Raw genomic sequence first — 288,358 nt, 5'->3', positions numbered from 1 at the left:
CAGTAGTTGTGGCGTGCGGGCTTAGTTGCTCTGCGGCATGTGGGATCTTCCCTGTCCAGGCATCGAACCCGTGTCCCCTGCATTGGCAGACAGACTCTTAACCACTGTGCCACCAGGGAAGCCCAGAAACCTCAGACTTTTGAAGTGAATTTCCCCTCCTTGGAAATTTCAGAATCTGGACTTTCTAAAAATCTTGATCTGGTTGTAATTAGTGCTTCTCCAACTAACTGGTGAAGGAGCAGTTCTATATGCAATCTGCCACAGACCAACACTTTCAAAAAATACAATAAAATGAATTACTGGAAAAATGAAATAGAACATACAGATATAGAAAACACAAGGCCGTATTTTTTATTATTGGCTTCAATGAACATAAAATCAGTTGTTCAGGTTGGCATAAAAGTTTCTCAGTGCTTCCTCTCAATTTCTATGCTTATAACAGATACATAGAGAAAAATATATACATATACACATATAGAGTAAACACCAACATAAGATATACACACCCATACACATATACAGACACAGGGGCACATACTCACATACAGGCACGTTTGTACACAACACAAACACACATACACATGTAGATGCACTCGATAGTAAGGCAACCGCTCTCCTTCCCTCTTCCGACTCTGCCTCCCCCATATACTTCCCTTTTCACACTTAGAAAGAGATTTTCCCACACAGACTAGGGCTCAGAATAAGGAAGGATGATTGGTTAAATGTAAGTGGCAGGAAAAGCAAAGAATCCAAAAATTCTGACTCCCAGCCCCCTTTCCTGCTTTCTGGAAAGAGATCTAAGACAGAGCTCCTTGCTACCTACCTACCACACCCACACCATCATCCTCCCCCAAATATAGCTTCCCCCACAGCATCTAGGCGGCCCTCTGCCCATCACGGCCACTATCGTGCCCACCCTGTGCTTCTGACCAAACAAGACATACTGGAAATGAGAGGAAAACAACATTCTTCTACTCCTCTGGCTTCGCCCCAGTGTCGTGGGCAGTCTCCACTTCCTCTGTCTGCACCTTAAATGATGGTGTTTCTCAGGGTCCTATTCTTAGCTCTCTTTTCTTCTCACACTGTACTCTCTTGAGTGACTTGATACAGTTCCATGGCTTCAACTGCCACTTACCTGCTCCCAAAAGTACCTCTCCAGCCCTGGTCTCCCAAGTACCAGGCACATAATTCATCTCCCTCCAGTGAGGAGTTTGTTCTCTGTTAAATGTTAATATTCCTGATACACGTCTCTGCCATAACATTAGGTCTGTAACCAGAGTCAGGCAATACCAGGAGAAATTAAACTACTCAATATCTGTAAGAGTTGTGGCTCCAGAAGCTGGCAAGAGTATGGAAAGAATCCAGAATAGAATGGATCCTTAAATAGATTAATTATATCCAAGCAAGTGGTGTAGCCGCCTGGGTAGGAGTTTCTGACTTCCGTGTGTAGGTTGAGGAATTAGATGGAGTGTAACTTGAATCTAGGGGCCATGGACCGTGAATCTGGCCCATTCAGAGACAAATGACGCAGCATCCATAAAACAGGGCCCAGTGGGGCATTTGAGGGCCTGAGAAGAGTCACCCAAAAGCCTTGGGACCAAATCTCTGCTGATTATACTCTGAGCCACTGGGAATGTGCCTCTAAAAAGTCACTTGGGAAGGGACTCCCCAGATATTTAAGATGACATAATTATTTCCTAGTGGGTAAGTTTGTTTTAATATCCGGTAATTTTAAAATTAAGGATAGAAATATTTATGTTAATCAAATACATGGCATGAGTGTGTTTGTATTAAGGACTTTGTGCATACTTGATATTTTAGGTATTTGCAGTGTTTAAGAGAATTTAGCCTATTACAGTAACAAATTGGTCTTACAATTCTAATTTTAAATGTATAATTAGTTTAGATGTGTGGTTTGAAATAGAATTTTCCTTTAAAATTAGTTTTGGAACATTTAAGAATACTTAGGAATTTAATCACCATATTCATAAATTATCAGATTTCTAAGAATTTTTTTAGGTATTCAGGAATGTGTGGTTGGTTAGCTCAGATAACAGAATTACTTTGTAAGGACATGTTAAACTTATAAAGTACGTTTTTAAAATGTTTAAAGGAGTCTTATTAACTACATTTATAAAGGTACCAAATAGCCATCAAATACAACCATCTAAAGTGATTATTAAAATATGCTTGTTTGTAAGTTACACATAAAAGCTTAAGGAAGAACTGAGCTCCGGATTTGCATCTTTAACATAGGGAACATAAATTTGAAAAAGCCGAAGTAGCCCTCTAAATGTTCTTTTCTGGGCACAAAAAGGACATTTCAAAAGTTCACATTGACACTGCAAGACCAGTCCATTTTCTGAACTGTTTTCATCTACACAGTACGGAGCAGTTTCGGTGATTGTATTTCCTGGTGTTTCCATGTTTGCGGGTTTTACTGAGCCTTCAGAAGACAGGGTGGCATCTGATGATGCAATCACCGAGGCCAGGCTCAAGGCACAGAGCTGAGAGTGGTGGCACCGGAACTCAACCCGGAACTGTCTCTCCTCAGCGCCCTCCTTTCTCTGCGTTGTGCCACCTCTAGGTGGATGACCTGAAGAGGGTCTCCCACTGCATTCTGGAGGAACTGAGAAAGGGGAGCAGAGCTTCCCTGAGGCCAGTGTGGTGGTGGCAGAGGAATTCAGCTAAATATATTCTAAGAAAAAGTCAGACTCAGAGACCATATAGTTGAGTCTCCATCCTCAATAAGGACTTTTCCTCCCTGGCCAAAATTGGAGTTTTAAGAGTACATATTTCCAAGTAAGGTGGCTTTAAAAAAACAAAAACAAAAATACAACAGACTGTTAAGCAACTGGTTTGTGCAATAAATCAGGCTGCTTGCCTGGAAGTGTGTGTGTGTGTGTGTGTGTGTGTGTGTGTGTGTGTTTGTAAACACACGTGTTCATGGTGGGGAGAAGTTGTGTTAGTGGAATTAGGAGTGCTATATTTCACCAATTACAGATTCTTTGGGGACCAAAACTCCTCATTTAAAATACAGATATCTTTTGGCAGAGACAAAAAACAAGATAATGTAACAATTACTTGCAATCAGTCACTTGGGTACTGGGTGCATTTGGCTTGGGAGCATTTGGATGCATGGCATAGTGTATTGAAAGTTCTGTAACAAAGGTCTCAAGAATAGGTGGAATATGCGCAGAGTCGTGGAAGTAGAAAATGAGCACAGAAAACGACATGTCAATGAACTGGAGACAAATTTGTACCCAGCTGCTTAGCAGTTCTGAAGACTGGGGTGTTGGCAGTGGGGATGGAGGTATGACTTCATGCTGTTGTAATTCCTGGGTTGCCTGCCCCCGGAGGCTCTGCTGGGAGTCTGCCAATGAGAGCTGCAACTGCCACTGGATATACCTGGCACATTTAGGTCTTAATAAATGTTCGTTGAACAAAATTTGTTCTCAGAGCAAAGGAACGCGTCTAGGAAAATATACAAATCACAACTCTGGAAAGCTTACAAAACAATTTATTTTAAAACTCTCTCATTATGGTTTAAAATTTCCAGAGAGGGGGAATTTACTACCTCTGGAGACAGCCTGTGCCTTTTTCTGGCAGCTCTAAATATTAAAGATTCTCCTATATAGAACCTGATCTATATCTCTGTCACTGCAGCAATTCACTGATGCCCTATCACTTTGAGCCATTCAGAATAAATCTAATTCCTCATCACACTCAACTTTTTTTAATATTTTCAGAGTGTTTCAGGCCCCTTGTCCTCCAAAATTGCCACATCAGACAATAAGATGAGCTATACAATGGCTTCTAATGTTTGATCCAATAATTCTACTTGGTACAATATGCTAAATGGAAATAATTCAAAGTGAGGAGGAGTAAATTTGTGTAACCTGTTTATGTTTCATGTAACCAAAAAAAAAAAGCTTAGAAAAAATACAAATTCCCCAAAATTGAGAGTGACTAAACAAGTGATGGGTCAACGACTTACAATGCTTTAACTGAAGCATCAAGTCATCACTTTAACCGAAGACAAATACACAAAATTTACATTGATGCATGGAAATGTGTGTGGGTAATGCTACATGAAGAAAAGAGAACATAAAACCGTATTTTCAGGGGACTTCTCTGGCAATCCAGTGGTTAAGACTCTGCTTCCACTGCAGGAGGCATGGGTTTGATCCCTGGTTGGGGAACTAAGATCCTGCATGCCATGTGGCCAAAACAAACAAACATACAAGCAAACTGTATTTTCAAATGGATTACAACTATGTAAAAGAGTCCCTGGTTTTGTACATGAATGAAGTCCATAAGTGAATTTGGAAACTTTCCAGAATTCCGTCTCCAAAACCAATGCTTCCTCCAGATTCATTTAGCCCAGTAAACCTGCACCTGACGCAGAAGACATTCCACTTGTGCTTTTTTTTCTTTTAATTAAAGTATAATTGACCTATAACGCTATACCAGTTTCCAGTACACAACATAATGATTCAATACTTGTATATACTGCAAAACAAGCACCACAATAAGTTTACTTAACATCCGTCACCATACATAGTTACAAAAACTTTTTTTCTTGTGATAAGAACTTTTAAGATCTAATCTCTTGGCAACTTGCAAATATAGTATTATTAATTATTGTCACCATGCTGTACATTGCATCCTCATGACTTATTTTATACCAGAAAATTTGTATCTTTTGATCCCTTTCACCCATTTCACCCACCACCTCCCACCCCTGCCTCTGGCAAGGCAATCAGTAATCTGTTCTCTGTATCTATGGCTTTTTTTTTTTTTAATTTCACATGTAAGCGAGATCACATGGTATTTGTCTTTCTCTGACTTATTTTACTTAGCATAATGCCCTCAAGGTCCATCCAAACTGCTGCAAGATTTCATTCTTTATTTTACAGTTGAATAATATTCCGTTGTATATACATATCATATTTTCTTTGTCCATTCATCTATCAATGGACATGAGCTGTTTCCATATCTTGGCTATTGTAAATAATGCTGCAATGAATATGGAGGTGCATATATCTTTTCAAGTTAGTGTTTTCTCTTGTCTCTCTCTTTTTTCTTTTTTCTTTTTTTTTTTTGGCAGCACTGAACAGCTTGTGGGATCCTAGTTCCCCAACCAGGAATCAAACCTGTGCCCTTGGCAATGAAAGCGAGGCGTCCCAGCCATTGGACTGCCAGTGAATTCCTCAAGTTAATGTTTTCACTTTCTTTGGACAAATACCCAGAAGTGGAATTGCTGGGCTCACATTTGCTTTTAATTCTGTCCTGTGTATTTTCTACTTGCAAATATCAACCAACAAAGAACTTGTGAGGGCTAAGTCCAGAAAGAAAGGAAAGCTAAGCAGCGGACTCCATGCCTTGGCCTCTCCACTTGCCCCTGGTTTCTCTCTCTCACCTGTTCCCACAACCATCCTATTATATGGGGATTTCTGCTCCCCTTACAGTCTTCACCCAGATTGGTGACATCTTTTGGAAACTGGTCAGACACTAACTAGGATACAACAGTGACAAAACAGACAAGGTCCTTGACTTCATGAAGCTTGTTTTCAAATGATATGTGGTGGCAGAGGTGGGCCTATTATAAGAGACAAGAAATAACCAAAGAAATGAATACATAATCAAATAGAGATAAATGCTGTGAGGAAAACAAAACAAAAAACATATATCATTGGGAGGGACAACAGGTGAGAGACCAGTTTAGCCCACTTTAGGTCAGGGAAGACATTTGAGAATGCAACAGTTTAGTTAGGACCTGAAGGATGAGAGCCATCCCCTAGAATTGTGAAAAGAAGCCTCCAGACAGAAGGAAAAGAAAGTAAGAAGGCCCCAAATTAGGAATAAGCAAGGCCTGTGTGAAGAACTGAAAGGCCACATGGCTGGAGATTCACTAGTGGCTTCCCACATCAGGGGAGTGGTAAGAGATGAGGCTGGAGAGATAGGAGAAAAGGAGTCATGATGCAAATGGGAGGCCATAAGAATGGGTTGATGTGATCTGATTGGAGTTTTTAGAAGATCACTCTGATGAGGGTTCAGAAAACACCTTCTCAGGTGGCGAAAGTGGGGCATGTAGACTAGTATGGAAACTAATGCATTAGTGCAGGCAAGATGTCTGATGGTGTGGACTTTGGCGACACCTAGTTCAGAGCAGACAAGTTAAATATAAATGTTTAAAGGAATATTACTAAGAAAATAAAACCAAAACTAAGGGGAAATTAAAAAATAGAATGAACATATATATGCTACACAGATTTCCTATCCTGCAATAGCTAAGGTTTGGTCCCTAGTTTCCTTGGAAGGCATGAGTAACAAGAACGTGTTCTCTCACGTCTGTCCCTTCCTGTCCCCCAAATTCCCCTTTGTGGTCCTTCACTAATTCCCTCTTAACTTGAGGCATGCAGCTCAAGCAGAGCCCTAGCCACTGCTACTTTCCAAGTGGACAAATAGTGAGCAGCCTAAAGTCCCAACCCTATGTAGAGTGGCCATTACATCTCTTGGTGCACATAAGCCAGGTAATAAACATTACAGACACAAACGTTTCTTTTACCATCTTTCATGTTTGCATAACACTACTTCCCCATAAGAATCATATTGGAAATTTCTTGGGGATTATTTTAACTATTACTCCGAAACAAGACTAGGCGGGAAACGGTTTCAATTCCTGATCCATGGTGACATATTTATCACTTTTAGAAACTCTTTCAGCACTGGCTACTACAAAAATAAAGTTAACACTTTTTAACATGATGGTTAGGTAGCGGAAAAGGTGATGTAGTGTTCAAAGTGCTTCTTTTATGGACTCTTGACAGCTTAGATGAAACCCTATAACTTAGTGGTTGAGAATGAAGACTCTGAGGTCAGGGTTCAAATCCTGGCTTCTCCACTTACTGCATAGCTCACAGCTAGTTTTTTAAATTTCAATAAGCCAGAATTTCATCTGTAAAATAGGAGTTTGATAAGCTCCAAAGAATCTGAAATTGGGGAAATATAGTGAGAACTACTTGTGAATGCTGGAGAGAGCTTCTAAGTCTGGTCTATTCCCAGCCTCTATTTCCTCCATTTTAATCTTTCCACTTCACATCTCTCGAAAACATACACATCAACACACTCTATTGCACAGACACACAGGTATCATACATATATACCCACTATTAGGTAAGAGCCTGAATTCTTGGAGACAGTGGCATTTAACCACTATAAGCATATGTGTCACTTTAAGAAGATAAAGCTTTCTAATTTAGCACAGATTAAAACTCCTGGAAAGGAATAACTGGATCCCAGACCCTGCATCCCAAATCCCTCACCCCATAGGCTCAGAAAGTTTCAATAATTCATTTTTTTCCATGGGGAAAAAAATGATCCACTCATCCCCCCCCCCGCCCCCCCCAGGAGTTCACGGGCTCCAAGAGCCAGCTTAATTTATGTGCCACTTCCTAATCCTGGGAATCCTGGATTCTACCAACCATTCCCCAAGCAATTTGCTTGAGGATAAATAATGTAAGACCTGGTAAGGGAAGTTTCAGACTTTGTCAACACTGGGAATGTGTGAGCTGGGTTTGAAACAAGTGAATAAGGTTTATAATATACCCCCCTAAGAAAGTTTCCTAAATTCTGGCCTCTGCAATCAGCCACTGGACAGCATTTACAGAGTGGACACCAGGGGGTAGCAAAATCTCACTCTCCCAGTTATAAGGAAGCTGGAGAGTGTGGATGACTAGAGGGCCCATAACCCATTGATGGAAAAGAGCTCCAGCTCCCCGCCTCTAACTCTGCTGGGAAGATGGTCACTGAGGTTCGCTGCCCTCGATTTTTGTTGTTGTTGTTGTTTGTGTTTTCTTTCTTTTTTTTTTTTTTACGCTATGGAGCAGAGGGTATGTTTTTGCCTCTAAGAAGGATGAACATTTTCTCTCTCCTTTTTTCCAGACCCTGCGGAGCGTGGAAAGGGCGGAGATTAGAGTTCTGAGGAGGTGAGAGAAGGGCCCATCACCTAGGCGACGCCCCGCCCCCCCTTCCCCTCCTCCCTCCCGCCTCTGTTCCAAAGACTGCCCTGAGGCTCCGGCCTCCTGGCTTCCTAGGAGCTGCATCCACGGTCAGGACGTTTTCCAACCAACCTCCCAGTCGCAGTGGGACTTGCCTTCACGTCCGTCTCTGGAGTCTATTTGGCTTTCCTATCTTCTCAAATGCCCACCCTTTAGAAGCGCCCCTCCCCACGACGCCCACCCCTGCAGGGCTTCCCGGTGCCTGCTCAGAGGAGGGGCCGGGCATCTCCCTGCTATGCCTGCGCCTCCCCCAGCCCTCCTGGGGGACTCTCGCCAAGGCTTCATTTCCCATCCTGATGCGGTGGAGGATGGGTGAGGCTAGAACTTTCTTAACTAGCCTACCCCCTTTGTCTACTGCGTCGGATAGCCATCCCCGCCGCCAAGAGCCCTGGCGGCCCTGGGAGACTCTCTTTCGCCACCCCATAAGAAGGAAGGGTCTGGTATCCAGTACCGGATCGTGGGGCTGAATGGGGGTCTGGTGCCTTCCCTCCACCAAGGGAGAGATAGGGGATGCGGAGGGGAAGGGGCAGCGAGGAAAGAACTCAGAAAACGTCCGCCGAAGTGCACGCGCCTGCAGGAGGATTCTGATCCCAGGACCCTGCGCGCATTCAGCCTCGACATGCACCCCCCTCCCCAAGCTTTCACCGCTCCCTAATTCCCCCACGCCCCCGCCCTCCCCAGACCACACAGAGGACCCATTGTCGGAACCCGAAGGCTCGAGGCCCGAGGAGATTGGAGGGGAAGGAGGAGGGCGGGCAAGCCCCTGGAGAGTGGGAGGAATCCCCCGATTTTCCTCCACTCCACGGGAAATGGTCAGGGGCTTTGGGGGTGTCTCTTCTGAGCCCCAGGTGCTGCCGAAGTCTGGCAACGGAGGGGAGAAGAGGTTCCAAGGCGAGTTAGAGTCAGGAGGCTTCCGGCCATCAAACGACTCCAGTCCTGGGCTGGGGACCCCAGGGAATTCACGCACGCCCCAGCCTCTAGACTGTCCCTTGCGTACGGAGCGAGGCAGTGGCGGGAAAAGAGGGGCATCCTCGGCGGGACGGGCCTCCGAGGGTCAGGGTTGGGGCTACCGGCTGGAGGGCGGGGCGGAGGAAGAAGAGGGGTTGCGGGAGAGCTGGGCAGATCGGCTGGGGGCGTCGGGGGAGCGGCCAGAGGCAAGGCGCGGGAGAGGGAGTCCTGGCGGGGGGTCGGACGCGGAGGTGGAGGCGGGCACTGAAGGGCGGGGCGGGGAGGGGCGGCCGTCTCGACCCTCCCTGGTGGGGCCCCGCGGCCTGGGAGCCCGAGCGGGCCGAGCCGCCACCGCGGCCGGAGCTGTCCCCTAGCCAGACCCGGCGAGACGCGAGCGGCGGGAGGGAGGCGGCGGCGCGCCCGGCCCCGCCCGCCCGCCCGAGCGTCGGACACGGCCCCGAGCCTAGCCATGGTGAGTCCCGCGTCGCAACCCGTTGTCCCCTCCGCCTTCGCGCAGCCCTCTGGGGATCGCCAGCCCCCAGCTGGGTGCCTCTTGCTCCCGCTTGGAACTCTTGAGCGCTCCTGGGACTCCCCTCCCTCCCATCCCCCCTTCTTTTCTTTGAGCTGCCTGTCTGTCCCCCTGTCTGGCTCTGTCCCCACTGGGTATTGCCCTCACTCCTTTCTTCCTCTTCTCCGCCCCCTCCCCCAACCTCCCTTAGGTCTCTCCCCCTAATCCACACACCCCCCTCGCCCTCCTCTGTCCTGACCTGTGCCTTGCTTTGCAGGATCTTCCCTCCCCCTCCCGGTCCCAGCTCCTTACCCGCGGGAGAGCCCTGCGGGTTCGTGCTACAGCGGCCCTGGAAGGGGTCCGGCCTCGGGTCATGAGAACTGACCTGCCTGGAACCACCATTTTCCATCCCAGTCCCCAGCCCGGTGAGCCGGGCCCACCCATCCGGCCCTGGGGGACCGGCCACAGCTGTGGCTGGGCTGGGGCCAGGGACCTGGCCAAAAAGGGAAATTCCCGCGGAGAAAGAGCGGCCGTCTCAGCGTAGTGGACAGAGTGGGAAGGGGGGGGGGGCTCGCAGTGCCGGGGGCGTGACGCTGCCAGAGGCGACATGAGATGCTTTGGGGGGAGAGGAGTGCCCCCGAGCTCACGCTGCAGGGAACAGAAGCACTGTCTCAGAGCATTCCCGCTGCAGAGGGGAGGAGACACTGGCAGGCGCTCCCTGCGGCGGGTTGGGGACCCTGGCAGCTGCAACTCAGGGCGCAGGAAGCAGGAGGGCGCTGTTAGGGGACGTCCATGCCAACAGGAGTCGACACTATCCTGTGAACGTTCACTCTCCAAGTGTTCTCTGAAGAGTCACTGCAGGTGTGGGCCCTGCCAGGGAGAGCGCCCACTGCGGGGAGGGGGTGGGGGGCGGGCACGGCCAAGGGGGCGCTCACAGCCCGGAGTGGAGGAGGGGGAGAGGCCCTGCCAGGGGGCGCTCACCACAGGGAGTGGAGGAGGGGGAGGAGCACCACGGGGCTGCTCCGCTACAGAAGGAAGGGCACCCCCTGGCAGGGAGGCTGGAACAAGAAGAAAGAGGAACTGGGCCAAGGAGAGCTGACTCAGTCGCTCTGGGCTCCTCTCTGGTCCTGGCCGGCAGGAGGCCGGGGCTCTGAGCTCCTGCCCGCCTCCTCCCACCCCAGACCCCTCCTCCCTGCCGCTGCCGTTTCCTGTGGCTGAGTCTCTCACTCGGCCATGAGCTCACCGCCCCTAATGGGTTGCAGCTGCCTCGCGGCTCCAACTCCAGCTCCCCCTTCCAGGCCTCCAAGAGGACGGCCCGCTCTGCCTCCCCCCGCCCATCTCCACCCTCCCTCCACCCACGCTCCCAGCGCTGGCCGGGTCCCCGGAACAGTGGGGGGTCTGTCTGCTCGCCCACACACCTTGGGGCCGGGTCTCTGTGCTGACGCACTGACTGTCGAGTCTCTGGAGTGGCTTGTCTCGCTTCTCAGACGGTCGGGACCGGCAGGCAACACTCAGGCTGAGAGGACTCAAAGTAATATAGGCAGTATTGTCCTCTGGGCAAAGGCTGGGGGAGGGGGTGGGTGGTAATGGGGAGCAGAAAACTAGATAAACACTTCAAGGAGCATCTCCCTTGCCCAGTTACAGCAAAGAAATCAGATAAAAGGAATTTCAAAGCCACCTTGAAAGAGAAATTGGTTTGCAAAGGAATAGCCTGAGGGGTGGCTGTTTAGGGTATGAGATGGAGATAGATATCAAATTGATTCACTTAGGGACACGAGTCTGGAGGAAGCAGGGCTGAGACTTTGGAGATAGTGGCTCCCAGTGGAGGTTGATGCAGAGGCCCTACAGGAATCAAAATATTTCAGCTCAAGTACAAGCAGCAAGACCTCCTCCTCCCTCCCCTACAAGTTCCTTTTGTGACTTTTTCCTCTTTCAACTGTCCCCACCCAAGTCTTTGTAACCCAATCCCACATACTCCGGGAATGGGTGACTGCCTTAGAGCCACTCTGGGAGAGGATGAGGGGTGCTCGAAAAACTCAAAGACAGCCCTTTAGCCCTCCTTCTTCCTGCCCAGTGACCATCTCTGGCATATGGTTGTTCATGGGTTGGTGGCACCTCTACTTAAGATGGAGGGTCTTTGTGGTAAGCCCTGTGAAAAGGGACTTGCAGGATGGCTGTGTAAAAGGGCTCCACCCTCCAGAGCTCTCAGCCGTCAGTGACTTCCCTGATGGCTCAGGGGCCTGTTTCTTCCTGTGGAGGGCCTATGCAATCGTCCCAATTTACAAGAACCAGGTTCAGCCCTGATCAAAGACATTCACAAAAAAGTCTCCCCAGATCTCCAAAGCCAGGGCCTCGGAGTACACGGCCAGGGCTGTGCACCTTGACGGGCCCAGCCTCACACCCCACTCCCATCTCATTCAGCCAGCATTTCCTGACTGCTGTCTCTCTGCACACACTTTGTACACGATGGGGCCTCTGGGGGACACAGCCAGCCTCCAAAGAACCATGTTTGGGTGATCTCTAGGGATCTGCATCCTGGTCTTTTCTCTCCCAGGAGCCTGAGCCAGTAGAGGACTGTGTGCAGAGTACTCTGGCCGCCCTGTACCCACCTTTCGAGGCAACAGCCCCCACACTGTTGGGCCAAGTGTTCCAGGTGGTGGAGAGGACTTATCGGGAGGATGCACTGAGGTACACACTGGACTTCCTGGTGCCCGCCAAGCACCTGCTTGCCAAGGTCCAGCAGGAAGCCTGTGTGAGTGAATGCATCCCTGTTCTATCTATCTCCCCTAAGATCCACTGTCTCACCCCAGACACCAGTCAGACTAATTTCCCCCCACCCAGAGACACCGCCCCCCCGACACTGATCCCCCCAGAGGCACTTCCCACTCACGTGCTAACACATAGACAATCATCTTCCCCCAATATTCACCGCTAAGAGACATCAACTCCCAAAGACCCTGACCCTCCAGACCCAATTCTAGACATTTCCTTCCTCATATCAATTTTTCAAGATACTAACTCCTCCAGCAATGACTCAACAGAATCACTTCTACAGATATAAAGACCCAAGAGCCTCCGACTCCTCCAAGACAATGGCATCTGCTGACCATGTCTTTATAATGACTCAGTTCTTACCCTCCCACTCGTGGAACTAGCTTCCTAAAGAAGCTTCCTACCACCAGAAAACCGATCAGTCCCAATCCTTTCCTCTGTCACATGCACACCCCAAGATATCTCCTCCTGCTCCCCTGGGGTTATAACCCACCAGGCATAAGGCCACTCCTGCCTAGAGTAGCCCCATTCTAATTGCCCCCTCCTGCTGGTTTCACCAGCAGAGGCCTGAGCACAGCCTGCCACCTCTCTCTCCAGGCCCAGTACAGCGGGTTCCTCTTCTTCCATGAGGGCTGGCCCCTCTGCCTGCATGAGCAGGTAGTGGTGCAGCTAGCCGCACTACCCTGGCAGCTGCTGCGCCCGGGAGACTTCTACCTGCAAGTGGTGCCCTCAGCAGCCCAAGCACCCCGCCTGGCACTGAAGTGCCTGGCCCCAGGGGGTGGGCGAGTGCAGGAACTGCCTGTGCCCAATGAGGCTTGTGCTTACCTGTTCACACCTGAGTGGCTACAAGGCATCAATAAGGACAGGCCAACAGGTCGCCTCAGCACCTGCCTTCTGTCTGCACCCTCTGGGATTCAGCGACTGCCCTGGGCCGAGCTCATCTGCCCTCGATTTGTACACAAAGGAGGCCTCATGGTTGGACATCGGCCAAGCACACTACCCCCAGAACTGCCCTCAGGACCCCCAGGGCTCCCCAGCCCTCCGCTCCCTGAGGAGGCCCTGGGCACTCGGAGTCCCGGGGATGGGCACAATGCCCCTGCTGAAGGACCTGAGGGCGAGTACGTGGAGCTGCTGGAGGTGACGCTGCCTGTGAGGGGGAGCCCCGTGGATGCTGAAGGCTCCTTGGGCCTCTCCAGGACCCGGACGGTACCTACACGCAAGGGTGCTGGAGGGAAGGGCCGGCATCGGAGACACCGGGCGTGGATGCACCAGAAGGGCCTGGGGCCCCGGGACCAGGATGGAGCCCGCCCACCGGGTGAGGGGAGCAGCACTGGAGCCTCCCCTGGGTCTCCCCCAGGCGCTGAGGCTGAGGCTCTCCCAGAGGCAGCAGCCCTGGAGGTACTTGAGCCCCCAGCAGAGGTGCGGGGGGAAGCCTCTGAGTCTTGCCCGCTGAGGCCAGGGGAGGTCGGAGGAGGAGCAGGCCAGGGGGCTGAAGGGCTGCCCGGTACCCCTCGGAGAACAGGCAAAGGAAACAGGAGAAAGAAACGAGCTGCAGGCAGAGGGGCTCTTAACCGAGGAGGGGACAGTGCCCCACTGAGCCCTGGGGACAAGGAAGAGACGAGCCACCAGGAAACCCTTGTCAGTCTGCCCCCACCAAATGAACACGAGCTTCCAGGATGCAGCCCAGTTAAGGAGGAGCATGAAGGCGCGGGGAAGCCAGATCCTGAGCCGAAAGAGGAGGTCAAACCAGCAGAGGAAAAAGAGCCTCGGCCCCTAGAAGACTGTGGGCCTGAAGAAGAGAGGGCCAGACAGAGAGAGCAGGAGGGACCAAGCCTGGTGTGCGTGGCAGGTGAGATGACATCGAGGCCAGTAGGGCAAGGGCCAGGATAGGTAGGGCCTAGGGAAGGGGGCTGGAGGAAGAGTAGAGGTGAGGGTGGGAGTGGAATAGCCAGACCTGTCCTTACTTCAGGCCCATAGCTCTGCCTGTGTCTGCAGGGCCCAGCGATCCAGAAGGGCTCCTGTCTGACCCCCTAGCAACATCCCCAGAGACTGTGCAGGAAGTGAAAGGGGACAGCATCCTGGAAGAGGTCACTCCAGTCTCCATCTCTGATGACCCTGGTGTTGCTTGGGACTTAATGGCTTCTGGATTCCTCGTCCTGACTGGTCAGTGGGCAGCAGCGGCTGAAGGGAAAGGGATCGAGGAAGGAGAAGCCTCCGGGGTGGGCTGTGGAGGGGGGCAGGGTGGATGGGAGGTAGCCAAGGCCTGCCCCCAGCCAGGACAGCCTGGCCATTTTGTGTCCTCAGGAGGGGTGGACCAGAGTGGGCGAGCTCTGCTGACCATTACCCCACCGTGCCCTCCTGAGGAGCCCCCACCCTCCCAAGATGTGCTGAGCACTGCTCTTCATTACCTGCACTCACTGCTCAGGTAACTGAGGCCCAGGCTGGCACCCTGCACACGAACCTCCTGGGTCATGAGGACCCTGCCCTCCTCTCTCCTCAGGACAGTGACCTCTGGGACACCTACTTCTTCAACCCTCAGATTTTCAAGCCATTGATATCTGACCTTACTTACCCCCAACTTGCAGAATATCTTCATCAATCCTCAAAATCAACACTGCTGACTTTCAGTATCCTAAGATACAACCTAGATTATCAGAACATTGGTTTCCTCATTCAACAGCTATTTCCTGAGCACCAGAAACTATTAGGCAGTATGCTAGGTACTGGCATTGAATTCACACCCTTCCAGAGCACAGAATTCCTAATTTTTTAAACCCTGATCCCGTGACCCAGTAGCCATGTGAATATAGGCTCCTAATTGCTAGGTCGCTACCTCTTGGACACACATCCCAGACTTTGACCCTTTGCCCATTGCCAGGAACTAACTAATCCTGAGGATGAGTAGCATTAGCACACATGTGTGCACACGTGCGCGCACACACACACACACACACACACCCCTCCTTGGCTCTTCTGCCCTCACAGGCCTGATCTACAGATGTTGGGGCTGTCAATCCTGCTGGACCTTCGCAAGGCAACCCCACTGCCTCCAGCACTCATTCCTGTCCTGAGTCAACTTCAGGTAACCAGCCCCTTGAGACAGTTAGTGGTCATTCCAGGCCACCCAGTTGCCCATAGTTTAGGGTTATTCTTCTCTGCCTTCAGGACTCAGTAGACCCTCCCCTTATTCAGCGGCTGCTGCTTCTCACTCATGATGACCCTCCAGCTGAACTCCATGGATTTCAGGTTTGAGGTCCTTATTCCCACCTAGTCCCCATCAGAAGTGGAGAGGGAAGAGACTGGCTGGAGCCCTAGGCCAGTTCCTGAATCCCTAGGTGCCCAGGCCAGAAACCCCCTGCCTTCACATGTCTACAGGGTGCTGAGTTGCTGTCAGAGAGTGATCTGAAAAGAGTGGCCAAGCCAGAGGAGTTGCAGTGGGACTTAGGAGGTCACAGGGACCCCTCTCCCAGCCACTGGGTAGAGACACACAAGGTAAGCTTCACCTCCCCCACCCAGAACACTGGGAGCCAGGAGTGACCCAGCAGAGGATATTCTAGGAGAGAGAGGGCAGATCTGAGACATGACCAAGGGGTTGGGAAAAAGCGATTTCCCTTCCATTTAGTTCATAAGTATTTGTGGTTCACAATTCAACAAGTGTTTATGAGCAAAAGATTGTGCATGTACACTGGGCTACTGGAGAGATGGGAGGAGTATATTAAATAATTTTTTTTCTTCTAGTTTTGAGAGATAATTGACATACAGCACTGAACAAATTTGAAGTGTACAACATAGTGATTTGACTTACATACAATCATGAAGTGGTTACCATGACTAGTTTAGTGAACATCCATCATCTCCTATAGATACAAAATTGAAGAAATAGGAAAAAAAATTTTTCCTTGTAATGAGAACTCTTAGGCTTTACTCTTAACAACTTTCATATATGTAACATACAATGGTGTTAATTGTATTAATATTTATCATGTTGTACATCACATCCCTAGTGCTTACTTGTCTTATAATTGGAAATTTCACTATCTTCATCCAATTCCCCCTCCCTCTTATCTCCTGCCTCTGGTAACCACAAATCTGGCCTCGTTTTCTATGAGTTTGTTTTGTTTGCTTGTTTTTGAAGTATAATTGACCTACAACACCATGTTAGTTCTTGGTACACAACATAGTGATTCACTATTTCTGTGCATTTCACCATGATGTCTAGTTGTCATCTGTCACCTTATAGAGATATCACATAATTATTGACTGTGTTCCCCATGCTGTACTTTTTATAACCATGGCTCATTTATTTTGCAACTGGAAGTTTGTACCTCTTAATCTCCCTTACCTGTTTCTCTCCTCTCCCCACCCACCTCCCCTCTGGCAACCACCCATTTGTTCTCTGTATCTATAACACTGCTTCTGTTTTGTTATGTTTGTTCATTTGTTTTTAAGGTTCCACATATAAATGAAATCATACAGTATTTGTCTTTCTTTGTCTGACTTATTTCATTTAGCATAATACACCCTAGGTCCATCCACGTTGTCACAAATGACAAGATTCATTCTTTTTTACAGCTGAGTAATATTCCACTGTATATATGTATATCACAAATTCTTTAGCCATTCATCTATTGATGGGAACTTAAGTTGCTTCCATATCTTGGCTATTGTAGATAATGCTTCAATTAACATAGAGATGCATATATCTTTTATAATTAGTGGGATAAATACCCAGGAGTGGAATTTCTGGATTGTATGGTAGTTCTGTTTTTAATTTTTTGAGGAATATCCATCCTTCCATAGTGGCTGCACCAGTTTACATTCCCACCAACAGTACCTGAGGGTTCCCTTTTCTGCACATCCTCACCTACACTTGTTATTCTGACAGGTGTGATGTGATACCTCATTGCTGTTTTGATTTGCATTTTCCTAATGATTAGTAATGTTGAGCATCTTTTCATGTGCCTATTGGCCATCTGTATGTCTTCTTTGGAAAAAATGTTTATTCAGATCCTTGGCCCATTTTTTAATTGGGTTGTTGCTTTTTTTGATGTTGAGTTTTCTGAGTTCTTTGTACCTTTTGAATATTAACCCCTTCTAGGATATATCATTTGCAAATATCTTCTCCTATTCAGTAGGCAGTCTTATCATTTTGTCGATGGTTTCCTTCACTGTGCAAAAGTATTTTAGTTTGATGTAGTCCCATTTGCTTATCTTTGCTTTTGTTTCCCTTGCCTAAGGAGAAGTATGCAAAAAAAATTACTAAGACAGATGTCGAAGAGTGTGTTGCCTATGTTTTCTTCTAGAAGTTTTATGGTTTTAGGTCTTACATTCAAGTCTTTAATCCATTTAGAGTTTAACTTTGTGCTTGGTGTGAAAGAGTGGTCCAGTTTGATTCTTTTGCCTGGAGCTGTCCAGTATTCCCAACACCACTTATTGCAGAAGTGGTCTTTTCCCATTGCATATTCTTGCCTCCTTTGTCATAGATTAATTGACCATATGCGTGTGGATTCATTTCTGGGTTCCCTATTCTGTTCCATTGATCTATGTGTCTGTTTTTATGCCAGTATCATACTGTTTTGATTACTGTAGCTTTGTAGTATAGTTTGAAATCAGGAAGCATGATACCTCCAACTTTGTTCTTCTTTCCCAAGATTATTTTGGCTCTTCAGGGTCTTTTGTATTTCCATACAAATTTTAGAATTATTTGTTCTAGTTCTGTGAAAAATGCCATTGATATTTTGATAGGGATTGCCTTGAATCTGTAGATTGTCTTGAATAGTATGGACATTTTAATAATAATAACTTTTCCAGTCCATGAGCATGGTATATCTTTCCATCTGTTTGTATCGTCTTCAATTTCTTTCATCAGTGTGTTATAGTTTTCCAAGTAGAGGCCTTTTACCTCCTAGGTTAGGTTTATTCCTAGATATTTTATTCTTTTTGATGTGATTATAAATGGAATTGTTTTCTTAATTTCTCTTTCTGATAGTCCATTGTTAGTGTATAAAAGTGCAACAGATTTCTATATATTAACTTTGTCTCCTGCAACTTTACTGAATTCATTGGTGAGAGCTAGTAATTTCTTGGTGATCTCTCTAGGATTTTTTACGTATAGTGTCATATCATCTGAAAGCAGTAACCATTTTACTCCTTCCTTTTCAATTTGGATGCCTTTTATTTCTTTTTCTTCTCTGATTGCCATGGCTAGGACTTCCAAAACTATGTTGAATAAAAGTGGCAAGAGTGGGTATCCTTGTCTTATTCTTGATCTTAGTGGAAATGCTTTCAGCTTTTCATCATTGAGTATGATGTTAGCTGTGGATTTGTCATAAGTGGCATTTATTGTGTTGAGGTATGTTCCCTCTTTACTGACCTTGTTGAGAGTTTTTATCATAAGTGGATGCTGAATTTTGTGAAAAGTTTTCTCCACATCTATCAAGATGATCATGTTAATTTTATCCTTCATTTTGTTAATGTGGTGTATCACACTGATCGATTTGCAGATGTTGAATCATCTTGCTTATCTGGACTAAATCCCACTTGATCATGGTGTGTGATTCTTTTAATGTATTGTTGGATTTGGTTTGCTAGTATTTTGTTGAGTGTTTTTGCATCTATGTTCATCAGTGATGTTGGTGTGTAATTTTCTCTTTTTGTGATAATATGACATTAAACAGCATATTGTTTTCAGGGGATGATAAGTCAGAAACAACTGGAGAAGAGTGCAAAATCGTATCACTGGGGTTCTAGAAAGAGCTGAGACTCAGAGTGGCTGGTTCTGGTTCCATGTGACCTTGCACAAGTTACTGTACCTTACTTCTGGAGATGGTGCCTTTCTGTACCTGCTCCCCACACCAGCATTGCAACCACAAGATCCTTGCCCTCAAAGTACAGCAATTGTGATATAATCTCTGATTCTATGAACCTAAATGCTATGACTATTCAAGAAAAGAGGTATGAGCATGATCTGAGCCAAGTATTAAAGGGAGTCTTTAACATGGTCTCTAAGCTGTGGATCAAAGGGGAAATGCATCTGAAGAGGCAGAGAGGAGGGTTTTACAAGGTGAAGAGCCAGTGCAGATGAGGGAAAGGAGATTCATGTTTACTAAGCTGTAAAATGTGCCAGGCCCATGCTAGCTGCTTATCTAGCATCATCTCTTTAAATCTTTAAATCCAGTATGTCCTATCATGACTTTACAGTTGAGGAAACTGAGGTTAAGGAAGGTTTCTGGACCTGCCTAAGGTCCTACAGTTAGTAAGCAACAAAGTCAGTAACTGAACCGAGCATTGCCCCCATAGAAGTCTCTGGAGTTGCCCCACTTCCACCCTAGGGCTCAGGCCTCTTATCTTAAACTCTGTCCCTGAACTCCATCCCTGTGTGTTTGTTTCAGGAAGTGGCAAGACTGTGCTGCCTGTGCCAAGGTGTGCTGGGCTCTATACGGCAAGCCATTGAGGAGCTAGAGAGAGCAGAAGAGCCAGAGGGAGAGGTATGAAATGAGATAGGACAAAAGAGAATGAAGTGGGGATGGGGCTGGGCTGAGCTGAGGACCTTCTGGTGGAACCCCAACTGTGAACTTCTCCCTGCCCCTCAGGAGGCAGCAGGAATGCCTGTGCCCATACAGAAGGTACTGGCAGATCCCCGGCTGACGGAGCTGCAGAGGGACGGGGGAGCCATCCTGATGAGGCTGCGCTCCACCCACAGCAGCAAGTACGAGGGATGTGTGGGGGCAGGTGAACATGGAGGATGGAGACACAGCAGAGGGCTGCCAATTCACCTTAGCTGTCGGATCATTCTTACTAAGCATGTATCTGGACAAGTTATCATGCTTCTCCGCTTATAACTCTCACAATATCCCTAGGTGCTAGTTATGAATATCAGTGGGGATTTGGAGGATCAGAAATGTTTAATGCAAGACATTAAACCAAGGTTAGTCAGTAAATGGAAGAGTAAGGATTCGGATTCAGATCCAGGCCCATACTCTGACCCAGGATGCTGTGCTACCCCTCATGTTGGGATGCTAGGATGGGATGGGGTTGAGGGGGAGGCTTGACAAGGGCAGTGGTTCATTCTGCCCCCCTCCCTCCCCAGGCTGGAGGGCCCAGGCCCAGCTACACTGTACCAGGAAGTGGATGAAGCCATTCACCAGCTCGTGCGCCTTTCCAACCTACACGTACAACAGCAGGAGCATCGCCAACGCTTGCAGAGACTCCAGCAGGTGAGCCAGGACCCCTCCCCCATGCTTCTTACACCACCTGGGGGCCTGGCCTCCAGCACCCCCTTTCCCACTGATACTTAGAGTTGATGTGTTCTCCTAATCTGGCTTGGCTGAATGGTCCTCCCTCTCTCCTCATCTCCCCTGGAAGTTGATCATGGTCAGTGTGAGACTCAGCAAGAGGGAGACAGCATCTCAGCACCAGCAAAGAAGAGAAGCCAGGTCTCCCCCTCCCACTGTTGATGTGTGATCAAGGATCCTTAAAGATTGTGAGAGATGCTTGGGTGCCCTAGGGGATTCTGGGAAGAGCCAATTGATTCTGAGTGCCTACCTCCTTAGCTTAAAAATAACAGATGTCTATTGATACCAGCTCCCTCTACCCCTTATGCAATGTCATCGCCAAACCTGAGGCTGGAAAGGTCCTACCTCCCTCCACCTTGGAAGGAGAGGACAGTGGAAACTGCTAAATACCTTGGAAACCAAGGGCTCTTTGTGGGAAGGATTCAGGGATGAAGCTGGCTTCTCTGAACCTTGATTCTTTTCCTGGGGTTAAGAGCTCCATAGGGATTTGCTTTCCACCCTACCTTGTGGTGTAGCAGGGGCACTGAAATCTGATTGCTCCTCCATAGCACCGGTGTGTGGTGAGCAAACATACCTCATGGACCTGCACATGGCCTCAGGGAAAGGGTCATCTCAGGGTCAGTGTCAAAGGACGATGGGGCTAGGGCTCTCTGTTCCTGAGATTTCTGCATATTTAGCTTCCTCTATCCCAGCATCCAAAGATTTGTATCTCCTACTGTTTATTTGTTTGCTAGCTTATTAGCTATTTTCCTCCTGTTTAAAAACTGTTAGCACACAGGATTTAGAGTCTAAAGTGCTCAGCTTGAGTTCTTCTCTGCTAGGAGTGAGATGTTGGACAAGTCTGGAAGCATCCCTGAGTTCTCAAGTCCTCATCTGCAGAATGGGGGTGATAGTAAGGCTTACCTCACAAGGGTGTTAGGATGATCAAATGACTTCAGCAAAGGACTATAGAAGTGTTTATTGTTGGCACGGGTTATTGGAAACATTCTCAAACTTCTCATCCTCAAGCTGCCTCACTCCGGATTCCAGCCTTTCTTCAGAGGGAAGAATTACCATCCCTTTTTGGTCAGATATCCCAGAACCAACATGAGAGTTCCTAGAGCCCCATAATAGGCAACTGGAGCTACACACACACACACACACACACACACACACACACACGCCTGTGTTGTCTCTCCAAGCCTGCTCCCTGGGACCCCCTGCCCACCTGTCACTAGGCTCTATGAATGTGAAATTTCTCCTGGCCCTCATGCCTCCAGCTCACACCAGTTTTATCTATTTTACCTCGAGGCATAGCCCTAGAACCCTAGCAGGCATCTCTCAGTGCTTCCTGCCAGCCCAGCCTCCCCTTCTACTGGTGCTTTACAAAGATTGCTTACTCACTTGACCCTTGTGGAAATTACCACCATTCACTGTTATCATTTCTACTTTACAGCTGAGATGAAATGGTTCCCCAAGGTTCTACAGGTTGGGGTGGTGGGGTCGGAGCCAGATCTCAGCTGTCCTTTCCACTACACAGCCCCCTTCTCCCTCATGACCCTGCTCTCCCACCCTGTCTGTCCCAGGTGCGGCAGTGGCTCTCGGGCCCAGGGGAGGAGCAGCTGGCGAGCTTCGCTCTGCCCGGGGACTCCCTGTCTGCCCTGCAGGAGACAGAGCTACGATTCCGGGCTTTCAGCGCTGAGGTTCAGGTGAGAAGGGGGAGGGGGTCAGGTGAGAGGAGACGTGTGGGGAGGGAAGGGGTGACTAACTGGACTGAAGGCCAGGTCTGAGAGCAGCCGCCCTTCTCCAGGAGCGCCTGGCTCAAGCAAGGGAGGCCTTGGCCCTGGAGGAGGACCCTGCCTCCCAGAAGGTTCTGGATATCTTTGAACAGCGCCTGGAGCAAGTTGAGAGTGGCCTCCATCGGGCTCTGCGGCTACAGCGCTTCTTCCAGCAGGTATGTGCTGAGCCTTTTCCTTCTATGCCCACTACTGCCTTTCTTCTGCCTGGAGAAGCTGATCAGGTGGTTGTTAGAAGCAGGGACCATCTCCTGGGCTTTGACTCTTGGCTCTGCCACCTACTTGATGAATGGCCTGGGACAGGATACTAAACCTGAGTGTGCCTCGCGGCACCTAAGGGCTGAGTGAGGATTGTATAAGCAGTATGTAACAAGTACTTAGTACAGAGCCTGCCACTTGTAAATTCTGTGTAAGTATTACCCATCCTTTCACCTAAGCCCCTCTGTCTCCATACCAGCTCAGAGTGACACGGTAGGCAGTGATGCTGGGACAGTGAGCGGAGGTGTTCTAAGAGGACTGGGGGTGATGGGCCTTGGGAAGCCATTGACAAAGGTGGACAGGAGCTGTCATCAAGCAGCATGTGGGAGTGGCACAGGACCTCACTCTTTCCTCTCCCCACTCCCCACCCCTTTGGCCTTGTAGGCACATGAATGGGTGGACGAAGGTTCCGCAAGGCTAGCAGGAGCCGGGCCGGGGCGGGAGGCGGTGCTGGCAGCCCTGGCCCTGCGGCGTGCCCCAGAGCCCAGCGCTGGCACCTTCCAGGAGATGCGGGCCCTGGCCCTGGACCTGGGCAGCCCAGCGGCCCTGCGAGAATGGGGCCGCTGCCGGGCCCGCTGCCAAGAGCTGGAGAGGAGGATTCAGCAACAGCTGGGAGAGGAAGCGAGTCCACGGGGCCACCGGCGACGACGGGCAGACAGTGCCAGCAGCGGAGGGGCCCAGAGGGGCCCCCATAGCCCCTCACCCAGCCTCAGTTCCCTGCTGCTCCCCAGCAGTCCTGGGCCACGGGCAGCCCCATCCCACAGCTCCCTGGCCCCCTGTGGGGAGGACTATGAGGAGGAGGGCCCCGAGCTGGCTGCAGAAGCAGAAGGCAGACCGCCGAGGACCGTGCTAATCCGAGGCCTGGAGGTCACCAGTACCGAGGTGGTAGACAGGACGTGCTCACCCCGGGAACACGTGCTGCTGGGCCGGGCCGGGGGGCCAGAAGGGCCCTGGGGGGTAGGCACCCCCCGGATGGAGCGCAAGCGAAGCATCAGGTGAGAGCCCAGTCCAGCTGGTGCCCAAGAGGCAGGCCCAGCTGGCCCGTGGGAGAAGAGTATGACATTGTTGGAGTGGTGACTTCCTCCCGTGCCACAACCTCCTCTCTCACTCCTTGTTGCACCTGCAGCACCCAGCAGCGTCTGGTGTCTGAGCTGATTGCCTGTGAGCAGGAGTACGTGGCCACCTTGAGTGAGCCAGTGCCACCCCCTGGGCCTGAGCTGACCCCTGAACTGCGGGGCACCTGGGCCGCTGCCCTGAGTACCCGGGAGAGGCTCCGTAGTTTCCACCGGACACACTTTCTGCGGGAGCTTCAGGGCTGTGCCACCCACCCTCTTCGCATTGGGGCCTGCTTCCTCCGCCACGTGAGTCAGCCTCTAAAACTTCTTCCAGGGCTTCTCCCTTCACATGTCTCAGCCCCATCTGCTTGGGCCTCCTTCTCAGTATCCGTTCCCCTGCCCCACCCCCAACCAGAATGTGTGGTCCCAGACGCTGGGGCCTAGTGCTGTTTGCTGGGCTCCTGGGTCTACTCAGCTTCTGTGTCCCTGACGTCCAGTGCTGCCTGGCCTTCACTCTCTCCATGGGAGCCTGTCATTCCCCGGCAGACTGAGTGTTCCCTGGTGGCCTGTCCCTCCTTCGGGCTACCCAGGATGCAGAGGAGGAAAGGGAGAGGCTTGTCTGCAGGGCCTCACTGGAGATGACTTACCACTTCCCTACTGGCACAGGGGGACCAGTTCAGCCTTTATGCCCAGTACGTGAAGCACCGGCACAAACTGGAGAATGGTCTGGCTGCCCTCAGCCCCCCAACTAAGGTAAGTTTTTCTCCAACCCTCATGAGAAGGGAAGGGGCCAGGAACACCTAAAATCCACCCAACCTCAAAATCTCTCAGGGAAACAAAGCTTTCCTGGATGTGCCCGGGAACATCACCTACCAATAATCTCCCAGAATTGCTGAGGGTAGGAGAAGCACTGGACTGGGAGCCAGGTGAGCCCAGGTTCTCATCCAGTCCACCTGAGGACTCTGGGCAAGAGTCTTGATTCCTCTGGGCCGCTGTTTCTATATCTAGTAAATGGTGGCAGTATTCACTATATCTGAGTGCTCTGAGGGTCAAAAGACCTCACATCAAAAGATGTGCAACTGATTTCGAAAGTTAAAAGCCAGAGAATATAAGGGATTGTTTGTATTCCTCTTCCATTCTTCTTCAAGATATGGAGGGTGGCTGAATCTCCTGTAGGTCTGCTACCTCCTTTCTTTCTGGGGCAAGGTTTTTTGCCTTGCCTTTGGGTGTGTCTGGGCTTGATCTACCCCTAAAAATCCAGAGTACCACCGAGCTTCCCTGAAGGGCTCAGCCCCGACCAGTTCCAGCCCCTCCCCTCATTCCTATCTGTTTCCTCCCCAAACTAGGGCACCACGGAGGGAGGCCCTCACCTGCCCCGGGCCCTGCAGCAGCCCCTGGAGCAGCTGGCCAGGTATGGGCGGCTCCTGGAGGAGCTCCTCAGGGAAGCTGGGCCTGAACTGAGCTCTGAGCGCCAGGCCCTTGGGGCTGCTGTGCAGCTGCTCCAGGAACAAGAGACCCGTGGCAAAGACCTGCTGGCTGTGGAGGCGGTGCGTGGCTGTGAGGTGAGGCCTTGGCGTCAGACACTCCAGCTCAAGCTACCTAGCCTTGTAGCCTCAGAAGCAGTGTGGGCTGGTGACCAGAGAACTAGACTCAAGGTCAGAGGGTCCCAGGCTGCAATTACTAGCCAGCTGGATAGCTTTGGTCAAGTCCCTGAACTTCACTGGGCCTCAATTTCCTCATCTATAAATAAAGAATCTATGTCCTGCCTGACATCCTGTGACCCTGTATCTGCCTGTGCTTTCCTATTCCTTTCCTATTCCTTTCCTAATTCTTATCTCTATCTACCCTGCACTTCATCCTGTATCTCAACACTCAACACATACCTTATTCTCCTCTCCTTAGTCTCTTTCCAGTCCTGAGGTTCCAGAACAGGTTGGAAACCTATCTGCTGTAGGATAGACCTCTTTTCCCTTCAGTTTTTTGCTGATTTGATTCTCTTTCTGGGGCAAAATGGTGCTTTTTTTTTGTCCCCAACATGCAAAGGCTTTCCCATTGGAGGCTATGAACCCTACTGTGTGGTGTATCTTCTGTCTTCAAAGGCAGGGCTGTGCTGCTGGACTGGGTGTGCTGTGCATGGTGACCAGTGGATGGATTCTAGGCCAAGGGCTTCCCTGATTTCCTGACTCTGCTTGCGAACCACTGCATTAGGCCCCTTACCCTATAAATCCCATTTTTACTCCCCATAAAATATATACAAAGGGCTTCAGGGCCAATGACCTTTCCTTTTGCTTTCCCCAGATAGATCTGAAGGAGCAGGGACAACTCCTGCACCGGGACCCTTTCACAGTCATCTGTGGCCGGAAAAAGTGCCTTCGCCACGTCTTTCTCTTTGAGCATCTCCTCCTGTTCAGCAAGCTCAAGGGCCCTGAGGGGGGGTCAGAGACCTTTGTTTACAAGCAGGCCTTTAAGGTACAATGCCTGGGGGTGGGGTTGGGGGGTGGGAAACCATGGGGATGGGACAGGAAGTTCCCACCAAGATGGGAACTCGGGATGTTCTGGAAATTCAATCCCAACCCAGGTTCAGAATCTGTATCATCTAGAACAGGCTTTGGCCTATAATCAAACATCAGGTTAGGGTGTTGAGGTGACAGAAGTCCCTGTCATTGGTCTACTCCATGGAGTTCTCCTTATTCATGCAGGAGATTCATGAGGCATTCCAAACCAGAAGGGAGGAGGGCCTTTCCCATTAAGAACACACATGCTTTCTGAGTTAGGGATGGACCCTGGGGGATAAAAAGAAAGGACACTAAAAAAAAAAGAAAAAAAAGAAAAAAGAAAGGACACTGTAAATATAGCTTAACTTCATGGAACTGAAGAACCCAAGGGGAGGGAGGCCTCGCTTTAGGGAAACAGCCTTGACATCCAGATAAGCATCAATAGCGGCCTAGTCCCAGATCAGGCGGTGTGGCATGATACAAGAGTTTCTGACTTTGTCCCCCTATACTAGTGCCAGCAGAGTCCAGTATAGAGAAAAAAAGCCTAGGTTTGGGATAACATAGCCATGGGTTTGAACTCTCTCTAATAAGCTATGATAAGCCCTTGGACAAGTTGCTTTGTGTGTCTGAGCACCCCTCTTCTGTAAATCATGGTTGTTATGAAGACTAAATGTAGAGCACTTGGCACATGGTAGGTGTTGAGCAAACATTTACTGAGAATCTACCAGATGCCAGACTAAGTGTAGTGCTTTTCCATGTGGTACCATCTAGCCAGGACACACTCCATCTTCATCCACTCTCCTCCGCTTTTTCTCAGACTGCCGACATGGGGCTAACAGAAAACATCGGGGACAGCGGGCTCTGCTTTGAGTTGTGGTTTCGGCGGCGGCGTGCACGAGAGGCATACACTCTGCAAGCAGCCTCACCAGAGATCAAACTCAAGTGGACAAGTTCTATTGCCCAGCTGCTGTGGAGACAGGCAGCCCACAACAAGGGTACCAGGCAGAGCCAGGAGAGGGTGTGCTTGGGATCAAAGTTATGGCAGGAGGTTAGCTGGAGAGTGTGGAGAGGGCCCAGGAAAAAGAAGATGTAGGATGGAGAATGCCATATGAGAAGACTGAAGATCTGACACGAGAAAGATTGCTGAGATAGAAATTAATCGCAGATGTACCAAAAAGAAAGAGGAAGCTAGCACATTTCAGGGAGGCAAGAGCAGATGGCTGGGCAAAAGAGAGAGAGTGCTCACTGGACCTGCCTTCCAAAACGTAACTGCTGTGTTACCAGGACTAGCTTGTTTTGTTTTGGGGGGGTCTTTTGCTAGTTTTTGTTTTTTGTTTTTAATTCTCTGAACCTCATTCCACTCATCTGAAAAATGGAAAGTAATATCTACATCTTGGTATGATAGGAAGGATTAAATAAGGTGATATATGTGGAAGCACTTGATAAACTGTAAAGATATGTAAAAAATGAGTTTTGCTCTTAATGCCAAAGATAAAGGGAGGAAGGTATTACAAGAGAAGTTGGGCAGCCGGAATGCCAAATGGGCAGGATGCAACACATAGGAGAGAGGAGACAGATGTCTGGGGGGGAAGCTGAGGACCACCATCACCATCATGTCGCAACAGTCACCAGGAAGAGTAACAGGAGATACCAGAGGAATGAGAGGGAGGAGTGAGAGTTGGGAAGGAGCAAAGAGGTTGGTAACAGGGTCTCTGTTCCCTAGAGCTCCGAGTGCAGCAGATGGTCTCCATGGGTATTGGGAATAAACCCTTCCTGGACATCAAAGCCCTTGGGGAGCGGACGCTGAGTGCCCTGCTCACTGGAAGAGGTGAGGGCCAGAGTGCTGGGGGGTGGCCTCCAGAAGTCAAGACCTTGAGAGTCAGAGCACAGTGAGGAGGTGTGGTGGAAAGTGAGGAAGGGTCATGAGTGGATATGTCATCCCAGAAACTGTGGGAGTGACTGGGAGGTCCTCTGTGAGATGAGGGTCATTTGAGGGAGCCAGGAGGGCTTTCCCACACCAGCACCCCACCCCTCCACCCCCCACTCTCTGCAGCCGCCCGCACCCGGGCCTCGGTGGCCGTGTCATCCTTTGAGCATGCCGGCCCCTCCCTTCCCGGTCTCTCCCCGGGAGCCTGTTCCCTGCCTGCCCGCGTCGAGGAGGAGGCCTGGGATCTGGACGTCAAGCAAATTTCCCTGGGTGAGGCACCTCTCAAGGGGTGGCTCCCAACAGCTGGGTTATCATGGTGATGTTCAGGCTGCTTGCTGCTGAGCAATTCCTTTCTCTAGCCAAGTGGCCCAGTTGCCATGACAACCATGTACAGCTTCCCCATTGCTAAAAGAGCCTTCCATCTGGTTGCTAGGGTAATGCTTACAGCAGCCTGTTGCTAAGAAGCACTTCCTCTGTACCTCTCTCTCTCTAGCTCTCCTTGGGTTTCTATGGAAACTGCTTCAGCTTCCTGTTGTACCCTCCTGGTTCACCACAGCAATCCTTATAGTTTCCTGTCGCTTCTTCCCTGGTTGCTCTAATGATGCCGCTGACAATTTCCTGCCTCTTGGTAGGGGGGTTCTCTTGCAACTGGATTGCTATGGTGACTTACAGCTTCCTGTTGCTATGGAGCTTTTTCTTCCCTGATGGAGCAGCTTGGTTGCTTAAGGTAATCTAGAGGAGTTCTATACCCTGCTCTCACCCTAGCTTCCCCTCCAGCCCCAGAAACACTTGACTCTTCTGGAGATGTGTCCCCAGGACCAAGAAACAGCCCCAGTCTGCAACCCCCACACCCTGGGAGCAGCACTCCCATTCTGGCCAGTGGAGGGATCTTAGGGCTATCCCGGCAGGTAAGTCCTTGACAGAGGGCTGAGAATGGGATAGTTTCTTGGGCCCCTTTCTGGGTGGGTTCTTCTGATCATTCAACCCATGAGGGGCAGGGGGACCAGTGAGCCTGTGCTCCCAGCAAGGCTACAGGTTGGATGATGTATTTGTCCAGTCTGCCTTTCTCCTCTCCCCCAGGCCTGGCTGTGAGGGATCAAGGTCAGAAGTGAAAAGGAATCTTTAATAAGGAGTGTAGTGCAGGAGTGGTAGAAAGGGGAGAATTCCAACAGCCTGGACTTGGATTAAATCAGCAAAATTCAGGAACGTTGGGGAGGGAAGAGTCGTGAACTAACTGAAAGGCTTGGAAGAGAGCTTTTATAACCTCTCTATATAAGAGGTCATTTCTTATCCTTTAAATTCACTGCAGTTTCTCTTCCCTCAGGGTCATGCCCGAGCCCTGAGTGACCCCACCACACCTCTGTGACTGGGTGAGTTGGTACCCCCTTTCTACCACATCCTACATCCTTCCCTCTTCCCTTCCCCAGCTGCTTGGGAGTCAGCGTCTTCCCTCTCCCAATCCATCTTCCCTCTTATTTCCTGGCTTCTAGAGAAGATCCGGAACTTGGCCACAGTCCCTCCTCTCAGCACACTTTGGGCCGGGATGCTGGGGGGACATAGTGGAGGACTGGAAGAGCATTGAATTCCTTCCCTATGCTTCCTGGACAAGAGGAGGTTAAAGGACCAGTGTGTTTCCCTGCTACTGCTGTCTCTAGCTTTCCCCAGCCAGGTGCCTTCCTGTAGGAACCAGAGTGTCCACACTTGCTTGCCTTCATACCCTGGAGGTGGGGGAATTATCCCTCGTCCAGTTCTTCCGCATTTGAGGCCACTGCATGCTCCCAAGACACCGTCCTGTGTCAGCCCTTCCCCAACAGCCTGTGTTCTCCCCTTCGTCCAGCCCCCTGACTCTCCTTAAGAACACTCACCTCTGCCAGTTCCTGGTGACTCCATTCTGGGGTGTCTTAGGAAACGGAGCTATGCAAACCATTATAGAAGGGTGGGGTAGGGAACTGCAAACTTTATATATGTAATTACTGTTATTATAATACTATTGTTATATTAAATATATTTACTCACACTTTGTCTCTGAAGAGCTAGAGCAGACCTCAGGGTTGAGGTGACACCACTAACTTGAGCATTTCTGCTCACCCAACCATCAACTACAACACAGAAAATAAAACCAAGGCTGCAAGGTACTCTGTACCCCTTACTGGCCCAAAGCTGGGCCTGGGCCTGGGCTAATGTGTGCTCTCCCAGAGGAGTGACCCCCAGAGGAAGTTCCTGCTTTCATGCTGCACCCACTTCTTGAGGCTGAGTGGGTCACAGTAAGGCTGGGGTCCAGCACCATTCAGCAGTTCTCAAAATGAGGTCTTCAGATGACAATGCATGAGAATCCCCTAGGCTACTTGTTAAATGCTAATTCCTAGGCCCCACCCCAGAGCTACTGAAGCCAAAGCCTGAGGGTAAAGCTCAAGTTTCTTACCAAGCTCTTTGGGTGATAAAAAGTGCCTGATGATATGACTATTTTCTGGACACAATGGCCCAAGGAGGACAGGACATAGGCAGGCAGACACAGTGCCCTGTGCCTCAAGACACCTGTTTATTGGGGACACAACTCTGCGACAGGGATGACAGGAAATGTACCAAAAATAGCAACGTCTACAGGGCCCCTAAAGGGGCTAGAAGGGTACAGTGCCCCCCACCCCCACCCATTGTACAAAAATAAACTCTCACGCCTATGGACCAGCAAAGACTGGCAGAGCCACCCATCAACAGGAACACCTCTCTGCCAGCCCTGGGACCCCGTTCTTTGATCCTCACGCCTGCCACTTCTAAGGCACTGTGACTCTCCCTTGGGCTGGGTTGGTATCACCCACCCAGCCTCCTAACGCCTCTGCCCCCTCCACCTCTGGTCCGCCGGGGGCTGGGATATGGGTCCCACGCTGCCCCCTGCTGGCTGCTCTACCCAACTACCTCTAGCGCTGCCCCGCTCCTGCGGGGTAAACTCACTAAGCTAACAGCCCCTAAGAGGGCTCCCTACCTTTCTTGCCCCCCTAGCCCAGGCTCTCCTGATCGCAGCAGCCCGGGGCCCTCCTCCCCTTCCTGCGGAGGACTGGGAGGGGTCTCTCCTGACGGTGCTCGGGCGTAGGGCGGGGATGCATCCGCCTGAGGCGGCCTGCGGCCCCGGGCCCTGCGGCTGTGGTGCACTTGCAGGTGCAAGGCCATGAGCTCGGGGGCTCCAGTGGCGAAGGGACAGAAGAGGCATCGGTGGAGGGCACCCCCCGGCCCAGCCTCGCCTCCTGGCCCTGCCCGCAGGGACAGGTCCAGGGGTTCGGCCTCACCGCCTCGCCCGTTGCGCAGGGTCCTCCCGGGGCTGGCGGGCTTCCGACGGGACCCCGGTGCGGCGCCGCTAGAGGGAGGCCGGGGGCTCGCCGTGCCCTCCACCCACGTCGCAGGCTGCGGAGCCGGCTTGGCTCCCGACGACTGGGCTGAGCCCCGCTGGGAAGGGGGTGGTGGCTCTGGGGGAGGCCCGGGGCCGGCCCCGCTCTTCTGCTCCCGGTGGTGGCGCTGCAGGTGATACTTGAGTGAGCCGGACTGGGTGCCCGCGTAGTCGCAGTGCGGACACTTGTAGGGGCGCTCGCCTGGAGAGAGGGGAGTGCGATAGGGCCAGTCACGAACACTGCTCGCCCCAACCCTCAATTCGCTCCACGTAGAGACCTCTGGACCAGCCAAAAAGAAAAAACCAAACACTGCCTCTCCCAGCCCTCTGACTTAAAAATTAAGAGGCGTTTCCTAACGATCTCATCTGGACAATCTGAACGCTGCCGAATGTCATCTCCTGGCGTTTCCCGTAGCCCGCTCATCCCCTTTCCTGCCCTCCAGTCCCCTCCCCACCCCGGTGGCTGCCCCCCTCACCTGTGTGCACTCGAAGGTGCACTTTGAGGTGATGCGCTGAGCGGAAGGATTTTCCGCAAAAGGGGCAATCCTTGCCGGTGGCCCCGCGGCCCCCTTCAGACCGGGTCCCTCCAACTAAAAGCCCATTCTCTTCTGCAATACACACATTAAAAGAAGTCAGAGGCACCCTCTGCGCTAACCCTATCAGGGCCCTGTGTCCCTATATCCACCCACAGGATTGCTCCCCCTCCCAGCTCAGGAGGAAACAGCACGTTTGAGGGAACCTCAGGAGTTCGATTTACTGTGACTTGCAATGTGCCCCCCAAAGGTGGTAAAGCCTCCGGGGAAGGAAAATTGAGAAATAAGAGAGAAGTCCTTTTTAAAAAGGAGGGAAGAGGAGGGCAGGGGTGGCGTCAGAGTGGGCCCAGAATGCGGAAAACCTCAGAGAGAGGAGACGCGTACGTACCCTGCGTGGCGGTGGACCTGGCCTGGGCCCCCGCAGCAGGCGCAGAGTGCCCTGGGCCCTCGCCTGGACGCGGGGGCAGTGAAGCCAGAGGGCCCACCGCCCTGCTCCGGGCCCAGGTCTCTTCCTCTGCCTCCACCACCTCCTCTTCCTCGTCTGGCTCCTCCGCGCGATGCCGGCGAGCCCGGGCCGGGAGAGCAGAGGGCAGTGGGCGGAAGCCCCCAAAGCTGCGGCCAGCCCCAGGCTCAGCACCCTCACCGTTGGGCCGGGCCTCGCCGGCTCGCAGGCTCAGGTAGCCCAGAAGGCTTGGAGGCTCGCGGCGCTCAGCCGGGGTGGGCGCCGGGGCCAAGAGGAGTGCGGGGCCCAGAGGCTCATAGGCCAGCAGGCCCAGGTCAGGAGGCTGGGGGGCCCGGGCAGGCCCAGAACCAGGCCCCGGGGCACGCAGTGGGCCGAGCTTGCTGGCGTGCACCTTCATGTGGTTCTTAAGGAACCAGGGCTCCTTGAAGCAGCGGCCACAAACAGGACATGCATGATCGAAGGAGGCCTTGTGCTTGCGCATGTGGCCCTTGAGAAACCAGGACTGGGTAAAGCTCTGGCCACACACTTGACAGCGGAACTCCGGAGGCGCGGGGGGCTCCTCGGGAGCAGCAGGAGCGGAGACGGGGGTTGCCTCACGTTCAGGCTCTGGCTCGGGCTCAGGGACGGATCTGGGTTCAGGCTGCGGTGGAGGCTGAGGCTGGGGCGCAGCCGAGGTGGCCGCCAGGGGGCACTCAGGAGCTCCGTGGGCCGTCAGGCTGTGGTGCAGCAGCTCCTCCTCCTGGCTGGAGCCGAAACTGCACTGGCCGCACTTCCAGGGCCTGTGCAGAATGTGCAGGTGGCGTTCGCGCTCTGCCGCGGTGCGAAACTTGCCTTTGCAGAAGGGGCAACGGAAGGCGGACGACGAAGGAGCCTGGGGCCGCGCCAGGCCCTCAGCGGCAGGGGTCGCCTGCAGGCCCCCTGAGCTTCGGGGTCTCCCAAGCCGGGCCTCCCGCAGCAGCGCGCGCTCCTCCAGCTCCAGCAGTAGGCGCGCGGCGGGGCTTCGCGGGCGCTCAGGTTGGTGCGTGCGCAGGTGCGAGCGCAGCAGGGCCCGCTGCGCAGCACGGTGGCCGCAGTGCGGGCACTGGAAGGCCTGGGCGCCTGGGTGCGCCCGCAGGTGCAAAGCCAGGATAGAGTTGAAGCGGAAGCGCTTCCCGCATACAGGGCAGGGGAAGCGCCGTTCGCCTGCGCGACTCTCAGACCAGCCCACTGCTCCCATCCCCGGAGACCCGGCGCTCACGCCTGGCCCGTTGGAGTAGCGCTGCAGATCCAGTTCGCCGTCGAAGGCCGGTGGCGACGGCGCTAGGTGGCCGCCCGGGGCGCGGGGACGTGAGCCCTGTGAAGAAAGATGTGAGTAGAGCAAAAGGTGGAGAAGGGAGAGCTGTGGGGGATGCAAGGGCATGGAGAACCAGAGGAAGCCGAGGATGGGTAGGGGCCTGAACCAGGGACACCGGGTGCCCCTCCCACTCACCTCGGGGAGGTTCAGGGATGAATGGGAATTGAGCCGTTAGGACCAAGGAAATAACGTCTAATAATGGTTGGACAGAGAGAGAGAAAGAGAGAGAGGTGGGGAGGGGAGGAAGTATAGTTGCAGGTACTTGTAGGTTCAGGCCAGAACTTCACTCACCTCCATGGACCCCCTTCACATTCTTTGGTTCTGAGGAGTGCAGGGAAGAGGAGGAGGAAAAGCTGCTAGTGAAGGCAACAGGTGCTGAAGAGCTAAAGCAAGAGAGACAGATTCGGAGGAAAAGATGAGCCCCGATTTTCAGCAGTGGGAAGAGTCACCCCCAACCCCAGACTCCTAGCACCCTGAAACTTATCCCTTCTCCTTCCTTACATCCTGAGACACGAAGGGGCTGCTGTCTTCAAAACTTGTTTTCCTTTATTTGCCCACAAGGCTCCCAGATTTCTTCCCCCAAATTATTCATTTTAAATGTCTCATCCGGAATCACCACCGCCACTACACCCCCCCCCACCCCCACTTCCTCTCCACCTTTGTGGTGGAGGAGACCATCACAGTATACCCTTCTCTCATTGAGGTTGAGCTGTGCAGCTTGAAGAGCAAATGGGGTGGGCTTGCCATGCTCCCCAGTTATCCAAGTGGGACCAGTTGCTCTCAGACCCCTAACTGACCAGCCAGCCAAACATTCTTCCAGGCTCCATAGTTCTTCCTTCTGCCTTTCCCCTGTCTTTCTGTCTTTCCCCCTCATTCTTCCTCCCTCCGCCTGGATTCCTGATCCATTCATTTTCATTCATTACAGAGACTCATTCATGCATGGGAGAGAAACACTTCCCATCAGCAGAGAGTCTGGAGACAGACAGAGGGGGAGGGGCATGAAGGGGGAGAGAGCCAGAGAGAGAGGGAATGAAGAGAGAGTTGGGGGAGGAGTGGAAGTTAAGGAGCGCTGCTGGCCTTGGGAAGGGGTTAAAAACTGCAAAATACCAGATAGGATTCATCCCCTTGTTTCAAACCTTCGAGCCTGCAGTTTGATGGGGCATCTCAGCCCCTTTGTCCAGGGCTGTTCCGAAGCAGGCTTTCCTCCTCTCTGCAGGGGAGAGGCTCCCTCACACAAGAGGAGGATTACACTGGCTCTGAGCTCAAGAGGCTGGAGTGAGGGCCGGGGGGCGGGGCTGGGCCATCTGCACAGATAGGGGCTCAGCACATGCTCTGAGCTGGAAAGGGTTAAAATTCTCCAGGCTAAAATTCCCTGGGCCTGGGATGTGCAGAGCTCCAGTTCTGAGGAAGGCGTAGAGCACTGAGAGGAAGAGGACTTGGGGGGGCAGGGGATCTCCTGATTCTAAGCTGCAGAGGTTAGCATTAGGACTTAGAAGCAACCCCAGAATTAAGATTCATGGAAATAGGCCTGGAAGAATGACCAGAAGTCATCCAGTCTTTCTTGCTTACATTTAGAATTGTATCTGGTTAAGGCCAGACAAATGTGGGCCTAACCTATTTTTTTTTTCTTTTTGCCTGAGACAGAGAGAATATTTGAGATATAAAGAACTTCCTTGCAATAGGCATTGTGAAACTGAAATAGGTTACTGAGAAAGAAAAGGACTCAGCATTACTTTGCTTAAGGATCTTTAATAGAAGAGAACTGAGCCAGGAGTCAGCCCTGCAAAGAGAAAAGGCTGTGGAGATCCAAGGCTTCTTTAATTTTTGACAGTTAGTAGATGGGATAAGACTCTATGAAAGGGTAGGTACCTGTTACATGTGGAATCTAGGTTATGGGAATTTTATTAACAGGAGATTAATTAACAAAATGTCTTTGTCCAAAGGTCACTAAACAACCTCCACCACCACTTTTAATATCTGTATTTCTGTAGCGCCAAAAGAAGGCATCCACCCTCATATTCTGGATCCTCCAAATAAGCCCCTTTCCTGAGACCAAAAGGCTAGCAAAGTTCACTGAGTAGTATAATGAAAGGTGAATTAGAGTAGAACTGAGGGGTACAAGACTATCGTAGGCCCAGTCAGACTATTAATAGCCCTGTAACCTTCAGTAAATCACTTAACCTCCTAGTTTACTCATCTGTAAAATAAGGGGGGTGGACTAATTTATACTGATGGTCCCTTACAGTTTGAAAGGTTTGTGGGTCTGAGTCATGGGACTCTTCTGGACCCCAGAGAGATGTTGAAACAAACGGTCATTCCTTCAGTACCATGGAGAGTGCAGTGGGCTACCAGAGGAGCCACTTTGGCCACCTCCACACCATAGATAGAGCAATGAAGTACTAGAGGGGCCACATGTGCCATTTTAGCACCACAGATAAGGCACTGAGAAAAGCCAGAGGATTTGTAAAAATTCCTATCTGAAAATCATAGAGGGGGAAAAAAAATAGTGGTACCAGAGGGATTATTTTGGCCTTTTGGATGTCACTGAAAATAGACAGATGTAATAGAAAATAGATGTAACTAGAAGAATTTTAATTAGCTATAAGGAGTGTTCTGACAGTTACAGTTTGTACATCCTGGAATGAGTTACTGAGGCATCGTATTTGGGTCCATCACATTCTGTTGCTCTCCTGGGGATTCCCGGAACATCCTGGTGTACAGCCAATCTGGTATATTCAGAGGAAGCAGATGGTGGGGGGGGGGGAGGCTGGGAATACTGCATGGTCATAGCTGACTAACCTATGGGCACATCCTCTGATTCTAAGAAGATTCTAGGGCTCCTAAAACTGCCTATAGGATAGTAAACAAAATACCTCATGGGAGGCTGACCTCATATCCAAGGCAAGTAGAGTAGGAATTGGGCAAAACTTCTTTCCCTCAAAACAAAACAAAAACAAAAAACCTGCTTTGCATATAGCCGTTTCCAGAATGGAAATGCAGTGATATACATGAAGGCCCCAAACTGAAGCTGAATTCCCAAGCAGGGAAAGTTTCCCTGGAGGGTAGCCTCAAACCAACAAAACCCACTGAGAGACCCTCCTAGGCCCAGTCAAGATCTCCTGAATCCTCTCCTCACCAAATGGGGTCCCAAGAACCTGATCCCATGAGTTTTTCTCAATAGGAGAAAGCACTGACAGAGCCCTAGATTTTATGAACTGACCTGGGACCCAGATCATGCATGTATTGCCTGTGGGCAATAATCAGAGTTTTCTATAGTCAGGCCGTAAACACCATCCATAAGACTTAGCCAGACAGTAGCACTGACCTACTTTCTACCCCCACTGGGAATCAAGGGTTATCTTGCCCTTATTTGGATTCTATAGGGATGCAGGGCCAGGGATAGGGATCCAAAATCTTTCCAAAGCAACAGGCCAATTCCTTTTACGTGCTAGGAGAGCTAGTGGGGAAGGGGGTGTGGACCATCAAACCTTACTGAGTAGGGAAGGATGGAAAGGTTGGTGAGAAGACTTAGAAACAACAGGGACAAGTACACAGAAGCATCCACTGACTGGAGGACCATGAAGATTGTCCCTCAAGCTTTGTGGTTCAAAAGTTTTTAGGGTCAAATTGTAAGAGGCAAGGGTTCAGAACTTGTAGTTGTGACTAGGTCTCTGTCTCTGGTCATCTCTCATATTGTACTTGATGTTTTTCCCTCTGAGAATCCTTATACCTTCCAAGTCCCCTAACAATTATGACTAATACTGCACTAGATGGAGTTAAAAGGAAAGGGAACTCAGGTGGTCTAGTGTCAACACCACATTTATCACACAGACTTGCCAGTAGTTCACTTTTATGGTCTCCTCTACATGGCCTTCTGAACCTCACTGCTCAGGTGGCTCCCTCAAACTGACCCCACAGCACAGCTTGCCCACCTTTTAGACTGAGTTCCTGGGAAAGCCTCCTTCCCTCCGTCCTCACTGCCCTGGGCTGGAGTTACAGACCTCAGTCATGGGTTTCAAATACACAGCATGAGGTGAGAGGAAGGTACACCTGCTCACCTACTGCCACCCCACCTCTTATCCCAGAGGCATGTCCCAACTTGACCCCTCTTCTGAAAGTTCTAGAACACCTGGATTTGGGGGAGGGGGCATGTAGCCAGCCCTAAGCCCCCTTAGCTGGAGCTGACCCTAGGAAGGTCAGAGTCTTAGCACCCACATGAACCTCGGTGCTCAGATTAGGAGGTGGAGAGTGGTGAGGAGAGCCTCTGGGAAAATCTCCCTCCCAGAAGTAGGTTGGCAAGTAGGGCAAGACCTTTCCTCCTGCACAAAGAGGTTCTTCCAGCAGACCCCTCCCGGGGAAGATAAACCAGAAGGATGATGGGGGACAGGGTTGGGAGATTGGAAGGCCAGGGCTCAGCTACCCGGGCCGGGAGAACAAAAGCTGAGTTGCAGCCGCCTCCGCTGCTGCTGCCGCCGGCCGAGCTCTTTGTGACACTTTGTTTGGGACGCAGAGAGGGAAGCACCCCCCCCATCCTCTCCCCTCCCCCACCCCCCACCCCCGCTCCCGGAGAGTTTGGGTCCCTTCCCCCTCCTCCATCAGCCCTACCTGGGCCGGGGGGCACTCATCCACTCTGGCTCCCAGCTCGGCCGCCCCGCACCCCCAGGCCCCTCGCGCTCTGCCTTCGGGCCCCTACAAAGACGCCCGCCCCCCCACCCCCGCTGGCCTTTCCCCTTTGGTGTCCGCTTTCCCGGCTCCCCCACCTGCCCCCGCTCCCTCGAGGCCCCCCTAGCTCTCCAGGCTTCGGTGGCCGCCGCCCCCACCCCGCCCCCCCAGGAGCTCTGGGCGAAGTTTGCTTGGGGCCGAGCCGGCGCCCCTCCCCCGCCCCCGCCCCCTGCACCTGCTCCGAGCCGGGCGCGCGTAGCGGGCCCCCCCTCCCGGAGGGGGGGCGGGGGCCGGGGGCGGGGGCCGGGTGGCGGAGGGGGGGGCCGGGAGTGGGGGGGAGCGGCTACTCACGAGCCCCGGGCGGGCGGCGGCGGAGCGGGCGGCGGCGGCGGCGGCGGCGGCGGCGGGCGGCGGGCCGGCGGCGCGGGCGTCAGCGTTACGTGGGGCCGGGGGAGATGCGCCGGGCCCCGGCCCCCCCGCCCCCGGCCCGGCCCCCGCCCCCTCCCCGGTCCCCCGCCCCCGGCCCCGGCCCGCATTGTGTGCGGCGGGAGGCGGCCCGGCCATTAGCATGCGGGGGGCGGCGCGGCGGGGCTGGGAGCCGCGCGGGAGCGGGAGCGGGAGCGGGGCTCTGGCTCCGGGGACAGGGAGCTGGGGACCCCGGGAGCCGCGAGAGGCGGCCGCCAGGGGCGGGGTGCAGGCCGTTTGGAGACGGGGGGCGCTGTCGGAGGGAAGGAGGGAGGGAGCGGGGGTGGGGCGCACGGATGATTCCAACTGGAGACTGGAAGAGATTTTGAAAGGTCATCTCGTCCTTCCCCCAGCCTCCAAGCGGACTGCCCCTCCCACCCTAAACCCGGACATACCAGGGAAGGAGCTGGCTCTGCCGCTCTTTCTGCCCCAACATGCACAGACTCGGGAAGTTCTTCCTGGGGTTTTATCTCAAAGCCTCTCCCTTACAATTTCTGTCTCTCTTTTGGGGGAGGAGGAGGGGCGATTATAGAGATAGTTAATGTCTGCCGTATAAGAAACATTATTAAAGTTACTCTTCGGTCCTTTCTGTTCTTGAAAAACAGTTCCTGCTCCTTCCTCTCGAATTCTATTTTTCCATTCCTTAAGTCACTTTAATGGCTCTTCAATACAACAAATATGTACTGAGTGCTTACTAAGTACCAGGGACCATGCTCAGCGCCGTGGGGGATGAATACAGGAGGGGAATGTAGTACCCTCCCTCGAGGAGCTTGTAATCTAGACAGGGACTACAAATTTGTAAGTAGGATACTTATAATTAATCAATATTTGCCGAATGCCTACTCATATACTTAACAGTATATAATTCTTCCAATAACACTGTGAAATACAGTTGGTCTGCACTTACAGGTAAGGAAAATGAGGCTAAAGACTCACCACTGGCCTACCAACTCAGGGATATTCAGTGCAAGCCCATCATCTCACATTCTATCAGGCCATCGCCACAAAATAAAATTAATGTACATAAAGATCGAGGAGGGAGTAGAAACACAACAGTTCTCAGCATCCCTTTAAATGTGATTCCCACTGCCCAGGAAAGAAAAGTGGGCACAATGTTCCAATCAGTGTTAGCCCAGCACTGAGCAGAGCAGAAGTGGCTTACAAAGTCCACTTGCCTTCCAGGACCCTGCCTCCTAGTACTAATTCCTGGGGGTCTTCTGGCTCAGTCTTCTTCCGTGATCAATAATAATAATAGCCACTGACATTTATTGAGCATGTATGTGCCAGGTGCTGGACTGAATTGGTTCAAATGCATTTTCTCTTCTAATACTTACGGGGCAACCCCTTGAGATTGGTATTAACTTCCCTTTATTGATAACAAAACAGAGAGATTAAGTAACTTGCCCAAGGTCACCCAGGTAGATCTGGGATTTGAACATAGGTCTGGTTGCCTCCGGACTTCAGGCTCTGCACCAAAATGGACTTTTCCTATTTTTGATGTACAGAACAGATATTTGGGCCCATATGGTTCTGCTTCTTATTGCAGCAATAAATGAGCCCAGCTTAGCTTCTGAATAAGCCCTGCAGTATATAAGATACATCAGTATGACCTCATCAGCACCATTAATGGTTATTATGCATCTACCCTGAGTCAACAACCCTTCACAGTCATATTATTATCCCCCTTTTAATCATTCAGTTTCAACAAACCGGGAGGTTCAAACTGGCAGAATAATGTATCCAAGGCCACACAGCCGGGAAAGTGGCAGAGCTTGCCTGGCTCAAAAATATTAACTGTTGCAATAGTGTCCTTCCCAAGACTGACCATTTAAGGACCATCTTCTATACATGTCTAGCTGCAGGTTATCACTGAGTCAAAAACAATCCCTACTATAAATAGAGCTCTCTATCCACTTAGTCAGTGTCTCACCAAGAGTAAATCCTTCAAGAAAGGAATGAGAGAGGAGAAACTGTCCAGAAAGTGAGAGACAGGAAGCTAGGTCTTGGCTGGTCTTGGGACAAAGCTTCAAGTGGTAATGACTAGACTAATCCAGAGAGTAATGTGGGATTTCCCTAGGGAACAGCATCTAATTTGAGGAGGAAGCTCCCTAAAAAGGGAGAAAGATTAGATGGAAATGGGGAGGAAACTGGGGCCTAGGGTAGTAGTGTCCATGTGGATAAGGTGAGTGATCAGAAGAGGAACCCAGGATGGGCAGAGATGGGGTCAACAGGAAACGGGAACAGAATGAGATAGGGCTGTCTTGTGGAGTGAACTGAGGCTGCTGTCTACCCACCGCCACTCCCTGGATCCTTAGGCCCTCATAGGGACCTTTGCCCTACCACACCCCAGGCCTGATAGCCTGTCTCTGCCAGGACAAGTTTGTCACTTGCTCTGAGCTACCAGTCCCCTCCAGAAGCTCCAGGGCCGCCAGGACCCGTCCCTTTGGAGCAGCTGCTTCAGACTAGGTAGGTGTGAGGCCCTGAGCCTCAACTCCCTGGATACTGGAAGCGGTCACAGGACCAGCTGAAAGAGATGCTGCTGTATGTCCTGTCTCCTGATAGGTGCCATAATGATTTTTTGCCAGGCTAGGAAGCTCCAAGCTCTAATGGTCAAGGGAGCCATGGAGGAGAGAGCTGGTCAGAGAGAGCAAGAGAGACCCAGCCTTCGTCTGGAAAAGCTACACCACTGGGCCAGGCACAAGCAGAGTGGGCACCTCTTGGTGCTGGCGGTGAGGCCAGGCTGCCCCACCCCAACCTTTAGCATGTCATTTGTACCCCAATTCAATTCCACCCATGTTTAGTGAGCAGCTATCATGTGCCCGAAACTGTGCTAGGCTCTGAGTGGGAGGAGGGTGGAGGAAACAGAATAAATAAGGCAAGATCCTTAATCTCCAAGTAGTTCCATCATGCAGGGAAAACACATAGGTAAGTAACTGAACTATGACATGAGGCAGAAAAAAATTAAATGATATCCTCTTCTTTTACGGCTCTTGGTTGACTACACTCCACCATTACGTGTTCCTCCCAATTGCTGATCTCTGGAAGAGTCAGGGGTTGGGAGGAAGGGAGTCCCTGACAGTTCCCCTTCAGCTACTCTGCATCCGGCCTCCAGGTGAGCCAGCTATGGCTGGCAGTGGCTGTGGTGCCCTTTGCTATCTCAGTTGCCTGCCTGAATTCTGCTTGTCACATGGCCACAGCACTGCCACTTGGGCCTGGCGTATTGGTAAGAACTACCATATGGGAGGGTGGAAGGAAGGTTCTGGGGACCCCTCCGTAATGGGCCAGAGTTCACCACTTGCCTTTCTCATCCTTCAGGGTCTCCTCACTGGGATTGTTACCCTTGAGCTCCGCAGAGCACCTCGTCTCTGGAAGGTGAGAGGGGAAGAGAAAGTAGTACTATTCTCCCACCCCCTAAAACACACCTCAGCCCAGGAAGTGGATTTCTAACTGTTGACTAATTGTGTCAGCTCTCTGCCCATGACTGGTCTAAAAGACTGAGAAGGGAAAACAAGAAAGTTAGAGGGCTGATGGTCCTGCTTGGAGGTGGAAGAATAGGAGCTGAGTTTTGTTTTCAGTTAGGCTACAGATGGGGCCTGGGGTTGCAACGAGTGCCCTAGGCTGGGCAGGGCTGAACTGGCTCATTGGCAGGTGCGTGCCATGATGATATTCAATACCTTCAATCTCATCTTGGGCTTCATTGCATTGGTGGTTGAAGTGGTGAAGACAGCTTTGATGTCTGCCCCAACTCTCCCCTCTCAGGTACAAGTGAATAAAGGAGAATGTGGGAGGATGAGGAGGCAAGAGGAGGGGAAAGGGCAGGGGCAAATAAGTGCAGGGTCCCCTGCAGCACACCCTCAGCCTTGTCTACCTACAGCTAGCTGGCTTGCTGGTGCTGGAGCTCAGCGCTGAGGCCTTCACCCTAGGGGGAGTACTGGTCTCAGCATACTCCTTGTTCCTGCTGAGCCAGAGGAAGCCAGGATGCTGCAGAAGCCAGAGTGTGCACTACCAGGAGCTGCAGGAGGTATTGAGGGCAGGGAGGAAGCAGCTAGCTAGCAGTTCATTTCTTCAGTGGTTATCCCGGAGGATGGTACTTAAGAGAAAACAATGGGGCAGTGCGGAAAGGAAGGGGTCCTAAACTGAAACTGATTGGTTTTCTGGCTTTGTACATTTCTCCCCTAGTGGTGGGTAAGGGGGAACTGGGTATCTAAATGGGGCTAGAAATGTGGGAGAGCATTAGGAATCTGCCTAAATATTGGAAGGGCTATGGGAACGCGAGAAAAAAAAAATGGAAAGGAGGAAGCTGCATCTGTCTGGGATTCCTCCTTTCTCGTCCTTACAGTTTGCTTTGCCTCACACCTGTCTGGTTTTCAGGGTCTCCCAGAATTGGAGGAAGTTCCTGATTTGGAGACTGGTCCCACGGTGGCTAGCACAGCAAACAGAACAAATGAGTGAGCTGGCAAGAGGAAGCACACAGGTGCTGCTCTCCTACCCGGCGGGAGGGAGCGTTCTCCATACCCTCCTGCACCCCTCCCACTGAACTCAAAATAGATGAAGACTCCTAAGACCTACATGAAGCCTGGTGGAGTGCCTTCAATTTTCACTCAGACTAGGCCCATTTCTTTTCCCTTCTCTGCTGCGGAAAGCAATACCTAGACCGAGTCTTAAATCACCTCACCGTCCTGAAAATCTGCCTGCCTGCATAATATCCTTAAACCAACTTTCAGGTAGATTTATTTCCTCCCTTCCGTTCTTACCCTCCTTCCCCACTGCCTCCCCATACTCCTTCACGTTTGCCTCATCCCATTATTTCCAAGATTTCCACCTTTCACAATCCCATCCACTCCAAACCCTTACACGCCCACTCTCTGAAATCAATTCACGACGGGTACTTTCGTTCTCTCGCTTCCATCCGGTTCCTTTCTACTCTAGCGGAGACTACAAATCCCAGGGTGCCCCGCTGCCCCGTGGCCTGCTGGGAAATAAAGAGCCTTCCCTCCGCGGTGGGGGCGCTGTGCATCTGCCGAGTGACGCGAAGCCCTGGAAGTCGGGGCCTAGCCGAGAGTTTCCTCGGACGCGACCACTGGCCCCGCGTGCAGGGAGGAGCCGGGCGGGCTATTCAGCGCGGGGGCGCCACCACCCCAACCTCGGTAACTGAGAGCCGACTGTGGGTCTTCATTCCTCCATCCGGCAGCTTCAGAGACGGGCAGGGGCTGAGGGCCGGCCCTCGGCAGAGCTGGGGTTTCCCAGATGCTGTTGCTGTGCCCCCTCTTACAGTGCCCAGGTCCGAAGTCCTGAGACTTGGAGTGCGCGCGAGAAAGGGGTTGGCGATGATGAGTCAGAAGCCAAGGGCCCTTCTCATCCCCCTCCCCCGGGGCCTACGCGCGTGAGGAGGACGGACTGGCTTGGGCAGACGGGGCAGGAAGAGGGAGGGACACGGCGACCCGACCTAAGGCTTTCCCGCCTCTTGTTAGCACGCCGGTGTAACAAGCCCGCGTTGCCGCCACCCTTTCTTTCCAAGGCGGGAGCGGGACTGCGCAGGCTCAGCCTCTCCGACAGCCCCGCCGACCTTTGATCCTGGCTGCGGCGCGGTTGCTGAAGCTCTGGTTTCGCTCAAGCCCCACCGTTTATGACCTTTGCGAGTGTGCAAAGATGGCAAGCTCAGGTGGGCTTGAGAAAAGCCCAGGAAAACGAGGGCACCCAGTAGCACCAGCCCGACAGCTCACTAGCCGCTAGAGAAACTAGAAGTTGACCAGAGCTGCAGTACTAGGAGAACTCACCCCAAATTCACATAGTGCCCAGGATGGGTGTGCGTCTCACACTCATTTTTGTTCCCACTTGAGAAGGCTTCTTTCCCTAGAGAATGCTGCTTCTCCGGGCTCAGCCAAGCCCAGGCACCAGTGAGAAAAGAGCGCAGCCTGGCTGCACTGCCCTGACATTGCAGTGGCTCCAGCGGCAGCGCCTTTCAGTTTATGACACCTTGGGAGTGGTGATAGTCGCCCTATGACAAGGTTGTGTGAGTATTAGTGGGTGGGGACAGTTCTGGGATTAGGCTCTGGAATGGTGAAAACAAGATCTGGGCCTCCCCCTTCTCCTTCTCCCAATCTAAATGCCAGAATAATGGAGAGCTCATCTGTGAAGGACTCAAAATAATTTTCAAAATCAGAAGGTGGTGGTAAGCTGAGGAAGCTGGGGGTAAAAATCAATTCATTCTCACTGTTTTCCATACAGGAGCAACAGCTTTTAGTGATGTGATCAGATGTCTAGGAGTTGCATTTTAGTTCTTGAGGAAGTTCAGTCACCATGCAAATGAACCTTGTACCAGGCTGGGCTAGGTTATGCTGCGGTAACAATGCCTAAAACTGCAAAGGTTTATCTCACGCTACATGTCTAAGGTAGTCTGGCAGCATGGAGCCCCACCATTTTGAGACCCTACCATGTCATCATGAGACTAATCCCCCTCATCCCTATGACCTTCCCCAGTTGTGAAGTAAGCATGAAAAATTGTTCATGGGCTCTTAAATGCTTCTGCCTCAAAGGGATACATATCACTTCCACACACACTTCATTGGCCAAAGCAAGTCATATAGCCACACCCAATTTCAGGATGGTTGGAAGGGCAATCTTTTCATATGTCTGGAAGGGGATTAGAAATACTTCATTAAAAGAAGAGGAGGTAATCATTTGCAATGATTCTTGAACAGCTTAGCAGTTGGAATTCATCCATTCTAGCAGTTATGCCCACATCTACCTCTTTGGTTTTGTTCCATGAACTACTAAAATGAAGTTCTTAATAGAAACTTTCCTCCCCAGAATAATAAGACTGGATGTCAGGAAATCTAGACTGTGGTTTCAATGTGTAAGTTTGGGCAAGTCAGACCTCTCTAAACTACATTTTGCTTAAATGGAGATTATAATTATAATATTTACCCTCTCTACCTTACTGGAGTACCAAGGCTCAAATAAAATACATGAAAAAATATTTTAAAACCATAAAGTGCTTCAGAGGTTGAAAATAAATTGCCTATAGAGATGAGGAGTGGTGTTAAATGAGTGAAGCAGATTAGGTATGAGTTAATAGGGAGTGGTGGGCACTGCGGCAAACTAGAGAGCCCACGTTCTATTTAAAGACTAACTCCTCAACTCTACCCAATTATTGCCATGTGGAACTGTGGGCTTGGTATTTCCATTGTTCCAATTTTCCTATAAAAGTCAGAAATTCTGACTTTTAAAATGTGAAACCTTCTGATTTTAAAATGTTGATAACTGATTCTTTAAAACTTAAGGACCAGATTTGGCCTATAGTCCTTCAATTACTGTCTCTCCATTATACAAACATATGGTAGAAATTAAGGTTTTAGATGTGCAATATGGTTCTTATAGGCCCTTGAGGCCTCTTCTAAAATTCAAGAGTCTTGGAGAAATTTAGCATTAGGTTCTTAAAACCTTTTTTATCGTATCCCTCTCATATTGGTTCTCTGGGAGGGGGCATTTTGCCCCACAGGAGTTATTTGGCAATTTTTGGAAGTGACAGCTGTGGGAATAGGAGGATATAACCAAAGGAGCATTAGATGATAAGTTGGCAGATAAGAGATTTAGTCCCAATGCTACTGATGCCCCTTTCCTGTGCATTATCCTCTGCCAACTGCAAGTGAAGACTGTGTGAGACTTGTCCTGTGGTCATCATTATCCCCACTCCCCACCTGGCCCAACACTGCCTATTTGTTGCCAGAGTCCCTAGCTGCTCCACGAAAGCATTCTGCTTTGCTGCAGTGCTTCCCAGCAACCATTGTATCTGCCCCTTCATCAGTTTGGCAGCTTCTGTGGAAGTCATGCATATTTTACTTGAATTGCTGCCCATTGGAACTTCACAGAAAGAAGTGACTGTGATGAGGTTCCTGGTGACGTCAGTTTTTAACGGCCTTGACCCCATCCCTTGATTTTAGTGTTGGAGAAATATGTGGCTTCATGTGCAGCTGAATTCTGTGGTGGTTGGGAAATTCTCCGTGTTGATGAGTTGTACCCTCATTTCTTTGAAATTCAGTAATTTATTCTGGCCTCGAATACATGATTATAGACAACTGACGACATTTCCCAAATGAAATATCTGCTTTTGCAGATGGTTCAGGTTTTGTGTCCTGGGCTGTGTCCTCTGCTGCCATCTCGTGGCATCTTTGCTGCCCGGGTCGAGGTCTCACAAAGGGCCTTCCTGCAGGGTAATGGCGTGGGTCAGTGGCTTAGTTGGAGAAGGAGTTGTGTGGTGCGACCCAAATCCCTCCCCTGCTGTGAGTCCACCTGGGCAGCAAACCTGCCGCTTGGCATGTTGTGAGTAGGCTGGAGGCGCAGGGCCCTTCCGGGTCATTCTCTCTCAGCCCCTTGGGCCTCTGTGTGTTATGCAATCCTGGACTTGAGCCACGAAATCAGTAAACTCAACTACCCAGGGGTAATTGGAGCTGACCTCCCCTGCTTGGCCTAATGAATGCCCTGCAGCCTCACCACTCGCCATCCAGGCTGGAATGTTCTTTATCTTAGTGAGGAGAGATGATTACCCTGTCAGGTTTCTGGATTTCATTTTCTTGTCTAGGCCCATTTTGGGTGCTCTGTGTACACGCCCTTCATTCTTGGCTTGCCCAGTCAGTGCTGCCTCAAATTCGATGTTTGATTGCTGGATTGAGCAGGACAGTGGCAGTATGTCACTGTTAGGCAGTGTTTCCTATAAATATGACAGGATCTGAACACTGTAGTGATCAGAGGTCCATCTCCAGGGCACAGGGAATCTAGGAGACTGCCCTAGTAGCTGGACTACTGGTGACTGAACAGGGAGTGACTCGTGCAGGAAGAAAGGGAAGAAAACTTTCAGTTGGTGCTAATTTTTTTCATTATAATAATGTATTTAAAACCCTCCAATTGTTAATTTAAATGTGTAGAACTGCCCTTCAGTTGTTAGCCCCACCTGTATGCTTTACATGTTTGGCTTTTTATGGAGAGCCCGACTCTGCCAGGCCCACGTGATCCCTAACCCCAGAATTGGAGGAAGAAGAGTAACAGGAAGAGTGAGGAAGGGAGGAGGAGGAGAAAAAAGGAGGGGGGGGAGGAGAAACTGCTGCCTTTAGTGTTTGTTTTAATCTGCTTTCCCCTGTATAAAAATTTAGGGGGCAGGGCCTCCTTGTGTAATTTCCTAGGCTACTAAAACTGGTGTGTATTGCTTCTCTTTTAAAATTCAGATGCCACTTAATAAGAGTTGTCTTCTGTTTCTCTTGTTTTTCCTTCTTTGCCTACATTTTTTTCAGCTTTTATTATATTTTGTGTTGCATGTTATTCTTGCTTCTGCTTATCATCTGAATCTTTGGTTTATTTTTCTTATCAGAAATTTTTCCTGTGTTCTGTCCAGAGTGAATGAGTTGTCTTTGTTGATACTTGTCTGTTTTTCCATGCCTTTGTAAAGTTTTCTTGTTTATAATATTTTTCCACAAGTCCAAGTTCCCCAGATATGACTTAATTTGTTTTGCTTCTTTGTAATTATGTGCTCACTTTGTGTGTAAAAAAAATGCTCTGCACCCACTCTTATGCTTTAGGTAAAGTAAGATGACTCAAAGTCATGGATGGCATAAGAGAAACAGGATTGATGTCTTTGTAAATCTCAAAGATAATTATAAGGAAGAGAAACAGTTCTTTGTGAACCTAAGAAGTGAAGCTGGGTCCAGTGGTTACATATTATAGAGGCCAGTTTTAGACCAAAAAAGAGAAACCAAAAACCTTTCTAAAGATGAGCTGCTTTGAAGTTAGGCTCTCAACCTCTGGGTATGTTTGAGGTGTTTTGTGCAATGCACTTCTGCACAGATAGGTTGTTGAAGCAAGTTTCCAAATATCAATTGAGTGGTTGAAATAGATGACCTTTAATTTCTTCTCCAGCACTCAGATTTGGTTTCTCAGCAGTGATGATGTGTTTTTTTGTGGGCTTTTTTTTTTTTAATAAATTAATTTGTTTATTAGCTGGGTTGGGTCTTCGTTGCTGCATACCGGCTTTGTCTAGTTGTGGCGATTGGGGGGCTGCTCTTCACTGTGATTCGCGGGCTTCTCATTGCCGTGGCTTCTCTTGCTATGGAGCACAGGCTCTAGGCACGTGGGCTTCAGTAGTTGCATGCAGCACACGGGCTTAATAGTTATGGCAGACAGGCTTAGTTGCTCCACAGCACTTCTGTGGGATCTTCCCAGACCAGGGATCGAACCCATGTCCCCTGCATTGGCAGGCAGATTCTTAACCACTGCATCACTTAGGAAGTCCCCAAGCTTTTTTAAGTGGTGCAATGACCGCTGTGATCTGGCCCCTGCTTTGCAGTGTCATCTCTCACATCCTCTCCCTCGTACTACACTCTTCAGTGGCAGCAATCTGAGGAAGGTGGCATTGGCGTGCAGCCTTAAAATTTTGTTTTAATTATTAATATGTGTGAGAAACACTTCCACCCCCATCGTTGAGCTTTACCCTCTCTGTCTTTCTCTTTTTTTTCTTTTTGATTAGCCCAAGGATGATGATGATGACAGCAATGACTCAGTGATGGGCGGGGTGGGGGTCAGGGCTGTTTGTTGCGCACATTAATGAGAAGTCGAAACAATTAAAACACCAGTGAGAAGTCAAAGTCTTGTCATGTCAAGATAGCTAAGTCACAACATCTCACTTTGGCACATATGTTTCTTACTTCCATGCCTTATTACAGCTGTTGTAACTAGTCCTAACCCCATATTGCTAACTGGTACTGATTCTTAAAGTCTCAGCTTAGTCTTCACCTACTTTGGGAAGAGTTCCTGACCTCTCCCATCATACCAAGGCTGTACTCTTACAGTGCTGTACTCATAGTTCTGTACTTTTTGTGAAGAGGATCAGAATGCACCACCCCAAAATGTGCCACATTGGCATGGAGATTGTTTTGATTGGAAGACAAATAAGAAGCAGCAAACTCAGAAAGAGCTCTCTGCCCTCCCTCATCTGAATAAAAATGGGATGTAAATTTCCCTTTGTGAGGGTCTTTCTCCTCCCCTCTCTCATAACAGGGGGAAGGAAAACAACCATTACAGTGCAGACAGAGAGTCAGCACCATGAATGGGTGCACACAAACAAAGCTTACTAAAGTCACCCTTATCTGCCATCAGTTTCCCCTATATATTTACTCTCCTGCAATCTACCACCCCTAGAAGCCCAAAATGCTTTTCCTTCCTCTTGTCACTTCTCCACAATTTCTCACCCTTTGTTAAATCGGTATATAATCACCTGTGTCTAATCACCTCTTTGAGCCTTCATTTCTTTTCAATGAAGATCCTCTGTGCACATAAAAATTGAAATATTAACATCAAGTGAAATGTGTATGTGTTTTCTCCTGTTAATCTGCCTTTTGTCAATTTAATTTGCAAGCTCCAGCTACTAAACCAAAGAGGGCAGAGAAAAGTGTTTTCTTCCCCTACAACTGAAATTATCATTTATGTGCCCAACTTTGAAGTGAGAACTGTGTTTATTCATCTTTATAACCCCAGAACGTAGCTAAGTGAATGGCATATAGGAGACATTCAATACGTGTTTACTGAATGAATGAATAAATAGACTAAGTCAGAAGGAGACTAAGAAGGCATTCTACTCAACACGGAAATTCCTACGCATCATTCTGACAGTCATTCAGTCCCTACTCAAACATTAACAGTAATGGTGCCACTGGAGAAAATCACTCAGACATGGCAGCTGGTGCCCCCAAAATTTCATGATCTCAAACTGCGACTACGAGGGTGAGTCAAAAATTATCCACACTCCGGTTATATTAAAATTTCTGTTGGCTACACTGTCTTATCAGTGCTTTCCGTTCAAGGCTACTGTCTCCCCAGCCACTGCTGTGCAGGTATGAATGTGTTACATCAGTTCATCTGTAACTGCGGTGTGAGCAAAAATGGATGCCCCCACTTGTGATTTGCACGAAAGAAGAGCAGTGTGCAGTGATTCGTTTTTTGTGGTCTGAGGGAGCACCTTGTACCGTTATTTATCAAAGACTTTGTGCACAGAATGGAGAAAGTGTTTTGTCACAAAGAAGTGTGTATTAATAGATAGAGATGTTCAAGGAAGTTCGCACAAGTGTTAGCCATCAGGAAGGAGCCGGAAGCCGTCCACGTCCACGGCTGATGACAACATTGAGAATACATGTGAAATGATTCTGTCGAATAGACGAGTGACAGTGGATTATGTGGCAAATCATTCGCAAATCAGCCATGGCTCCACCTATGAAATAATCTATGACAGACTTAGGTTTCAAAAAGTTTGTGCTGAAGGCTAAACTTCGGATTAAATGCAGAGGACTGCTATCCAAGGGCATTGTGATCTTGCATGACAATGAACATCTGCACACTTCTGCCCACACTGTCGACACTCTGCAAAACTTCATTTTGAGGTGTTAAAGCATCCTCCTTATGGTCCTGATCCTGCTCCATTGGACTTTCACCTGTTTGGTCCCCTGAAAGTAGCCCTGCGAGGATGAAGATTCACTTCTGATGCAGAAGTGAAGACAGTGGTGCATTTGTGGCTCACATCTCAGCCTAAAACATTTTTTATTGAGGGAATACAAAAGCTTGTCAACAAGTGAACAAAGTGTATTGAAAAGCAAGGAGATTATTTCAAAAATGCTGTTTGTTTTTTCTAAAAGTTAATTAAATTCTACAGCCAGAGTGTGGATAATTTTTTGATTTACCCTAGTAGATCCTAAAGGCAACTCCATAATACTACTATTGGCAGTTCGCAATTTTCACAGCTTCTACTTCAAGTTTTTTATTTTGTTTTGTTTTCAATAGTTAACTCTAAAGTGCACCTGGAAGAATAAACAAGTAATAATGAAAGAGAAGGAAGGAAGGAAGAACGAAAGGAGGAAAGAAAGAAAAAGAAGGAAGAAAGGGCTTCTAACAAGAAGAGTAATAAGGTGAGACTTGGTCTATCAGCTATTAACGTATATTATAAGGATGAAAAATTAAAACAGTATGATATTGACATCAGAATAGACAGATAGATGAATGGAATAGAATAGAGTCAAAAGGAGAGCTCAAGTATATACAAAGATTTAATATATTTTAATAGCACTATTTCTTATTAGTCAGTTAATCATAAACTGATTTTTTTCAATAAATGATGTTGGAATAACTGCATAACTATTTGCACTGTTACACTTCTGTCATATACCATACACCCAAATAAATTCAGACTTAAATGGAAAAAATCAAAACCATAAAAATGTGAGAAGAAATATAGATAATTATATAACCTGGGGCAGATGAAAACTTTTAGATACAACACTAATAGCAGAAACTAAAAGAATAAGATTGATTGTACATTAAAAATTTTAAGATTTCTATCAAAAAAATCGCAATAAAGGTAAAGTTCAAATGTAACATTAAGAAAGGATGAAAAAAAAGAAAGAAAGAAAGAAAGGATGACAGGGGCTTCCCTGGTGGTGCAGTAGTTAAGAATCCACCTGCCAATGCAGGGGACACTGATTCGATTCCTGGGCTGAGAAGATCCCACATGCCGTTGAATAACTAAGCCTGTGCACTACCACTACTGAGTCTGCAGACCCCAGGCACCTAGACCCCAGGCACCTAGAGCCTGTGCTCTGCAACAGAAGAAGCCACCACAATAAGAAGCCCAAGAACTGCAATGAAGAGTAGCCCCTACTCGCCACAACTAGACAAAGCTTTCCAGCAGCAACGAAGACCCAATGCAGCCAATAAATTTTAAAAAAAAGGATGACAGAGTGTAACATATAGCTAAAAGATTGTTAATATTAATATTGAATCTTTTCTTATAGAAAAATTGATAAAGACAAAACAGCCAATTTACCAAATAAAGAAATAAAGAAATTTAAATGGCCAGTAAATCTATGAAAGATGATTTATATTCATAGTAGTTAAATAAATACAATTTATTTTTTTGGCCACACCTCATGGCATATGGGATCTTAGTTCCCCAACATGTGATCTTAGTTCCCCACCCAGAGATTGAACCCGTGCCCCCTGCAGTGGAAGCTTGGAATCCTAACCACTGGGCAACCAGGGAAGTCCCTAAATAAATGCAGTTTAAAACAATAAGGCTATTTTGTGCCAATTATGTTATTATTTTTAAATGCATAAAACCCATCATTGATGAGTGTGCAAAGAAATAAGCACTTTCTTATGTCTCTGATAGGGTGGTAAATTGGTACAGCAGTAATGGAAAGCAATGTAACATCTTGTAACTACAGGTTAAAACTTGCCTACCTTGGCCCAGCAATTATGCATCTAGGAATTTTTTGCAGGAATACTTTTGGACATGTGTAAGGAGTTACCTATTGAAATGTTCAGTACAGCATTAATTTTACAAGTGCAAGCAGTTCTAAATGTCTAACAATAAGGTAGTTGATTTTTAAAGTATAATAAACCTAGAGATTGAAATATTATACTATATTATACTGGCATAAAAAAAGAGTTAAAGATGTCCATGGTATATTCCTAAATAGGGAAAAAAAAACCAAACCAAAACACACTGTATCATTGCATCCAATTAAAAAATGACAGAAGACTTGGATAGACATTTCTCAAAAAAAATTACAAATGTCCAATAAACCATTACATGAAACAAAACATGAAAATGATGTTGAACATCGTTAGTCATTAGGGAAATACAATTCAAAATCACAATGAGATACTATTTAACCATTTCACACCTACAAAGAGAGCTATAAAAACAACAGCAACAAATGGAAAATAACAAGTGTTGGTGGGACTTCCCTGGTGGCACAGTGGTTAGGAATCCACCTGCCAATGCAGGGGACACAGGTTCAATCCCTGGTCCAGGAGGATCCCACATGCCGAGGAGCAACTAAGCCCATGAGTCACAACTACCAAGCCTGTGCTCTAGAGCCCACAAGCCACAAGTACTGAGCCCAAGTGCCACAACTACTGAAGGCCACACGCCTAGAGCCCATGCGCGGCAACAAGAGAAGCCACCACAACGAGAAGCTCTCACACCACAACAAAGAGTAGCTCCCTGGCCACAGCTAGAGAAAGCCTGCATGCAGCAACAAAGACCCAATGCAGCCAATATAAATAAATAAGTAAATTTTTAAAAAAGAAAAGAAAAAAATTAAAAAAATAAGTGTTGGCTAGGATGTGGAGAAATTGGAACTCTCATGTAGGAGAGAGTTGCTGGTAGGAGCATAAATACTGCTGTGGAAAATAGCTTGGTGATTCCTCAATAGGTGAAACAGAGAATTACCATATGAGCCAGGAATTCTGCTCCTAGGTATATACTAAATAGGTGTTCAAACAAAAAACTACACGTAAATAAATGTTCATAGTGAAAAGATGTAAACAACTCAAATGTCCACCCACTGATAAATGAATAAACAAAATGTGGTATATATCCATATAGTGGAACACTTCTTATTCTGCTGTGCTACAACATAGATGAACCCAGCAAATATTATGCTAAGTGAAAGAAGCCAGACACAAAAGGCCACATATTGTGTGATTCCGTTTATATGAAATATCCAGAATAGGCAAATCTGTAGAAACAAAAAGCCTATTAGTGGTTGCCAGGGGCTGGGAGAAGGAGAGAATGGGTCTTGACTGCTTAAATGGCTGTGCAGTTTCCTTTTGTGATGCTGAAAGTGTTCTGGAACTAGATAGTGGTAATGATTGCACAACACTGAATATACTAAATGCCACCGAACTGTATACTTTAAAATAGTTAATATGGTGAAATTTATATTATGTGAATTTTACCACAATAAAAAACTGTGTTATAAAACATTAGGTATAGTTGGTTTTGTTTTTCTACAAGTATATGCTTAGGAAAAAAAGTGTAGAAGGATACATATCAAACTACTCTGGTCATCCATGGTGGTCATTTAGGACTAATGTTCTAACTTTTCTACAATAATCCTGGATTACTTGACTCCTTTTTAAGACATGCTTTAGAATAATATTTAATGAAATAGGAGTGTTCATCATGTGATGCCCTCCAAGTCCAGTCATGTCGCTGCAAATGGCAAAATTTCATTCTTTTTTAAGGCTGAGTGGTATTCCACTGAATATTTATACCATTTCTTCTTATTCATGCATCTATTGATGGACACAGATTGCTTCCACATCTTGGCAATTGTAAATAATGCTGCACTGGGGTACGTCCAAACCAGTAAATTTGAATAAAACTAATTTTATTGTAAAAACACACATATTGCATAGGACAAAAACCTACTGGAAGTATATATCTCAACATATTAATGGTTATATTTCAGCAGGTGATTATAAGTGAATTTTATTTACTTTTAAAAAATACAATTTCAGAATTCCTCCAGTGAATGTGTATATATATTACCTCCACAATCTGGGTTTTAAATATTAAAGTTTTCCTGGAGGATACATGAGCATTGTGGTACTGTAAGAAGCTTCCTTTGTCTCGCCCCTTCAATTTACAACTAGTAAAATATCCCTAACTCAAGAAAAGTTTCCTACCCAACACACCAGGATGCTAGAGAGAGCCACACGTCTGTACATGTGAAGGTGGGTGCATTGGAACACATGGAGGAGGAAGAGGGGGAAGCAGCAGAGGCAGTGCCCATGATTCCAGCACCTTGGCCACAGCAGCTGAGCCCAGAGCCCCAGAGAACCTGGTAGCAAGAGGAGGGGCAGCAGACACAACGTCAGCCTCCTGGCTGCACCAGTGCCTATGGGCACAGGAAACTGGGAGGCAGCACTGGTGAGGCCAAGACTGAGTCCCTCCAATTGCGGTGACGCTCACAACTCTCTCCCACTCCCCTGCCCTCCCTCACTGCAGCGGTGCCTGCAAACCAAACAACCCCAGACATTGCGGAGGTGCCCATGACCCTGGATCCCCCACCACACCCCCTCCCCTCCTGTGGTGGCAAAGTCTGCAATCCAGGCAACCCTGGACAAGGCGAGGGTACCCGCCATCCCGGTGCCCCTGGTGGCGACGCCAGCAACAGCAGCTGCACCAGCAACCCCAGAGCTATGACATGAGTACCAGTGACACCTCTGGCAGAGGCAGTGGAAGATGGAAAGTGCTGATTCTCAAATATTAACAGAGAAGCTCAGGTAAGAGAAACCAAAAACTTGTGCTATAGCGCCACCTACTGAAAAACGAAAGGCCTTCTAGTGACCAATCTATTAAATCGTTAAAATCAAAGTAAGCAAAACTTTCTAAATAAGAAAGGTGTTCACTACTTCAGATGCACTGGCAGAGGACCAATTCATCAAGCACCATTAAAAAAAAATCTGGTAAGTATCAAAAACAGAAAATGACAAGTCTACAGAAAACAAATTTAAAGTCACAGATGTTAATTTAGCTTAGAGAATTCAAAAATAGCTGTCATGAAGAAATTCAACTAAGCTATAAGAAAACATAGAAGGGCAGCTCAGTGAGCTCAGGAAGAAAATCAATGAACAGGGGCTTCCCTGGTGGTCCAGTGGTTAAGACTCCAATGCAGGGTGTGTGGGTTTGATCCCTGGTCGCAGAACTAAGATCCCACATGCCAGGTGGTATGGCCAAAAAAATTAATTAATTAAAATCAGTGAACAGAAGGAATATTTTACCAAAGAAATTGAAACTCTAAAAAAGAACCAAGTAAGGAATCTGGAGCTGAAGAACTCAATAAATGAGATGAAAAATGCATCAGAAAGCATTGGAAATAAAGAAAACCATATGGAAGAGAAAATTCATAAGCTCAAGGACAGAAATCTAGAAATGATTCATGTAGAAGAGGAAATGGATCTAAGTTTTGTGTTTTGTTTTGTTTTTTAATGAAGAAACTATGAGAACTATCTAACTACATTAGGAAAAGCAATAAAAAGATAATGGGTACCCAGAAGGAGAAGGGAGAAAGAAGGGAGCAGAGAACTTATTTAAAGGAATAATAGCTGAGAATTTTCCAAACCTGGGGAAGAAACTGAATATATATATTCATGAAGCTAATACAACACCTAATTACATCAGTGAAAAAAGACCTTTTCCAAGACACATATTAAAACTGTCAAAAGTCAATGACAAAGAAAGAACTTTAAAGGCATTGAGGGACTTCCTAGGTGGCCCAACTCTTGAGCCTGTGCTTTACAGCCCATGAGCCACAACTATTAAGCCCATGTGCTGCAACTACTGAAGCCCACATGCCTAGAGCCCATGCTCCACAAGAGAAGCCATGGCAATGAGGAGCCTGCATACCACAACGAAGAGTAGTCCCTGCTCGCTGCAACTAGACAAAGCCCATGTGCAGCAATGAAGACCCAACACAGCCAATAAATAAGTAAATAAATAAGTAAATAAATAAGTAAATAAGTAAGTAAATAAATAAATAAATTTAAAGGCATTGAGGGGGGAAAAAGACAGTAGCTACAAATGTACCCCAATAGGCTACCAGAATATTTCTCAGGAAAAACTCTATAGGCCAGGGAAGAGCAACGTTACATGCTCAAAATGACATACTCAAAATACTGAAAGATAAAAACTGTCAGCCAAGAATACTCTATCTGGGAAAGTTAACATTTGGTTATGAAGGAGAAATGAAGGCTTTCCCAGACAAACAAAAGCTGAGGGATTTCATCACCACTAGACCTATTTACAAGGAATGTTAAAAGGAGCTCTTATACCTGAAACAAAAAGGCAAAAGTATACAAAACTTTGATTAAGGTGACAAATAGAGTCAGAAAATTAGAACTCTATATCAGAATATGTTGTTAAACAATATAAAGTTTAAAGGGGAAAAAGTATTAAAAATAACTATAGCTACTTCAATTTGGTAATGAACTCACAACATGTAAAAGGACAATTTGTGACAATAAAAACATGAAAGGGAGGAGGAAAAGGACAAAACCTATATAAGCAAATGAAGACAAGATGCTATCAGCAGAAAAAGAAACCATAGTTCTAAAAAGGACTATTATATCTCTGAGATATTTTATACAAATCTCATGGTAACCACAAAAAAAATTTGGAGCAGAGACATGAAACATGAAAAAGAGAAAACAGAAAAAACATCATAGAAAACCACCAAACTAAAATGACAGACATAAACACAAGGAAAAATAAACAATGGAGATAAAGAGGAACCAGAAAACAAAAGATAAAGTGGCAGGACTAAGTCCTCATCTATCAATACTCACCTTAAATGCAAATGGATTGAATTCAGTAATTAAAGGACACAGAGTGGCTGGATGGATTGAAATACAAGACCCAACTATATGCTGCCTCCAGGAGATTCATCTTAGTTCTAAAGACAAACAGGCTCAAAGTGAAGGAATGGAAGATGGATACGCCAATTAAATGGCAGCCAAAAGAAAGTGAATGTAACCAATACTCATATCAGACAAAATAGACTTTAAGGAAAAAATGTAACGAGAGACAAAGATGGATGTTATATAATGACAAAGGGGACAATCCATCAAGAATTATAACATTTATTAATATAGATGCACCTAATATAGAAGCAGCAAAATATATGAAGCAATTATTAATAAACCTGTAAGGAGAAATTGATAGCAGCACAATAATAGTTGGGGACTTTAACATCTCACTACATCAATGGATAGATTATCCAGATGGAAATTCAACAAGAAAATATCAATCTGAAATCAGATGGACTTAACAGATTTATATAGAAGACCCCATTCAAAAGCAGTAGAATATACATTCTTCTCAAGTGCACATAGAACATTCTCAAGGATAGACTAGATGTTGGGACACAAAACAACTGTCAATAAATTTAAGAAGACTGAAATCACATCAAACGTCTTTTCCACACACAACAGTATGAAACTAGAAGTCAGTTACAAGAAGAAAGCTGGAAAAATCACAAATATGTGGAGACTGAACAGCATGCTACTGAAAAACTATTGGGTCAATGAGGAAATCAAAGGAGAAATTAAAAAATACTTGAAGACAAGTGAAAATATGGCATACCAAAATCTATGGGATGCAGCAAAAGCAGTACTAAAAGAAAAGTTTGTGGCAATACAAGCCTACCTCAAGAAACATGAATAATCTCAAATAAACAATCTAATCTTACACCTAAAGGAACTTGAAAAGAACAAATGAAGCCCAAAGAAGGAAATAATAAAAATCAGAGCAGAATTAGACGAAATAGAGGCTAAAAAGATATCAGAAAAGATCAATGAAACTAAGAGCTGGTTCTTTGAAAAGATAAAAAATAAAGAGAGACGTCTCAGACAAAACGAGAAATGAAAGAAGAGAAATTACAATAGAAACCACAGAAATACAAAGAATTATAAGAGAATACTATGAACAGCTCTACAGCAGCAAATTGGACAACCTAAAAATAGATAAATTTTTTGACTCTTACAATCATACAACCAAGACTGAATCATGAAGAAATAGAAAATCTGAATAGACTGACATCTAGTAAGGAGATTGAAACAGTAATTAAAAGAAACCTCCTAAGAAACAAAAGTCCAGGACAAGATGGCTTCTCTGGTGAATTCTACCAGACATTCAAAGGAGATGTAATACCAATCCTCAAACTATTCCAAAAAATTGAAGGGGAGGCAGTGCTTCCTAACTCATTTTACAAGGCCATTATGCTGATACGAAAACCAGACAAGGGCAACACAAAAAAGAAAATTACAGGCCAATATCACTGATGAATATAGATGTAAAAATTCCCAACAAAATGTTAGCAAGCCAGATACAATAATACATTTAAATGACCATACACCATGATCAAGTGAGATATATTCCAGGTATGCAAGGATGGTTCAACATCTGCAAGTCAATCCACGTGATATACCACATCAATAAAATGAAGGATAAAAATCTTATGACCACCTCAATAGATGTAGGAAAATCATTTGACAAGATTCAATATCCATTTACAATAAGAAGTCTCAATAAATTGGGTACAGAGGAAACATACCTCAACATACTAAAGGCCATTTATGACAAGCCCACAGCTAATAACATGCTCAATGGTGAAAAACTGAAAGCTATCTCTCTAAGATCAGGAACAAGACAATGATGCCCACTCTCATCATTTTTATTCAATATAGCATTGGAAGTCCTAGCCAGAGCAGTTATACAAGAAAGAGATATAAAAATCATCCAAATTGGAAAGAAAGAAATAAAATTGTCACTATTTGCAAATGACATGATTTTATATATAGAAAACCCTAAAGATTCCACTAAAAAACTATTAGAAATAATAAATGAATGCAGTAAAGTTGCAGGGTACAAAATCAATATACAAAAATCAGTTCCATTTCTATATACTAACAATGCACTATCAGAAAGAGAAATTCAGAAAAGAATCACATTTACAATTGCAACAAAAAGAACTATATACATAGGTATAATGTTTTAATTTTTTATCTTATTTTATTTTACTATACAGTAGGTCCTTGTTGGTTATCCATATTCATAGGAATAAATTTAACCAAGGAGGTGAAAACCCTGTACACTGAAAACTATAAGACATTGTTGAAAGAAATTGAAAAAGACACAAAGAAGTGGAACAATATTTTGTGCTTATGAAGAACTAATATTGTTTAAATGTTCATATCACCTAACACAATCTACAGATTCAAAGCAATCCCTTTCAAAATCCCAATGACAGGGAATTCCCTGGTGGTGCAGTGGTTAAGACTGCCTGCCAATGCAGGGGACATGGGTTTGAGCCCTGGTCAGGGACGATCCCACATGCCACAGAGCAGCTAAGCCCATGTGCCACAAAAAATGAGCCTGCACTCTAGAGCCTATGAGCCACAACTACTGAGCCCATGTGCCACAACTACTGAAGCCCACGCACCTGGAGCCCATTCTCTGCAACAAGAGAAGCTACTGCAATAAGAAGCCCACGCACTGCAGTAAAGAGTAGCCCCCACTCTCTGCAACTAGAGAAGGCTCATGCAGCAACAAAGATCGAATGCAGCCAATAATAAATAAATAAACAAATAAATTTATTTAAAAAAATCCCAATGACATTTTTCACAGAAATAGAAAAAAAACTCTAAAATTTATATGGAACCACACACACACACAAAAAAAAACACCTCAGATAGCCAAGGTAATCCTAAGAAAAAAAGAACAAAGCTGGAGGTATCAATTCCCTGATTTCAAATCATACTACAAAGTTAGAGTAATCAAAATAGCATGGTATTGGCAGAAAACCAGACATACATATCAGTGAAACAGAACTGAGAGCCCAGAAATAAACCCACATATATATGGAAAACCAATTTATGCCAAAGGAGTCAAGAACATACAATGGAGAACAGAAATTCTCTTCAATAAATGGTGTTGGGAAAACTGCACAGTCACATGAGAAAGAATGAAACTAGACCACCATCTTACACCATATGCAAAAGTTAACTCAAAATGGATTAAAAAGATGAAGTCTTGCCATTTGTGACAACATGGGTGGACTTTGAGGGTATTATGCTAAGTGAAGTAAGTCAGATGGAGAAAGGAAAATATTGTATGATTTCACTCATGTGGAATATAAAAAATATATAAATGAACAAACAAAACAAAACAAGGGGACTTCCATAGTGGTCCAGTAGTTAAGACTCCACCCTTCCACTGCAAGTGGTGCGGTTTCGATCCCTGGTCAGGGAACTAAGATCCCATATGCCACGTGGCATGGCCCAAAACAACAACAGCAAGAAAACACACACACACACACACAAACACATAGACACAGAGAACAGATTGGTGGTTACTGGACAGGAAGGGGGTTGAGTAGGAGGGTGAAATAAGTAAAGGGGGTCAACTGTATAGTGATGGATAGAAACTAGACTTTTGGTGGAAAGCACACTGTTGTGTATTCAGAAGTCAAATTATAATGTACACATGAAACAAATGTTACAAATCAATGTTACCTCAATTAAACAATAAAATTAAAAAAAAAATGCCATTCCCAATCAGACTGAAAAGTGAAAGTTAAATCAACTTGAAGTGGAAAAAAAGTTTTCCTTATATTAAGCCAAAAACTCGTTTTACTTGTTAAATGAAACCTTTAGTTGGGGGAAAACTGATAGAGTTTTAAAGGTAAATAACCCCAAAGAATCTGGAAACTACTAAAATGATGGTAGAAGAGAACATTCACAGAGACAAGTACGCATGTGCTTAGAAAGAAAAAAAATCTCTTATAGCTGAGTCAAAGATGTTGTTATTGTAGGGAGAAGTACCTTTCAAAAAGGGAAAGGCAAGCAAAGAAAAGAGAATAAGGATGCAACAGAGTCATATTAAGAGGTACAGACTAGAAGTTCCTTTTGCAATAGATTGTAACAAGCAATCTATTGTGCCAGGGAATTAAAAAAGAATCCAGGGAAGAAATAAGAAAACTATTGTCCAAATCTGTGACCTCTGACTACAGCTGCCAACTGGGCTGCAAGACATATGGGTTGCAAATGTAGTTTGTATTTATGAAAAAGCCTTCAGAAGGGGCCTGAGAAAATAGCAGTTATGAGCAGTCATGTAGCATTTATAATAATAATAATAATATTTACAGGTACGTTTGTCATGTTTACTCTGTACTTGACCCTGTCTTAAGCACTTCTAGTGTTTTAACTCACTTATTCCTCACAGCATCCCTAAAAAGCAGGCATTATTATCCCTGTTTCACAGTTAAGGAAAATAAAGTACAGGAAAGTTAACGTCACACAGTTAGTCAATAAAGAGACAATTCATATCCAGGAGACCTTATAGTTCATGCACTTAACCACTGTTACACTGCCTCTATGGCCAAAACATCTCCCCCTGCTGTGGTTCACAAAGGGTGGTCCTTTCAGAAAGTCCAGGAGGTCAAAACTGTTTTCAAAATAAGATTTTTTTTTCCTTTTTCATTCTCATGCTTTTATGAGTACACAGAGGAAATTTCCAGAGGCTACAGAAAGTGTGATGACATCATCACTTTAGCTAATAGAAAATATGTTTGTATAGTCTTGTGTTTTCTGGAGTTTTCTAAGGCACGCTGTGTGGGATCCTGAAACTAAAAAGTTTGAGAACCATTGCCCTAAGGTAAAGTGTTCTCTGGTTTCTGAAGGAATAATCAAGACTGATTGCCATAACTTATTGATGTGTTCATTCATTCAATAATTATTGAGTACTACATTCCAGGTATTGTGACAGGTGTGGGGATTACAGTGGTGGACAAGAGTGGCATAGTCCCTTGACTCATGGAGTTTGGTGAGATGGTCCTAAAACAGTAGGGTGCATGGGAATTACTTGGTAAATTAATTAAAAGTACAAATTAAAATGCAGGTTCATTTTTTAGGGGATGGGACTCAGGAATTTTTATTTAAAAAAAAAATAGCTGTTAAGTCAATTCTGAAGCAAAATATCCACTAACCACACACTGGAAAACACAGGTCTAGTGGGTATTTAGCTTGAAGAGAAAATTTGGGGAAATGAAAGCAATCACCATATATAAAGACCTGTGTGACTCCATAGAGCAGACTAGATACCAGTAGGGCAAAGCTAATCTGGAGTCAGATTTCCATCTAATAGTAGGTAGGAATGGCCATCCACGTGAGGCAGAGAATTCCCAATTAACTGAAAGTTTTGAGTCTGCTAGAGAGCCATACCGTAGACATTGCCATGAAAATTCTTACATTGAGTGTGACTTTTTCTATATGATCTCTAAGCATGAGAGAATTTTATAAGAACCAAAAGGAAGGGCTGATAAAAGTCACAACTAATTTAATGCACTATTTTAACCACAAATTTTCTCCAACAAACTATGTCAACTCAGATGATAATACAAATTCCAAAGTGATCACTTAAGGTTGGACAGACTACAAGGGCTGGCTAAAGCTCAGGAACTTTGAGAATGAGAGGATGAGGATTTTGAGAATGAGGAAAAGGTGGAAGGAGCTTTCCAGACCTCCCCTTCTTCCTTAAGGGGCTGCACTCAAAGTTCAGCATAGCAGTAAGGGCCTTACCTCCACAGTAAGAGCCAAGAACAGCAGACCTTTCTTCCATTTTGGGAGAGGAAGTTTGTCAGGCCTCATTATCCCAGCTAACACCTGAGTTCCAGGTTTATAAATTCTTTCTGCGTTATAGAAATATAACCTAACTAAGAAACCCATATGAAGCATTTTATGTAAATCAGCTACTTGCAAATTTCATTTCTTGCTGTGCAATTAGGCCTACTAGAGATTTCAGTAGAGCAAACTTAGCCATGGCCTGTATACTCTACGTGGCCTACTTGCATGTGCATTAACCCTTGGAAGCAAACACTATTATCCCCATTTTAGAGATGAACTAGAATTAATTTTATGACTCACTTCATCTTTCACTGAGAAAATAGAAAAATCCAACTGAAAACTAATTCATTCTTCTTCACCAAGCTACCAAACTACCTGGGCCTATACCAGTCTGCCTTCTCTCCTGTTACAATGGATGAACTATTCTCACTACCATCTAAAGAAAATCCCCTTGTTTGTGTACTGGACTCCAATCCCTTTTCCTTACTCACAGGTTCTGCTCCTGTAGTTATACCCTCTCTGTTCTACACCATCGATTTCTTCTTCTATAGCCTACCAATATGTTATAGTATCTCCCATCTTTGGAGAAAAACAAAACGAAACACTTGTTTCTATCATGACACTGCCTATTTTCTCTGCTCTCCTATGTCACTGTCAGTATGAATTACAGTTAGTCACATATAATGCAAAATCCAAAATAGAGTGGTATATATAAGGCAGGGTTTGTTTTCCTTTATATAAAGGAAGTGCAGAAGTAGATATTATGGGTTCATATTGTCCCTAGGGATCCAAGCTCCTCTGTCTTCCTACTCTGCCATCCTTAGCATAAAAATTCCAGCCTCAAGGTCACCTCGTGACCCAATATGGCTACTGTACTCCAGATATTTACGTTCCAGGCAAATATAAGTAGAATGTTGTAGGAGGGGAAAAGGAAGTAAATCCTAGGCTTTTCTCTGCACCACACTACTGAAAACACTTTTGTCAAGTTCACCAATTCCGTATTTTCAAATTTCATATTAAATTTTCTGTTCTCATCTTACTGAGCTCTCAGCAACATGGGACATACTGACCCCTCCTTACTTTTGAAACAGTGCTTTCATCTGACATCAGAAACTCCACATTCTCCTGGTTTCTTTGTACTTCATTGGCTGCTGCTTCTTAATTGCCTTTGCTGGATCCTCCTCTTTCCAATCTCTAAAGATCAGTTGCCTCAAGCTTCATTTCTTGGTCCTCTTCTTTGTATACACTATTTCCCTAATGATCTCATTCAGTCCCATGACTTTTAATATTATACTCTCTATATGCTGCTGATCGCATCAGTTTATATCTCCAGACATGACTCTGTCCTGAACCCTAGACTCGTATATCATCCCCACTTGGATGCCTAATAGAGATTTCAAGTATAACATGACCAAAACTGGACTTTCTAATTCCCACCTTTAAAAAAACTTCTCTTCTCTCTCAGTCTTTCCCATTTCCAATTAATGGCACTAGCATTCACACAGTTCTCCTGGACAAAAACCTCAGAGTCATCCTTGATTACTTATTTTCCTCCCCTTCCTCATCCAATCCTTTAGAAAGTTTGGTCTACTTAATGTCCAAAATCTATCCCCAATCCAATAACCTCTTCCAACATTCTTGCCCACACCTTCATTGCCTCTTTTTTTTTTATAAATTTATTTATTTATTTATTTTATTGGCTGTGTTGGGTCTTTTTTCCTGTGCGCAGGCTTTCCTTTTTTTTTTTTTTTTAAAGTTAGGGTGAGTGGGGGCTACTCTTCGTTATGGTGCGCAGGCTCCTCATTGCCATGGCTTCTCTTGTTGTGGAGCACGGGCTCTAGGCGCGTGGGCTTCAGTAGTTGCAGCACATGGGCTCAATAGTTGTGGCTCACGGGCTCTAAAGCACAGGCTCAATAGTTGTGGCGCTCGGGCTTAGTTGCTCCGACGCATGTGGGATTTTCCTGGAGCAGGGATCGAACCCATGTCCCTGCATTGGCAGGCGGATTCTCAACCACTGCGCCACCTAGGAAGCCTGTCCTTCATTGCCTCTTATCTGGTTTATTATAATAACCTCTAACCCTTTCCTTTCTTCCAGGCCTGTTTCCATCGATGGTCAGGGTTAACGGTTACAAAAAAACCAGAAACTAACCACTGATTTAAGCAGAAAAAAGAAACAATTTGAAGGAATATGGTCAGGGAATTTGGAGGGAAACTGGTATGCAGCATTGGTAGGGTGGATAACAGAACACAGCAGATAAAATCATGACGTGTCATACATGGATACACCCTGCATGGATACCATCCCCAATGGTGTAGGATGCTGCCACTAGTTTTACCATGAAGGGGCAGGCAGTGACTCTCTCACAGCAACTCTGCAGAAGGAAAGAGCAGAACTTTAAGAAGTTTTTCTTCACCTACCTTCTCATTGCTACCCTCCACCCATAGTGTAGCGCCCATCCCCCCATGCTCTCTTTCTCTCCTCAATACGCATCTTCTCCTACCCCTTCCCACACACTCTAATTCAAGACAGACTTTAGTTTCCCTAAGTGTTTCTCACAGACATAGTGATCATGGTGGTTCATTTCTGGACGATTCTAAGCTTCCCTCTTACTTTACATTTTCTCCACGGTTGATTTAGAGGAAAAAGCCAGTGACCTGAGCTAATTTGCCAGTTGCTGGTATTTTCTGGTTCTTTACAAGTTCCTGCCGTTATTGGAGGAGGTTATTGCATTGTTATTGAAAGGAGGTATTGGCTCTGAGATATTTTTAACCCCCAAATTTCACAACTTATAAAAGGCTGATTTACTCTCATTGATGCAATAATTACAACCCTGGGAAAGGATCTGGAATGCTTTGTGGATTAAGATTCATCTTAATTAACTCAGTGAATTTTTGAGTGGTTATTGTAAGTAAGGTGTGGTGTTATGTACTATGAAAAAAAAAAAAAAAAAGGAAGAAATTGTCCCTGCCTTCTAGTGGAGGAGGAGAGGAATTATCTCATTATATCAGTAATATTGTAAATAAAGATAATTGCATACCTTAATAGAGGCATGCACAAAGTTATTAAGTGTATAGGATCCTTGGCAAAAGGGTGTTTCACAGAAAGGTAACATCTGAGCAGAGAACTTGAAGAATGTGTAGGAGTTTTCAAAGAAAGCAAACAGAAGGAAAATATTACAAGCAAAGAAAAAGTACAGTATGAGGCAAAGAAAAAAAGGCTTGAGAAAACATGGTGTAATCTGGGAAATACTACTAGATCAGTATTTCTAGAACATAAACCATGAATGAAAATAGGTGATAGGTATGTAAGTTGGTTTAACTTTTTAGGAAGGCCATTTAGCAATAACTCAAAATACTTTTGCAGATACTTTTTGGTCAGGAATATGTATCCTCTAGCATTGTTTGTAACAGCAAAAGATTTGAGATAACCTAAATATCAGTGAAAGAAGGAATTGGTTAAATAAATGATGGGATATCCAAACAATGGAAGAGTATGCCGTTATAAAAAAGAACAAGGCAGATCTATACGTACTAATATGAACTAGTTTTCAAGACTTATACATTGTTAAATGAAAAAATCTGGGTGCTGAGCACTGTGAATACAACATTATAAATTTTGAGTGTGTGTTGGTGGCAGGGGCAGGAGGGTGATTTCCCATTGATGCACAGAATATCTGGATGAGTTCACAAGGAATAGGGAACAGGAGCTGCCCCCTGAAGATAGGAACTGGGGATCTGGAGTGTGAGGCAGTGACTGACAGATTCTAAAACGGTCCCAAATCATCTCTGCCTTCTAATATTCATGCCCATGTGTAATCCATTCTCCTTTGAGTGTAGACAGGATCTGCAGTTTGTTTCTAGACAATATAATACAACAAAAGTGATGGATGTAATTTCTGTGATTATGTTAAATAGGACTGTAGTGTCCATCTTGCCAGCAGACTCTACTGAACCTCACCTTTACTGGATTTTAGGAAGTAAACTACCATTCAGAGAGGTCCATATGCCAAGGAACCGAGGATGCCTCTGGCTGGTAGCCCACAAGCACAAGGAACAAACCCAGCAACAATGACATTAGCTTAGAAGTGTATCCTTTCCCAGTTGAGCCTTAGATGAGACTCCAGTCCTGGCCGATAACTTGATTGCAGCCTTGTGAGACCCTGAAGCAGAGGACCAAGATGAGCCAAGCCCAGGACTCAGGTGAGCCATGCTTATATTCCTGACACATAGAAAGTGATATAATAAACGTGTGTCGTTTTAAGCTTCTAAGTTCATGGTAATTCATTAACATAGCGATAGACAACTAACACAGAACCTGACTTATTTTTCTTATATTTTTAATGCTTTTAACCATATGCCTGTAAAACCTACTTAAACATGACAAATGCTTCATTCATTGATAAACAATAAATAGATTAATAAACCAACCAACAAAATAATCTTTAATATCTTAATGATTTATTTATTAATAGCTAGTTATATCAGATGACTTCTGGGATGATGGCAGGAGAAGCTCTGCAGGTCTGTTCTGCAGTGAAATATCCATAACTGGCAAAAATTATAAACAAACATTTACAGTTTCTGGAAATTGTCACAAGGACATACAGCAAATGAAGAAACATTTATTCAAGAAAATGTACTTAAATCACAGTAAGAAGAATAAGAGTCCATGGCAACTGAGCCATGACCTGCTTTTTGCCTAAACTCCCCAGCTGAGTGTGATGGAAAGTCCATTCCAAGCAAGTTTGGCCAGTAAGACAAGGCACCGTCTACCCCCAGATCCCAGTCAAGGGCTATAATATCTCGCTGGGAGGAGCATGCCACCAACATTTCTCATCTCTCCAAATTCCATGTTGCAGAGGCTAAATGTGAGGCAAGTGTGCCAAGATATCAAAGTCTCCTTTCTTCCACCTGGTTCCCACTCATTGAACAGAGGTTCTACCTGAGGAATGGCAGGCTGAGAATACTGGGGCCCCAGTTACCCTCACCCAGTATGTTCATAGGGTGGCATTAGTGTGGAGTTCCACAGCAAGAGAGGCAAGCCAAGAAGACCAGAGATTGCTTCCCTACCCAGTGCCCTGCTCATACAGCAGGGGAATGATTCCAAGAGAAGCAGGCTACTCTTTCCACCTGAGTCCTGAGTCCTGAGTCCCGAGTCCCGCGTCCCGAAGCAGTTGCTGAGAGTTTTCTCAGTGGCAGAGGCGGGTCTTAAGAAGAGAGCTCCACAGCTCTCCCCAAGTGAACTGACTTTAACTGAAAAAAGAGTGTGGTGGCCATATATGGCAGGTCCACAGCTAATATACTCATTGGTGAAATTTTGAAAAGATTTCCTCTAAGGTCAGGAACAAGACAAAGGTGCCCACTCGAACCATGTAACAGGGAAGAGCTAAATTGGATTCCATGTTCAATCTGTTTCTTTGACTTTAACCTTTGCTTTTCATTGCTTTTGTTATTTTACAATCATACCTAATGGCCTGCCTCAGGGAACCCTGCCCTTCTGCCTGAATGTTAATGTGCCTCTCTTCAGCTCACAGACACTTTACCGTGTCCACCTGTGAGTCGCTGCAAGAAAGAAGAAATTAACACATACCCTCACCAAGGCTGGTCATTCCCGGAGATGTTTTGCAAGATGAATGGCCGTTTTACTTTTTTCCCCCACTGCCTCTCCTTCTCTATTCTACTTTTTTACTTTACTTTCTCACAGCCTCTCTCTCTCTCTGATTCTATAAAAGAAACTGGCATCCAGACCCTGATAAGATGGATTTTCAGACACTAGTCTTCCATCTTCTTGGCCTGCCAGCTTTCCAAATAAAGTTGTATTCTTTGCCTCAACACCTCGTCTCTGATTCATTGGCCTGTCATGTGTGGAGCAGAGTGAGCTTGGACTCAGTAACAACCACTCCTATTCAACATAGTACTGGAAGTCCTAGCCAGAGCAATCAAGCAAGAGAAAGAAATAAAAAGTGACAGAACTGGAAAGCAAGAAGCAGAATTGTCCCTGCAGATGACATGATTTTATATATAGAAAATCCTAAGGATTCCACACACACAAAACAAACAAACAAACCAAACCAACAGCAACAACAAAAAACCTGTTAGATCTATAAACAAATTCAGTAAAGGTGCAGGATGCAAAATTAACTTATTAAAAAGAAGTAGCATTTCTATACACTAACAATGAACTATCTGAAAAAGAAATAAAGAAAGTGATCCCACTCACAATAGCATCAAAAATAATGTGAGGAATTTCAAGGCTGAGGGTCAAAAACAATGAAGATTTAAATTGTAAGCCATTAAGAAGCAGCTGGAACCTCCATGAAAGGAACAAAGTAAACTGTGGGCCAGCTAGTTTACCAGAATCAAGGAAAGAAACAGCTATGAAGAGTCCTCAGAATAAACCCAAAGACAGGCCTCAAAACCACCTGTAGGAAGAGGCCTGAGTTTAATTGACTGGAAGAATTTATGCCTTAGGGCATTGTCAAAAACAATAAAGGAATCAGCCACCAATTAATGAAGCTTAAGAGCTGGGTGTGATACAGAGGCAGATATCTGAATAGAGAGATCAGGGAAACAGTCAAAAAGAGCCCTGCTAAAAACACCCAGGGTGATTATAAACATTCCTAAGCCTGTACTCTTCAAGATATGACAGCAGAGGCTGTATGCCGTGGAGGAAATAGGCATCCTTAAAGTAATCCAGCCAAGTCACCAAATAAAACAACAACAACAACAACAACAACAACAAAACAACAAGCCTTGGATGGGGAAGGTGAAATTAGTACCCAGAATTGCTTTATCATCTCAAACGTCCAGTTTTCAACAAGAACAAAAAAATTATGAGAAATGTAAAGAAAAGGAAATTGTGACTCATAATTGGGGGGCTGAGGGCAGGGGTGGGAGGAGGCAACAGAAACTGCCTATGAGCGGGCCCACATAATGGGCATAGCAACCAAAGACTTAGTAGCACCTATTATAAGTATATTCAAAGAACCAAAGAAAATCATGATTAAAGAAGTGAAGGGTTATATGATGATAATTTCTCATCAAGTAGAGGGTATAAATAGAGACAGAAATAACAAAAAAGAACCAAATGGAAATTCTGAAGTTGAAAAGTAAAATAACTGAAATGAAAAACTTACTAGAGAAGCCCAATGGTGTCTTTAAATTAGCAGAAGAATCAGTCATTCAAAGATGGATTGATAGAGATTTTGTAATCCAAAGAACAGGCTGAAAAAAAAAAATGAAGAAAAATGAACAGAGACTCAGAAACTGTGAGGTATACTTAAGGGCACCAGTATATGCGTAATTGGAATACAAACAGAAGAGGAGTAAGAGAAGGGAGAAGAAAAAATATACAAAGAAATAATGGATTAAAAATTCTCAAATTTGATGAAAATACTAATCTACACACCCAAGAAACTTAATGAATTCCAACTAGGATAAATGCAAAGAGATTCAAAAACTGACACATCATTATAAACCTGTTGAAAGATAAAGACAAAAAGAAAATATAGAAAATGAGGGGAGAGGGAATATGTGCTCACAAGATACAGATTTATTGTAAAGACAATGTTATTAAGACAGTGTGGTATCAGTGCAGAGAAACACAAATGGATTGATAAAACGGAATAGAGAACCAAGAAAAGGACTCGTGTGTGTGGAATTTGATTTATGACAGAACTTGCATTGCAGATTCATGAGGTATTGAGTGTAAGCAATGGTCTGGGACAGTTGAATATCCATTTTGAAAAAAAAAGAAATTTAATCCCAACCTAACAACAAAACAAATGCGAAGGCAAAACTTTTAAAAACATTTAGAAGAAAACATAAGAGAATATATTTATGTTACATCTGAGAAAGATTCTTAAGATACACATTAAAAAATTCAGATTAGAAAAAAAAAGGATTGCTAAATCTGCTCATATTAAAATTAAGACCTGTTAATCAACACATTATAAAGAAAGTAAAAATAAATAACATTTTAAAAATGTATTTATTTATTTTTGGCTGCGTTGTGTCTTTGCTGCTGCTGGCGGGCTTTCTCTAGTTGTGGAGAGCAGGGGCTACTCTTTGTTATGGTGCATGGGCTTCTCATTGCAGTGGCTTCTCTTGTTGTGGAGCATGGGCTCTTAGGCATGCGGGCTCAACAGCTGTGGCTCACGGGCTCTAGAGCACAGGCTCAGTAGTTGTGGCGCATGGGTTTACTTGCTCTGCAGCATGTGTGATCTTTCCCAACCAGGGCTCTAACTCGTGTCCCCTGTATAGGCAGGTGAATTCTTAACCACTGCCCCACTGGGGAAGCCCATAAATAACATTTTTAAAAGACATAACTAGGTGAAGATACTTGCCACACATTTAAGCAACAAAAGATTAGTTTTCAGCATACAAAAAAAATCAAAAAACTTAAAAAAAAAATAAGATGTGGACTTATGAGTAAGCACCCCCAGTAATAGGAACTGAGTAAAGGGACAAATAGGTATTTAAATAGTTAATCCCACTACGGAATTGTAAGTAAAGAAGAAGTCTGGGAGACTCCTGTAAGTTAATGATTACTCAAGAAAGCAGGTTTGTTTAACCACAAAATTAAGCAGGCTTGCTTAGCAACAAAACCATGCAACAGAAGCATGAGACATGCCCCCAAATAATAAAACAATGGTGTCATGAGACATACATCCTGCCCAATGAGTTCAGTAAGTTAATGACCCCTAGGGGATGCTCTCTGTACACAAAAAATCCTACTAATTTATGGAAAGGTGACATTGCAAAGTGAAAGATCCTCATTGTACTGGGACCTGAAATAATTTTTCCATAGTGCCATGACAGTCCTGGCTTGACAAGGTAGAGACAAGAAAACTCCCCTGCCCACCAACCTGGAGGAGCTGATGATGGAAGTGTGATGTTCTATTCAAGAATGAGGAAGAAAGTGGTCTTTTCACCCTCCCGACTTTTCCTCTGATTATAAAAATGTAACCCACTAAGTACTCGGGGCAGTGCAATGCTCACCTGCCTGCTTGTAAGCCTTGCAAACGTCCTATTCTAATAAATCACTTCTCATCTATCACTTTGCCTCTCACTGAATTCTTTCTGTGCTGAGACATAAAGAACCAGAGTTCCCCCTGAAATGCCACCTAGCAGTTTCACTAGAAGACAAAACAAGAACATTTCTTAGTGAACCAGTAATATTGTGTCTTTAGTTGGATCATGAGTGATTGCATTTTATTTTTAATCACTATATGGTAGACAGACATGAATACATTTAAAATATTCTTTTGTGGATTTTCAGTATTTAATAACAATAACTTGAAAAAACAAATGAAAAGAAAGCAGAAAGAAGGAATTAATAAAGAAAAACCTGACATTAATAAAATGGGAAGCTGATACACTGTAGAAATAAGAAGAAAACCCACAAAACAAAATGTTTTAAAAGGTTGATAAAATCCTCTGTTAAGCATTATTAAGGAAAATAAAACAAATATATGAAAAATGTATAAGGCATATAACCACAGAAACACATAAAAGAAATAAAAGTAACTAATACAGACTTAGCAAAGGCTTATTATGTGTCAGACACTGTTTTAGATACTATGTTATTTAAATTCCACAAGTATAAGTATTATGTCATTTAATTTTCACAACAGTTTTATAAGTGAGATAGATTTTATTGTTATCCCTATTTCCCCAATGAGAAAAACTTAGCAGAGAGAGGTTAAAGAACTTCCTCAAGTTTACATTGCTAGTGAGTGACAAAGCTGGGATTGGAATCTAGGCAGTATATGTGTTTAATCCTTCCTCAGCACTGTCTTTCTTCAAATGTTTATCTCATAGAATGTTAGAGTCCAGAAGATCCTTACAGACCACTTAGTCCATTTCTCTCATTTTATGGTAGAGGATCTTTTTTTGGATTGCCCTAAAAAATGGAACAAACTCTCTGGAGAGACTTAAAGGAGTAAGTGTAGATGTTTTTGACCTAAAGAACAAATACGAAAATTATAAGACGATATTATGTGCAACTCATGGCAATAAATTTGAAAATACAGAAAAAGGAAGTAATTTTTTAGCAAAATATAAGGGATGAAATTGACTTAATAAGCCAGGAAAAAACCTAAAATGAAACAAATAATCATATAAGAAATTGGAAGAGTAGTTAAAGATCTACCTTTTAAAAATGCACCAGTCTCAGATGGTTTTATAGCAGAGCATATATCATTTTTAAAGAACAGATATTCCTATCTTATTTAAATTATTCTACACTATCGGAAAAGAACTTAAAATACATTTTATAAGACTAGTTTACCTTTAATATTAAAACATAATAAAGATAACATGGGGACTTTCCTGGTGGTCCTGTGGGTAAGACTCTGCACTCCTGATGCAGGGGGTCCAGGTTCCATCCCTGGTTGGGGAACTAGATCCCGCATGCATGTCGCAACTAAGAGTTCACGTGCCACAACTAAGAAGTCCAAGCCCTCATGCCGCAACTAAGAAGTCTGCATGCCACAACTAAAGATCCTGCATGATGCAGCGAAGATCCCGCATGCTACAATTAAGACCCAGCACAGCCAAAATAAATAAATTAATTAATTTAAAAAAGATAATATGAAAAGACAATAGATCTACTTTATCTTTGAATACAGATTCAGAGTCTAAATTAATCTTTGCAAATCAAATCCAACAGTCTATTAAGAGAAAATCATTTCATGACCAAGTAGAATTCCAGGAAACAATAATAGATTAACATTAGAAGACAGATGCATTGGGAATGCACGGAAGGACACAGTCATTCCCACAGAGAACCAGCTGAACACCAGCAGACGGCCTCGGACACCGGAAAGGGCTGCGGAGAACCTGACATAGCCGGTAGGGAGGCATCTACGAGGGCTCAAAGAGGGTGAAGCGGTAGAGCTGTGGCAGACGGGAGGGAGTGAGAAACATACGGAGGGTCCGCAGCGCAGCTCAGCGTTCCCGGACCGAGACATCGATCCGCGGCTGAACGGAGGGTCCAGGAGCGGGAGCGTGGGAACCGGAGAGCTGGTTCAGGGGAGAAACATTGTTGCCGGTAGGGTGACGGACCGAGAGGACAGGAGGGAGGAGGTCCATGGAGAGGAGTGCCGATCCCTGAGAGCTGCCCGGCCATGATGGCGGCTGGAGGCTGCAGGCTCCCGGGCGGGGAGGAGGAGCCGCGCGCATAGCCTCTCTCTCTCTTTCTGCGCCTCTGCAACAGGCAGCGGAGAGACGCCCTGCGGGGCCACATAAGGCGCTCAGGGATAACAAGCACCCTCAGGCGCTCGGGCGGGGCTAGATTAAAACTCCTTGCAAGCCAGCAGCAGGGAGGCTGCCGAGAGAAAAAAAAAAAAAAAAAACAGCATCAAAAAGAAAAAACCCCGAGAGAGGCCCAACTCTAAGACTTTCTGTGTACGCCTGAGCCACCAGCGCCCTCTGCAACAGGCACCTCCAAGCCTGACTGAAGCAACAGTGCGCCACTGCTCACTCCCTCCCAGGAGAAGGAGCCACTATTGCACCCTCTCCCTCCCCACACACCGAGGCTTACAGACGAACAATAAAGGAACCTCTGCTGGTCACAGAATAACGCAAAAAAAAAAAAAACCCAAGGCAAGGAAAAGGACACTTACAGCTGAGACGCTAAGGAAACAGAAATAGTAGTATCAATACCTATTGAACTGGTCCATTCGGGGATCAGTTCTGGATTTTTTTTTTTTTTTTTTTTTTCCATTCTCTTTTTTTTTTTTTTTTTTGATTTATTAAATACGATCTTAGCCCTAAGGGATCTACAAGTTTTACAACATAATTTTATAAGGATATTTTTTACTCTTTTTTTTTTTTTTTTTTTTTTTTGCCTTTTAAAATACTTCTATATCTAGCTAAGTTTTTGGTAGTACGGACAAAATATCTTTCATACTTTCCTTTCATCCCTTTCTTTTATACACTTCTATTCCTTTCTTTTTCTTTGCATATTTCCAACCACATTACGCTCTTCTGTTCCCCTTTCTTCCAGCCATTTTAAGTGTATTTTATCTTAACATACTTATAAGCAACACTATCGGTCTGCTCAGACTCCTTGCTCTATTCTCCAGATGATGCACTGCCTTGGTATTAATATTAGGCTTTTGTCTTTATCTTAGTTCTTAGTACAGTTGTCTAATTACATTCTGAGAATCTCCATTCTCTCTGGTGGTACTCCAGCTCATTTCTATATTTGATCCTAGCTTACAAAATCTCCCTGGATTGATGTTTGTATGTGTAGGGTGTTATTTGTTGTTTGTTTGCTTTTGCTTTTGTCTCTGATTTGTTCTGTTTCAGTTGTCAATTTCTGCTGGGTTTCTCTCTGAATATCTGATAGCACACTGGGGTTCTGTCAGGTCTTTCTAGAGCCTTATGTCCTAACGGATTCAATAATTGTGTGTCTTATACATGTATGTGTTTCCTAGACTGAATATTCGTCTAATCCAATACTTGGACATTAGTCTGAGGCTTGGACAGTCTTCTATAAACACCTCTATCACCAGGACAAGCAACCCCAAAAGCTTGGACAACCATGAGGAAACAAAGAAACACCATGCAGGCAAAGGAGCAGGAAAAAAACCCACAAGACCAAATAAATGAGGAGGAAATAGGAAAAATGCCTGAAAAAGAATTTAGAGTAATGATAGTAAAAATGATACAAAATCTCGATAACAAATTAGAGAAAGTACAAGAAACAGTTCATAAGAACTCAGAAAAACAAACAGCAATGGATAACAAAATAACTGAAATTAAAAATACTCTAGATGCTCTAACCAGCAGAATGACTGAGGCAGAAGAACGAATAAGTGAGTTGGAAGATAGAATGGAAGAAATAAACGCCACAGAGCAGGAAAAAGATAAAAAAATAAAAAGACTAGAAGACAGCCTCAGAGACCTCAGTGATAACCTTAAACGTACCAACATTCGAATTATAGGCATCCCAGAAGAAGAAGAAAACAAGAAAGGGTCTGAGAAAATATTTGAAGAGGTTCTAGTGGAAAACTTCCCCAACATGGGAAAGGAAATAATGAACCAAGTCCAAGAAGCACAGAGAGTCCCATACAGAATAAACCCAAGGAGAAATACACCAAGACACATATTAATCAAACTAACAACAATTCAACACAAAGAAAAAATATTAAAAGCAGCAAGAGAAAAGCAACAAACAACATATAAGGGAAAACCCATCAGGATAACAGCTGACCTTTCTACAGAAACTCTGCAGGCCAGAAGGGAATGGCAGGATATACTGAAAGTCCTGAAAGAGAGAAACCTACAGCCAAGAATACTTTACCCCGCAAGAATCTCATTCAGATTTGAGGGAGAAATCAAAAGCTTTCCAGACAAGCAAAAGTTAAGAGAATTCACCACCACCAAACCAGCCTGACAACAACTGCTAAAGGAACTTCTCTAAGTAGGAAACACAAGAAAAGGAAAACACCTACAAATACAAACCCAAAACAATTCAGAAAATGGTAATTGGAACACACATGTCAATAATCACTTTAAATGTCAATGGATTAAATGCTCCAACCAAAAGACACAGACTGGCTGAATGGATACAAAAACAAGACCCTTCTATATGCTGCCTACAAGAAACCCACTTCAGACCAAGGGATACATATAGACTGAAAGTGAAGGGATGGAAAAAGATATTCCATGCAAATGGAAGTCAAAAGAAAGCTGGAGTAGCAATACTCATATCAGACAAAGTAGACTTGAAAGTAAAGACTATTAAAAGAGACAAGGAAGGGCACTACATAATGATCAAGGGATCCATCCAAGAAGAACATATCACAATGGTAAATATCTATGCCCCCAATATAGGAGCACCTCAATACATAAGGCAAATGCTAACAGCTATAAAAGGGGACATCGACAGTAACACAATTATAGTGGGAGACTTGAACACCCCACTTACATCAATGGACAGATCATCCAAACAGAAAATAAATAAAGACACACAAGCTTTAAATGACACATTAGACCATCTCGACTTAATTGATATTTATAGGACATTCCATCCAAAAACGACAGACTACACTTTCTTCTCAAGTGCACACGGAACATTTTCCAGGATAGATCACATCTTGGGTCACAAATCAAACCTCAGCAAATTCAAGAAAATTGAAATCATATCAAGCATCTTCTCAGACCACAATGCCATGAGACTAGATATCAATTACAGGAAAAAAACTGCAAAAAATACAAACACATGGAGGCTAAACAATTCACTATTAAACAACCAAGGAATCACTACAGAAATCAAAGAGGAAATCAAAAAGTATCTAGAAACAAATGACAACGAAAACACAACAACCCAAAACCTATGGGACGCAGCAAAAGCAGTTCTAAGAGGGAAGTTTATAGCAATACAGTCCTACCTTAAGAAACAAGAAAATGATCGAATAAACAACCTAACCTTACAGCTCAAACAACTAGAGAAAGAAGAACAAAGAAACCCCAAAGTGAGCAGAAGGAAAGAAATCGTAAAGATCAGAGCAGAAATAAATGAAAAAGAAAGGAAAGAAACCATAAGAAAAATAAATAAAACTAAAAGCTGGTTCTTTGAGAAGATTAACAAAATTGATAAACCATTAGCCAGACTCATCAAGAAAAAAAGGGAGAAGATGCAAATCAACAGAATTAGAAATGAAAAAGGAGAAGTCACAACGGACACCTCAGAAATACAAAACATCATGAGAGACTACTACAAGCAACTCTATGCCAATCAATTGGATAACCTGGAAGAAATGGATACATTCTTAGAAAAATACAATCTTCCAAGACTGAACCAGGAAGAAATAGAAACCATGAACAGACCAATCACAAGTACAGAAATTGAGGCAGTGATTAAAAATCTCCCAACACACAAAAGCCCAGGACCAGATGGATTCACAGGCGAATTCTATCAAACATTTCGAGAAGAGTTAACACCTATCCTTCTCAAACTCTTCCAAAATATTGCAGAAGGCGGAGCACTCCCAAACTCATTCTATGAGGCTACCATCACCCTGATACCAAAACCAGGCAAAGATGTCACAAAAAAAGAAAACTACAGACCAATATCACTGATGAATATAGATGCAAAAATCCTCAACAAAATACTAGCTAACAGACTGCAACAGCACATTAAAAAAATCATACACCACGATCAAGTGGGGTTTATCCCTGGGATGCAAGGATTCTTCAATATACGCAAATCAATCAACGTGATACATCATATCAACAAATTGAAGGATAAAAACCATATGATCATTTCAATAGATGCAGAAAAAGCTTTTGACAAAGTTCAACATCCATTTATGATCAAAGCTCTCCAGAAAATGGGCATAGAAGGAAATTACCTCCACATCATAAAAGCCATATATGACAAACCAAAAGCCAACATTGTTCTCAATGGAGAAAAACTGGAAGAACTCCCTCTAAGAACAGGAACAAGACAAGGGTGTCCACTCTCACCACTGTTATTCAACATAGTTTTGGAAGTGTTAGCCACAGCAATCAGAGAAGAAAAAGAAATTAAAGGAATCCAAATTGGAAAAGAAGAAGTAAAATTATCACTCTTTGCAGATGACATGATACTATATATAGAAAACCCTAAAGACTCTACCAGAAAACTGCTAGCACTCATTGATGAGTTTAGTAAAGTAGCAGGATACAAAATTAATGCACAGAAATCTCTTGCATTCCTATACACTAACAACGGAAGAGCAGAAAGAGAAATTAAGGAAACTCTCCCATTCACCATTGCAACCAAAAGAATAAAATACCTAGGAATAAACCTGCCTAAGGAGGCAAAAGATCTGTATGCAGAAAACTTTAAGACATTGATGAAAGAAATCAAAGATGACATAAACAGATGGAGGGATATACCATGTTCCTGGATTGGAAGAATCAACATCGTGAAAATGACTGTACTACCCAAAGCAATTTACAGATTCAATGCAATCCCGATCAGATTGCCAATGGCATTTTTCACAGAACTAGAGCAAGAAATCTTACGATTTGTATGGAAACGCAAAAGACCCCGAATAGCCAAAGCAATCTTGAGAAGGAAAAATGGAGTTGGTGGAATCAGGCTTCCTGACTTCAAACTGTACTACAAGGCCATAGTGATCAAGACAGTATGGTACTGGCACAAAAATAGAAAGGAAGATCAATGGAACAGAATAGAGAACTCAGAAGTAAGCCCAAACACATATGGGCACCTTATCTTTGACAAAGGAGGCACGAGTATACAATGGAAAAAAGACAGCCTCTTCAATAAGTGGTGCTGGGAAAATTGGACAGCAACATGTAAAAGAATGAAATTAGAACACTTCCTAACACCATACACAAAAATAAACTCCAAATGGATTAAAGACCTACATATAAGGCCAGACACTATCAAACTCCTAGAGGAAAACATAGGCAGAACACTCTTTGACATACATCAAAGCAACATCCTTTTTGACCCACCTCCTAGAATCATGGAAATAAAATCAAGAATAAACGAATGGGACCTCATGAAACTTAAAAGCTTTTGCACAGCAAAGGAAACCATAAACAAGACTAAAAGGCAACCTTCAGAATGGGAAAAAATAATTGCCTATGAAACAACGGACAAAGGATTAACCTCCAAAATATGCAAGCAGCTCATGCAGCTTCATACCAAAAAAGCAAATAACCCAATCCACAAATGGGCAGAAGACCTAAATAGACATTTCTCCAAAGAAGACATACAGATGGCCAACAAACACATGAAAAGATGCTCAACATCACTCATCATCAGAGAAATGCAAGTCAAAGCCACAATGAGGTATCACCTCACACCAATCAGAATGGCCATCATCACAAAGTCTGGAAACAACAAATGTTGGAGAAGGTGTGGAGAAAAGGGAACTCTCCTGCACTGTTGGTGGGACTGTAAGTTGGTACAGCCACTATGGAAAACAATTTGGAGGTTCCTTAAAAAACTACAAATAGAACTACCATATGATCCAGTAATCCCACTCCTGGGCATATACCCAAAGAAAACCATAATCCCAAAAGAAACTTGTACCATAATGTTTATTGCAGCACTCTTTACAATAGCCAGGACATGGAAGCAACCTAAATGCCCATCAACAAATGAATGGATACAGAAGATGTGGCATATATATACAATGGAATATTACTCAGCTCTAAAAAGGGATGAGATGGAGCTATATGTAATGAGGTGGATAGAACTACAATCTGTCATACAGAGTGAAGTAAGTCAGAAAGAGAAAGACAAATATTGCATGCTAACTCACATATACGGAATCTAAAAATGGTACTGATGAACTCAGTGACAAGAACAGGGAGGCAGATACAGGGAATGGACTGGAGAACTCGAGGTATGGGAGGGGGCGGGGGGTGAAGGGGAAACTGAGAAGAAGCGGGAGAGTAGTACAGACATATATATACTACCAACTGTAAAATAGTCAGTGGGAAGTTGTTGTATAACAAAGGGAGTCCACCTCGAGGATGGAAGATGCCTTAGAGGACCGGGGCAGGGAGGGTGGGGGGGAATCGAGGTGGGGGCGTCAAGGAAGGGAGGGAATATGGGGATATGTGTATAAAAACAGATGATTGAACCTGGTGTACCCCCCAAAAAAAAAAAATAAAATAAAATAACATTAGAAAACCTATGTCTTCAGTTCACCACAGGAACAAAGTAAAGGAGGAAGATCACATGATTATATTGAGTGATATAAGGCATTTGATAAAAGTCAGCAGCCATTTCTAATAATAACAGCTAATGTTTAAGTGCTTGCTATGAGCCAGGCATTGGTTCTAAGTGCTTTGCTTGCATTAATGTACTTAATTTTCCTAATAACTGTATTGCTACAGTCATTATTATTGCTATTTTACAAAAGAGAAAACTTGAACTCAGAGAGGTTAAAAAATGTCGCACATGTAGGAAATGATGGAGCCATGGTTTGAACAAAGGTTATGTTGCTCTAGAGCCCACATCCTTATCAGCTAGACTACACTGCCTCTAAGAAAATCTCTAATTAACATTTTAAAAAGTCACTAGACTTAAATATTATCAACATTCATTATTAAAGTCTACAGTAAACTCTACAATAAAAGGTGAAATTTCTGTTAAAATTCAGGAACAAGTTCAGTGTCAGGATCTTTGTGTGGGTGTGTCAATACAGCACCATTCTTTCCCTCATGATTCTGAAAAATGTAGGAAAAGCATAAGGTGTAATCAGGGAGCAAAATATCAATTGTATTACTATTAGAGTTCATGGATTGCATCTGTGGGAAATGGAGTTTGGAAACTAAACTCCAGAGTTAGGCAGACCTTGCTGACCCGGTGATGGATGCACCAGACCAAGGCAGGTCTCCCCTTGTGAGGGGACTAGCCAAGCCTGCCTGGTTTATTTTCCTCAAATGTGTCAATGAGCACAGAGAGCCTGGGAATATCATGCTTGATTGAGCTCTCTCTATGTGATTCTTATTTTAAAAGATTTAATTTGATTGAATTGCAACTTATAAACTACCAAGAACTGAACATTAACAGGGACAACAAACCTTTGTGAAAGGCAGAACATGTCCTCCTCTCTCTCACTTTGTGAGAACTTCGAGGCTGATAGAAAGGAAAAGGTGGGGTGTGCCCATGCGGCACGCAGGATCTTAGTTCTCTGACCAGGGGCCAAACCCGTGCCCCCTGCAGTGGAAGCACAAAGTCTTAACCATTGGACCACCAGGGAAGTCCACAAATGTCTATCATGTGCTGAACAATTTACCTGCAATATCTAATTGAATACTTAATTTAAAATTTACACCAATTAAAAGATGAGATATCTGTGGCTCAGAAAAGCTAAGTAACTTGCCCCAGTTTATCCAGTTTGGAAGCTACTAAGTAGCTAATTGACCAGGGAAAAAGTCAGTAAAGACAATAGAACATCATGTGAGCTTTTGAAGGTGTTGTTATAGTATCATTCAAATAATTAGACAATCAAAAAAATTTGGGGGGACTTCCTAGATGGCACAGTGGTTAAGAATCTGACTGCCAATGCAAGGACATGAGTTTAAACCCTGATCCAGGAGGATCCCACATGCCTCAGATCAGCTAGGCCCGTGTGCCACAACTATTGAGCCTGGTCTAGAGCGCATGAGCCACAACTATTGAGCCCATGTGCTGCAACTACTGAAGTCCACATGCCTAGAGCCCATGCTCTGCAACAAGAGAAGCCACCGCAATGAGGAGCCTGCACACCACAATGAAGAGTAGCGCCCACTCACCACAACTAGAGAAAGCCCATGTGCAGCAATGAAGACTCAACACAGCCAATAAACTAAATAAATAAATAAATTTATAAAAAAAATTTTTAAGTCAAGGAGTCAGCTTTTACAAAGAAGAGATTATAAAGAATGGGGAAGATTTCCCCAAGCAGTGAAGGTCTTCAAGTTAGTTAAGGGGAGAACTTCATTACAAAGAATATAAATGTCAGTTTTTAATAATAAAATAAAATATTCACAAATATGGAAATATGAATGAAGCATCTGAACAAAGGCATGACTAAATATTGCCAGTGGGTCCAATTATGCAAATAAGCAGACACTCCTAGCTTCTTTTTGGTCTCTATGACACCATCAAATTCTTTCTGTGGCAGGTAGATGCAGAAGCACCTGCAGACCAGAGAGTGCCCCCTATAAATAGGGGTGAGCATTGGACTGTTCCCTCAGCTTTCTAAAGATACGTGGTGATGAACTGAGAAGATCATTCCATTAGTTCCTTCCCAAAACCTTTCTTAAAGCTTCTTTCACATCCTTGTTTCTCAAAGAGTAGATAAGGGGATTCAGCATTGGGATCACCACTGTGTAGATCATAGCAACCGTGCGGTCTTGAGTCAGGGAGTAGCTGGACCTGGGGCGCAGGTACATGAAAAGTGTTGTGCCATAGAAGAGGCACACAGCAGTGAAGTGGGAAGCACAGGTGGAAAAGGCCTTGAGCCTGCCCTGGGCTGAGTTCATTCTCAGGATGGTGACAAGAATTAAGATGTAGGAGACCAAGATGGTGAAGGTACAGCTCAAAAGATTGAAACCAGCAAAAATAAACAGCAGGATCTCACACAGCGATGTGTCCACACATGACAGAGATAGGATGGGCGGTCCATCACAAAAGAAGTGAGTGACCACGTGACCGCCACAGACTTTCAGACTAAAGATACAGCTTGTGTGGGTTAGAGAACTGAGAAATCCTGCACTGTAGGAGCCCACAATCAGAGAGGCACAGACCTCAGGAGACATGGTGATTGGGTAGAGCAGGGGGTTACAAATAGCCGCATAGCGGTCATAGGCCATGGCGGCAGTGAGATAGCACTCACTGGTGGCAAAACCCGCATAGAAAAACATCTGAGCCATGCAGCCGAGATAAGAGATCACCTTCCTCTTGGCTAAGAAGTTCACCAGGGTCTGGGGGACAACTGCGGAGGAGTAGCAGAGATCCAAGAAGGAGAGGCTCTTCAGGAGGGAGTACATGGGTGTGTGCAGGGTGACACTCACGTGGAGCAGAAAGAACGTGATGAGATTCCCCAGCGGTGTGATGGTGTACACGCCCAGGAAGACCACGAAGAGCAGCTTCTGGAGCCGGGGGTCACTGGTGAGGCCCAAGAGCTCAAACTCAGTTCCTCGGCTCAGGTTTGCTACTTCCATGTTTCTCCAGGGCTCTGTGATGTGGAGAGGACCACCGGAAATGAGGTGAAACCCCAGGGCTCTCACTGGTTTAGTTCTGCCCTAAGGACAGCCTTCCGAAGATTGTGGATGGAACCTCGTCATAGAGAAGGTCTCCTCTACTTGGCAGGTTGGTTACTTAGGAAGCATGACTTGAGCAGCAACAATTTGGTCTCTTAGGGATCTTAAAAAATTCTAAATAATGAAACAGTTACTTATGAAGTATTTATTGACTGTCTTCCATATGCTTAGCTCCTGTTCTTCCTGTCTGGAATTCAAGAGTGTCTGACCTCAGGAAGTATATATTCTAGAGATAGTATATTTTGTGTTTAAGCACACAGGCCCTGGCGTCAGTCACACTGCCAGGGTTCCAAGCCGGAACCTCACCACTAACTAGCTGTGTAACCTTGGAAATGTTACTTAACCTCTCCGATTTTCAGTTTTCCGTAAAATAGGGATAAAAATCTCAAAAGCTTGTTGTAAAAATTCAATGACTTAATTCACATAAAGCACTTGAACAAAGCCTGGCACATTGAGAAAGAATGTTAGCTTTGATTATTCTTGTTGGAGAGATAGATCTAACACAAAACTAAACAATAAAATAAATAAATGAAACAACAACAAGATTTGGCAGCAAACTACCACTAAACGAAATAAACAGAGACATGTGTACTAAGCAAGAGTGACTAAACAGGCCGTCAGAGGATCTTGAGTGTTCTAGAGATGTTGAATGTGATTCACTGGCTCTACTATAAAATTGCCTCTCAGAACTTGGCACAAACCAGGCACTACTATGGGGTCTAAATGTGATGAGGGTTGGTATGTGGAGAGATGGGAATGGTGTAGGGCTGTAGAGGACAGACTGAGACCTTGCCCTCAAACATCAGCCAAGGGGAAAATGCCACCCATTATTTACAAAGTCACCATCATTTCCAGTGAATAGAATCACCTTGTTCTCAAGGACTGTTGGGGCCAGCAGGGAAGGAACAACCCCTCCCCAGGACTAGGGCTTTGTAAAAATGCCTTTTCTATTCAGAGAATGAACAAAGCCACAGGTGCATCACCTACACACCACACTCTCTTCTGCTCCATTGGCTGCTGTGTTCCTGAATTACCTCTGCGCTCTGGAGTCAGTTAAGTACCCTGTGCTCTTTGGTAAGGATCCTCAGTTGTGTGAAGATTTTGAAACCAGCAGCTGTGAATGGGGTAGGATAGAAAGGGACAAAATTGAGCCTGCTCCTTCTGCCTTGAGGAGAGTAAATGAATAATACAGCTGTGAAAGATGTTGGGAGGATTCCAGAAAGGAAAGAGCTGTAATGAACAGGCAAAAGATTCTAGTTTATGCCACTGGCAGACTTTCCAGAATCAGCAAACTGCCAGGGCAGGAGAAGACTCTGGACATATGGATAACTTAATTTAGCTGTCAAGTAGGTAATGTAGGCACTATGGCTCTTGATAGGAAATTGTGAGTGGTGACAAGAAGAAAGTATTGTAATGCACAAAGAGGTAACATGCCCTAATGAAGTTGAGACACAAAACCATCAGGGCAAATTTGAACACAGAGCATTGGTAACTTCTTTTAGAGCACGTGGAGCATTAACTGACTTATTTGGTTTCGCTGAGATGTAACATTCAGCCATTCTTAACCCAACGGTTTCTAGTTTGTAATAAATCTCATTACTGCAGGAATGTGGACAGCCCTAGATTTGGGTTGCAAATGTCATTGACCCTATTGAAGTCAAAACCCAACTCAGCTTCAAGGCAAATTACAAGGACGTCAAAGAATTGACTGTAAACATCCCAGGATGGAATAATTTACAGGAACTTCAAGGAAGTTGAGGAATGGTTAAGAGTGAAGTAGAACTTCTTAAGACCCAGCTTCACATCTTCTTCCTCCGTTGACTATTTCAGTTTGGGCAATAGTCTGCAAATACCTCTCTGATTTAAAGAATGGACAAAAGCAGAGAAGAATAGGAATGTGGCCAACACTCAGGCGGGGAGGTGGGATGGAATGGGGTAGGGTGGTGGGTAATACAATGGGTAGTTGTTCAGACCCTCTGATTTATCACTTGCTTTAAATCTACTCTCTTTCTCTTCTCGCCTTTCCTCTCTCGTCTCCCTTCTCCAGCCTGCGCTCAATGCAGAACTATTCAGAATAGAGAGAGTTAGTCAAGCAAGGGATGGTGGAGAAATTGACATCTCTGACAGTCTTTCAAAGGATGCTGGAATAACCGCTATTTCTGTTGGCTGCAGTTTGTACCTGTGAATGAAAACGAAGAAGAAAACTTGAGTGGCCTTATCATACGGAAACGGATTGTGGAGTGGAGTGTTTAGGAATGAGAACAGGAGCCTGGGGCCCGTAGATGAGGGAGAAGTAAGCAAGGGGCTTTATTTCTACCTGATTCTTTGCCCTCCTCCTTGGGCTAGCAGAGGGGGAGTACAACGGAGAGCCGGCAGCCAGAGGGAGCAGACAGTATCTCTGAGCAACAATATGATCCCAAACAATAGTTCTTAAACACTAAGGTGCCCTGCCCACGGTTCAGTGGAGAAGCGTGTTGCTGTGCAGATTCCAGGTCCCGACCTCAGAAAACATGAGCAAGTAAATCTATAGCCCGACCCCCAAACCTGGTGAATCTGAAGCAGGTGTTTGCTGAACCATACTTTGAGAAACACTAAACCATGGGGTACCTTCCCCTGAGCCACGTATACATATCCTTCTCTAAGTTGCTAGAATTCTCTATGTCCTGGAAAATCAGATCAGCCTGTGGGGTAGGATGGTTGTCCTGGACATTCTCTTCCTTCCAGAATACGTGTCAGTAGTTAATTTCCAGAAATCTGAGTATTACCTGGTGATAATCAAACACCAGCGAATTTCCTCCTTCCCAGTTGCTTGAGATGTTCTTAAGCAAACCATTTAATTCCAATAAAGCATGTGACTGTTGCTCTGGGGGTCAGAACACAAGCCTTCACTAGAAAAACAGTAAAGACAAAGCCAGACTCACTGGGTCCACAGATTGCGTCTGAGGCTCAAAGCCTGCTACGGACTTTAACCTCCCACGTGGTGAGGGGAGGGAGGCAGGCCCCTCCCTGAGAGACACTCACAGCTGATCCTGTACTGGAAAGAGACACCCCAGAGCCATCTTTTCCCCTGGGCAGCCCATCAACTCACAGCTGGGGAGGACAGTGTGCTTATTGATGAGGGTTTAGCAGGCAGGTGAGGAAGTGAGAATAATTGGCCCCATGTAGATCCATTAAGTTGTTTGCAAATTACTAGATTCTCTACCCTTGAGGAATCTGGCGACTGGGAAACAGGGAATGAAGGTAATGGATCCACACCAGATCTACCTCAACCCCAAACTGAACTCTTGTGTAATTATTATCTGTATTTCTTCTACACTAGAAAACCAAGTTTTTACAGTTTTTCTTTCTTTTATTCCAGTTACCCAATGTAGACTGTGACCAAGATTACAGCTGAGGACCTTTCTGTCCATCAAGATCATAATGAAATTAGAGGTAGGTGATTTATTTAACAAATACTTGGGGATTTTCTAGGGATCTTTCCGTTATTGATTTCTAATTCAATAGCATGTGGTCAGAGAACATACCTTGTGTGACTTGAATGCTTTTGAATTTATTGAGATTTGTTTATGGTCCAGAATACGGTGTATTTTGGTGAATGTTCCATGACCACTTGAAAAGAATTATATTCTGCTGTTGTTAGGTCAAGTGGTCTATCATTATCAGTTAGGTCATGTTGCTTGATAGTGTTGTTCAAGTCTCCTGTATCCTTTCTAATTTTCTGCCTACTTGTTCTATCAAGAATTGAAAGGGGAGTATATTGAAATCTCTAACTGTAATTGTGAATTTGTTTATTTCTCCTTGCAGTTTTTTGGTTTTGCTTCATGTATTTTGAAGTTTTGTTATGAGGTGCATAAACATTTAAGATTGTTATACCCTCTTTTTTCTATATTTTTTAAAACTTTTTTTTAATTTTTTGGTTGCGTTGGGTCTTCATTGCTGAGCGCGGGCTTTCTCTAGTTGTGGTGAGTGGGGGCTACGCTTTGTCGTGGTGCACGGGCTTCTCATTGCAGTGGCTTCTCATTGCGGTGGCTTCTCCTCTAGAGCACAGGCTCGAGGCACGCAGACTTCAGTAGTTGTGGCACACGGGCTTAGTTGCTCCGAGACATGTGGGATCTTCCCAGCCCAGGGCTCAAACCCCTGTGCCCTGCATTGGCAGGTGGATTCTTAACCCTTGTGCCACCAGGGAAGCCCTAGATCATTATGTCCTCTTAATAAATTTCCATACTTACATTATAAAATCACCTTCTTTATGCCTGCAAATAATTTGGCTCTGAAACATCCTTTTCTGAAATGAATACTGTCACTACAGTTTTTTAAAATAACATTATTTTTATTTATTGGCTGCATTGGGTCTTCGTAGCTGCGCGTGGGCTTTCTCTAGTTGTGGCGAGCAGGCATTACTCTTCATTGCTGCGGGTGGGCTTCTTACTGCAGTGGCTTGTCTTGTTGCGGAGCACTGGCTCTAGGTGCACAAGCTTCAGTAGTTGTGGTGCATGGGCTCAGTAGTTGTAGATTGTGGGCTCTAGATCGCAGGCTCAGTAGTTGTGGCACATGGGGTTAGTTGCTCGGAGGCATGTGGGATCTTCCCCGACCAGGGATCGAACCCATGTCCTCTGCATTGGCAGGCGGATTCTTAACCACTGTGCCACCAGGGAAGCCCCCCAATACTGTCACTACAGTTTTATTTTGATTCCTCTTAGCACGGTATATCTTTTTTCATGTCCTTACTGCTAACACTTTATTCCCAACTTTTCTGCAACATCATATTTGCAGAATTTCCCCAAGCAGACCTGAAATCTTGGTCTTCTAGAATGATGATATGCCTGGAAAATTGATTTTAGATGTATCTTGACACACGATAAGCACTTAGGAACATTTGGTGGCTTTATCAGAAGAGCTGGTATGGGCTAGGCAGAAGTCAAACAAACCCCGTGAAAGGCAACTTTGCGAAGGATGGGAGCCTCACGCCAATCAGATGGTATCTTTGTGGAGCCCTGAAAGCCAGAGATAATTGTCACTTTGATAGAGTGCTGCTGTATCTTCTTCTCCATGCAGGTATCTTTATTCAGTTAATTTTTCACATCCTTTACTTACAGTAAAGGAATTTTGTGCTCTTTATTTGTATCTGTTAGCTTGTTTCACATTAAAATCACTTTGGGGAACCAACACTCAAAGTTTCAGGTGTGTGTGGCTTTTGCAAACAACATATATCTAGAATATTCTCTTTTAACCAATCAGAGTATCTGTTTTTATATAGGTGAGATCTTGGGACATTGGTTTTTTGCTTGTCAACTTTTGGGGCTTTCTGTATATTGAATTTATTTTATTTCTCACCTTGATTTTCCCATTTATCATACTTTTTCCAATTTGCTTTCCTCCCGTACCCTCTGACCCTATTCCTGTTTCCTTTTGGATTAAGTTTTCTTTGTTTTTTAATGTACATTTTTCCCCTTCTAATGATTGCTCTATGTCTTTCTTTTTCTTTTTTTTTAATTAATTAATTTATTTGACTGTGCCGAGTCTTAGTTGCCTGTGTGGGATCTTCGTTTCAGCATGTGGGAACCTTCACTGCCGCATGCAAACTCTTAGTTATGTCATGTGGGACCTAGTTCCCTGACCAGGGATCAAACCTGGGCCCCCTGCATTGGGAGCTCAGAGCCATAGCCACTGGACCACCAGGGAAGTCCCTGATTCCTCTATTTCTATTAGTAACTATCCTTAAATATTTAACAATAATATTTAATTTAATGAAGTCTATCAAATACACTTAAGTCCATGAATTCATGATGATATTTAAATTAATTGGTCACTGGATTAGTTATCTATTGTCACACAACAAATCATCTCAAAATTTAGTAGTTTAAATCAATAAGCATTCATTATCTTATACTCTTGGAAGTGACACAGTACCGTAATTTTTGCAGTATCCTGTTGGTTACACAGGTTAGCCCCATTCACTGTGGGAGTAGACTACACAAGGGCATCCATATCAGGAGTTGAGAATCACTTGGGCCATCTTGAAGACTGGCTATCATAGTCCTCCCTCTGGCCCTCACTGATTCATGTCCAATTTACACATGAATATATGCTCAAAATATACTCACCCCTCCCAAGAACCCCAAAAGTCATGTTCCATTACAGTATCAGCTCAAGGTCCACGGTCACATCATCTAAGTCAGGTACAGGTATGGATGAAGTACATCATGTGTGGTTCCTTACATAGAGTTTCTTGAGTACGATTCCTCTCAATCATAAGATTGGTGAGCCAAACACAGAAGTTACATCTGGCTTCTACACACACAAAACATAATGGCAGGACAGGTATGGGATAGCCACTATAGAAAAAATGGGGAGTGGGGGAAGGTGGGCACACAAGAGTCACTGAGTCACAAAAATTCTAAAATCCAGTAAGACACTTGCTGGCAAGTCCTTGATTAGGACTCAAATCTTAGGAATAATTCTCTGTGGCTCCTGGCTTCACTCTGAGATTATAGTTCTGCCCACTAAATTATCCTTCATTTTATATGAAAGTTAGCCTGTCTTTGTAGCTGAGTAGTCTTCTTAGCTTGCTTCCTGTCTGAAGGAGTTTGGGGACTGAAAGTCGTCTCTTCATTTTCTACTGCCTTACAGTTTAAGCTGGTGGTGGTTCTGCCACCATGACATTCTTAAAAACTTTGAGGGTCTTCTATGTTTCTTATTAGGATTTATTTGGCTAGACAAAAATCACATTAACAAATCTCTCTGAGATAACGCTCTACCTTGAACCTCTGCTGAGACTGCAGATGGCCTACATTCTGAAGCTTCCTGGAAGTCCTATCATTTGACCAAACCATTCTCTGAGGCACCACCTTGGATCTTGCTAAGGTCTTAACAACAAAAAAAAATTTTTAATAAATTTATTTATTTATTTATTTATTTAATTTGTTTATTGGCTGCGTTGGGTCTTCGTTGCTGTGCATGGGCTTTCTCTAGTTGCGGTGAGTGGGGGCTACTCTTCATTGTGGTGCACAGGCTTCACATTGCAGTGGCATCTCTTGTTGTGGAGCAGGGCTCTAGGCACATGGGCTTCAGTAGTTGTGGTACACAGGCTCAACAGTTGTGGCGCCTGAGCTTAGTTGCTCTGCAGCATGTGGGATCTTCCCAGAGCAAGGCTCAAACCCCTGTCCCCTGCATTGGCAGGCAGATTCTTAACTACTGCACCACCAGGGAAGTCCCAGTAAAATCTTTTGTTAAGAGACTTGCTAGGTGGCGCAGTGGTTAAGAATCTGCCTGCCAGTGCAGAGGACACAGATTCAAGCCCTGGTCTGGGAGATACCATGTGTGCAGAGCAACTAAGCCCATGTGCCACAACTACTGAGCCTGTGCTCTAGAGCCCACAAGCCACAACTACTGAGCCCGAGTGCCACAACTACTGAAGCCCACGCACCTAGAGCCCGTGCTCCACAACAAGAGAAGCCACGGCAATAAGAAGCCTGCAACGAAGAGTAGCACCCACTCACCACAACTAGAGAAAGCCTGTGTGCAGCAACGAAGACCCAACACAGCCAATAAATAAATAAATAAATAAATTTATTAAACAAATAAAATATTTTACTGTCACCCTTAGCTTCATCTATATTATTTATTTATTTTTTTGGCCGTGCACAGCTTGGGGGATCTTAGTTCCCTGACCAGGACTGAACTTGGGCCCCCCACCTCAGTGAGAGGATGCAGTCCTAACCACTGGACCATCAGGGAATTCCCAGATCACCCATTTCATTAGGTACATTTTCTACTACCTATATTACCGCAGGCAACAATGTTACTAAACTCTCCAGCACTGCATAACAGATTTTTTTTTCTGCAGTTTCCAATAACACTATTCTCATGTTTATTTAAGTCCCATTGGCAGCCTTCCCAAAGGCTATCAGATTTTTGCTAGCAGTCTCTTGGAGGTCTTTTAGACTTTCACTGATCCTCTCCTCAATATTCTTTCAGCTTCCTCCCACTGTACTGTCAAAGACACTATAACTTTTTAGGGTTTTGCTAGGTTGTCTCTCTTCCATGTACCTATTTACCTATTACTATGTAACAAATTGCCCTAAAATTTAGCAGCTTAAAAGAACAATAAACACTTAGTATTTCACATGATTTCTGTGGGTCAGAAATTTGAGACACCTTGGCTTTCTCACGGAGTTGCAGTTAAGATGTCAACTAGAGCTGTTGTCAGTTGAAGCACTGGAGGATCTGCTTACAAGATAATTCACTCACCTGACTTGTGTTGATGCTGTTAGCAGGAGGCCTCAGTTCTTCTACACATGAATGTCTCCACAAGACTGTTCAAGTGTCCTCTGACACGATGACTGCCTCCCTGTGGAGGAAGTGAACAAAGAGAATGCAAGGAGAAAACCACAATGTATTTTAAGACCTTGGAATCCTCAGAAAGCACACACAATTATTTTTACAATATCCTGTTGGTTACCCAGGTTATCCTGTTGGTCAACCCTACTAAGGGTGAGTGTCAAGAGGGCTGGCTATCATAGTTGGACGTTAAAGGGGAACTGATTCAATACCTTGAAAACTAGGATATAAAGGGAAAGACTCAAACATTTATTCTGCATTTCCTATGTGAAGTACTGCATCTAAAATATAAAGACAAAGTTGAAAGTAAAAGAATGAAAAATATATACACCATGCATATTTTTTTTTTTTTTTTTTTTTTGGCACACGGGCTTAGTTGCTCCGCAGCATGTGGGATCTTCCTGGAGCTGGGATCGAACCCGTGACCTCTGCATTGTCAGGCGGATTCTTAACCACTGTGCCACCTAGGAAGCCCCGCCATGCATATTTTAACTAAAAGAAAGCTGGTTTAGCTATGCTAACATCAGTTAAAGTAGACATTAAGGGCAAGAGCATTATGAGAGACTAAGGACATTTCATAATGACAAAAAGGCCAATCCAACAGGAAGATATAATAATCCTAAAATCATATGCATTTAATAACACAACTTCAAATATATATAAAGCAAATCATGACAGAACATATGGTGAAACAGATTAAATTACAATCATAGCTAGAGATTTTAACACATCTATGTCAGTAAATGATGGAACAACCTGACAGCAAATCACAAAAGATATAAAGGATATGAATAAACAACTAATAAAATTGACATACATAAAACACTGCATCCAAAACCACAGAATGCACATTCTTTTAAAGCATATATGGATATTTACGAAAATGGAACATATACCCACCCGGCAATGCATTGTCTTAACACATTTCAAAGGAATGAAATTATATAGAGTATGTTCTTTGAATGAGGTGAAATTGAGCTATAAATAAAAAAAGATAACTATAAAATCTAGTTTTAAAAACTAGAAATGAAACAAGAGATTTAAGAAATTAAGCAATAGACTGACTTCTAAATAACCTGAGTCAAAACAAATCACATTGTTGGGACTTCCTAGGTGACACAGTGGTTAAGAATCTGCCTGCCAATGCAGGAGACACGGGTTCAATCTCTGCCCCAGGAAGATCCCACATGCCTCAGAGCAACTAAGCCCGTGTGCCACAACTATCTTGCCTGTGCTCTAGAGCCCGTGAGCCACAACTATTGAGCCCATGTGCCGCAACTACTGAAGCCCATGTGCCTAGAGCCCGTGCTCCACAACAAGAGAGGCCACCGCAATGAGGAGCCTGCACACCACAATGAGGAGTAGCCCCTGCTCGCTGCAACTAGGGAAAGCCCGTGTGCAGCAACGAAGACTCAACACAGCCAATAAAATAAATAAGTAAATAAATAAATAAATAAATTTATTTAAAAAAAGAGAGAAAAATCACAATGTTAATGAGATACAACAAAGATTTAAAAAATAAGAGAATATTATGACCAATATTAGGCCAATAAATTTGAAATTTAAAAAAAATAGAAAAAGATTGTTAAAGAATATAACTTACCAAAACAAAGAGGAAATAGACAATCAGAATAGTCCTAAAGCTAATAAAAAATTTTATCCATTATTAAAAATTCCCTGCAAAGAAAAGTCTAGGCCCAGATGGCTTATCAGTAAAATTTCCCAAATATTTAAAGAATAAATAACATCTGTATTACACAAAAAATTCCAGGAGATAGAAAAAGAGGAAATTCTGTTCAGTTCATTTGAAGAAGCCAGCATAACCTTGACAACCAAAACCAGGAAACAACACTGTAACAAAGGAACCTACAGGTCAATTTCTCTCATGAACATAGATAAAAAATCCTAAATAAAATATACCAAAGCAAATATAGCAATATATAAAAAGGGTAACTCTTACATCAAGTTGATTTTATTCTTGGAATGCAAAGTTGATTTAACATTCAAAATGGGATCTTAAAAAAGGGTACAAATGAACTTATTTACAAAACAGAAGTAGAGTCACAGATGTAGAAAACAAACATATGGTTAGCGGGGGTTGGGGGGGATAAACTGAGAGATTGGGATTGACATATACACACTACTATGTATAAAATAAATGACTAATAAGGACCTACTCTATAGCACAGGGAACTCTACTCAATACTATGTAAGGGCCTATGTGGGAAAAGAATCTTAAAAAAAGAGTGGATAGCCTTTGGGGATGACGTACGAGGTTGAGGAGGTTGTTCTTTGTGGTCCTTTGCGCCATGGTCGAGGGAGGAACCAGCCCTGGAAGGGGCTGGGAAGGTGGCCCAAACTCGCCGGCTGACCTAGCCCCAGGGTCCAGCCTTCGCCTGAGCCCCACCTTAGTCCTCAGAGTTCCACACGTTTCTGCCTGAACCTCCAGATCTGCTTCTCCCAATAGGACCGTCGGTGACCAGGCTGGAGACCTTGAGGTAAATCAGCATCAGTCTAGGGGCCCTGGTGCCCTCACTCAGATCCCTGGGTTCAAGGTTGCTCAACATGGCAAGATCCCCTTCTAAGCCAGAAGAAACACCTCTGAAATGTATCCTTAAGAACTGAAACCTTTTAAAATTACAAGAGTGAGTCAAAAATTATTCGCACTCTGGTTATATTAAAACTTCTGTTGGCCGCACTGTCTTAACAGTGCTTTCTGTTCAAAGCTATTATCTCCCTAGTCACTGCTGTGCAGGTGTGAACGTGTTACATCAGTTCATTTGTAACTGCTGGTGTGAGCAAAAATGGATGCCCCACTTGTGATTTGCAAGAAAGAAGATTAGCGTGCAGTGATTTGTTTTTTGTGGTCTGAGGGTGTACCTGGTGCCGTTATTTATCGAAGACTTTGTGTGCGGTATGGAAAAAGTGTTTTGTCGCGAAGAAGTGTGTATGAATGGATAGAGAAGTTCAAGGAAGGTCGCACAAGTGTTAGCCATCAAGAAGGAGCTGGACGCCCATCCACATCCACAGCTGACGACAACACTGAATGTACACATGAAATGATTCTGTCGAATAGACAAGTGACAGTGGATTACGTGGCAAATCATTTGCAAATTAGCCATGGTCCTGCCTATGAAATAATCCACGACAGACTTAGGTTTCGAAAAGTTTGTACAAAATGGGTACCGAAACAACTCACAGAAGAGCATAAATAGAAGCGTTTGGATATCTACAAACCAAATTTGGACCAATAATCTAAGGAAGGTAAAAGTTTCTTAAAGAGAATCATTACTGCTGACAAGACATGGATTCATCACCATGAGCCTGAGAGTAAATGGCAGAGTGTGGAATGGAAACATTCTTAATCACTGACCAAGAAAAAGTTCAAAAGTCAACCATCAGCTGGAAGATTGATGCTTACTGTTTTCTGGGGTTCTCAAGGGCCAGTATTGGAACATTATCAGGAAAAAGGTTCAGCAGTCAACTGTTTTGTTACAGTGAGATGCTTATTAAAGAGCTGAAGCCTAAACTCGGATTAAATGCAGGGGACTGCTATCCAAGGGCAATATGATCTTGCATGACAATACATGTCTCCACACTTCTGCCCACACTGTCCACACTCTGCAACAACGTCTGTTTTTAGGTGTTAAAGCGTCCTCCCTACAGTCCTGATCTTGCTCCATCAGACTTTCACCTGTTTGGTCTTCTGAAAGCAGCCCTACGAGGACAAAGATTCACTTCTTCATCAGAAGTGAATCCAGTGCATTCATGGCTCACAGCTCAGCCTAAAATATTTTTTAATGAGGGAATATGAAAGCTTGTTGACAGATGGACAAAGTATATGGAAAAGTGAGGAGATTATGTCAAAATGACGTATTCACCTTTTCTAAAAGTTAAATTCTACAGGGACTTCCCTGGTGGTGCAGTCGTTAAGAACCTGCCTGCCAGTGCAGGAGACATGGGTTCAATCTCTGGTCGGGGATGATATCGCATGTGGTGGAGCAGCTAAGCCTGTCTGCCACAGCTACTGAGCCCTCGTGCTGCAGCTACTGAAGTCTGTGCCCTACAGCTTGTGCTCCCCAACAAGAGAAGCCACTGCACTGAGTAGCCCCCAAACCTGAATGAAGAGTAGCCTCTGCTCACCACAACTAGACAAAAAAATTGGTGTGCAGTAACAAAGACCCAACACAACCAAAAATAATTTTCAGTGAAGAAAATAATTCTGAGCAAATTCCATGAAGTTAAAAAACAATAAAATAAAATAAATTCTACAGCCAAAAAAAAAAAAGAGTGGATATATGTATAACTGATTCACTTTGCTGTTCACCTGAAACTGACACAACACTGTAAATCAAATATAATCCAATAAAAATTTAAAAAAACATTCAAAATAAAGGATAACATATACAATTGTCACAATTGATGGAGAGTAAGCATTTGATAAAATTCCATATCCGCTCACGATTTCTAAAAATCTTTGCAAACTAGTGATAAAAAAGAATATCCTTAATCTAGCAAAAGATAAATACAAAAACTTTACAGCAAACATCACATTTATTGACTTTATTAAAATCAAATAAATAGAAAAAGTTCTATCACTGTGAGAAATGAGGAATGAGGCAGGGTTGTCCTCTATCACAATTTTGATTCGACATTGAACTGAACAATTTCTATTCAATAGTGGGTAACAGGCAAGAAGAAGAAATAAGAAGAAAAAGAAGAAACAAAACTTTTATTATTCACAGACAACATAATTGAATACATAGAAAGTCCAAAATTAATCTACAGAATTAATTAGTTAATTTAGAAAGGACCTGAATACAAAGTTAATGCATAAAAAATAAATTATTGGAAAAGAGCATTAGAAAACAAAGCATCTTAAATGATAGCATTTCTATTGGTATCCAAAATTAATGAATTCTAATGAAAGGTGTTTATGAAAGCTACTAAATTATACTAAAACAACTAAAGAAGACTAAATAAATAGTTCTATTATTTTTATAGATTGTAAGACTCACAACTTTAAAAATTCATTCCATTTTGATCTATTGATTACATTCAGTCCCACCCAAAATCCCAGCAGTTTGTCTTTGGAAATTGCAAGCTGATTTTAAAATTATTACAGATTTTTTAAAAAGTTCCTCCCCAAATCCTCTCTTTAGCCAAAGGACTGGCAAAGGAGTGGCCTAGCAGAATAGAAAATCTTTGACTACTACTACTCCAAACCACCACACTACTCCAAACCACCACAGCAAAAACTGTAGGCAGCAGTCTTGAATGAGGAACCTAGAGTTCCACCCCATCCAGCAGTAATGAGGCAATATTCTTCCTCCCTGCAGAAGCTGAATGGAGGGTCTAGACTTCTATTTCTGCCTGACAGTAACAAAGTGCCCCTCTGGATACCCATGATGTCAGTAGAGGCTGAATCAAAAGTCTGAATTTCTATCCCTACCCAGCAGTAATGAAGTATTTCTCCTCATGTAGGCAGGGGCTGAGTGGAGAGCATGAACTTCCACCCCCACTCAGTGGAAAGAAGAGGTGTCCTTTCTTACCCCAAGTGGCAGCAAGGTGTCATTGGAAGCCTGCTAAAATACAAGATTTAAATAAGATCCAGAAAAATCATAATAGTACCCAGTATGTCCAGGATACAATAAAAAAAAAACCACTTGTTGTACCAAGAACCAAGGAAAGCCTCAACTTCAGTGAGGCAACACCAAATGGACACAAAAATGACACCAATGTTGGAATTATCTGAGAAAGACTTTAAAGCAACCATCATAAAAATGCTTCAATGAGAAATTATAAACATGCTTAAAAGAAGTGAAAGAATAGAAAACCTCAGCAAAGAAATAGAAGATGATACAAATAAAAATCAAATTCCATTTCCATTGGAAATCTAAATTTCCAATTTAGAACTTAAAAATAATTGAAATTTAAAACTAGCTAGAGGGGCTAAAATAGTACAAATGGAGATGACAGAGGAAAGAATATGTGCATGTGAAAACAGAACAATAGAAGCTACCCTATCTAAACAGTAAACAGGGAGACAATGGACAAAAAAAAAAAAAAAAAAGAAAAGAAAACTAAAGAAAAACACCCACTACCACAACCAACATCAACAAAACAAAACAAACAAGCAAACAAACAAAACAAAACAAAAACCCAAACCTCAGGTACTTGTGGGACAATAACAAAAGATCTAACATTTATGTGATCAGAGTCCCAGAATGACAGAAAGAGAATGAGAATTTTTTAATTAAAAGAAAGTAATAGTGGCTAAATCTCCCCCAAATTAGGTGACAGGCATAAACCTACAGATTCAAGAAGCTTAGCAAATAATTCCTAACATGGTGAACCCAAAGAAATCCACACAGAGAACATCATAATCAAACCTCTGCAAACTAAGAATGAAGAAAACATCTTGAAAACACCTAGAGAGAAAAGATGCATTACCTATAGGGGAATAAGAATTCAAATATTAAACTTCTCATGAGAAATCATCAAGACCAGAAAGAAGTAGCACACTTCAAGTGCTAGAAGAATGATCAACCTTGAATCTTTATCCAGGGAAAATATCCTTCAGGAAGGAAAGTTAAATAAAGACATTTTCAAATGACAGAAAATTAAGAATTTTTGTCAACCAACCTATTCTAAAGAAAAAAGCAAGCTCTTAAAAAAGAAAGGATCTTGAAAAAGAAATCTTGGAACATTAGTAATAAAAAGAAGGACAACGAAAAGGGTAAAATATGACTAAACACGATACACTATCCTCCTCTTGAAGCTAAAAAAACTGATGGTTGAAGCAAAAATAAAATTGTCTAATATGGTTCTCTATGTAAATAAAGGAAACATCTAAGACAATTTTATGATGAAGGATCAGGGTAAAGGGATTTAAATAAGGTAGCTTTTAAAATGGTAAAATAAAAGCAGTAGACTGTGATCAGTTTTCTATGTATAATGTAATATCTAAGTAGTCACTAAAAATCACTATAGAAAACTATCAACAGAATGAAAACACAATCCACAAAATGAAAGAAAATATTTGAATATCATATAGCTCATAAAGAATTGATATCCAGAATTCATGAAAGACTTCTACAACCCAACAAAAATGAAATAAACAACTCAATTAAAAAATGGGCAAAAGACTTGAATAGACACTACTCCAAAGAACATATAAAAATGGCCAATAAGCACAGCAAAGATGCTCAACACCATTAATCATTAGGGAAATGCAAATTAAAATCATATTGAGGGGAATTCCCTGGTGGTCCAGTGGTAAGGACTCCGTGCTTCCACTGCAGGGGGCACAGGTTCCATCCCTTGTTAGGGAATAGGATCCCATGTGCTGCAGCATGGCCAACAAATAGATAAAAATAAAAAACATTTTTTTAAAAAGAGACTTTATTAAATAAATAAATAAATAAACCACCTACCACTTCACATCTATTAGGATGGCTATCATCAAAAAAAGAAAGGAAGAAAAAAAATAGCAAGTGTTAGTGAGGATGTGGAGAAATTTGAACCTTTGTGTATTGCTGGTGGGAATTTAAAGTGGTGCAGCCAATGGAATTCCCTGGTGGTCTAGTGGTTAGGACTTGGTGCTTTCACTTCCAGGGGCCTGGGTTCAATCCCTGGTAGGGAACTAAGATCCCACAAGTCCCATGGTGTGGCCAAAAAATGGTGCAGCCACTGTAGAAAATGGTGTGACAGCACCTCAAAAAATTAAACAGAATTCCCATGTGATCCAGCAATTCTACTTCAAAGTATATAGCCCAAAAAAATGAAAGCAGAAACCTGAATAGATATTTGTACAGCCATGTTCATAGCAGCATTATTCTCAACAGTCAATAGGTAGAAGCAAACCAGTGTCCATTAAGCAGATGGATAAACAAGAGTGGTATATGTACCTAGGAATAAACCTACCTAAGGAGGCAAAAGACCTGTACTCTGAAAACTATAAGATGCTGATGAAAGAAATTAAAGATGACACAAACAGATGGAAAGATATATTGTGTTCTTGGATTGGAAGAATGAGTATTGTTAAAATGACCATACTACCAGGAATTCCCTGGCGGTCCAGTGGTTAGGACTCCATGCTTCCACTGCAAAGGGGACATGGATTCAGTCCCTGGTCAGGGAACTAAGATCCCACAAGCCACATGGCAAAACAAACAAACAAGCAAACAAAATTACCCAAGGCAATCTACAGATCCAATGAAATCCCTATCAAATTACCAATGGCATTTTTCATAGAACTAGAACAAAAAATTTAAATTTGTATGGAAACACAAAAGACCCCCCAGTAACCAAAACAATCTTGAGAAAGAAGACCTGAGCTGGAGGAATCATCCTCCCTGACTTCAGAGTATACTACAAAGCTACAGTAATCAAAACAGTATGGTACTGATACAAAAATAGACACATAGCACAGTGGAACAGGATAGAAAGCCCAGAAATAAACCCATGCACTTATGGTCAATTAATCTATGACAAAGGAGGCAAAATATAAAGCAGAGAAAAGACAGTGTCTTCAATAAGTGGTAATGGGAAAACTGGACAGCTACATGTGAAAGAATGAAATTAGAACATTCTCTAACACCATATACAAAAATAAACAAAATGGATTAAAGACCAAAATGTAAGACTGGATACTATAAAACTCCTAGAGGAAAATCTAAGCAGATCACTCTTTGACATAAATTGCAGCGATATTTTTTTGGATCCATCTCCTACAGTAATGAAAATAAAAACAAAAATAAACAAATGGGACCTAATTAAATTTAAGAGCTTTTACATAGCAAAGGAAACCATAAACAAAATGAAAAGACAACCTATAGATTGGGAGAAAGTATTTGCACACGATGTTAACAACAATGGATTAATTTCCAAAATATACAAACAGGTCATATAAATAGCTCAATATAAAAAAAAACCAAACAACCCAATCAATAAATGGGCAGAAGACACAGATAGACATTTCTCCAAAGAAGACATATAGATGACCAATAGGCACATGAAAAGATGCTCAACATTGCTATTTATTAGAGAAATGTAAATCAAAACTACAATGAGGTACCACCTCACACCAGTCAGAATGGCCATCATTAAAAAGTCTACAAATAATAAATGCTGGAGAGGGTGTGGAGAAAAGGGAACCTTCCTACACTGTTGGTGGGGATGTAACTTGGTGCAGCCACAATGGAAAACAGTGTGGAGGTTCCTTGAAAAAACTAAAAGTGGAGTTGTCATATGATCCAGCAATCCCACTCATGGGCACATATCTGGAGAAAACTCTAATTCAAAAAGATACATGCACCCCAATATTCATAGCAGCAGTATTTACAATAGTTAAGACATGAAGTAACCTAAATGTCCATTAACAGATAAATGGATAAAGAAGATGGGCTGTGTGTATGTGTGTGTGTGTGTGTGTGTGTGTGTGTGTGTGATGGAATATTACTCAACCATAAAAAATGAAATAATGCCATTTGCAGCAACATGGATGGACCTAGAGATTATCATATTAAGTGACATAAGACAGACAAAGACAAATATGTGATATCACTTTTATGTGGAATGTCAAAAAATAACACAAAGGAACTTATTTACAAAACAGAAATAGACTCACAGTCATAGAAAACAAACAAACTTATGGTTACCAAAGGGGATGGGGGGGTGGGGTGGGGTGGGAGATAAATTAGGAGTTTGGGATTAACATGCACAAACTACCATATATAAAATAGGTAAACAACAAGGACCTACTGTATAGCACAGGGAACTATAGTCAATATCCTGTAATAACCTATAATGGAAAAGAGTCTGAAAAAGAATATATATGAATAACTGAATCACTTTGCTGTACACCTGAAACTAACACAACACTGTAAATTAATTATATATACTTCAGTACAGTTTTTTAAAGTGGTATATGTATAGATATATACATGATATAAGAGAAAATATTTGGACTTTGTTCCAAGTTCCTGGCACAGAGTTCCTAAAACCCTTGAAATCTCCTAAGTGAAAAGACTGTCTCTTGTATGAAAGTGAGATTTCTCAAGGTAGGGGGGATCACACATAGATATCTTCAGGATGGAGGCTGGTCACCAGGAAAGCTAACAATTGATTAGAAGGCAAGAATTTTCAGCCTCATTCCCAACCCTTGAGGAGTGGGAAGCGGCTGGAGATTAAATTCAGTCATCAGTGGCCAACGGTTTAATCAATCACACCTATGTAATGAAACCTTCATAAATATCTCTAAACAACAGAGTTCAGTGAGCTTCCAGATCAGTGAACACATTAGTGCACTGGGAGGGTAACATACCTGGTAAGGGCATGGAAGCTCTGCATCAGCCCACCCCCTCATCTTTCCAATGCATCTCTTCCATTTGGCTATGCCTGAGTTGTATCCTCTGTAACAGGGTCCCCAACCCCCGGGCTCATGGTAGGTGAGTGAGCAAAACTTCATCTGCCACTCCTCATCGCTCACATTACCACCTGAACCCCGCCCCCCAAACCTCCTGTCTATGGAAAAATTTTCTTCCACGAAACCAGTCCCTGGTGCCAAAAATGTTGGGGACTGCTGCCCTATTATAAATCTGTTAAAAAGTAAGCATAGCACGTTCCTGAATTCTGTGAGTTGTACTAGTGAATTATTGAACCTGAGGCAGGATGTGAGGGTTGTTGGAACCCCCAAATTTGCAGTGGGCCAGGCAGAGAGTGGCTGATTTGGACACTGCATTTGTGTGTGGGGTCTGAAATTGGGGCAGTCTTGTGGAATTAAGTCTTTAACCTGTAGGGTCTGCACTAACTCCAGGAGTTACTGTCAGAATTGAATTTTTGGACATCCAGTCACTGTTGAAGAACCAGAATGAGTTGGTTGGTGCTAGGAAAAAACCACATATATTTAGTGTCAGAAAACACCTTGCAACATAAAATGGAATATTATACAGCCTTAAAAAGAAAGAAAATTCTGACACATACTACAACATAGATGAGCCTTGAAGACATTATGCTAAGAAGCCAGTCATGAAAGAACAAATACAATATGATTCTACTTATATGAGGTACCTAAAGTAGTCAAATTCATAGAGACAGAAAGAGGTTCGGAGGAGGAAGAAAAGGGGAGTTAGTACTTAATGAGTTTTGGTTGGGGAAGATGAAAAAGATCTGGAGATGGATGATGGTGATGGTTGCACAACAATGTGAATGTATGTACTTAATGCCACAGAACTATATGCTTTAAAATGATTAAAATGGTAAATTTTATCTTATGTACGTTTTGCCACAATTTTTTAAAAAGACTATTTCTAAAAACATTTTATGAAGTTAACCAAATTACCTACAAAAACTACTACTACAGCTAGATCAAGATGGAATTCTAAAAAGTGTTCAAGTAATCCATAAGACACCAGGAAAATGGGAAGGTGGGGAGAACAAAATATAGAGGAAACAAACAGGAAAAAAAAAAAAAGCAGACTAAAGGCCTAGCATACCAATAATAACATTAAGTGTAAGTGGTCTAATTGATTAAGAAAACATAGCAATCCTAAACATACATGGTCCAAACTGACGAGGAAAACCTGCTTGCTGCACTAGAGTGAGGACAAAATACTTTAACAATCAACTGGAACCTAAAAGATGATCAGATAAGTATGGAATGTTCTGTTCCTGCCCCTGCTCGCCATTGTTTGAAAACCCTTTGCATGTAACCCCTACCAACGCCTGTGCTCTGTAATCACCTGTAACCTATGGAAACTGAGTAGCCAATCAGTTAATGCCAACTGTAGCCAATCAATTAATGCCAACTGTAACCCATCAATTAATGCCAACTGTAGCCCATCAATTAATGCCAACTGTAGCTATGTGTCTTAACCTAATAAGGAGAGAATTCACCTGGAATGGGGCCCAGAATTTTGAAGCGTTAGCTCATCTGGGTCCACCAGCTCAATAAACCTGAGTTCTCCACCCCTGAGTGTGGTGCTTGGTTTCTCATGAGATCAATTTCTGCAACAAAACAATAGAGGTTCAAATGTATGAGGGAAAAACTGAAGGGCCAAAATAAGAAATAGATATTTTCATAATTATAGAAACTTCAATATCCCTCTAAACAATGCACATAGCTGTTAGAATAAAAACAAAGATATGGAATATCTGGATAACACCATTAACTGACAGGATTTAACTGAAATTTATACAGTACTTCACCAAACAACAGAGTAGAATACACATTCTTTTAAACATCCATGGAACATTCACCAAGATAGACCACATCCTGGGTCATAAAACAAACCTCAGCAATTCTAAAAGAATTAAAATAATACAGAATATGTCCCCTGATCATGATGGCAACAAACTGGAAATCAATAGCAGAATGATAATAGGAAGACATACAAACACTTGGACATTAAGCAACACAAATCTAAATAATCCATGGATGAAAAAAGAAGTCTCAAGGGGAATTAAAATTACACTGAACTGAATAAAAATAAAAATACAACATATCAAAATTCATGGGACATAGCAAAAGCAGAGCAGAAAGGGAAATTTTACAGCCATAAATGCTTATATGTCAAGAAACTAGAAAAAGAGAAAAACAAAACCAAAGCAAGCAGAAGGGGAATAATAAAGATAAGAGCAGAAATCAATGAAATTGAAAATAGAATAAGAGAGAAAACTGAACAAAAAAGTGGCTCTTTGAATAGATCCACAATCTTTTTAAAAATATTTATTTATTTTTTTATTGGCTGCATTGGGTCTTCGTTGCTGCACGCAGGCTTTCTGTAGTTGCGGTGAGCAGGGGCTACTCTTGGTTGCAGTGCATGGGCTTCTCATTGTGGCAGCTTCTCTTGTTGTGGAGCATGGGCTCTAGGCACTTGGGCTTCAGTAGTTGTGGCATGTGGGCTCAATAGTTGTGGCATGTGGGCTCTAGAGTGCAGGCCCAGTAGTTGTCCCTAGATCAACAATCTTGATAAACCTCTAGCAAGGGACTTCCCTGGTAACACAGTGGTTAAGAATCTGCCTGCCAATGCAGGGGACACGAGTTCGATCCCTGGTCTGGATCTGCCACAACTACTGAAGCCCACATGCCTAAAGCCTGTACTCTACAAGAGAAGCCACTGCACTGAGAAGCCCAAGCACCGCAACAAAGAGTAGCCTCTGCATGCTGCAACTAGAGAAAGTCTGTGTGCAGCAACAAAGACCCAATGCAGCAAAAAACAAACAAAAAAACCCCAAAAAAACCTCCAGCAAGACTGACAAAGGGAAAAAAAAAGAGAGAAGACACAAATTATCAACATCAAGCATGAAACAGTGGCCTCTACAGAGCCCACAGACCTTAAAAGGATGGTAAGAGAATAGGTCAAGCAACTCTACACACGTAAATTCAACAACTTAAATAAAATGGACCAATACCTAAAAAAAAAAAAAAAACTACTAAAATCACCCAGTAAAAAATAGATAACTGAGTTCCTAGTGTAAAAAATCCTTAAATAAATCTCTAGGTCTAGATGGCTTCAGTGGGCAATTCTACCAAACATTTAAATAAGATTTCATGTCAATTCTACATAAGCTTTTCAAACAAATACAAGAAAGCCTTTCCAACTCATTTTATGAGGCCAGTATTACTATAATACCAAAAACAAAACAAAACAAAAAAAGGAAAGGAAAAGAAAAAAAGACCATACTTTAAAAAAATCCATCATGAATATAGACACAAAACTCTTGAACAAAATATTAGCAAACAGAATCTAACTATATATAAAGAGAATTATGCACTATGACTAAGTGGTGTTCATTCTGGAAATGCAAGATTGGTTCACTATTTGGAACACAATTGATGGAATCTACCATATTAATAGGCTAACTAAGGAAAAAAGTCACGTGATAATATCAATTGATGCCCAAAAAGCACTTGACAAAATTCAACACTCATACAACACTCTCAGCAAGTTAGGAACAGAAGGAAATTATCTCAACCTGATGAGCATCTGTGAAAAACCTACAGCTAACATTATACTTATGGTAAAAGACTATTTTCCCCTCTAAAATTGGGAACAAAGCAAGGATGTCTGTTCTTACCACCCTTATGCATCATAGTACTAGAAATCATAGCCAGTACACAAATGCAAGAAAAGGAAACAAAAGGCATACATATTGAAAAGGAAGAAAATCCCTATTTGCAGATGACATGACTGTCCAGGCAGATAAATCTACAAAATTCTCAACGCATTGAGAAAATTCATCTCTCTCAATGAAGCTACAAAACCCCACACAACTTCTAGAATAAGACAGTTCAGTAAGGTTGCAAGATGCAAGATCAAGATATAAAAATGAACTATATTTCTATATACTAGCAATGAATATGCAGAAATAGAAATTAAAATACATTACCATTTGCAATTGCTCCAAAATACTTAGATATAAATTTAGCAAAACGTGTACAGAATCTGCTTTCCTATGTGCTTAAAACTACAAAACAGGGCTTCCCTGGTGGCGCAGTGGTTAAGAATCCACCTGCCAATGCAGGGGACATGGATTCCAGCCCTGATCCAGGAAGATCTCACATGACGAGGAGCAACTAAGCCTGGGCGCCACAACTACTGAGCCTGTGCTCTAGAGCCTGCGAGCCATAACTGTTGAGCCCATGTGCCACAACTATTGAAGCCTGCATGCCTAGAACCTGCACTCCACAAGAGAAGCCACTGCACTGAGAAGCCTGTGCACCGCAGTGAAGAGTAGCCCCCGGTCTCAGCAACTAGAGAAAGCCCATGCGTACCAACAAAGACCCAACACAGCCAATAAACAAATAAATAAATAAATTTATATTAAAAAAAGATATAAGAAATCCTAACCATAAAGGAAAAAATAACAGAATTGGCTACATTAAAATTAAAAAAAAAAACAAACTACAAAACGATGAAAGATGTAAAAGATCTAAACAAATGGAAAGTCATACCATGTTCATGGATTGGAGGACTCTACATGGTAAAGATATCAATTTTCCTAAATTGATCTATAGATTTAACACATTTCCTATCATAGTCCAGGTAAGATTTTTAACATACAGACAAATGCATTCTAAAATGTATATGGAAATGCAAAGGAAGTAACTAAAACAAGTTTTTTTAAAAAAAGAATAAAGTGGAAGGAAACACTCTACCCCATTTTAAGACTTTTTATATAGCTACAGATAACAAAAGTATGATAGGGACAAATGGATAAATACATTGAACAATGGAAGAAAAGAGAGAATCTAGAAATAGACCCACACAAGTATGCTCAAATGATTTCTGACAAAGGTGCAGAAGCATTTCAGTGGAGGAAGGATAGTTTTCAACAAATGGTGCTGGAATTAGTGAATAGCCATAAGTTAAAAAAAAAAAAATCCTTCAATCTAAACCTCACATCTTATATCAATACAAAAAACTTTAAATGGATCATAGATTTAAACCAAAAAGGTAAAACTGTAAAACTTTTAAGAGAAAAACATAGGAGAAAACCAAAGACCTAGGTCTTGGTGAAGAATTCTTAGAAATGACACTAAGGGACTTCCCTGGTGGTCCAATGGCTAAGATTCCAAGCTCCCAATGCAGGAGGCCCTGGTCAGGGAACTAGATCCCACATGCCACAACTAAAGATCCCGTGTGCCACAAGTCAGACCTGGTGCAGCCAAATAAATAAATATTAAAAAGAAATGACACTAAAAGCATGATCATAAAAGAAAAAAAAAAGATTACCGGACTTCACCAAAATTTAAAATTTTTGTCCTACAAAAGTCTCTCTTAAAGAAGATGAAACAACAAGCTACAGACTGGAGGAAAATATTTACAAGCTGTTCTAAACAAAGGACCTGTATCTAGAATATATAAAGAACTCTCAAAACTCAGCAATTTAAAAATAATCCAATTATAAAATGGGTAAAAACATGAACAGATATTTTGGCAAAGAGGGATGCATGGACAGCAGATAAGCACATGAAAAGATGGTCAACATCATTAGCCATTTGGGAAATATGAAACAAAACCTGCAAACAAAAACTGCAAAACAAAAACAGAAAATGCTACATACCTATTAGAAAAGTGAAAATAAAATCTAGTGACAATCCCAAATCCTGGCAAAAATGTGGAGAAATTGGGTGTCTTATATACGTTGTCGGTGAAAATGTAAAATAATACAGCACTTCTGGGAAATAGTTTGGCAGTTTTTTATAAAAATAAACATATACATACTTACCATACTACTCACCAATCACCACCAAGTGTCCACAGAAACTGATACACAAATATTCATAGCAACTTTGTTTGTAGTAGCTCCAAACTGGAAACATCCCGAATGTCCTTGTTAAACAAACTGGTACATCCACAGCAATAAAAAGGAACAAACTATTGATACATGTAACAACTTGGATGGAATTCAAGGGCATTATGCTGTGGGGGTAGGGAGGAGTCATTCTCAAAAAGTTACATACTGTACAATGCCATTTATTTAACTTCTTGAGATGGCAAAATTATAGTGACAAAGAACAGATTAGTGGACTTCCTAGGTGGCGCAGTGGTAAAGAATCCACCTGCCAATGCAGGGGACACGGGTTCGAGCCCTGCTCTGGGAAGATTCCACATGCCACGGAGCAGCTAAGCCCGTGTGCCACAACTATTGAGCCTGTGCTCTAGAGCCTGTGAGCCACAACTACTAAGCCCATGTGCCGCAACTACTGAAGCCCACGTGCCTAGGGCCCGTGCTCCACAACAAGAGAAGCCACTACAATGAGTACCACAGTGAAGAGTAGCCCCCGCTCTCAGCAACTAGAGAAAGCCGGTGTGCAGCAACAAAGACCCAATGCAGCCAATAAATAAATTTAAAAAAAAAAAAAAAAAAAAAGAACAGATTAGTGGTTTCCAGCCGTTAGGGATGGTAGTGGGAGGATGAGGGGGAGGGGGTGCAGTGCGTGATGAGACAGTAAATAGTACAAGTGTTCCTTTGTGGTGATGCGACACTTCTTCATATTGATCATGGTGGTGGTTACATGAATTTATACGTGACAAAACTGCACGCGCACAACACACACACATGTAAAAACTGGTGAAATCTGAATAAGGTCTGGAGTTTAATGGTAATGTACCAGTGTTGGTTTCTTAGTTTTGACAAATGTGCGATGGTAGTGTTAAGATGTTAACATTCAGGGAAACTGGATGAGGGGGTATACAAGTTTTCTGTACTGTCTTTGCACCTTTTCTGTAAATCTAACATTCCAACATTAAAAGGTTATTTTTTAAAAAAAGGAAAAAAAATTTAATGTGATTCCACTAAGCACCTTTAAAATTAGAAAATAGCTGGTAGGCAAGAGTGTGGGGAATACTCTTTATCACAGTAATTTCATTCTTAGTTTCATAACCAGAAGAAATAGATACTTATGTTCAAAAAGACATGCTCAAGAATGTTCATAGCAGCTTTATTCATAACAGCCAAAATTGAAAACAGTCCAAATATCTATTCACAGAATGAATAAATTGCAGTATACTTTTACAGCGTAATACTATACAACAGTATGAGCTACAACGTGCAACAATATAGATGAATTGCACAAACATAATGTTGAATCAAAAAGTTAGACATAAAAAACTACACATTATATATTACACCATTTATTTGCAGTTCAGAATCAGGCAGAAAGAATCTATGATGTCAGGATAATATGTTCCTGGGATGGTGGTATAGAGATGGGAAGAGGGCAGGCATGCATGAGGCTGTAGTGCTGGTGATTTTCCACTTCTTGATCTCTAGCTTTTGTGTGTGTGTGATCAGTGTGTGAAAAGTAACAGCTATACACATGATTTGTGCCCTTTTCTCTATGTCAATTATACTTCAATAAAAAGTTTACCAAAAAGCAAACACAAAGTGAGATACCACTACATACTCATTAAACAACCTAGAGTTAAAAGGACTAACAATATCAAGGGCTGGCAAGGATGTGGAGCAACTGAAAATTTCTTTTACAGCTAGTAAGAATATATATTAGCACAATCACTCTGGAAAAGTGTTTTGCAATATCTGTTAAAGCTAAATATATACACAGCACATGACCCAACAATTCCACCCAATTACCTACCCAACAGAAATGTGTACAAATGTGTACATATGTATTCTCCAAAGACAGGTACTAGAATGTTCATAACAGTGTTATCACAAAATGAAAATAATCCAAATGTCCTTCATTGCAGCTGGAGCCTAAGATCACTTACAGCTCAGAACTGTATAGACATTAACTTTCTTGTGGCATCCCTCAGTGAATGGGGAACAGGAGCCAGTGGATAAGTATTCCAGCCTCCTGTTCTCCCATCCTTCAGACAATTCTGGGAAGCATTATGTGTCCAATCTCAATAACATCTCAATCTCTCTAATATTGGCTTTTCCTTCTTAACTGTCTCTCTTCCCACTTCATCACTCCTGTCTCCTGGGATCATCCCCCCAGTAAACTACTGCATCCAAGTGTTTTTCCAGGGGAGCCCAAACTTCCACAATACAATACTATTTCATCTACACATAGTTCAAAAACAGACAGAACCTATCTATGGTGACAGAAGTCAGAAGAGCAGTTACCTAGTTGTGTAATGATTGGAGGGGGCATGAAGGTTTCTGGGGTACTGGTTCCGTATCCTGATCAGGGTGGTGCTTAAACAGGCATGTTCACTTTGCAAATCTTCACCAAACTGTATGCTTAAAATGTATGCATTTTATAGTATGTATGTATACTTTAATTCTAAAAATTAAAGAATGCAGGTGTTGAGGAGTAGGAGAGCTGCTTACTAAGTGGAGAGTGGGCTATGTAAGGGAAATTAGACTTAAAGGTATTGAAAGACAGGCTAATTGCAATGGGTACAGCCATCTTTTTGGGTACTGCTCTTTCTCTTTCATCCTTGGCATCAGACACAGGCAAATTATTGAGGGATTTGTAGGAGGCTGACATTGGGAGAGGACTGTGAAACATTACAGTGGAAGTAAAGGCATGGAAATTCATGTCAGGAAAGCACCTCCTTGAGACAGGCACAGGCATTACAACATTCCTCTAGGTGTGTTAAGTCACTTCTCCAGCCTTGCTTGGCATTCCTGCTGCCCTTTTCCAACACTGCCTCACTCGGGGCTAACCCTGCCCCACATCTTCCTTTCCCTTCTTCATTCATTCATTCATCCAACATAAATTTGTGTTTCAGATACTGTGTTAAGCACTTGGGATATATTAGTGAACAGTAATAGATGCGGTTCCTGCTCTCATTGAGTTCCACTCTAAAAGAAAAAATTATTAATCAAATAATCATACAAATTGATGAGTGTGACTGTAATCAGTGCTACAAAGAAGAGATTCCTGGTTCTATGAGAGCCTATAGGTCTACTCAGGAAAGGTAGGGAGGATCCCTGGAGTGACACTTGAGCTAAACTCTAAGGATGAATAGAAGTTAACTAGGGACAAATGGGCAAAGGTGGAAGAGGAGAGCACGGGGATTAAGAGGTCCAAAGAAAAGTCTGATATGGTTGGAAAAGGCAAAGTGTGGGAGCATATGGTAGAGAGGCTGGACAGATGGGCAAGGGAAGACCATCTTTGCCCATGTACACTGTGTTAAGAAATCCTGTCATTATTCTAAGGGCAAGTAAAGCCAGGGGGGTTTAAGCTGAGAAGTGCAATCATTATATGTGTGTTTTGAAAAGACTACCATGGTTGGTGTGCAGAGTGACTGGAAAAGGATCACAGTCGATGTGGGTATACAGGAGGGTACTGACTAAGCCAGGAGAAAGGTGATGGTAGCTTGGAATGGGATGGTGGCAATCAAGATGGAGAGAAAACAATTGAACAGATATTTAGGAGGCACATGAGCTTTAACGGTAGCTATTAAAATATGGTGTGTCATCTTTATTTCTGAAGAGAGCAAATATAATTATGTTTACATAAGCTAAATGCAAAAGCATACATAGTTAACCTTTGTTTCACTAGCACATTTCTTAGGCAAAAAGGGTGTATGGCCATGTTGCAAATGAATTATGCTTGGAATGTTCTAAGGAAAGAAAGATTGCCATAAAGTTGCCAAAAAAGGGAGCAGGTGGAGAACATGGCTAGGGAACCACCAACGAAGAAACACCCAAACAGCAGTGCAAGGGAGGCAAAATGAAAAACAAGTGTACAGAGGAAAGGCAGGAGGCTGCCATCTTGGTAGAGAAAGTTGAAAGAGGACTCCAGATACACCAAAGCTAAGACGAAGCTTCCCAAGGTCTGTAGAGATTTAGGGAAAATGAACCTTCAAGTCATTTGCATGAAGACTGCAGAATCCTTGAGAAAGTGAGGGACTCTGCTGGGAGTGTTAGTATTTTGAAGGAAAGATGTATATACTTACACTCAGATGGATGCTTAGGAGGACAAGACAGCACAGCTTCAGAGGAGTGCTGCCATGTGCCTGATCCCCAGCTGAGAGGGAGACAGTAGAGCCCTGAGTATGTACCCAGGTAGTTGCAGGGTCCCACCTGAAGGGATCAGGACTGTATGCCCAGTTATGAGGGAATGCAAACACTAAGGCTGTCCAAAAGTGTCATGAGAAAACAAAGGATGCTGCTAGACTTCCCCTGGGGGAGTAGATGCTGCCAAGGGCTGTTCCTCTGCCCAAGGCAGAGAGTTGGAACACCTCTAGCTGGAAAAAACAGTGAGGGTCAGTCCAAGATGGGGGACCTGGAAAGGGCAGTGCAGACCAACCACAGCATTTCCAGCAGTTATGCAATTTCCTGGCAACTAAACTGCAGTGACTTCCGCGACCTTGGGAATGACCTAGCTGCTGCTACCCAACAGCTTTTGTGAAGAGTGCATATAAAATTCTAGGGAAAGGACAGGTTTGGCTGGATGAGGAGACCAACAAAAATAACACACAGGTTCCAAGCAGGGACAGGAATTTTGTGGGTGAGGTTGGGCTTGCAGCTGGCTCTAACCAGCTATTTAGCAGACCACCTGGTCCACTACAAGCTCTCTGGTTAGGGTAATGTCTCCCAGCAAGACCAAGAGGGTATTTGAAGTATTACATTCCTATCTCTCTGGAGCAAGTATCCTTCAAGGCAGAGAAAAAACAGGCAAAAACAAACAAAAAACATCAGACATCAAGGGGTCCACTCCTAAGTCTGGATGGGAACTAGTAAAGCTGTTAACTAAGGACCAAGCTGGAAATCAGCAGGGTCACATTTCTCCCACCCCAAACATGGTCTCATAGCCACACCAGCAGTTCATTATTGTGGCTTGTGTGGGTGGGTCTGCAAAGCTGAGTCAATCTGTGTCATCAAACCCTTTCCTGATTAAGTCCTTTCGGGAGATACTCATTTTTCTTTAGGACATTTTTGTAATGGCACTGCCAGGTGCTTCTAATGAGTCACGCAGTCTCAAGGGTTGTGTAGTCGTACTATCCTGACAAAGAATAATTTTTACAAGATATTTGGAAAGTTTATGTTGTTTGAAGTGAAAGAAATGATTTAAAATAGGGGTTCTGAGTGCCTCAGGAGGAAAACAGGTGGAAGAGAATTTTTCTGTATTTTTCTTACATTTCTAAAGCCCAACCATTTAGCATGAAACAGCAGCATTTCAGCTCTTAGCCAGGCATTTTTCAACAATGTGCTTTTCCAATGATTATGTCTATGAACCACTCTAGTACTCAGTGGAGAGAATGGAAAGGAAAATGGTGAGGATATTTTCCCTCCTTTGTTGAAGTTTAAGAGAGTAGGTGCTGAGTACAAGGTTACTCTAGTTTAGAAATAGTTCTGTCATTTTCTGGGATTCAGGATGTGGGTTCAAATACACCATTCTCTCCCCTAAGGTCCGAAATCCATAGATGTTAACCAGATCACAGGTTGAAATACTGGCAAAATCATTAAGTAACCATGGGACTTTAAGCAAGATATTTAATCTCTCTGAAACCCTCTGAAACATAGCCAATTACCACTTTCACACACGTGTAACAGAATTGTGTGAAAATGAAGATTCTATATGTTAAAAGCTTGCCCAGCATCATGCTGGATGCATATAAAACTCTTTGTAAATGGTAATATCTGCCCTGAGCCTTGGGCCACCCAGCTGACAAGACAGGTTACCACTTACCTATCTTATTCTGCAAGAGGCATCACTAAATTAAGGTGTGAGCAATATGGACTAGGCCTGCAGGTGTAGATGTTCTCATGCTAGGAAAATCTTCAGTTTCGGGTCTAGGGATGTTCTAGGTAAAGTTCAATGTTCTAGGGAAGTCTTCAATGCTAGTACCTAGGGCCTGGAAGTATTTTCAATGAACTCAAGATATGAAACATCTGGGAAACAGTCACATTTGTTCACATAAGTTTGAATTAATAATCAGTATTTGTACTTGTTTAGAAACTACTCAGTATTCTCTAATACTATACTATCGAAGAAGACAGTCACATATTACGTGACTCTTTAAAAATAAAATTAAAATCCAATTCCTCTTTTTTTTTTTGGCTGTAAGGCTTGCAGGATCTTAGTTCCCCGACCAGGGGTTAAACCCAGGCCCCCAGCAGTAAAAGCCCAGAACCCTAACCACCGGACTGCCAGGGAATTCCCCACACTAAGCCACAGGGCTACCATCAATGCATGATGAAACATTTCCATCATCACATCAAGTTCCAGTGGACTGTGCAGCAGTTTTTTTATTCCCCACACACCTTGGGCTACAACTCCTTCCCAGTAACTGCTTCGTCATTTTTGGCACATTCCACATGACATGATCCCTTCTCTCTTCCTACTGTGTTTTGTAGTTCTAATTGAAGTGGTGGGGGAGGAGTCCCACTCTAGCTCACAACAGGGCTTTTAATTCTTCAACACTCTCTAAACAGGTCCTGCTTTTCTTAACTGGGGCTCTAAAATTTTTTTGATAAACTTGAAAGTTACTAATGCAACCACCTACTGTTTTGAGACTTTCTCCTTGATTTACTTTAATTCATTAGCATTAACTTGATTAATAAAAATTATTAGAATAACTTGGAACTTTCAAAACCCCTAATTTAGTCTCTTCTCTAAGCATTTGGAATTCTGTCATCCCAGTCAGGTAGACATCTATACCCAATCTTTTCTCTACACAATTTAACTGGCCAAAATTTTTATTTTATCCCTAAGGTCTTTCGAAATACTAAAAATTCTCCAAGTGTCCCTTATTAGCCAAATAAACACCATAGTATAAATACCTGTTCTCTGTGAGGTACAGCATTGATAAAGCAAGTGGGGTTCTTTAAAGTTACTTCCTATCCCCACTCTGCATATTATATACAACACTTACTCATCACTCTCATTTCTACGTGACATCTGTTTATTATTGTTAAAACTGGTTTCTGCAAGTAATCAGAGTATTACTTTTTCTCTGGTTCCTCTAAACTCAACCAAAATGTATTTCCTTGGTCAAGGTGATCTGAACTGGGATCCCAAAATTCAAACCCCACTTGACATTGGTGCAGTTGAATTTTCCTCATGTTAAATAAAAAGGTCAACTGTCAGTAGCTTTATGTAACTTTATGTGGCTAAGTCCTTCATTCTCCCAGACCACCAGTCAAAAAATTAGCCCATCAGTGGTCAGTCAGTACAGTCACAGGCCAGCCATGTGTTCTCAGAACAAAGCACATTTTTAAACTGATCTCTTTAAATATACAGCTATTTCCTATTCCCCAATTATTTTCCCAATACATCCCATCATTTCATCTGGGTTAACTTAAAAAGACTAGCACATAGCTTGTCACCTGCTTCTTTACTTTCTATATCATACCCCTGGGGCTTTGCATTCCCTGGCTACTTACTCTTTTGAAAATACTGCTAAATAAGGTGTCCAGTATATTCCCTTATGGACATTTTATGTCTACTGTATAGCTCCAACGATGGTTTTGTTCTATACATTTGTCTATCACATTTTCCATCCTCATCTGACTTCAGTTTATTCCCTTCCAATTTACCATAATCTTGTTCCTGTTTGCATTATTTCCCTTTTCTTTAACATCCAATTCCCTCTATAAAACAAGCGCTTTAAAACATGCATTGACTGGTACTAGTCTATTTATATTCCTTACAGGTTTCAGATGTTGGAATAACATCTGAACTGAAATCTAATGGGAACCCCCCTCAAGCATTCCCAATTTGTCATCCACTCCAGCTTGACATCATTAAGCTTGTTCCTTTCACTGGTGAGATAAAGGCAAATCAGAAAGTACCCTAAGGCAGTGAGATCTAAAGAACAGTTTACCAATTAAAAATTATGTACCATTAGAAATGTTTCAAAGAGATTTCTTTTCAATCATCCAACCTTCTTCTCTTGCTTTCCAACCTTTGTTGGAAACTGTGTTCTTAAAAGCTTCCAGGCTATTTTCTTAGATTCCATGGCACACTGAGAAACCCATTATTCTAAATTTTATATCCAAACAAATGCATCACTGTATTTTACTTTATTTTGAGCTTTCCACAGTTTCTTTAATACTTGGTTTCCTATGGAATTAAAAATAGACACTTTTATGCCTGGGCTAAGTTGGTCCAGTATTTTTAAATACTGATGGCTAACATAACCTTAAACAGATTTCATTAGCATTTAGTTTTAGAAAAGCATGTAGTTTATTTTCTTGTCATCAGTTATGTGCTAAAAGTGAGTTTGTGTAACATATGAGAACATATAAGATCAGAAAACAAGGCTGTTAAAAGTATTTTTGACCAAATTATCACACAAAAGCTACTTATATACTGTGGATCTGAAATCCAAGGGCAGTCATAGATCAGCTTTTCCCTTCTATTCTACTTCGTTATCTGTTACATAAAATGACTTATGAAATCTTTATAAATAGGACATGACTTCTGCCCATACCAGGTTTTATATAAATGCCTTTGAAACAGCAGCAACTTTCTGGGGAATCCAAGATTTGTGTGAGTGATAATAGCCCAAATTAACCATGTTTTTGTCCTGCTCTGCAGGAAAAACTGAAGTATAAAACATAAAAAAACTGGACCTTTCAGGACAAGGCAAGCATCACAAACCTGAAAGCTATTTAATAAGTCCATCCTTAGAAGTTTGGGTGCTAACTAGTACCGTGCCTAAAATCAGTTCATATGGATTGAATCAATTGAAAGTAAAATAAATGTGTAAAGTCTGTGTCCTCAGTTACCTAGGAAGGCACAGACTACAGAAGACCAGGAAATAAAGTCTCAGTAACACCGAGACATAGACTCAGAATCCATTTGATAACTGGGGTTATAAATAGCAATTAAAAGAACAAAAAGGAAGAAAAAACAGGTTTCATTTTCCAGTTTCACTTCTCCTTAAATCCTGACATGTTTGAGCCTCTTCTATTTAAGGATGAAACAAATCAGCACACGACAATAATAATAATAAATCTAAAAAAAGGTGCCAACTGGACCACAACGCATTGACAAAAAGGCTTAATGCAGTTCTCAAATTTTTTAAAACTTAGAATCTAAAAGCCATTTTCACAAAAGAATCTCTACTTCACACTAAAGTTTCTTGTCTCCTTAATTCAACATCCACCCCAATGAAACATAATTTGAGTAGTGTATGTTGGTATGCATAATAATTATGACTCAAAGGAAAATATATCTAGTACATTCTAGAGGTTTTTGTGGAGGCCGCTGTGAAACAAAGAATTTGAAGTAAACAATTATAAAATACAAAAATAAAAAACCAGGGTGTTTATTTTTTCTCCAAATTCCTGGTTTAATAAGGACTTGTTTATTTTGAGAAAAAAAGGTCCCAAACATCAAGCTGTTCACAAAAATAACCGACAGTTTCAACTTTAGAAAACAAATCTTAAGACTATTACACTAATTATTTTTCTAGAGGATGCATCTGACATGCCAACTCTCATTCACAAAAATACATTGTTACATTTGTGTTGAACAGCCCCACATAGCACTCATATGTGGGGTATAACACACATACCTCTAACTCAAAGCTGCTCTCAGGTGCTACTCAACTAATGAGATTGCCTTTGTAGTTAGGGAAGCAACTACTGAACTCATGTATGAATGGAAAGAACTGTACTCCCTGCATAACAAGAGATTATTTTGGAGACAGTTGATAAAAACCATACATCCTTTTTATTGTTAAGTCATAAAGAGGTATCAAAATTAAAAGCAAAAATTACAGGGTAAGACTTAACATAACTACTAGGAGCATCAAAGGAAGTGAAAATGGGACTAGGCGCAGGGCAATATGAATTAATGAACATGGGAAGGACAAGGATGGGAAGAACAGTGAGCATGTGCTGAAGATACTAGGGGAGAGGATCTGGTGAAAATTTTGATCTTAGACAAGCGCCTAGGTAAAGAAATAATGGGACAAGATTTCTAAACCCCACTATGTGCTTAAGAGTCATCCTCGCCATTGGCGCTGTCTCTGTCATCCTCTCCTTCCTCAGCCTCTTTTTCATCATCCTTGATCAACTCCAGCTGTGAGAAACAGACACAAATAGGATGGAGTTAGAGGCACTCCATGTGTCCCTGACCCCCCCTCCACCACCTCTTTCTTTCCTTTCCCGTGGTTTTCACCTGGTCATCCCCCCGGTCTTCATTATCATCATCATCCAGTAGGTCCCCCTCCTCAGCAGAGTCATCTGCACCCCCCTCAGACTCCATCTTCACATTAGTCTCATCCTTCTTCAGGGAGCTGCTGCTCTGCTCCTCTTCTGACTTATCATTCTTCATCTCTACTGGGGATGAGAAGGACAAGTCTGTCTAGGGGCAAGTAATGTCCACAGGATGTAGACCATCCCCACTAATGATCACAGAACTGCAGCACAAGGCTAACTCCTCCCGCACAAATGCCCTTCCCAATTCAAATTTCACAAGTATCACATTCAACTGCTTTATATCCCACTACTGCAACATATACTCTCAACTATCTTAGATAACTAACTCTACTTTATAACCCAACAAGCAATAGGACCATTTACCTCCTTGTTTGCTCTGTTCCTTTTCAATTTTTTCCAGGCTTTCCAGTAGAGAATCCACTTTTTGTTTTATCTGGGTCAACTCCTTCTTAATGGTTTGAAGGTCATCTCCTTTCACTTTAATACAAACAAAACCCTAGATTAGAATCAAATGTACCAGAAGCTACCAGTTAACCACACACACATTCCCCCACTAGACTATACGACGGTAATCAACATGAGGTCCTTAGAAAGAAATGGAGCCTGTACCAGACTATCCTAGCAATGAGGGCCACCGATCTTTTAGCTGGTAGCTGAAAACTGAATCTAATGTGCCTATTCCCTTAGCAACAGCATTCTTACTTTTTGTAGGTCTGCTGAAGACCTCAATTCTATTTTAAAAGCACTTTCTATACTGTTTTACCTGAACTCCCTAAAATCTAATGACTTTTTTCAAATTACCAAGGTTTTAAGGATAGAAGGCTGCCTAGAGTTTGGCCCCTTAATCACTATTTTCTCATCTTCCATTATTTTGATTATGCAAAGTTATTTTTATAAAACCTGAACATTAATTGCATTAATTTCCATATTTCAACATATAAGAAATATCAGAACCAAAAAACTGCAATAATACATACACTTTCCAGACTTAGAAGATGATCCTCGCTGTCCACTCTTTGAATTGAAGCCACTTTTGCCCCTTCGTGAAGTGTTTCCTGATACACGCTGGCGTTTCGAGGGCACTACAGCCCGAGCAATAGGAGGAGGAGGAGGAACACGTGCTGGGTAACTGTACATCCTATTGGATAAAAGGGAAACAGAACTGCTTCACAACTAAAATTAAAGTCAGGAAGATTTCAACAATGGTGTCCTTATAAAATGATAAATGATTGTCCATTGTCTTGCAATCATTTCTTTTTGCTAATAAGTTAATTTCATTCAAAAGGCCAGTTTATTCTTTGATATTTTTAATACTGCAGCTACTTTTCTTCCAGAAAATACTACACACACACACACCCAACGATATGGCTGGCTGCCTTAAACACTGGACATAAAAGGTTCCTGTGTACAATGCAAGTACTAATAGAACAGTACTTTTTTACAATGAGTGGTCTTTACCTTGATCTTATTCTTTTCACATTTACACTCAACAATCCATACAAGCCAAATAAAGTACTTACAAAAAGACTGCAATTAACCAGGTCTGCAAGCAGAGCTATTGTTAGCTAAATCCCTGATCTTTTCACCCACAGCATACAAGTCATTATCACTAGCTTGTAATATTAGGTTGAACCATATAAAATTACCAATATTAATCATTTTTGGTCTGCAGAAACAGGCATTTCATATGTGTAACCTGGATGTACATAACACTATCAATTCTAATAACATGTGGCATAAGCTCCACTCAAAGCTCCAACAGGACAGAGAATACTGTCTATCTTGTTCACTATTCACTAGTGCCTAAATCCACTGCCTAGCACACATTCAGCTTTCAAAAATCACTGACTGCTCAACCGCTGCTTCCACTGGATAAATATCCCAGTGATTGCTAAAGATATACCAAAGTGATGGCTTGGTACTGTTGCTTACATTTGTAAAGAAAAAAAATCAAAATACAACAAAAAGTTTCTTCCCACATGGACCTCAGTTCTAAAAAGTCTTTTTATTCCATGTTGTTATTTTTACAAAAGCCTATGGCAGCATAAGAAGCTAAGACATACCAGTAGGAAAAAAACTTATAACTCTAGTTCTGAACCTTTTTAGCTATTAACAACCCGCCAACTGTTGCTCTAACGTCAAAGCTTTGAAATTTTATAATTCAAAAAGATATCCAGTAACAGTAACTTTTTTTTAAGCTTTTTTTTTTGGTGTGGGGGGGTGGGGGTTGGGTGTGGACCATTTTTAAAGTCTTTAATGAATTTGTTACAATATCGCTTCTGTTTTATGTTTTGGATTTTTGGCGCAAGGCATGTGGAATCTTAGCTCCCCAACCAGGGATCAAACCCGCACCCCCTGCATTAGAAAGCAAAGCCTTACCACTGGACCGTCAGGGACATCCCCAACAGTAACTTTATTATCACTATTTCCTTCCATTTTTTTACGTAAAATTTTTCATTTCCTGGCCCCAAATTTCCCAAAGTATAATGACCCAAAAACTATAAAATTACTTTGTACAATTTCTGGGGGTAAAAAAGTGAGTTACTCACATCTTTAGGCATGAAAACAGCTGATGCCTCAGCCCTGTTGGATTCAGAGATCTAACCTCCCCCCTCCCCCTCCAACCCACTCTCTCACTGGCATCTCCAAACCAGTGAGCCAGCCATTCCAGATTCCCTACACTCCAGGGTACTGGAATTTCTTTTTGAACCACACCAGTTCATCTGACCAGGGTAAATCGCCATAGGAAAAATGAAGAAATACAGTGTATTTTCAATCCATGTAATGGCCTCAGGAACACAAATGGCAAACGCTCTAGTTCTCTGAAGAAAAATGTATTTTAAAAGATCAACTGATAATGCTTTTTAGTGCCACAGAACTTAACTGCTGCTTTAAAAAAAATGGGCTCTCAAAAAACTCACAGAGATTCCTCTATGGAAGTTTAAGTAGACTTTGTCTTATAAAATGCCAAAGTGCATCAAGTGGTTGAGAATCCACCTGCCAATGCAGGGGATATGGGCTCGATCCCTGGTCTGGGAAGATCCCACATGCTGAAGAGCAACTAAACCTGTGCGCTACAACTACTGAGCCTGCACTCTAGAGCTCATGAGCCACAACTACTGAGCCCACATGCCACAACTACTGAAGCCTGCATGCCTAGAGCCTGTGCTCCACAAGAGAAGCCACAGCAATAAGAAGCCCGTGTACCACAACAAAGAGTAGCCCCGCTCCCCTCGATTAGAGAAAGCCCATGCACAGCAACGAAGACCCAAAGCAGCCAATAAATAAACTGAAACAGCTGCTGATCTTCTAATGATAAAGCCCAAGTCATTAAAAACTCTTCATGAAAGTTTCATTATTACCAGAGGAACAAGCACTAAACACGAAGAGAATTAAGACTGCACCTGAATCACAAATCTGGACACTAAGTGTTGGTATAAAATATAGTCAGAATAAAAGGCAATTAAAATGCCATTTTAAAGAAATTAAAACATATCTGGAGACACATCAGCTAGCCAATAACATAAACAGATAAGACAAAAAAACCCTCTATCTTAATCTCCAAGCCAAAACATAAACATTACAAGGCATTTATTAAATGTCCAGGTTTTCAAAGGCAAGCTTCTCACTAGATGTGTTACTAGATGTAACACATAATGATCTTCAGCCTCAAAAACCCTGATTAATAATAATACATTTCAACCACTACTAAAGTATTGATACAAACAACTAGAATAAAGTATTAGTAAAAACCTATATTCTTCTGAATATGTTTATTTAATGTACCGTAACGGTTTCCAGTCTTAAAAACTGGATAGACAAAAAATAATTTTAGGCATATTAATTACCAAATTCTAGAAGCAAACTAATTTTCAGATATTGTTACCCACAAAAAATGTGAATAAAAAAGAAATGTCACAATATGAAATAATTCACAGGTGAGAGCAATCTAGTAAGATGACTCCCCACCAATAATACTGATTTATCAAAATCAGTTTAAACATGCATTCTTATTATGATTTCATTAAAGGGTTAGGAGATATTTCTTCTTCCACTTCATTATTTTTCATCTACAACAGAAAAATTTCAAGATGAAGTTTCTTCCTGATTATCTTTGATTTTCCTAGAAAAGGGGCCGATTTTATAGGGTACTATGTTTGGGGGTTTTAGAATGTCTGAGACTCTTTGAAATTGTCTGCTAAAATTCTGTGACTGCTCTAACTTAAAACAATCTACAACCTCTACAATTTCTATTGTAAGTTTCCCAATATATCATCCAGAGTAAACCTTCAGAACACAACCCTTATATAACATTAAAAGGACTTTACAAAATTTATTTATCTTTGGTCTTGTGTGGACCGAAGCATTATACTGCATGAGCAGAATATCAACTACTGATACTCAGGAATACCAGAATTTAAAAACCTGTTCAAGAATCAAGGCCTTTGGGACTTCCCTGGTGGTGCAGTGATTAAGACTCTGCGCTCCCAATGCAGGGGGCGGGGAGGGGGGAGCCTGAGTTCAATCCCTGGTCAGGGAACTAGATCCCACATGCATGCCACAACTAAGAGTTCGAACGCCGATGAGCCACAACTAAGACCCGCTGCAACCAAATTAAAAAACAACAAAAACAACTATATGTATATATATACACACACACACACACACATAAATCAAGGCCTTCAATAATTTGCATCTTTGAACATTATAAATGTTATTTCTGAATATTTCTTTCTCCCTTTTTATAAAACCGTCTGAGAAACCATATTTGAATGATTTAGGTAACTATTTTCCAATCTTCTTTTTAACACCACCAAAACTTTCACTGGACTGCATTGATGGTACAACCCCGAGTAGGCTTTATATCTCATCATTCTTTTTTAGTAATGAACACAATGAAATTATCTTAAATTTATTATCAAAGACTATGGTATACAATTCTTTTTAACATATAATACTTATTAAAAACAAAAAATGTTAAAAGTTCACCCTAATAATTTTGATAGTATATATTTCTTTAAATCTCAAAGCTTTATTTTACGAATGAGTAGACTACGGACTTTAATTTACGTAAGGGAAAAGTGGTGCTAAAAATGACTATGTGACATGTTTAATTCAAGTTTACATTAAAATGAAAATATGCAACTATGTTATGTCAAATACTGAACCTCAAAACCTGTTTTCATGGTGTAGTTGGAATTCATCCTGTTGAGCTTTAAAATAAACTAGTGAGATTCTTGTAATTTGTGTTTTATTTCTAAATTAAGAGACAATTTCTAATTGTTATTTGTAGGCACCCCTTCACAAACCTCGCCTTGAGGAGTCTGGGAGAAGCTAAACTGGATACAACTGTTAACATTTGTTTTGCTAATACAATTTACGGATGGAGTGCCAATTACCAAGGTAAATTTGCATAGCTGCACTTTATGGTTCTTAACTTTCTTCAAATTGCCCTTTATGGTACATTTAAGGATACAGATAATCTATACGACAGTTAAAATTAATAACAGCAAGTACTGCTCAACTAAATGACAAAAGGACTAAATGATAAACCAGTCTGCTATACAGGATTTATTCAATATATAGGGGCACCCTATCAAATTTTAACTAAATAATAATTTTTTTAACTAAAGAAAAAACAAAAACAAAAAAACCCCAGAAAACAGAGGTTATTAGTACCTCTGTAATGTTTAAGAACCTTGCCCAAAGAACAGTGATCAAGGTTGGGGAACCACCACATGCACTGCTACTTATAAAGAGCAGGAATCAGTAGTCTCTATATATGCAGAACCAATGGTAGCAATCAATAATTGATTCTGCAATCTTCTTTTGAAAAGAACTGTTGATATTAGTATTTAGAAACTTTTTGCAAATTCAAAGATACATTTGATTAAAAATTGTCCCACTGATTTGTTTACAAACAGCTTTGCAAGCGAGGGAAAAAATATTGAATGTATATACTCATTTTAAGATGCATCCAATCTCACAACTTAAAATATGAAAAGCTGCTTCTTAAAATTAAGCAACTGTATTTAGTTTTCTTGATGGATTCATTAGGAAGCTATGTTAACATAAAACTATATGTTTTATGGGAAGGCAATTTGAAAATTTACCTGAAAAAAAATAACCTGGGTGATAAGATGCAGATTGCTTTGAGTTCTAAATCAATCTTTTTAGAAACAGGACTGAAGCCAAGACAATATTAAGAAAAAACCTTTTTAATCCCTGGCTTTACTTCTGTTTATAAAACTTTCCATCCAGGCGGTAATCTTTTCAAGACTCCTCTAGTTCCAAAGAATTATACTATTACTCATTTGTCATGATGTCCTCCAAAACATCCCCAAATGTCACTTTGGATATTTCCAAAAGATAATGTCTTAAACTGTCAGTGTGGTCTAATTTTTATTTTTTAAAAAGCAGAAATTAAAAAGCAGTATTTATGAAAAATACTGTTTATAAACAGTAAGTTAAGAATATACAAGCCCATTCATTCCTACATTCTCATGTTATCAAGCCAGGTAAGAGTACACTCTTTTTTCACTTCACCTGCTACTGCCTACTTAACATCTCTCAAAGTGGATGCCTAATAAGGAGCTTAAATTAACATGTCCACAACTCATCTGTGATATTCACCCCTCACCCTGGTTCCTTCTGTGTTCTTTCCCCATCACTGTTTCTATAAATTCAAAGCCAAAACTTTTGGTGACAGCTTTGATTCCTCTCTCAGCCCTCACAAAGATCTGGAAGCAAATCTGTCTGCATTAACTTCAAAATTCAACTACTTCTCACCACTCCCACCCCCACCTCCTTGGTCATTCTCCAAATGATTGTTTGTTTAGATAATTCCATCAGCCACTTACCTATTTTCAGAATAATCTTGCTAATCATTCACAGCATAAACTAAAGATACACAACATGTTAACATGCTCTATATGATGTGTTCAACCCATCCATCTTCTCTGAGACCATCTATTTTCCACTAGTAACCCTGGTGCACAAAACAATGCCTCATAATAAGATCTTAACAAATATTTGTTCAGAAAATAAGTGACTTTCCTTAAACTGGCCTCTAGGAAAGAATTTATCACAAGTCACATTATCAACAACAGATAATAAACCAATCCTACTCATTAAACTGAAAGCCAGTAGGATTAGTCTGCCTTTTTTCTAGCTTTATAAAGACTATTGGGAAAGTTTTTCCCTAAGAAAATCAGACAAAAGTTGAATAATAAACTACCACAAAACAGAATCCTTTTTCAAGCTATTCATTACAAAATAAAAGTCAGATCTTTTGCCTATAATGTATGTAATTTGAGACTATTATGCCATGCTTGCTGCAAGGAATTCACAAGGACAATTTTCCATAGATGAGTTTCTCCTGCTATTTTACTTTTTTGTACCCTATTAATCTCTTCCCCTTGCTGAACTCCAGTAATCTCACAGTAATAACACATTTATCACTGTAAAGTAATAAAGGTCTTGGGAAAAAAAGTTTATCCACCTAAACAAGTCAAATTCTTTACCAAAGTATAGTCTTATCCTATTTATCAAAAGGATATCTCCTCTTTCTTTAAAAAATAACAGCTTCCTGGATATTCTTTCAACATTCCCATCAGCTTTGTTCCAAAACTACAGCCTGGGTTCTCTAACTTCCTGGAGAGCAGTCTTTAGTCATTATATTTCTCATACTAAACACTACTCAAAATTTGTTCAACCCAGGTAGGACTAATTTTGTAGCACTCTAGACCTGCACTGTCCAAGTAAGTAGTGACTAGCCACATTTGGCTATTTAAAACAAATTTAAAATTCAGTTCTGCAGTCACGTTAGCCACATTTTCCATATGTGGAAGTCCACCACACCAACAGTGCACATAAAGAATACTGACATCATCACACAAAGTTCTACTGGACAGTGCTGTTCTAATTTGTTCCTTCCAGACATCTACCTACGCCTACATGTAATTTCCAAAGAGAGCCTATAATTCTATAATTTTTAAAGTCTATAACAGAAACATAATAAACTTAGCTAAATGTTCTCAGTATAAATTGATAGCTACACATCTCCTATAATCACAAAGCAAAATGGTGAAACTATAAAAAGAAAAACCTAAAAAGAGTAATAAACTCTGAAAATGTAATATCAGATACTGTATCCAGAGACTTATATCTAGAATGTATGACAAAGCTTTACCCAACATAAAACTGGGCAAAGGATCTGAACACATTTCTCCAGAGATAAACAGCCAATTAACACATGAAAACTCAACATCAGCTTCTAAGAAACTACAAATCAAAATCACAATGGGATAATCCTCACACTAGAACACTAGAATAGTTTAAATAACAAAGATGCATAATAAAACAACTGTTGGCAAGGATGTGGAGAAATTAAAACCCTCATAACATGGCCAATGGGAAGGTAAAATGGTACAGCTGCTTCGGAAGACAGTATGGCAGTTCTCCCCAAAGTTAAACACTGAATTGTAGTAAGACTCAGCAATTCTACTCCTAGGTCATACCCAAGAGAAATGAAAACATGTCCACACAAAAATGGGTATACCTATGTTCAGAGCAGCATTATTCAAAATGTGGAAACATCTCAAATGTCTACCAACTGAAGAAGGGAAAAACAATGTGGTATTATCCATACAATGGAATATATATAATTCAACAATAAAAAGGAATGAAGTACTAATATAGAGTGTAACATGGATGAACTGCAAAAGAGTCATGGAAGAAACTAGTTACAAAAGACACATCTCACATGATTCCACTGACATGAAATGTCCACAATAGGCAAATCTAGATAGAGAAAGTGGTTGCTAGGTCTGGGGACAGAGAAAGAATACGGAATGACTGCTAGCAAGTTGTGTATTTTTGGAGTGATAAAATGTTCTAAAATTAGATCATGGTCATGACTGCACAACTCTGAGTATATAAACTTAACTGTATACTTTAAAAAATGAATTACATCTCAACAAAGCTAGGTTTTAAAAAAACAAAAAATTAACATCAAGGAACTTGACAAAGTATACCCAGATGGAGAATGTCCTGAGGTAGATTCCTAAAACAGCAGAGGTTACCTCTGGATTAGGTAATAATATACCGAGAACACAACTTAATTCAGAGCCACAAAGCAAACTCTCTGATCTAGACTCAAATACTTCCCCTTCAAATAAATATCTCCCACTTACTCAACCAAGAGTCCAGGACACAAATTTAAGTCCAATAATATCACGTTTATGTTCAAAGTATAATCATACTAATCTACGCACCCATCTAAACTCTTTCTGCCAACTACAACATGATCAGAAGGGCTCTAAGCAAATGAAAAATTTTACACAAAGCCTAAAATGCCATCTAAACTGTCACCTAACGAGGCATCTCTTACAGCATTTCCAAGTAGCCAAGAACCCTCTTGCTCTCTGAATCACGTGCCTTTCCAAGCAGATGGTCTCAATTCTCCAAAACCTAAATACTTCATGTATTCTTCCTTCATACACACAAAGCCCATCTCTAAGGTCCAGTGTTGCTCAGGAATATCAGAAAATTGGAAGAAAAAGAGGGAGCCAAGAAGACAGCTCCTCTAACACCAATAAGATGGGTGGTGGTGCCTCCAATCCATATACAGTACTATATTTTGACTTATTAATTCAAAACCTAAAATGCTGTATGCCTAGAACAAAATAAGGGGTCAAATATTAGTTTAAGGAATATGATAGTTAGCCTCTTTCACCTGTCTTGCATTTCAATGGCGATTCCCCCACCTCAACTTCTTTTCACCACTCTCTACCAGCATACCTTAGTGGAAAAGATCTGTACAGTAAGTATCAACAAAGCTGCTTACTTCCCAAAATTCTAAGAACTCAAACCTTCCTAAGACTTGTCACTTAGCAAAATAGGTTATGCCTTTAATGGTATAATTCTAGTCATAAAAGAAAAACTCAGCTATATTTGACCATTTTCTTCCTACAAAGCACCTGCTCTCATAACTTTGACCCAATAAATCATGCCTCAGAAATCCCGCCCCCCCCCCCCCCATTCCAACATTTACAATGGTAACTACACATCTTTTCCCCCTCCAGTTTCTCTTTTCTAGTCATGGGGTTGTTTATAAGACATCACTGCTAATAGGATACAACTACTTAATAGGCCACACAACAGCCCTTGATGACCAACATTCTTTCCAATCACAGCTGGCTGCTTCCCCAAATATGCTAGGGATATTCACAATTCGGCATCTTTGAGATGTACCCTCACCCTATCTGCCTAAAAACCTCCTGCTTAGTATCAAAGGCAGGTTCAAATACTGCCCTTTATGAAAACACCTGGAGCTCTAAGTTTTAACAGGGGAGCTGATGGCTCCCCAAAGGGCAACACAATTCATCTTTCCACGAGACAATCCTGTACAAACACATTGCAGCCACTATTAATTTCACAGCACCTTCTTCACTGTATAACTGTGCGTTATCATTCTTGTGCCACATTTGATCTGCTTGTAGATTTACTTCATTCCTCTATTCATGGTGTACTAGCAATAGTTACTTAAAACCAGGGTCCTTTTGAACCAGATCTTTTGCTTACCAGGTGTTTACCATGTCTCAGCTCTCATACTCTAGCCTGTTATCAATTCTGATTAAGTAAGCATATGATTTTTCCTGTGCTCCCACGTTCTTTACAGAATGATTGAGAAAGAATTACTCCACTGTCCATAACTGTGACATTTCTTTTATTCAAACTGAGACATAATTCACATAGCAAACCACAAAATAAACCCTCTGAATATGCCCAATTCAGTGATTTTTAGTATTCTCACAAACTTCTGAAATCATCACCACCCCGTAATTCCAAAACACTTTTTCTGGGTGATCTTATAAGAAAAGTGGGACTACAACTGATTACAGAAAGTACATGTGAAAGCTTTTCCTAGAAATGGGTGTGTTTTTATACTTAGGAAAACACTGTAAGTATTTGTGGCAGAAATCAGAAAACATTTATAGATCAAGCTTGATTATAAGAATACTGCCAAGTTAGCTGCGAGAAACATCAAATTCATATATGTGTTAGCCTAAGAACTTTCAGATCTACTTTTAGTATATTCCAATCTTCTTGCCTGAAAGATAAAATTTCTCAAAAAGTTTAGCTTTTTAAAAAAAATTTTTATTGGAGTATAGCTGACTTACAATGTTGTTAGTTTCTGCTGTACAGCACAGTGAATCAGTTATACATATACATAGGCTTACTTCCAACTCTTTTTTTAGACTCTTTTCCCATATAGGTCATTACAGAGTATTGAGAAGAGTTCCCTGTGCTATACCAAAAACTATAGCTTTAATGCCTGTTTATCTCCAACAATGTGCCAATTATTTTTATTACAACACTTTCGGCACAACAGCACAATCTGCCTTCTAATGATCAATAATTTCAAAAGTGAATGACTAAATATCAATGTGGAAAGAGAATTTAAATAAATTAAGAGAAATTAAGCTTTTGAAAGAAAAATCACTCAAAGGAACTGCTTCACACAAGAAGTCCTCTATCAGCAACTACTCTAGCAACAATTTCCCTAGAAGCAACAAGATTCAACAGGACATAACTGGAATTGGATCTCTGTCAGCTTATAGGACTTATCAGAATTTCAACATCAATGAACAATGTTTTGTACTCAAGAGTAACTGATGCAACTCTCCTAGTTTTATACATAGACCTCCATGAATATTCATTCAACTTTGGGGCTTGTTAAATTTTTGAGTAATTACAAGCTACGAATGAAAGTTTATAGCATATTTGAAAGAGTTGACAGTGTATCTGAGTGACATTAACAAATCTATCTAAAATGGTAGTTTCACATATGTTGGCAATTTATGTTAAATTCATCTAAGAACATCCAACACCTATTACGTCAGGAATGGCCTTAGTAACAAATAAAAGGCAGGCCTACTTTACATGATTTATGAAAAAGGTAATTTGCATTAAGACTACAGAATCCAATCCGCTGTTGTCTCCTCAGAAGACAAGCATATTAAAATATAAGTGATTCAGTTGAGTTTTAATGTTTGATTATCCCCCAGTTTTAAAGGTAGAGTATTTACAATCTTTGGAACTTTATCACCCATACACAAGAATACCCAAGCAAAAAAAACAAATCACTAATTCTCCTGACAGAACATCATTAAGCACCTACTCTCTGGTATCTAAAATATATGCATCTCCTTAAGAAACACCCAATACCTGCATTCTTAAAGTTTCTGACAAGTCAGACAAATGATGATCAAACTGCATAATATCTTTATAAAACATTCTGGTCTCCTCTCCCACCTTCCCCACATCAAAAAAAGAAAAGAAAGAGAAACAGAACCCAAATCTGAACCAGCCTCCAAATCTACCCCACTAGTTCACAGGAAATACAGGTGGCAGAGGAACATGCTAAACAACACAAAATACAACCTGCAAAATCAAGTCTGTGGAAAACTGATGAGATTAAGGAATCTCAACTATTCTAAGTATAAATGGTATTGCTGTTATGTTTATAAAAGCAATCTCTTTTACTGACATACTACTTTCTTATATGTATTTGAATTGAAATGTTCCATAGTACAGAGTAAACAAAAATGTTGAAATAACTACTATAAAGCATGTCTAAAAAACAAACATCGGTCTTCACTTCACATGCATTAGTTTAGAAGACTTCTGTCAAATAAACGCCTCTACGCTAGAGGTACCAGTTTTTGTGGCAAGGAATGGTGGGGTGTCTATGATTCCCTTCATTTTGATATTTAGTAAGTGTCAACAATATACACTAGTAATAATGTGTGTCAGTGTTAATTCTTGATTGACTGAAAGCATAATAATATTTGAGGGTTATTTACAATGCAACCTACCTCCCACGTTTCCTTTAGTCTTGATGATAACTCTCTTAGGAGGCATTATTATCTCCATTTTAGGGATAAGAAAACTGAGATGACATATATGACTCTGGTCATAACCTTTTCCACTGAGTGATTAAGTCTTTGGATTCCTCAATTATTCTTTTCTCTGCTCTGTATCAATTGCCTCCCTAACATAACAATAGGTAGCAGAAATCCCAAATTTATGTCTTGAAATATTCATGTGAATTTCATATTCTTAAGAGTATGGCTAAGGACTAAACAGACTGATTTAACCTCCATTTACGTAACAGGCAGCAGAGCTTTCAGCAGAGCCAACTGGGAAACGAAATTCTTAACAATCTAACAGTTGATTTAGGATGTTACTAACTAGGATAATAAAATCTTAGCCTTGTGAATAAAGTATCTTTAGCATGACTTCTGAAAGAAAACTATACCATTTTCCTGAGAAGTTTTTCCATTCTTAACTAAGCATGTTCATTTCCCTATCAGATCTCAGTATATATCTGAATGACCCTTACCAGCTACTATCTGGTTACTTCATCAGTCATCAGAATTCTTTTTCTACTGGCTGAGATCAGAATGCAAGGTCAAAGACATTACTTTTCACTGATACTCTATAATATCAAGCAATACAGAGAATAAGTAAAGGTATTATCTTGCCTCTTGAAAAACTAAAGAGCGAGGCCAACACAATAGTGGTGTTGTCACCAATTTTTAAGACCAAATAGCAGTAGTAGAAATTTGAAGATATTTCTGCAAACATCTGAATGTTTTCACTAATCCCTGATGTCTCTATCTCGTCTACTCAATTTTGAAATTCCTCACTTAACACAACTTTTCCCAGACTTATTTAGAGTGGGATGATAAAGGAATGGTCAAAGTTTCACTGCCTAACCAAGACAACTAAAAGTAAAACTTTAGAGGACAATTCTCATGAAGGTAGAACTGTACACTGTTAAAATTTTCTATATACTCAAAGCCATCCATAACTTATCCCTATCCACACATCTACCAACTTTCTCATGACTTTTCCAAATATGAATGCTATTCTGAAGGCACAAGAAATCATAATAATTATTCCAAACTCCCTGCCTTTTAAAAGAACTGAACCATCACCCCCAATCTACAATACAAATCTTAACACTTCAACATTAATTCCTAAAGCAATTTGTAGTGTTAATTTATGCTTATTGCATCCTATTTTGTATTGGTTGGTTTGCTCAAAGGAGATTGTTAGGTTTTTAAGGTTAGTAATCATTTTTTATAGTTTTGCTGTAATCCCCTACAATGCAAAGCCAAGTGGTCACTATGCAACAGGGAAATAATGAAGAAAACATAATACTGCTAATTAAGTCCCATTTCATCACTAGGCAAACCAGTCCTTACTTTGATGTGGCAAACAAATTAAAACAAAAACTGACTTGTCAAGAAAAAGTATTTGTCCAGAAAATACTGGACACGTCTCCATACGCCCTGACAATATACATAAACTGATTCTTTGAAATCAACAGAAACGCCACCCTTATCTAGTCTACCTCTGATGGTTTTGGAAGTTATTTTTCCACTATGTTCTGGCAGAAAGAGGGGACTTTGAAAACATATTTGCTACTCATTACTACAAAATGGAACATTTACTACTACGAAATAGAAAAATAAAATGGTTCTCACTAGACAGCTTCTTACTGGAACAGACAAAACATTTCCAACATACCTGTCATAATAATCCCGTTGAAAGTCATAGTCCAAGTCAAAAGAGGAGCTGAAAAATAAATACCAAAGAGGATTAATTTGGAGCTGTTGATGTAAATTCACAACAGCAGATGGGAAAAAAAAAACCCCACGCTAAACCAACCCAACAAATAGATCAATAGATTAGCATGGACTTACACCCAATCATTAAATAACAGATCACTAAATTCTAATCACCTTAGGTCACTGGACATGCAGTGGCCAAAGTGCAAATTTAGGTGTAAGATTGCTAAAATGTCAACACAGAACATAATAGCTAAAATAAGAACATAGAAAAATACAATAGTAAATTAAACATTCTTATGTCATCCTCCTTCCCTTTCTTACTCCCTTCCCAGCTTCTTAGAAGCTAAGTAACTCCTCTTGAAAGACTTTAATTTATGCTTTAAATACCAAACTAATCTTTAATAGTAAAAACCTCAGGGAATTCTAATAATTCTCTGGGAAATGGGGTAGAAGAAGGTATATCAACACAAAATTAATATTGCATTACTTTCACACATAAAACATACTACAGTTAACCCTCCCCACATCCAGAAAACAGATAGAGAAGATGCCCACTGATGGACACAATGCAGTTATAAATAATAAAGTTCCGGACCTGAGTAGAGGGGACGGAGAAGGGTGTTCTGGTACTGACCCGTACATCTCCGCTGCAGATCGTTTCACACCTGCTTTTCCTCGGTTCACTTTTGGCTCTGCGGCCAGATTAATATCTGAAAAAACAAAAACAAAAACTTTAATGACAACTCCGTTGTCCTCAAACTGCAGCTTTTTAAAGTGTACATGGCCACACAAATCAACAAAGGTCAAACAATGTATCTCATCTTTCAAATAGTCATTTGATGAACTGAGTTCATATAAAAAAGGCTCAAGAATTTTTACAAGGTTAGGACAATCTTCCATTTCTTTGTCCTCTGTTCTGTACTAACAAAGCATTCATTATGCAAAACACATTAAGTTTATCTTTGGTATCTTTTACACTAGCTCGCACACTTCAATAAGAAACTCTCACCATTCAGAGTGCTCACTCAGTTGTTATCAAAGGAGAAAAGTATTAACGACCAACAGTTGCCTTTCCAGAAATGATTCCATGCATTTAAAATAAGCACACAATTATATTCCAATAAAGTGCTTTAAAAATAAAATAAAATAAGCACAATTATTAGGAATGAATAAACAGAGATATAAATATACAGCAATTTATGAATGAATATGGTTGAAGTATGGTACCCTCAAATTATCTTCAAAGGGGAGTTTTTATTCTCCTTACAAATAGGATAAGCGGAAAAGTTGCATAAAAAATACTTAAGAAATACTATGCAAACACTGAGATGCTTAAGTAAACAACTTTTACATGCATGCACACATACACTCCAAATCCTAGTTTCCATAAATAACATAATTTTTAAAATACCTATGCTAGAGTGCCCAGCTGCTTCCCATGCCACCTGACCTACCAAAGAGTTCATGTACTCCCTCATATGCTAACAGAAGAGACCAACTGTTTTTGTCAAAAAACAGCCAAAAGCTAGCTAGCTCTCCAAAACTCAGTTCATCAAATGACTATTTGAAAAACAGACTTTTAAGTACACTATTTGCTAAACACCATTTTATTTATGAATAATCTTAAGGAGTTCTTGGTTCACTAAACTCATTTCTGATTTTTAATATTTAATGTTGATAACAACCTTGTTTTTAGTTTTGACTTTGGAATCATAAGATTTTTTTTATAAAACAAAAACTAGAATTAATTTTAAAGCAATTAAAAAATGTAATAAAGTGAAATAGAACTAAACTATGTATCAAGTTGATTATACAATCTCACAGAAGAATTTTTTCATGTGATTCTACAGCTGACTGTTGAACAACATGGGGTTTGAGGCCCTGACCCTCTGCAGAGTTGAAAATCTGCATACAACAACAGTTGGCCCTCCCCATCTGTGGTTCCGCATTGGGGGATTCAACCAACACTCTTGCACTACTGTAATAAATATTATTGGGAAAAAGAAAAAAAAAATCCACGCTTAAGTGGATCCGCACAGTTCAAACACGTTTTTCAATCAAGGGAAAACTGTACTAAAACAGTTTATATATTAAAAAATATATATTCTGTACCAAAACAGAATATATATTAATAAAATGAACCTCAAATCTAAAATAACACTTAGTAATTTTAATTTTGGTAAAAATACAGATATGATTGTTTTGAAACCATGGCACAAAGCACACATAAAAGGATATGTTTTGTTGTCTTAAAAAAATAAGTGTCCCTTATTCTACCCAAAATTCAATAATCATAAACATCCCTGGGTATACAGGGAGCGGGTTTCTAAATAACTCCCATTAAAAGGAGCCAACATTCCTATGAAAGGGACAAACTCCAGGACAGATCAAGAAATACACAGATGACCTGGAACATCTTATGGTGCCAGAAAGCAAGGAGGCAACGCAATACTAGAAGAGTAAGGTCTCAAGGACCACAGGAACAGACTTGAAGGTGATCAATCCACTGGCCAAAGATGAACTATCCTGAGCTCTAAAGAATGATTTGCAATGGACTGAGACATATGTGATGAGATCTAAAGTTTAGAGCTTCTCATGAATTATCTCAATCACTCCTCTCATCTTTCTCTTGACAACCACAAAGTACTATTACCTCAGGTAAGAAAAGATAATAAACGGAGGTACTATTATCTTCATTTTAACAAATGAGAAAAATTAAGGCTCAGCCAAGCTATGTAGACTGCCCAACACATAGCTGTGAGGCCCCAACATACAGCCAAGCAATCTGACTCTAGAGCACACGACTAAGCTACATTGTCTTCACCCAGTTGACTGTGTGCATTAAGACAGACATTTTAGGCAGCAATAGTACCTTATGAAATTTCATTCCTATCTCCCCTACCTTACTCAAGACTGCCAACTAAGGGCTATCCCATCTCTATTAACACAAAACAGCCAAATAAGTAAAATCCTCTTTTGTCTATGACACTTATAAACCTGACATTTTTATTAGGCTGATGTCAGTCATAATATCCAGAACACTTCAGACTGTTAGCTTTATGAAGAAGAAGAGAAAGAGGACACGAACAGGAAAACTCTCAGATCTGAATTACATAATTAATGAAAAATTAATTTAACCCAGACCTTACCTAAAACCTGGCCAGCAATCATTCTGCCATCCTCTCCTGCCACAGCAGCCCGGGCATTTCTCTCATTAACATACTGAACGAAGGCAAAGCCCTTATGAACAGAGCAACCCACGATTTTGCCATATTTTGAGAAGATTGCCTCCACATCAGATTTCTTGACCACAAGAGTATTGAGGTTCCCAATGAATACACGAGAGTTCATGGAGCGAGGATCCGTCTTGTTGGTAACATTGCTGGCCATTGTCTTGGATGATAAGGTGCCTCACAAAGCTGAAAAACTGAGAGGAAAAAAAATGCATTCAGGTGCACAGATGCTAAGAACAATATAATCCTTGATAAAAATTTGTTCTACTCTTATTTTTGAACCACTGTGACTACTGACAGTATGAGTCAACTGAAAGGGATCTCACAGGAGCAAGTATATTACTATTCAGAGACTCAAGCCCCTGAATGTACCCTTACAGAAATTCAACCTCCTCTTCTGTAGTACATTCCTGCTAGACTATCACTTCAAGGGGGGAGAAAACCCTCTTCACAGATTGGCAACCTAATCCTCCTGGGCATTATTAATTTCAGGTGACCTCCCTGTTCTAAAGTCCTCAAGCAAATTAGAACCCCCTAAGCTCTTTTCCACCGGTCTCGTTTTTTCACCTTCCCAGTCATGCTAACCTAACCATTCCTTCCCATCTATCAATAACTCCACCTTTTTGCACATTGCTTTCACTAAAATGAATCTCACTCATTCCCCCAAAGATATACAGAACTCCAAATTCTGCCCACAAACTTCTTCAGCTAGATGAATGTGGACAACTGACACCCTACCCTTCAAGTATAATTAGCTATTATACAAAGGCAATAAGTAGAACCAATTCGTTCACTCTGGAATCATCTATTTCCAGGTATTTCAATTGATTTATAGTATGCTATAGATACCTTAAGTATCAATACCACCTTTTTTACAGAATGTAATGATTCTTTACTTTTTATGTGAAAATATAATACTAAATATAGCTGGGACTTTTAATAATGCTGGATGGTGATGATGATAAAACTAGAAGGTAGAACACTGCATGAATCAAAAAGGACTAGGAAAACTATGTAAGAGGATTACAACTTTCCTCAGACAATTTCAAAACAAAAATGATCTTCATGCATGGTACCGAGGCACAATCTTGTAATTACATGGAGACTCATAATACCTTTTTAGGTCTTCTATTAGAGCGCAAATGTTTTGACATTCTTCAGCTTATGTATTAGTCAACTGCTCCTTCCCACTCCAACCACCAAAGTTCAACAGCGTTTAAGATACACCCACGTTAGATTCAGAGTAACATTCTTAAGAGTATTTCCCATTCATCCTTTTGAAAGGTACTGAAGAACATCAAATTAGAAGATACCAGTGTCTAGTATCTCTTAACTTTCCAATCCTCAAGATAATCATAACAAACTATTCATGTCGATTATATAAAAATGTCTTATATATAATACATGCTTAAAAAAAGATGGTATAACATTTATACATGACCACTACCTTTCTGATCCTTAAAACACCTTGTCATTTCATAAGTATACTGATTTTAAAGCTGTAAAGCGCCTATCCTTTCTGAAATTCAAGAAAAGTCTCTATTTTGGTTTTTAAATTATATCTTTATAAAGTTAATTTTTTGACTAAGCAGTAAAAATTTACATTAACAGTGGCTACCAATAATCACCAACAGCCTTTCAACTTAACTGGGAGCACCAGAAAAGTCTTAGAACACTGAAAGAAATCAAAACAGAAACCTAACTGGTTTCAAATACAAGGGTGAGTCAAAAATGATCCACACTCCGGTTATATTAAAACTTCTGTTGGCCGCACTGTCTCATCAGTGCTTTCTGTTCAAGGCTACTGTCTCCCCAGTCACTGCTGGACAGGTGTGAACGTGTTCCATCACTTCATTTGTAACTGTGATATGAGCAAAAATGGATGCCCCACTTGTGATTTGCACAGAAGAACAGCATGCAGTGATTCGTTTCTTGTGGTCTGAGGGTGTATCTGGTGCCGTAATTTATTGAAGACTTTTTGCACAGTGTGTTTTGTTGCCAAGAAGTGTGTATGAGTGGATAGAGAAGTCAAGGAAGGTCGCACAAGCATTAGCCATCAAGAAGGAGCCAGAGGCCCGTCCACGTGAAAACGTGAAGACAGCAGTGCATTCGTGGCTCGCAGCTCAGCCTAAAATATTTTTTAATGAGGGAATACAAAAGCTTGTTGACAGATGGACAAAGTCTACTGAAAAGCAAGGAGATTATGTCGAAAAATGATGTAATTTGTCTTCTCTAAAAGTTGAATCGACTCACCCTTGTACTTCTGCTTGGCTTTTAAGGTTTGCTATTACAATTGGAGACTTAAGCCAATTTTCAGCAAATGTTTTTTTCACAAATAAATATTATCAACAGCAATTACAGGTAAAATCTCCCCGAGTTTTAATTAGAAGAAATTAACTGTGGATAAAGCAAAAAACCCATGGAGTGCATTTACAACAGAATTCGGTGTCAAGGCACCCCAATCAAAACTTCAAAAGGCACGCTGGTAAGGGCAAGCCAACAGCTAACACGCATGGTTATCTATTGCTGCGGGAGAAGCAAAAAGAAGCATTTGGGAGCCTGAAAGACCCAGAAATTGAACAATACCAAAACATTCAAGTAGTATTTACTGGGGAAAAAAAGGGAGCCAATGTTAGGAAAAGCAGTTCCAACAGGGAGAATTCCCTGCTCCAATAGTGGGTGAACACAAGGTCCGGAGGTGCTAGAGCAGCTCAGTCTCTATAAAATCTCAATAACTGAGAAGCCCCATGTGCACCATTCCTTTCTCAATCCCTTTCCTCCCCCTAAAACTTCTATTCTAACTTGACAGTAAAATCACTTTCTTACTTTAAAAATAGTTCTATTACCTAAATGTGTATCCCTGGATAATACAGTCTTACCCATTAAAACAAAGGCTCTTTTTAGACAAGTTCCCCTTTAACTTAAAATTTATCTTTTGAAGAATCCTGGGCATTTGTCCTGCAGTTTTCCAGAATTTCATACCCTTAGTACAATTCCACATAGTCTTCTGTCCTTTGTATTTTCAGAAATTGGAAGCTGGGACCAAAGGCTTGACCAGACTCATGTGTGACGCTTCTGCAAGATTATATATAGGTGGTATTATCTTTTATGTTATCAATGCTAAAATTCTACCAGATCTCTCTAGGCATTATGGTGCCTCAAGCTTATCTCTAACATATTACTTAGAACTTGAAAAATAGTTCATCACTTCTTGCATCTTAGTAACAGTTTGCCTGTGCACTTTATGTCAGTTTCGCTGGGTATAAAAATGACTAACATTTTCTTTCCTTAAATATGTTACTCCATTTACTTCTGGACTGTCACAGAATCATTCCAAAGTGTTTGCTGTCAGTTAAAGTTCTATTTTTCTCAACTTGAGTAGAAACTATAGGGTTTTTGCTTTAAAATAACTCAAGTTTTTTTTTTTTTGAAAGACTAATAGAAATGGAAAAGATCTAAATGAGTGTATCTGAAGCTGCCTCATGGGTCACAGAAGTTTACACTTTGGAGTCATCCTTATAAGACAGGTCAATTTCTCCTAGCTTTTTAAAGATAGTATTAGTGAAGGAAGAAATTGGAGAAACTGTACCTAACTGGGTTAAAACTCAGACCCAAAGGGTATAATCTTAATATATCAGATTTCAAGTGTAAAAGCAAGTTGCAGAGGAAGGGGTCAATTTTTGCTTTTTACCTTACATAGATCTGTAACATTTGGTTGTATTTTACATTTTTGTAAAAAGATTTTTAACTCAATATTCTAATTACCAGCAACTGCAGTCTTTAGAAAGTTTACAGATCACCTTAAATAATGCAAAAATTATGATAAAATGTTTATGTTAAAAAAAACCAGTATATACAATTGTACAATACATAACAGAAGGCATATATACCTACCCACATAATAACTGTGTGCTTAGGAAAGATAGGGCACAAGTATTTTAAAATATTGCTCCATGGGTACTCTTTTGGTTAATTCACTGTTACCACCTTCAGTTGTTTTTTTTTAATATTATCCAAATTTTCTACAATGAACACGTAAGTGTTTTATTTTTAGGAAAACATTTTAAAAGTCAAGCACCTCACTCCTAATCAGGAAATGCATTTGGGAGAAATAAAAAAGGGCCTGTCACATTAGCAATAACAACTCAGGTTCTTTAAACATTTGTTTTATAAAAACTTTCACGTGTTTTGAGAACATCAAATGTACTAATAATGTACACTAAGAGTCTTAACAACACTGATAATGAAGTAACGTTAATCCACATGAGTCAGTTTTAACTTTAATAATCAATTCTAGTACCTTCATGGAGAGTAATACCTAGTTTATGGATCCAGAGTTTATAAATTGGAACTTCTTTCACTTTTTGAAAATCAGAGGTTTCTGGCACATCATAAATACTCAGCAATTTCTCAAAGTACTCTGGTCACATTCTTTAAGCTTTCTCAGCAAAATTAAGATAAATTCATTCTTTTAAAAACTCAATACTGAATACTACAGAAGAGCTAAGTAAATAAAAGTACACAGAACAAAAAATATGCAGAATCAGTTTTTTCCTAAAATTGGCTTCAAAGACTAAAACCAAATGGGGAAAGATTTCTAAAATGATTATGGTTCCCTGGTTACTCTGTGTCCTGTTTAATTCAGTAGCAGAGATCAAGTGGATCCGGTTTCCAAAAAATCAGGATACTACCACAGTACACATAACAGAAAAAGAAGACAGTATTTTCCTAGAAGTTATTGAGTGGTAGTACTCAAACCTCTAGTTCATGGATGCATGTGCATGTGTGTTGTTTGCACAGCTTTTTATTTTTTCATCCCAGGTTCGTACTTTCACAATTTATCATCAAAGGATCACTAAGGCTGGTGAGTAAAAGTCAAAACCAGGAATGTTAAGTTAGTTTTATTACTTTATTACACCAAAGGATCTTTGCATCCGTTTGATCATGTTTTATGTTGAAGTAATAAAAGCAACAAGAGATTTTAGTGGCAACGTGAAGGGCAAGAACTGCTTAAGTTTCATGGATATAGAACTGCGTTTCTATTTCTACTTTTACCATCCCAGCCATATCCTAAAACAAAAAACACAAATAAAACCTATATCTAGTTGGAATGCAAGCAAACCTGTCAACTTTATTTCCAACTGTTCATTCTGAAGTCTGAGCTATCGTGCTCTCTGCCCTCTTAAGAGGCAAACCTAGCTTGGATTGTCAATCACTTTAAAATTTGGGAAATTACTCCATTTCTCCCAAAGTCACATTAAATACCAAGTAAATTCTGCTGGGAAGAAACATGGCAAGGTGCGAAAGGCAGACTGCGCTGACAATTATGAGAGTTTCAAATGGTCCAGAAACATAGGTTATGAAGGTCCTGGAATTTGCTGGGATCTAAGCGAAAATCAATTCATAATTGGATTCAAGCTTTCAGCTCCCCTGCCTTTATGTACTAGGCACTGGAACCCCACCTTTAGGGGAAAGAGATTGAGGGGATGGATAAATACTTGACAAAGCAGTGCCACTCATTCAGACTGTGTTCAGTAACATATGTAGGCATGTTTGGGGGGAGGGGGGAAGATGGGGACGGGACAATGGACACACACAACAAAAAATAAACAAGCCACAAGATATTTCTACTGAGCTTTTCAGTCAGTCCTCTACCTGTTTGCCCTCTTCAATAGGCTACTCACATTATACTTACTCATATCACATTATCCGTTGGTCCAGAAAAAAAGAAATTTAAAGACAGCATCGACATGGTTTATCAAATGTCAGATCATACTAACCAGAGAACAAGGGAAATAATTTACCTCAGACTAGGAAATTCAGAACTCCACCTTAGAATTTTATCACTATCCCCTAAAACCTAAAATAGCCTCTACATTCAACTTAAATCAGATGCAACTGCCATATGCCTAATATGCTATTTCCCATCTTTCTTTGAAGCATTTTAAAGACAAAAAGTGTCACTAGATGGCAGCAATGAGTTGGCAAATATTTAAGATGCTGGCAATTTTGAGTCCAAAGATTTCCTAGTTCACAGTCTTTCACAATTTCTTATCAAGACTTTCTCAGTACTTTTTGAATACTATAAATAAATTTCTCTGCCTACTTAGAGTAACATCTCTTGGTCTAAATTGTCTTCCTTTAACACACTTAAGCTCCAATTTTGCCCCTTTAGGTCCCTTGTCCCTGTTCCACATTACTTTCCTGTTACTCTCTTCCCCACCCCAACCCTGTTCTCTGCTTCCTATGTATCTTTATGGTATTCATCAACTATTTCCCTCTGGCCTCTTCAGAGGGCAACAATGAACTGCCCATATTTCTGCAAAAAGTTGGCCAGTATACAGTTGGCCGTCTATATCTGCGGATTCTGTGTCTGCAGATCCAACTACAGGGCAAAAAATTCTAGAAAGTTCCAAAAAGCAAAACCTCTGCACACCATTTACAAAGCATTTACAACTATTTACATTAAGGTATTAGAATTATAAGTAATCTAGAAATGGCATTCCCAGATTTTAGTATCTGCCAGGGTCCTAGAACCAATCCCCCTTGTATACCAAGGGACTGTGATTTGTTCCATTCCCAAAGGTAATTATTCATCAAAACATAGACATGACCTCAAAGTAAAGCCTATCATGCAAAAATAGCACATGGTAGTATTTTCAGGCCACAAAAAAACTAAAGCTGGCCATTTTAGATAAACAATGTTAACTGCTTTGTCTAAGAATTGAAACTAAGACTATTCAAAATATAAATAAGGGGCAAATGCATAATTCAATAAATGGTACCTTAATATATATGTAGACATATACATATAACTAAATCACTTTGCTGTACACCTGAAACTCATACATTATAAATTAACTATACTTCAATAAAAAAATACATTAAAATAGAGAAGTATAAAATAGAAGTGAAAAAAATAAATAAATAATAAACGGTACCTTGCAGCCATCTAAAAACAAAAATTGGGACCAATCTCATTCTATACACAAAAATTATAAATAGATCAATATTTAAATGTAAAAATTACATATGCAAAAAATCTAAATAAGACAAAACTCAACAGTCCCCAAAAAAGTATGAGTAACAGAAAAAAAAAAAGGGCAGGAATAAAATAATAAACCATAAACATGAAAAACTGTTTTAAGCATATTAGAAAAGACTTGAAAGATCACTTGAAAAAACTGTTAATTAGTGAAGATTGTATCGGTATAAGAACTGATTTAGACAACCGTCAGCGTATGCCAAAAGCAGTGGGTGAAAGCTTGTTGGGAGGGAAACAGGGTTTACATGGTTTCAAAGTATTACCCAACAGACTACTCACTGATTATAAGAGAACAAAACGTACCTTTACTATAGAAACATGGGTCACCACTTAAACCAAGTGATCTGACATTATATGCTTCCTGATTTTACAAAATAAGAAATATATACCACCTATGCAATATTCTTGGCAAAATATTTGATTTGAATCCATACAACAGGGAAACAATCAGGCAACTTCAAGACTGTGGGACACTGTACAATACACCTGGTTGGGACTCCTCCAAAAAAACAGCAGGAGGCCATTTCTAGATTAAGAAAGCAATGTTGTGGAGAAGAGACATTTTTTGTGAAAACGAGAATTTTAACGTAGACTGTATGTGAGATAATACTGAATTAATGTTTATTTTCAGTTTTGATAATTACTTTGATGATGCAGATTATCTGTATTCTTAGGCAACACAGACACAAAGTTAAAGTATCATGCCTGTAACTTTAATATCATCCAGGAGGGATAAAAACATACAGAGAACAAACATGGTAATTTAGACAGTTGCTACCAGAACAATAACAGGAAGACTGAAAGGAAGGCTGAAACAACGATGGTGTATTTTACTAAAGTACATATTACCTGTTCAAGTTTTTAAAGAAGACCCTATTACAGCAAATGGAAAAATGATATATACCTTGTCACACACTCCTGAGCAAATTCCCAGAAAATATTTTTTTTCCTGTCAGATATGCTAATATAAGAATGATCGTCCAATGTGGTAGAGGAAGAAACTGGGACTTCCACTGCTATAACTAAGTAAAACCAGTACATGTTTAAGTCCATTTGAAAATTAACTAAACCTAAATGCCAAGCAATGGGTAGATCAACAAATTTGTATTAATTAAGCAACTGACAATGTTAGATAAATTTAAGATAATCCTATTTTGGAAGTGAAAAAGAGAAACTTTGACCATCTTTAAGTTTTGTAAATCCCTGTGACACAAAAAAAATCAGTCACTTAACAGAAACATGTAGAAAATTTACTAACTGGAAAGAGTTTACAATATAGAGGTTCTGAAACGACATATAGTAATGATTCCATATTGGTAAAAATATATTATAAAAATATAAAACATACATATAGGGGTAAAGGTGAACCTATAGCTAACAAGACAGGATAAGAATGGATCAAAACATCAAAATATCGACAATGGTTATCTCTGAGTGCTAATGCTGTATAAGTAAATATTTTCTTTCACTGCATGTTTCAAGTTTTCTTTAATAAGCATTTTATAATAATAAAAAAGGATTGTTCCTGTCAAAGTATAAGTAATGTGCAACAGAAAATTTAAAAAACAAAGGTCTTGAAGAAAATATTCCCAGAACCTCAATAATGAAAAAAAACTAAATCATGTAGTTCAATGCTCCCCAATTCTTCAGAGGATATTAAAAAATTCCTTTGCAACATCCCTGTTCACCAAATATCAAACTTCATGAATTGCCACCAAAGTCAAGGAATTCACAACCTGAAGATACTCAATTCTAAAACTTAACTGGCTCTTAACTAATTTCCTTCCTTAGCCCTTCTCTTTAACATCCATTTACTAGCAACTGAATTATTTTTTCTTTGACTGAAAACATCTTATGCAAACTGTTCCCTATCCTATCTTCTATAAAAATAAGAAATGGTACATTATAACAAATACAACTTAACCCGTCAATGTCCCTTTGAACACAGCAGTCCAAATTTGCTTGCTCTTGCAAGAGTGGAACACATTCTAGATGCTATACAGATGCTATTATATCTGCTAACTTTGGCACTATCAACACATGCAAAATTCACTGTTAAGTGCAGGGCTCTGCATTTCATATACTATTTAATCCTCTTATAATTAGTTCACAGTCTCTGGTTTCAGTTTGAAGAAAATTTCAAACTTTGATTTTGCTGTGTGAAATATTAACAATCTCTCCTAATTATATATCCTTCACTGATTTGTTAAACATACTGTAAGCAGCTTCACCCATCATTTTTAAAAGTTTAGTAAGGTTAACACAATTTTCTTTCAGTAACAAAAGTTTTTTTCAAGCTATGTATTACTTTTGAAACAATGATAATTATTAAGATCTCAACTGGAAACCTTCCTGCATATGTTCTGTACATTGAAAAGCTCTACTCTGGTTTAGTTCTGAACAGGAGCCAAGTTAACAACTTGAATTGTAAAAGAAAAATGTAGGTAAGTCTATTTTAAAAAAAATATTTTTTTAACTGAAAAGGTAGATACAAAGATACCTATTCCCACAGTCATGCCACACCCACCATGACCAAACTATGTTTAATGACTAACCTTCAGATGAGAACTTCCTAAATAGAACATAATACAAAAAAATAAAAAACCCCATACTAAAATATACAATAAAAAGCAAAAAACTGATGAATGTCTGCAACACATATTTGTCCACAACAATTCAAGTTCTTAATACTGTATATGAAAACATAAAAATAAACACATCCTAATGGTTAAGAGCTCAGAGCTTTGGAGGTAGATAGACCTGTTTCAATTTCAAACTCAACCACTTTTGGTGTGCATTTCCCTCTGGAAAGCCAACCCCTTCAAACGCCAGATTCTTTCAACATAAAATGAGTATCTTTCATAGTACTTGTCTCATAGGATAGGTATGAGGTGTAAGTCAAGTAAGGTACAGAAAACACTGAACATGGTGCCTGGCACACAGCAAGTGTAGCTGCTGCAGCTGCTCCTACTACTACATCATTTACTATTACTGGTGCATACCAACAAAAAAATGGGACAAAGACACAAGGACAAAGGTGATTAACAAATAATACTAAAAGTTTATGGGAAGTTAGAAAAAAAAATCAGTATCACAATAAAGGAGATAAAAATTAAACCAAATATTCTACTTACCAAACAAGCATTTTAAATTCAAATGGTCATTTTCATACATTATTTCTGACAATATGGACTGGTAACTATACTTCAGAAGACAATCGGACTATTTTATCAAAAGCCTTAAATTGTGCATGTTCTTTAAAAAAACAAACAAAAAACCACCAAAAAAAAAAACAAAAACCAAAACCAGTGCATGTTGATTCAGTAATCTCACTTTGAGAACTCATCTAAAGCAATGAAGGATGTGGACGTTAACGGTGAAAAAATTAGAAAACAAGTACATAATACTGACTAAATGAATTTCAGTACATCAGTCTAATTGGATACAAGCAGCAGCTTAAAAATAACTTACTGACACCAAGAGATATTCAAGATGTTAAGAAGCATACACAATATACAAATTATCCAGAAGATTATACACTAAAAGTGTTAGACAACTCAGGATGTGGCAAGATTGTGTTTCAAAACACTCTTTGTCCCCAATCTTTCTTTAATACCATATTAGTTTCATAATTTTTTCATTCTGTAGAGATAGCTTCATGCTGCCCTGGAATTTAATGATACTAGAGCAGCTTCTATACAGTAAAACTCCCAATCAGTAAACACCTATTTACTCTAGGAACATTTTGAGGCGGGGGGGGGGGGGGGGGGGGTGGCAGAGTTTCTTTAATCTACAAGTATCAAACAAGCATTAGGAGTATGTAAGAGACTGCTTTTCATAGGAAAAGAATTAAGATTAACATTTCAAAAAAAATTACTTCAGTAAGGTCAATATCTTGACTGTTTTCAGCAAAAAAACACCAAAAGAAAAAGCAAACCTGGCAATCTAGGTGAAAGAAAGGAATTCATTATTCTGTTTTATATGTTTAAAAAGTTGGGAAAAGGAAAAAAATGGTCATATAACTATTATAGTCAGAGCCACCTCTATCTGCAAAATTACGTTTTTTAAATGTGAATCTTTTCAGCTCTCATTTATCACCAAGAAATAATTACAGTTGCTCACATTATAAGATATATGATTTGCCTAAGAGCTCAGATAAAACACACACATTTCAGGATGACATGTATCAATATTTCTGATTACTAGCTTAAATGGCATCGCCATTTATCTAGCCTGCCTGCTGGAAATTAGTTTTTAATTCTAATAGTAATTTAGGAAGAGTCACTATTCAGATTTTGCACTTAAAATGGTCATTTTTAATGCTGTATCTTTTCATATTTACATAATACATGGCTACTTTATGACCCTCAACTCTGCTCCCCAAGCATCAAAAACACTCTTGCCAGAAAGTCTACCAAAATTTCCAACTCCAAGCAAGCAATAAAAAGGAGTGAAAGGACAGGGCGTGAAATTCTGTATTTCCCAGAAGCTTCCAAATGATGATGATGATGATGATGATGATGATATGCTGCTGCTGTAGCACAGACCATATTCTGAATAGCAAGGGTCAACAATATTTATTCATAAGACTTCATTTCTTTATTATCTTGTAGAAAGCTTCAATTTTATCAGTGAACTCAAACTGAGCATTGAGTTACAACAAATACACTTTAAAAAGTCTCCCCAGGAAACATGTGTTAGGAAAAATCAAGATTTTTCAGGTTTTACAGAGGCAATAGTCTAGTTTGGCTATATAATACCCAGTGGGGTCCCGGCAAGCATCATGCTATCAAATAAAATACATTAATATTTCTGCATTAATATATATGCATAGTCACTAAATGTAACAGACTATAGTCAGGTCAACTGAAGTCAGGTTTTTGTCATCAAATGAGTCTGTCAAACTGATGAAAAATTTTATTGTCATAGACTTCTGAATTTCTGAATTGTGAACAAAGGCTCTCACCAATATAGCAAAATAATTTTTAATAAGGACACTTGTTAAAACTTAAAGTTACTACATCATTTACTATCACCCAGACCCAAGCAGCTAAAATTCAGGATTATTCCTAGTTTCAGAATTTAATAGTAAAATGTATGTGAAATATAGTGGAATCCCATCTTTTGCTATCCTGAAAACTCAATTTTATCACGCATGAGGATAATCATTACCAAGATTCTCACTCAAAAAAATTTTTACACTTATTTCTAATAGACAGAACTTCCCAAATTCTAGGAAAGACTAACAAAAACATAACATGTAGGCCAAAAAAAAAAAAATCACTCACGTTACCATACCCACAGAAATAAAACACAACTGGAGAATGCCTTATTCAGTCCTCAAGGTAGAATTTTAGGGTCGTAAAATATATTTATTACGTTTGTGTGTGATAATGATTGTGGTTATTTTTTAAAGCCCTTATCTTTTAAAGAGACACTGAAATAGCTACAGATGAAATATAGTAAGTATTTATTTACTTCAAAATAATATGAGGGGAAGCGTTTGGATGCAGTTATATATGAAACAAGATCACCCAAGAACTGCTAAGGCTGGACAAGTTCATGGAGACTGACTGCACTATTCTCTTCTTTGTATATGTTTGAAAAATTTTTCACAATAAAGATGGCACTGAATATATGCATATATACACATATATACCTATTTGAGAATAAAAATTACACAGGAATCTCAAACTATGCTCAGAAATATAATGAACCTGGTAGCAGCTCTTGAAACATCCTTACTCTTCAATTTATAGACTTATCAAAAACCAAGAACGCTTAAATTTCAGGGTCAAACCCTGAAACATAAGCAAAAGATCCAAGTAATTCACAAAACTACAAGTTAGTCATTGGTGGTCACTTACACTGCCAATAAGTAGATAAACCATTTTCACCTTCTTGGGGAGCAACCTAGATTGAAAAAATTTTAAAACATGCATGCTCTTGACCAACTGCACTTCTGGGGCTTTATTCTAAGAAAACAACCAAGGGTATTTACAAAACCTTAGTTGTAAGACTGTCCAATTATTTATAAAAATTGTATAAAAGGGAAAACTGGGGAGAAACCTAAGGGCCCAACAAGAGAGTACTGGTTAATACTGTATAAGTATGCAATGTAATACTATGTAGTTATTAAAATTTTTAGGAGAGCTGTATCTAACATTTTATGTTAATGTTATGTTCGTTTTGAAGAAAAAAAATTACTACTTCAATGTATGTGCCATGTGTAGGACACTACTTTTTCAAATGCCTACATACACACAAAAAAGTCTGAAAGGACACATGGAAACTTTTCACTTTGTATGGTTAAGTATGTCTTTTTTGAGGGGCTGCATTGCATTTTCTAAACGTTATATGAGCATGTATTGCTTACTTTGGATTAAAGCTAAAATAAAGATGAAGGTATCTTCTCTTAAAAATCCACATCAATCTAAGTCATTGATTAGTCCTTTTTAATTTCAGTAAAACTGCATCTTAAACAGCACAAATAACTGTAATTCCAACATAAGAAGCCAACAAAATTTCAAGGACAACAAGAGAAAATTTTTCTTTGGAAAGCACACTTTACTACCTCAATTTTAGCCATAAAATTTTTTTAAAGTTATCACAAAACCACTTAGGTGAAGATGACTATATTTAAAGGATTAATATAAGGCATTTACAACACACTATTAACAGTTACATTATTTTCAGAATACAGACTTTTAGTAAGAGGACCAAGGGAAATTTTTCATTTAACATGTATTCTATTAAAGTATTCCTAAATGTTATTCCAGACTAGTTAGAAAAGCCTAAGACTGGTTCAATGAATTTCCAGGGAGTTATATATTAGTTCTGAAATCAACTCAAAAGCCCTAGGTAAATCTAAATGAGAAGCAGGAAGAATATTTCAGACTGGTGAAATTGGAATCAGATTAGACAGGAAGAAAAACTCAGATGTCCTTTAACCTGCTATGGCTACCTCTTAAAAACAGCTATGCAATTCTCCTGGAGAATAAATTTTTTAAAAAATGATAAAGTTCTTCCAAATTTTGATTACAGCTCCATCGCAGGCAACACAGCAGCCTATGCCCTCAAATGCTAACATGACTCATTCCATCAAAAAGAAACCTATTTTAAGGCTGTTTTTATGATTTGCAACTATAAAAATTGCTTACTAAACTACACAAAATCAGAAGAATTGAAGTATAACTACAATAAGAGTTTTAAGTTTAATTAGAAGCAAAATAATGCTGTTGCTCATTAAGTCTTTGAGCACACAAAGCAAGTTTCCTTTTAACCCTCCTAAATCCCTCTCCCTTGTCCAGAAGTAATGAATGTTGTTTTGCGTGTATCTTTCCAGATATTTCTCTTCACATAGTAGAAAATAAAATTCTATAATATGTGAGTTGATGAAAAGTACTAAGAGTATTTAGAAAGCTAAGTGAGAGAAAACAGCACTGAGGCAGGGGCTTTTGGGTAAGAACTTAAATGAACTGAGGAACCCAACCTTCTGAATGTCTAGGGGAAGAAAATCCTAAGGAAAGGCTTTGAGGTAGGAACATCGAGTATGTTCAAGCCTCAGTTAGGAGACCAGTGTGGCTGGAGCAGTGTAGTATACTATTAAGGGAGGTGGGGAACAACAGATCATGTAGAGTATCTTGTAAATCACAGTGAACTTTTGACTTCAACACTGAAATAGTCAGCTATTAAGTGAGTTTCCAGCAGGAAATTCAGGTAATACATTTTTCAAGCATTACATTTTAATAGGATCGATCTAGCTACCACACATTGGTGTGGAGGGGCAAAAGAAACATAAATCTATCGCAATAATGCGCAAAAAGACAAATGATGGCTTGAATCTGGATCAGGAGATAGCAGAATGGGTGGCAAATTCTTGTTGCATTTTAAAGGCAGAGATGACAGGATTTTCTACAATGCCAAAGGTGAGGTATGAGAGAAAAAAAAGTCAAGGATGGCTAACCAAAGTCTGGCCTGACATGAAAACTGGAGTTTCATTAACTGAAAACGGGCAACACTGCAGAAGAAACTGGTTTGAGGGAAGGACAGCAGGAGCCCAGTTTTGGACTTTTAAACTGATATACTTGACATTCAAGGGAGCTGTCACGTAGGAAAGTGGATAGATGACAGTATGTCATTCAAAAGAGAAGTCCAGCCTGGTGATGTGTGTGGGAATCATCAGCTTATCAAAGAAAAGAAAAGAAAAGTGGAAGAACTGAACCACAGAGCACTCCAGGTGAGTGGAAGAAGGAACAGACAGAAAAAGAATAAAAACCTAGAAGCTAAGTAAAAAAATGTAAGGAAGAAAGTGGCTCAACTGGTTTAATCACACCAAAAGGTCAAGTGTGATGGATAAGGACTGAAAAAGAACCAGTGGACTTAGTAACATCCCTCTGGGTTACATATTTTTTAAAACGATAAATCATACAATTATTTCTTCTCCCAACTGAAACTCATTTTAAAATATGTTTACTTTCCTAAAGTATGTTGTCACATCCATAGAGTCTATAACATTATACTACAAAGCTACATCTACCTAAATAATTACCTTGGATACTTCATGCTATCTGAACTGTTGTGAATTAAACAAAATATTTAATAATGACATTTAGCTTTAAACTTGTTAAAAATAGAAGTCCAGAGCAGTTTTTTGGGGTTTTTTTTGGGCACTTTAACCAAACTAAAGATTTGTTTTTCTAGCATGCTTCACATGTCAAGTAAAGTACAGTCAGTCTAGTATGATTAAGAGTTGAAATCTACAGGCTTAACTGCCTGGGTTGAACCCATGCCTCACTATTTATTAGGTATGTCTAACTTTGGGCAAATTATTTAAATTCTATGCTTCAATAGTCTCATCTCCAAAATGTGAAAGACAGTAATATTTACATAAGGTTATGATGAAGATGAAGTTAACGCAAGAACTTTAACAGTGGTGGACACATGGCAAAGTGTCCAGATTGTTACTTCCAAAAGGAAGAAATTCAAGTTCTACTTCATTTTTCCTTTAGGAAAGGAAAAAAGGAATGCTATTATGTCAAGTCTGATGCACCAGGGGTGTTACAGAAATAACTACTAACTTCCTAAAGCCTAACTAACCTAATCTCTTCAAACTCATTACATTTGCTCATTAATACATGCAAAGAAATCTCATTTGAAAAACCAGGGCAAGTGCCCTCAGGCCTAGGATTATTACTTTCTTTAAGAGATGAAAGGATAATGGCCCACTATAACAGGTCTTCCAACCTATTTAGTCTTACCTGCACTTAGTCCTCATTGCTAACATTCCCCACACAACAGCCAGAAGCAAATTCCAGGAAAGTAACCAGATCTCGCCAATCTCCAAAGTCCTTCAACAGATTCCTGCTGTGCCCAAGACAATCTAGATCTTAAACATGAGCCTTTTAAGGACCTGTTAATACTATGCTTGGTACTTGCCTACCTTTCCAACTTCATCTGTTACTACACACATTCTTTGTGACTATTCTCCAGTAATATTTCTTGCTCTGAGGCCAAGTTGTTGTCCATCCTGCAAGCCCCCCCCCACCCCCAATTATCTGTGCTTTCAGGTAAAATAATCTACTTCCAGACCTCAATTTCAACTATCAGTTCCTTTGAGGTGTCTCTGCTGGCAGCATCCTCCCACCTCCATATTCTAAATTTGGTTTCCTTAACTATCAACTCACTCTGTCCTTTTCCTTCATGGATTTAGACTGTGAAAGTGCTATTCACTTTATTTCTCCCCTCAATGGTCTATAATACTCAAGTGGGCAGGAGACAGTATGTTTTGTTCATCTGTATAAGCCCAAGCCTAATGGTGACTTTCAGAATAAGCACTTAAATGTTTAATGAACAAACATCTCTAATGTGAAACCTGGGAGTAATACCAAATCCCTCACTCTTCCTATCACAGCCATCACCAAATCCTCCTAAACTTACCCCCTTCTAATCCCAATACCATTACTTTTGGCCAGGTTAGGTCATTATTCTTCCTTCTATTTTAGTGTCTTCCTTATTTACCACCTACTCCAATCTCACTCTCCTCTATGCCATTTCCACACTGCTATCAGAATGACATTTCTAAAAATGAAAATCTGACATCACTTCCCAGGTGAGACTCTTTCAATAGTTTACCATTGGTTTCTGGATAAAAATACAAACTTCTTGGCATGGTATTAAAATTTTTATAACCTGGCCTTAACTAAGATTCAGTTCAGCTCCCTTTCTCTTAAAAGCATTTCCTGACCTCTTAAAAGAGTCAATTAGGTACCCATCTTTGCATGGTTCTATAGGCTCTGTGCCTATCTCTATCACATGGTGACACTATCTCATCCATCTCCCTCAAAAGACTATGAGTCCTTGAAGAACTATTATACCTTTTAGCATCCCCAAAACCAGAAGAAAATGACCCATAAAATAATGGATCTGTAAAATTAAGAAATAAACTGAACCTAGAGTGAACAGCAGCCACACAATGACAATAACAGAAACAGAGGTAGAAATGGCTTTCATACAACAGAAGATATCAATAAAACTTGGACCTATAAAAGAAAAATTTCCATTCCTCTTCCAGATAAGCTCAGGTCATTTTATTTACCTTTCTCCCATTCTATTTTCCTTTGAGGTTGCCGTCACAGTGTGCACTTTAACTAGATTTAACTTTCAGGATGAGTAAGGGAAGGGGTCAAGAATGTGATTTACTCTAGTACCTACAGAACTAAACATACCTTTAAAAATCATTCTCCTTCCTGTCCCATCCTAGCTTAAAATCTATTAAGGCAACTCTAAAGTGAGTTATTAAAATACTCCACTGTTGTTAGTAAAATACTACAGGTTGCTAAATATTCTTAACTCTGTTGGCTATCCACATTCTTATTAATCTCTACATTTTTCTTGTGAATAGACCAGATTCATTCCTTATTGCCCTTGGGAATACCCTGGATTCCCCAATACCCAACTGTGCCACAAGTCATCACGGAAAAAGAGGTCAATCCTAGATCTTTCCTGGTTTGGACACAGAGATTATACGGATTTTCCTGCTTTCTGTGGTTAAAAAAGAAGTCTCTTTATCCTTTTCTTTTTAAAAAACCTTACAGTAAGATAGCATTTCAATATCACAGCATATTTCTTGTGGTTTGATTTGTTAAATTTTAATGATAAAAAAGTCTAAACAGAATACAAGCCAAAATTGTCACAGACCCAAGGAAGATGACTCTAAATGAAACAAAATTTTTACTAATTTGCAATAAAAAAAGACTACGTAACATGTCGTTGTCTTGTTGCTAATCATTAAAACAAGTTATTTTCATTCTAAAGTATATGTGAACTTCAGCTGCTCTTTCCACTTATGAAAAACTCTAAGCAAGCCCAAGTCTGACACTCTTAATTCCATTAGTTTACAAAACCCTGAAGTGGCCTCCCTTAGGAAACATCTCTTGAGATACACACACAAAAGCCTTAACCCAAACATTTCCAGAAGCTATCACCTACACCACATCAACTAAACTTAAGTGTACTGCCTAGTCTTTCCAATGAAACCAAGTGGACCTCACACCTCTTACCATCACCCAGGAAGGGTGTGCATCTGTTCCGAAGGCCCCCCTGGCTCCAAGTCATCCTGGCTGCTGCTGCTCCAGGCTGGGCATCCATGTTGCTGCAGCTTGTGGATTGTGAGGGGGTAGTGTACAGGAAAAGCAGGATGGGATTTCAAGGGAAACAGGAGGGAGATGGCTTTCTGGGAAAATGCCATCACCATCATAGGTGTTAAGTAGTACCACACACATTTTATTGCAGCACAGTTTAAAAATTTAACAAATGAAAGATTAAAAATAAAAAAAATAAAAATAAAAAAATTAAAAATACAGACGACGTCCAGAGATGCTCTAAAACAGTTAAGTTAAAGATCAGGAAAAATAAGGTCACAGACTTAACAGCCAGTAAAATTCTTTCAAGCGTGGGGAAGGGGATGAGGGCAAGGGAGGGTTGGGAGAGAAAAGGTTTATGTGATCAATCCACTTAAAAATGCTAATGCCTTCACTTTCTCTCCCAAGATGCAAAACTCCAAAGTCAATCAGGAGGCCGGAGAAATTCTTATGAACATTCAGAAAAACTCGATTTTAATCCGGTTAAAAATCATCAGTGTCATCATCATCATCATCATCACCATCATTAAGTATAATAATAAATAATAATAGTAACTAGTAACAACAATAAAAAGGAAATCAGCGGAAAGTCAGGAAAAATGTAAAAAAAAAATTGGAATAACTTACTGTAGCTGAAGATCAAAAAAATCTCACTGTAAAAAAACAAAAATAAAAATAGCCCAGATTAGAAAAACGGGAGGTGCAAAAATGTCAAGTCAGTAAAGTTCATTTCTTTTCTCTTTCCAAAAGCAGTTTCCACAAAAACCGCAAGGGTAAAGTTCTCAGTAGCAGACAAGCAAAGCCCTTTCCACATCATCAATCAATCTTAAAAATACACGAGGAAGTAGAGAGGTCAGTTTATGAGAGGCTAAAAGGCTCCTCCTCCTCTAACCCAACTGCTGCAGAAAAAATAGAAATAGAAATTTAAAAATTACATCTTAAATCCAAGTCCCGTTTTTGGAAACAATTAAAAAAAAAACACCTGTAAATTTGCCGTAGTGCACACCAAGTTGCATCATTATGTTTAAAATGTCTTTATAAAATCAGTTTTGGAATGGGAATGTGTGTGTTCTGGAAGGGTGGGGAAGGGAGGTTAAAAATCAAAGCTGAGCTCCAGTGAGTAGGGATGGGGTTCGCCTTGCTGCCCTGTGAAAGGAGAAGGGACAGATTGAGTCAGAGTTCCTCAGAAATGTTGTGCCCTAAACCCCCAAGACAGAAACAACTGTCCATTGCATCCTACACATTTTGGTAAAGCGTAATATCCCACTGGGATGGGGAGAGCCTCTATAGAATCATCACCTCTAACAGTGACTGTCTTCACAATTCAATGTGAGTAGGTGACTAAAGTTAACTATACACCTGTAATCCCTTAAAGGTCTCAAAAAAAAGGGTCCACATTCAACATTCATGTTGATAATCAGCAGTTTGGGCAAAGAAATACAGAAAAACCAGGTTAACAGAGAAGAAGTGAGCAAATGTCAAACATCAAGATTATGAAGCAGATTCGTGGGTTTTAAATTTTAAGTCCATGTAGCTTTTCCTACGATACAAACTGAAGGGGAATGGGCTGCCCTGAAGATACACACTAGAGATGACATCTAGTCTCAAAACCAGTGAGCGGTCAAACCATAAGACCTGACAGAACCTACCAGGGGGAAAGATGGTTTAAATAAGGAGCACGTTAATTCACTCAATAACAGAATGAAAAATCAGATGAAAGAAAAAAATTACTGCTACTAAATATTTAATGTCATAAAACAGGTGAAGAGTAAATTATGGTCCTTAAGGAATTTGTTTCTGTGGTCCCACTGTCTATAAACTAGTACATACAGCTAATTCCAAGATATGAATTCTAAGAATCTGATACATAACACCACCATGACAGAATGGATGTTTCATCAGCTAAAACAAGATTTGCAATTAGACTGCAGGTCTTTGAGCAAATAAGAATGATTATACTTGCATTTCAATATTCAGCCATGAGATTTTATTCTCCTTTTCAAATGTCAGCAAACTAAAAAATTTTAAGCTGAGCTTTTAAAAAGCATTCCTTGAGTCAATTACATATGAATGACTACAGCCATAAAACAGGTACTATAACTCTAAAATTTTAACTGTAAATTTTTAAGAAGTAGCAGACCATTTTAGTAGCAGACACATTAAGTTACTTTTATGCTTAGACTGATGTGTTAAACTGTACAAATGTACAAAAAAAGTCATAGAAAACATACATTATTTGAATGTTATCTCCTCTGAGTAAGTGTTAGGGACGTTCAGTTATGGTGAAATATTCACTTTTCTTCTTTGGAGTCACAGCCTGAACCTAGTACTCAAAAATTTCAGGATATGTTAAGTAACTGTGGCTCATCTACAAACAAATCTTTGCACAGTGTTATAAGCTTAAAAAGAAGCAACTAATGTGAAAAGAAAGCATTTACACCGTTCAAAATCAAGAAGCTGTCTCCCAAGATGTTAAGCTAATGAGCTACCACTCATAAATGACCAACTAACTTTACAGCACCGAACTAATCTTTCCAGTTAATAGTATACCTAGTTTATACTTTGTCAAACCTCTGGGAGATTTGGAACCTTCTTCTAGATGGGTATTCTCAAAGTGAGGGCTGCCAACCAACATCACATGGCACTTATTAGAAATGCAAATTAACAGGGCCTACCCCAGACTTACTTAATTAGAAAGTGGTGGTGGAGAGCCCAGTAATCTGTTTTAACCAGCCCTCTGGCTGATTCTAATGTCTGCTCATGTTTAAGAACCACTGTGTAGAGTTTAACAAGGAATCTCTATCCTCTAGTTAAGACTGACATAAAATAAATTCAAGAACATTATAACATCACAGTAAATGCTACACTATACTATAAAACCCTACAGTAATCCTTTTTCCCTTTATAAACCACAGATTTCCAATATCTAAGAGAACACATGTTAAGACAGTTAACAATAATTACTAATATACAAAAACTGCTGTCAGTAATAAAACTTATTTCTATACGCATTTTAGCCTTCTGGCAACAAATAACTTGAGTTACAGAAAGTAGAAATTAAAACAAGTAAGAAGTATAAGCCCCCTTATGAATATAAAACCGAATTCCAGAAAGTTTAACTTATTTGCCTGACAGGTTAATAATCAGCAGGAGGGGAAAAATCCAGTTCTCTTAACTCCTAGGCCAAGGTTCTTTCAACTGTCACTCTCTCCAGTTAACATCTCACAGTCCACCAGTTAATATAATTAATTTTTTAAGATTAGAATTACTAGCTATTTTGCAATTTATTCCTTGCTTATTTCCAACAGCAATTTCATCCAAAACAAGGTCCCAAGCTATGTGAAACTCTCTAGAGACCTAATCACCAATAATAAGGTGTGTTTAAATCCTCCAGCAAAGAAACAGCAACCACCACCAGGAACTCCCAGGGCATGAGCATGGGAAACACAGAAAGGTCAGAAGACCTGCAACTTAGTCAACCTTCTTAAATTCTTCCTCTCCACCCAACAGGAAAATGTTACTAATGCCTGTCTATATGAAATCAAGTCTAGAATTGTGTCAGAAATTAATTTTGTGGCCTAAACATTCCAGATGATTATTAAATCAAAGGAAGTGTTACCTTGGTACATGCTGATCCTAAGGAACCCATATTTCTAACACCTCAAGGCAAGAAAAGTGCCCTTCAGTTAAGTTTAATTCCCATCAATAACTGTTCTTAAATATTCATTTCTTACATTTCTCTTGATTTACCAACAACATATTTATTAGATGTGTGATTTCCTAAATTAACCAATTAACCAATCACTGCCCTTATCTCACTTCCAACAGTTCTGCACTTAACTTTAGTTTTAAGTCCATGTAATAATATAAATACTTAGGCTTTTTCCTTTTTTCTTTTTTTAAAGGCAATGTTTTTGATCCCTATTACAATGTCTACATAGTGAGGGATCAACAAATCCGTAGCTATGTAGAGTAAGAGTACTTTTAGTCTCTATTAAACAGGTTTCCTAAGGGATGAATTTACCCCACGGTATTGGTTTAAACTGTGCCTAATAATGCAACAGTAACACATTATGAAAAATAAAATCAATTAAATCTTACACGAGTATTAGAAAAGCGATTTCTAGGATGACTGTGATACTACTTAGAAACCTAAGTAATTTTTACGAACTGAGCAAAAAATTTTAGTAAGTTTCAGGACCTAGCAAATAGTAAGCACTATATTACTTGCTTAATGAAAAGCATACAGTTATGCATTTTTGCCAAAGTTGGGATGGTCTGGAAAATTAATCCCAGAATATCCCGAAAAGCAAACTTTATCATCTAAGAACGTTACATTAATAATAAACGCAATTCTCGTAACTGAATATTTTTCCCAAGAGCAGTTTGGGAATTTCCAGTTACCGCTAGTGGTTGCTGTAATTAGGTTCCTGTAAAAAATTCAAATATAGTACTTTTAATACCTATTATTCCAACAGGTAGGTAAAACCACTTGACTTAACCTGGTGGTCAAATTCCTTACCAGTTCTGCTACTGATTTAATATGACCCTGGCAATCAACACTCATGCCTCGTTTTCTGTCTGAGAAAGATAGTAATACCTACCTCAAGCAAGTTCCACTAACTTATATATTTCAAGTGATTTGTAACCTGCAGATAAAAAGCCAGCTTTAATTATTACTGTTAATATGTAAATAAGGTTACAATAAAAAAATAAAATTGAAAATGACTAATTCGAGATCCATCATTTGTTCACACAGAGAAGTAAGATAAAAACTAATCGATAAACATTAAATCTATTGTTATAATATTTATTACTCTTATACCCTGAGGCACGCTCCAGGATTTAGAGGCTTGCGGTACAATAAATATCTGCTTGATAACCCTTCCCCATCCCCCGCTCAATATTTAAATTTAACAGGATGCATCGACACTACATTTAACTTGAACTACATCAATAAGCATCTCGATCTTCCCTTTCATCATCTTAGAAGTCCTCATGGTCATAGAAAATGAAAGGACAGCAGCCGTTAACACAGGAGAGGGAAAAAGAAAAAGGACATCTTCCCTGGCGATCTTGGCATAAAGGACACTAGGTTAAAAATCTACGCAAGGGCTGCGGCCTAGAAAACTCTCTCGCGCTTAAGATCTAACCCCTCAAAGCAAACAGAATAAATGGGGGCCTGCTTACTCTACCCAGGGGAGGGTTCCCTCGTCTTCTCTCCCACACCCCCCTCGCGCTCCCAGAGGAACCCAGAGCCTCCCCTGCTTCCGCCCCCTCCACTTACCAGGAGGGGGGAGGGAGAAGAGATTCGATTCTGAACCTCCTACTCCCGAGTTCTACGTGGAGAAGCCGGCTGTTGCTCGAGGTCCGCAACGCAGCCGCAACCGCTCAGTCTTCGCCTCTTCACAAAATGGCCCCCGAGTCTCCTCTGCCGCCGAGGCGAAGGCCTAGCCCCCGCCCCACTCCTGGGAATTCTCCTATTGGCTGCGACTTTTCTCGCTCCCGCTTCTAATTAGACAGTTCTACCGCTCTTTACAATTCTATCCAATCACAATCAGCAGCGGGTTAGACTAACCTAGAGAATTTCCACATGCGTGAGAGAAACTAGTTTGTAACTGGTTATTTTTCCTGTCATTTATCGCCTGAGAAATGCTTATTGGCCACTGTACCTTACGAAGCGCTGGGCGGAAACTTGCCTTTGTACCGCGCACCGCTTCACATCCGGGTATCCGGGAGGTCTGATTGGCGGCCCCGGGATCCTATCTCTGCTCCTCACAGCGCCTAGTAGAAGGCCCGCCCGGATCTCGGAATTCCCGCGGCGCGGGGGCGGGGAAAGATTGCGGGATTTTGTGTGGTAGTGGCTTTGAGGATCAGCCCTAGCCCTGGGCTTAGATAAAAGGAGTTAATCCTCTGTCCTGCGGTATGGATAAAGAAAACACTTTTCTTAGAGTAGGGAGGGAGCACTAAAGACTAGAAAACTGACAGCCCTGCAGTTTTTCCAACCCTAGAGCTCCTTCCTGGACATTTCTCAGCCTGTCAAGCCCTTCAGACAACCCATATCTGGCCCAAAACAACTGACTTCCTTACCTCTCCAGTACAAAAGGTAAAGAAAGTCTAAAATGTTGGCCTGGAATATTACAGCACCCATCCTCTGGCCCCAAATCAGATCACTTACTAATACCCTACGTGCCAACCAAATTGGTTTATCCGGCTAGCTCTCCCCTGCCCGTCCGCAAAATCTGGTCTCTTTTCTCCTTCATCCTGAAACGGCGCGTCCCCTTCCTACTGTCATCGTCTGCATTGCAGTCCCTCTGGTTATATTATAGCAACCACGCACGCAATGGAGAAGGACCAGATGTGCTAGGAATGAAGGATATTTCTCTGTGTAGTTAGGGCACGCAAAATGCAGAACACTGTCTAGAGAATGTGATACCATCTGTATACATTTTAAGAAATACATGCGTATGTGAATACAATTTTATGCATTCGTTTTGAATTGATTCTGTATTTCAGAGTGATTCACAAGGAGACGGTTGCCTGTCGAATGATAAAATCAAGACAATTTAGTAACGGGTTTAATGTCCTTTACTCAAAGGAAAACAATCCATGGTGGGAAGAATACAGTGACTCACAAGCAGTGGAGCCTCCCCCAGGGAGTTTGGGTTAGAGTGAGTTTTATACAGCTTTGGAAGCGGCAAGGCAATCAGGGCATGATTGGCTGGGGTTGTGTATCAGACCTTATTTAGAAAGATTAAGGAACAAGGAAATAAGTATAGAGCCTAAAAGTATGGCATTTGAGGATTGGCTAACTGAATGTACTGCGTTTCTAGTCAAGCTGAACCTTCACAGGAACATGAAGTTTCGGTTTGCTGACATGACACCTCCAGCAGGAGCGACTCCATTTTGGGCCTAGAAATTTATTTTGACATTCCTTTGGGGAGTGAACCTATTGCCTTCTTCGTTGGTATGCCTTTCTATACTGTTTGAATTTTTTGCCATATGCATGTAATGCTTTAAGCAAATTTAAAAACAAAAACAAAAAGCATGTAAGGAAAAATATACTAAAATGTTAATAGTGGTTCTCTTCTGGTGGGAGAACTACATGTGTTTGGTTTTCTTTTAAACTTCTTTGTGTTTTTCTAGATTGTCCACTTTGAACAAATAATCAGAGGGAATACATCTCCAAGTGCTTAAAGCCTCAGCTCAGTTGCCACATTGCAGTTTATTTAAAACGACCTCATAGCACTGCGGTTAATTTTACACTTCTCTCTTCTCCCCTATTGTATAGTACGTCTCTTGACTGCAGAGTTTGTTATTTCTCTCTGCATTCCCTTTGCCTACTACATGCCCTAGGACCTTAAACAGAGTGTCTGAAATTCGTGTTAAATTAATTAATTATTAGCTTTTATTTATCAGGGAAAATTGTTATTTTCCCATGACAAACAGGTAGACTATCCTTTCTTTATTAAATATTTTATGTAGCACTTATTCAGACGGACCCAGATGCTGTGAGGCTTGATTGACATGTAATTCATGTAATACTTAAGTAAACAAAAATAAACACTAACATGTTTTATTACTCATTCTCATAGAATAAAAATGTCTATGAAATGTTAATGAAAAGTACTTAAATTCACTTTACCAGAAATCAATTTTACTGCAGAATCTTTATCATGACCTATTTATTAACCAGCACTGTATTTGGTGCAAGGGAAGAACTTGAGATAGCATTTATGTTTTCAAGGAGTTCAGTTCTATGCTAGGTGGGGTGGAAGTGGAGGATACAAGAATTAACATCCAGTCCCTCCATCAAGTGGCTTGAATTTATGAAGGATGAGGAAACAAGTGCAAAAATAGCATAATACAAGGCAGAATGCAAAGCACCATGTTGATGATAAACATTCATGACTGATTTTAAGGCTCTGTAAACCTAGGTGGGTGAAATGGAGAGTAGGAATTTCCCTCTATCTCTTCTGCTTAAACACCCTTAAACTTCTAAAGTTGAATGCTTTTATTAGGTGGCTGTGTATGGAAAGAAAGCCATGAGCCAGACTCCAGTAATGGACAGGAAGTAAGGGAACAGGTAAGGAAACAGAAACAGCAACTCCTTACCTTGGGTTAAAGAGAAAAAACAAAACTGTATTTTTGTCTTTAATTCAAGAAGTAATTCTCTTTGAAGAAGGCTTTATGTGGCTTAGAGGTATTACCAGAATAATGGATCCCTTGCAACCGTCCCTCCTCCCACTTCTAAGCCACCTGTCAAGAAGAGAAGAAAGGAAAAGCAGCAACAGCTATGAAAAGCCAAATTTGCTTTTTACCTAACTTATTAGCTGAATATTTTACTCAATATCTATCATCCTACATACTGTCAGCAGTACCCCTAGTTATCTACCTTATTCCATTCAACAAGTCAAATAGGACTTTACTAGTGCAATCATCATTGCCTCTCTTCCTCTATATCCTTTATCATCCAAGGCTGATATCATGAGGATCTTCCACTGGAGAGTGAGGAGGTGGTCTCTGATGGATCCAGACAAAGTGCTTAATTAAAACTTCACAGAGCTTTCTAATACCCAACACTACTTTATCCTTCTTTACACTAATTTGGAGACCCTTCTGACTGTTGGCAACCTATCTTCTACAGGCAACCATATTCTACCTGAAAAATGACATAATAAAGATACTACACATCACTTTCAAGACCCTGACTCTTTGCCTGCATCTTGTTTCTCTCACATTGAGTCTGTCCCCCACGGCTGATCCTGCAAACTGCTGTCATGGTAATCATTTGAAAGCATTCACTTTTATTGTGTTACTCCCACACTAAACTCCTGTAATAGCACTCTATTCCATTCCTACATTTTCATTGTTTCATTCACAGCTCTTCCCTGACTGGCCCCTCATTACCTATCAGTGCTATCCCTTCCACAAGACTGTATGCCTCGGCAACCCCTGTCAAAAAAGATTTTTATACACTGCTAATAAAATTATTGGTCACTTTGATTAGATATACACCTTCTCAAGGCTTCTAGTGTTTTGTTTTTTTCTCTTTTTATTGTAAAGCTTTCCAAATGGAAATATCCTATTTGCTTTTTCCTGATAATTTGTGATTATCGTAAAAAATTGAAATATAGAAACAGTGAAAGCTTCTATGTGATCTGTCCTCTGAAAACATCCATTCTTAACTATTTGCTGTAGATTTTTACAAATTTTTTAAAAGTGTGTATATAAATTTACTTTTACCTGAATATTATCCTCAGTAATCTGTGGTCAGGGACTTTTTCCTCTCTTTTTCTTAATAACCAAAACCCTGAGCTTAAAATTTTAAAAATAAACAAATTAGCAAAAAAATCTTTATCCACAAAACTTGGAAAAATTAGAAAGATTAAAGCAATTCAGAATCATGACATCTAGTGGTTTTGAGGTCTAGAAGTATTTGATTTTAAGTATTATTGGCCACCATTATATTCATAATAATAAAAAATAGATAACTTTTATATAACTATGTGTGAAGCACTTTTCACTTGACAATTTTATTATTCCCATTTTAAAGATGAGGAAACTAAAGCACAGAGAAGTTAAGTCATTTGCCTAAAGTGGCACAGCTAGTTGTTTTTTTTTTATAAGCTCTTTATTGGAATACAGCTAATTTTTGATGGAGCTAAGATTCTGGCTCTAGAAAGTCTAATTCTAGAGTGTGTGCATATAACTATTACATAGTTATTAATAATGTAAGATTTGCAAAGGTGGAAAAATTTTACTCATTTATTGAACAAATATTTATGAAGTGCATGGTCTTTAATAAACATTGTGCTAAGTACTATGCCAGGTCACAAGAACATAGAAGTAAACAAAATAGACATAGTCCCTGATCTTCAGAACAGAGTCAGGTATTAAGTGAATAATTAGTCAATTGCTCATAATAAATTGTATCAAGTGCTACTAAATGTAAATACGGGGTGTTATGGAACCTATGTAAAATAGGCCCCAACCCCTCCAAGGAAATGTTGTGAAAATAAATGACTTGAGAAGACTTTCTATTTCTTTCTTATTTCCTCAGCTTCTTTTTTCCCCTTCCTACTAAATGTTTTTCTCCATTTTTTTCCTTTGTCTTCTTTGCTTCTTTTCTAATTTTCATCCCAGCAATGACCTAAATCTGGTTTCTTGCAGGTTAAGCCTTCTTTAACACTCTTGCCATCTGTTCTCCTTCTGGCTCTGAAGCACAAGATTTTATCGTCTGGTAATTTTTCATTAAGCTAATCTTTGTACAGCTTACAAAGTGCTTTTCAGTTGACAAGTCTTACATTTCATAATTAGTGCTTATTTTATTATACTATGATGGTAGAAATTGACCTTTTGAGCAAACATCTAAATGTTATAAAAACACTATGTGAACTGACCCAAATCCTTTCAAATTCGAAATTTTATTTCACATAGTAATTATCTTTCACATAACTCGCCATTATAAAATACCCCCAGACTTTTTTTTAACACCTTGTTTAAATATTTATTTATTTGTCTGCTCCAGGTCTTAGTTGCAGCACTGGGGGTCTTCATTGCCATGTGCAGGATCTTGATTGCAGCATGTGGGATCTTTTGGTTGTACACGTGAACTCCCAGTTGCAGCATGTGGGATCAGTTCCTGGACCAGGGATGGAACACAGTCCCCCTGCATTGAGAGCGTGAAGTCTTAGCCACTGGATCACCAGGGAAGTCCCCCAAGGACTTCTTAAACATAATTTTGGAGAACTTTCTTAGTGTCTGAGGAACATTACAATAGAGTGTTTCTTTTCTTTTTTGTAATTTATTTTATTGAAGTATAGTTGATTTATAATTTTTAAAATTTTATTTATTTATTTACTTATTTTTGGCCACATTGGGTCTTCGTTGCTGCACGCAGGCTTTTTCTAGTTGCAGTGAACGGAGGCTACTCCTCATTGTGGTGTGCGGGAGTCTCAGTGTGGTGGATTCGTTTGTTGCTGAGCACAGGCTCTAGGCACTCAGACTTCAGTAGTTGCAGCACGTGGATTCAGTAGTTGTGGTGCACGGGCTTAGTTGCTCTTCAGCATATGGGAATCTTCCCTGACTAGGGATCGAACCTGTGTCCCCTGCATTGGCAGGTGTATTCTTAATCACTACGCCACCAGGGAAGTCCTAGTTGATTTATAGTGTTGTGTTAACTTCTGCTGTACAGTAAAGTGATTCAGTTATATATATACATTCTCTTTCATATTCTTTTCCATTATGGTTTATGACAGGATATTGAATATAGTTCTCTGTGCTATACAGTAGGACCTTGTTTTTTATCCATTCTATATATAGTAGTTTACATCTGCTAATCCCAAAGTCCCAATTCATCCTGCTCTCACCTCCTACCCCTTGGCAACCACAGTGCGTTTCTATGTCTGTGAGTCTGTTTCTGTTTTGTAGATAAGTTCATTCGTGTCATATTTTAGATTCCACATATAAGTGATATCATATTGTATTTGTCTTTCTCTTTCTGACATTTCATTTAGTATGATAATCTCTAGGTCTATCCATGTTGCTGCAAATGGCATTATTTCATTTACTTTTTTATGGCCGAGTAATATTCCATTGTAGGGACTTCCCAGGTGGTCCAGTGGTTAAGAATTTGCCTTCCAATGCAGGGGATGCGGGTTTGATCCCACTTGCCACAAGGCAACTTAGCCCATGTGCCACAATTACTGAGCTCACTCGCTCTGAAGCCCAGGCACCACAACTAGAGAGAAGCCTGCATGCTGTAGTGAAAGATGCTGCATGCTGCAATGAAGATCCTGTGTGCTGCAACTAAGACTCTACACAACAAAATAAATTGAATGGATGAGTGAATAAAATAGGGAAAATACTATAAAAAATATTCCATTGTCTATATGTACTACATCTTTATCCATTCATTTGTTGGTGGACATTTAGCTTGCGTCCTTGTCTTGGCTATTGTAAATAGTGCTTCTGTGAACACAGGGGTGCATGTTTCTTTTTTTTTTAAATAAATTTTTTAATTTATTTATTGGCTGAGTTGGGTCTTCATTGCTGCGTGCAGGCTTTCTCTAGTTGCAGCAAGCAGGGGCTACTCCACTGTGGTGTGTGGGCTTCTCTTGTGGAGCACGGACTCTAGGCACGTGGGCTTCAGTAGCTGTGGCACATGGGCTCAGTAGTTGTGGCTCTCGGGCTCTAGAGCACAGGCTCAGCAGTTATGGTGCACGGGCTTAGTTGCTCCGCAGCATGTGGGATCTTCCTGGGCCAGGGCTCGAACCCATGTGCCCTGCATTGGCAGGTGGATTCTCAACTACTGCACCACCAGGGAAGTCCCGCATGTTTCTTTTTGAATTATTGTTTTGTCCAGATATATGCCCAGGAGTGGGATTGCTGGATCATGTGGCACTCTTACAATAGAATGATTCTTATCTTTTATTACTACCTATTCCACAACTCCACCCTCAGAATACTGCCTTTTTTGTTATCTCAATTTATATTCAGATACCTAAAACCTAGAAAATACTCCCTTGCTCACTTTCTCATTGTTCAAGGAAACCTGACTACATTCCCTTCTGGGGAGTGGTTAAAACAGAATAGGAGGGGTCAAAAAATGGTAAATTTGGGGAATGTGAAGAAATGCTGAATTAGGGATAATATATCACAAAGAAAGGTGGCATACATTTGAAATGGCAGATTTGAGCAATGAAGAAGAGATCATTAAAGTCCATTCCCTTTTATCTGAGTCCTGAAAAGCAAATGAAATCCTTATTAAGCTTGCGTAAGTATGATTTCTGATAACTAAATCAAGTATCAGTTTTCAATTTTAAATTTAAAGTAGATAAAATTGGGGAATAAAAATGTCGTAAAACAGATTTATGGTGATGGTTGCATTAGTTGGTGAAGTTACTTTAAAAAAAATTGTGTTTTACACCTGAAATAGGCATGTGTGAAATATACCTCAATAAAGTTGTTTTTTAAAACGACAAGAAAAAAAAGGAAATAACACTAAAAACACAGTCCCTCAGTCACACTAACTACATTTCAAGCGTCTAATAACCACATGTGGCTAGTGGCTACCATTTTGGACAGCATAGGTCTAGTACATAAAACTTTTCCATGATGGTAAAAAATACTTTCTTAATTCTGTTTTAAGATTTCTTACGTGTAAAATACTTACACTTATAACAGACATATAACAACCAAAATAGAAAACATGAAAAAAATCTAATATCCTTAAGACACCAGGGACTCTTAAAAGAAATATACAATGATAATAAATATATTAAAAGTTCGAAGCAGCTAGCAAGCAAAGAAATGCATATTAAAAGGACAGTGAATTAGTATTTTTATCTATGAAATAGATATTTTTAAAAAAAAGATGCTCCTAATGTTAAGATGAGGAGAAATGGATACTGCTGCAGGAATGTAAACTAGTATGACTTTTCTGAAAGTTGGTTGGACAGTTTGGAAATAAGTATCAAAGACCTTAAAAATAGGCTTGTGTGAGTTCTCTTTGACTCAGCAATTCTACTTTTAGTAATTCATCTTAGAAAAATAAATATGGGTGGAAGCAAGGATTTATCTATGAGGATTTTTAATGCAATGGCATTATAATGGTTATAATGGCAAAAAATAAAAAACAATCTAAATGCCCATCAATAGGGTGTTGATTGATTGATACATTTATAGTATAGACTATTACACAGCCATTTAAAATTATACAATAAAGATTTAATAATATTTTAAAATGTTCATTGTGCATTATATATTAGTTATTAAAAAATAAAAACTTCCGAAAATAAATGACCTAGAGTAGTCAAACCCATAGAAACAGCAAAGTAGGATGGTGATTGCCAAGTGCTGGGGGTAGGGGGAAATGGGGAGTCGTTTAATGGGCATACAAATCGTTTTGTAAGACAACTAGGTTCTGGAGATTGATTGTATAACAATGTGAGTATACTGTTAAAAACAAGACAACAGACCCAAGATGGAGTTGCTTATCCTAAGCCCAAACCAAAATGACTTAATTACAGTTTTGGCTCTCCCACAAATGGAATCTTAAACCAGCCCATCAGGAATTGACTAATCCATACTCACTAGGTAATCTGCCTGATAGACCTGTGTCATCCCCTAAAGGATGCAATAACCAACCACTCTTTTGTCTAGTACACCTTCCTTGCTCTCACTCCCTTCTGCCTATTTCTGTCTTTCATTTTGTACAGCTCCTCGGAGCTCCTTTCTGTCTACTATACAGAATTCTGCCTGATTCATGAATTCTTGAACAAAACCAGTAAGATGCTTAAAATTTACTCAAGTTGAATTTTGCTTTTTAACAAAACAACGCTATTGAACTGTACGCTTAAAATTGGTTAAGACAGTAAATTTTATGTTGTATTTTACTAAATTTTTAAGTTTTTAAAAGAAAAATGATTCTATTTTTATTTTAAGTATTATGTATGTTTTTAAGCATACCTAAATCAAACTGTTAATAGTAGTTATCTCTGGGTGTTAGAATTACTAATACATTTAGTTATCTTTTTATTTTTCTGTTCATGTCTTCCATGTTTTATAATCAGAAGAATGTTATCATATCTCCAGCTCCTTCCTGATGACTGAAATTCCTTCAACAAGGAACAAAGCCTTATAGTCCACATTTAGAAGTACATTAAACCTAATGAAAAAAATATCAAATGGTATAAATTCACTCTAAAAGGTAATGAGGATATTAGGGGTAAAAACAGGAGGTAACTGGTTGCCTGAAAGGGGTAGGAGGAAATGTTTAAAAAATCAGAGATTCAGGAAAAAGAGAGCAAAATCACCAAACACAAACTTGGCCTACTTCAAAATTTTGCCTAGCACTTACTCTGCTTAGACCATCCAAAAAAGGAAGAGAAGACCCAGGATCCTTGAGAAATTGCTTGGTCAAGAAGCAATCTTGGGTGCAGAAAAAGCGGTTTTTTATAATTCTGTCATTTAGACCTGGAAAAATATTATGTTGGATTTTCCTGCTTTCACTGGGAAATTTATGTGTTCTGGATAATTTTTATACATCCTAATTGTCTCCCTCATTTTATTTCATTTCATTTCATTTTATTCATAGGACATAGAGAAGTCACACAGGGTCCCTTAAACATGTGCTCACCATCCTGGGAATCCCTTTTCAATGTATACACTGAGTGTGCACAAGAAAGAGAATTTTATATAACAATTGAGACTATATTTCACTTAATATATAGTATGAATTCAGTGACCAGCTTGAAGAATTTTTAAGAACATTTGATTTTCAAAAAAGTTCTGTTGTTGCATAATTGCATCCCAATATTTGGTTTGGAAATGATGGTCACAGTGAGATGGGATATATACATTATTTTACTTGAGAAGTCCTGGCACACGTGGATTGAGCGAGCACATTGATCCCACCGATGGAGCAGAGTTTGTCCCCTTCAAAGAGATCTCAGGGCTCCAGAAAATCTCCCACTGTTGTTGCCCTTCAGGAAGAGATTTAAAGATTATTCTCCCAACACCAACAAATTTCAGTTAATCTCAAATCAAATAAATACGTTTTCAACTTTAGTTTGTTGAGAAGTTAGTATGTTAAAGAATGTTTTAGCTGCTCTTTCTCCAACCATAAAACACATAGAGAAAAAGCACAGCCTTCAAGCTCTGATCTGCAAAGAGTTAACATCTTAAGAGCTAAACAGAACTGTATTAACTCCTCTCTTAACAAGCCAGGAGGAGAAGAGGATTCTACAGGACTGGAGGACACCAGAACAATCAGCGAAAAGAATTAGAAAGAGCTCTCTGGAAGAAGCAAGAACTGTAAGTTTATATCTAATACATATTTATACTCTTCCATTTCTTTCCTTGGGGTATTTTGAGAAGAGTGAAATAAATTTATTCATTTTGTATTGTGCCAGTCTCCCAGGCATCCAGACACAATATCACTAGGTCCTCTTCAACCTGTTACCATCTTAACTCCATCCCATAGCCAGCTAGTTGGCAAGTATTTTGATTCACCTTCCTCAGTGTCTTTGTCATCTATCCCACGCTTCCATCCCCCTGCCACCATCCTTCCTAGTTCAAGACCACTTACCTGAACCACAGCAATATCCTAACGCTCCTCTCTGCCAGTCTCTCTAACTCACTTATGCCGGATGAATCTTCCTAAAGCCCTTCCACAGCTCTAACTCTATTGCTCTTTTGCTCAAAATGTGTAATTCTCACCCATTTGCAGAGTGAATACAACACCTCTAATGTATATGCAAGGTCTTCCAAAATATGCTTCCTTTCGTTTAAATTCCCACAACTCTCTTTCTCAAAGTTGTCATGCCTGCCTGCTACTGTTGAAGACTACCCTGCTCTTTGTCCATCCCTGACTCTACTCAAGCTCTCCTCTATCTGTATAGAACACTCTGTATCTCCACCTGCCAAAATCCTTCCCAGACCCCGACAATCTTCCCTCCATAAAGCATTATCTGATCCTTCAAGTAAATGTGAATTTCAGTCTTCCATTACAATCTCGTTTTGCTTTGTTCTTCTTGAATTGACTTTTTATAGTTTACCTTACAGTTAAGGTAAACTATAAAAAGTTAAGAATGTGCTTTTCTCATTTCTACCCTCCTCATTAATTATTCACTTCCTAAGAGCAAGGGCTTTATTTTTCTTTTTTTGTGGGAAACTATGTTATTTTTTTTATTGTTATAATTGACATACAGCACTGTATAAGCTTGAAGTATACAGCATAATGATTTGACTTACATTTATGGTGAAATGATTACCACAGTAGGTTTAGTAAACATCCATCATCTCATATAGATACAAAACTAAAGAAATGTAAGTACATTTTCCCGTGTCACCAGAGCTCTTAAAATTTAGTCCCAACAAATTTCATATACTGTATAACATTACAGCAGTGTTGCATATTACATCCCTGGTACTTACTTATAACTGGAAGTTTGTACCTTTTGACTATCTTCATCCGATTCCTGTTCCCCCCACCACCACCTCTAGTAACCACAAATCCGAGGGCTTTATTGTTCTTCTCCTTGTAGCAACCACACAAAATGTGTACTCAGTAATATTTGTCAAATTACATTCAACCCAAATTCTAGGAGTTCCTGTCATCTTTTTTGATCATTCACAAAACTGATGCTAAAATTACAGAGCCTACACTTTTCTCCATAGCTTCTCTTTATCTCTGCTCCAAGTTTCTTTCTCAATGCCTACATCCCTTTTGCTTCTATCCTCTTATGTAAGATCAGCTCCTCCGGAGTTCCCTCACTCACTGTAAAACTATTTTCTTGAAGAGTCTGTTCACAATTTGTCCCTTCCTTCCCCCAGATTTTCAATTTGAAGGAGCCCAACTGCAGCCCCCCTTTCAGGGACTTGACTGTTTATTGGGCCTGTTAAAGTAAACTTCTTATGCAATGAGAAGACCTGAATTCCCAATCCATATTAAATTTAAAATAGTTAAAACCCTGCTTCTATATTTTGACATATGGGCCCACTTAATTCATGAATTTTTAGAGGATGGGAGTATTTTTGCAGCATCATTTCCTATGCTGTACTGAAATGCTGCTGACATTCCTTTGAACAGATTTTTCACCTGATTTTTACATTTTTTGTCTTTTTTCTCTCTGCTACTCAAATCAGTGATACCGTTAAGGCTCTCACTTCACTGTGTTCTTGGAGGTGAAGGAGAATTACTGCAAAACTTTGTAAAATTATTAAAAACAACTCCAAAAAGGAAAACAATGTCTGCCACAATCCAATATCATAATAACACATCAGTTGAAAAATGATTATGTATCTGCTGATACCGAGCATTCTGTTAGGTACAAAGATATCCTCAAAAGAGCTGATAGGTACTTCCCTGGTGGCTTAGTGGTTAAGAATCCGCCTGCCAATGCAGGGGACACGGGCTCGAGCCCTAGTCAGGGAAGAGTCCCACATGCCACAGAGCAACTAAGCTCGTGCGCCACAACTACTGAGCCTGTGCTCTAGAGCCCACAAGCCACAACTACTGAGCCCATGTGGCACAACTACTGAAGCCTACGCACCTATAGCCCATGCTCTGCAACAAGAGAAGCCACCACAATAAGCCCGTGCACCACAACGAAGAGTAGCCCCCCACCCCCCACAACTAGAGAAAGCCCGCACGCAGCAGCAAAGACCCAACACAGCCAATTAAAAAAAAAAAGAGCTGATAGACTAGTGAAGAGACACATGATGTATAAACACTATAGAGAACTGACTTATACTAACAAACACACAAGAAAATTACATATATATCATAATATAAATCATTAACTTATACTGATAAATACAATAGGATTATCAATTGGCCAGAGACTAGTCCAGTGAAAACAACAAAAACAGCTAGCATTTAGCTAATAAGGAGCCTGTACTAAGTGCCAAGCATTATACAAATTTTTATAGGCATTATCTGAACTGATCCCCATCATAACCATATGAGGTGAGTATTTCATCCCTATTTTATACGTAAGGGAAATAAGCAGTGGTTAAGTAACTTGTCCATGGTCACACAGCAAAAGAAAGATGTGAATCTGTCTTTCTTATTCCTAGGCTCTTGACCATTTACAGTTCATTCTTTCCAACTTTAATCACAGGTGAGTATAAAATCAGAGTAAGGGGAGTTGGCTGTATAGTTTTAATTTTTAATGTCATCACACTAGCTTCATTCAGCAGTCACTACTAAAGGGTTATTCTTTGCCCTCATTCACTTACCCTTGCCCCAGGGCACTGCAACTCTGAATATCACTGCAATGGATTTCTTTTTGTCTTTCATTTCTTTGAGTGCACCACAAATAATAAAGTTTTCTTCCTTACTTCTTCTCTCCACTACTTTTTTCCTGAGAGATTAAATCTGGATTTGGATGTCCTTTCATCATACCCTCACTGATAATCTCTCCTGGGTTTTCTTTTCTGGCATCCTGATAGCCTCCATTTTATTCTTAGAGCTTCTTTGACCATTTTTAGTGGTACTTTCCAGTGGCTCCACAGTGCTATACAGCTTTGGTGGTGTATTTTGGGATGGTCATAAACCAGAACAATCTTCTCTGGGTCCAGATATTAAAGAACCACAGCATCTTTCCCTCCGCTATAGCTTCATTTTTGCAAATGGCTTCAGGTCCAGAGGAAGAGGTCTGTGATGTAGTCACCCCTCCTTTCCATTTGTTTTACTTTACTATAATAGGAGGCTGAGAAAATGGGGTAATATGGCAGACCTACAAAAGCTACCTTCAGTGTAAGGATTGACTTTAAAACAAAATGGTTTCCTTGGTTGCTTCCATTCTGTTCTTATCCTAGAACTGTTGTCTAATGTGAAAGCATATCAACTTTTGGGTGATTGTCAGCCTCCTTAATATAGAAATCTGTATAGATCCTTTTAAAATTATGACATTTGAAATATATTCTCCACTTATTTGTTTTAAAAAGTGCTTTAACAAAACGAAACATCACAGAACAGAATATGAATAACTCAATTCAAGTTAAATTGTCTGGAAAACAGATCAACAAATGTTAATGTTTTCTTCCAGTAATAGAATTTCTCCATTATGCTTTTTACCTTCTTTGTATTTCTCTGCTCGTTCAAAATAAGCCTGTGGGTAAGTTTCTTCAGTTGACAAATCAAGCTAGCTTCAGCAAAAAGGCGAATTTGTTGTAAGGACATAATACTCTCCTACAGAACCTAAGGGCAGGAACAGAGACAGGCCTTGGAAAAGACTAAAATCAAGGACAGGAAGCTTTTGGGACCTTTTAACTCAGCCATTCAGTATCATTCTCTCTTTTGACTTGTTTATTCACTGACCTACTCACTTATTCAATATATATTTATTAGGTGCCTACTACTAGGAGTTGTTCAAGTGCTGGAAAATAGAGGTAAATAAGATAAACTAATTTTCTGCTTTCAAATCCTTGTATTTTAGTGAGAGGAGGCAATAAATATGTGTAAATAAATGAAGGTAGTTTCTGGGAATGGTAAGTGTTACCAGTAAGATAAACAGGGCAACATGACAGAGTATAACTGAGGAAGTGCTCACTTCAGTTATGAAGTCAGAGAAAGTCGTCTTGGCAGATGAAAAGATGCTGAGACACTGAAGGTTAGAAAGGAACTAGCCTTGTAAGCAAGGGAAAGAACATTCCAGCCAAGTACAAAGGTCCTGAGGCAAAAAGGAGCTTGCTGGTTTCAGGAGCAGAGAGGAGGCCAGTGGCAAGGAATGTTATTTGCTAGAGGAGGAGAAATACAGTGTGATCTGAGAAATAAGAAGAAGGTCAGATCACAGAGGGCCATGCTGACTACAGTAAGGAGCTTAGATTTTATTTTATTTTATTTTTTTAAATTTCCTTCTGACTAATTTTATTTTTTTAATTTATTTATTTTTTAAATTTTATTTACTTATTGGCTGTATTGGGTCTTCGTTGCTGCACACGGGCTTTCTCTAGTTGCTGCGAGCAGGGGCTACTCTTCATTGTGGTGCGCAGGCTCCTCATTGTAGTGGCTTATCTTGTTGTGGAGCACGGGCTCTAGGCGCGTGGGCTTCAACAGTTGTGGCACATGGGGTTAGTTGCTCTGTGGCATGTGGAATCTTCCCAGAGCAGGGCTCGAACCCATGTCCCCTGCATTGGCAGGTGGATTCTTAACCACTGCGCCACCTAGGAAGTCCTAGATTTTATTTTAAATGTAAAGGAAAACCGTTGGAGAATTTTTAAACAGGAAATGCTATGACCTGGGTTGTTTTTTAAAGGGTATTCTGGTTGCTTCAGGGAAAATTGATGGGAGAGGCATGGAGAAAGGAAAATGGGGAGAGCATTAAGAAAACATTATGGTAGTTGAGGTAAGAGACACTGATGACTAGAATTAGAGTAGTAGCTGTGGAGACAGGGTGATATATCTTTTAGGAGGTACCTGGAGGATTTGCTAGTGGATGACAGAAAGGGAGGAATTGAGGCTTTAGGAACTGGTAGAATGGTAATGCCATTTATGGAGGTAAAGAAAGCCTGGGAGATCAGATTTGAGAAAGAAATTAAAATTCCTCTGTGAGACAGGTGAATTTGAGATACCTAGCAGTCATGAAAGTAGAAATGATTAAAATTCAGGAAGATGTACAAATCTGAAGGTCAGGGCTGGAGATAAAAATTTTGGAAGCAACAGTACACACACACACACACACACACACACACACACAGAGTATTTAAAGCCAGGAGATTGGCTATTATAATCCAGAAAAAGACTGTTGACCAAGGTTTGAAGTGACTCTGCAGATAGGATTTCCACAGTTATTTAGGCCATGAAGCAGAATATGGCCATCCCAAAACTCCCAAGTTTAGATAATAGTTCTAGCCATCCACAGTGGCTAACAACTCTCTTAGATCCATTTCCAAATGCCTGGGGAAAAGAATCTGATTGGCCCAGCTTAGGTCATTTGTCTACCCCTGGTCTAATGAACGATGACTGTGGGAACTGGATCATATACTGGTAAGTCAGTCTCTATGAATGGAGTGAAGAGAGGATCAGAGGCTCATTTCCTAGAGAAGGGATATGGTCATTGGCTTCCGGGCTGAGCAGACACTTTAAGAATGATCCAAAATGATATGCATCAATTCTATAATCAGAAAAATTGATTTCATTTTGAATAAATAATTTCATTATTACTGAATGTTTGGTCTTACCCTTTAGTGTAGAGTGATCCACATCGCTACAAAAAGGACTGTGACATGTAATATACCATCATGAAAGTGTTAAATTCCTGCTACAACTTAAGTATAGCCTGCAGAAGGCATCCCAAAGTTGCATGTAACTGGCTGAACTTTTCCTTTATTTTAGTGTCTTGTGGGATCTCTCACAGCTTGGGAGTTGATATGACATCTCATCTTCTGGTGGACGATAGAGCAAAAGACCTGTTAGAGATATAGGTTCAATACCTTGATGGTACCAGCATCGAAAGGTAAATTCAGTGCCTGAGGATGGATGCCTTTTAGAATGAAAACAACCCTCAGTCTGTTATTGTGGGGCATCTTGCTAGCCTTCACAGTGACTGCTTTGCTCTCAGCTGTTTTCTTCAATCTTCTCAATGTTTTATTCATATATTCCTACAATAAATCTTTTACTGTGCGGGTTTAGGAGGTGAAGCTACATGCCACCACCACAAACACCACAAGAAAAGCCAAACGAGTGAGTCTCATTCATCTATCCATGTGATCAGCCCTTCCCTCTCACTAGGCAGAGGTAGGCATTTAAAAGGAAAGGGAACGAACGGCCCCACTAGCTCTTCTTCCCCATTCACCTTTAGATGTTTTTGTAACTTTGTTCATACTCTCCCACCCATCAGTCCTATTCATAGCTACTATTAATTTTATTTTCACTTAATTTTACTTCTGTAAGTTTTATTTCAAAGATAGGGCACTTTATGCCCCACCCATGGGTGTATAAATGGTGCAATCACTTTGGAAAAAAGCTTGGCGTTATCTAGTAAAACTGAACGTGCAACTTTACTCCTGGGTATAAAATTTGCAGGGATTTTTGCATATGTGTACCAAGAGACACGTATCAGAATGTTCACAGTAGCGTTGTTATAAGAATAAAAAATGGAAACAACATAAATGTCCAATGATCAGAAAATGTATATACATTGATATATAGTCATACACTGAAATAAATTTGTTTTCTTTATAATAAATTAATTAAATAATTTCAACTTTCTTTATAAAATTATAAAGGCAATTATTAATACAACATTCAAGATACTGGTCCCTCTGGGGGAAGAAGGGAATAGTATGGGTGAGGAACTTACAGAGGGCGCTAGTAATCTGTTTCTTAAGCTGGTTTGTGTGTATGTGTTCATTTTATTATTATTCTTTAAACTGTCCATATATGTTTTATTTCCTCATTTATATGTGTGAGATAGATACAATAACATATATAGTAATATTTATATAATACATGTATAATATATGTTGTATATAATATATATTATACATAATAGCTTTATTGGGATATAAATTACATACCATAAAATTCACTCTTTTAAAGTATACAATTTCTTAATTTTTACTATATTCACAGAGTCATGCATTCATCCCTACTACCTAATTTTAGAACATATCATAACCCCCCAAAAAAAACCTTATAGCAGACATTCCCCATGTCTCTACTCCCTGCCTCTGGAAATCACTAATCTGCTTTAAGTCTCTATGGATTTGCCTATTCTGGACATTTTAATATAAATGGGATCATATAACATAATTTTTTGTGTCTGGCTTCTTTCACTTAGCATAATGTTTTCAAAGTTCATCCAAGTTGTAGCATTTATCAATACTCCATTCCTTTTTATTGCTGAATAATAATACCACATTTTGTTTAGGCACTCATCAGTTGATCGACACTTGAGTTTTTCCCTTTTTGGCTATTGTAAGTAATGCTGGTATGAACATTTGTGTACAAGTTTTTGTGTGGACATGTGTTTTCATTTCTCTTACATATATACCTAGAAGTGGAAATGCTGGGTCATATGGTAACTCTGTTATTTCGAGGAAGTGCCAAACTATTTTGAAAGCAGTTGCACATTTTTACATCCCTACTAACAATTCATGAAAGTTCCAGTTTCCTCATATCCTCATCAATCGTTGTTACTGATGTGGTGTCTCGTCTTGTTGTTTTTAATTTATTCTTTCTTTTGTGGTTTTGATTTGCATTTCCCTAATGAATAATCGTGTTGAACGTCTTTCATGTGTTTATCAGCCATTTGCATATCTTCTTTGGAAAAATGTCTCCTCAGATCATTTGCCCATTTTTTAATTGGGTTATTTGCCTTTGTATTGTTGGTTATAAGAGTTCTTTATGAATTTTGGATACACATCTCTTATCAGATATATGATTTGCAAATATTTTCCCCATTCTGTTGGTTGTCTTTTCACTTTCTTGATAGTGGCCTTTTTTAAAAAAGTATTTATTTACTTATTTACTTTATTTATTTATTTTGGCTGCGCTGGGTCTTTGTTGTGGTGCTTGGGCTCTTCATTGTGGTGTGTGTGCTTCTCAAGTTTCGGTATGTGGGATCTTAATTCCCTGACCAGAGATCGAACCCAGGTCCCCTGTATTGGGAGTGTGGAGTCTTAACCGCTGGACCACCAGGGAAGTCCCCATAATGGTCTTTGGAGCACAAAAGTTTTTAATTTTGATGACGTCCAATTTATATATTTATATACTTGTGCTTTTGGCTTCATGTCTAACTTCATAGTGTCATATTTAATACTGCATGGCCTAAGGTCACAAATGTTCACTTCCATATTTTATTCTAAGAATTTTATCATTTTAGCTCTTACATTTAGATCTGTGATCCATTTTAAGTTAACTTTTAATATGGTGTGAGGTAAGAATCCAACCTCATTCTTTTGCATGTGTCTATCCAGTTGTCCCAGCACCATTTGTTGAAGAAGTTATTCTTCCCCTACTGAATTTTCTTGGCACACTTGTCAAAAATCAATTAGCCATACATATAAGGGTTTATTTCTGGAATCTCAATTATATTCCATTGATCTACATGCCTATCCTATGCCAATACCATGGATTATTGTAGCTTTGTAGTAAAATTGAAATCAGGATGTGAAAAGTAACTTTGTTATTTTTGAAGATTATTTTAGCTATTCTGGATCCCTTGTATTTCCATCTGAACTTTAGGATCAGATTGTCAATATCTGCCAAAGAAAAAGCCAACTGGAATTTTGATAGCGATTACATTGAATCTATACACGAACTTTGGAAGTATTGCCATTTTATCAATATTAAGTCTTCAAATTTATGAACTGGGGTTATCTTTCTATTTATTTAAACAGTCTTTAATTCCTTTCAATGATGTTTTATAATTTTTGGTGCACAAGTTTTATACTTCTTTGTTAAGTTTATTCTTATGTATTTTATTTTTTTGATGCTATTGTAAATGGAATTTTTTTAAATTTTATTTTCAGATTGTTCATTGCTAGTATATGGGAATACCATTAATTCTTACATATTGATCTTACCCTGAAACTCTACTGAACTCATTTACTAATTCTAATAGTTTTTTTTAGTAGATTCCTTAGGATTTTCTAGATAAAAGAAATAGACAATATTAGTCGTCTGTGAATAGAGATAGTGGTACTTGTTTCTTTCTAATTTAGATGCTATTTATTTCTTTTTCATGACTAATTTTCACATTTAGAATCTCCAGTAAAATGTTGAATAGAAGTGCCAAGAGTGGTTAGGACATCCTTATCTTTTTCCTGATCTTAGGGGGAAAGCTTTCGATCTTTTACTATTAAGCATGATTTTAGCTGTGAGTTTTTTGTAGATGACACTTACCAGGTTGGAGAAGTTTTCTTATGTTAGTAATTAGCTGAATGTTTTTCATCATGAAAGGATGTTGGATTTGTCAAATGTTTTTTTCTGTGTCTATTGATATGATCATGTGATTTTGTCCTTTGTTCTATTAATATGATACATTAAATTGATTGATTTTCATCTATTAAACAAAGATTGCATTCCTGGGATAAGTTACATTTGGTTATGGTGCATAATTCTTTTTATATGTTGCTGGATTCAATTTGCTATTATTTGTTGAGGATTTTTTGTCCATAGTAATAAGGAATATTGATCTATAGTTTCCTTTCTTGTGATGACTTTGGTTTTGGCCTTATGTAATAAGTTGGGAAGTGTTCCCTCTTCTAACTTTTGGAAGAGTTTATGAAGGATTGATGTTAATTCTTCTTTAAACATTTGGTAGAATTCATCAGTGAACTCACGTGGGCTTGGGGTTTTCTTTGTAGAAAGTTTTTTTTAATTACAAATTCAATTCTTCTACTCAGTCTATTCAGATTTTCTGTTTCCTCCTAAGTCAGTTATAGCAGTTTGTGTCTTTCCAGGAATTTATCCACTTCACCTGAGTTATCTGATTTGTTGGCATACAATTGTTTGTAGGATTCCCTCATAATTCTTTTAATTCCTTTAAGGTTGGTAGTGACATTCCCTCATTCATTCTTGACTTCAGTAAATTTGAGTCTTTTTTTCCTTTGTTGATTTTGTTGATGTTTCAAAGAACCAATTTTGGTTTCACTGATTTCCCTGTTGTTTTTCTATTCTCTATTTCTGCTATAATCTTTATTATTTTCTTTTTCTGCATGCTTTGGGTTTAGTTTCCTCTTCTTTTTTCTAATTTCTTAAGGTGAAAGTCAGGTAATTGATTTGAAATCTTTTTTCCTTTTTAATGCAGGCATTTCCATGTGTAAACTTCTCTGTTAACCCTGCTTTAGCTGCATACTGTGTTTTGGTATGTTGTGTTTTTATTTACATATCTAACATAAAAATGTTTTTAAAAAGAGAAGGAACCCATGATGGGACCTAGTCCAACTGGGATGTAACAAATTTCTCATAGTATCTAGAGCTTGTTCAGTTATTGGTGCTAAATTAATCATTTTTTGTTTCTTTTTTAATTCAGGTATAGCTGATGTAAAATATTACATAAGTTACAGGTGTACAACAGTGATTCACAATATTTTAAAGATTATACTCTATTTGGTTATTATAAAATATTGACTGTTCCCTGTGATATACAAAATACCTTGTAGCTTATTTATTCTATACATAATAGTTGGTACCTCTGAATCCTCTACCCCTATCTTGCCCTTCCCCTCTCCCCACTGGTAACCACTATTTTTTTCTCTATATCTGAGAGTCTGTTTCTTTTTTTGTTCTATTCACTTTCTATTATATTAGTTTGTTTCATTTTTTAGATTCCACATGTAAGTGATATCATACAGTATTTGTCTTCCTCTAACTTATTTCACTTAGCATAATACACTTCAAGTCCATCCATGTTGCTGCAAATGGCAAAAATTCATTTTTTATGGCTGAATAGTATTCCAGTGTGTGTGTGTGTGTGTGTGTGTGTGTGTGTGTGTATACACACGTATACACACCTACACACTTTATCCATTCATCTGTTGATGGCCACTTAGGTTGCTTCTGTATCATGGCGATTGTAAATAATGCTGTAAATATTGGGGTGCATGTATCTTTTCAAATTAGTGTTCTTGGTTTTTCAGATGGATACCCAGGAGTGGAATTGCTGTGTCATATGATAGTTCTATTTTTAGTTTTTGAGAAACTTCCAAACTGTTTTCCATAGTGGTGGCACCAATTTACATTTCCACCAACAGTGTATGAAGGACCCCTTTTCTCCATATCCTTGCCAATATTTATATTTGTGTTTTTTGAAGATAACTATTTTCACAGGTGTGAGGTGTTATCTCATTGTGCTTTTAATTTGCATTTCTCTAATTAATGATGTTGAGCATCTTTTCATCTGTACGTCTTCTTTGGAATAGTGTGTGTTCAGGTCTACTGCACATTTTTAATTTGGGTTCCTTGTTTTTTTGATGTTGAGTTGTATGAGCTGTTTATATATTTTGGATATTGACCTCTTATTGGCCATATTTTCAAATATTTTCTTCCATTCAGTGGGTTGTCTTTTCATTTTGTTGATGGTTTCCTTTGCTGTGCCAAAGCTTTTAAGTTTAGTTAGGTCCCATTTGTTTATTTTGCTTTTATTTCCTTTGCTTTAGGAGACAGATCCAAAAAAATATTGCTACGGTTTATGTCAAAGAGTGTTCTACCGATGTCTTCTTCTAGAATTTTTATGGTTTCTGTTCTTACATTCAGGTCTTTAATCCATTTTGAGTTTTTGGTACATGGTATTAAAGAATGTTCTAATTTCATTCTTTTACATGCAGCTGTCCAGTTTTCACAGCACCACTTATTAAAGAGACAGTCTTTTCTCCATTGTATATTCTTGCTTCCTTTGTTGTAAGTTAATTGACCATAAGTATGTGGGTTTATTTCTGGGCTTTCTATTCTCTTCCATTGATCTATGTGTCTGTTTTTGTGCCAGTACCCTACTGTTTTAAATATTGTAGCTTTATAGTATAGTCTGAAATCAGGGTGTGTGATTCCTCCAGCTCTGTTTTGGCTACTTGAGATCTTTTGTGTTTCCATACAAATTTTGAAATTCTCTGTTCTGGTTCTGTGAAAACTGCTATTAGTATTTTGATAGGGATTGCGCTGAATCTGTAGATTGCCTTGGGTAGTATGGTCACTTCAACAATATTAATTCTTTCAATTCATGAACATAGTATATCTTTCCATCCATTTGTGTTGTGTTCAGTTTCTCTCATCAGTGTCTTATAAATAGTTTTCTGAGTACAGGTCTTTTACCTCCTTAGTCATGTTTATTCCAGTATATTTTATTCTTTGGATGAAAAGATAAAAGGGATAGTTTTCTTAATTTCTCTTTCTGATAGTTTATGGTTAGTGTAAAGAGATGCAACAATTATCTGTATATTAATTTTATATCCTGCAACTTTACTGAATTCATTGATGAGCTATAGTAGTATCCTGGTGGTGTCTTTAGGATTTTCTATGTATAGCATCATGTCATCTGCAAACAGTGACAGTTTTACTTCTTCTTTTCCAATTTGGATTCCCTTTCTTTCTTTTTCTTCTCTGATTGCCTTGGCTAGGGCTTCCAAAACTATGTTGAATAAAAGTGGTGAGAGTGGACATCCTCGTCTTGTTCCTGATCTTATAGGAAATGCTTTCAGATTTTCACTGTTGAGTATGATGTTAGCTGTAGGTTTGTCATATATGGCCTTTATATGCAGGACCCTCAGGTCCTTCCCACCTAGGAAGTCCCCATGCTGGTATTCTTGAGACCCAATAGATCACATAGATAGAGATCCAGACTCCTTTAGATAATATTCTCTGTTTGGGAAGACTGTGTCATTAACTGAAGAAACAATCTTTCACTATCATTTAATCAGACAAGACTATTCATAGAAAGTCATTGTGTGGAAAAGAAAAAAAGAAAGTCATTGTGTGGAAAGTCTTAGCCTCACAGGAAGAAGCCTCACAGCTGACTTAATCTGGCCTAAGAGGGTTAATGATTCCCTGGAGGAAGGAAAAGAATTAGAGACTAGCCAAATCCCTGACTTCCATTAACTCATCTCACCTCAAGAGTTCTCATTCATATGCATGATTTTCATTTGCAATGATTACACATGTTGTTACCTACTCTGCTTTCATCTTCTCTCATTCCTACCCTGACATTAACAGGTCCTTCAAAATTAGAGAGTAGGGTGGCTTCTTGCCTAGAAGGACCTACTCAAAACAGACTGGAAGAAAATGTCTGCAAAACATATATCCAACAAAGAACTTATATTCAGACTTTACAAAGAACTCTTACAACTCAATAATAAAAATGTATTTAATAACCCAACAATAAAAAAAGAGCAAAAGATTTGAACATGTGATTTATTTAAGAAGAAATACAGATAGCACACAGCACACAAGAAATGTTCAACATCATTAGTCATTAAGGAAATGTAAGTTAATAATGCAAATTGATACACTTAAAACCACTATATATCCATTAGGATGGCTAAAATTAAAAAGACCAAGAGTTGGGACTTCCCTGGTGGTGCAGTGGTTAAAAATCCACCTGCCAATGCAGGGTACATGGATTCAATCCCTGGTCCAGGAAGATCCCACATGCCGTGGAGCAACTAAGCCTGTGCACCACAACTACTGAGCCTGTGCTCTAGAGCCCTCGAGCCACAACTACTGTGCCTGTGTGCTGCAACTACTGAAGCCCACGTGCCTAGAGCCCATGCTCCACAACAAGAGAAGCCACCGCAATGCAAAGCCCTCACACCACAATGAAGACCCAATGCAGCCAAAATAAATAAATAAATAAAATTAAAACAAAAACAAAAACAAAATATGTTGATGAGATGTAGAGAAACTGGAACACACAGAATACACTGCTGGTGGGAATATAATATGGTATAATGACTTTGGAAAACAGTTTGGCAATTTTTTTAAAAAGTTAAACGTGTACCTACCTTATGACCTATTTCACTCCTGTGTATATACACAGAGAAATGAAAACATATGTCACACAAAGATTTATACACAGGATATTTATAGTAGCTCTATTTGTAATAACCAAAACCTGGGAACAACCCAAATGTCCATTGACAGTAAATGGATAAATAAGGAGTTATTGATATATCAAACACCATGGATGAATCTCAAAATAATACTCCTGAATGAAAGAAGTCAGACAAAAAAAAAAGGAAAGAAAGAAAAGGGACTTCCCTGGCAGTCCAGCAGTTAAGTCCACGCTTCCAATGCAGGAGACATGGGTTCAATCCCTGGTCAGGGGCACGGTGCAGCCCCTCCCCCCCCCCCCCAAAAAAAAACCCGCTGGGTATATAATGGATGATTTGAACTGTATAAAATTCTAGAAAATGGAAACTAATTTGAAGTGACATAAAATATATATATCAGTGGTTGCCTGGGAACAAAGGTGTGGGTTGGGGCTAGGATGAGGTGGAGAGGAATGGATTACAAAGTGCCACAAGGAAATTTGGCAATGATGGATTTGTTCATTTTTTTCTTTGTTATTATTTTATATGTTCATTATCTTAATTGTGGTGGTGGTTTCCCAGGTATATACATATGTCAAAATTAATCAAATTTTACATTTTAAATATGCTCAGTGTAATACATGCCAATTATACTTCGATAAAGTTATTTTTCTAAAAAACTTACATTTCATCATTTACAAAGGATAGACTGGAGAAGTGGTAGTGGTACCTGAGGTGGTTTTGAGACTAAGGTTCTGAGCTCTCTTTCTTCCAGGCAAGGAGCTGTATTTTGAGCTCTGGGTTTTAGGATGGTTTCTATGAGATCAGATCTGACTAGTTTTAGAGTGAACGCTCTCACACTCAAAGGTGTACTGTAGTTTCCTCTGCTTAGATTAAGCAGAGGCTCTATTCCAAGGAGGCAGCTTTGGGGACAGTTTCTCCACACCACAAAACCAAAGGCAATGACTCTTGGTACTCAAGAAAGGTTTCTATCTTTTTCCTTACTGGGGATTTGAAGACAGTTGTGGGCACAATCCTTGTCTAGGTCCAAATTATCTAATGAGGAGGAAAAATAAAAGAGTGGATTAAAAATAAAAATTAAGTAGACTAGAAGCCCTATTTGATACTTTTAGAAAGAGAGCATACTTTTCTAGACAGGAGGTTGAGTTATATGCTAGAATGATATGGAATGATTTTCCATATCCAGGAGTGATGCAGAATAAGAAAGAGGTCCATTAGTACTCTTTTCATATACTTCCTGAATTTCCTTACACATGACTCAAAGTAGATTCAGGCCCTCTGGGCAAGATATGGTGAGCGATATGATGGGTTAAAAAAATTACATGTAAAAATAATCTCCATTTACCCTATTCTGGGACTTTAGGGAAGAATATAAAAACTCAACCACCCTTGAGCAGGATGACCCGGGAAGAATTGGAGGACAGTTTGTTTCGTCTTCGTGAAGAGCACATGTTGGTGAAGGAGCTTTTTTGGAAGCAACAGGATGAGATCAAAAGGTACTCAGAGTTTTCCTTAAGTCTTTAAAAGCTGTCTGTACACAAGATCTACACTGCAATAAACCAAAAAGAATACATCTCTACACCAGAAAACAATTCAAATGTCGAGGATGGTTGACTCCAAGAATAATTTTTGAAGCAATATTACTTTATTCTGTTTTCTTTCCAAACACATCAGTAGACTGTGGCCATAATCCGTAAAGCATCATCAGAGCTATTCCAACCCAGAGAGCAAGAGACTGGGCAGGCTACTGCCCTGGTCACACAAAAGAGAATGGGGATGAGGGAAATGGCCAAAATCTCAGGGGACCAAAGGCTGCAGGGGCAAGTAAGAGAGGACTTTTTATTTACAAAACAAAACTAAAAATCGTATTGATCATTTACTATATACAGGCATGTTATACGTGCTTTATGTGTGTTAACTCATTTAATACTATGAAAGAAGCATTATTAAGAAGGAAGGGGAGCACAAAGAGGTTAAGTAACTTGCCCAAGGTCATAGCTAGGGAATGGCAGAGCTGAAAGCTCTTAATTCCAAAATATGCTATACATATTGATTTTAGGGTATTGGGCTTCAAAAGTGTATCTTTTGGGTGCAGACTTGGAAAGGAATCTGAGATGGGGTGTGGGTAGATAAATAGCTGGGGAGAGTGGGGTTAATCTCTAGGATACATTTTGAAGATATTGGTGTCAATGCCTCCCAGCCAAAGACCACCAGAAACACACCTATAGTTGGGCAAGTTGGGTTTATTACTGTTGTAGCTAGAAGTGTACACCATGGGCATCTCAGTAAGATTGTGTTAGAAAGAGCCTACTATAGTTGGGTGATTTGGGGGAGGGTCCAAGGTAACATAAGTTTGCTCTAGATTTGGTACTGTCAGAAAGCAGGGGTAATTCTATGTTTGGAACTCTCAATAAATCTTATCTACGGGGTGGTTAGACTCGAGTGAAGCTAAAGCTGTAATTGGGAAAGAAGCAGCAGTCACTCCTATTAGCCAGGAGAGGAGCATGTTTGGTATATTGTGGGTGGCACAGTAAACTTGTTTTTGTCTGGGCTGAGACCAAAGTATGCAGCAGCCTTGTTTTGTATCACTCTGTCATGGTCTCAGAGCGGCCTTGTGTGATGTTGGTGTTCTGTGAGATTATGTCCAACAGTACAATAACATGGCCTAGCTGCAAATGCCAGGCCACCTTCAAACACTGAGGACTAGCTATGTCAGACCAGTTCCCTAATGTCAAGAGCAGCTTTCTGCTTTCTCGTTGGCAATCCCCAGTAGTGGTTCAGAGCTTCATTTAGAATCTACAGGATTGCAGGCTTCCACTATACACCAGCACTCTTTGGAGTTGAAGATTCTTTTATATTGTGGCAAATTCGAGAATCTAGGGAAGTGAGTTGCATGGGCCAAAAAACCTTGTTTCTTGGTCAATAACCCAAAAGTACTTGAGGTTATAGATAATAAGTGGCTAAATTGGATTTTATCCCTTCTGACTTTGGGCAAGTTAACTAGCTGTTTAATGTCTTGATTTCTTTATCTAGGTATAATGATATGTAATAATAATAGCTAACTCCTACAGTGCTTACAGTGCACCATCACTGTTCTAAGCCCTACTATATATATATATTATTCTAACCCCTAATATATATATAATACATATATTAACTTATTTAATCCTCATAACAATCCAATGAGGCAGGTACTATTTTTATCTTTATTTATAGATGTGGAAACTGAGCACAAAAACTATGCCCCAGGCCACATAGTCAGTAAATGTCAGAACAGGCAGGCAGGGCCTCATGAGGCTTTGCATGCTTCTGCTGTATTGCTTGGACCCCTGGCTCTGCCATAGGAAAAGCATGGCAAGCCTCATGGGGGATGATGGACCATATGGAGAAGGAAGGGGCTCCAGCTGACAGCCAGCAACCCCCAGAGGACCAACCACTTAGCAAACCTGCAGCTTACCACAGACACATGCATGAACCCAGCTGACTTCAGTCCAACTGAATCCAGCTCAAATTACGGACCCATAGAATCATGAGCTCAATAAAGTATCCTTCTTTAAAAAAAAAAAGAACTGGCAGGCAGTGGGAACACAGAATCTGATGGCAATGATTAAAAGCATGATTTTAGGTCAAGATAATAAGTAGTGATTGACTATCCACTGTAGGTAAGGCTTGCTGTCTCCAGGGGGTATAGAGGAATAATCCTTAGAGTGGGCACATATATGGGAATGTGAGGACAATTGGGACTGGAGAAGTAAATATGAAAACTTCTACTTATATTTATCTCCCTGTTAAAAAATACTATTTTTGTTTATGTTTTATAATGACCATAATTTATTAGTACAGATGAAACCATACATAATTTGAAAATAGATATACACACAAACATACTGAGGAATACCCCATTTTTTACTAAGAGTGTGTGAGCACTGCCACAGAATAAATAAAGACAGACACCAGGAGTTCCCTGCTCTGAGAGAGTTACAGTGTATTGGGGGCAGAAAATTAGTTTTTAAGTATAAATAATGGACTACAGTGCATAAATTTATATCAGAGATCAATTCAGATTATTTACCACCAAATAAACTGTAGAGATAATAACTGTCATAAGAAGGAGAAGGCGCTTGCCACTAGCTCTCTTCTTGCTCACAGGATGAGGACAGCCTTGCTCCGGTTAACCGCAGCAGGCCGGGGCCTGAGGGCCGAAGTGGCAGCGGTGGAGCAGCTCGCGGAGCCCGCTGGGCGGCGGCGCCCCCCCAAGCAGCAGCGCCCGCCTCTGCACGGGCTGCAACTACAGTTCCAGCGCGTCGGCCCGCCTGCTCCCCGCCGCACGCAGCCTCGCATCCACGCGGGACACAGACAGCTCCACACCGCCGGGGCGCCGGGGGCCGAGAAACCCAAGAGGGGTGAGGCTCAGGGCCAAGTCCCGGGGCCAAGTCCCGGGGCCAAGTCCCCGACAGCGCCAAAGCACTGGGAAGGATCGATTTACCAGCCACATTTTCCTCCCACTGCTCTATTCTGCCCACTACCCCCATTTTGTTCTTTTGTTCTTGTTCCTTTCTGCTTCCCTAAAATCTTTTTTTCCTGAGTAGGATGTCAGGTTCAAAGTTCTCAGTTCACCATGCAGTACGGCTGAGAGCAGAATCCGACAATGGAAAAGGGAACTTTGCTGGTGAAATTCTGTAGGGGTCTAGAAAACAGAGAGATAACTTTGATGACCTGCTCAGGTGTGAGCGGCAGTGATCTTAAGACAGGTCCCTCTCCAAAACAAAACAAAACAAACAAACAAACAAACAAAAGACAGGTCCCTTTCCTGGGACTCTGGGACTCAGGGCCTGTGCCTCTAAAACTGGGGTTCTTCGCTTTGTGGGGGAAATGGGCTCCTTTGAAACCATGATCAGAAGCTAGGCCTTCTCCCAAGAAAAATGCACACACACGCAGACAAAACTTTGCATACAATTCCATAGACTCAGAGATTCCCAAAGCCCATTCCTGAATCCCAGGCCTAGAAGTCAGGCTGTTAAGTGAGGAGCTGCTGTTTCTCAACTTCCTATATCCAGAGTGGCTAAGTGTCTCTGGCTGCTGTGGAACCCAACATTGAATTAAATGTAGTGCTGTGTAAATTTCCTTCACCTGGCTTACTCATCCCTGTTTTAGGTCCATGGGAAAGGGGTGTCTTAATCCTGGGGACTCAATGTTAGGTTTTGTTCAGCACGGTCCTATATTTTAAAGCTCCCTTCTTGAGCCAACAAAATCTTTGTGAGAACAGCTAAAAGTAGAAAAACTAAATAAGTCTAAATTTCAATTCATTTTAACTTCAGCATTATTGAATACCGATTATAGACTAGGCACTAGAGACAAAGATGCATTAGAATTAGACACACAGTCCCTGCTCTTTCTTCTTCCCATTTATACTCACTTGAGAGTCTGTAGTCCTGCTGACATTAAATCAGTAGTTGCATATCTATGCAAGAGTGAAAACTGAGAACCTCTCCTCTGGGATCATTGGTCATATAAGGATTTCCCCCAGGTCTCGAGGATCCCTATTTCTAGCACTTGGTGTTCCATTTCTAGCACTTGGGGTTCTAGAAAAATCTGTTGCTAGAGTCTGCATCTTCTGTCTAAACTTTCAGAGTCAAGGGACAGGCTGAGCTACACAGCCCCTCCCACATTCAAGGAACATGTCACAAATGAAAAAGCCAGAGGTGAAGTATCCAGTGAACCCAACGAACTGTGAGTTCTTTTCCTTTATCCTGTGCTGTTACTCTTTCAACTTTAATTGGAAAAATCTCATTTAGGGAACAAGTGAACGTTGCCATTTTTGAGTCTTTCCAGCATAATCAGAGAAGATGAAAGTCAACCCTCGGTCAAATTCCAACTTCACTGCTTAAAAATGGAAAATGAGTATCTCTCTGTCTTCCAAGGAAAGGAAAACTTTGCCCTTTCCTTAATTGAAGGTATTCCCTCTCTTTCCCTTTATAGTTTTCCCCCTTAGGTTGTAATTCACTCACATTTCTGTTTGACACTGGAAAGCTAGATTTTATAAGATTATCCTCCACCCATGTCAAGATTACTAACTCCTCTAAGTTCTTTTTATATATGTGAGAGCCCAGTTCTAAACGCCTATAACAGCGGTTTCTATTTCTTCTTTTCATGTTTAATGTTCCTAATTCTAACAGTATAATCTCTTTTAACAGTCATAATTATAACTAAACTCATTGGTCTATGCATGCCTAACAGTGCTCACATTGTGACCAGCCATACTATGCAAGTGGAAGAACCACCCAAGTCTCCTGAGAAAATGTGGTCCAAAGATGAGAATTTTGAACAGAGAAGCTCTTCGGAGTGTGCTCAGAAGGCCACAGAGCTTCGGTGAGAGTGTGGCGTTCCATGCCTCAAGCCATAATGAACTGAGAAGAGGTTCTTACCTGTACCTTTCCTCCATCTCAGAGGAAAAGAGAATGCTTGGGATTAAATTCAATCTGAGAAGTAGACCTGGAGGCCCAAGTGGGTTAAGGAATGGATTAACATAAAAGGGATGCTTATATATAGTAAAAAGCATTGCTGCTTCACTTCACAGAAGGAAAACTCTTTCATCCTTATCAGCAGTTCTCAGCCTCCATTGTGCACCAGTCCCTGGAAACTTTTTAAAAAATGGACTTTATTTTTTTAGAGCAGTTTTAGATTCACAACAAAATTGAGCATAAAGTACAGAGATTTCCCATATACCTCCCTGCCCCCTCCCCCCACACTGCCTCCTTCATTGTCAACATCCCACAGCAGAGGGGTACATTTGTTACCGTGGATGAACCTACACTGATACATCATAATCACCCAAAGTCCATAGTTTACCTTAGGGTTTACTCTTGGCATTGTACATTTTATGGGTTTGAACAAATATATAGTGATGTGCGTCCATCATTATAGTATCATACAGAATAGTTTCACTGCCCTAAAAATACTCTGTGCTCTGCCTATTCATCCCTGGCACCACTGATCTTTTTACTGTCTTCATAGTTTTACCTTTCCCAGAATGTCATATAGTTGGAATCAAACAGGATGGAGCCTTTTCAGATTGGCTTCTTTCACTTAGCAATGTGTATTTAAGTTTACTCAGTGTCTTTTCACGGCTTTATAGCTCATTTCTTTTTAACACTGAATAACATTTCATTGTCTGCATGTACCACTGTTTATTAGCCATTCACCTTCTGAAGAACATCTTGGTAGCTTCCAAGTTTTGGCAATTATGGATGAAGCTGCTGTAAACATCCGTGTGCACGCTTTTGTATGAACACAAGTTTTCAACCCGGAAGCCTTTTAAAACCACAGGTGCCTGGGTCTCACCCCATAGACTCCCTTTAAATTATTTGGGGGATGGAGTTGAGGCGGTATAAATTTAAAGATCTCTCCAGATGATTCTAATAAGAAGCTAGGCCTGGGAGTCGCTGAGATAGAGTCTAGTGAACCCAAATCCTCCTCCAGTACCTTTCAAATGGTCAAGAAAACCTGATCTCTTAGGTTCAGAAATAATGATCTTCCTTTTTGTGTCCCTGTCCATATCCACAGGGGTGGATAGATACTTAACACTGTCCGTTCACAGACATTTTAGCACTGTCTTCTTTCTCCAGAGCTTCCATTAAGGAGAATATACAGCTGATTCGACTTAAGAAGCTCTTACATGAAAGGAATACCTCTTTGGCAATAACAAAAGCACAATTAAGAGAAGTTCAAGCCGTAAGTTGCCATCATCAGCTGTGCTTTTTGGGGGGAGGAAAACCAGTTAATTAAGAGAGTTGTATTATTTTCTCCATTTTACACATGGGAGACTAAAGGCCTCTTTACAAGGCCAACCTCCAAACCTATGTTTTGTAGAGAACTGTGCATATGCTCATATTCTTTTGATTTGGTTAATTTTGGGAGCACGGAAAGGACAGGAAATCTGGGAAGAAATTTATTTTAAAATTGTATGGGTAAATAGCTACATTTGTGGAATTAGATTTTTTAAAAATCCATCTATTCCTCCATTGCATTAAAGGAAAAAAGGAGAAAGCCATTCTAAATTTCAATATGTCCTTACCCATAATAGCAGTAGTAGTAAAGATGACCTAAAATAACTTTTTAGTGTAGATTTTGTAATTTGTGTGTTTTTTTAAGCAGTTTACCTTTCTAGTCATGCTTTCTTACACATATACTAAGCTAAGTTTGCATCCTTTTAATCCCTTAGCAGTAAAATGTGGTGAGTAGTGCAGACTCTGGAGTCAGGCTGAGGTAAAGTTCTGCCTCAGCGTCTTGAAAGCTGTGTGATTCTGGGCAAATGAGTTAGCTCTTTGAGCTTTGGGTGTCTCGTTTTTAAAGTATGGATAACAATACCTCTCAGATTTTCTGTAAGGATTAAATGACATAATAAATGTGAAACAGCTATGCTGATCATAATGGAAGAGATAATGAAACACACAGTAACATGTAACACATAGTAATTACTCAACAGAGTAGTAGCTGTTGTGTGAGTTTGGTATTGTTTTTTTTTTCTATTTCTAAAACTGGAAAGAGACCTTTCTGAAGCATAATGGGTAAGAGATAGCACCTAGTTTGAAAATAAAAATTCTTTTTCTTGGAAAATCCACCAAGTGCAATGCAAATGTGAATGAATGACCCTTCATCCTTTTTAAAGAAATGTTGTGATCTACTATATTCACAGACTGCTGGCAAGCTAGGGCAGGGGAAAAGGAGCAGCAATTAGTAAACAGGCACACACATTGACTTGATTTATGGGAATTTTTTATAACATGTTTTAAAATAAATATTTAAACATTTGTATTACAGAGATAAACATCAAGTTGCTGTATCAATAGGATAATACTTATTTCTTTTTCACAGGCATATGAAACTCTGCTCCAGAAGGTATTTAATGAAGATTCCTTAAATCTGTTTCTTAGTAATCAGAGGAATGAATCTTCACCTTCAAGTAACATAACACCAGAATTTAGCCAACTAAATCGAAGTTATTATGTTATATAATTTGTATCAAGACAAATGGTACTATTGCTGTTATCAGAAGATACTTATTGCATTGTTTTCACAAAAATTGAAATATGAGATCTGAGTTGAGAAATATTTGGAATAGTAGTTTTCAGCTTATGAGTTTTCAGCTTTTATAGCATTTGCTCAAAAATTCCTAAGAGTAGTCCTCTAGCACCTCTAGCACGTGAGGTGGTGAGATACAGTAAAGTTGTTGCAAACCTTCTCTGGTGTTATTAAATATTTGCACCACTGTGAGTGGGGTACAGGTGAAGCTGGGTGAATGTCCATGATTCAGAGTCACTAAGGCAGAGTTCCCAACATGACCAGCCACAGCTGTTTCTCACCAGAAGGATCCACCAGAAAAATGCACTTAACTTCTGGAGTTAATATGTCACTTTGCTAGGTGCCTTTTGCAGAGAAATATTTCATCATAAAAAGTATTCAAATAGCTTAGAAAGTAAAGGCTGCTGAGAAAGGTGGCACTTCACTTAGAATCAGGGTTGAATTTGAACCTTGGGAAAATCAAGGCTCCAGTGATGAATTATAGTTTCCCAGAGTGGAAAATCATCACTAGCAGGGAAACGGTACTTCCTGAGAAATGCTAGGGTGAAAAACAAGGTCAATTTACAGTGCAAAGACAACATGCTATAAATCAAAGCCCTTCTTTGAGACATCCACTAGGGAAATGCTCAGGTTGTTGGTATCTTGAGACCCCTCCTGCTGAATGATATAAACATTCCCAGAGCAACTTTCCTTTTGCCCCAGAATCAGGGAATCCTGGGTGCAGCCCACGATGCACTCCTCAGCCAAGTGAATGAGCTCAGAGCAGAACTGAAGGAGGAGAGCAAGAAGGCTGTGAGCTTGAAAAGCCAACTGGAAGATGTGTCCATCCTGCAGATAACACTAAAAGAGGTAAATAACAACAATAATTGAAAGATACCATCAATTGTATGCTACATTCCAATTTCAGAGATGTTAAAAAGTGTACCTTATGGCTATGTGAGGATTCCAGCCTATACTCACTGGATCATAAATCCATAAGGATCAAAAAATGGTCGTGGGTCCAATCCTGGAAATCCCTGCCCCTTCCTGAAATAGCTGGAATACTCCTCCCACTCATTAGGCTATGAAATCACCCACTCCCATAAAAACTGATAACCCTATACCCTGGTGCCTTTCTCACCTTCTGACATGGCCCATACTCTGTCTGTGGAGTGTTTCTCTCTAAATAAATCTACTTCTTACCTATCAAAAAGAAAAAGTGTATCTTAGCAAAAATGTGGGTATTTTATTTTTTCAAATGAGAAAAATGAGGTTCCAAGTAGTTAAATAATTTACTCAAGATTACACCATTAGGAGAAAAACTGGGATTAATATTTGTCTGTTCTCCAAAGTCTTTGCTCTATTATAATATTCTGCTGTTTCCCTAACAGTAGAAACCCATACACCATGAAAATTTAATTCAGAGACTCCTCATTAATTCCAATAAAAATATCTGTCACAACTTCATTTGGTTAAAGTCTTTATAGTTGATTGGATCCTCAAAGACATAGGTGATGAACATAGAAAATCTCGCACCCAAATCCCACCCTGAAACAAAAAAGGGAGAAGTTGTGCAAGGCAATAGATTTTAAAATCTTATCTCAGGCACTCTACTATCATTCTTAGTTTCAGGAAAGAGTTGAAGATTTGGAAAAAGAACGAAAATTGCTGAATGACAATTATGACAAACTCTTAGAAAAGTGAGTACCAAGTTTGAATCTTAAAACAGTGTTTGTTATAAAAGACAATTATAGAAAAATGCATTCTGAATTTTATTTTATTTTTAAATTTTTTAAAAATAAATTTATTTTTGGCTACGTTGGGTCTTCGTTGCTGTGCACAGGCTTTCTCTAGTTGTGGCAAGCCAGGGCTACTCTTCGCCGTGGTGTGCGGGCTTCTCAGTGCAGTGGCTTCTCTTGTTGCGGAGCACAGGCTCTAGGTGCACAGGCTTCAGTAGTTGTGGCACTTGGGCTCGGTAGTTGTGGCTCACAGGCTCTAGAGCTCAGGCTCAGTAGTTGTGGTGTATGCGTTTAGTTGCTCTGCAGCGTGTAGGATCTTCCCAGACCAGGGCTCGAACCCGTGTTCCTTGCATTGGCAGGTAGATTCTTAACCACTGTGCCACCAGGGGAGTCCTCTGACTTTTAAAAATAAAAATAATACCTAGTTTTGATAAGGATACAGGGAAACTGGCACTCAATACTGTTAGAATATAAATTGGCAGACTCTTTGGAAAGGAATTTGATACTATCAGAATGCTAAGTGTGCATATCTTTTGTGCCAGATAACCCATTTTTTGGAATCAAAACTAAGGAAATCCTCTTGTATATGTGCAAAGATATCTGTGTAGTAAGAATGGTAATTACTACATTGCTAATTTGATTAGTATTTAAAAAATGGAAACCACTCAAATTTCTTCTGATAGGGATTGGCTAAATAAATCATGTTGAACCCCTACATTGAAACAGTATAAAGCTGTTAAAAATGAGGTACATATATGCCTAAGATATACTGTTAAAAGAAAAATGAAATTGCAAAAGAATTGTGTTGTAACCTAATTTATGGCATGTGTGTGTGGATCCACAAACTTAATGAGATGAAAGGACTAAAACAGGGCAAAGAGGCCCCCTCACTTTTATTCTGTATGTGTGTTTATGTATTAATTTTGAAATTAAAAATACCTATAAGTTTAAAAAAATTAAACTTGCCTTCTAAGGTAAACACAGCAAGGGGTGGATTGGGGAGGTTGCATCCTGGGAACAGCTGATGCTCTTCAACTCAGTGAAATAAGGTAGGGTGTGGATTACCCACTTTGAAGACTCCCTGTGGCAAACATTACTATGGGCCTCTTGCCTTCATTATTTGTAACATTATCTTCTTGGATCATCATGTAATGTACAGGCAGGAAGTACCAAGAAATCTCAGAACTAACTTAAACAAGTTGCTTTTAGACCACATTTATTAAAATGATAAATAGGAAAAAGACATAAGCAGAAACAATTGCTCAATTATCAATGTCACTTCACTTGTGTAAATAATCAAAAACTGTTCATGTGTGTTTTACACTCAAGATGGGTCTTCCCTGACAGCTAGATATAGTGGTGTACAGGGTGCAGTCATTAAAAAGTTTAGTTCCTGCCCCTCAGTGTAACAATTTACAATCTAGTTCAAAGGCAAGTATTCTCTAAAGTAGCCACTAGCTGAAGGTAGACAGAGGAATGGAGTAAGGAAAAGAAGACTGTTCTCTTCCTTATTTCTAATCTAACAGGCCTGAGAATGTCTTGGTACACAGTTCCCTGCCTGAAGAAAGCCATCATGCTGGAGAAGTTCCTTGGGAAATAGATATGACTTGGGTTGTTTGCTCAGGGGGTTTTGAGACCTAAACAGAAGTGATATTAAGCAACTCCTCAATAGGACCCAAAAGTTCCAAGGCAGTTGGTAAATGACAGTTACAGAGAAAGCAGGGGCAGAAAAAACATGTAGGGAAATGAATGGTGAGCTCGGCCCAGGGGATGCTGAAACTGTGTGGTAAAGACGTCATATCACCCACCTTTGAGTGTCCATCTGACAACTTCCCCCTCCCTCCGTACTTGCGTCCCACTTTCAGCATGCTGAATAGCAGTAATCAGCCTCACTGGAGCAGTGAGCTTGTAGGGGAGCAGCTACAGAAGAAAGTCTCTCAGTTGCAGGATCAGCTGGATGCTGAGCTGGAGGAGAAGAGAGAAGTCTTACTTCAGCTGTCAAGAGAGAAAGGTAGGTCAAGCCCTAAAGAGCTCTCTCAAGTGAGGCATCCTCTACATCTGGTTGGGGTGAAGGGAACTTGGGCCAGCATTTCTCCAGTCTCATCACTTGATCCAATTTTTGTGTGGGTCCTGGATAACTAAAATAAGAACACTGACAGTCAGATCAGATTCACAATCAAGAAAGCATGGCACCTGCCTCACACATATACTTTTCCCTATATAATGACTTTCCATGTGAGAGAATGCCAATTCTTAATATATAATGTTTTTAAACAGTCATTTTATTTATTGAAAGTATTGAAAATGAATTTTTCTGCCTTTTATTCTCATCAGTCATTTTAGGCTGGTTGGGAATTGTTTTGTCTTATTTTGTTTTAGCATCTGATACCTGAAATGAGAAGCAAAATATTGCTCTTGGTTACCACTGCCATTTCCCCCGTCCTAATTCCTGGATCACAGCAGTTATTCTGAAGTTTTTAAATACTGTCAAAGGGATCTCTGTCCCCCTTATTTTTGCTAGCCTGGACCATGATATTTAGTCTTACCAAACTTACAGTTCATCATATTCTACTATATTCACATAAAAGAGTGGAAGAAAAGAAATAGTACATCAAGAAAAACAGAGGCAGGAACCATAAAAGGATAAAGCACATGCTAAGGCGCTAGTAGTGTGTATGAAGTACAAGTGAAGACTTGGGGATAATCTAACCTAACCTCCTCTCTAATGCATGATAATGTAATGATCACACTAAACACTGGTCACCTGCCTTCCCTGAAACACACATGAATATGTCCAAATGCCCAACCTCCCTCCCTCCAGGTCAGGGTGGGAGTAGAGGTGGGTGTCACAGAACCAATAGCATAGAAGGCAGATGGAGTAGGAGAAGTGTTGGGGAGATACTGAATTAAATGGTGCTGTCAATAAGTTTGGACTATCCCATTCAGTCAAGTGGCTCTGCTTTTTGTTGTGGTGGTGGTAGTTCTCCTTTCTATACTACAGTTTTGCAGGTGTTTTTTGTTGTATTGGAGTCCAAGTGTCAATTCAGGGTCAATAAGCTAGAACCCTTTTGTAGAAATAAGAGAATTCTTTCTCTAAGGGCAAGTTTATAAAATGAATTAAACATTAGTGGGAAAATTTGATTCACACTTGGGCCAACTTTAACATGATTGTTGGTAACTACAGAGTTTCAGCTTTCTGTATTATATTTTTCCAGCTCAAAACAAGGATCTGAAGCTTGAAGTCACCAACTTGCTTCAGAAGCATAAACAGGAAGTGGAGGACCTCCAAAATAAAGACACAATTTCCCAATCTCCTGACTGGCAACCTGAACCAACCACTCACCCAGCTCTGTTCAAAGAGCCCACTCAGATAGAGGTAGGAGCATCTTTTATCAAGCAAGTCCCCTCTACAGAGGGATTGCTGGCAAATATCCCTTGAAAAGATGAAGGGACTAGAAAACTAAGTGAATAACATTTTGTCCCGACTGAGGACAATATTTGGAAGGATATGAGAAGGCTGAGGGTAGAGATAGCTTCATGAACTCCACAGACTTTTCCCACACTGTACAGCTCATAAAATTTAGAATCTTTTTCAGATGAGGACTTGCAATGATCTGCTGAAGAGCAAACAGCCATTGGAGGTTGTATAACTTACTCACTGCTGCTGTTGAACATGAGGAACTAGGGGAGAGAGCACTTGTGAAGTAACACAGGTCCTCTTCTACATTTTGGAGTAGATTCTGCTGCTAGTATTTTACTATTACCAACAGCTGTTTTAGAGAATAGCTATTACTGTACCTATCATATTTATACTGCCTTTTACCAATGCTTTTTCCTCTGTAGCCCTGTGAACCAAAAAACCAAGAGGAGAAGAAACTGTCCCGGATGTTAAGTGAGTTGCAAGTATCGCATGCGGAGACCACATTGGAACTAGAGAAGACCAGAGACATGCTTATTCTGCAGCGCAAAATCAACATGTGTTATCAGGTGCAAGAAAAGATGGTTCAGGAAGGGGATAGATAAATAGGCACACGGGAACCACTTACAAGACTGGGAATGAAGCAAGACCCGAGTTTCCAGAGCTGATGCGTGGTGATATGCTGTCCTATGCAAACACAGGATGTCCTTTCCTTTGAAGAACTTGGGGACTCACACATGCCCACGGCACCTTGGGAGTAGAAGCCAGAAGGGGCCAGTTAATGAAAATGGCAAGTGGGAAGCTTCTGGCTTCAAATTTTGCCAGTCCCAGGAAAAATACTACCCTATGGCACTAAGAGCACAACTGGTCCTAGAGGGGTCTGTGGGGAACCCAAGCCTTTTTCTAGTGGATGAATCTGCCCTGCTAAGGAGATAGTGGAGTCTTCTTTACCCAGCAAGTAGCAGCTTTTTATCTGGCCTCTTTGGTTCTGGGCCACTGAGATAGAAAAGTTCAGACATTATTTCGTTTCAGGAGGAACTGGAGACGATGATGACAAAAGCCGATAATGAAAATAAAGACCACAAAGAAAAACTGGAGAGGCTGAATCAACTCCTAGACCTCAAGAACAAGCGTATCAGTCAGCTGGAAGGTATTTTAAGAAGCCATGGCCTTCCAATGTCCGGCAAGTCTTAGTACTTTGTTCGCTTCCTCTTAGGATCTGTCACACAGCAAAATGCCCGTGCTCCCCTCTGCACCTGTCGGAGAGGGCCCTCTCTATGTCTCGATATATTACTTATCCCTCGCAGTCTTGATTATCCTATCATCTTTGTTGTTTTCATACATGGTTAGCAGCTTTTTCTCCTGCATCTTGTCAGTGTCTTTTCTCTGATTTCTCTGGAGAGTTTCAACAGGGCTCTGCAATTGCTGAATCTATTTTGAAAATAAGAGTGTATCACTTTTGGCCCTCAGGGTGGGTAACACTCTCCCTCTCTCAATTGTTTCCTCAAGCCAGGCGTAGATTTCAGTTTTTGTGAGGTAATAGAGCTACATCCCTTATTTCTCATCATCCTTTTCTATGATTTCTCTCTAAAAGTCCCTGAATTCTTTGTCGCTGTTTGAGGATATCTACATAACAGGTGGATGATTGACACATGCAAATTTTATAATGTGATACTTCCTATATTTAATTCAGTCACTGTTAACCAGGATCTGGTCTCAGCCTTACATGTTGAGAAAATTGGCTCTGTTATTATACCCGGTAGTAAGAGACCTGACCCATACTAACCAAATTCACCAAAGACTGATATTTACACCAGAATGTTCATTTGTTCATGATAGTGGCTCTTTTTTGCTGCCTAGAGAATATGCTCAGGGCAGCTTGTTCTTGAGGAAGCAGAATCAATAAGGATACTTAGCATGGAACTAGAGTGAAGGGAGGTCCCTGCCATATAACAAAGAAAATCCTTTGGGTTGAAATTCTGTCTTTCAGATTCAGGGTCTTTCTCCCGGGACAGTGCAGGATAAATACCCTTAACCTACTTCTGATGATTCCTTTGCTTTAACTTATAGTTCTTTGGTTACTGGTAAGGCTAAAGAGTTTTTCATATGTTTACCAGTTATTTATATTCTTTCTTTCGAGTCTTGCTTGTTCCTGCCCTTTACTCATTTCTTAGTAGTATATTATTAATTTGTAGAATTTCTTTATATGCTTAGATTATTAACCTTGTGTCATGTAATGTAAAATTTTGAATATATTTTATTTATATTAATCTTATCAATTAAGAAACCGTTCACCAGTCTCTGTATTCCACTTATTTTGGGCAGGAAGACATTCTGATGTACCCAAAATATTTTCTTCTACTATTTTAACTCCTAAAATAGGACCTTTGCCATCAACGTACTATGACAACTCAAATACTCCCTGATTTGAAGTAAGCTATATATCAACATTTCTGGTTGGTTGGACATGGCAGGTAACGCACAGATTTGCTGGACGGTCTTACATATCTTTATTTTACATCTCTTCGCCAGTATTGTCAACCTCTTTTCAGTAAGTGCCCTCCCCCACTTTTACTCCATTACTCTTTGACTTAAAGTGGATTTTTAATTTTTTTTTTTTGCCTTCTTACAATGAAACTAAATTCTTAACAGAATGAAGATTCTTGTGATTGATCTGACTGGAAAAGAGGAATCATCGCAATGGGGCCCAGTGTAATCTAATAGACGCCATGACTGTAACTTGCTATTCTCTTCAGGGCCAATATCTCAGACTTTTGGAAATATTTGCATTTTGTGTTTCTAGTGCTCTGTAATGGAATTATCAATCAATTCATAGGATCCTGCTGTAAGCCAACACAATGTCACCTATAGATGAGATTGTGCCTCCAGTGTTTTCCTGAGCTTAGCATTTACTTTCCAATCACTCATGTTGTGCCTTATCTCTAAAGTAGGCTTTGGATTACTTGGCCATCAGAATCCAAAGCGCCTGGTTGCCATTCTACTGCTTTTCTTTTTGAATCACATGGTTTCTTGAAATAGTCACAACTTGGACTTCCACCATGGTTTTTATTCTCTTTCTGTCCACCTTCCTTTACCCTAAGGAAGAATTCCCTACCCTTTAATGGATAGGCAGTTTTCTTTCCCCTCTAGAACAACTCAAAGATGTGGCTTATGGTACCCGACAGTTGTCGTTATGTCTGAAACCACTGCCAGAACATGGAGATGAGGATAAAGTGGACATTTCTCCACGGCATCAGAGTGAGAATCTTTTTGAACTGCACATCCACCAGGCCTTCCTGACACCTGCTGCCCTGGCTCAGGCTGGAGACACTCAGCCTACCACTTTCTGCACCTATTCCTTCTATGACTTTGAAACCCACTGCACCCCACTAGCTGTGGGGCCGCAACCCCTCTATGACTTTACTTCTCAGTATGTGGTGGAGACAGATTCCCTCTTCTTGCACTACCTTCAAGGGGCTTCAGCCCAGCTTGATCTACACCAGGCTATAGCCAGTGAGCACCACACCCTTGCAGCTGGATGGATTTGCTTTGACAGGGTTCTAGAAACTGTGGAGAGAGTCCATGGCTCTGCCACACTCACTGGTAAGTGCTGTCAACCTCCCACAGTTCCCAGGACTAATGTGGAATTTCTCAAAGTGTATAGTTGCTCTTCTGGTGGTTTCCCATTTTCTTCCTCTGCCTTTATTCTTTTTGTTTTTTTGTTGTTTTGGCACACGGGCTTAGTTGCTCCGTGGCATGTGGGATCTTCCTGGAGCAGGGATCGAACTTGTGTCCCCTGCATTGGCAGGCGGATTCTTAACCACTGCGCCACCTAGGAAGCCCTCTGCCTTTATTCTTGATCCTTGCCACACCATCTGTATCCTCGATGCCTTTCATACTTTCTGCTACCCAGGAGCTGGTGGAGATGTCTTCGGGGTGCTAGAGTACTGGATGAGGCTGCACTTCCCCATAAGATCCAGCCTACAAGCATGCAATAAGCGAAAGAAAGCCCAGGCATACCTGTCAGCCAATGTGCTTGGAGCCTGGGAGGCCCAGGAGGATGAGGTGAGAAAAAGGATATACCCATGCATCTCAAAGGAGACTCAGCCAAGCAACTCAGGAGAACAGCTCAGTCTTCCACTCTCAATAAGTACTTGATGACTGTGTACGAAAGAGAAAAACTGTCACACCACAACTAGTAGGTCCTTCCCTTGATCAGGAATCAGGTCCTTCCCTTGAAATGAAATCATGCCCTTGAAGCTAGCTACCTCTCCCTGCTGTGCACAAAATGGCTTCTCTGTTCCGATCCCTAAGATGAGGCCTGAGTGCCAGCCTCTCCCCCAGATAATTATCTGCCAGAGCCAGTTTGCAGACAGGTGAAAGTCACTGATTAGGCTTCTCTGTGACCCAGTCAGGATTCAGCAATTCTTTAGGTCATAGTTCTTCCTAATAAAAGGTGCTTGGCTTCACCTGCAACGACTGTCTCAGCTGCCCTTTCCCTCAATCCAAGACCCACATCTTTTCAGCCCAGATCAGAGACCTGGAAGCATCAGAATGAGCTGCGAGTGGAAATCATTCGATGCCGCGGCCTCCAGAGTCGATGGCCCGGAGCCCAACCCAGTCCATACGCCATGTATCGCTTCTTTACCTTTTCTGACCATGACACTGCCATCATTCCAGCCAGTAACAATCCCTGCTTCAGAGACCGGGCTCGATTCCCAGTGCTTGTGACTTGTGACCTGGATCAGTATCTGAGGCAGGAGGCCCTGTCTGTGTATGTTTTTGATGATGAAGACTCAAAGCCTGGCTCGTACCTTGGCCGAGTCCAAGTGCCCTTGCTTCCTCTTGCACAAAACAAATCCATTAAAGGTGGGAGTTCAAGGTTATTACGTCTTTATCCTCTCTGCCAGTGTTGTCTTCCTGTCCTAATTCTACTTTTCTTTGATTACTTGCTTGGAACAGTCTCTCTTAAAACCTGCTGAAAGGATTTGAGAATATTGTCAAGAGCCAGAGAGTAGACTTAAAGCCTCACTAATCATATGGAAACATTGGTTTCTTCTTCTTTTCAGCAGCAGAAGCAAGATTCCCAAGTGGGTAGACCCACCAATCTGAAGTCCATACCTCTGTGTCTGAAACATTTTCCATCTCTATAGTGCTTTCTAGTACTTGTCTTTACTTAAAGCCTATTGTTTCTTAGCACATGACTAGAAGTCACATTATTATGCTATGCCCTTAACATTCCCCCGTAATTCTCCCACTTCTTTTAAACATTATACCCAAATTAGTCTTCCATGCCACACCATGACAAATTTCTAGGATTCCTCCCTGCCCCCAATATGGAGCTGAACTCCATTCTACCTTATCATATGTTCATAGCCAGGGTTGTACTGTACACCTAAGAAGGGTCAGCTCTCTGGTTGCATTCTGGGAGGGTGAGGCCACAGTGTCTGTGCTCTCGTTAGGAAGTGGGAGTGGGTACAGCCAGTATCAACCATGTTTAACAAGCTTTTGGGTGTTCCAGGAAGTGTGTGAGGCCTCGCTCCTCCCAATACCACAAGCGCTTAAAAAACAAAAAGAAAAAAGAAAAAAGAAAAAGGAAAAGGCTGACACTTCTGCTCATAACTCGTCCCTTGCCAAAGAGAGGCACTGTGAGCCATCTGTTAAATTAATCAGTGTTACAAATCAGAAGTCTGGCATTTGGAAAAAGCCATTTTGCTTAAGTATTTTTTGCTTTAGTTATTTTAGAAATATGGATCACTTGGGTGTAGATAATGGTTTTCTTAGTATGCCTAAGGCATAGCAACCATTCGGTAATAGTAATAAGAATGTGCTCTTGTTTATTGGCTGGGTGACTGACGACAAGCAAGCTTTACCTCTCCGTACATCTTTTAACTATCCCTTCCTGAACCTGGAGATACCCATCTTCCTCTATAAATGTTCCAAGTAAATATTAGAAGTAAATATTCTGAGTGAATATAAATATTCACTGGTATTTTGTGTTACTTCTGAGTGCATTGTCATCATCATTATTTGATGGATGTTAATTAATTACAAACAAAATATGGTGAAATTCAAACTGGGGAGGTAATAGATAAGGTGCTGATAAACACTAACTTGCCTGTTTCATGTGCTCAGATCTTATTAATGTCTGTGTGTCTCTCAGGTGATTTTAACCTCACTGACCCTGGGGGGAAACCCAGTGGATCTGTTCAGGTGCAACTGGATTGGAAGTCTCGCTACCTACCTCCGGAGACCTTCCCGAAACAAGAAGCTCAGAGTGAGGAGAAGGACACTAAGGACAGTTTAGATACCTCAAGTGAAGAGGAAGAAACTTCCTGTCCTCCCCAGGTAGCAGATCTCCACCAATCCTGCACAGCAGATTTGATTTGAAGCAGGCAGTATTAAAATTGGGGTAAAAGAAATTCCATCTGTGAATGCCATGTGTTCTGCAAATTTAATCTGCATCATTCTTAGTGCCATGAGGCTATGGATAGAGCAAAATACTGAGTTTTATTGTGGGGGGGGGAGGAGATGGCATCTCTCAGCTCTATGGCAGGAGAGAAATGAAGTCTGATGCAAGCTCACAAATCCCTTTCTTGAGTATCAAGGCTGTTAAACTATCATCTTGTAAGGCTGTCTCTGTTCCTTCTATTTAGGACCAGATGTTATCTACTGAGATTCCCATTGAAGCTGGCAAATATCAAGCTAAGAGAAAACCTCAGGTGGGAGAAAGAAAGGAAAGGGAACACCAGGTTGCAGGCTACTCAAGAAGAAAACATGGCAAAAGAACAGGCATCCAAGGAAAGAACAGAATGGAGTATCTTAGTCACATCGTAAATGGAAATACACTACAGGTAAGGCCTTAGAAACCCTGAAGAACTACAATATGGGTTCCCCAAATATATTATTCTCAGAGGTAGAAGCAGAAGCAGGCACACAAGATAAGCATAATCGTGGCTTTTTGTGGCGAGCATGTGTTTCCACAAATGTAAATATTTTAATAAACCTCTGGACTGTTCGCTTCGTTTCAATGTAATTTAATCAACAGATTATGGACTCTGTAATTTATGCTTAGAACTTTAGTACAACAGTCCTAACCAGGCCACTTCAACTGTAATCAAAATAAATTAAAGAACAAGTATTTATTGAACATCTACTATGTACTTGATACTGCCTTTACTTCATAGGAAACTGGATTAAAGTACTATGTAACCTAAAATATATATACACACATATATATGATATAAATAAATATTATTATGTTACTATAATTATAATTCATTATTTGTATTGTATCAATTATGTCAATTATATATTGTGCAATATTAATTACATTTAATTATTATGATACAATATACAAGTGGGTCAAAAATTATCCACACTCTGGCTGTAGAATTTATTTTAATTAACTTTTAGAAAAGACAAATACATCATTTTTTGACATAATCTCCTTGCTTTTCAATACACTTTGTCCATCTGTCAACAAGCTTTCATATTTCCTCGTTAAAAAATGTTTTAGGCTGAGCTGTGAGCCATGAATACACCGCTGTCTTCAGTTCTTCATCAGAAGTGAATCTTCATCCTCTTAGGGCTGCTTTCAGGGGACTAAACGATGAAAGTCTGATGGAGCAAGGTCAGGACTATAGGAAGGATGCTTTAACACCTCAAAACAAAGTGATCCACGGCAGACTTAGGTTTCAAAAAGTTTGTGCAAGATGGGTACCAAAACAACTTACAGAAGAGTGTAAACAGAAGCGTTTGGATATCTGCAAACAAAATTTGGACTGATAGTCTAAGGAAGGTGAAAGTTTCTTAAAGAAAATCATTACTGGTGATGAGACATGTATTCATCATTACCAGCCTGAGAGTAAATGGCAGAGTATGGAATGGAAACATCCTCAATTGCCAACCAAGAAAAAGTTCAGGGGCTTCCCTGGTGGCACAGTGGTTAAGAATCTGCCTGCCAGTGCAGGGGACACGAGTTCGATCCATGGTCCAGGAAGGTCCCACATGCTGTGGATCAACAAAGCCTGTGAGCCACTATTAGGAAGCCTGTTCTCTAAAGCCTGCAAGCCACAACTACTGAGCCCAAGTGCCACAACTACTGAAGCCTGCATGCCTAGAGCCTGTGCTCCACAACAAAAGAAGCCACTGCAGCAAGAAGCCCACTCACTGCAACAGAGTAGCCCCCACTCTCCACAACTAGAGAAAGCCTGTGTGCAGCAACGGACCCAACACAGTCAATAAATAAATTAATAAATAAATAAGTCTATAAAGAAAAGAAAAGAAAAAGTTCAAAAGTCAACCATCAGCTGGAAAATTGATACTTACAGTTTTCTGGGATTCTCAAGGGCCAGTATTGGAACATTATCGGGAAAAAGGTTCAACAATCGACAGTGCTCATTACATGAGATGCTTATTGAAGAGCTGAAGCCTGAACTTCAGATTAAAATCAGAGGACTGCTGTCCAGGGGTGCTGTAGTCTTGCATGACAATGCACATCTGCACACTTCTGTGCACACTGTCAACACTCTGCAAAAACTTCATTTTGAGGTGTTAAAGCATCTTCCCTATAGTCCTGATCTTGCTCCATCAGACTTTTACCTGTTTGGTCCCCTGAAAGCAGCCCTACAAGGACAAAGATTCACTTCTGATGAAGAAGTGAAGACAGCAGTGCATTCATGGCTCGCAGCTCAACCTAAAACTTTTTTTAACGAGGGAATACGAAAGCTTGTTGACAGATGGAAAATGTATTGAAAAGCAAGGAGGTTGTGTCGAAAAATGATGTATTTGTCTTTTGTAAAAGTTAATTAAAATAAATTCTACAGCCAGAGTGCAGATAAGTTTTGACTTACCCTCATACTTATGTATAATTATATTTGAATCTGAAGCAGGTGAACTACACTGAATGGAAATTCTCAGGGCTTAAGATCTCCACAGATGATGGTTTAAAAAATCAGCAAAAGGAAGAGGAAGTGACATCATCCCATTCAGCACAGATACTAGAGGAAACCCTACATCCTGTGAATGGTATTGTCTTTCTAAATTCTGATTTTCCTATGTAATAATTAGATTATTTTATCAAGCTGGTTATTTGCTTCTTTCATCTTTTATTGCTAAACTTTTCATGAAAAGTTAGTGCTGGAGACCCTAGACTTGGTTTTATGTTACAAGTGTGCTGGTTAGGCCAACCAAGCTGTAATTCTGAAAGAAAGTAGCTATCTATGTATTTAAAGCTAGCTACCTAGCCAGTTTAACTAGCTAGCAAGTATAAAATGTTAATTTACTTCAGGGTCTTGTGAATTATGGTTACAAAGAAATAAGAGGAGGAGGGTGATTGGCTCATTTGTGATATGAATCCAAATTTCTTTTAAAATAAAGCAAGGCTCTTGGGTTACAATGAAAAGAAGGTTATGTTTTCAGGTTATAATAAAGGCAAACTAGTTAATTCAGGCCAGCTTTCCCACTGATGGCAACTGGAAAGCTGAAGTTAATATATTTTTTAAAAATCTTACTTTTTCTTAAAGGCATTAGAGGGCCAGTAATTAGGGAGGGAGTAATCACCTTGCCTAGATCAGGGAGGTGATTGGAGCTCAGAGAGGTGAGCTGGAATTGCTTCAGCCCTGGGACATTGCTGGTCTGGAGGAAGCAGTGGAGAGGCAGAACCATGTTTTTGGTGGACTTTTAGCATGGGGAGGTTGGATACAGTCTGAATCTCATTTCTGCCCAGCATAGGTAGGTGTCCTCCCAGAGCAGAATTTCCCACTCTGGCCTGGCACCCTGATGGCAGCACAGTTCTGAGCCTCTCAACCTGTGAGCAGCAGAACTGTGCTTTGGGCACTTTCAGGCTAGAGGGACGAGAGCTGACCTGAAAGCCCACCAGGACTCCAGACATTGGAGTTATCAGACACAACCTGCATAACAGCTGTGTTTACTACCTTTGTGAAGATAAAAGCTGAACTTTAAAACTTTAGCAAAGAACTGGGGCTATGCAAATTGATATGTTTTTAAAAACACTTTGTTTTAAAGTAATTTCAAAATTATGTAAGAACTACATGAATAAGACAAAAAATTTCACATACACCCTTCATGCAAATATATCAACTTTTAACACTTTTCCACGTTTTGCTTTATCATTTTTCTCTTGAAGCAGTTGAGAATAATTTGCAAATATCATGCCCTCTTACTGCTGTATATTTCAGCTGGAAAAAAAGATATTACATAACTGCAGTATGATTACCAAATTTGCAAACTTAACATGGATGTTATTACCCAATGTCCAGTCCATTTTTTAGATTTTGTCATTTGTCCCAGTAGTGTTCATTATAGCAGGCTTGCCCCACCCACCTTATCTATTCTGGGATTATACGGAATTGTATTCAGTCGTGTCTCCTTAGTTTTCTTTAATCTGGAACAGTTCCTCATCTTTTGTCTTTCATGATATTGACATTTTTGAAGTATATAGGTGAGCTGTCCTCTAGAGAGTGCCTCAATTTGCATTTGTCTGATGTTTCTTTGTTGTTAGATGCAGACTATAAATTTTTTTTACAGGAATACCACAGAAGTGATATTATATCCTTTTCACTGCATCACGTTAGGATGTACATGATGTCAGTTTGTGCGATTATTGGTGATATTAACTGTGATCTCTGGGCTGAGAAAGCATCTGCCATATTTTTCCACCATAAAGTTATCATTTTTCCCTTTGTAATTATTAAGTAGAGAAGATATTTTGAGTCCATATAAATATCTTATTCTTCAATAATTTTGGCATCCATTTATATGGATTTTTTTTGCTTGAATCAATTACACATTGTTTACAAAATACATTGAAAATTTGACAATGAATCAATAGAAATGATAGAACTGCTAAATACAGAAATTTATGAGGGAAATAGATGGGTTAAAAGCAGATTAGACACAACTAAAATGAGAATTTGTGAAAATATCCAGAATAAAGCAAGGAGAGACAAGATGGAAAATACTAAAGAGGAGAAAAGAGAGAAAATGAGGAGGTTTAAGCTATACTTAATTAAATTCAGGAGAAGAGAAAGCAGGGGGACAAAGGCAATATTCAAAGTGATAATGACTTAATTTTCCAAAACTAATAAAAGGCATTAATATTCAATGAAATGAAACTCAAGCAGGATAAGTAAAAATGAATCAAAATCTAGACATATCAGAGTAAAAACTGCAGGAAATTAGAGAAAATACCCAAAGTATCCATTTAAAAGAAAGGCAGTCATGGGTGCATCAGTAAGATGGACAATGACATACCAAGAGCGACAACTGTAGTCAGAAACCAGTAGCAAGATAATTTCAATGTGCTAAAAGAAAATAACTAAGTACCAATCAAGAATTCTCTACACAGCAAAAAGATCCTTTAGAATTAAAGCAGAATAGACAAAGACAAATCAAAATGGAGAGTTTGCTCCAAAGCTACATGTTAAAGAAAACTTACAGGTTGTTCTTTAGGCCAAAGGAAAATTATCCCAGAAGGAAACACAAAGATGTAACAAGGAATGAAAAGCAAAGAATATAGGTTAATTATAAATGACTGTATAAAGCAAAAATATTAGCTTGTGGGATTTAAAATATATTCATAATTTAAATAAATAATATAGTGGGTTCGGTGGTGACTCCAAAAAGGTATGTTCATATTCTAAACCCCATAACCTGTAAATGTTACTTATTTGAAAAAAGTCTTTGCAGGTGTAAAGATCTTGAGATGAGGAGATTATCTTGGATTATCTGAGTAGACTCCAAATTCAATGAAAGTGTTCTTATTAGAGACACACAGAGACACAGGCAGAAGAGGAGGAAGCAATATGACCATAGAGTCAGAGATTGGAGTGATATGACCACAAGCCGAGGAATGCCTGGAGCTACCAGAAGCTGGAAAAGGCAAATGGTCTTCTGGAGCCTTTGAAATGAGCACAGACTTGGTTATGGGTGTCCAGCCTCCAGACCTGTGAGAGAATGAATTTCTGGTTGTTTTTTTTCTTTTTTCATGAATGCTTTCACCTTTACTTCTCTTCAGATACTTGAGATATAGACATTTCATCCGTAACAAGGTTAAGCAACTTGTACATGTTTCATGTAAGCCAGAAGCACAACCAAGGCTAACATAACATCTGGCCCAGCAACTAACATCACTGAGAAAGCTCATAAGAAGTTCACCTAAACCTTGAAGACCTTTTACTTTACCGTAGAATGAATGACTCTACAGAAAAAAAGAGTCATAAAGGATGAAATGAGGTGGTCCTACATTTAATTGAATGTAGAAGAGTAGAAGAGACATGTGGAATGTGGAAGAGAAAAAAGGGGACAGAGGCAATACTTAAAGTGATAATTTGTATCTACATTCAGAGAATGAAGTCATGAAAAGAAGGTCTGTTTTTCTGGGATCTCAACCGTCACTCTCAATAGTCAGCTGTGATTGCTTTATTAGATTTCTTTCAGCAGCTTCTGGATTTGAGCATCAGATTCATCTATCTTTTTAAAAACAAACATTTATTTTTGGCTGTGTTGGGTCTGTTGCTTCACGTGGGCTTTCTCTAGTTGTGGCGAGCAGGGGCTACTCTTCATTGCGGTGCTGGGGCCTCTCATTACAGTGGCTTCTCTTGCTGCAGAGCACAGGCTCTAGACTTGTGGGCTTCAGAAGTTGTGGCCTGGGCCCTAGAGCGCAGCCTCCGTAGTTGTGGTGCATGGGCTTAGTTGCTCCGCGGCATGTGGGATCTTCCCGAACCAGGGATTGAATCTGTGTCCCCTGCATTGGCAGGCGGATTCTTAACCACTGTGCCACCCTCATGTCTCTTTAATCTGAGTGTCCAGAGGGGACAATTTTTACAATTTACAACATAGTAATTCACAATATTTAAAGGTTATACTCAATTTAGTTATTATAAAATATTGACTACGTTCCCTGTAATGTTAATATATCCTTGTAGCTTATTTATTTTATACATAATAGTTGGTACCTCTGAATCCTGTACCCCCACCTTGCCCTTTCCTGCTTCCAACTCCCAACTGGTAACCACTGGTTTGTTCTATAGATCTGCAAGTCTGTTTCTTTTTTGTTATATTCACTAGTTTGTTTTATATTTTAGATTCCACATATAAGGGATATCATACAGTATTTGTCTTTTTGTGTCTAGCTTATTTCACTTGGCATAACACCCTCCAAGTCCATCCATGTTGCTGCAAATGGCAAAATTTCATTCTTTTTTACGGCTGAGTAGTATTCCATTGTATACACATCATCTTTATCCATTCTTCTGTTGATGGACACTTTGGTTGCTTCCATATCTTGGCAATTGTAAATAATGCTGCTATGAATATTGGGGAGCAGGTATCTTTAGAATTAGTGTTTTGTTTTGGGTTTGGGTTTTTTTTGGGGGGATATATACTCAGGAGTGGAATCATTGAGTCATATGGTAGTCCTATTTTTAGTTTTTTGAGAAACCTCCATACTGTTTTCCACAGTGGCTGCACCAATTTACATTCCCACTGACAACGTATGAGGGTTCCCATTTCTCTACATCCTCACCAACATTTATGATTTGTGTTCTTTTTGATGATGACCCTTCTGACAGGCATGAGGTGATATTTCATTTTGTTTTTTTTTAATTGAAGTATAGTTGATTTACAATATTGTGTTAGTTTCAGGTTTATAGCAAAGTGAGTCACATATATATTTTTTCAGATTATTTTCCATTATAGGTTATTTTTTTTTGTTATAGGTTATTACAAGATATTGAATGTAGTTCCCTGTGCTATATAGTAAATCCTTGTTGCTTATCTATTTGATGTATAATAGTTTGTATCTGTTAATTCCATACTCCTAATTTCCCTCCCTTGCTGCCTTTCATCTTTGGTAACCATATCTTGTTTTCTATGTTTGTGAGTCTGTTTCTCTTTTGTATATAGATTCATTTGTATTATTTTTTAGATTCCACATATAAGTGATATCATATATTATTTGTCTTTCTCTTTCAGACTTATTTCACTTAATATGATGTTCTCTAGAGCCATCCATGTTGCTGCAAGTGGCAATATTTCATTTCTTTTTGTGGCTGAGTAGTATTCCTGTGTGTGTGTGTGTGTGTGTGTGTGTGTGTGTGAATGACACATTTTCTTTATCCATTCATCAGTTGATGGGTACTTTGGTTGTTTCCATGTCTTGGGTATTGGAAATAGTGCCGCTGTGAACATTGGGGTGCATGTCTTTTCAAATTAGAGATTTCATGTTTCAGGATTTATGCCCAGGAGTGGGATTGCTGCACCATATAGTAGCTCTATTTTTAATTTCTTAAGGAATTTCCATACTGTTCTCCATAGTGGTTTTACCAATTTATATTCCTAGCAACAGTATAGGAGGGTTCTCTTTTCCCCACACCCTCTCCAGAATTTATTATTAGTAGAAGTTTTAATGATTGCCATTCTGACCACTGTGAGATGATACCTTTCTCTAATAATTAGTGATGTTGAGCATCTTTTCATGTGTCTGTTGGCCATCTGTATGTCTTCTTTGGAGAAATGTCTATTTAGATCTTCTGCCCATTTTTTGATTGGGTTGTTTGGTTTTTGATATTGAGTTCTATGAGCTGTTTCTATATTTTGGATATTCATCCCTTACCCATCACATCCTTTTGCAAATGTTTTCTCCCATTCAGTAGGTTGTCATTTCATTTTGCTGGTGGTTTCCTTTGCTGTGCAAAACCTTTTAAGTTTGTTTAAGTCCCATTTGTACCTTTTCGTTTATATTTCTTTTGCCTTGGAAGACTGATCTAAAAAAGTATTGCTAAGACTTATGTCAGAGGATGTTTTGCCTATGTTCTCTTCTAGGAGTTTTATGGTGTCACGTCTTAAATGTAGGTCTTTAAACCATTTTGAGTTTTTTGTGTGTGTATGATATAAGGGGGTGTTCTAATGTCATTAATATACGTGAAGCTGTCCAGCTTTCCCAACACCACTTGTTGGAAGAGACTGTCTTTTCTCCATTGTATATTTTTGCCTCCTTTATTGTAGATTAATTGAACGTAGTTGTGTGTGTTTATTTCTCAGCTCTGTTCTGTTCCATTGGTCTATATGTCTGTTTCTGTGCCAATACCACTTTGTTTTGATTACTGTAGTTTTGTAGTATTGTCTGAAGGCTGGAAGAGTTATACCTCCAGTTTTTTTTCCCCCCCAGAGGATAGGTTTGGCAATTCTTGGTCTTTTATGGTTCTTTATAAATTTTAGGATTATTTGTTCTTGTTCTGTGAAAAATGTCATGGGTATATTGGTATGGATTGCATTAAATCTGTAAATTACTTTGGGTAGTATGACCAGTTTAACAACATTAATTCTTCCAAGCCAAGAGCATGGAGCATCTTTCCATTTCTTGAATCATCTTGTTTCCTTTATCAGTTTTATACTTTTCAGCATATACATATTTAACCTCCTTGATTAAGCTTATTCCTAAGTATTTTATTTTTTTGACACAATTTTAAACAGGATTTTTTTTTTTTTTACTTTCTCTTTCTGATATCTCATTGTTAGCATAAAGGAATGCTACAGATTTCTATATATTAATCTTGTATCCTGCTACCTTGCTGAATTCATTTATTAGCTCTAATATTTTCTGTGTGTAGACTTAAGGTTCTCTATGTAGAGTATTATGTCATCTGCAAATAGTGACAGCTTTACCTCTTCCCTTCTAATTTAGATACCTTTTATTTTGTTTTCTTTTCTGATTGCTGTGGCTAGGACTTCTATTACTGTGTTGAGTAGATGTGGTGAGACAGGGTATTCTTATCTTGTTCCTGAACTTAGCAGGAAGACTTTCAGCTTTTCACCATTGAATATTATGTTGGCTGTGGGTGTATCATAAGTGGCTTTTATTATGTTGAAATATGTTCCCTCCATATCCATTTTCTTGAGAGTTTTTATCATGAAAGAATATTGAATTTTATTGAATGCTTTTCCTGCATATACTGAGATAATCATGTGGGTTTTGTCTTTACTTTTGTTAATGTGGTGTATCACATTGGTTGATTTGTGTATGTTGAACCATCTTTGTGCCCCTGGAATGAATTCAACTTGATCATGGTGTATTATCCTTTATAAGTATTGTTGGATTCAGTTTGCTAATATTTTGTTGATGATTTTTGCATCTATATTCATCAAAGATATTGGCCTGTAATTTTATTTTTTGTAATGTCTTTGTCTGGTTTTGGTATCAGGGTAATGGTGGCTTCTTAGAAAGAAGTTGGGAGTGTTCCCTCCCCTTCAATTATTTGGATAGTTTGAGAGGGATGAGTGTAAGTTTTTTTTATGTGTGGTAGAATTCCCCAGTGAAGCCATCCAGTCCTGGACTTTTGTTTGCAGGAGTTTTTTTTTTTTTAATTATTATTACAGATTCTATTTTAGTTCTGTTGATACTGTTCAGTCTGTTCAAATTATCTGTTTGTCCTTGACTCAGTTTTGTCAGGATGTATGTTTCTAGAAACTTGTCCATTTCTTCTAGGTGTCCAATTTGTTGGCATATAACTGTTCATAGTAGTCTATGATTTTTTTGTATTTCTTCAGTATCAGTTGTTATTTCTCCTCTTTCATTTCTCATTTTGCTCATTTAATTCCTCTTTTTTCTTCTTGGTGAGTCTGACTAGCGGTTTCTTGATTTTGTTTATCTTTTAAAAAAAAACCAGCTCTTGGTTTTATTGATCTTTTTAAACTGCTTTTTATTTCTTTTCTACTTATTTTCTTTCTGATCTTCATTATTTCCTTCCTTCTAGTGTCTTTGGCTTTTGTTTTTTCTTCTGGTTCTAATTATTTTACGTGGTAGGTTAGGTTGTTTATTTGAAAATTTTCTTGTTCTTGAGGAAGGTCTATATCACTATGAACTTCCCTCTTAGAACTGCTTTTGCTGCATCATATAGATTTTGTAAGCTTGTGTTTTAATTGTCATTAGTCTCAGGTGTTTTCTGTTTTCCTCTTTGATTTCATTGTTGACCTATTGGTTTTTTAGTAGCATGTTGTTTAGTCTCCATGTGTTTGCTCTTTTCCTGTTTTACTTTCTGTGGTTGATTTCTAGTTTCACACCCTTGTGGTCAGAAAAGGTGCCTCAAATAATGTCTACCTTCTTAAATTTGCTGAGGCTTGTTTTGTGACCTAGTGTGTGGTGTATCCTAGAGAATGTTCAATGCACACTTGAAAAGAATGTGTATCTGGGTTTTTTTTTTCTTTTAGATGTAGTGTCCTGTAGATATCAATTAAATCAGCTGGTCTGTTGTGTCATGTAGAACTTCTGTTGCCCTATTGATTTTCTGTCTGGAAGATCCTTCCATTGATGTCAGTGGGGTATTAAATCTTCTACTATTATTTTTTTTAATAAATTTATTATTTATTTATTTTATTGGCTGTGTTGGGTCTTTTTTGCTGTATGCAGGCTTTCTTTTTAGTTGCGGTGAGTGGGGGCTACTCTGCGTTGTGGTGTGAGGGCTCCTCATTGCCATGGCTTCTCTTGTTGCGGAGCATGGGCTCTAGGCATGTGGGCTTCAGCAGTTGCAGCACATGGGCTCAATAGTTGTGGCTCACGGGCTCTAAAAGCGCAGGCTTAATAGTTGTGGTACACGGGCTTAGTTGCTCCGCAGCATGTGGGATCTTCCTGGAGCAGGGCTTGAACCCGTGTCGCCTACATTGGCAGGCAGATTCTCAACCACTGCGCCACCTAGGAAGCCCTAAATCTTCTACTATTATTGTAATCCTGTTTATTTCTTCATTTATCTCTGTTAATATTCATTTTATATATTTAGGTGCTCCTATTTTGGGTGCATATATGATAATGAGTGTCATATCCTCTTCTTGTATTTACCCCTTTATCATTATATAATGTCCCTCTATGTCTTTCTTTTCTTTTATTTTTTTTTATTTTTTATGTCTTTTTTTTCAGTATTTTTATTTAATTTTTTAGCAGACAATTTACATACCTTCCCACCCCTTCCTTTAAGTTAGTGTGACAATTTTCCATAATAAACTACTTAGAAGCTTTGGTCAAGAATGGAATGAAATAGCAAAATGAAAAAACAAAAAACCCAAAGCATGGCTGCTTTTAAAAAACCAACACTTTCACCAATTATACTCAAACAAAACACACAACGTGGTTTGCGCCATAGTGTCCTCAGTGTTTCCTGGCGGCTGGCTCTCCTCCCCATCATGCGAAAGGCGGAGCTGCCAGTGCAGCCTGTCTGTCCTCATGCTGGACCGGGGCTCACTCAGCTTCACATTATCTGAAGGCCCTGGATAGAAGACTCTAAGGTCTTGAAATCCCAAATAGTCATGGCTCCGTTGATGCCAGTAGTGCAAAATTTGCAACAATCTTGCTTGTCCACCTCATAAATGGACACTTGAGTGATACTGTTCTGGTGCAGCGTCTCCAGGGCAGTGTTGCAGTCCTCGGTCGTGGCCCGCTTGTCCATGTTGCGGAAGCACTCCATGGCCAACATGTTGTACTGGATGCTCTGCTTCAGGATGTCCAGCTTGGAGACAAAGATCAAGCAGCCACGGTCATCGTAGTTAAAGAGCATGGGGCAGCAGTCATGGCCAGCAGCCACAACGCTGTTCTCCGAGACGAATGACACACTCAGGAGGGGCAGGAACTCTGTCTTCAGAGTCAAAACCTGCACACTTTTCGAGGCATCGGCAACAGACACAGTGCTGTTGTGGCTGACCCAGGCCAGGCGGCTCCAGCTGGCGGAGAAGCTGACCCCGTGCATCCAGCTGCCGGTGCCACTGCTGCCGAACTCCGACATCAGCTGACCAAAAGGCATCTTGCTGCCCCAGGGCATACTGGCTGGCTTCTCATCCTCTTCTTTAATGTAGGCAGAAAACACTCTGCATTTGAAATCACAGGATCCTGCCGCCAGCAACACATTGTTGGGATGCAAATCCAAGCTGAGCACTGTGGAGCGAATGGGCTTTTTAATGTGCTTGCTGACCCACCAGTCATTTTCAGACTCGAAGTAACAAACAGAAATGAGTCATGCTCCACTGCCCACAGCGAATTTGTTCTCTAGCGGGGACCACTTGACAAAAGTGGTGGCTCAGTTAATCCTCAGGGTCACCAGCATCAGCTTCCAGACACCACCTTTCTGACTCCAGACATAGGCATTGCGGTCAGCCCCGCAGGTGATGATGCGGTCACTCTTGGGAGCCCAGTCGATACCTGTGATGTGTCCATTGTGCTCCTTGAGTTCATGAGCTTTCACCCACTGGCTCCCGTTCTTCTTATAGATGTGGACTTTGTGGTTATCGCAGCTAAGGGCCATCTGGGTACGATACCTGTTCTAGGCATGACAGGTGATTGGCTCTAGTAAAAATTGATTCAGGGACATTATTCTTAGTGTTTTCAAAGGATAGAAAGCTGGGGTTGGGGGCCGTCTGGACCGGCTCAGAGCGTTGAATTCACAGACTCTGGTCAGTTGTGAACAGGCTCTGGCGGACATGGGCAGAGGACCAAGGCCCAGAGGGAGCAGCTGACAGATCCTGGAAGTTTTATATGTCTTTCTTAATGGACTTTGTTTTATAGTCTCTTTTATCTGAAATAAGTGTTGCTACCCCCACTGTCTTGTCATTTTTATTTGCATGAAATACCTTTTACTTACTTTCAGCCTATGTATGTTTCACCCTGAAATAAATCTCTTGTAGGCAGAATATTTTAGGTTCTTGGTTTTTTTTTCCAATTTGCCACTATATGTCTTTTGATTGGAGCATTTAGTCCATTGATATTTAATTATTGATAGATATGTACTTATTACCATTTTAAACCTTGTTTTCTAGTTGATTTTGCAGTACTTCTTTATTCATTTCTTCTTTTTTGTTTTTCATTTTGTAGTTTGATGGTTTTCTTTTGTATTGTGCTTGAGTTCTTTTTATTCTTGTATGAATCTATTGTATGTTTTTGATTTGTGGTTAACCCTGTTTTTCAAGTATGTTGACCCATAACTATATCTATTTGTTTTAAAATGATAGTCGTAAGTTCAAACACATTCTGAAAGATCTACATGTTTATACTCCCCTCCCCCATGTTTTGTGATTTTGATGTCCTATTTTACATCTTCATGTTTATCCTGTGTTATTTATAGCTATAATCACGTTTACAAAATTTTTGATTGTTTTTAGTCTGTGTACTGGCTTATTTAAGTGATCTTCAATCCTTTTATATATTTGCCTTTCCTATTGTGATTTTCCCTTTCCTATAGATTCTTCTTTTCTAGTTAGAGAACACCCTTAAATATTTGTTTAGGATAGGTTTAGTGTTGCTGTGTTCTTTAGTTTTTTTTCATCTGAGAAATTCTTCCTCTCTTCTTCTGTTCTAAATGATTGTCTTGCTGGATAGAGTATCTAGGTTGCAGGTTTTTCCCTTTCAGAATATCACTTGCTTCTGACCTACAGTTTCTGCAAAGAAATCAGCTGATATCCTTATGGGCATTCCCTTGTAACTGACTCTTTGTTTTTCTCTTACTGCCTTTAGAATCCTCTCTTTATCTTTAATTCTTGCCATTTTAATTATGATATGTCTTGGTCTGGATCTGTTTGGGTTCATCATGTTAGGGACCTTCTGTGCTTCCTATACCTGGATATCTGTTTCCTTCTTTAAGTTTAGGAAGTTTTCAGCCATTATTTCTTCAAAAACATTTTTGATTCCCTGCTCTCTCTCTTCTCCTTCTGGAGCCAGTTATGTGTAGTTTGGCATGGTTTGTTTGATCCCATAGATCTTGTATGTTGCTTTCATTTGATTTTTATTTGTCTTTCTATCTGCTGTTCTGATTGGATGGTTTCCATTATTCTATCTTCCAGATCACTTATTCGTTCTTCTGCATTATTTAGTCTGCTATTCATTGTTTCTAGACTGGTTTTTATCTTGGCAATTGAGTTGTCTTATTTTGATTGGTTCCTCTTTATAGTTTCTAGTTCCTTGTTACAGTGCTCTGCATTTCTATTAATAATCTTTCTTCATTCCTTTAGCATTATCATTACATCCTTTTTGAACCCAGGATCTAGTAGATTGATGAGGTCTGTTTCATTATTTGTTCTTTCATGGGATTTTTTCTTCTTCTTTTAATTGGGAGTAGTTCCTCTTCTTTTTCATTTTACTTAACTTTCTCTGTCTCTATGAATTTAGGAGAAACAGTTATTGACTTTGGTCTTGAATGGGTATTTTTATGTGGGAGCATCTGTGTGTAGACTGTGTGAGTCCAATATTTTTGTATTGAGGGCTGGTTTTAGTATGGATGCCAGCCACGTCTTTCCTCAGAGTGTGTCGGCTGTTATCCTTTTGATAGGGGGTGGGATAGGTGTTGTGGTGTCCAGAGCCTGCACTGGATTTTGGGTGGGGCCTCCTCTTTTCTCCATGGCTGTCATCACTCTGTTGGGGGTGGAGTCTGCACCCAGTTGTTGGAGTAGAGGCCCTGAGGGTTGGGTTTGATAAGGCTCCATTGCCCTCGAGTGTGTGCCCTGCCACAAAGGAGGTGAAGCAGGTAAAGCCCATGTGGTCACAGCAAACCTATGTCCCATTGGTGCAAGCATCAGTGATTCTGACCAGAGGTCACATCCCTTTGCTGTTTACATCCCAGACTTAGTACTAGGCTGTGGTGTGGAGTGGGCTGGTGCTAGGGGCCAGGGTACTGTGGCTGCAGGAATCAAGGTGGTTATGCTGCTGCCTGAAACTTGGGCTGCTTCTGTGGCAGCCCTCTCCCAGGACCTGTCTGCCCCAGAGCCAGCTCCAAGCTTCTGTGTGGGGTGGGTGGAGCTGGAGCACTATTGCCAAAAAACAACCACTACCTACTCCTCCTCAGGGGCTAGCCACCCAAGATGTTTGTTTCTGTGGCACCACCTGGTGTGCATGCCAACAAAGTCAACTACAGCCAGACCCACCGCCACCATCAGTGTGCTGATAATCACCTCCCAGGTTTGGCCCAAACCACACCCAAGGCCCTCTTGGCTGTCTCCATGCAGCTAGACCAAGTCCTCTCCCAGGGTCCATCCATCTGAGGTTCAGCACCCAGCTGTCCTCCCAGCATGTTTTGGTCAGGGAAGTGTGTCACCGCGGCAGCCATCAGCCCTGGAAGCCAGCATAAACACAGTCCTTGCAAAGAGAGTCTAGGCCTCTCTAGCCCTCTATCTGTCCCAGTGGACCTCTCAGCAGGCAAGAAGTCTCCCCAAGGCCAGGGCCAACCCATGTGGACATTCCCTCCTTAACAAAGCACTCCCAGGGGCACCAGTCCCATCCTGACACCTTTCTTTTTTTTCCTATTATACCTAGTTACGTGGAGATCTTTCTTGCAGGTTTGGTTGTATAAGAGATCTTCTGGCAGTTTCCAGTTGGTTTTCTGTGAAAATTGTTCTGTATGTAGATGTATTTTCTTTTTACTGTATCAACATTGGTTCTTTAATTATGACATATAGATGTATTTTTGATGTATTTGTAGGGGGAGGTGATCTCTATGTCCTCCTACACCACCATCTTGATCCTCTTCTCTTGTGCTTTTTAAAAAATTAAAGTACAGTTCATATACAATATTACATAAGTTATAGGAGTACAGTGTAGTGATTCACAATTTTTAAAGTCTATACTCATTTACAGTTATTATACAATATTGGCTATATTCCTGTATTGTACAATATGTCCTTGTGGCTTATTTTATACATAATAGTTTGTACCTCTTAATAGCCCCAACCTCTTCCCTCTCCCCACTGGTAACCACTAGTTTGTTCTCTATATCTGTGAGTTGTTTCTTTTTTGTTATATTGACTCGTTTGTTGCATTTTTTAGATTTCATACCTGCGTGATACAATACAGTGTCTGACTTATTTTACTAAGTATAGCATTCTCTAGGTCCTTCTTTGTTGCTTTATATATATATACACACACACACACACAACATCTCTATCCATTCATCTATTGATGGACACTTAGGTTGCTTCCATATCTTGGCAATTGTAAATAATGCTTATGATTTGAACATTGGGGTGCACGTATCTTTTCGAATTACAGTTTTCTCTGGATATATGCCCAGGAGTTGGATTGCTGGATCATATGCTAGCTCTATTTTTAGTTTCTTAAGGAACCTCTATACTGTTCTCCATAGCGGCTGTAGCAATTTACATTCCTACCAACAGTGCAGAAGGGTTCCCTTTTCTCCACACCCTCTTCAGCATTTGTTTCTAGATTTTTTTGATGGTGGCCATTCTGACGGGTGTGAGGTGATACCTCACTGCAGTTTTGATTTGCATTTCTCTGATGATTAGTGATGTTGAACATCTTTTCATGTGTTTGTTGGCCATCTGTATGTCTTCTTTGGAGAAATGTCTATTTAGGTCTTCTGACCATTTTTGGATTGTGTTGTTTTGTTTTTTTGATATTGAGCTGCGTGAGCTGCTTGTATATTTTGGGGATTAATTCTCTGTCACCAACTCCCATTCTTAATAAGAACTCTCAGCAAACTAGGAATAGAAGGAAATTGCTTGAAACTAATATAGGACAATAAAACGTATGACTAATATCGTACCTAGTGGTAAAAGACTGAATTCTTTTCCCTTAAGATTAAGAACAAAGAAAAGATGTCTGCTTTCACCACTCATATTGAACATTGTAGTGGAGGTTTTAATTGTTGCAATAAGAAAAAAATTATTGGAATAAGGCAAGAAGAAGAAATTAAAGTCATATAGATGGGAAAGGAAAGAAGTAGTGATATCTTTATTTGCAATCAACATGATCCTATATTTAGAAAATCATAAGAAATCAACAAAAATGTTAAACAACTGGAACTAACAGCAAGTAAACTAGGTTGCAATATTTAATCAGTATGTCAAATTTAATTGTATTTCTGTATTTTATCAATGAACAATCTTAAATGAGGAAAATAGTTACATTCACAATTTCATCAAAATAATAAAATATTTATGAATAAATTTAACAAAAGAAATGCAAGACCTATGTACTGAAAACTACAAAAGTTGCTGAGAGAAGTTAAGGAAAATTCAAATAAATGGAGAAAGGTACCATGTTTATGGATTGGATCACTCACAATTGTAAACATGATGCAGTTCTACCCAAAATTTATACAGAAAAGCAAAGAATTGTTTTATAACAGCTAAAACAATTTTGTAAAAGAAAAAAAATTGAAATTTTTGTACTATTTGATTTTGAAACTTACTGTAAAGCTACAGCAATTCAGACAGTAGTATTAGCACAAAGATAGATTTATAGGTCAGTGGAACAGAATTGCTAATCCAGAAATAGATCCTTACATTTATTGTTAATTGATTTTCCACAAAGCTTCCAAAGTCATTCAATGCAGAAATCTAATCTTTCCAATGAATGACTCTGGGACAATCATATCCACATATGGGGAAAAAAAAGAGAGAGAACTTAGACAAGACAAGGTACCATAAAACTTCTAGAAGAAATCATAGGCAAAACATTCTTTGACCTAAATCATACCAATGTTTTCTTAGGTCAGTCTCCCAAGGCAATAGAATTAAAAACAAAAATAAGCAAAAGGAACCTAATCAAACTTACAAGCTTGTGCACAGCAAAGGAAACCATAAACAAAACGAAAAGACAACCTACAGAACGGGAGAAAATATTTGCAAACAATGTGACCAACAAGGGCTTTATTTCCAAAATATACAAACAGCTCATACAACTCAACAACAACAAAAAACAACTCAATCATAAAATGGGCAGAAGACCTAAATAGATGTTGCCCCAAAGAAGACATACAGATGGTCAATAGGCACATGAAAAGATGCTCAACATCGCTAATTATTAGAGAAATACAAATCAAAAATACAATGAGGTACCACCTCACACTGGTCAGATGGCTATCATTAAAAAGTCTACAAATAATAAATACTAGAGAGGGTATGGAGAAAAGGGAACCCTCTTACACTGTTGATGAGAATGTAAACTGGTGCAGCCATTGTGGAAAACAGTATGGAGGTTCTTCAAAAAGCTAAAAATATAGTTGCCACATGATCCAGCAATCCTACTCCTGGGCATATATCCAGATAAAACTAATTCAAAAAGATACATGCATTCCTATGTTCATTGCAGCACTATTTATAATAGTTAAGACAGCTAAGCTGTCTTATGGATATATGTCCATGGATAGATGAATGGATAAAGAAGATGTAGTACATGTATATAAATGGAATACTACACTCAGCCATAAAAAGAATGAAATAATGGCATTTGCAGCAACGTGGATGGACCTAGAGATTATCATACTAAGTGAAGTAATTCAGATAGAGAAAGACAAATATTGTGTGATATCACTTATACGTGGAATCTAAAAAATTATACAAATGAACTTATTTACAAAACAGAGACAGGGACTTCCCTGGTAGTCCAGTGACTAAGACTCCACACTCCCAATGCAGGGCACCCAGGTTTGATTCCTGGTCAGGGAACTAGATCGCATATGCTGCAATGAAGGTCTCGCATGCAGCAACAAAAAACAAACCAGAAACAGACAGACTTAGAAAACAAATTTATGGTTACCAAAGGGGAAGAGTGTGGGGGAGGGATAAATTAGGAGTCTGGGATACAAATATACACACTACTATATATAAAATAGATTATCAATAAAGACCTACTGTACAGCACCGGGAACTCTACTCAATACTCTGTAATAACCTATACGGGAAAATAATCTGAAAAAGAACAGATATATGTATATGTATAACTAAATCACTTTGCTATACACCTGGAACTAACACAACATTGTAAATCAACTATAATATAAAATAAAAATTTGAAAATAAATAAAAATAAAAATACCTACCTTAAAAAAAGTATTAGGAGTATCAAGATCACATTGTAAGAAAGAGAGCACATGGGATGAGAGATATTGTTTGACGCAGTCTTTGTAAAATACACTCTGCTACACCCTGATTGCACTGCTTTTGGCTGGCTTGGTCATTTTCTCCAGCCCCTAAAAGGACAAACTTTCTTTCTACCTCCCTCCCTCCCTTCATTCCTTCCCTTTCTTTTTTTCAGAAGTGAAACCTGTGTGTTTGGCAAGCTTCTGAATAAGTGAAACTTTTTTAAAAGTACTGGGTCAAAAAAAAAAAAAGTACTGGGTCTTTTCTGAACTAGACAGGGTGTTTCAAAACAGTTCTGTAACTGGTCTCTTCTCTTACAGATAAAGAATCCTGTGAACAAGCTTCTGAAGTCAGTGAAGCACAAACTACAGATAGTGATGAGATAGTAACACCTGTATCTCAGAAACGTCCTAAGGCAGTAAGTACACTGGGGTAATCACTGTGTGTGGGCCAAGATTGTAAGTAATGATAGTGTGCTTAATTGCCATATGTGTGAAGTTCAAATCCAGTTTTAATGAACCAGATGGGAAACTCAAGTTATTTAGTTAAATTTGTGTTGCGAATGAATGGAAGTCTGTTGATACAGGCAGATGAAAGGATCATTTTCTTGCTTTGGTATACATAAGGACTGATTTCAACACTTCTCTCTCCTCTTTGGATCCCTTGCCTGCCTCCTTCATTGTGTATGGTGATTCATCTCAGCCTAAGTGATGCCCCTTTCTTTATTTTTTTAATTAATTTTCATTGAAGTATAGTTGCTTTACAACGTTGTGTTAGTTTCTGCTGTACAGCAAAGTGAATCAGTTATATGTATACATATCCACTCTTTTTTAGCAGAATGAAGTAAGTCAGAAAGAGAGAAATAGATATCATATAATATCAGTTATATGTGGGATCTAGAAAAATGGTACAGATGAACTTATTGGCAAAGCAGAAATAGAGTCACAGATGTAGAGAACAAACATGATTACCAAGGAGGGAAGGGCGGTGGGGAGGTGGGATGAACTGGGAGATTGGGATTGACATATATATACTACTATGTATGAAATAGATAACTAAGGAGATCCTACTGTTTAGCACAGGGAACCCCTTCCTTTAAACCTACCTAAAGAGAGCAGGTTTACTTTGGGAGACAGAGGCTGGAAGACAGGAAAGGATTCTTTGTGGGAGGGCTCAGAGAGATCTGAAGGACTTTACTCAACCTTTAAAACCCGTAATTACAATTATTTATTAAACATTTTGGTCTTAAATCTTTTTTGGAACTAATTGAGGAGTATACACAAACACAAATCTATGAATAAATATCCACAGATATTTCACAATCATTGTATTAGCATATTGTGGGGTTTTAAATGAGGTAGAAAACAATCACTCTTTCGAGCTGCTAGAATGCTCCCTGGCTTATTTGTAAGCACTCAGTAAATAGTTTTTGAATAAGTGACTGAATGAATGATTAAAATCTAATTGAGGATTATGAACCTCATTAGAAACAATAAAGAAAAGCATAGGGTGATGTAGAATCAAGTGGGTAGATTATGTGATATAAACTCTAAGGTTTGTAAGAATTCCAAACAGGAAAATAATTGTTGCTTTTGTAGAGGTCAGAAAACTCTTCCAAAAGTCAGAACTTGTACTGAGAATTTACAGGAAAATGAAAGTTATTGGAGTGGGGAGAAACAAATTCAGTAGACTTAAGCAGTTAACATAGCAAATAGTTAAGTTTGTTTTCTGACTATTTATCTGTCATATCTTTCTTAGACATTATGTAATTATTATCTTGAGAAATGTTTGTAAGACAGATCAGAGTCATAGAATTAGAACTAGACAGTAACACCTTAGAGATCATAAAGGTGAAGAAGAGGTCTACCTCATTTAAAACCCCAGATACTACAGAGTTTCTGTTTTAGGTGCTATTCCTCTATGTGTCATGGCCTCATTAAGTGCAAAACAAGGAGTTGGATAGGCTGTCCTTGGGCCTGGCTCTGTCTTTCGTGCCTCATACTCAGTCCTTTTCGTATATCAAAATAGCTGCGCATGAAAGATGGAAGAGGTTAAAGGTCCAGAGACAGTACCTGAGCTCTGTCCCTCTTCTGCCTGGAGTCAGCCAGGGTAATGGAGGAGGCAAGAGAGGGCAGTGTTTAGGAGCATGGAAATGTAGTTCAGACAGAAGTGGTTTAGATCCAGGCTATGCTATTAATATCTGTGCTGCTTTGGGGGAGCTGTTTAACCTCTAATAGGTTTTGTTTCCTCATCTGTAGTGGTAATTTTTTTTATTGAAGTACAGTTTATTTTACAATGTTTCAGGTATACAGCAAAGTGATTCAGTTATATATATTCTTTTTCAGATTCTTTTCCATTATAGGTTATTAGAAGATATTGAATATAGTTTCCTGTGCTGTACAGTAGGTTCTTGTTGTTTATTTTATATATAGTAGTTTGTATCTGCTAATCCCATACTCCTAATTTATCCCTCCCCACCTTCCCCTTTGATAACCATAAGTCTGTTTTATATGTCTGTGAGTCTATTTCTGTTTTGTAAATAAAGTTCATTTGTATCATATTTTAGATTCCACATATAAGTGATATCATATGATATTTGTCTGTCTGTCTGACTTCACTTAGTATGATAATCCCTGGGTCTATCCATGTTGCTACAAATGGCATTATTTCATTCTTTTTTATGGCTGAGTAATATTCCATTGTGTAATATTCCATTGTGTGTATATGTACCACATCTTTATCTGTTAATGTGTCGATGAACATTTAGGTTGCTTCCATGTCTTGGCTATTGTAAATATTGCTGCTATGAACATTGGAGTTGTAGAGTGGTAATATTAAGTATGCCCACCTTATATCAATGTGCCAAGATTTAAATAAGGTAATGTATGATATGAGTTTAATACAGTGCTTGAGACAAACTAAGCACTAAATGATAGTGATGATGATGTTGATGGTGGCAACAGTCTATCCTCTCTGAAATACTCTAGTTCTTAAATGCAAGCTTCTATGGTCTGGTAGTGGCCCCTAAGGGGAGGGAATCAAGGAAGAGGTGTGTTATTTCCCTTCTACCTGCCAGGTCAACTGAATAGGTTGAACAGTACAATTTAAGGAAGAGCTTTCCAAAATGTCTTTCCCTTGCACTGCTAGAAAAGCAAAACAATCATAGTACATTTGGGTCTTTAACTCCCTCTCTTTGAGTCCAGATTTATGACAGTTCCCATATCATAGGATGTGTATAGGACTCTTCCCCAGGAGGTTCTTTTAATCAGCACAGGGTTCCTAAAGGCCTTCTGTATTTATCTTCCTTCTTAGAATCTCCAGGAAAAGATCTCAACCCAAACCTCCAAATGAAGGTTTGGTTTCCTCCAAATGAAATTCCATTCCTGGTCTCAGGAATCAATCTCCCTCTCAGAGTGGAACATGTAACTTTTCCTTCCCCTTCTTAACAGCTCCTGATGAGAAGGGAGCAATCATTTCCATTTGCTCTGTGGCCTCAGGTTACTGTCTTTTAGCCATAGTGTATATCAAGAACCTCAAAATTTATTCTCTTGTTTTACATTCTTAATTTCAGGACTTGAACATGTCTTGACCCTTGTATATGCTAATTAGTTTTAGAATCTCTGCCCCCAACCAAAAAAAATTAGCTGGCACACCTGAATAAGCCAAAGGGCACTGTCTGTCTGTCACTAATGCTGCATAACTAACTGCTCTTAGGGGTTCTGCTAGCAAGTTCAAATGAGTTAACATAAATTTCAGTTGTTAGTGTGGTTAATATTACTATCTATCTATCTATCTATCTATCTATCTATCTATCTATCTATCTATCATCTATCTATCTATCATCTATCTATCTATCTATCTATCTATCTATCTATCTATCTACCTCTCTATCGATCTAATTTGCTGTTCAGTACCACTAAAATTATATAATGGAGCCAGCTCATGTAAAGGATTCCGGATCAAAGAAAATTCGATTGAACCATATCTTAGTCAATTCAGGCTTCTATAACAAAGTACCACAGACTGGGTGGCTGATAAACAGCAGAAATTTACTTCTTACAGATCTTGAGGCTTTTAAGTTGGAGATCAGAGTGTCAGCATGGTCAGATTCTGGTGAGGGCCTTCTTCTAGGTTGCAGACTGCCAACTTGTCATTGTGTCCTCATGTGCCAGAAAGAAAGCAAGCCAGCTCTCTGGCCTCTTATAAAGGCACTAATATTATTCACAAGGCTCCACCCTCATGACCTGATTACCTCCCAAAGGTCCCACCCCCAAATACCATCACATTCAGATTAGGGTCTCAACACATAAGATTTGAAACATGCATTTTTCTTTCCGAAAAAATTTTACTTTAAAAAAAAAATTGAGGTATAGTTTTACAATATTATGTAAGTTTCAGGTGTACAACAGTGATTCACAATTTAAAAGGTTATACTCCATTTATAGTTATTATAAAACATTGGCTATATTCCCTGGGTTATACAATATATCATTGTAGCTTATAGTAGTTTGTACCTCTTAATCCCCTACCCCTATCTTGCCCCTACCTGCTTCCCACTCCCCACTGGTAACCACTATTTTGTTCTCTATATCTGTGAGTCTCTTTCTTTTTCATTATATTAACTAGTTTGTTTTATTTTTTACTTTATTTATTTATGTTTTTATTGAAGTATAGTCGATTTATAATGTGTTAATTTCTGCTGTGCAGCAAAGTGATTCAGTTATACATATGTATATACATTCTTTTCTTATGTTCTTTTCCATTATGGTTTATCATAAGATATTGAATATATTCCTCTGTGCTATATAGCAGGACCTTATTGTTTATCCATTCTATATATAATAGCTTACATCTGCTAATCCCAGCCTCCCACCCCATGCCTCCTCCAATGCTCTCCTCCTTGGCAACCATGTCAGTTCTCTATATCAGTGAGTCTGTTTCTGTTTTGTAGATAGTTTCATTTGTGTCATATTTTAGATTCCATAAGTAACATTATATAGTATATGTGTTTCTCTTTCTGACTTACTTCACTTAGTATGATAATCTCTAGTTGCGTCCATGTTGCTGCAAATGGCATTATTTCATTCTTTCTAATAGCTGATTAGTATACTGTTGTATATATGTACCATATCTACTTTATCCATTCATCTGTCAATGGATATTTAGGTTGTTTCCATGTCTTGGTTATTGTGAATAGTGCTGCTATGAACATAGGGGTGTATATATCTTTTTTTAAAAAATAAGTTTATTTTTTTATTGGCTGTGTTAGGTCTTCATTGCTGGACATGGGCTTTCTCTAGTTGCGGCGAGCAGGGCTACTCTTCATTGTGGTGGCTTCTCTTGTTGCGGAGCACAGGCTTTAGGCATGTGGGCTTCAGTAGTTGTGGCACATGGACTCAATAGTTGTGGCTCACTGGCTCTAGAGGGCAGGCTCAATAGTTGTGGCTCATGGGCTTAGTTGCTCCATGGCATGTGGTATCTTCCTGGGGCAGGGATCAAACCTGTGTCCCCTGCATTGGCAGGTGGATTCTTAACCACTCTGCCACTTAGGAAGTCCCAGGGGTGTATGTATCTTTTTGAATTATAGTTTTGTCTGGATATATGCCCAGGAATGGGATTGCTGGATCATGTGGTAATTCTGTTTTTAGTTTTCTGAGGAACCCCCATACTGTTTTCCCTAGTGGCTGAACCAACTTAAACTCCCACCAACAGTGTAGGAGGGCTCCCTTTTCTCTGTACCCTCTCCAGCATTTATTATTTGTAGACTCTTTAATGATGGCCATCTGACCAGTGTGAGGTGGTACCTCACTGTCATTTTGATTTGCATTTCTCTAATGATTAATGATGTTGAGCATCTATTCATGTGCTTATTGGTCATCTGTATGTCTTCTTTGGGGCAATGTCTATTTAGGTCTTTTGCCCCTTTTCTGATTAGGTTGTTTTTTTGCTGCTGAGTTGTTTGAATATTTTGGAAATGAAGCCCTTGTTCATCACATTGTTTGCAAATATTTTCTCCCATTATGTAGATTGTCTTTTTGTTTTGTTTATGGTTTCCTTTGCTGTGCACAAGCTTCTAAGTTTGATTACCTTGTTTATTTTTGTTTTTAATTCTATTGCCTTTGAAGACTGACCTAAGAAGACATTGGTATGATTTATGTCAGAAATGTTTTGCCTATGATCTCTTCTAGGAGTTTTATGGTGTCATGTCTTATGTTTAAGTCTTTAAGCCATTTTTTAAAAAATTGATTGATTGATTGGCTGCGTTGGGTCTTTGTTGCTGCACACAGTCTTTCTCTAGTTGCAGCAAGTGGAGCTACTCTTCATTGTGGTGCATGGGCTCCTCATTGTGGTGGCTTCTCTTGTTGTAGAGCACAGGTTCTAGGTGCACGGGCTTCAGTAGTTGTGGCTTGCGGGCTCTAGAGCTCAGGCTCCTTAGTTGTGGCACGTGGGCTTAGCTGCTCTGCAGCATGTGGGATCTTCCCAGACCAGGGATTGAACCCATGTTCCCTGCATTAGCAGGCGGATTCTTAACCACTGTGCTACCAGGGAAGTCCTTGCATGTGTTCATTCTTTTCCCATTTTTCTTTCTGTGGTTGATTTCTAGTTTCTTACCATTGTGGTCAGAGAATATGCTTGAAATAATTTGTCCTCTTAAATTTGTTGAGGCTTGTTTTGTGACCTAATATGTGGTCTGTCCTAGAGAATGTTCCATGTGTGCTTGAAGTGCATTCTAGCCTTTCTGGATGTAGTGTCCTGTACATATCAATTAAGTCCAACTGGTGTGTTGTGTCACCTAGGACCTCTGTTGCATTATTGATTTTCTGTCTGGATGATCTGTCTATTGATATCAGTGGGGTGTTAGTGTCTCCTACTCTTATTGTATTCCTGTCCATTTCTCCCTTTGTGTCCATTAGTATTTATTTTATATATTTAGGTGCTCCTATATTGGGTGCATAAATGATAATGAGTGTCATTTCCTCTTCTTGTATTGATCCCTTTAACATTATATAATGTCCTCCTACGTCTGTCTTTGTTTTTGAAGTTTATTTTGTCTGATATGAGTATTGTTACCCCCACTGTCTTGTCATTTCCATTTGCATACAATGTGTTTTTTGCATTCCCTCACTTTTTATCTGTGTTTGTCTTTCACCCTGAAGTGAATTCCTTGTAGGCAGCATATTGTAGTTTCTTGTGTTTTTGTTTTGTTTTGTTTTAATCCAACCTGCAACTCCGTGATTGGAGAATTTGGTCCTTTGACATTTAAAGTAATTATTGATAGATATTTACTTATTGCCATTTTTTTAATTAATTTATTATTTTGGGGGGGTACACCAAGTTCAATCATCTGTTTTTATACACATATTCCCATATTCCCTCCCTCCTTCGACTCCCCCCGCACCCTCCCTCGAGTCCCCCCCACCCTCCCCGTCCCAGTCCTCTAAGGCATCCTCCATCCTCGAGTTGAACTCCCTTTGTTATACAACAACTTCCCACTGGCTATCTCTTTTACACTTGGTAGTATATATATGTCTGTGCTACTCTCTTGCTTCGTATCAGCTTCCCCTTCACCCCCCGCCCCCCTCAAACCTCAAGTTCTCCAGTCCATTCTCTGCATCTGCGTCCTTGTTCTTGTCTTGTCACTGAGTTCATCAGTACCATTTTTAGATTCCGTATATGTGAGTTAGCATACGATATTTGTCTTTCTCTTTCTGACTTACTTCACTCTGTATGACAGACTCTAGGTCTATCCACCTCATTACATATAGCTCCATCTCATCCCTTTTTATAGCTGAGTAGTATTCCATTGTATATATATGCCACATCTTCTGTATCCATTCATTTGTTGATGGGCATTTAGGTTGCTTCCATGTCCTGGCTATTGTAAATAGTGCTGCAATAAACATTATGGTGTATGTTTCTTTTGGGATTATGGTTTTCTTTGGGTATATGCCCAAGAGTGGGATTACTGGATCATATGGTAGTTCTATTTGTAGTTTCTTAAGGAACCTCCAAATAGTTTTGCATAGTGGCTGTACCAACTTACATCCCCACCAACAGTGCAGGAGAGTTCCCTTTCCTCCACACCCTCTCCAACATTTGTTGTTTCCAGATTTTGTGATGCTGGCCATTCTGATCGGTGTGAGGTGATCCCTCATTGTGGCTTTGACTTGCATTTCTCTGATGATGAGTGATGTTGAGCATCTTTTCATGTGTTTGTTGGCCATCTGTATGTCTTCTTTGGAGAAGTGTCTATTTAGGTCTTCCTCCCATTTGTGGATTGGGTTATTTGCTTTTTTGGTATGAAGCTTCATGAGCTGCTTGTATATTTTGGAGGTTAATCCTTTGTCCGTTGTTTCATAGGCAACTATACTTATTGCCATTTTAAACTTTGTTTTCCAGTTGATTTTATTTTTCTTGTTTATTTCTTCTTTTTGTTTCCTCATTTTGTGGTTTGATGATTATCTTTTCAATTACTCTTGAGTTCCTTTCTTTTTCTTTCTTTTTTTTTTCTTTTTGTATCTATTGTAAGTATTTGATTTGTGGTTATCTTGGTTTTTAAGTTTGTTGACCCATAGCTATATCTATACTATGTCAACTTGCTTTAAACTACAAGATAGTCATACAAGTTCAAACACATTCCTTTTTTTTTTTTTTTTTTTTTTTGGCACACGGGCTTAGTTGCTCCGCGGCATGTGGGATCTTCCTGGAGCAGGGATCGAACCCGTGTCCCCTGCATTGGCAAGTGGATTCTTAACCGCTGTGCCACCTAGGAAGCCCAAACAAGTTCTTAAAGATCTTCCTTTTTTCACTCCTCTCCCCTACATGTTGTGATTTTGATTTCCTATTTATCTTCATGATTATCCTTTTGCTGTTAATTATAGTTATAATCACTTTTACAAAATTTTTTGATTGTTTTTAATTTATGTTCTGGCTTAAGTGATCTTCCTTCTTTTTATGTATTTGCCTTTCCTATTGTGATTTTCCTTTTCCTACAGATTCTTGCTTCCTTTCTATTTAGAGAAGACCTTGCAACATATCTTTTAGGATAGGTTTAGTAGTACTGTATTCTTTTAGTTTTTGCTTGTCTGAGAAATTCTTTCTCTGTCTTTCTATTCTAAATGATAATCTTGCTGGGTAGGGTATATTAGGTTGCAGGTTTTTCCCTTTCAGGACTTTGACTATATCATGGCACTCCCTTCTGGCCTGCAAAGTCTGCAGAAAAATGAGTGATAACCTAATGGGGGTTCCCTTGTAACTGACTCTGTTTTTCTCTTGCTGCCTTTAGAATCCTCTCTTTGTATTTAACTTTTGTAATTTTAATTATGATAGATCATATAGTTTTTATTCTTTGGTTTGTTAATGTGGTATATCACATTGATTGATTTGCAGGTATTGAAATATCCTTCCATCCCTGGGATAGGTCCCACTTGGTCTTGGTGTATGATCCTTTTAATGTATTGTTGGGTTCAGTTTATTAATATTTTGTTGAGGATTTTTGCATCTATTTTCATTGGTGATATTGGTCTCTGTAATTTTCTTTTTCTGTGACATCTTTATCTGGTTTTGGAATCAGGGTGATGTTGGCCTAATAGAATGAGTTCAGAAGGCCTTCTTCCTCTATAATTTTTGGGAATAATTTGAGAAGAATAGGTATTAACTCTTCTCTAAATGTTTGGTAGAATTTACCTGTGAAGCCATCTGGTCCTGGACTTTTGTTTGTTGGGAGTTTTTTTTTTAATTACTGATTCAATTTCATTACTGGTGATTGTTTGTTTGTATTTTCTATTTCTTCCTTGTTCAGTCTTGGGAGATTCTACATTTCTAGGAATTTTTCCATTTCCTCTAAGTTGTCCATTTTATTAGCATATAATTGTTAGTAGTAATCTCTTATGATCCTTTGTATTTATGTGGTATCAATTGTGACTTCTCCTTTTTTCATTTTCAATTTTGTTGACTTGGCCCCCTTTCTTTTTTCCTTCATGAATCAAGCTAAATGTTTATCAATTTTATTTATCTTTTCAAGAAACCACTCTTAGTGACACATGTATTTTTCAATCAGTAATGTTTTGGTGTTCCATCCATGTTGATATATTTAGCTTTTTCTAGTTCATTCCTCTTAATTGCATATTAATATTCCATTAAAATAATATGACCTTTTATTTAGACCTCAATGGGCAATGCTAATTCAGCTTTTGTGCTATGTGCTTGATAATCATTCACTCACTAAATCCTCACAGCACCCATGTGAGTTGTTTGCTTCTTCAACATCCAATTATGGAGTTACCTGTCTTATTATTTGCCAAGTTCTATGGATACAAAATGATGAATAAGTCAGACTTTGTCCCTTCCCTCTTTTTTAAAAATTTATTCATTTACTTATTTATTTAGGCTGCATTGGGTCTTTGTTGCTGCGTGTGGGCTTTCTCTAGTTACAGAGAGTGGGGGCCACTCTTCGTTGTGGCTCTTGGGCTTCTCATTTCAGTGGCTTCTCTTGTTGCAGAATGTGGGTTCTAGGCACATGGGCTTCAGTAGTTGTGGCATGCAGGCTTAGTAGCTGTGGCACACAGGCTTAGTTGCTCCACGGCATATGGGATCTTCCCAGACCAGGGCTCGAACCCATGTCCACTGCATTGGCAGGCGGATTTTTAACCACTGCATTACCAGGGAAGTCCTGTCCCTTCCCTCTTGAATCTTACTTTCTACTAAGTGAAAACAGATATAAATTACTGAACAAAAAAGATAGATACTTGCTCACTCTGAATACTACGAAGAAAACAAATAGGGTGATATGATAGGTAGTAATGGGAGGGGTTGTGTTAGGTAACATGATAAGGAAGGACTTCTCTGAGGAGAGGACATTTCAACTGAAATCTGAATAGTGGGGGATTATCCCTTGGGAGATAATCATCTCAGGCAGAGGAGGCAGTAAGTAGTTTGGTTCATCTAAGGTACAGGAAAGCAAGGGCATGCTATATGTCAGTTATATCTTGGCAAAGCTGGGGGTGGGGGAAGAGAGAGGATTCCACAGTAAAATCTCATAGCCAGACATTTCAGATGACCCTTGAGAGGACCGAACATTTGATTGCCATACCTAGCTTTTGCAGAATTTGCCCTATGATCTGTGTACAGACTAGCTGCACCAGGACCTTCTCACTTTTGTTTCTGTACAACCAGGTATCTACAATAAAAGGGAAAAGGGGGGGAAATAATGTCACAGTAACACCCTTGTTCATGTGTATCTTTGTATTCTTAGCAAATATCCTTGTGGGATAGATTCCTAGAAGTGGAATCACTGGTTTTAGAAGGAATGCGCTGTTGAAATTTTGATGGATACCACCACATTATCATGCCCCAAATTATCCTAATTCATACTCTTGCCCAGTAATGGCCTTTTTTCTCAGTGTTGGGAACACTTTTCCCCCAACACCCTCAATTTAATGGAATGAGAGTGACTATGAGGGAAAGAGTCAAAAGTAATTTTTAAAAATTTGGATCTAGGTGACATGGAGAGATAACAAAACCAATTAGTGGTATGCTGGATGCTGGGACTAGAGGGGTTAGCAAAACAGACTCTAGAACTCATGGCATTTACAGTCTGTGAGGTGCTGTCCAACAGAATTATAATGCGAGCCACAGTGTAATTTAAAACATTCTAGTGTCCAAATTAAAAGTGTAAAAAGAGACAAGTAAAATTAATTTTAATAGTGTGTTTTATTTAACGTAATATATCCAAGGCATTATCATTTCACCATGAAATCAGTATATGAAAATTATTGAGATATCTTATATTCTTTTTTTATGCAAAGTCTTCAAAATCCTGTATGAATTTTACACTGACGACACATCCCAATTCATATTAGTCACATTTCAAGAGCCCAGTAACCACATGTTGCTAAGGGCTATCATGTCATATAGCATAACTGTGGTGCAATGTTTTCCAACTGTGAGTTGGCATCCCTTAGTGGGGAATGAAATCAGAATAAGAGGTCCTAGTCAGCACTAAAACAAACAAACCAAAAAAACTGAGATAGACTAGAATACAGAATAAGAGTAGTGAGGTTAAGAATTGTTTCAGGGGACTTTTTTATCAGTGATTTTTTTTTTTTACGCACATATATAGACATACATATGTTGAATCTCACAGTTTGAAAGCCACCAATCTGGTGTTATTCTTTTTCTTTTTTTTTTTTTTTTCTTTTTTAACTGTAATATTCATCCCCATTAAGCATAGAGGGTGGTTTTTGTTTTTGTTTTTGTTTTTTGGTAAGATGGAACTGGGTATCATTCAGGCACTTACATGACTACAAACACCTTTCTCTTATTTTCAGACCTCAGTGTTTTGCAAAGTGTGTTCCGTGGAAAATTAAATCCAGTCATGCTCCAGGGGGTAAAAAAAGATTGTGTAGTCAAATATGTTTGGAAGAAACTACCTCTGTATCATCCTCTATAAGTGCCCAAATGTGTATTAGCAAATTAAAGGCTTTAAGTCCAGTTAAAGAAAGCTGATAACTTTGTTAATCTTGATTTTCCAAAATTTATTTTATCACAGAACCATTCATTTGTAAAACACCTTTCTCAGATACTCCTTGAGAAATTCTGCTTAATTTTCTTTGAGACTATAGCATAGAGCTTGCAACTTAAAAGATAATTGCAACAGTGGCATGAGGGAACTTTCTAGGGTGATGGAAATGTTCTCTTAAATAGGGTGTTGATTATACACTTGTATGCATTTGTCAAAACTGCACACCCAAGGTTTTTCATTTTACTGTTTATAAATTATACCTACATATTTAAAAATTAAACACAGATTGCCAGGAGCTACCCTAGACAAAGTGATATAAGAGTGGCTTTTACGATTTTTTTTAATGACAATCGCTGTAAGAAATATATTTCTACATTGTGCTCAGTACAATCATATCTAAGCAGCAGTTTCAAGAAACAGGCTTAGGATGTCCCTGGTGGTCCAGTGGTTAAGACTATGCACTTCCACTGCAGGGGACATGGGTTCCATCTCTGGTGGGGGAACTAAGATCCTGCATGCCCCATGGAGCAGCCAAACAACAACAACAGATCAAGAAACAAGCTTACCTTTATCATTTGCCAAGCACTCTCATATTTTCTCTCCTATTCCATTCCATTTCATCCTATCCTATTTTATTCTTTCATTAAAAAAAATAATTCCCTGGCAGTCCAGTGGTTAGCACTCTGCACTTTCACTGCCGAAGGCCTGAGTTCAATCCTTGGTTGGGGAACTAAGCTGTGTGGCATGGCACGGGAAAAAAAAATGCTAGTAAATCCCACTAAGCTGACACACAAATGTCAAAATCCACATTTTGGAAAACACGGTTTAGAGTCAGTGGTTTTCATGATAAGTATTAGAGAGGAAAACATCCAGTATCTTTATTTGTAAGAAGCACCCAGATTATTTTGACGCAGATTTGTTGAGAAATATTGCCCACTGAGCTTCCTAGCAGAAGGCACAGGAGCTCTGGTTGCTTCCTAAGAGAAGAAAAGATGGAGGGGTGGGGGGCATATCTGGAGAAGTGAGGGCGACCTAGAGGAAAGAATTGGTCCCAAGGGCACTCGCAGATGAAAGGGAGAACTGCGGCTGGTAGGGGCCGCCCTGGGCTGACTCCTTACCAGTGTCCTGACGCTGCCTTGCTGCCGCACTGGGGGGGTGGGTAGGGGGTGGGGACTTCACGTTGACCTCGGTTTATTTCTTGAAAATAGCATGATGTCAGCCATCCCCCCGGTATCCCTAATGTGAAAGTGGAAGCAGGGACAGTCAAAAGAGAGGGCGGTGGCCATGGCAGCAACTCTAAAGCAGAGCTCAAAGAACTGGGAGTTTGCCATGAGAGGGCAGGGTGGTCTGATGGCCTGCTCTGTGTCATGCACTTGGCAGGAGGTCGGTGGGGGCATGGGGAGCACTGGGCAGCTCTTTGCTTTAGTGGCTGAAACAGCTGCTCAATTAACAGGTCTCTTAGGACCTAACGGCGGGGAAAAGCTGTATTGGTTTTCATGGAGAAAGTTTAAGAAAACGATCTGTTCAGCAAGCTTCTTGATTCTTTCTGTATGTGGCGATGGCTGAGAAAGGCTGGTCTGGAGAATTGATTTGCTGGACTGGGAGACAGAGGAACTGGATTCTCTTTACAAATTTCCCATGCTTATTGGTGGCAATTCAGTCAAGTGGTCTCTTGGTGCCAGTTTTAGGTACCAATAAATGGATTCTCAGGGAGTAATAAATGTTAGGTGGACTATGTCTGTGATTGATCCCTAGAGGGTAATGTGTTAATTAGATGGAGAATAAACACTGGCATCACTAACCTATAGGAAATGCATATTTTCCTCGTCAGTGTTCAGAGAAGATGTGCATTGAAATCGTCTCCCTGGCCTTCTGCCCAGAGGCTGAAGTGATGTGTGATGAGAACGTAAAACAGGTGTACGTGGAATACAAGTTCTACGATCTACCCTTGTCGGAGACGGAGACGCCAGTATCCCTGAGGAAACCGAGAGCAGGAGAAGAGATCTACTTCCACTTTAGCAAGGGTGAGGCGTCCCTGGTGATCAACAGGAGAGGAGGCCGACAGTCGTTTAGTCTGAGGAGTCCAAACTATTCTGGACTCCTGTTGGGGAGGATCCTACCATTTTATTCTCTTTTATTTATCAAAGTAGTATATATGTATGGCTTTAAAATATCAAATAGGCCTAAAAAGATTTTTGATTAAAATAAAGCAGTCCTTTGCTCCACCTATTCTCTGCAAACCAGCCCCCCTCACCCCTCCTGACCACCCCTCAGCCCACCACACCACTTTTCACTTTTTCTGCTATTTCTTCTTAGTTAACCCCATGTTTCTGAAAAATGTTTCCACTGCAGTTTCCTGATTCACTAATTGTAGACATTATCTGCTGACTTCCAATCTTGGCACATAAAATTTCTCTCTTATATCACACCCATGCTCCCTTTCTCCCGTATAGTTGGACCATAATTTTTATTTTTTAATTAATCATAATTATTTCTGTTTTTATGGATATGTAAATATTCTTGCAGAGCCAAGTTGTACACCATGATTATAATTTCTTTCTTATTTCTTATTTTGTCTCAATGTTTCATTTGCTTTATTTTCATTATACCTGTTGTGATTCTTTCTACATCCTCCAGCAGACTTACATTTTCAAATAATCAAACCTGTCAAATAATTTATGTATTTTTTTTCCTGAAGATATCCCTTTATCTTCTTGTTCCTCTCCAGCCCACTGTTCAGCTATTATCCCACTGCTGCCACGTGGAGAGTTTAATTTCTAATTCTCTTTTATACTGGATTTCTTATCTCCTGGGTCCTATGTCACCCTCTGTCTGATTTTATTATATTCTGATGGAGCATATTTTCCAGTAGCTTTTAAAGAAAGAGTGCATTGGAAATAAATATTTTGAGACAGTCAGGCATGAAATCTCTTTATTCTACCCATATATTTGATTGATAATTAGGCCAAGTTTAGAGATCTGTGTTGAAAACATTTTTCATTCAGAATTTCAAAGCAGTCAGTCCATGATCTTCTAGGTCCAGGCCTGGAGTCTAACCCTTGTATGAAAACTACCCCCCTACCTCCCCAGAAGACTTTATTTATTTTTTTAATAAATAGATAAATATTTATTTATCTATCTATTTATTTATTTTTATTTGTTGGCTGTGTTGGGTCTTCTTTGCTGCACACAGGCTTTCCCTAGTTGCAGAGAGCAGGGGCTACTCTTTTTTGCAGTGCACAGGCTTCTCATTGTGGTGGCTTCTCTTATTGCAGAGCACAGGCTCTAGGTGCACGGGCTTCAGTAGTTGCAGAATGTGGGCTCATTAGTTGTGACTCGTGGGCTCAAGAGCTCAGGAGTAGTTGTGGCTTACGGGGCTTAGTTGCTCCGTGGCATGTGGAATCTTCTCTGACCAGGAATTGAACCCGTGTCCCCTGCATTGGCAGGTGGATTCTTAACCACTGTGCTACCAGGGAAGCCCCCAGAAGACTTTTTAATATTTTCTCTTTATTTTTAATGTTCTTAAATTTCAGAATAATGTACATATATTTTCTTTAATTGTTCTGGCCATTCAGTGAGCTCTTTAAATCTGGAAGCTCGTGGCTTTTAGTTCTGGGAAATTTTATTGCATTTCTTTGATAACTTTGTCCCCCTACATTTTCTCATTTTCTTAGTAGAATTTTGGATCTTCCAAATTGATCATCTAATTTTATCACTTTCCTCCTATAATTCTACCTCTGTTTTTTCTTTCTTTTTGGGGGAGGGGTGGGGGTAGAGAGGGGAGGTTTCCTTAATTTTATCTTCCAGTCATTGACTAGGTATTTATTTTAAGTTTCTAAAAGCTGTTTCTTATTCTCTATTCCCCACATTCCACCTCACTCCCCACTTTAAAAAAAAAAAAAAATCCTGTCCTTACATCATAGGAGATAAGATAGAAGTTTATTTCTCACTTGTGTAAAATGAGTTCAGAGGTGGGCAGTCCAGGGCTGAGGCCACGTGATCAGGATCAGGGATCCAAACTCCCATCCTGGCTTCCTGTCCCCCTTGTGCCTGTCTTCCATCCTTTCAGTTGCCTCACGGTCCTTAATAGCAGCTGCAGGAAGGAAGAATACCTCCCAGATTTCTCACAAAACAGTGGGCAGAACTCAATCACGGGGCCAAACCTAGCTAAAATAGAGACTGGAAAACATAGGCTAATTTATTTGAGGCTGCATCAGTCCCATGTGAAAATGAGGAGGAAGAGGGGAATGGATGTTGAGACAGGCACATTGAGTTGAACCTTCCTCAAAACCTATCAAATGTCTAGACGGCCCTAAAAAAAAATGTCTCCTAGAATTCTTCCAGCTGGGGAGTGGTGGGAGCACATTTATCTTGGCATTTGGCAGAACAGCTTCCAACGCAGATTGTAAGGCTTCCTTTATATCAGTGGTTGAAGCATTTTCTTAAAGGGCCACATGGTAAATGGTTTAGACTTTGTGGGCCAAATAGTCTCTGTCACAACTCTTCAACTCTATCATTGTAGTTGGGAAGTCGCCACAGATAGCGTGTAAACAGACAGCTGTGTTCAATAAAACTTTATGAAAACAGGCAGCCGGCTCACAGGGCCAAGTTTGCCAACATCTGCTTTACATCAATGTTTTACATATACCGTTTGTGAAAGTCTTAGTGCCCAAATAGCAACAGTATATGATTCTTTGCTCTTTTCCCACTTACCCTTAATACAGTGATAGACCTGGACCCAGTGGAGCAAAAAGACCGAAGGCAGTTTCTGTTCGCCATGCTGACTGGACAAGATCCTGAGCAAGGACAGTGAGCATCTGCTTCCCACTTTGAAAGACAGGAGATGGCCCACAGGAATTCAGGAGTTTGAGTCTGGTTTTGTGCTGATATGGAATACTTTAATAACTTCTTTCATATTAATATACTCCTAATGAATCCCATCTACTTGAGTGGAATTTATATTTGTGACTGACCACCTGATAAATTATATAATCTCATAGGATTAATTCATTCCTCACCCATGCCAGCTCCTGATAAGCGCTTTTTGGTTTTTTTTTTTTAGGCAGCAATTTACTTGAATACTTAGTGCCCCCTACAGAAAGGATGAAACACCTTGACACTTTAGGATAACTTGATTCATTTCTCGCAAACCTAGTACCATTGCTAGCTTACCAAATATTATACCTTTATAGTAGCACTTTTATATTTTGACTTAAAAATGATTTCTCTACAGGAATACTTTGAAGTAAATTCTGGGTCTACTCTAAGTTTTAAGAAAGCCAATTATTATTCCTATAATCTGAGAAGCCCTCCTTTTAGAGGTTCCAGATGAAGTGCATGGGATATACACAGACTAAAAAATTTCTCATTGTTTAGCTGAATTTTGAAAATCAAATTTAAGTAGACGTCTGGTTTTTTTTATTTGTTTTTGGCAAAATCTGGCAACCCTACCTCCTTTTCATGTGTGTGGGTAAGAAGTAGTATGGGACTGGTATTCTAATCTATTACTTTTCTAAAAGCCCAATAAATTTATTTACTTTGCATTTACTTTGTCTCCAGTTAGTCCTAAAAAGAACTGAAAAAGGACCCAGTTGAAATAAACCGTGAATCTGACTTCAGTATCACTGTGGGCTTAGATATTAGCTTACTGGTAACTTTTGGAAATGGAAAGAGATTTGGTTGTTTCCCTTCTATGTTAATGTTAAACTTAGCTTTTTCTTTTCTCCTCTCAGCATTCCTACAACTCTCTTCCTTTATTCCCTTACAGTGGTCAACGTTTTCTTTTCTTTTTGTGATCCTCTACTCAATTTTAGATTTCAGTTGATTTTACCTTTGATTTTCTTTCTGCGGTATGAGAGAGTGGATAGAACATTGCCTTTGTAATCACACAGACTTGGTTTTGAGTCCTGACTTTTCCACTTACTAGCTGTATGATGTTTGAGATATTACTTAATTTGAAGGCTCTGTTGAGGATGATATTGAAATAGCATGATTTACCTGACACACTTGGTACTCTGCACAACACGTGGTAATGCGAGTTACCATCCATTTCCTGGGAAAACTGGGGTGGAGGAGTCAGCATTATCCCTTTGCATTGATGAAGTTCTCAGTACTGATACAGAAACATAATCACAAATGAGTATCGCTTAATGGCTATGAATGTGTCACTTTCAGGATTTCTTCTTTTCAGCTTAATCATGTGTAGCTGTGATTTTATTTTTTATTTTTATTTTTTAAATTATTTATTTATTGGCTGTGTTGGGTCTTTGTTGCCGCATGCAAGTTTTTCCTAGTTGTGGCCAGCAGGGTCTATACTCTTCATTGCGATGCACGGGCTTCTCACTGCAGTGGCTTCTCTTGTTGCAGAGCATGGGCTCTAGGCGCTTGGGCTTCAGTAGTTGCCGCACATGGGCTCAGTAGATGTGGCACATGGGCTTAGTTGCATGTGGGATCTTCCCGGATCAGGGATCAAACCTGTGTCCCCTGCATTGGCAGGCAGATTCTTAACCACTGTGCCACCAGAATGTCCCAGTAGCTGTGATTTTAAATGCTTGAATTTTTGGTCTTATTCTCACTCCCTTAGAATCCTCTATTAGCCACCAATATTTGCTTTTAAAAAATTAATGGGAATATGAAATGTCCAGAATAGACAAATCCAGAGAGACAGAAAGTAGATTAGTGGTCATGAGAACTGAGGGAGAGGAGTGGGGCGTGACTGCTTAATAGGTACAGATTTCTTTTTGTGGTAATGGACAAGATCTGAGATTGTGGTGATGGTTGCACAACATTGTGATTATACTAAAAAACACTGAATTGTACACATTACAATGGTTAAAACAGTGAATTTATGTAAATTTTACCTCAAAAAATTTAATAGGTATCAATTTCTGGAATTCAGTATCATTCTTTGCTAGACTAAGTCAAGGTAATAATACAATCAGTCTTCTGTATCTGCAGGTTCCACATCCATGGATTCAACTAATGGTGGGTGAAAAAGATTTGAAAAAACAATTCTAGGAAGTTCCAAAAAGCAAAATTTAACTTTGCTATGTACTGGCAACTGTTTACCTAACATTTACGTTGTATTTACAACTATTTACATAGCATCTACACTGTATTAGGTATTGTAAGTAATCTAGAGATGATTTAAAGTATATTCAAATCCTATATGCAAATCCTACATCATTTTTTTATTTAAGGGATTTGAGCATCCGTGGATTTTGGTACACGAGGTGGGTCCTGTAATTGCTGTTAACCGCTCACTGCTTGAGAGGAACTGTGCTGTGTTCTTTACAGTGTCATCTTCCAAGACTTACAACTCTAAGGAATACACTTTTTTTTTTTCCAGGTCTTTTTTCTTTTTAATAGTCTTTATTTTTATTTATTTATTTATTTATTTATTGGCTGTGTTGGGTCCTTGTTGCTGCACACGGGATTTCTCTAGTTGCAGCGAGCAGGGGCTACTCTGTTGCAGTGGGCAGGCTTCTCATTGCAGTGGCTTCTTTTGTTGTGGAACATGGGCTCTAGCGCGTGGGCTTCAGTAGTTGTGGCACACAGGCTCAATGGTTGTGGCTCACAGGCTCTAGAGTACAGGCTCAGTAGTTGTGGCAACACAGGCTTTGTTGCTCCGCAGCATGTGGGATCTTCCCAGAGCAGGGATTGAACCCATGTCCCCTGCATTAGCAGGCAGATTCTTAACCACTGCACCACCTAGGAAGTCCAGGAATATACTTTTTATATTCATTTTGCAATTCTGTATTCCTTCTGTTTCGTTTACTCTGCTCAGGCTTGGTATAAAACTTTTAGTTAGAAATGTAAAACCTCTTCTAACTTCCAGCAAACTGTAAACCATTTTACAAGGAATTATATATCTCAACAGTTTTGAGACAACTTGATCAACTACTTCACCTCAAATCTTAGTTCCCTCCAGGCCTGTTAACTTTAATTTATACTGATTTCTCATTCTTTTGCCTTTGTAGTCTTATAAAATGGAGGAAAGGAGAAAGTGTTTCAGGGAATACAATGTATATTTTATGATTACTTTTATCTTTTTTTTTTTTTAAAGCCTAAGGGTATCAGCAGTACTGAGTTTAATGGATTTTTTTCCCCTTTAGTTTAAAGTTTACAGTGGTAAGTGATCCTCTGGATGAGGAAAAGAAAGAATGTCAAGAAGTAGGCTATGCATATCTGAAACTGTGGCAGATCCTGGAATCAGGAAGAGATATCCTAGAACAAGAATTAGACAGTGAGTAATACATTTTTGTGCTCCTCTGGTCCACTTATGTCTAACAAAATGATCCTAATAATACTTTTTCTGTTTTACCTTTAGTACATAATTACTACTACAAAGTTGATGAGACAATCTGGATTGAAATCCCTACAGCTGTATTTATTTCTAGATAAAGTATGAATGTAGTCAGTTGTATATCTTAGCCGATATACCTCCTGACAACTAGAATCTATTATAAATCTCCAGTGTTTGGTAGGGAAATTTTGAAAAGACACATGGTTTTAATTTTAATCAAATTTAGACTTTCTGACCTCCCTTACTGACTCTGTTCTAAAAACTGTGTACCCTGTGTTTCCTCTTACCCATCCAGAATGGTCATCCTGGATTCTAACCTCTTCACTCCCAACATTTCAATCATAAAATTCTATTAATTTTACCTTAAGTTCTGAATCTGTCCCCACCTCCACTGTTAAAACTTCAGAACCCTTCTTTTCTCTCCTAATTACTACAAAAGCCTCATAACTACCTTCCCTGAATCTACTCATGCCCCCTTAGAATATATTCCCCAAAGAATGGACTCTTCTAGAACCCCAATAAAAAACGTCATTTCTAGTATCTTCAGTTAAAACCACATTCCTTACAAGACAAATGGCCTGTTATGATCTGGTCTCCGCTTATCACTACAGCTTCACTTCTGCCATTTCATAGTTTTCCAAATGTCCTATCTTCTTGGCACGTGCTTTACATGCTTAGACTCTTTTACTTTTTGTAGAGTAAGGGATGGTCTCCAGAAAGCCTTTTCTGATTCCTCCATTCTGGATTAGGTGCCACATCTATGTGCCCCCAAAGCACCCTGAGTTTTGATCACAACACCTACCATATTATACTATAATGACTGTATGTTTTCCATCGTCTTCCACCAGATTGAGTCCTGCTAAAATGAGGTGATAACTTTATTTAGTATCTCCAGCACCTAACATGGAAAATAGCAGGCATTTAAGTGTTTTTCAATTGGACAACACTGCTGACATGTTTCTTTCTCCTTTCCCAACAGTTGTTAGCCCTGATGAACAGGCTACCCGCATAGGAAGGCTGAAGGTGTCCCTTCAAGCTGCTGCTGCCCTCCATGCTATTTACAAGGAGATGACTGGACATCTGTTTTGTGATGGAACAAGTGCTAGTGCATTCTAAACCCCAAGGGAGCCACAGTAAAAAGTCTTATAAAGTAACTTGCTCTACCATTATTTGGTTTATTGTGATGTCTCAACCTAATGATGAAAGCTTAGAATGATGATAGTTTGTGATACTAGCTGGATGAAGGGAATTATTCTCTATTTTCTAATGCCTTAGTACTTTACCAGGCAAGAAGCAGGCTAGCTTTCAGGAACTGAAAAAGAACTGTCAGGGAAGGTGAATTTACAAAAACAAAACAACAACAACAAAAAAAACCACAGTTTATTTACCTTTTAGTTCTTCCAAAATTGAAAATATCAAGTCCTACTGCTAAGGAGAAAAATAACAAACAAACAAACAAACAAAATCCAAGACCCCTCCCCCCCCCTTCTCTTAAAGTCACAGAACACAAAAGGAACTGCAGTGGGACAGGTGGGTGTAGAGAGCCAGGAGGGAGAGGGTGGCAAGATAAACTCCCCAAATACTTAAAAAGGTGTTCAACAGAAACTGTGATAAATACAGGACAATGCAAGACAAGTAAAAATAAGGAGCAGCAGTGACGAGAGGCTGTGTTGTAGATGTGGCCTCCCTTCCTCTTCTCTTTCCTCATGAGGGTATTCTAGGCCCAAGGCATGACTTGCCCCTTCCAGATCTAAATGTTGACTCCTTTGAGCCTCCTTCTAGATTTCACTAGAAGCAACACATGAGGCACAGCCATTCTCCCTCATATATCAGAAAAGAAACAGTGGTAATTTTGCTTCTACCATTGTACCATGGGTGAATTTATAAGGAAGATGAAACCGAGCCAGGGAGTATCATCACTGCTTCTTATGTCTTCCAAGGCAGCAGAAATACTTCTGCTTAGGCAAGAAAGCAGGAAAACTCAGACGGAGGTATCAGCCCGATCAGCCTCACTAGCTCAAGTTGTATGGCTTACACCATTAGCAAATTCCAAGAACCTTTTCTTGAGTACTGCAAAGATGGAACTTAAAGAGATGTGAGGAAGGTCATGGCAGTAGGGTAGCATGGAGGATCAAATCTGCTGGTCAAGAACCATGGTACAGGTAGGTAAGGGTCACCTGGTACCAATGTCTTGGAAATACAGCTTTGAGACATCAAAGAACAAGATGTCAGAAGCCAACGATGTCCTGGCAGAAGGTGACAGGAAGAGAGAGGAATGAAACGGTATTTATTAACAGCGGAAGCCTCTGCCCTTCTTCAAGAACACCTCCTCCCTTGCCATCTGGATGGGGCCATTGGCACGTGTCCTGGTGGGCCTGGAATTCCCCGAGTAGATTGGTCCACACAAATGGCCCCCTAAACCCATAAACACAAATGGCAAAACTTCAAAAGAAAAAAGGAAAAATACAGTTCTATGCCATGTAAAATTTTCAGGGGTTGGCTGGAGGAAGAATGAAGCTGAGGGCCAAAGTTCCGAAGTTACTTCCTCTTTTTCTTGGGAGGCGCAGAGCTGTGTCTGGAACCTCGGTTAGAGGCTCGGCCTGAACTGTGCACAGATGCCTTCCTCTTCCGGCTCATACTTCGACTCTGTTCTTCTTCTTCCTCGTAGCGACTCTCACGGTCGGCTAAACAAAAGAACGTGGCACTGGTTAGCTAGACGTTAGCTTCAGGTATCTAACACTGTTGGACATGGCATGAAATAATACAGAGAATGTACTCTGGAGTCAGACTTAAGTTTAATCTTCATTCAGTTGCTTACTAGTTGCATGATCTTGGGCAAGTACTTAACCTTTCTGAGCCCTGGCTTATTTATAAAATGGAAAACTGTTTTAGGATTAAAGGTAATTTATGCAAAGGACCTATCACAATACTTGGGATACAGCACAGTAGTATTTCCTTTTCATCTTTAACTTACATTTGGCATTTGGTTTCAGACTAATTAAAACTAGTACTACAAAAACATTCCTAACCTGGAAGAGGCCCAGAAAGCTAGGCTATTATAGGACTGAGATCTGGAAACTGAACAGCTTAATTTTGGAGCCTTACAAGACTATCATGGCTAAGGTCCCACCAGGGGGTTGAGCAGATGAAAAAAGCATTCGAGTCGGCAGAGTCTTGCCACCCGGAGAGTATGGACGCTCTCCAGACCTCATTTTCTCCTCTGGTCAATGAGGCTGTAGCTGTGGCGCCACATCAGTTTTAGGTGGTTCTTTTGTTACTCTTATTAGGCAAACAGTATCTCAAAATACTGAAATTTGTTCCTCAAAAAAATAAAACAACAAAACAACAGCAAAAAATTTACCTTTTCGGGCTTCTTCCTCCAGTTCATCCCAATCCTTCCCACTCTCTTCTTCACTGCCCAATGATTCCTTGGAATAATCTGGAATGACATTGATTAAGCATTATTTATTAGACAGGAAGGGAATGGAATGATAAAATTCTCCCTTCTAAAGCCTCCAGAAATGCTATTAGGCTAAGAAGTCATAAGCACTTTTCCCCATGAACACCAACCCGACTCTTCAGCTTCTGAGGAATAATCTTCATCACTGTCTTCCTCCTCTTCTTCATAGTCATCTTCTGAAGGGTTAAAAGTCTCATCTTCGATTTCAGACTCGGAATCCCCTTCCTCAGCATCACTCCCCTGGTGAGTTAGAGGGAGCATAATACTATATATTGGGTGTTTTTTTTAAAAAAACATTTATTTTTAGTAACTTAATGAATTAATTCAACCCACTTAGCACACCAGCATTATTTCTATTTTATATGACAAAATGAAACAAAAAAAAAAACCAAAACCCAAGTGACCAAGAGATAAAAAGACTTAAATAAAATTACTATAAGGTACAGTAATTAGATACTCTAAATATCTAATTCATATTTCATAAAGATTCACTTCATCCTTCTTTACCCAGGAAAATTAATCACAGACATACTCTTGGCAATAATGCATTATGCAGAGGCAGGAGGACCATTATTTAGAAAACAATCTTTGCACGCTGACCTGAAGAATTTTTTCCCAATACTAAGAGATTCACTGAAGGAACAGTTTTTGTAATCTCAAATCTTGTCACTGGCTACCAATGCCCAATTAATTTATCATTTACCTGTAAAACTAATTTGGAGAAACAATACCAAGTTGTGTTCAGAGCGTCTCACATTTGATCTGGTCGCTTATGTACGACTTCTGTGTCATTCTCCTAACTGCCCAAATGATAACGTGCAACACTACGTACCAAAAAGAAACCCCACACTCACGCACCTCACCCTCAGGCTCCAGGAAAGACCAGCCACCTTGTTCAAAGAAGCCCTCAGGGTCATCAACAATGGTCTTCATAATTTTAGTCCAGTTGAGGGACTGTACTCCTTCTGTGTACTTTAGGTCACAAGAACTGAGAAAAATAACATTACAAAGTCAAAATGAATTCTCCATACTTAGAACATCCTGTGTTACCTTGGTCATTAGCGTGTCTTTAGAGCAGATACCCTTTTCATATGTGGGAGCAGGTATTCTTTGTACTATGCCTCCAGAACATACCCCAATGGCTGATGTCTAGTCTCCCAGAGCACAAGCCCTCACGACAGAGCTCTATTTTATTTTTTTTTAGTACTTAAAGTGCCTTGTGTTAAGAAACTCTCAAATGACATTTATCCACTTCTACTGAGGAGAAAAAATAAAAGTGGCTGGGAAAGAAAAGAAAAGTAAAATACAACAGTAAGGATGACAACAAGAAACCTTCAGCATAAAACCTGTCTGAGAGACCAGCATAATCCATCATGGGCACAATCATATACACTGAAATTTCTGTTTCTAGTCATGATGGGAGTGACAAGGACTAGATGTACCTTTCCACCTTAAACAATCAGAAAACTGAAAAAACAATATGGAACAACAGTTTTCAAACATTGGATAAAAAGCAGCACAGGACTAAAATTCATACAGAACTACAAAATGGAATGAACCAGCACCGGGAATGGTAAATATGTGAGTAAATATAAAAGACTTTCTCCTCCTCGTTTTGTAAATTAAAGGATAGCTGTTTCAAAGCTGAAATAATGACAATAAATTATGGAATTCATAGCATATTAGATGTAAAATGTATGATAAGAACAGCAGAAAGTATAGAAGAAGAGAAATGGAAGAATAAGAACCTTCTAACCGATGTGGTGTATTATCTGAATGCAGACTGCGATAAGTTAAAGATGTATATGTAAACCTTAGAGTAATCTTTATAAAAGGAAAACAAAGAGGTGTAGCTAATCAGAGCACTTGAGATAATCATAAAGAATCATAAAATTAATCTAAAAGAAGGCTTAAAAAGAGGAGAAAAGCAACAAAAAACAGATGGAAAAAGAATAGCAAGATGGTAGATTTAAACCCAGCCATATTGATAATTATATTAAATGTAAATAGCCCGGGACTTCCCTGGTGGCACAGTGGTTAAGAATCCACATGCTGGGGCTTCCTAGGTGACGCAGTGGTTGGGAATCCGCCTGCCAATGTAGGAGACATAGGTTTGATCCCTACTCCAGGAAGATCCCACATGCCTTGGAGCAACTAAGCCCGTGCACCACAACTATTGAGCCTGCGCTTTAGAGTCCGTGAGCCACAACTACTGAGCTCATGTGCTGCAACTACTGAAGCCCACGCGCCTAGAGCCTGTGCTCCGCAACAAGAGAAGCCATGGCAATGAGGAAACCGCACACCACAACAAAGGGTAGCCCCCGCTCACCGCAACTAAAGAAAGCCCGCGCACAGTAAAAAGAACCAACAGTCCCTCCCATCAGGAAGCACACAGATTAACTGGGGCAGAAGGGTGAATAAGTTACCTGGAAGACAGAATGGTGAAAATCACTGATGCAGAAAAGAATAAAGAAAAAAGAATGAAAAGAACTGAAGACAGCCTAAGATACCGCTGGGACAATGTTAAACGCACCAACATTCACATTATACGGGTCCCAGAAGGAGAAGAGAGAGAGAAAGGACCCGAGAAAATATTGGAAGAGATTGTAGTTGAAAACTTCCCTAACATGAGAAAGGAAATAGCTACCCAAGTCCAGGAAGTGTAGAGTCCCAGGCAGGATAAACACACCAAGACATATAGTAGTCAAGCTGACAAAAATTAAAGACAGAAATGTTATTAAAAGCAACAAGGGAAAAATGACAAATAACACACAAGGGAACCCCCATAAGGTTAACAGCTGATTTCCCAGCAGAAACTCTGCAAACCAGATGGGAGTGGCATGATATGTTTAAAGTGTTGAAAGGGAAGAACCTACAACCAAGAATACTCTACCCAGCAAGGATCTCATTCAGATTTGATGGAGAAATCAAAAGCTTTCCAGACAAGCAACAGCTAAGAGAATTCAGCACCACCAAACCAGCCCTACAACAAATGCTAAAGGGAATTCTCTAAGCGGGAAACATAAGAGAAGAAAAGGACCTGCAAAAACAACAACAAAACAATTAAGAAAATGGTAATAGGAACATACATATTAATAATTACCTTGAATGTAAATGGACTACATGCACCAACCAAAAGACACAGACTGGCTGAATGGATACAAAAACAAGACCCATATATATGCTATCTACAAGAGACCCACTTCAGACCTAGGGACACATACAGATGGAAAGTGAGGGGATGGAAAAAGATATTCCATGCAAATGGAAATCAAAAGAAAGCTGGAGTAGCGACACTCATATCAGATAAAATAGACTTTAAAATAAAAAATGTTACAAGAGACAAGAAAGGACATTACATAAAGATCAAGGGATCCATCCAAGAAGAGGAGATAACAATTATAAATATATATGCACCCAATGTAGGAGCACCTCAATACATAAGGCAAATGCTAACAACTATGAAAGAGGAAATACAGGGCAGAAATAGAAACACAGAGCCCATGCTCTGCAACAAGAGAAGCCTCCACAATGAGGAGCCCACGCACCACAATGAAGAGTAGCCCTTACTCTCTAGCAACTAGAGAAAGCCCGTGTGCAGCAACGAAGACTCAATGCAGCCAATAAATAAATAAATAAGTTAATAAATTTATTTATTAAAAACAAACATTTCATGAAAAATTTACACTTTTGGTCTTTAAAAGACATTTTAAGGAAATGAGAAGGCATAGAAACTACTGGAAGAAAATATATGCAAAACCTATATTCAATGAGGGAGTTGTATCCAGCCTAAAAAATTTTTAGTAATAAGACAAGATTTTTAGCATTGGCAAAAAACATGAATATACTTCATCAAAAGCATAGAATGACACATAAGCGTAAGAAAAGATGCTCAAAATCATCAGTAATCTTGGAAATGCAAACTGAAACCACAATGAGAGAGTCACCCACCACAATAGCTAATAATGAAAAGACTGACAACACCAAGTGCTGATGAGGATGTGGACAACTCTCACATGCTGTAGGTTTTCCAGAAACTCTGGCAAAGATTTGGTAGTTTCCTATAATGTTAAACATACGCTTAACCATTAACCATGTGACACCTCAATCCCACTCTTAGGTCATTTATCCAAGAGAAATGAAAACATATGTCCATACAAAGACCTGTTCATAACGTTTATAGCAGATTCATAAGAGCCCCCACCAAAGGAAACAATCTAAATGTCTATTAACTGGTAGATGGGCAAATAAAGTATGGACTCTCCATACAATGGAATACTTTTCAGTAATAAAAGGAATCTAGTAATAATGGGCAGAACTTGAATAAATTTCAAAAGCATTATGCCAAGTGAAAGATGAAAGATAAAAAAGGTTACATACTTGTATGATTCCATTTATGTGAAATTCTAGACGAAGCAAAATATATAGTGACAAAAATCAGTGATAGGGTTGAAGGGAAGGGACTGACCATAAAGGGGTATGAGGAACTTTTGGGAACATTCTATAAATCTATATATATATCTATATTCCAATTATGATGGTAGATACAGGACTATATAAGTTTGTTGGAAATCAAATCATACACTTAAATTGATGAAATTTTATTACATATAAACCGTACCTCAATAAAGCTGATTTTAAAAAAGTCATACAAATTTATAAATATTTGTGATACTATTACCACTTACCTGCATATATTTCTTAGGGAAATCCTCATGGAAACCATAAACTTGTATCCTTCCCACAGTCTATTTCTAAGCGCTCTCAACCCGTTTCTTAAGAGATTGATATAAACGCCTCCCCTTCACAGATAACTGGAGGAGGGAAGGAGGGTACAGCAAACTGTACTCATGGCTACACATGCCTCACCCTTTACCTAGGTAGTAACATCTCCCTTTAATTGGGGTTCTGGTACTGCTATGAGGGATTCTTTTAGCTGAAGTGTGAGTAGATGAACGTCAAAGGCTAAAATAAAAATATATTCTATCTCATCTTTTAGTAAAAATAGAGAACTAATAAGAAATATCCCCCACTTTTTGTAAATAAATTATTATACACATGTATGGATCTTTTTATACATCCGTCAAGTATAGTCAAAAAAGATCTTAGATTTTGATTTTTTCCTGTACCCATAAACTACTGTTGGGTATTCAGGAAAAAGTGGCTCTAAGTCTAACAGATCCCAAATTTTCAAGTGCTGGTTGATAACAACTCAAAGGCAGTTTCACGAAGTACACCAGCAGATTTTAGTTATGACATGCCACACTCATATTGTATAATACAGTGTTCACGGGGTAAGTGACAGATTGCTGGCAGGTCTACTTACTTCAACCACTCCTTGATGGGGTCAAGAGAGGCCACAGGAATGGCATTGATCATTGTCACTTTCTTGCTGTAGTCCTTGTAGACGATTACCATGTCAAAGTTCTTCAGGTGAAACTGGACCCGCTCAAAGTGAATCAGCTCCACTTCATCCAATGTCACCACAAAAGGTGGCTGTCCGGGAAGAACAGAATTGTTTTCATAAAAATACTTCCCACAAAGCACCAGCATTTTCGAACACTTTCAGGATCTAAAAATCACTACACAAAGGACAACTAAACTTTTTTGTTTGTTTGTTTTTCTGGGCAAAGACTGAAAGCAATACAACATACCAAGAAGCCCCACTAAAAGGATCTGCAAGATCAAAATCTTTCCTCAAGGAGAACACATTTAAGGAAATTATGTGAAGAAACTATCTTTACAAACTAAAGAGACTTTTAAAGAATCATTTGTTCAATAAGTTTTATATCTAAGATAAGTAAATATCAAAAAATGAAAATTCTAAGAAATAATAAGGACCTAGTTTTCAAAATGTCTACCCTCTTGCTTTCTTCTAACAATTTTCTTCCTAAAAAGAGGTCAGAAATACTCACCCATTCTGTAGCATTTACCAGCGCACTACTAGTGGGCTGAAGGAGGCAGGTACTCCTATAGGGAGCTCCATTAAATCTGAAAGACAATAAGAAACTCACATAAGATGGGGCTCACTGCAAGAGAAACTGGTGCTGCCACAACAGGTTTCTTTCCTTTTCTCATTCCAAACACAATCCCAGCATGGTCATTGGAGACTCATTTCCGGAGGGAGCCTCTCAGTCTTAGCCATTCACTCCAGCCCTTAAACATTTCGAAGAGGGAATGGATGTCCATAGGAAAAAGGACGTGATATGTCATGTTAAATTATTATTAAAGGAAGAATAATTTTTCTAAAGGCTGAAAAGAAGATGAGATATGTTACCCCAAGTCCCTAAAAGGCACTTCAAATTCCAGTTCCTCCTTAGTTAGAGCCTCTACTTTCTCAATAAAATTTTTAAAGGCTGTTTTCAGTTTGTGCCTCATTTCTCGTTCCATCTGCAGCAGAAAAAAAATACAAATTAACTACAGTTATCATTTTACTTGTTAATAGTAATCCCTTCAAAATGCATGAAGTGCTTTTGTAGTCCTTAATTCTGATAACTCTGATACTAACACGGATACTTTATTACAGGCCACTATAGCATTAACTGTAGAGCTGAGTCTGCAACTTAAATCTAATCCATAAGCCATCACACTACACCATTCCAGCAGATACTTGAGAAAGTCCTGCAGATAGTTCCAGGGGTTGTTTATAAAATGTAACAATTACTGAGCTCAGATCGTGCATCCTACCTCACTATGCTGCAGATAAAATACCAAATTTCACCTGCTCAGCATAAAGGTCATCTCGGTCATGCATATGCTGATGTTTCCCCAAATCTGTGGTGATCTCCCCCACTTCTGTGTAGAACTGCACGTCTGTGTGCCGCTTCTTCCCAAACATGATGGCATTCTGAGGGCACAAAGCAGAAAGAACAAGAAAGAAGTCATTAAACTTCTTTGAAAGTAGTCTACACCAGGGGTCCCCAACCCCCAGGATCTAATGCCTGATGATCTGAGGTGGAGCTGATGTAATAGAAATAAAGTGCACAATAAATGTAATGGATTTGAATCATCCTGAAACCATCCACCCCACCCCTCAGGGTCTTTGGAAAAATTGTCTTCCACAAAAACGGTCCCTGGTGCCCAAGAGGTTGGGGATTGCTGGTCTATACAATAGACAGGTAAGACAACAACAACAAAACGTGAAAATATTAAAATATCTATGCTGGAAACCACAGCACTTACTTAAAAACAGTTAAACCATCCCTGGTGTCATCATCAATAACGACATTTGGGAATATGAAAGAGTATAAATGTTTAAAAGTACTCCTGTTTATTAGAATGGACTTTGGAGATTATGTTGGTAATAAATTGTCTAAAGCAAAAATTTTCTATTTCAGAAACAGGAATTTGGAGAAGACCGTATATATTTTGGAGGTCATTTTATATCACACCAAAGGAACAAACATGCTTAGCACCTTCTAGATGTCAGGCACAGTGGACTTTTTTTTTTTTTTTTCTGTAATTTACTTGGGGGGGTACACCAAGTTCAATCATCTGTTTTTATACACATATCCCCGTATTCCCTCCCTCCCTCGACTCCCCCCCCCTCGAGTCCCCCCCACCCTCCCCACCCCAGTCCTCTAAGGCATCTTCCATCCTCGAGTTGGACTCCCTTTGTTATACAACAACTTCCCATTGGCTATCTATTTAACAGTTGGTACTATATATATGTCTGTGCTACTCTCTCGCTTCGTCTCAGCTTCCCCTTCACCCCTGCCCCCCCAAACCTCGAGTTCTCCAGTCCATTCTCTGCATCTGTGTCCTTGTTCTTGGCACAGTGGACTTTTATAAGCATTATTTTATTCAATCCTCTTGGTGATCTTATGTGTTAGGTGATATTTTTCACCACTATTTTAAAGGAAAGAGGGACATAGAAAGATCTTGCCCAAGAGCTCACAGCTAGTTGATAGAAAGATATACCTTGAGGTGAAAGTGCAACACAATAATCATTTCCCCGTCACACGGCTGGAACAAAGCGTGCTTGATGTTATTGTACAGGATATCAACTTTGTCTCCTCGGACAGACGTGAAGCGAAAACCTGGGGGGAAGAAAGGAAGCAGCTAAGTATCAAGGACCATCATCAGGTTAGGCCAAAAGTTACTGAATTCTTTTCTGGCTGATTTGAACAGGGTCAGAGGAAATGCCAAGAAGGTATAGAGCTTTCCTTTCCTTCTGGCCATACAGCAATGTCAAAGTAGATTCCTCCCAGCACCTCCCTGTCCTACTATATTATCTGATCTGTCATCCCTACAAATGTGCCCCCGAAGACAAAGCCCAGGCACCAGAGATTATCCATACCATTGACATGGGCCTCCAGTGAGCCTTGCATCCTCTTTTGGGCAATGTTCGGGCGAATGTACAGATCTTTCAGTTTGGGATTACTCCGGTTTAGATTGATCACCAGTGAGTCTTGTTTCACAATGCCCTAGGCAGAACGAAGATCAACATGAATTTTCACTTATCTTTCCATGTCCCCAAAGTCCCCATGTGTCCTTTTGCACAAAGGTGCTTTGTTGGTGTTCAGGCTCACCTCCTTCTCTTTCTCTTCTGCTTCCCGAGTCTTGTAACGTTTCTGCACTTCTTTTATAATTCGGAAAGCATTCTGAAGGTTCAAGGCTGGTACTGTCTGTTCTCCAGGTGCCTTCATATTTGAAGCTCGGTATGTACTGCAGAAAAGGGGAAGCACTTACGTAAGTTTCTATATCATGCCAGGTAACCTGCACCCATTACTATGTTTTGTAACTGGCTTACTATCTTTTAGGAGAAAAAGGTACCACTGAATGGTGAAACAATGTCTGGAAAGCTAGAAAAAACCTCCCTTTCTTCTCAAACAGAGAATGTTATAAATGGCTAATCTACTGGGTGGGGGAATCACACATATATTTCAAATCCAGCATAAAAAATAAAGACACTTCCCCAAATTATCTTATTCCACCTCAAGAATGAATAGACTACAATGTGGCACACGTTTAAGATTTTATCACCAAATATGTATAGTTAGGATAAAATACCTTCGTGAGAATTTAAACAAAACAGTACAAAGTTAGCAAGGTGATCCTAATCACGTGCCACTGAGGAAGGTGCTGCATTCACTGGGATGGAGGAGAACACAGCACAGAGAACAAGATGTTTCTGAGGGTAGCACTACTGCCAACAGGGATTTGGGGATGGCTGTTTTCCTGAGAACTCACATTTCCTTGACAAAAGTGGCTTCTGGGTTAGGAAAGATGTTGCCCTCATTCCTGCCTAGAGCACTGCCTGGGCAATAGAAGTTGATTCGCAAGTAAGTATAATCTCCTTCCACGGACATACTTATATTCTGTTCAAAGAAAGGAAAAGCATTAGCAAAATAAACAGATTTCTTTCCTAGATAAAGATCAGTAGCTATAGAGATGCTAAAATTAAGTTGGTAGTTACTAGTTATTAAGCTGACTGCTAAACCTACCCTGGAATCCTTAATCTAAAACTAATAAACTACATATTTAGCTTATTTTTTTATATGACCAAATGTGTGTTGCCAAAAGAATCACTGAGTTCTCAAAGTTCTTTCTCTGTGCCACGTTTATGACAACAGGTTAAAAAATTCTTAAAGTTCAAAGAGAAACAGGCAAATTATGTTTCTACTCTAAATCATTTAACTTTCTCCAAAGTGCAAACTGGAAAGGAAAATGATAGCAGGAGATTAGGGAGAGGGGGAAAGTCAATAGCGTGAGAAAGAAAGTCAGAGAAAGGAAGTCAGAAGGAGCAGAGAGTGGGAGAGAGAATACAGGATACTCATCTATGGTAAGCACAATTATTTTAAGAAATTGTTTGGATGGAGCGTGATTCAACGTTAGTACCTTGATTGTGGCAATGTGAAAAGGCGTTGCAATGCCAAACACAGGCATTATTACAGTCTCGTATTTCTTATCAATATAGATCTTCATTTCCCGAATATGTGGTTCCTTAGGCATCAAAGATGGGTTTTTATAGGACACATTAGATTTACGAGCTCTGGAGTGGGAATAAAATGCTTTTGAGAAATTTCTGCAAATTACACATAACCCTGAAACAATCTTACTACTCCATGCAAACTCTTACTTCTGAATCTGCTGTTCCCCTTTCTGTTCAGTCAATCGCCTCTTTGCTTCCTCGTTGAGTTGAGCTGCCAGTTCTTTTTGATGTGCTCTTCGCTTCTCTTCTGCAGTCATCTCATTCTAGAGAAGGGAAAACCCAAGTTATCAGAATCTGTGAACCATGACAGATAGGAGATCAAAGTAGTTTTAATACAGTAAACTTACTCGTGTTCTTTCTGTAAGCAATGCTGCTCGGGAACCTCTTCCCAACAGGTCCTCGGCCTCATCTTTCTCCTCTTCCTCTTCTTCCTCATCCTCATTCTATGGGGAGGAAAAAAAATCATAATCAGAAATTCAGGTCTTAATTATTTTAGCCAATATTGTTTATCTTCTTCACTGTATCAAACTTCCTATGGCACTCATTTATCTTCTTCCTACCTTTAGAAAAATCCCCACATTCTTCACTTTCTTCTTCACAGAAGTGAGAACGGTCGCTGGGCCATCCTGGAATACAAGGAGGAAGTTAAACATCCTTAAGGGCATTTAAATGAAACACTTTCACTTTCTAACCCAGTAAATAGCTGGGCCATGCTTTGTACCTTACGGTACTAAAAACTTTTTAACAGCAAATAAAACCAGTTACCTTCCAACAAATAAAACCAGTTATCAAAAAAAAAAAAAAAAACCAGTTATCTTCCGAAACACACATTAGGAACTACAGTTTGAGAGGCAACATTGGGATAATGATTCAGAATACGGGCTTGATTTGAAACCTGGCTCAATCACTTTCTAGCTCTGTGACATTTGGCTAGTTACTTATACTTCTCTGTGCCTCAGTTTTTTTAATCTGCATACTTGGATAAAAGTATTTACTTCATAGGGTTATTATAAGGATTCAATGAATTAATGCATAGATGTGCTTAGCTTCTAATAAGAACACTTAAATACTGGCTATTATTACGAATCGGTTCCTGCTTAGTGAAAGAAACCAGTCACAAAAGACCCCAAATGTCCAGAAAAGGCAAATCCTTAGAGACAGAAAGTCACTTCCTAGGCCCAGGGGGAAATGGGGAGTGACTGCTAATGGGCACAGGGTTTCTCTCTGAGGTGATAAAAATGTTCTAAAGTTAGATGGCAGCGATAGTTGCATAACTGTGAATATACTAAAAATCACTAAATTGTACACTAATTGTACGGTATGTAAACTGTAGCTCAATAAAGCTGTTAAAAAAAATCAGTTCCATTATTAGAATCAGTTTCTGATATTATCATAATCAAAGTTCAAGCTATGATGTAATAAAGAGTTTGGCTTAAACAATCTCTATTCCTAGCTGTATTAAGTCAGGTTATCACAGGGATCTCTCCTTCACCTTAGCTAGCACTTAAATGATTAAAAACAAAAAAACAAAACAAAAAAACCAACCCACATAAAATAGATAAGCAATAAATAAGCAGTAAATAAGGATCTACTATGTAGCACAGGGAACTATATTCAACATCTTATAATAACTTATAATGGAAAATAATCTGGAAAAATATATATAACTGAATCACTTTGCTGTACACCTGAAACTAACACAATATTGTAAATCAACTATACTTCAACTTAAAAAAAAAAAGGTAAAGAAAAAACCACAGGGTAAAAAATGTGCTTCAAAAGTCAGTTCACTATGACATACATCAAAGCAAGATCCTTTTTGACCCACCTCCTAGAATCATGGAAATAAAATCAAGAATAAACAAATGGGACCTAATGAAACTTAAAAGCTTTTGAACAGCAAAAGAAACCATAAACAAGACAAGAAGGCAGCCCTCAGAATGGGAGAAAATACTTGCCAACGAAGCAACAGACAAAGGATTAATCTCCAAAACATACAAGTAGCTTACTACCAAAAAAGCAAATAACCCAACCCACAAATGGGTGGAAGACCTAAATAGACATTTTTCCAAAGAAGACATACAGATGGCCAACAAACACATGAAAAGATGCTCAACATCACTAATCATTAGAGAAATGCAAGTTAAAGCCACAATGAGGTATCACCTCACACCGATCAGAATGGCCATCATCAAAAAATCTGGAAACAATAAATGTTGGAGAGGGTGTGGAGAAAAAGGAACTCTCCTGCACTGTTGGTGGGAATGTAAGTTGGTACAGCTACTATGGAAAACAGTTTGGAGGTTCCTTAAAAAACTACAAATAGAACTACCATATGATCCAGTAATCCCACTACTGGGCATATACCCAGAGAAAACCATAATCCAAAAAGAAACATGTACCATAATGTTCATTGCAGCACTATTTACAATAGCCAGGACATGGAAGCAACCTAAATGTCCATCAGCAAATGAATGGATAAAGAAGATGTGGTATATATATACAATGGAATATTACTCAGCCATAGAAAGGAATGAAATGGAGCTATAGGTAATGAGGTGGATGGACCTAGAGTCTGTCATACAGAGTGAAGTAAGCCAGAAAGAGAAAAACAAATATTGTATGCTAACTCATATACACGGAATCTTAAAGAAAAAAAAAAAGGTACTGATGAACCCAGTGACAGGACAAGAATAAGGATGCAGATGCAGAGAATGGACTGGAGGACACGGGGTTGGGGGGGTGGGGGGTGAAGGGGAAGCTGGGACAAAGTGAGAGAGTAGCACAGACATATATACACTACCAGCTATAAAAGAGCTAGTGGGAAGCTGCTGTATAACAAAGGGAGATCAATTCGATGATGGGTGATGCCTTAGAGGGCCAGGACAAGGAGGGTAGGGGGGAGTCACAGGAGGGAGGGGATATGGGGGTATGTGTATAAATACAGCTGACTCACTTTGGTGTACCTCATAAGCTGGTACAAGAGTGTAAAGTAATTATAGTCCAATAAAGAGCTTAAAAAAAAAAAAAGTCAGTTCATGGCCACTCAAAGTGGAAGAAGCAATACACACCTCATCCACAAGCACTGTGTCACCAATGAACAGGGCATATGTTTTCTCTTCTGGCTTCTTCCCTTCCTTGTTAGTCAGGTCTGAGAATCCCAAATTGATGCTGAAAACCATTCCTAAAAGAGCAAAACAGGAATTAGTCAATGACTGTGAAAGGATGGAGAAGGATGATTTTATACAGAATAAAGGGAGATGAAGCTAAAGGAGAGTATTAAAAAGTCTTTCTATTGTATGCATGTAAAACTCACCCTTCTTCAGTTTGTACTGATTTTTACTATTAATTACTAAAGAGCCTTCACGGAATTCAATGCCCATTCCAAACCTAAAAAAAGAATGAAGAGAAACTTCAACAGTAGGATAAAAAACCTCTAACCTGAGTCAAGTACTATATATCCTATTTCAATTTTCAAGATAAGGCAGGCAAAAATGCTGAGTGATTTGCCACTACTGATCAGTCAGTTATGGAAGAAGATTTGAGGAGAGTCTTTGGGTTAATATATTGAAAATGACTTCCTTTTAAAAAAAATAAATTGTTTATTTATTGGCTGCATTGGGTCTTCATGTGCTGCACATGGGCTTTCTCTAGTTGGCAGCAAGCGGGGGCTACTCTTCATTGCGGTGTGTGGACTTCTCACTGTGGTGACTTCTCTTGTTGCAGAGCACGGGCTCCAGGCATGTAGGTTTCAGTAGTTGTGGCTCCTGGGCTCTAGAGCACAGGCTCAGTAGTAGTGGTGCACAGTCTAGTTGCTCCACAACATGTGGGATCTTCCTGGACCAGGGATTGAACCCATGTCCCCTGCATTAGTGGATTTTTAACCACTGCACCACCAGGGAAGTCCCAAAAATGACTTCCTAATTAAGTACTGCATGTAACACTATATAAAAGCCTTCTTTATTTCATCTTATTCACTGATATTTAAATTTTAATCTACCATGAAATCAAGTTAGGAGTTTTCCTATAAACAACTTGGCAGAGTTGTTAAAGGGCACATTACCAAGAATGTATAATAACTGGATTAAGTGAGGAATTTTTAAAAGAATATTGATAACTGGATCCATAAGTCACCTAGGCCAAGACTTGGTATAGGTCAATGTATTTCCTCTTGTCCATCAGAGAAGTCCAGAAATCAATGATATACCCCAACTAGTTTCCATCTACAGAGAGAGCCTAGAGCTTTTGCTTCTCAAATATCTTTGGTTCTATAAGATATTATTAGGTATTTCTAGGTGTTCAATGGTCAAACACATTTGAGAAACACTGGATTAAATAAAAACTGAAAAAAGAATTTAAACAATAGGATATCTCAGAGTACTTAAATTGCAAATGTGAGCTGAGGTGTTCTAAGAAAGGAAATATAGTATGTAATGTCTCTTCACATTGTAATTTAAGGCTGTAACACCTATTGGCATCTACTACATTGGTCTGGAAAAATCTCCATCCTATCCCTGGGAGCAGAACTTAAATATTTCTCACATTATCTGATAACATAATGTGTCTCGCACACAATTAAGTTTAATAGTTCATAAATATTGGATGAATCATCTAAGAATATTCTGCCTGACTCTCAGTTATGAAAACTGACTCAGAGTGACAATGTACATCACAGCATCTTACCCTAGGTTTTTGGTAATTTTGTTCAGCAGCTCTGGCTTCTGCTTTTTAACCACATCCATGACTGTATTATATACATCACATATCTTCACACCTAATGACATGACAGACAGGGGACATTAAAGCATCTTTCAGGAAAAAAACTCCAAATCACGTTTTTAGTCAACATTTTTTTCACCTAGTAAGTCCCCTAAAGCAGGGTTTCTTAAAGCATAAAATAAGGAATACAGTTGCAGGAGTAGTAGGGCTTAGAAATGTACATTTTAAAGAACAATCCACCCAGACATTCTTTAATTACACTGCTTTCTAGAATCACTCCAGTGGGACTGTGGAACCCCAGCTGGTCTTTGTGAAATAATTTAAGAGTTGATAAACGGCATCACATTAAAGTTATTACACATTCAAAAAACAGGACTACTGAATGGGTGAATTACTGCTGGAAGAACTCCGGACTTAATTTTTCAGGGTCTAGGATATGAATACAAATATTTCAAAACAGAGTAATCCAGATACGGTAGCCTCATAGGGGTTTTTATTCTCATTAACTACCTAGGACTATAATTTCCAGCTGGATTTCTCAAGATCGACCTGAGGTATCATATGGTGTCTGGAAGCTCTGGGAAACATGAGTGGCCTTACAAAGCAGTTTAAAGGTGGTAAACATAAAGTCCCACTTAGCCAACTGGGAGTGAAGAGTCTCAAGGCAAAAGAGGTGTGAAGTGCTTTGCTTTTGAGGTAGGCAGTTGCTTGCTGTTAGTTCTGCTCTTACACTAAGATTCCTGGTATCCATTCAATATAGGATTACTACTACACAGTCTGTTGAGAGAGAAACTACTTCTCAGAAGTTTCTAAAGAAAAGTAATAAGGCCACGGTATTTTGTGAAGATCTGGACACAGAGGCCTAACCAGTCAGAGAGGTTTTTGTACACATCAGTATAAACCCAAAATAACCACTCTTGCATAAAAGAAAAGTATACTGAGGAACTAAATGCTAGGATGATTGGAGGTTAGTAAAATCTAATTCTATTTATAGTACAAGAGCCTCAGGGATAAAAACTCCCATCAATGCTACATTTTACATGAATTGTAAACCTTATCTAAGCCACCTTACCATGTCTTAGTTCCTTTAGCAGCTCCTCTTGAAGTTGAAGCAAAAAGTTGTAATTTTCTTGAACCTCCTGAGAAGGATCAACCATCAAAGTGCGAACAAGGTTGGAGCAGTAAGATTTGAAGCGAATACCCATGGCACAGGTAATGGACCCAAAATGCATGTGATTCTTGTCACTAGAGACCAAAGGAAGAAAGCATTTTGTTACACAAACTAGGAAAATCTTCAGTATCTCTAGCATACACATCTGTACTCACTACCTTTCCCTGCTACATCCCAAAGCTGAAGTGGAAAAATGACCTAAACTTCTTTTTTTTTTTTGAAAAACAAACCAGTTTATAAAAAGTTCTGGAGTAAATTTAATGACCAAAACTTTTAGGATAAAAATTGAGGAAAAACTTGTTGTATCCTAAATATGCAAAAGATATACTGAATTTTATTTATCATAGCCTAACAGCACAGTGGTAAGGCATCACCTTTCCACCAGTCCACCATGAATTCACTATGAATTAATCCAACCAACCAGGACAAACAGCATTCTTTACAGTATTTTTAAACATTCGAAGGGGAATTACATCATGATATATCTAGTAAGATTTTATTTTCTTTCAACATGTTTTGCATTTTTTCCCCAGCATTTTTAATCATCTGGAAAATGCTTACAGTCAAATACTCAAGTGAAAAATGAGTAACTATGTGAAATCAAATAAAAATGTGCATAGAATAAGACAAGAAGATAATGTAGAAGGCAGGCTAATGGTTGTTCTTTCTCCTCCTACTTTTTTGAATTCCCCAATGAGTCCAAGAAAAAAAACAGGCTCTGGTTGTTGTTATAATTTGAAATTCTCATACTTACCTCACCACACTGAACTTGAGGTTATAGTTGCCACCACTTTGTATGATAGGAGGGTAACACATTTCCACTGTAGAAGGGTCTGCCCCAGCTAGGTATTTTTTCTCTTCTATGGCCTTTTCCACAGACTCAGCCAGTTTGCTGTGTCGAACTTTCTGTAAGTACACCCAGAAATAAAATGATACTTACTAGAGGGTGGCAGGGGGTGCTGGGTTTTTGGACATTACCATTTGAAGACAACATATATCCTGATATCATATAGTATGCTATAGAAGTCTTATGAAGTGGTTTATGCATCAGATAACATACTGGTGTACATGCAGAGCAAATTCAGAGAATATGTGGAATTTACAGCTACTCAAGGAATTCTCAAGTAAAATACTGGGTAATCTCCAGAAATTATAGTGCAAGTTTATAGTTATTTTGAAAGAGAGTTGGCACAATTACACAACAACGTATGTATCAAAGGAAGCTAACACACACCAAAAAACACTGCATGGGAGGGACTTACTTCTGCTTCATTAAAACGGTAAAAAGACACCCCTCCCCCCATCATTTACCTCATCTGCATCAACTATTTCCATGACTCTTTCCTTGAAGAATTTGTTGAAGACCTCAGAGGTGATGCTGGCTGCTTTCTTCATTAGATTGAGCTCTCCATCCTCCTTTACAGCAATGGTATAGGCCACAACTGCACTGATGTCTATCTGCAATCAAAGTGATAAAACAGTTTCTAACCTGCAGATACAGAATTGCTAAAGAAACATTCTTCCCCCAATTCAAATATTATCAGTGATGATATTCGGTTATTTAGCAAACTACTCATCAGTAGTTTGCAGAATATCTAAATGCTCTCTTCTTGGACTGAATAAACATCTGAAAGAGCTCTTTTCCAGGTCACTGGTGTATTCTAAGAGGCATTAAACTAATGTTCCATTTAAAATGTAAATGCAAATGCCTCTCTCTTGAGGTTTCCGTAAAGGCTGAAGGAAGGTAGACAGGAAAGAAAAGAAAAACAGAGTTTTTTTTGGACAAAGAGATTTTCCTCAGTTTTCCTCTGGAGTAGCTGAACTCTCTCCTGAATGCCTCATTCCTGACTGAAATGGAAAACTGGCTTACTGCTCAGCGAAAGGGAATGAAAAATGGAAATGTGAATGACTATATAGCTTTCCCAAAACGAATTCTCTGCACTATCTGTTATGGAAGCTGTTCACAATTTTGTCTTCTCAACTCTCAATGTGCTTGTTTCCAAGAGTATTCTTACTTTGTCAAAGCCCTCTTTGTTGAGGCAGTCATTCCAGCTCTTCATGAACTCTCCTGGGAATTTGTCTTTGCTGAACACTCCAATCTTCTTGCCATTCTTGCTTTCTTTAATGGCTTCAATCATTTTATCAAAGCTGCTCTTATTGCTTTCATTCTATCAGTGCCACAGGGAGGAAAAGGGGTTTACTGTTAGAATTAGACATCTATGTTCTACTAATACTAGGCAGAGAATATTCTAAACTATAGAAAGAGTAAATTCTACTTCCCCTTCTACTAGACTACCTACTTCTTTAGGGCAGGTTGTAATACACCCAAAACGTAACACAAAATTTCTTTGGATATATTTATATGCTTAAGCGATATGACATATAAGCTGAGAAGACTATTCTTCTTCTTCATGAACAGCTAAGAAACTCAAATACAAAGGTGAATAATATTCTGAGAGGAAATCTTTGTCAGGTGGGCAGTATAACAAAAAGATTACATTTTCCTTAAGGATATTTGTTCTAATTAAGGTGCTCAGATGAAAATAAGTTGACAGTGCCCTCAAGAATGGATAAAGTTAGTGCTCACCAGAATTTCATAACCCATTTGTCTTACCGCTGAACTGATAGAGGACTATTGAACGCTTTTCTTTCTGAGTAACAAATGACAGCTAAATCTTCCCCTTGTATTTTTTAAATGCCTAGAAGGCTTTTTTGTTTACCACTTTTAAACATTCTTTCGCATTTATGACACAGTCTTTATTAGTTCTGACCTTTTCTCGTACGAGCAGTGTGATGGCAGGGGCTCCATTAGCATTCTCATTGCCCTTAGTGTTGGCAATCTGTTTCAAGAACTCCACTTTTTTCTTGCTGGCCATAAAGATGATTTTGTCATCACAGAAGACCATGATAGTATCAGTTAGTTCATAACCAAAGAGCCATGTCTATGGGAAAAGACAACAGTGTATACAGATACCAAAAAATGAATGTACTTACACAGAAATATTTATAAATTAATGTATCTGGAATTAACTTCAAAATAATCTTTGAGTGGGGGAAGCTGGATGTGGACTCAAATGAAAGGAGAATGGTCAGGAGTTGACAATTTATTGGATAATGGGTACAAGGAGTTCAATGTTTTCTTTTATCTTCTATTTGTTTGAAACATTCCATAATAAAGACCATCAAATCATTTGGATAATTTGTGTTTACAGTAGGTATATTACTGTTTAGTAGGAAAGAAACGCATAAAACAAGAGACACAGTAGCCCTTCAGGGAACTGTGCATTCTAGCTCCCCCGAAGATTGCTAGCTGCCTGTCAATCACTCAATTCCTCTCTCTCAAAGAGACCCAGGATTTTTAGCTGGACACATGCTCAGCACAAAGACTCTATTTCCCATCTTTTTTTGTAGCTAAGGATTACCATTAGATTAAATTTGGGCCAATAAGTTATAAGTAGCAGTATTCTATGGGACTTCAAGCAAGTCTCCTTAAAAAAGGAAGGCGGTCTCCCATTTTATTCCCTTTCTCCATTCTTTTTCTTGGAATGCAGTTATAAGGGTGAAGCTGCAGCAAATTTTGCAAAATGAGCACAAGGGCTATGCTCTATGGATGGCAGAGTGGAGACCTGAAGAAAACCTGGGTCCCTGAAGACTAAGAGAGAAAAAAACATTTTGTCTAACCCACTGTTACTGAGGTTTTTCTGCTATTTAAAGTTAAATCCATCCCAAATTATATACTTCTTTTTTCCTTATGTTCTAAATCAGTGCTGTTCACTGAACTTTTTGTGACAGAAATATTCTATATGTCCTCTGTCTACAACGATAGCCACTGCTGAGTACTTGAGACTTAGGATTGAGGAGTTAAAAATTTAATGTGGGTAGTGGCTACCACATTGAACAGTACAGTAGCCGATTCAATGACTCTCAGGGCTAAACACCGCTGTAAATTTCTCACCTGTAAGGCAGTTGATTTGGCATAAACAATTTCTTCATCAACACCCACTGATACAACAATGGCATCAACATTGGCATACTCATCTTCTCCTTTCTGAAAAGTAGAGTAGGTAATTTGATCATTTTCTTTTCACACTAGCAAAATAGGAATACAGACTGCAGTATTTACCCAAGATATGCGTAATTTTTTCCTAACAGAAATTCTAAGTTTAAGGTACATATTTGCTTGGCCATTACTTACTCTGTTTTTAACGTACCTTTCTGAGACAGAATTCACATACAATTCACCCACTTTAAGCGTACACTTCAATGGTTTTGTGTATTCAGTTATGCAACCATCACAATCTAATTTTAGAACATTTTCATCCTCCTCCCCAAAAACCCATTAGCAATAATTATTCCATCTCCCCCCAGCCCTAGGCAACCACTAAATTCATTTGTCCCAAGGATTTGTCTACTCTGGACATTTCATATAAGTGGAATCATAGTATGTGGTGTTTGTGTCTGGCTTCTTTCACTTAACATGCTTTCAAGGTCCCTCCATGTTGTAGTATGTATCAATACTACACTCCTTTTTATTGCTGAGTAATCTTCCATTGTGTGGATATACTACATTGCATCCATTCATCAACTGTTTGATATTTGGGTTGTTTCCATCTTTTGGTGATTATTCACATCAGTTTTTGTGTGCACATATTTCCCTTGAGTATATATCTAGGTGAGGAATTGCTGGTTATAAGGTAACTCTACGTTTAATTTTTTGAGGAAACACCAGACTGTTTTATAAAGTGCCTGCACTATTTTACATTCTCAACGGTAATGAATGAGGGTTCCAATTTCTTCACATGCTGACCAACACTTGTTATCTTTTTTATTATAGCCACTCAATGGGTATGAAGTAGTATCTCACTGCATTTTTTTTAAAATAAATTTATTTATTTTATTGGCTGTGTTGGGTCTTTTTTGCTGTGCGTGGGCTTTTAGTTGCGGTGAGTGGGGTGCGCGGGCTCCTCATTGCCGTGGCTTCTCGTTGTGGAGCACAGGCTCTAGGCACGTGGGCTTCAGTAATTGCAGCACATGGGCTCGATAGTTGTGGCTCACGGGCTCTAAAGCGCAGGCTGATAGTTGTGGCGCACGGGCTTAGTTGCTCCGCGGCATGTGGAATCTTCCTGGAGCAGGGCTTGAACCCGTGTCCCGTGCATTGGCAGGAGGATTCATAACCACTGCACCACCTAGGAAGCCTCACTGTAGTTTTGATTTGCATTTCCCTAATGGCTAATGATGTTGATTAAGCCCCCATTCACGTGATTCCTGATGATTTGTATACCCTTTTTGCATACTGTGTTATTCAGATCCTTTGCCCAGTCTGTAACTGGATTATTGCTTCATTACTAAGTTGTAAGAGTTCCTTTTATAGTCTGGATATAAGTCTCTTATCAGATACGATTTGCATTTTTTCTCCCATTCAGCAGGTTTTCTTTCACTTTTGTAATGTTGTTCTTTGAAGCACAAGTTTTTAATTTTGAAGAAGTCTAAATTCATTTCTTGTGCTTTTGATGTCATATCTAAGGCAGCTTTGCCTAACCCAAGGACATGAAGATTTACCTATACTTTCTTCTACAGCAGTTCTATAGTTTTAGCTCTTATATTCAGATCTGATTCATTTTGAGTACATTTTTGTGTATGGTGTGAGGAAAGGGCCTGATTTCATTCTTTTGCATGTGGATAACCATTTGTTCTAGCACCATTTGTTGAAGACTATTCTTCTTCCCCACCCCACACCCCTGCCCAAATTGTCTTGGCACCACTTCAAAAATCAAATGATGTAAATGTGAAGGTTTATTTCTGGATTCTCAATTCTATTCCTTTGATTTACATGTCTATCTTTACACTAGTACATTGTTTTGATTACTGCAGCTTTGTAGTAAGTTTTGAAATTGAGAACTGTGAGTTTCCAACCATTAGCTACTCCTGAACAGCTCTGTAAGACCAAAGGACTGGTAACTGTGAGCTATAAGGTCAAATCTCTGATTTCCCTACAAAGTCAAGAAAAATATACACATGGAATTCCCTGGTGGTCCAGTGGTTAGGGCTCCGTGCTGCCACTGCAGGGAGTCTGGGTTAATCCCTGGTCAGGGAACTAAGATCCTGCAAAGCCGTGTTGTGTGGCTGAAAAAACAAAACAAAACAAAACAAAACCTACCTATATAATGTTATAAATCAATGTTATCTCAATTTAAAAGAATCTACTTAAGACTCTTCCACATTTTAAGGCTTCTGGATGCCAGTAAGAATCCAAATATAATAGCAATTGAGGGTTCTCCTGAATTTCTCTACCACAACAAAATATATAACCCAAAGGAGTTACTATATCTTACCCCATGCATTCCCCCACTGATTTTTTTTTTTTTAAGCTCTTTATTGGAATATAACTTCTTTACGCTGTTGTGCCAGTTTTTGCTGTACAATAAAGTGAGTCAGCTCTATTTATACATATATCCCCATATCCCCTCCCTCCCGCGACCCCTTCCCACCTTCCCTATCCCAGCCCTCTAAGTCATCACCCATCATCTCATTGATCTCCCCCTCTACTGATTTTCACTGAGAAAATGTTTTTCCCCTCAGGTTGGTAAAGTTTTATCATTAATTTTCACTGATGATGCAAAAGCAATGATAGTTAAAACTGCTAGTGCATGAATCAAGGTAGTGGCACCAAACTATGTTCTTCACTACCACACACTAGTGAAAAAAAGCCAGTTTCACTAAAAAATGTCCTTGACACAGTAAAAATGATTAATATTATGAAATCCTAACCCTTGAGTATATGTCTTTTTCATATTCTGTGTAAAGAAATGGGAAGCATACACAAAGCACTTCAGTGTGCACACTGAAGTATGACAATAGTATCAAGGAAAAGCACTTGTACAATTTGTTACCTGAGTAACTAGCCAAATTGAACTAGCCATTTAAACAGAGTTGCGTATCTGGCATACATTTTCTTAAAAATGAATTAAGTGAGCCTATCATTTCAAGGAAAACAAATGACAAACATGTTATCAATGATGAAATTTGAGTGTTCAAGCAAAAATCAAAATTTTGAAAAACCTGTACCCACCAATGTGAACTTGACAGCTTCTCTACTTACTCAAGACTTTTCTGATGATATCAGTGGTGACAATAACACACACGATTCTCCAATATCGTATAATGAAATGTGTACATTTACCAGATCTGCACAACTGAGGGAACCAATATTTTCCAAATAAGCAACTCATGTTACAAAAGCATCCCTTGGTAAAGGATCAAAGGTGCAAGACAGACCCATAACTTGAGTATGAAAAGTTCACTGTTGTGGTTTTAGATTCCACATTACAAGTAACTTTCAAGAGATTACCACTTCCAGAGTTTTAGTGTAGTAACAAAGACTATCTATAATTATCTGGAAAGCTTATTAAAATTTCTCCCTTTTCCAGATTCATGTATACATGAAGCCATATTTCTTTAGATACTTGATACAACCTATACTAAGAAAGGCTATACAAATCTATACAAAGAATAATTTAAGAATGTAAAGGGGTCCTGATGTCAAAGAGTTTGAGAACCACAGTGCTATGATTCCTGTGACATATTAACACTAACTCTAGCATCAAATATTCTCTCCTCTCCAAAATTTTGCTACATACATTCTGATTCTTCAGTAAGCATGGGATTTTGTGGCACTAGAATTACTAGTACCTTGATAACCGCCCCAAATTAGCAACAGGTGCTCCCCATATTTAATGTTTATATGTTCTGGCTACCGATATGTATTTTCCTAAACATCTGTCTACAAAAAACACCACTGAAACTAACCAAAAAGTCCCTTTTAGTATCTTTTGACACTTGAAATCTTGGTTGAGTTAAAATTTTTCAGCAAAGAAACATTTACAAAAATTCTAAATACACAGTAAATTTTTTTTAAAAGTCTATGTAGAATATAATTATGTAACTTAATAATCAATAATAAGGGAAAACCATACAAAGCGACCTCAATACAACTGAAAATAGGGAGAGAGAAAAAAAGACCCACGTATTCAGCTTTTTAATGAAGATGGGGAAACAAATACATCAAATCTCAAGTATTTCAATTAATATAAAATGTCTGCTTTTCCAATGCCCATCAAAAAGGTAAGAGGATGAATACTAACTTCTCTTGGAACCCAGCTGCTCTGAGCATTTCATAGAATATTTTTGATTGATTCTTTACTGACACCAGTGGGCTCTAACACCAGAAAAAATAAATAACAGCAGAATTTAATATCTAAAGATAATAAATTTAAATAATATTTTTTCTTAAAATGTGATTCAATGAAAAGGATTACCATAAAGCCAAACATTTTGACAGCAAAATCCAGGACACTACTTTGTATTTTCAAATGTTATAAGCAGTATAAATGCCTTATACAGATTACATCTGAATACAGTCTTCTGCAACTGGGAAATTTTTAATAATCTGCTTGTGAAACTTACATGATAAGTTACCCAAAGTAACACTGTAATAGTTATAAATAATACTAAAATATTTTCAGATTAACTTATGTCTGGAATTTGTTCTAAAATACACTGGAGTGGGGGTGGTGGGCTGGCAAAAAAAAAAAAAAAAAAAAAAAAAGCCACAAGGACCAGTCCTACAGTCAGCTCCAAGTGCTGGCTACTAGAGGCAGCTGGGGCTCAACTCTGCTGCTTAAATGGCCCCAGATTCCCACCTGACCTCTTCTGCTTGAGAGGTCTCTGGACTCAGACTTGAGCCCTTGTCAAATCTGGACTTAAAATTTCTGTGCTTCCTTTTCTAGATGAATCATCTTGCAGCAGTGACCCCTGGTGTGCAGACTCTCAACATCCACCAAACCCTTTCTGTCTCCAAATCCTGCCACATTCCAGTCTGTCTAGTCCACTCAACAGTCAAGTGTTGCTGAAACAGGTGTTTCAGATGGGAACAGTACTTACTGAGCAGGCACTTTCTGTATGTAATCTGTAATCCTCACAATAAAACTTTAGCTGCAGTATGCATCATCATATTCAAAACCCCAAATCAAGACCTAACACACTCAAAACCCCCACAAATACACAGGCAGTTCTCACACTAACAAAGAGGTAGGCTTAAAAAAAAAAACAAGGTGTTGAAAGTCTAATTAAAATACACACATTAAGTTTAAGATATATATTTTTTCATTAGGATACAATTATTATAACAAGCAAAGTTATATTTCTTCTATCATCTCTATCTCCTTCAGTTAACAAAACAGAGGAGAGAATATTTTCATTGGGGTCCTAAATATAAAAATGAATTTCTTTGGAAGGTTTCTGTTTTTATCTATAAGGAGACCTAGGGTCATTTGACAAATTCTTCTGCCTTCTATATCTAGAGAGACAGTATGCCTACTGGGTAAGGCTCACTCTGAAGCTAGACTGCCTGGGCTTGAAGCCATGACCCCAGCACTCATTGTGACCCAGCTTCTTTGTGCTCCAATCTTCTCCATCTTCACATCTGTAAGTGTTGCTGTGAGAATTAAATGAGCTAATGTATATCAAGTACTTAGAATAGTGCCTAGTTCATAGTAACTACTATACATCTGCCATCATTATTAAAGACTGAAATGTGGAAGAAACATAGGCAGAACTCTTTGACATAAATCACAGAAATATATATTTTTTGGATGTCTCCTAAAGCAAAGGAAATAAAAGCAAAAATAAACAAATGAGGCCTAATTAAACGAAAAGCTTTTGCATCAAGAAAATGAAAAGAAAACCTTCTAAATGGGAGAAAATATTTACAAATGATATGAATGAAAAAAAAAATCCCAAATGTATAAACAGCTCATGCAACTCAATATCAGAAAAACAAATATTAGAAAATGGGCACAAGACCCAAATAGACATTTTTCCAAAGAAGACACACAGATGGCCAACAGGCACATGAAAAGATGCTCAACATCATTAATCATCAGAGAAATGCAAATCAAAACCACAATGAGATATTATCTCACATCAACCAGAATGGCTATCATCAAAAAGAACACAAATAACAAATGCTGGCGAGGATGTGGAGAAAAGCGGACCCTTGTGTACTGATGGTGGAAATGTAAATTTGTGCAGCCACTGTACAGTATAGAGCTTCCTCAAAAAAACAAAAATTGGAAGTACTATATGACCAGCAATTCTACTCCTGGGTATATATCCTAAGAAAATGAAATCATTAATTCAAAAAGATATATGCACCCCAATGTTCACTGTAGCATTATTTACAACAGCCAAGATATGGAAGCAACCTAAGTGTCCATCAACAGATGAATGGATAAAGATGTGGGGTGTACACACACACACACACACACAATAGAATACTACACTCAGCCATAAAAAAGAATGAAATTTTTCCAACTCCAACAACATGGATGGACTTGGAAGGTATTATGCTTAGTGAAATAACTGAGACAGAGAAAGACAACTTTATGATATAACTTACACGTGAAATCTAAAAAATAAAACAAACCAGTGACCATAACAGACTCACAGATACAGAAAACAAACTAGTTGTTACCAGTGGGGAGGGACAACATAGGGGTAAGCAGTTAAGAGGTACAAACTATGAGGGTAAGTCAAAAATTATCCACACTCCAGTTACATGAAAACTTCTGTTGGCCACACTGTCTTAACAGCTCTTTCCATTCAAGGCTACTGTCCCCCCAGCCACCGCCGTGTAGGTGTGAACGTGTTACATCAGTTCATTTGTAACTGTGGTGCGAGCAAAAATGGATGCTCCACTTGTGATTTGCACAAGAGAAGAGAAGCGTGCAGTGATTTGTTTTTTGTGGTCTGAGGGTGTACCTGGTGCCATTATTTATCAAAGACTTTGCAGAGTATGGAGAAAGAGTTTTGTCTTGAAGAAGTGTGTATGAATGGATAGAGAAGTTCAAGGAAGATCGCACAAGTGTTAGCCATCAAGAAGGAGCCAGAAGCTGTCCACATCCACGGCTGATGACAACACTGAGCATATACATGAAATGATTCTGTCTGAAGTGACAGCGGATTATGTGGCAAATCATTTGCACATCAACCATGGCTCAAAGGTTCAACAATCAACAGTGCTCGTTACAGTGAGATGCTTATTGAAGAGCTGAAGCCTAAACTTCAGATTAAACGCAGAGGACTGCCACCCAAGGGCACTGTGATCTTGCATGAAAATGCACATCTGCACACTTCTGCCCACACTGTCGACACTCTGCAAAAACTTCATTTTGAGGTGTTAAAGCATCCTCCCTATAGTCCTGTACATGCTCCATCAGACTTTTACCTGTTTGGTCTCCTGAAAGCAGCCCTACGAGGACAAAGATTCACTTCTGATGAAGAAGTGAAGACAGCAGTGCATTCACGGCTCACAGCCCAACTTAAAACATTTTTTAATGAGGGAATACGAAAGCTTGTTGACAGATGGACAAAGTGTGTTGAAAAGCAAGGAGGTTATGTCAAAAAATGATGTATCTGTCTTTTCTAAAAGTTAATTCAAATAAATTCTACAGCCAGAGTGCGGATAATTTTTGACTCACCCTCGTAGTATGTATAAAACAAACAAACTTTAAGGATATATTGTATAGCACAGGGAATATAGCCAATCTTTCATAACTACAAATGCAATACAACCTTTAAAAATTGTGACTCACTATGTTGTACACCTGAAACTCACATACGATTGTAAATCAACTATACCTCAATAAAAAAGGTACCAAAAATTAACCCCCCTCAAAGGACTGAAATGGCTATTTCCTAGAAATTTACACCACAACTGTTACTGATGTCAAAGACTAGCTGTTGATTACATAAATCAGTACAGAATATGTACAGTAGAACAGATTTTCTCAAAGTGTACAATCCATATAAATGATTTCAGGTGATCCCAGAAATGGCTTTATTTTTTTTTTTTTCTTTTTTTGGCACACGGGCTTAGTTGCTCCGCGGCATGTGGGATCTTCCTGGAGCTGGGATCGAACCCATGACCTCTGCATTGGCAGGCGGATTCTTAACCACTGCGCCACCTAGGAAGCCCAGAAATGGCTTTAAATATCAATTACAGAGCAAAAAAGTTATATACTTTTTAATTCTCTTTTAATCTACCTGATCACACCAAGAATATACGTTTAATGCTAGTTTTTAACACCTGTTACAATTTAATAATGTAATTGTGCTTACATTATCCTTTCTTTTTATATTTATTTTTTAACAGCAACTTTTTATTTTTGGAAAACGACACAATAGTCCATTTACAGTGATATAAAGTATCTTCTCTGAATGTATTAAGGTTAAAGAGTTTTTTGGAAGATGAAAAGAGGACAGAGAGTGGTAAATGACTAAGTGTCCAACAAGCATTCTCAGCCAGAAGATATTGATGTTAAGTGTGTGTATCTTATAGAGCCTTTATGGGCGCAGGACTTGGGAGGCACAAAGTATTAGAGAAAGGGAAAGGGACATATTGAACACGGATAAGTTCAGAGCTAAGAACAGAAGGTCTGGTCAGTAAACTTAAGCCCCCAGTTATTGGAAGCCCTGAAAAAATGCCTAATCCTTCCACAAAAAGACAATGTATTCTCTGGAGAAAGGGGCTCAAAAAGGCTCTAGATACTAGGCCCACCAGAAGGCAAGTACTAAATGCTGAGGAATTAAATGAAAGTCTGTTTCTTGAATGACAACAATTGCCCCAAACACAAGAATTAGAGGATTTTTCTTTGAGCATCATTGAATTCAGAGAAAAACACTTCAGATACTGTCAGAATCTGGGGTGTTCTCCATTGAATAAGCTAACCTAGTCACTCTCTCGCAACCCCTCTCTACTAGTTGAGAGACCCTAGTCATGCAGAGCTTCCCATCAGTTTCTTACTACCTTATTCTTAATACAAATGGGTAGTCAAGCCTCATTTTGATTGTTGTGAAATGTCCAACATGAGAAAGCAAAGAAACCCAGAGGAAACAGGCATGGCAGAGGACAAAAAATAAAAATCAAATAAAACACCCCCTATAAGAGAAACAAATACAGTACATCCATGAAGCAAGAAAAGAAGACAAGAAAGAACTCAGAAAAAAAATTCAATATAAAGTGGTAAAATAAAGTTAAGAAACAGTATCTGGAAGTAGAAGATAAAGAGATAGGAAATGTAATGGAAAGATAATAAATTTAAGCCAAAAGGTCTAAACCTTACTAAATAGGAATTTCAGGGGGAAAATAAAACGGATTACTGGGGAAACAGGGGGAGAAAATGATCAATGAATGCAAAATTCCGGCACTGACAGATGTGAGTCTTGAGACTAAAATGGCCCTCCACTTCCCAACTCAATGCAAAGGGGGAAAAAAAAGACTCATACCAACACAGTGAAATTCAAAACACAAGGAATAAAGAGATATTTTACAGAGAACAATAGGCCATACATAATGGAACAGGAAATAGAATCACATCAGCCTTCTCAGAAGCAATACTGAAAGCTTGAAGGCTGACAAAGAGCTTCAAAATTCTGAGAATTCTCAGAGATTTTCAACCTTGAATTTTATACCCACTGAACTATATTATTAACCAGAAGTGGAGACAGAACAAAACTTTTCAAGACACATAAGGGCTCAAGAAACACCTATTCTCTGTATCCTTCCCTAAGAAGTGCTTAGAGAAATGCCTTAACAAAACCAAGAAGAAAAAATCAAGACATGGACTGCAGGATACAAGGGACATTGGAAAGTTCCAAGGTTCAACAGACCTAGAGAGCAACCTGTACAGATAGAGCAGAATAATGTACGGTTGAGTGGGTGGTGGTGGTGTTTAAAAAACAAACACAGAATTAATAAAATATCTAATGAGTGTGAAAATTGTAGAATAAAAGATTGATGAGATTATGATAGATCTACAGGAAAAAAATTAAAGCTAGGGACATTTAAAAGAGGAGAAAAACTGAAGTAATCATTAATGCCAGGAAAAATGAAACACTGTAGGGAAAAGGAGAGGTAATTAATTGTACTCTATTACTTCACCCAGCAGTGAAAATAGTTAGCTGAGCATAACAATGTAAACTGACTAGTTTTACTAAAAATTACAGGGGAAAAAAAGAAAACTTATCAAAAGGGGTGGATACATGATAAAGCAAGTATGATAAAATATTAAGTGTATAAACTAGGTGGGGGGTACATGGGTTCTCACTGGAAATTTCCTTTACCTTTCTGTATGTTGAAATTTTTTTTCATAATTGTGTCAAGAAGAAAACTTACAGGAAATGTCAGGAGGTAGGGAAACTGGCCTGAATGTGATGGTATAATAAAGTTAAATTTAAACCCTAACCTGCCTTAAAGACCTAAATGTAAGACCGAATGCTATAAAACTCTTCGAGGAAAACATAGGAAGAACACTCTTTGATATAAATCACAGCAAGATCTTTTTTGACCCACCTCCTAGAGTAATGGAAATAAAAACAAACATAAATGGGACCCTAATGAAACTTAAAAGCTTTGTACAGCAAAAGAAACTATAAGACAACCCTCAGAATGGGAGAAAATATTTGCAAACAAATCAACGGATAAAGGATTAGTCTCCAAAATATATAAACAGCTCATGCAGCTCAATATCAGAAAAACAACCCAATCCAAAAACGGGCAGAAGACTTAAATACACATTTCTCCAAAGAAGACAAACAAATGGCCAACAAACACATGAAAAGATGCTCATCACTAATTATTAGAGAAATGCAAATCAAAACTACAATGAGGGGCTTCCCTGATGGCGCAGTGGTTAAGAATCCACCTGCCAATGCAGGGGACACGGGTTCAAGCCCTAGTCTGGGAAGATCCCACATGCCACGGAGCAACTAAGCCCGTGCACCACAACTACTGAGACTGTGCTCTAGAGCCCTTGAACCACAAATACTGAAGCCCACGCACCTAGAGCTTGTGCTCTGCAACAAAAGCAGCCACCACAATGAGAAGCCCATGCACTGCAACAAAGAGTAGCCCCTGCTCGCTGCAACTAGAGAAAGCCTGCATGCAGCAACGAAGACCCAACGCAGCCAATAAGAATAAAATAAAATAAATTATTTTTTAAAAAAAACAAAAAACTACATGAGGTATCACCTCACACCGGTCAGAATGGCCATCATCAAAAAATCTACAAACAATAAATGCTGGAGAGGGTGTAGAGAAAAGGGAACCTGCTTGTACTGTTGGTGGGAACATAAATTGATACAGCCACTATGGCGAACAGTATGGAGGTTCCCTAAAAAACTAAAAATAAAATTAACATTTGACCCAGAAATCCTACTACTGGGCACATACCCAGAGAAAACCATAATTCAAAAAGACACATGCTCCCCAACGTTCACTGCAGCACTATTTACAATAGTCAGGTCATGGAAGCAACCTAAATGTCCATCGACAGATGAATGGATAAAGAATACGTAGTACATATATACAATGGAATATTACTCAACCATAAAAAGGAACGAAATTGGGTCATTTGTAGAGACGTGGATTGACCTAGAGACTGTCATACAGAGTGAACTAAGTCAGAAAGAGAAAAACAAATATCGTATATTAACACATATATGTGGAATCTAGAAAAACGGTACAGATGAACCGGTTTGCACGGCAGAAATGGAGACACAGATATAGATGACAAATGTATGGACACCAAGGGGGGAAAGCTGGGGGTGGTGAGATGAATTGGTAGATCGGGGTTGACATATATATGTTAATATGTATAAAATAGCTAACTAATAAAAAAATTTAATTTCGAAAAAAATACATGAGAGGGGATTTATCCAGATGAAAATAAATTGTTTAGAAAAAAATTTAAAAAAAAAAAACTTATTTTTTTCTTTTCCTTAATCCTCAGTGAAGTAGAAAGACTCCCCAGAGTCTAAACTTTTGCTTTGTTATTTGATGGATGCGTGATTTGGGTTGGGGACAAGTTAATTAACACTTCTGAAACTTTGCCTCCTCACTGTTGAATTAGTGTAACAAAGGAGGGACGTGTGAGGATTCTGTGAGATAACCTGTAAAAACTAGCAAAAAACTCCACACATAGTAGGTGCACAAGACTAAAAAGCATTCTCATCTCTGTCCTTCATGCCTCGACAGGCTTAGATCATATTTCCTCTGAATATTCATCTTTTCACAATGAAAATCTCCTCACCCCTTGATTGTGTCTTTTCAGGTGCCTTTTGTCTTTCTGGGATCCAAGAAACAAAGGTGTACACAGTATTCTGCATTTAGGGAAGAATACTTTTCTCATGGGGAGAAAACTAGAGACAGACACAGATGCGTCTGTATCCATCTATGATGCTTACCATCATCATCTTCCTCCCGCCACCTCTTTCTTTCAACTTTTTAATTTTTTCTCTTTGGTTTTCTATCATCTTTCTAAGACTAGACAGACTATGGGAGAAGGTATCTGTGAATTCAAATCCTGGCTCAACCACTTACTAGCTACATAACCTTTGAGTGACGGTACTCAATTTCCCTGATCCTCAGTCTCTTCACATCTAAATGGAGATAACAGTGCCTAATTCACAGGCACACTACAAAGGAAGCTCACAGCACAGCCCTGGGCACAAAGCAGACATGAAGAGATGGCCATTAATCCATCATGTTATAACCCAATTTCTACAGTATGATGTCAGCCTTTGGGCTCCACCTGCAGAGCAGCTGACAACTGTAATTACTATAATGACTCCTTTTCCTATATCATCAGCCTTCTCCTTGGTTTATGATAACCTGAAACTCATTAATTAACATATACTTGCATTATTATGTTTCAAATTTAGATTTGTGTTCTGAAATAAAATCCCTTGAATTAAAACAAAATAAATAAATAAATCCTAATCTACCAAAACAAGAGTTAATATCTAGAACTGATAAATCAAGAAACAGCAGTATATAGATATTACTTCAAAATACGAAAGAAAGTTAAGAACTGGAAAGTGGGTGCTTCTGGGGCAGGTAACTGTTTTTTGTGTTATGGCTTTTAGAATTATTTGGTTTTTTAAAACCTATGTATGTATTACTTGATTAAAACTGATTTTTTAAAGTGCAAGGTAAGTTGGGGAAATACTGCAGCAGAGGAACAACTATCTTCCTCTGAACCAAAGGGGTACTGCATTAAAAGAGGAAACATTTTTGAAGTCTCTAGTTATAGCTAGGATACTGATCTAGTTCATCACCCAAATCAAGACAATTTTGAGAATAAAATGGTATGCCATTAATTACATAGGGACAACAGGTGAACAGTTCCAGGAAAGGCAGGACTTAGGATCACCCTAAGTACAGCCTCCATAAAGATCTCTTCAAACCAAGAAAGGGATGCATGAAAGCTCAGAAATCAAGTTACCATTATTCACGGAGTGCCTACAACACGCCAGGCACTGCACTTGGTAATAGTGATAAAAAAAAAAAAAATTTGAGTAAGCAAGAATAAACGAATTCCAACCTGCCGAAGCATTTACTTCCATCTAGCCTTCCTCTTTACCCAAGAAATCAAAGCATAATTTAAATCTTTCTCTAGCTCGCTCCAGAGATAAATGAGCCATAATGAACTGAGACGGGTAGAAGCAAGCCGTTCTCTTGTTGAAAGTAGTAATAGAAATTGCCTATTTTAAATAACCTTCCTAAGCCACAAAAGGTAACTGCCTAGTCTTAGAGAGCAATCCAGAACAAAAAAGTTGTCTACAACATCAACCAGCAAAGAGCCAGAAATCACCACTCGAGAAACACTGACGCTATAGGTTATTAGATTTCTCCACAGGCACAAGCTTCCTTTTTGAGGCTGGAGCCACTCACCTCCTCAATCCTGACTGGTAGTGCAGCGTCACATGAATGAATGCAATGGATCAGCATTCCTTTTGAAAACAGCTGCTGTTCTGATTTTTTTTATGGAATTCTTTTGGGTTAAAAGGCAGATGACTGAAGTCAAGGTTCACACACAGCAGCAAGTCCTAATAGGTAGGTCTCAAATGAATTATAGGTGTGCATGGATACAGTACCCCTCAGCTCTCAAAGCAGCTGGGACTCCAGGACGGTGGGTAACCTCCCCCCTTGTACCCCATGCAGTACCAATTCTATCACTTGGTTAAAAACAATCACAATCATGAAAATGCTGGGACATGCCCTGAACAAGGACCCGGTAAGTTAGAAGACAGAGAAGCCCCAGCTCACACTCATGACCCAGCACTACCACCTGGGTTCTCTAATGCAGAGACAGACAGGTGCTGCCAACCCTTTCTGCTCATAGCAGTTCTCATTTAAAAAAATGAGAGGCAGGACTAGACTCGACTCAAATATCCAGGAACAGTCATAAGTAATAACTTTTAGTCACTGTGGAGGTCTCCTGTTTGATTTCTGACTGAGCCCATTTTCTTATCCCCAAAATGACAATATTTACTCAGGTATAAGGTTAAATGTTTTAGAAATTTCTGCTCAAACAGAAGTGTGACACTGTGACTGTTTTGGGGACATAAGTTATGAAAATTGCAATTAAGAGATAAATCTTATTTACAATAGCCTCACAAAATATACCTTAGCCAAACTCAACTTGCAGATAGACGAGACTAGGAAACACATTAGCTCCTACGCTTATTTAAAAAAAAGAAAAAAAAAGAGCAAAAGAAGGAAACAAAAAGAAAAAGAAAAAAAAAAGTTAGTAGCCTTTTGGTGCTCTACAACTCTAGGCAGTTGTAGAGCACTGAAGCTACCACAAGCACCCACACAGTTCTGAGAGGCTAATGCTTTAAGGGTATCTAAAAGTTAAAAGTGGGTGTGGAGCCCAAACTAACTTTTTAGTTAATCTTTGTCCTAACAGAGATTTCTTTGAAGATGGGAGCTGACAACACAGGGCTTGGGATTTATATAGTTAACTTCAAGTTATTCTCATTTCAATGCCAGTTTTCTTACTCAAAAAAGGAAAAAGTGTAGAAAAACAAATATGGCTTGCACCTGTATATTTCACTATTTTCCTGCTACAGCTAAGAGGATAAGCAACCAGAATTTATCTCTGAAAACTGTGATCTCTGGTTAAGCAGCTCAGAATGAAAGTACTATAACCGGGAATGACAATGCCTAAAGAAATTCTACAGGTGGGTTCTGGGCATGGTTATTAAAAATTACAGTTATAAGAAAGCAGAAAGTCTATTCAAGTAAGATTTTTCATAATGATATGCTACAAATTTTGCTAATGAGTACATTTTTATATTGACTTGGATTGTAACTTTGTAACACCAGGATTTTATCAAAGTCTAACATGCTCCTTTCAAATGACAGGAGAGCCAAGATAAATTTTAATGATTTTTGAGAAACAAACAAAAAATGGGGGCCAATAACAACTTTCATGGATTTAAAGATTGTCACTTGACATTAAATTTGCCAATCTGTCTTCAATCCTCAAGTTTTTCCTAGTTTCATGCTTTGCATTTATCTGTCATGTAGGGGAACTGAGCTCTGTATTAATCTTAGCTTTCACGAATGGTCTACAGAAGATAATTTGATAAACTCTGGGACTACAAACCACCACCACAGCAAAAGTGTGTAATTAATTTTGGGGTCTATGGGTGGAAGAGAAAGCTTTTGATTATTACTTGTACAACAATACTTATTAATCTTTAGGAAATATCTGGGCATTTAGAAAGAGTTTTTCTAATATGGATAACGTTAAAACTTTAAAACGTGACTGAGAGAAATGGTAAAAACATCTGGGAGAAATAACGAATAAAAAATTTTAAAATAAAATTTATGTTCAGCTTTTGTCTAGCATAGAGTCCTTATTTGTGCTTCTCATAAAACGCAGAGAACCCATTTTATTTTCAATTATCTAATGCATTTATGCTCAAAAGATGAAACATGCACAGGAACCTTTAACAAATGACAACTTTAATAGCTTAGTTTTTAGCTAGTTTGAAAGGCAATTTACAATGCTGAAATCAGAACTGATCATTTTTATCAGGGCACTTTTCGGGTTTTAAAAAGTCTTCATTAGTTTTAACTTCCCTGAATGGCAGAGTTCAGAGGCCAGACTTAAGCTAGATAGCTCAAAATGCACCACAGGATGCAATCAAATGTTTGAGTTGATAAATTACCATCGTAAAAATAAAATTTTAATTGTGGATTTTTTTCAAATGCCCAATCCTTAAAAGACTGGGAACTGCAACAGCTCTTTTTCTTAACACGTGCCCCGATACGCAACCGAGGAGGAAAACTAACGAGGTTTTAAGCATCGCATCGTTCTCTGTATTACTAAAACCTGCAGGTTTCCAGCGTTAGGTTTCTGTGTTACCCACAGCAGGGCCTAGAACATGAGGCGGTTGCGCGTGAGCAGTATTTCTTTTTTTAACTCCAGCAACAGCCTCGCAAACGATAAACGCCAAGAGCCCGATTCACATCCTCCTAGCCCCTCCATCCATCCTTGACGAAATGGTTTTAATTCTGGCGGGACCTGGGGCGCAACACTCTGGTTCTGGACGGACAGAGGAGTGCGTGGGTGTGTGTGAGCACTGCAGGAGGGGGCAGCAAGACGTGCTCACAGAGTGGGAGGGAAGGATGATGATGCCTCTTCTAGGGCGGGAAGAAACTACGAGAGGTGGTGGCTGTTATGCATGACGGGGGCCAGCACGCGGGGAAGATGGTGGTGGCCGCAGGACAGACTGACTGAGGTACGGGATTCCCTGTTACGGGGCGGCACTTGCGGCTGCCTGCAGTGAATGATCCCGAAGCTAATAAAGGGGCACGGCACTGAACCCGGGAAATTCCGACGGAAAGGGGAAAAAAGGCGCCGAGAAACGGGGTTATTATGGGATGGCAAAGGGGGGCTCCCTAGGGGAAATTACGGGATCTATCTCACCCTCCAATTGCTGTACAGTCTCTTCACCCGCCGGTAATAAGCGTCTTTGTCCAGAGTTACAGCCATAGCCACAGACGCCGCTCTTCCTCGGGTTCCGAGAATCACGCGAGGTCCCGGCTCCGCCACCCTCTCTCGGCCCCGGAATCCCGCACTCTCCCACTGACCCGGAAGTATCGACCTCCAAGATGCCCTTTCCGCTTCCGGGTCCCGGCAGCGCCTAGGATTGTTTTCTTTTCTTTCTTTTTTTTAAATCCTTCCTCCTGAGGTTAGGGGGAGGAGAGGAAGGAAAAGAGTGGGGGAAGCGACAAAATGAGTGATGCAAAGAGCCCAGATTTTCGCGGGGTTGTGTCAACTTAGCAACAGCCGCACGCGAGTCGACGTCATCACGTGACAGCCTGCCCCCGCCCTCACTCTCTGCCAGGCCGCGGTTTCCAGGAGCTGCGACTCCCAGTCGCGGCGGCGGCTGAGCACCGCGCAGGAGGCGGGAGTCCTGACGTCCCGGCCCCGCCCCACACAAGCCGCCGCGCGCGGGTGCGATGGCCCTACCCGTCGCAAAGGAAGGGGAAGCGGAAAGAGCGGGATCTGGCGTAGGGTAGGAGAGGGAAGACTACGGAGTAACTCGGTTCGTTCGCCTCCTAGAAAAGGTGGGGAAGTGAAAGGCTCTGCTGCTCCAGGGCTGGAAGGATCCTCCGTGCTAGGACACTGGCTCAGGGGCTCCGGACGGGCGGAGAGCTCCAACCAGGGACAGGGATCCCACCCTGCCGATAAACTAAATTATGGCCGGCGCTACGGGGGAACGACGTCGCCTTAGAACGGGAAATAAATGCCCAGGCTTCATTTGAGCGCTGGGATGGTAGGAGAAGGGTCATGGGAAACACATGGCCTAAGGGAATCCACAGAATGCAGTCTCCCAAGTCGTGACCGCGGCCTTCCAGTCAGCCAGTCCCCTTGCGGCAGTTCATGAAGTGACACCATTCTTATGGCTTCCCCAAAGCACCGTTATTTCAGCTAATTCGAAACAAAATGTACGTGGGTCTTCACGAAATTCTTCCTTCTCATCTCTTCTAAGAACTTGGAGTT

General features: G+C 40.2%; 7 protein-coding genes, 2 long non-coding RNA genes and 1 pseudogene across 40 annotated transcripts; 5 read left to right on the top strand and 5 right to left on the bottom strand.

Moving 5' to 3' along the window:
• The first annotated feature begins 9,348 nt into the window (after positions 1–9,348).
• On the top strand, positions 9,349–30,112 carry ARHGEF40 (Rho guanine nucleotide exchange factor 40). 6 transcript variants are annotated; one of them, XM_057721271.1, is made up of 24 exons: positions 9,349–9,483; positions 12,074–12,271; positions 12,889–14,140; positions 14,287–14,454; positions 14,596–14,716; positions 15,277–15,373; positions 15,457–15,537; positions 15,667–15,783; positions 19,683–19,778; positions 19,884–19,999; positions 20,381–20,507; positions 22,151–22,273; positions 22,375–22,518; positions 23,003–23,613; positions 23,745–23,979; positions 24,340–24,426; positions 25,020–25,235; positions 25,972–26,142; positions 26,986–27,163; positions 27,892–27,996; positions 28,222–28,365; positions 28,873–29,003; positions 29,420–29,465; positions 29,586–30,112. In XM_057721271.1, the coding sequence occupies exons 1-23, from the start codon at positions 9,481–9,483 to the stop codon at positions 29,459–29,461; spliced, it is 4,563 nt and encodes a 1,520-aa protein (XP_057577254.1). In that variant the 5' UTR covers positions 9,349–9,480; the 3' UTR covers positions 29,462–29,465; positions 29,586–30,112. The 6 variants fall into 6 exon arrangements, with proteins under 6 accessions (XP_057577254.1, XP_057577253.1, XP_057577255.1 ...); XM_057721270.1 differs by having other exon boundaries at positions 14,269–14,454; positions 29,586–30,101; XM_057721273.1 differs by lacking the exon at positions 9,349–9,483 and adding an exon at positions 9,841–9,944.
• Positions 30,113–30,615: 503 nt separating this feature from the next.
• On the bottom strand, positions 30,616–44,838 carry ZNF219 (zinc finger protein 219). 10 transcript variants are annotated; one of them, XM_057721284.1, is made up of 5 exons: positions 44,708–44,835; positions 34,095–34,186; positions 32,396–33,803; positions 31,951–32,082; positions 30,616–31,676 (listed from the first exon to the last, which is right to left on the bottom strand). In XM_057721284.1, exons 2-5 carry the CDS (start codon positions 34,098–34,100, stop codon positions 31,072–31,074), a joined length of 2,151 nt encoding a protein of 716 aa, XP_057577267.1. In that variant the 5' UTR covers positions 34,101–34,186; positions 44,708–44,835; the 3' UTR covers positions 30,616–31,071. The 10 variants fall into 10 exon arrangements, with proteins under 10 accessions (XP_057577267.1, XP_057577266.1, XP_057577268.1 ...); XM_057721283.1 differs by having other exon boundaries at positions 34,095–34,775; positions 44,708–44,746; XM_057721285.1 differs by lacking the exon at positions 44,708–44,835 and adding an exon at positions 38,817–38,890.
• On the top strand, positions 41,313–43,925 carry TMEM253 (transmembrane protein 253). Of its 3 annotated transcripts, none has more exons than XM_057721306.1 (6): positions 41,313–41,396; positions 41,516–41,659; positions 42,043–42,153; positions 42,246–42,302; positions 42,805–42,951; positions 43,302–43,925. In XM_057721306.1, the coding sequence occupies exons 2-6, from the start codon at positions 41,537–41,539 to the stop codon at positions 43,380–43,382; spliced, it is 519 nt and encodes a 172-aa protein (XP_057577289.1). In that variant the 5' UTR covers positions 41,313–41,396; positions 41,516–41,536; the 3' UTR covers positions 43,383–43,925. The 3 variants fall into 3 exon arrangements, with proteins under 3 accessions (XP_057577289.1, XP_057577288.1, XP_057577290.1); XM_057721305.1 differs by lacking the exon at positions 41,313–41,396 and adding an exon at positions 42,579–42,689 and having other exon boundaries at positions 41,552–41,659; positions 43,302–43,382; XM_057721307.1 differs by lacking the exons at positions 41,313–41,396; positions 42,043–42,153 and adding an exon at positions 42,579–42,689 and having other exon boundaries at positions 41,552–41,659; positions 43,302–43,382.
• LOC130844922 (uncharacterized) lies at positions 43,966–69,632 on the top strand. 2 transcript variants are annotated; one of them, XR_009051266.1, is made up of 4 exons: positions 43,966–44,077; positions 51,750–51,874; positions 67,913–68,138; positions 69,466–69,632. It is a non-coding gene; the product is annotated as an uncharacterized LOC130844922 (long non-coding RNA). The 2 variants fall into 2 exon arrangements; XR_009051265.1 differs by having other exon boundaries at positions 67,854–68,138.
• A 14,070-nt stretch (positions 69,633–83,702) lies between these two features.
• On the bottom strand, positions 83,703–84,632 carry LOC130844647 (olfactory receptor 5AU1). Its single transcript, XM_057720766.1, has one exon. It carries the CDS (start codon positions 84,627–84,629, stop codon positions 83,703–83,705), a length of 927 nt encoding a protein of 308 aa, XP_057576749.1. The 5' UTR covers positions 84,630–84,632.
• A 3,466-nt stretch (positions 84,633–88,098) lies between these two features.
• LOC130844924 (uncharacterized) lies at positions 88,099–140,755 on the top strand. Its single transcript, XR_009051268.1, has 3 exons — positions 88,099–88,160; positions 124,966–125,075; positions 140,577–140,755. It is a non-coding gene; the product is annotated as an uncharacterized LOC130844924 (long non-coding RNA).
• On the bottom strand, positions 118,778–161,685 carry HNRNPC (heterogeneous nuclear ribonucleoprotein C). Of its 14 annotated transcripts, none has more exons than XM_057721294.1 (10): positions 161,525–161,675; positions 160,842–160,886; positions 156,865–157,383; positions 137,467–137,744; positions 134,913–135,027; positions 134,274–134,321; positions 120,650–120,810; positions 120,036–120,149; positions 119,632–119,792; positions 118,778–119,532 (listed from the first exon to the last, which is right to left on the bottom strand). In XM_057721294.1, the coding sequence occupies exons 4-10, from the start codon at positions 137,705–137,707 to the stop codon at positions 119,449–119,451; spliced, it is 924 nt and encodes a 307-aa protein (XP_057577277.1). In that variant the 5' UTR covers positions 137,708–137,744; positions 156,865–157,383; positions 160,842–160,886; positions 161,525–161,675; the 3' UTR covers positions 118,778–119,448. The 14 variants fall into 14 exon arrangements, with proteins under 14 accessions (XP_057577277.1, XP_057577273.1, XP_057577274.1 ...); XM_057721290.1 differs by having other exon boundaries at positions 156,865–156,890; XM_057721291.1 differs by lacking the exon at positions 160,842–160,886 and having other exon boundaries at positions 156,865–156,890; positions 157,220–157,383.
• A 16,501-nt stretch (positions 161,686–178,186) lies between these two features.
• On the top strand, positions 178,187–248,321 carry RPGRIP1 (RPGR interacting protein 1). The gene is given in 23 exon segments (XM_057721278.1): positions 178,187–178,205; positions 187,601–187,733; positions 190,387–190,456; positions 190,458–190,619; positions 190,622–190,640; positions 191,868–191,967; positions 192,475–192,606; positions 193,863–193,968; positions 195,112–195,135; positions 196,021–196,167; positions 196,924–196,997; positions 198,902–199,047; positions 200,252–200,412; positions 200,880–201,023; positions 201,487–201,637; positions 206,618–206,802; positions 207,111–207,308; positions 209,346–209,484; positions 226,647–226,744; positions 240,681–240,873; positions 243,574–243,658; positions 246,964–247,094; positions 248,134–248,321. Coding segments are annotated over 23 exon segments (2,754 nt in total). The 3' UTR covers positions 248,271–248,321.
• LOC130844921 (actin-related protein 2/3 complex subunit 1A-like) lies at positions 218,718–219,866 on the bottom strand (annotated as a pseudogene).
• Positions 248,322–248,494: 173 nt separating the features above from the next.
• SUPT16H (SPT16 homolog, facilitates chromatin remodeling subunit) lies at positions 248,495–287,454 on the bottom strand. Of its 2 annotated transcripts, XM_057721276.1 has the most exons (26): positions 287,279–287,453; positions 270,394–270,486; positions 269,210–269,380; positions 268,454–268,606; positions 267,750–267,896; positions 267,193–267,344; positions 266,340–266,512; positions 265,232–265,322; positions 263,865–263,938; positions 263,620–263,732; positions 261,109–261,174; positions 260,896–260,991; positions 260,696–260,811; positions 260,455–260,608; positions 259,807–259,934; positions 259,146–259,281; positions 258,914–259,040; positions 258,535–258,653; positions 257,336–257,461; positions 256,892–257,004; positions 256,530–256,605; positions 255,941–256,110; positions 251,473–251,602; positions 250,725–250,854; positions 250,516–250,593; positions 248,495–249,838 (listed from the first exon to the last, which is right to left on the bottom strand). In XM_057721276.1, exons 1-26 carry the CDS (start codon positions 287,342–287,344, stop codon positions 249,693–249,695), a joined length of 3,144 nt encoding a protein of 1,047 aa, XP_057577259.1. In that variant the 5' UTR covers positions 287,345–287,453; the 3' UTR covers positions 248,495–249,692. The 2 variants fall into 2 exon arrangements, with proteins under 2 accessions (XP_057577259.1, XP_057577260.1); XM_057721277.1 differs by lacking the exon at positions 250,725–250,854 and having other exon boundaries at positions 287,279–287,454.
• Positions 287,455–288,358: the final 904 nt, after the last annotated feature.

Source organism: Hippopotamus amphibius, chromosome 2 (assembly GCF_030028045.1).
Source record: "Hippopotamus amphibius kiboko isolate mHipAmp2 chromosome 2, mHipAmp2.hap2, whole genome shotgun sequence".
Classification (NCBI taxonomy): Eukaryota; Metazoa; Chordata; class Mammalia; order Artiodactyla; family Hippopotamidae; genus Hippopotamus; species Hippopotamus amphibius.
This window is presented reverse-complemented; position numbering and strand designations above follow the sequence as displayed.

Bases quoted from the DNA above. Each gene is read 5' to 3' on its own strand.
- ARHGEF40 (XM_057721270.1), top strand. The intron at 14,717-15,276 runs GTAACTGAGGCC...CTGCCCTCACAG, and splicing joins TACCTGCACTCACTGCTCAG to GCCTGATCTACAGATGTTGG. The intron at 27,164-27,891 runs GTACCAGGCAGA...TCTGTTCCCTAG, and splicing joins ACAGGCAGCCCACAACAAGG to AGCTCCGAGTGCAGCAGATG.
- ZNF219 (XM_057721279.1), bottom strand. From the start codon at position 39,035: ATGCTAATGGCCGGGCCGCCTCCCGCCGCACACAATGCGGGCCGGGGC. The intron at 33,804-38,816 runs GTGAGTAGCCGC...CTTTCTTCACAG, and splicing joins CCGCCGCCCGCCCGGGGCTC to GGCTCACGTCCCCGCGCCCC. The intron at 31,677-31,950 runs GTGAGGGGGGCA...CCCTCTCTCCAG, and splicing joins GCACCTTCGAGTGCACACAG to GCGAGCGCCCCTACAAGTGT.
- TMEM253 (XM_057721305.1), top strand. From the start codon at position 41,552: ATGGAGGAGAGAGCTGGTCAGAGAGAGCAAGAGAGACCCAGCCTTCGT. The intron at 42,154-42,245 runs GTAAGAACTACC...CTCATCCTTCAG, and splicing joins CACTTGGGCCTGGCGTATTG to GGTCTCCTCACTGGGATTGT. The intron at 42,952-43,301 runs GTATTGAGGGCA...TCTGGTTTTCAG, and splicing joins ACTACCAGGAGCTGCAGGAG to GGTCTCCCAGAATTGGAGGA.
- LOC130844647 (XM_057720766.1), bottom strand. From the start codon at position 84,629: ATGGAAGTAGCAAACCTGAGCCGAGGAACTGAGTTTGAGCTCTTGGGC.
- HNRNPC (XM_057721294.1), bottom strand. From the start codon at position 137,707: ATGGCCAGCAATGTTACCAACAAGACGGATCCTCGCTCCATGAACTCT. The intron at 134,322-134,912 runs GTCCGGAACTTT...TTTATTTTTCAG, and splicing joins TCTCCGTCCCCTCTACTCAG to CTCCTCTTTTGACTTGGACT. The intron at 119,793-120,035 runs GTAAATGGTCCT...TCTCATCCCCAG, and splicing joins GGAACAGAGCAAACAAGGAG to TAGAGATGAAGAATGATAAG.
- SUPT16H (XM_057721276.1), bottom strand. From the start codon at position 287,344: ATGGCTGTAACTCTGGACAAAGACGCTTATTACCGGCGGGTGAAGAGA. The intron at 259,282-259,806 runs GTGAGTTCTCAG...CCTTTTCTGCAG, and splicing joins GCCACTTTTGTCAAGGAAAT to TACATACCGAGCTTCAAATA. The intron at 251,603-255,940 runs GTAAGTAGACCT...TATTTTTCTCAG, and splicing joins CCCATCAAGGAGTGGTTGAA to TTCTTGTGACCTAAAGTACA.